The sequence below is a fragment of the Sylvia atricapilla genome, chromosome 4 (assembly GCF_009819655.1).
Source record: "Sylvia atricapilla isolate bSylAtr1 chromosome 4, bSylAtr1.pri, whole genome shotgun sequence".
In the NCBI taxonomy this organism is placed as follows: Eukaryota; Metazoa; Chordata; class Aves; order Passeriformes; family Sylviidae; genus Sylvia; species Sylvia atricapilla.
In genome coordinates, this window is record NC_089143.1 from 67,907,311 (window position 1) to 68,195,668 (window position 288,358).

The 288,358-nt window shown below is 42.2% G+C and overlaps 6 protein-coding genes across 9 annotated transcripts; 2 read left to right on the forward strand and 4 right to left on the reverse strand.

Moving 5' to 3' along the window:
- Positions 1 to 19,221: 19,221 nt before the first annotated feature.
- SPRY1 (sprouty RTK signaling antagonist 1) lies at positions 19,222 to 25,537 on the reverse strand. 4 transcript variants are annotated; one of them, XM_066318203.1, is made up of 2 exons: positions 25,402 to 25,537; positions 19,222 to 21,547 (listed from the first exon to the last, which is right to left on the reverse strand). In XM_066318203.1, exon 2 carries the CDS (start codon positions 21,490 to 21,492, stop codon positions 20,530 to 20,532), a length of 963 nt encoding a protein of 320 aa, XP_066174300.1. In that variant the 5' UTR covers positions 21,493 to 21,547; positions 25,402 to 25,537; the 3' UTR covers positions 19,222 to 20,529. The 4 variants fall into 4 exon arrangements, with proteins under 4 accessions (XP_066174300.1, XP_066174299.1, XP_066174303.1 ...); XM_066318202.1 differs by lacking the exon at positions 25,402 to 25,537 and adding an exon at positions 24,281 to 24,934; XM_066318206.1 differs by lacking the exon at positions 25,402 to 25,537 and adding an exon at positions 23,958 to 23,978.
- Positions 25,538 to 41,719: 16,182 nt separating this feature from the next.
- On the reverse strand, positions 41,720 to 206,786 carry AFG2A (AFG2 AAA ATPase homolog A). Its single transcript, XM_066318207.1, is given in 17 exon segments — positions 41,720 to 42,156; positions 74,430 to 74,594; positions 158,090 to 158,216; positions 169,928 to 170,007; positions 170,346 to 170,399; positions 181,576 to 181,785; positions 185,923 to 186,077; positions 197,602 to 197,857; positions 198,974 to 199,097; positions 199,817 to 199,873; positions 200,480 to 200,609; positions 202,732 to 203,349; positions 204,123 to 204,181; positions 205,312 to 205,469; positions 206,063 to 206,187; positions 206,568 to 206,708; positions 206,711 to 206,786. Coding segments are annotated over 17 exon segments (2,712 nt in total). The 3' UTR covers positions 41,720 to 41,979.
- On the forward strand, positions 206,784 to 219,572 carry NUDT6 (nudix hydrolase 6). The gene is made up of 5 exons (XM_066318208.1): positions 206,784 to 206,944; positions 207,782 to 207,985; positions 213,508 to 213,563; positions 215,993 to 216,047; positions 219,034 to 219,572. Exons 1-5 carry the CDS (start codon positions 206,785 to 206,787, stop codon positions 219,420 to 219,422), a joined length of 864 nt encoding a protein of 287 aa, XP_066174305.1. The 5' UTR covers position 206,784; the 3' UTR covers positions 219,423 to 219,572.
- A 186-nt stretch (positions 219,573 to 219,758) lies between these two features.
- Positions 219,759 to 239,303, reverse strand: FGF2 (fibroblast growth factor 2). Its single transcript, XM_066318465.1, is given in 6 exon segments — positions 219,759 to 220,091; positions 223,652 to 223,755; positions 238,173 to 238,552; positions 238,621 to 238,678; positions 238,681 to 238,879; positions 239,283 to 239,303. Coding segments are annotated over 6 exon segments (948 nt in total). The 3' UTR covers positions 219,759 to 219,905.
- A 21,071-nt stretch (positions 239,304 to 260,374) lies between these two features.
- BBS12 (Bardet-Biedl syndrome 12) lies at positions 260,375 to 264,069 on the reverse strand. The gene has a single exon (XM_066318209.1). It carries the CDS (start codon positions 264,057 to 264,059, stop codon positions 261,939 to 261,941), a length of 2,121 nt encoding a protein of 706 aa, XP_066174306.1. The 5' UTR covers positions 264,060 to 264,069; the 3' UTR covers positions 260,375 to 261,938.
- A 1,528-nt stretch (positions 264,070 to 265,597) lies between these two features.
- LOC136360714 (uncharacterized) lies at positions 265,598 to 270,110 on the forward strand. The gene is made up of 5 exons (XM_066318210.1): positions 265,598 to 265,668; positions 267,135 to 267,290; positions 268,175 to 268,303; positions 268,397 to 268,534; positions 268,770 to 270,110. Exons 1-5 carry the CDS (start codon positions 265,666 to 265,668, stop codon positions 268,857 to 268,859), a joined length of 516 nt encoding a protein of 171 aa, XP_066174307.1. The 5' UTR covers positions 265,598 to 265,665; the 3' UTR covers positions 268,860 to 270,110.
- Positions 270,111 to 288,358: the final 18,248 nt, after the last annotated feature.

The window sequence follows — 288,358 nt, forward strand, 5'->3', positions numbered from 1 at the left end:
TGTTTAGCCAAGTGCATTAGGGCAGGAGGTTGCTTAAAGACCTTGGCTTTAGCCCCCAGTGATTTCGGAGCACTGAGTTTAAAACCACCCACCATGATGTCTGTGTTTGTAGTATATTGATTCACATTGCCCACGTACACACCCTGGGAGGACATGACAGATTTGTTCCTGTCATCTTTTACCACTCCTTAAGGAAAATATGTAACCAGCATCCCACCTGTCACATACTGAGTCACCTCGCAGTTAAATACATTTCATATTTGTATTTTTTCTATTCAGCAGATAAACATGCCTCATTTGTCAGCACAGTCACTTCCTCAGGAAAAGCACTGAAGATTATGCTGTATCAGAATGCAGATCACCCACCAAAACACTTGCTGTAGGACAATTGCTTGGACTTTGGGAACAATAAAAGTGCTGGGACCGATTTCAATCAGGTGCTGCAGGAAGGGGATCCTCTTAGGCTGGAAAGGGAATATGTGAGTTGGCGTGGTGGCTGGTTTGGTCACCCAGAGTGAACATCCTGCTGTCAAGCAGAAATTGAAGCATGGTGGTTTTACACGCTGCAGTGCAGTGTAAGCCATGCATGGAAAGCTGTCCGTGAGCCACGGGAGCAGGGAGGCTCCCTGTGGGCCTAAGCAGCTCTCAGCATCCCCCGGGCACCAGGTCCCCACCCGGGCCAGGTGGTCCAAACCAGGAGCAGGAATGGGCCGCACAACTTCCCAACAGTGTTACACAAACTACTATTGAATTTTATTTGCTAAGTTAATTTTTCTTTCTCCCTAAGGATCTCCATTCACCAAGCCTCTTCCACACATTGCAGGGAATTATCATCAATTCATAGAGTGGTGTAAAGTTTCACGATTATAAATGCGTTGTTTGCTATAGCTCACGGGGCAGTCTGGCAGCAGAATTAGGAGCAAGTTTGGCATTCCCACTATCTTGGCTATGTGCTTTAATCAAACTTTATGTAAGATGAAGGAGGCCCAGGAACTTGCCGTACTCTCTCTAATGTCAGGAACTGATTACACAGGCACCAACGCTTCTTGTTCTTGCCAATATAGCTCCAGTCTGATAGAAAATTATTTGACTGAGGGCTGGTTCGGAAAGGAGCCATAAACAGATAATACCCACATGACTACAGGAACCAAGAACTTAATCTCTGATGGTTATTTCCCAAAGTAAATATTTAAATAAACTAACATCTAAAAAATAATAAAATGTAATTAGAGATAAGCAAGGTTATAAAAGTTATATTCTTGTAGGCTGCAGGAAATTTTACTTCCAAATCCCCTCAGCATACAATGGGATTAAAAAGTCACTGCGATAGAAATAGATTATAACCCAAGAGCAGATTTCCTCTGAATATCAAAAAGCACTTCCTGTAATGGGAAATTGTCAACAGACCCACGTAGTGGCAAAACAAGGGTTAGTTTATTACATGTGGATATCCTGCCAATATATTCGCACCTGCTTACAGCCTCCAGATTGATTTACAACCACAAGGGAAGGCTTCAGCTCTCTCATCATGAAAAGTGCATCTTTTATCCATTATGAACTCCTACACATCTTTACTCTTGCCTTTTTTTCTCTTAATGTGAAAAAAGTCTTATTTTTCTGCCTTCCAATTTCCAAATCGCCTTTCCTGCATTTCAAAAGTCACCATTAATCCATCTGCTGCATCTTTCCTTTATGTCCTTTAAACTCTCTAAAAACAACATGCCAAGATAGGAAAAAAAAAGAGAAAAAAAATTCGTAACAACGCATTTTATCCCCATAACGGGGGAGTAGAGATCGCAGTGAACCACAGCCCGACTGAGCATCAGCCGGGCTCTGCGGGCTGCCAGCTCCGTCATCTGAGCTCGGGGAGGAAGAGGAGGAGCTGGGGCTGCAGCAGGTGCTGTGCTTGAATTCACAAGCGCAGTGACCCTCCCTAGGAGCATGGCAGGAATTTCAAATGGGATTAGCCACTCGGACAAGGGAAAGGTCATACTTGACATTTCCACTGGAAATTCTAATGCAAATAGACCTCTGATACTCATGACGTTTTTTTCACACACATCTAGCAGCCATACATATGTAAAAGGAAAATTATAAAATGTGATGACTAATTTATGTAAATCTCATAAAGGCACTAAGACCGCAGGCTGAGCACATAGAAACATTAGTCAGGCGAAGGAGCACATGATTGTATTCCTCTTTTATTTGCTACCATTTTAAATTGGTTTATTTTGATAGGGTTATTATTTGTTTAGCTTTCAAAGGGTGCTCGCTGCCTGTACAAGAAGGGGTATAGGACATAGAGCTCGTAGTAAGGAGCACAGTGATCTCTTGGCTTTATTTGGAAAGGTTTTGGTTATTGCCATGAGGGTGGGAGCTGAGCAAGGCAGAGAGGCTGTCTAGGAAACCAAGGATTTTTACAGCCTACCTCAGGCTTGAGTATTTACACATTGAAAAATCTCACCTGAACACCCAAGGAAAACGTGGGTTTTTGGAATTAGATCCCAGTGCAATTCAACTAGGATACTTGCAACATGAAGATTACAGTGGAAAGTAGTTCTATAGCAAAGCTTTTCTCACCTCAAGGAGCCTTAACAAGAGCATGAGCACTGCAACATATTCTCACACTTACAGCTATTTCCACCATGTATCTTGATAAGCAAATTTCCTTATCAGTTGTGTTCTGAGGTCACCAAATTAGACAGAAATAGAGTGTTTTGGTTAATCTACCCAAAGAAGAAAATTAAAGCTATCAGGCTGAACAACAGCAGAGTGGCTGGAAATTTTGCTTGTCGAGCTTTTGTTGCTGCTTTACACGGCAGACTACAGTGCTCAGCGAACCTCTGGTCAGCAGAGCTCTGAGGTATCTGCAGATCTCCCAGTACGGGCAGGAAAATAAGTCAAAGCTAAATGTGAACTAAGTGGAGAAAACCCAGTTCTCTCAGCATCTTATTCAAAGTTCTGTTTTCAACACAACCAGGAGTAGTTCTACCCCACTTCCCATCATCGCCCATTTTATTTCAATATGTCTATTTCTGCGCTTTTTTATTCTTTCAAAGAACAGTGCCTCATTTTCCTCAGTTTGGGGGTTGAGGAAAACATTTATTAAACTCCCTAAAGCTTGTTTATTTTTCTTAAGCCTAATTACCTGCCCGCAATGACTTAATTTTGTTTATTACGAGTTTTAAAATGACAAGTTCATCTGCCACCGGAAAGCAGCGCTGCTCTAGCGACAATGAAAGGCCGCAGTCCTGCAAGCACTTATGCATATGCTTCACGTTTTGCATGTAAATAGTCCCATTGACTAAATCCCCGTTCTTTGAAAGGGAAGAAAAGGCTGAAAGGCAATCATTGTTTTCCCAGGCAAACAGTGCTGGAGAAGAAAGGAACAAGTTAGGAATATAGAAAGTTAACTCATTTCCCCTCACTGATTTCCCCTCGCCCACAACATGCATGCATATCCCGAAACTCCTGAATTTACTTCAAGTATTTAAAGTCTCTTCTGTATGCAGCCTAGTTTTTCAGTGTCTTAATGCTTTGTTAGTTTTCCAAGGCAATTTATTTAGGCAGATCTAACATGACACAAAAAAACTTTTAAAAGATAATTCAAGAGAAAACATTATGAGCAGGCAAAACCAGCTCTGATATTCAACCTCCCCTATAAGTATAAAAAGAAAAAAAAAAAAAAAAGGCGGGAGAGGAACTCAAACAATTATCTGGGAAGGAAAAATGTATTCAAACACTGTAGAAATCAAATAATTCAATACAGACTTCCCCTGGGCTTCCTAGTTAGCCCCATTCCCATTTCATCCGAGCTGGATAATAGCAGGTGTATTGCTTCAAGTTGAAGTCACCCTAGCCTAGACATGGCAGGACTGATCATAGAATCCCAGAATGGCTCGGTTGGGAAAGGATCATGTAATTCCAGCCCCCTGCCGTGGGCAGGGACACCTTCCACTAGACCAGGTTGCTCAGAGCCCCATCCAGCCTGGCCTTGAACATTTCCAGGGCTGGAGCATCCACAGCTTCTCTGGGCACCCTGTGCCCGGGGCTCAGCACCCTCACAGGGGAGAATTTCTTCCTTGTGTCCAATCTAAACCCACCCTCTTTCAGTTTACAGCCATTCCCCCTTGTCCTGTCGTGTGTTGTGAGCAAAAAGTGGTCTCGGACCTGGTAGTGTCCTAGAGGATAAGAAATCTCCTGAGTTCCCTCTCTAACCAAGGAGGAGCAGCAGCTCACAGCCTTGACCTGAAGCCCCCTCCCCTGCAAAAGAGAATGGAAAAGACCAAGTCTGGGGGGGTTTTGCCCGTCTCTGCCCTACAGCAGCCCAGCCAGAAGTGCTGATGCCCATTTAAGATCCTGATGTCTGGGCACAGCCAGAGAGCCCCGTGCTACAGCCCAGCCCTGAGTTCCCTGAGGTGCGGTCTGCGGGCAAAGAGGTGTGAAGCAAATCTGAAAACAACATTACTGAGGGCCCGTGGGCAGCTCATTAACAGCAGCACTGACATCAGCTAGTGGAAATAGTCCCCTGTTACAAACACACACACATCACACGTGAGTTCCTACGCTGAAAATCAGATCTGCTGCTTTACCTCAGACTGGCTCATGCTTTTTCCGCTTGATAAAGACTCATGAGTTACTCTGAAGTTTCTTCTATCACCGACTTCTTTCAAACCTGACTAACCATTGTACCACCATCACTGAACCCACATAAGAGATTTGGCAAGTGGAAAGAATTAAAATAAATTTGCCAGTATGAATTTTCCTATAGCTGTTCTTCATCAATTCTCATTTTTAAAAAAAGTATCCTTAACTTGCACAAATTAAAACCTATATAAGAGCAAATTAGGCTGGAACTACTGCTTTGAGGCTCCTTCCAATCTAAAATATTCAAAGATGCAAATTGCTTATCACAGCAATAACTTTAGCACAGGAGAGAAGACAGAGCAGCAGTCATTGCTGTGATTACAACCGACAGATATGGTGACAGATATGGGTTCAATTAACACAGCTTTTGTTAATTGAAGAGTTCTTATAGCCTGGAGAGCTACAGCTGAATCAACCTCTGCTTCTCAGGTGCCCTCAAGTTGCCACCTGACAAATTTTCCAAGCAGTGCAACTGAATACATACAAATATTTCAGTGTTTCTTACTGCCCGAAGATAATACTTCAATGGATAAAATAGGGGCACGAGGAAAAAAAATGCATGGAATTAATTGAGAATCATAAGCAAACTCTTCCTCAGTCCTGTGCCATCTAACAGCGGTGAAACCAACAGGCTTGTGGAACAGATTGCTCTGAGAGCCACGGGAACCCAGGTGAAGGTCCCTGCTGCGGTGGCACCTTGGCTGGACACCATTCCTCCCTGGGCCCGGGATTCCAGCAGCTGGAGCCCAGACAGGCGGGGAACAGAGCTCCCAAGCTGCCTTCGTGACACGGAACGTGTCCAATTCACACCACAGACATTCGTGTGATTTGCCAGATGAAAGGGTGGCCTTGACAGAATTAAAAGCTGCTGATGATTGAGGCCAAGAGAGCTGATGCAGATTTTTTTTAAAGGTTACTATTCAAGGAAGCAGTGTAGTGCACAGCAGTAACAAAAGGATTGTGGTAACCAACAAATTATTCCCTGGAGAAAATTCCTCCAAAATTGGGTAGTGACAGAATCCAATCAGGGTTTAAAAAAAAACAACAAAAGAAACCCCCACAGACAAAAAACCCCACCAGATCCAAACATAATGAATAAAATCCTTGTTCAGATGTAGTTACTTTTTATTCTTTTTAATGTATTTATTTTTTATTTTGCCAGACTGCCTAAGATTAAGCTGTCTTGAACACTGAAAACCTACCTCCAAAAATACCAAAAAAATAGCTTTCTTGATTTTAGCTTACAAATTACTGAATAACCCACAGACCACCTCTCCTGCTATTCCTAAGTCAGTCCAGATAAAACTGGATGAGGAGGGAAAAAGCAGGTTTGGGTTTTGTTTGATTTGGTTTTAGGCTAAAGCTCAAGGTCTGTTTATTTAGCAAGGAGATTCCCACCTCCCAAATGCAGTGTATTTTCAGTTCAATAGAAAATAATAATAGAAAAATAGTACAGGTGCATACAACCCACATGCCAAATGCGTTGTAATGTACACTCCGTTCTAGATTTTGAGATTAAAATTTCTCAAGAAAGAATTTTCTTTTCCTCTTACTACATTTTACAGAATTTCCATAATTTCCTTAAATACTGACTTTTTTTGTCTACTAGAAGATTTCCCTTTCTAAAGCTATCAAAGCTGCATTTTGGAGAAGGATCAGTTATTCCCTCCAGGGCCTGGGAGCCTCTCCCTGAAATAACTCCTCCTGCCACCCCTTGAGTAAAATGCTGAGCTCGACACCAGCTGGAGGCTTTGGGGGCAGGTTTCAGCTCACCTGCCTGAGCAGCCAGGCACAAAAACCCCGTAGGAGAGGAACAAGGAACAGTTTTGCCCCTTTGCCTTCGACAGGGATCCAAGGGCTTGGAAAGGAGCGCACAGCGGTTCGCATCAGTGCGCAAGATGAATATAAACCCCAAACCAAAACACGATTTGTTTTTCAGTTTATTAAAGGAAATGTTTTCATATAATTAATCATGGTCCGCAAGGCCGCTTTATCCAATGCCGTTCCTCCCTACCCCCGCCATCCCACATGGAGCCTTAGCCGGACTAAAATTTTGCAAAGCCTTGCATTGTTCTCCCTGACACCGGATCAGCGGACACAAAAAAGCAACTGCCAGCTCAAAAGCAATCCGGCAATAGAGCCTGGTGCTATCTAATCAAGGGCAAAAGGTCACTTCCGAACAACTGGGCAATAAAAGATTATTTCCAGCCACAGAACAGAAAGGCCCAGTGGTGGATGCTTGAAAGAGGGGGGTGGAAGGAGGGCAAAAGGGCTCCCGTCTGTGGGAGGAAGTGCATTGAATAAAGCCAGCAGACGGGAACCATCTGGCTTTGTGCATGGTCTGTTCTTCAGAGGAGAGAGAAAGCCCCCTCAGCAGGGCCAGTGACTCTGTGCAATGATTCAAACTTTTCTTCTTCTTTTTTTTTTTTTTTTTTTCCCCTCTTTCTTTCTTTCCCCCATCAATTTTAAAGCAGCTTTCCCAGGCACCACAAAGCTGGAAACGGGAACTTTCCTAACAGGCGGATGGACGCGTCTTATCAAGTGCAAGCTGCAAGATGGAACCCATGTTTTAATTTGGTCATGAGAGATGGCTCTTATCAGGGAGCGAGGCCTGAGGATGACCAGACGGGGCTTTTTTTCTTTTTTTGTTTGTTTTGTTTTTAAGGATGGCTTCAGAAGAAGCCTCCCAGGGACCCAGCAGACTCAAATTCCCAACCCACCCAGTACACTGAGTTTTGGTGGCATTTTTAAACAGCAAATGACATTTCCAGCAGCATCACCTTTATTATGTATACTTCATGCATTTCCCCCCTTCCTCTCTCTCTCCACTTGTTATATGGCCTCACTTGAATGAAAGCAAGAAAATAAAAGGGCCAGATTACATTCAGTCCAGTTGCCATGGCCTGTGGGAGGGCAGAATTGCAAACACTTCAGTACAAATGGTACAATCCCTCCTCCCTCCCCTCAGCCCTGCAGTTGTCCTCCATGTCCTCACTTTCCCTCGCTCCGTGGTTCGCACCGGAGGCCTTTGGCACTCGGCGTCGAGGAGCTGAATCTATTCAAGCACCCAGACACCTCCTCCGTTCACCAGTGAATTAACTTTAAGCATGCAAATCACACTAATCCAGAATTCACAGGAGAGGAAGTCAGGAGGGTTCCCAGTGGTCTGGGAAATATTTTTCCTTTCGGGAAGGGAAGGGGAGGGGGGGTCATTGCACTCTTCTTTAGAGCTCGCTGCAGGTCACTCTGGCTCATCTCAAAGAAAGTTCAGTTCAGAGGCTCAGCTTGACATTCATTGGTTTCTAAATCGGAACCTCTTGAGCGATTGTCCCAGCAATCCCAGGGATTGGGGCCTGAGCAAATAGTCCCCGACTAATTCTGCTGTAGTAGGGGGGAAACGAAGCAGTTAAATGTCCAGTTTATCAACAGAAAACAACAACTGAGCCTTTGTCCTAACAGGGTGCAGGAGGAAACCGTTTTGCAGGGCTCATCTGCATGAGAAACCCGGGCAGCTGGGAAACACCGACATACGGCTTGGGGGGGAGATCCACGAAGACATTGGAGGAGAAAAACATTCCATACATCGGCTTTCTGTACTGCCACCTTCAAAAAGGAAGCAGAATTCAGGAATTCTGAGTTAGTCCGACATGGCTTGACAATTGAGGGGCTTTGTTTTAAAGGGAGGGGGGAAAAATAACCCACCACAAAAAACCCCACAAAGCAAAAGTTTAAATTGAGAACCTACACAGCAGGTCCTCTGCCACAGCCTATTTGTTAGGCAATGAAATAAAACTCCACTATCAACAGCAAGGTGACCAAATGGCCAAGCCAACAGCTCTGGTATTTGTTCTCTACAGCTCTGCCAGCTGGGGCAGTGCAAAGACACCAGAGTTTCTGCTATAGTCTCACCAAACAGACATGGAAATGCAGGATGCAGTTTGGAGATGCAAAGTCAAAAAGGAAAACCATGGAGTTGAAATGGACCTACTATAAAGTGGGTTAAAAAACCCTGATGTCACTCTTCCTGCTTCTTTTTTTTTCTTTTCCCTTACCACTCAGTACTGATCTGTTCTCAGTTTTACTTAGCTAAGGGGTTCTTGGCAGTCACAGGCATTTTTCTCTAAGGACTTCTTAGACACCCAGAAGTGGTTGGAAAAGCACAGGCAAAGGACTTACCCACCACGTTCCCCGTCTCTCCGAGAGCTGAGTAAAAAGCCTTGCCCCAGTATTGGCCAGGGTGAGGTCTGTATAACCCATATAGCAGACATGGAAACTGCATTCCACTGGCTCATCAAACGCAGTGGGAAAACAGCTTGAAGGTGGGGGTGGGAAATCCCAAATGTAAAGCAGGTGAGCTTCAGGTTAAGGCAGCTGCTGCTTTAACAGCCACTTTCAACACTTTAGAAAGTGAAACCACTTACTGGAACAACAAGGCTGTGTGCAAGGAGGAGGGGATGGCTGAGAAACTGTGTCCCTGGAACAGACCCTTTAGGGACAGGCCAAGGCGAGATGATGAGGTTATCACCAGGAAGATCACAGCCCCAAACAGCAAGGTCACAACCTGCAGGAACTTAGACAAAGCTTTTAAAGAGAAGTAAATCCAGCCTTTTCCAGAGTGCCCTAAAAGAGAAACCCACCCAAAGGGACACTTCCCTGGCCCGGCAGTGCAATATTCACATTCCAGCCACAATGGAGCCAAACTGCTTCACTGCAGTGGGGGCAGCTCCTACTCTCACATACAGTGATTAAAAACCTGGAGACTCACAGTTGTTTCAGAGCTCCACTAGCATTCTTTGAGGGCAGAGCATGCCCTATGCTGAGAAGCCACCCTGCTTTCCACTCCACTTAGCATTAATTACAAGCCTCTTTCCTGGATAGCTTGGCAGCTTTGTGGTTCAAGGGAGAAAGGGGGAAAAAAATATCTCATCCTATTAAGTGTAGCCCAGCGACCAAAAGACTGAAAGATAGGAAACCCTTCTCAGTGTGAACAAGCAGGAGAACTGCACTTTAAAATACAGGTTTTAATTGCAAGTGACATTTCCAAGCTACCCTGCTCCTGGGGCCACCTCGATGAGGGTCAGGCATGCTATCAGACAGTTAATACCCTCAAACAAACAGCGTCCCACTCCCAGCCACAAACAGGGCTTTAAACATGCCACATTTGTATCACAAAAGGCAATCAAAGCCCCTGTCCTTGCAGGAGGCTGAGCTCTAGTTAGGCACCCAACAAACACTAACTTGGTAAGAACCTCCATTTGGTCTAGCTGACTCAAACCCAGCATTTTGCTGGGAGCAGATTCTGTAATTCTCGGACCAAGTCCCTGTAGCTTGATTACAGATCACAGGCTAAGTTTAGCTGATACCCTTAGCACAGATTCACCAAATCCAGCAGAGCTCCAGAAGAGATGCAGGAGAACAGCATAGTAGTCCCATCATAAACCCTTGGGTTTAAGGCTGCAGGTCTTAGGACAAGCCTGAAGGAGATCAAGACATATTATGACCTGCCTCAAGATATAACCAATATATAACCAAAGGCTCTTGGCCTGGGTGTCCTCTCCACCGTGGGGAGTTTGGGCCTTCTCATTCTGGGGAGCATCCCAGGTGCTCTCAAGGGCCAGAAAGGAGTTTGCAACCAGCTGAGTTGCTCAGAGCTTTCGGGGCAGATTTTTTTCATTTTATCCTGAACTTGCAGACTCTGGAGCATTGGTCTGCCATGTTCTCAGCATCTTAACTGGCTTAGCCAACAACACACACTGCCATGTTTTGCTGATGTGGGATCCTCTAGGTTTGTAACCTAAGGAAAATACATGCCAGTAATCCACTGTGCAGATGAGGCAAGCAATTGCTATTCCTTACATCCAGTTGTAAATCAAATGGTTTCCTGCCTAAGTCTAGATAAGAGTATAACCCCCAGGCTATGGACCACCTGACAGCACCGAGCCCTTTTGTTAAGGAAATGATTGCAGATGACTCAGTGTTTTCACCTGTTCTCCTTTGCCAGGTAGCTTCTCCTCTGCATGGCTGGACTGAGCTGAGGCTTCAGCAGAAACTTAGAGCTGAGACTCCTTAGACAAGAAATTCCATCTGGGGTCTGGCTTTACAGGCCATCCCTGCATTTCCAGTGCAGGAGGGCAACAGAGACAGAGCCCCCTCCACACAAAACACTCCCTTTGCAAACATATCCTGGTGAGATCTGGCTCCTTCACTTGGGGAAGTGCTTAACTCCAGGTTTTGCTGAGCCTGACAGCCTTTAGCCTCCAGCCTTAGCCAGGGCCTGTGGCAGTCCTGTTGTGAGAGACTGCTTTGAAAGCAAACTGATGGCAGAAGAAGGATGTAGAGGATTTTAAAAAGCATTTTCCATTCAGACTCTGGTATATTACTGTACCACCTCGTCCGACTCCTCCATTGCATTGTGGCTGTTGTCACTCACACTTTTCCTGTCTCACTTTTCCTGCTGCCCTTTCTGCCCAGCAAGTGGGTTTGCTCCCCACCATCGCTGCAGGCACAAAAGCGAAAACTCTGATGTCATGTCTCGTAACCCATCAAAAAGCACCTTGTTTGAAACAGGGAGACGGGGTGAGGTCATCAGGAGTTGTAACCATTCTCTTTTTTTGGCACACCACCTCCTTATCTGAGAGGCATTGCAGGAAGGGCATTGTAAAGGTTACATAAAATCAAAACAGAGTTGTCAGGCCTTCCTCTCCCTGACATTTGTTTTGGCAAATTTACATCCTCTGAAAAACATGAGGGAGGCATCTGCATTTTCTGCAGCAGAACATCACGTACAAGTGGAGCTGACACAAAGAACAGTCTGCCCAAGGGTGCCTAGGAGGCCTTAGAGGCAGGAGGGGAAAACCTTTGGTGTACACTGAGTGGATGTGCAAATATCCCCACGTGTCTCTGTGCCCAGAGAACACAGGAGGAGGAAAGGATTATCCATCATACAGCTCCTGTCGGGGGAGACATTTTCATCATTGTTTTATTATATTATAGAATCGCATTGTCCATAAGCACAGAAGAGCCAGAAAAAGCCCAGAAAATCTCACAGAAGCACTGCTGCAGACTCACAGGCGGGAAAGGTGATGGGCATGTGCCTTGTTCATTCAGATCTCCTCTGTCTTCCTAAATTATCTGCAAGGAACTGGAGAAAGAGGGAAATAATGAGAATCCCCTAACAAACCTACCAGAGAGGCAGTTTTACAGCTTGGCTCCAAGCCTCTGCTCAGAATCTCTTCCTCCTCTTTTTCAGAGCTCAGTGAAGATGAGCAACAGAGGGCATGGGCATCCTTCCATCTGCTCCCACTCTGGAGCAGAGATACATCCAAAATGTTGCAACTCTGCAATACTTCTCTCCTTCTGGGATAGTTTCTGTGGTAAGATTTACAGCCTAAAACATATCACTGAAGTCATAGTAGTAAGAGGGGCAGCTGTGACAGGAAGGAGGAGAAACAGAAGTATTTTACTGAGTCCAAGCTTTGCAGATGGTGAGAACAAGAAGCAAAAGTCATGCTCACAGTTAAAGCTAATGAAATTCTGCAATCCCCATGGGAAACTCAGAAACACAGGCATGAAAAGCAGAACTGCATCTTGTTTCCATTTATTTTTTAATACTTTGGTTACGTGTTCAAATGCAACACATGGATGGAGTGCACGGACTGAATTTCCTCAGGTGCTGCTGGATACATCCCGTTTTTACTTCATAGCCCTGCATCCACGTCTGCAGTTCCAGCAGCCACCTACAGTCATGTGTCTTCAGGCAGGGAGGTAGAGAAGGAGAGCACCTCTCACACAGAGAGGCATGAGCCTCCCAGTTTAGACACTGTCCATCTGCCCCAAACCATTTTAAAGATAAATTTTAATAACATTGCAAGGGCATCTCTTTGTATCCTCTTCATAGGCATCCACAGTGCTTCACTAGCAAGATAAGATTAAACAACAGCCACTTCTATCTTTATGTGGTAAAACAAGCTTCTGTATTTTAAGATAAACTTTACAGGACAGGTGGTTTCCTAGAATGGAATATCCCCAAGAAAACGTTTAACAATTCTACATAAACGTCAACAAGGCATGAGAAGAGTGCACCTAATAAAGGAGATAGAGGCCACAATAAAAGGGGCCTTAAATCAAAGAGCAGGTTCACACCAGCAAACACTCACACACCCTGGGCTGGTTGGAACAGGGCCCTCAGCATTGCTGGCAGCCCAGCAGCTCTTCTGGTGTGGCTTTCCCTGCCTTTGCTTGGAAGGTTTGACCCACACCATCACCTTCTGGGGTTGTGGCCGGGACTCCCTCCACAAAACTGCCCATGTGAATTCTCTATTGGGAGCTCGGTGTGTACTTCTACCTTTATCAGCTCTTAAAAAAGAAAAGGAAAAAAAAAAAAAAAAGAAAAAAAGAAAAAAAGAAAAAAAAAAAAAAAAAAAAAAAAGTTGGGGGGGCGGGGGGAACGCAGAGCAAACATTATCTATTGTTAATTACCTGTAAAGTAGGGCTTTTGCCACTTCCCCAGTTTCTAAGAGCTCTGAAGTGAAACCTGAAAGAAGCCACCCATTGTTTCCAATTGTGCAAGAGCCAGGAGCAAATAGGGCTCAAATTGCAGCTCTGAAAGGCAGCAGGAAATTGGCAGCCCAGTAATCTGCTCCCCACCATTCAGGGGAACAAAGGCGACATTCCTCCTCAAGTAGTCACCATTAGAAACCCAAGGCTGATCTATTTAGTAAGGCCCACAGAATAAATCTGTGGAAATAAAGAGTTTTAATTAGAAGGCCATAGGATATGGCTCTAGTTTCCAGCCCCGCAAGTAACATGTATTATTTAGGTTCTTACCTCGTTTCCCACATATCCAAACGCTGACACCCAGACTTCAGCACCGCTGCCATGAAAACAAACAAACAGACAACAACAAAACCCCCAAAAAACCCAACCAAAAAACTAATAAATGTGAAAACTGTTCATTACAGGTGGATCATACCATACAGTGTGCAAGAACATTTCAAATAGGTCCATGTCTTGGGATTATATATTTTCCCCCTAGAGTATTAACAATCCTTCTAGCCCACCACAACCCCCATCTATGGTTCGTTTTAAATATTCTCCAGAAAAGTGTGACAGTTTCCAGGAGGGAGGTTTTTCCCCTCCCTCCTTCCAATCCATCCGTCCATCCATCCATCCATCCTTCACACAGAATGACTCAGTAATTGAACACTGCTGGTCAAAGGCTCCTGGTTGTGCCAGTGCCTCACAGTGTGACTCCACACAGCCCTCAGTTTTCCCAGCAGCCAAAGAGAAGCATTTCCTTTGGAGCTGCTTTATCAGGCATGGTTAACTTAAAAGAATTTAAGGCCAAGTGAAAAATGCTCGGAGATACTTTGCAGTTTTCGCCACCTGAGCAGGTGAAGTTGTCCCAACCCCAGTGTGTGAGAACTGTCAGGAGGGAGAGCAGAGGAGGTTGACTTTTCCAGGGGATGTTATCTGCAGCTGGCTGTAGTGATGGATGACTCTGGAATTACCATGGCAAGTGCTCTTGCTCTAGTGCAGGGCAAGGGATGGAAAGTGGAGATACAAGAATACAGACCCTAGAACTCCAGGTTGGAATGTCCCTACAAAAATCTCTGTGGAGACTCCAGAACGGCAACTTCTATCTCTACCACTTGCTCCAGAGAGACCCTTTGGCTATTTAACACAACAGAACTGATGCATTTTCAACTCTTAACAGTATTTCCTCACATACTCTTGGTAGATCAGTAAATTCAAGCCCAGGTACAGCCAAAGTTTGGCAAAGTTCATACCTGAAGTTGAATTTCAGAACAAAACAAATTCACAACATCCAACTATCCTGTATTTTCCACCCTGATTAACCAGGTTTATCCTCACCTTGAACTGGATGAGATACAGGACATGTAAAAATGTATTAAATCAAAATGTGCCTCAGTGGCAGCACAGGTGCTCCTGTAGCCGTAGCACATTTCATCCAGAAGACCTTTGCATGCCATGTAGAAAAATGAACAAGTGGAAAATTATTCCCTGAAAAGAAGGGGTCAGGTAAATGAGGCTGGATTTAGGTAAGACTTTGGTATAAAAAGAAGGTACTGTGCAATCTCCCAATATCCAGGTTAGAGGAAAGCTCCAGCACTTCCCTCTTCCTTTCAGTTTATTCATTTTCATCTGGAAGTGTGCTACCTAAAGTGCACAGATCCAAAAACAACAAATCAGATATCACACAAGAAACAAAGCTTTGGAGAGAACCTTCACCAGGTCACGTAAATTCATCTCTTCCTCGTGCTTGGAGGGTGAAAGAGGAATCCTCTTGAGGCACTGCAAGAACTCTCAGGTGGTTTGGAAATCGAAGCATGTGCCAAAACCCAGGAGGTTTCATTTCAAATAGCCATTAAATAGTTAATCAGTTATGTAATTTCAGCCTATTTAGGGAGCTCCAGCTCCTCCTCACAGTCACTTTATCCCACAAATTAAGAACATCCTAACATTTATGAGCACTGGGCATTCCTAAGGCAGTGCAAGCACTGCCGCCTGGCCAGCTCATTCACTGGTGTAAATCCATCAGCTCCATTCAGAAGAAATATTCCATGGAATAAACCCACTCATACTCCGGCAGCGACCCTGCGGGGTCAGGCAGGATGTCCCATTGTGCTCCTTCTTGCACAAACACAATGGGGTTCAGCCCCTGGGGGCAGAGCCTCTGTCAGGCTGTTTGTGCCTCCTGACATCGTGTTCTGCAGGATGTTTGTTTTCAGGTCGGGGCACCGAATGTGTAGACAAAGGTTCACAAAACAGGGCGTGCTTACAAGGCCAGAGCCACGGCTATCAGGCACACCTTTCTCCAAGGACTGACCAATTCCATGTTTCTCTGCTCTGAAATAAAGAGCTACCACACTTCCAAGCTAATTTTGGAATATGTACTTCTCCTGCAGAAACACTGTTTCTCTGACAATACTGCCCCATGCACGTATCAGGAATATTGAAAAATTCAGGCGAATTTCTTGCTCTTTTTGAATGCTAAAATAAAAAATTATTCATTAAGACTAGTGTCTCACCCGTACATACTTAAACTAAAAAGCCAAACCCTGAGTGGCTTCCAGGAAAACTTTCCCAAATTTGTATTTATTGGTAAGTAAACGAGGCAGTATCTCAATACACCTTCACCAAGAGCAGTGGGAATGGCAGCTCCTGGGAAAACCAATTTTACTGCATCCATTTGTCACAAATATAAACAGAGCTGTAAATACCACTCTGGATATCACGAGGTTTTTGAGCAGATCCTTCCAGTGAGCAGAGAGCTCCTTACCACGGGCTCCACCATGGCTGGGTTACTGATGCCAAGAGGAGAAGTCATGCCTTGGCTCCTTCCAACAGCCAGAGGAAGGTGAAACACAACCACAGGATAAATGATTAAGAGCTGCCCCAAAAGCAAACTGCCCTCCAAATGAAGAGTCATCAAAACAAGGCCCGTGCAGCCCCCTGTACTGTGGAAGGCTGGTAAATCCAGCTGTGTGACAGCAGAAGAGAATTTTATTCCAGGTTTTTTGAAGCACCACCATGACTGACACAAATGCTCCAGCTGGAAGAAAGCCAACAATTATTCAGGATTCCTTAGAATTTGGAGGTAATTTTAGCAGAACAAGAAATGCAGAAGTATCAGTGAGTCCTGAACATTCCTCCAGGACAAAAATCTATTACTTCATATAAGTCCATTAAAACACTTCATCTAGCCCCTTTAATCCCTCTTAACAGATTTGCTTTATCACAGACAGAGGAACTAATCCTCTCCCACCTGTCTTTATGATATGGAACCATAAACATGAGCAAATACTTTCCATTTGTTAGGCATTATCCCCCCTCGGGTAACGCCCTCACCCACCCCAGCATTGGTGTAATGGAGCAGTCTTTGGAGAAACACCCCAACTCTGAGGGCAAAATCTCACCCCAACCATGGGTTCCTCCAGCATGGAACATGGGAACCTTACCTACCCATTCCTTTTATTGCTAAATTACTGTTTCCTAACCTCATCTCTCATCACAAGCTTTGAGACACTAAGCAAAGCAAGAATTCCAGCTTGTTGTACTTCCCTTTTTCCTCCAACCCAGACCTTACAGATCTGAGGCCTCCGCCGTTGGAAACAGATGGCAGCCTTGGCCAAATCTATCACCCACCCATGCAATTAGGGCAGTAGGTCAGCTGAACTTACTGTCTAATTACACCATCATTTTACACAGAGTTCTCTTGGCTTCTTGAAACAAGATCTCAGAAATATCAGGAAAAATAAGTAATTTTTATGAGCTACGTTGCAACAGGCTCTGACAGTCTGGCACTCTGCAAACACGGAGGAGTAACCTCAAACAGCCCCCTGATGAATTTGGGGTTGAAGGACTGAAATGTGCACTTCAGTGCCCTAATTGCTGGAAATCCCTGCAGCAAACCGCCTTCCAACAGCAAACAGCATCCTTGGATGGTCATTCCACCGTGGGAAGTAGAACAGACACAGTGGTGACCACTTGGGGCATATTTAAATTAACCTGTGGAGGCTCCACAGCTTCACTTCATCCCGCTGTCACATTCTCTTTCATCTGGAGAGACATTCACGAGCTCTCATGCAACCCAGCGTGGCTCTACACCACAAAATCCAGCTGCCATTTCCATGGCATCGTGGCAATGACCTCGCGTTCCAGAGCTCCTGGAAGTGAGCTCAGATACATTTGTATGTTAAATACAAAGCATATAGTACCTAACCCAAGAGAAAAAAAAAAAAATTCTCATTTTTCTAACACTGCCTGCTCTACCTGGTAATTATAGAATCATGTAAGACTTGCAAAGAACTGTTTTCTTCTATTTGCTGTGTAGGTCCAAGTCAATTTTTTTCTCCAGAGGAGCTGCAACCTGAAGTTATTTCCAAAATCTGGTTAGTAAAAGGAGCATTAGTATGACTAACTAGACCGTAGCTTTTTTATCAAAAAAGAGATCTGAAACAGTGCCACCACATAGCTCCCGATGGAAGACAATCATTATAGGATGGAGAACACATGGGTCCTTTGGGATTTCTTCTCTTCTGCCAGGAACCAACCCAAACCCCCAGATAAATCACCTGGCTGGGAAAAAAAAAAAAAAAAAAAAAAAAGAGACAGAGGTACAGAGGGTAACGTTTTCCTTGAGGAGGCAGAAGCAGCACCCTTGGAGCAAAGGGCCTGAGCAGGAGCTGGCAGTGATCCAGCAGCGGGAGGCAGTTGGCTCCGTGTCCCCGGGTGGACATCTCTGGCCGGACAAGGCCCCATTGTGTCCGCGGGGCCATTTGCAGCTGTCGCTCTTAGAGGCGCGCGGCGATAGCGAAGGAGTGCAAGTCCCTCAGGAACATTCCTCTCCTGCCTTTGCCTCCTCTCGGGAAATCTTGGAAAGTAGAATCCATGTGCATCCTCTGCTGCCTCACAAACCCCCCAGCCCGTCACTGCTGTCACACAGAGGAGCGGCACCACCCGCATCCTGCAAAGCATTCCCAGATGTACTCGGATGATGATTTCACTTTGTACCTCTCAGGGGTCATCTGTGCTCTTTAATAAAAAGCAGCTTTTCAGTCAGCTCCGTTCCACGACACTGCATCAGCTGGGATGGAATTAACTAGAGAAAGGCGAGCTTATTCAAATCGTCACAGTGCTGGGAGTCAGAGCAGCTTGAATATGGCAATTCAAAGCAGCAGGACTTAAAAAAAAAAAAAAGAGCAAGATATGACACATTTGTCAAGTCATTGCTCCGTTCTGAAGTGGAGTTTCTCTAGAACCACTTACTCTGAACACCATGTGAAATTGCATCCATTTAAAACTTTTAAAGTTCAGGAGAATTGTGATGTAACCTTGACCCACATGAGGAAAAGAATGAGGTCTCCCCATTCACTCTTAATGAAAAGCTTTTTCCGTTGAATGTGTGTTAAATGGCCACAAGTAGCTGTGACACTTGGGTCACCCTTAAGAGCCTTTAATTTAAAGACAGAAGATTCAGCTGACATTGGAAAATGTATAGGAAAAGAACCAAATAAGTCATAGACATAGGTCCAAACACACACACACACATTCCCAGATTTCAAAGCTACCAAACTACAGCAATACAATCACTGTTTTTCATCCTGCCTCCAAGCTTTTTATTTAGAATCAAGCTGGGGAGATTAATTTCTTCAGCTGCTGCACAATTTAACTAGCCAGGAAGTTCTATATAGGAAAATTTTAAATGGCTTTGCATGTGGTATTCCTTAAGAAAAAGAAAACCAAAAAACCAAGTTGGAAGTTGTGGTTTCCTCCTCCACAACTGTACTTCCAAATGCTTTGGTAAATAAACAGAGCCTCAACTTCTTGGGACTGTTAAGCACAACACAGATTCAATTGTATTAAACATCCCTTATTTGATATATAGTTGGCTCAAACTTTAAATTAGGTAAACTAAACTAGAGCACAGACTAGTGGCTTTGAAGTATCAATAGGAGGTTATTTGCCACCTGACAGACCTGAAGGAGCAACAGCCCAGCAATACAACACACGTGGCTCACAACCTGTCATTGTAACAAAAGAACTCCAGAGGCATTTTCATTAATTAATATATTTTTCTGCATTATAGTTAACATACGGACTTTCTTCGTGTCATCCTTATTTCGTTAAGTATTGATATTTTGTTATATTCAGACATGAGTACATTTTCGAAGTCTTTTGCAATAAATATCATAAAATAATAGAGATTCACATAATAAATATTCTTTACAATAAAAAAAGTTTTAACAGACTTTTGTCTTAAAAATAGTTGGGATTCAATTTTGTGTTTTATACATAAAATATACAAAAAAGGACCACAATTTGTGGCTAAGGCAATAAAACAGGGACAGGATAAAATTATAAAGTACAGAGCAGAGCTAAACTCACTAAGCCAAAGGATCACAAGAGACTTGAAGGATTCAAGGACATTTAGGTGACTCAATGACACCTGAAGGCTGTTTGGATGTATGAACACCACCAAGTTTAATATCAACTGATACTGACAAGACTATAAAAATGGGATTAGGAGGGTGGAGTGAGCAATATCCTTCAAAGACTGGACAGCAAAAGAAACAAATGAATATGTTGCAGCCACAATGTCTCCAATGTGAAGATCTACATAGTGTAGCAAAAACTGAAGTTACATTGAAAATGTAAGGAAAAGGGAAAAAAAAAAAAAAAAGGAGGCAGGGCAATTCTCAAATTTTCAGGTCTGAGAATGTTCCAAAAGTTAAGACAAAAAGAGAAGGGGCGTGAAGATGCAAAAAGAAGCAGGCTGCTTATAGAAGAGTCAGGCCTTTCATTTGGTGAAGCCTTTATTTTACATCCCTCTCCAGAAAGAACACCCACAAAAAGTTATTTCACAATCCAGCTCACTCAGGAAAATTATTCTTCCTTGGTACCCAGGAGGTTAAGGAGAAAAAAAAACCCCATAACTTGCTGAGGAAAAAAAAAAAAAAAAAAAAAAAAAAGCCAACATCTTTGGGAAGATATTCACAGAGCAAGAAGCTTCAAGAGCCCAGTGAGCCCTCACTGTCTCTTTCAGGAGTGGTTAAGTTACAAACTCAAAGACCCTGCCCGTGCGAGTGGCAGGTGCAGATCCCAGGTCCACACTTACCAAAGAGCAGCAGCGACTGCGTGAAACGCTCCACACTCAGCCAAGTCAGTAGGAGGAGGAGAGTAAAGATGCGAGGGGAAGAACTTGTGTGTCTGAAGTTAGGCAGACAGAAAGGAAAAGAACAGTCCTCCCAAAATGGGAGAGGAAGGGGGGAAGAAGAAAACATGGGGGGAGGGGGAAAAAAAATAATCAGCTACAACCTGAAAAACTGAAGTTGGAGGAAGTAAACCTCCCTCCCAAAATCATGAAGGCTTGCCCTGACCCCGGGAGGGGCAGCTCTCCAGTTTACAATAGACCGTGTTGGAGTTCTTGCACCGGCACCCCGGACGATTGACGCGGTCGTAGCAGCCCCGGCAGAGTTTTAGGCATCCTTTGGCCGGAGGGTAGCAGAGCAAGCAAGGCAGGAACAAGGACATGACTCCCATGCACAGGTACCTAGAACAGCAGTGTGCCTGGGAGCAGGAGCAGGGATTATCCGCGTACGAGTCCCCTTCATCGTCGTTGGAACAGTGGTAGAAGATCCCTTTGACCAGGCACATGCAGGTGCCGTACTCCACCATGCTCTCGGCCGAGCACAGGCACTGCCGGTTGCAGGCCAGGCAGGAGGGCAGCGCCCGCGGCGCCGTGCACTCCCCGCACTTGCACTTCCCGCACTGTTCGCAGATGAACTTGTGCTGCGTCAAGTCCTCTTTCAAAGGCCCCTTCAGATCGTCCACGATCAGGGCCAACTGCTTGGGCTGCGCCCGGATTGTCCGCTCGGATCTGTGGCCGGAGCCCGGCCGGGAGGGCGGCGAGCGCCCCAGCAGCCCTTGCTCCGAGGAGGCGCTGCTGTTGCTGCCGGAGCTGGCTGCGCTGCCCGTGCTGGTGGAGCGGCTCAGGACGGGAGCCCGGGCGTTCTGCTGGTGCGCCACGTGCCCCGCGTGGCCGGGCCTGTGCTCGTAGTTGTTATTCACATTAATTGGTATAATCTCGTGAGTCCTCTCGTGCTTCTCCTGCCTCGGTGCCGTCCGCGGACCCGATTTTTTCACCGCCGACGGCCCCTCGGTGTATTCGTTGCTGCCCCTGATGGCCTTGATCTGGTCCAGTGACAAGATGGTGGTGGGCTGGCTGTCCCTGTCATAGTCCAAGCGCTGCCGGCTGTCCAGGGAGGGCTGCTGAATCACCACCAGGGAGCCGCCGCTGCCATGCTGACTTTGGGGCTCCATCTGTAGTGATCTCTGCTGCTGGCATTCAGCGGGAACCTGGCATGCATCTGAAATCCTGAAATAAGGAAGGAGACAGAAGATGTAAATAAACACTGCATGTGTACATATACACACAAGAGATCAAGGGCAGCGGAGGGATAAAGCACGGGATACTTTCTGGAAACAGAAAGGATCTGGCAAAGCCCAAACTGCCCCAGCCACCTGGTACTGATCACTTTCAGCAGGGGATTACAGCAGTGCTGAGGATCTGGCCAAAGTCCAGTAATGGGGAGAGTCTGGGTATGGCATCATAGATGAGGAATGCAAAGGAGACCCCATGCCATTAAAAAAAAAAAAAAAAAAAAAAATCCAGTATTAACTTGTATGCCTACTTTGCAAGCCATGGGAAGTGCCTCTCCTGTGCTACTGAACTCAACATCTGTCTCTACCAACAGCAGTTCCAAACGCCCCTGACACTGAGCTGCAAACAGCCAAGAGCACCACCACGTTCATGTTTCGTATGGCAGAGTGAGGAAGGAGCCCAATTCTCACTCTTCTCCCTGAATCTGCAGCATCAGAAAGCTCCACAGTTTTGCCTCCTAGTGCATTTGGAAAGTCTCCCTCTTAAAGTGACGTATGTGCATTACAGAGTCCTGAACTAAGTGCTGTCAAGTGGCCAAGACATTTTCTGTGAGAAAATAACTCAGCCTACACATCTAATATGCTCCTTTATAAAATTAAAGCAAGGGTGCAAACAACCTGTTTCCAAATATTTCCTGACCAGAGGCTGGAACGTGAAAGAAAAATGGGGTAGAAAACGCTTAGATGAGCTAGGTGTCAAACAAAAAGTACCTGAGGATTCACGAGAATATTAAGAGAAGATAAAATCCCCTCAACAACAACCTCAAAACACAAAGAACAAATCCATTTTCACAAGGCAAATTAAAAGCTTCTCAAATAAACAGAGCATCTGCTCATCTATCTTTTAAATAATGGGAGATTAGTAGAGATGTTACACATTTCCTCCCTTTCCATCTCACCTAGCTAAAGACATGAAGATTGCAACACTGACTGAGAAAACTGCAGTGACAGCTCTGCATCTACACAAAAATGTAGCTGAGTATCTTAGTGCCACATTTACGCAGGGAACCAGGACAACAAACTGCTTTTCTTTACTGTCAGCCAAAGGAGAAGCCCCTTTTCACTCCCTCCTGAGATGCCATAAGCATTTACCTGAATGCAGAGAAAGGTAAGTGCTATCCAGCATTTTGAAAAGTCATCCAACAATCCTAAGAAAGCGTCTTGCCTACAGACCACAGCCAGCATGGAGCTGTTCCCCACTCCAGAGAGAAAAAGGCACTGGGATAGGGAAGCACAGAAAAAAAAAAAAAAAAGAGGAAAGGTTTCTTCTATCCATGGGCAGAAAGTGACAGCTTCTGCCGTGACACGAAGTTTTTTCCTCCTCCAGTAGTCAAAGATTTCATTTTACATCCAGCATCACCTGTGTAGGCGTGTGGTCACCAGATTAAGCAGAAAATCAAGCACTCTCACTCCTAACTCACATAATAGAATCACAGAATGGAAGGGACCTAAAAGACTGTGCAGTCCCAAAGCCCCTGGCCATGGGCAGGGACACCTTCCACTAGACCAGGTGGCTCGGAGCTCCATCCAACCTGGCCGGGGACACTTCCAGGGATGTGGGGCATTCACAGTTTTTTCCTGTGCCAGTGCCTCACCATCCTCCAGCAAAGAATTTCCTCCGACCCCACACAACAAGCCGCCTTCTTCACGAGCGCTGAATACAAATCCACAACAGACCGAGGGTGAATGAATGCGAAAAGGGAAAGATTTACAGCTGTACCAGCCAGGAGCTGGGCTCCCTAGGGGATGGAAAAACAATATCCCAAGAAAATGTGAAAGACATCCAGTGCCATCTTTGGGGGGAAAGCGCAACATCACCGCGGCGCAGACTGACAAGCCCAGCTGCAGACCGCGGCCAGAGTAGAACCAGCCACCTCCACCCCCGCTCAGATTGCTCGTAAATTGCTTCCCCCCTCGGACAATTAAATAAAAACGAGTAAAACAAAATAATAAAATAACGTACGGCGCAGGCGGCGAGAGCCCTCGCGCTTCTGCAGCCGGGGCTGCGCTCCCTTCCCGCACCTCGGGGGTGGGATCCCGCTTCCCTCCCGTTCTCCACAGGCGCTCGGACACGCCGCCAGCCCCCCCCGGCCCGCCCCGCTCCGCCCCGCTCCCCGCAGCCCCGGGCGGGCGGCGGCGGCGCGGCGCCCTCTGCGCCCCGAGCGGAGCGGATCACGGCGCTGACGGAGAGGAAGGAAGAGGAGGGGAAAAGGGGAAGAAAAAAAAAAAAGTTATGAATGAAAACATGGGCGCTTTTTTTTTTTCCTTTCCCTCCTTCTCTCTATCTTCCACTGGAAGGGGCAGGCAGATCTTAAGCCCGGCGCTGCCTCGGGAGGGCGAATTACCTGGCGCTTAAAGCGGCAGCCGAGAGCGGCCGCTCAGCCCCGGGGGTTCCCCGCGCTGCGGCTCGGCACCCCCCGCCTCAGCGCCGCCGGCCCCCACCTGCGAGGAGCGCTCGGGGGGCGTTTTTGCTGTCGTGCTCGTTCGCAGCCGGTCGCGGTTCTCAGCAAGCCTTCCCGCAGCAGCCCGGCGCCTCCATTCCGGGAGGCGGGCGGTGGGAGGGTGGTCGGGGCCGCCCCTCGCCGGGCGGGCGCCGCAGCGCCCCGCGGCACCTGCTCGCTGCGGCAGCGCCGGCCGCGGTGCGAACGCACGGCGGGTCCCAACTTACTGATGTGCAGGGAGCCACCGGGAACGGCAAATCCAGCGGGCGGGGGGCGGCGGGGCCCCGGCTCCTCGCTCTGCCGGCCCCCGGGGCGGGGAAGGCCGGCGGGCTGCGCTCCTCGTCCCCGCACAGCCCTCGCTCGCCGATCTCCACGTCCTACTGCGCCAGCGGAGAAAAGCCCCGCTCTGCTGCCCGCCGCAGCTCCCCTCTCCCGGGGGGCAGCATGCAGCGGCCCGGGCCGCCCGGGGAAGCGGCGCTCTCCTTCGGCCGCAGCTCTCTCGGTCCGGAGGCGACAGGGAGCAAATCCAGCCCTTCCTGCAAAGCGGAGTGTCTGGATCGAGCCTCGGGCGGCTGCAGGCTGCGGCAGGCAGCGGGGCTGTTGCGATGCAGGTCTCCGGGAAGAGGCGGCGGGTGCGCGGCTCCTGCTCCGGCTGTTTATTTCCCTTTGCGATCGCAGAGTGCAGGGCTGCGGTCCCGCTCCGGCGCTCGGCTTCACCGCATGTTCCTTGCCGCAAGTCCCGTCGGGCAAACCACAACCTCTGGTGCGAAAGATTTGGTTGGTTTGGGTTTTGGTTTGGGGGTGGTTTTTTTTTTTTTTTTTCGTTTTGGTTTTTAATTTTCTTTTTAAAGCGATCACGAAACGGCTCTGGCTCTCCAGGCAGAGCTCAGCGAGCTGCGGACGAAGCCAGAGGCAGCGCAGCGCAATGGCCCTGCGAGCTCCCTGCACACAGCCATGTGCTGGCTGTCGCTGCCGGGGCCCGAGTGACAGGCTCGGGGCAGGGGCAGGACGCGGCGGGGAGAGGCGGCTCCGCACGCCGCAGTCCGGCACCGAGGTCTCCGCAGGCTCGAGAGGGCGGCGTAAAAGCTCCGACGCGCCGGAGACCCGCGTCGGGCGGGACGGGCGAGAACCGACCCTGAGCTTCTCCGTGAGCAGCGAATCGCGCCCGGCTCAGCCCCGCCGGCCCGGGCAGCCGAGCCCCAGCTCTCCCGGCCGCTGCCCCGCGGAGCAGCCCGCACCTCCCGCACGCCTCGCAGCGCGGCCGCCCCCAGCGGAGCCCCGGCCGCCCGCCCGCACCTGACCCGGCGGGAGGGGGCCGTGCGGAGCGCCGAGCGCCGCCCGGGCTTACCTAGGGCCGGGGTGAGCGCCCGCCTCCCGCGGCACATTGGCGGCGCGGATCCAGCCCGGGCAGTGCCGGCAGCCGCTCCGCGCTGCCCCGCCGCCGTTCCGGAGTGACTCGGGCCGCGCCTCGCCGCCTTTCAGCGCGCAGCCCCCGCCCGCCGCCGGCCGCGCCCCCCTGATGTCAGTGCGCCTCCGAAATCCCGGCGTGGATTCCCCGCCCTCCCGCCGGGAGCCGCTCCCGCGCGGGCACCGCCGCCAGGGAAGGCGGGAGGGCGGCGGGCAGCGAGGAGCTGCCGCTCTCCGGCCCCGCGCTGTCCCGCAGCCGCGGCTCCTCCCGCACAGCGAGCGCCCCGGGGCTCCGCGCTGCCCCGCCTGCGATCGGCCGGGCACAGCCCGTGGAGCTGCCGCCGGGCACTGGGCTCTGCTGAAGGGACGGAGTCCTGCCGCGCTCTCTGACAGCGTTACAGAGAGATTCTTGTCTGTGTCTTACCGTCAGCGCCCTTCAAGCCGGGTGGAACAGCCCTGCGTTTATATTCACAAGATATTTTCTGCTTCTTTCAGTCTATCGCAGAGGCAGCTGAGGACCCGAGAGAAACATTCCCTCCTGTCATCCTGCCATGAGATAGGAAGCGGCTCTTCCCATCGTTTTCCGGCTGGCACTGCAGCACCTGAGATGACACGGGTTAGTTACTGACCCGCCTTTCCAGCCCTGCCTCGCCAAGGTCCCATCCAAAGCTCACCACTGCATCTCTGCCATGGTCCCAAAGAGATACAGGGATGCTTCCCAAGCCAGTAGTTTTATGACCAGATATTATCTTTGATGTAAGATTTTGGGGGGGGAGGTGGGTTGGTTGTTCACTCTTAGTGGAGTTTTTAACAAGCAAGTTAAAGAACATGGGAAAGTGATGTAAAGCACACAAAAATTTTGACAATTATTTCATAACAACAGGTAGAATATTGGAATAGTTGAGACTTCCAGTACTTGGCTAAACACCTCAGCCTTAAGTTTATCCGAAATATACTAATAATCTGTTAAAAAAAAAAAAACACCACCAAACCAACCAACCAACCACCAAACCCCACACACAACAAAAAAACCCCCGAACATTCTCCCACCTTTTGCCCCAAAGAAAATAAAAGAAAATAAATATGTGCTAAGCCTATGTGGAGCTGCTTAGCAGGAACATTCATCCAAAAACAAACAATCCCTATGAACAGGATTGTACCACAAAGGTGGTACTCAGGGACAGTCTCTGCACCCAGCTCACACTGGTGGATGTTTTTCATTAAACTTCACTAAGCTTGGAAATAAATCACCTACACTGCATTTCTGAAATTTTCATCATTATGCAAAACCTTTACCTGAACCATCTATTTCTCTATGAAATAAAATTTATCTGCATTAGAGGTTCTATACTGAATAGTAGAATATAGTACTAGTGGTAGTATTACTTCTAATACTTCTGAGTTTGTAATTAACACATTGCTGATGCAGACAAATCATAAATACCATTCCCCAATGACAGAGGCTCAAAGGACAAACAATGGCACAAAAATCCTTAGCGTGGAATAAAAGTATTCCAAATCAGCATTAATGCTGCTGTGGGATTTAGAAAACGTGGTTGTTCACCAAAAGCATTCTCAGGCACACCCTGAGCACAAAGTACAAAAACATTTTCAGTGAAACCCATACGAAAACTTTGGAACTTATAAAGAGTTCAAATGAACAAAAAATCCAACTGAAGAACCAAAACTACTAAGAAATTAAAAAAAAAAAATTACTCCTGCAGAGTAGCCTTAGTGGTGGTGCAAGTTCATTTTGGAACCTTTGAAGGTAGCAGGGCTCTCTTCTCACAGAAGTCCATATGCACTTTTCCTAGGATACTACCATAAAAACACCTCTAAACCTTTCCTTTTACATGTCTAAAGCCAGTACCACCTTAAAAAAACAAGTGTAAGAGCTTGATTTTAGAAACATAATACTAGGCTTAAATGGGTCAGTCAAATAACCAAGAGTACTAGCAGGTGTTCACTATCACCTGGCACCTGAATTAATGCTTCACTGAAAGAAGGGAAAACCCTCCAGCCATATCCAAAGGCTCTCCACGTGCTCAAGCAAACATTCCTGCACCCCACAGAAGTCCATCTCACTAGATTATTCCTGAAAATTATAGCAGTGAGAAGTTCTGATTAGGAAAAGGAGAGCTACATTCTGGAGAATGAACTGGCACTTCTGGCTACATCCTGGCACAGCCTTAATTTGAGGATTGACACACAGGCAGGAATCTGATGCAACCAAGTTATTTTCTCTCTCCAAACCATCATCTAGAGGTGGCCCAGCTGACACCAAGTCAATAGAAACCAGCCCTCTATGCCTGAAGTAAATCCTTCAGAAAAACCTGCCACAATGGGGTTCAAGAGACAGAATGATGGCCAAGAGCAGTGATCCAGTCCCTGTTTCCTTTCACTTGGAGGATCAGGTACTGGAGATAATCCCCACCTCCTGCTCCCTCATGGCAGCCTGAGTGCCAAAAGGTGCATTGGACAGAAGGAAAGCACAATCCATCCTTAGCTTTTGGTTTGGTTTTCTTCCTAATCCACACCTAGAAGCAACTTTTATCTCTAGGTGACTTACCTGACCTTTGCAAACATGCACTGGATAAACAGTGGTCCTCCCACTATGAGTAACAACTATTTCCATGGTGCATCCCACCTGGGAATATTATTCTATTTCTCCCTAAGCAGCATCTCTTAGCCCTTGCTAAGGCACAGGAGGAAGGAAGGAAGGAAGACACACACTCAACCCCAGTTACAAAGCCCACCTGGCCTTTGAGGAGACTCAGCAGAGAAACTGTTACCCTTTATGCAAGTTACTTGTCACTTCATAACCAATCTTCACAGCTGCAACAACTAAGGTTACAGAGGAATTCAAAGGCAACCAAACACCTCCCTCCACTGTATTTATAACAAAATTATGAACCAAGTTGTTGTGCCAGTCTGTAGCATGTGTAAGTCAGGTAGTTCCCCCCACCAGGCATGATCCTGCAGAGGTGCCGTCGGGAGAACCAACTGGAACCTGCAGCCCCCCAAAGCTTTGTGTGTCAGCAGCTTAGGGTTTGTGTCAGATGGAACTTTGTAGTTGTCAGTGCTTGAACAGTCTCAGAAACTCTCAGTGCTTGTTGGGACAAGAAAAGCACAATGAATTTTTTAACACCCTGCTAGGCCTATATATATATTACAAGGCAAGAGGAAATGGCCTCAAGTTGCGCCAGTGGAGATTTAGTTTGGGTTCAGGAAAAAATTCTTCACTGAAGGCACTGGAACAGGCTGCCCAGGGAGCTGGCTGAGTCACCAGCCCTGGAGGGATTTAGATGTGGCACTTAGGGACTGGTCTAGTGGTCACTTGGCAATGCTGGGTTGATGGCTGGACTCAATGAACTTCAAGGGGTTTTTTTTCAACTGAAATGATTCTATGATTTAAAGACTCTCCAACAAACCAACAAAATCCAACAACAGCTACGGCACACTGTAATAACAAGCGCTGTGGACAGTTTCTCATCAGCTCTCATGAAATCTGACTGGCCCTGGCTTTTAAGCTGGTGCACGAGATGAATGAAGCTGCTCCCAAGAGCTGAACGCCATGGGTGCCGCGGCGAAGGCAGACCCTGACCCGTACAGTGAATCACTTCAGGGTAAGGAAGAGAAAGCGAAGGCTGATGTGGTAGTGTTTCCCATCACACTTTCTACCAGACAGGTTGACCTTTATCTGAGATCAAAGGCACGGGTGTCTGGGGATTTCTGCAGCTCCTGTGCAAGGGCTGTTCTCAAAGCGCTCGGAGGACGCGCAGCCCGTGTGCCGCTGCCTCTTGCCGTCACTGCACGGGCCGGGGAAAGGCACACAGGAAATCCTCAGTTACAAATAGAACCTGGAGTTTTCACTTCAAGAGATAACATCAGTTTTTCTTAGTGGCAGAGGAGACAGTAAAAGGCAGCAGCCAGGCAAACCTCCAAGAACAAAGGGATGAACCTCGACGTGAACCTGCCTCATGAGCATTTGAAAGTGGAATCAAAGCACCGGGGAAACACTGCTGAGAGGGGGGCTTGGTCTGTGCCCAAATTCAGCACAAATTAAACAGAAGGAAAATGCCACAGTCTGTAAAACAGGCCGAAAGTCTGAGAACACACTTTCCTTTCCCCATCTCCTGAATTGTATCAAATAAACCAGTATTTTCCTTGGGTAACCACAGGCAAAATTTCACTCTCCTAAGGGTAGGCCACAGCAAGTCTCTTCATATTCCACCACTCCTTTGACATACAGGCAACTGGTACCTTTACACCTCTCCTTCAGGTATGCATAGTTACTGTTTTCTGATCAAGTTTAATCTTCCTTGGAGAACTGCCTCTGTAGCCTTCATGTGTAGCTGCTACATGGGTTGCCTGCATGTGCACAAGATATTCTGCTAAGCTACTGACCATATTTTCCTTACTTTGTATTAATTGTTAACTATTTTAGCTAATATGACTCCATCTGCCTGTATAAACAGCACTGTGAAAAAGGAAAATTGTCATTATTGCTGAATACCAATAATAACTTACTCCCATCTGCCATAAATTATCTGCAGGTCCTCATCTCCTGTCCTAGCACTGAGCAAAATGCCTTTTCTAATCCACTGAGACACAATTCCTTGCACAGACACAAACCTTTCCCACTTCTGCTGGAAAGGTGTTCACTCCCCAGGAGTGGGCTGCTTTACTTGGGGAAGAGAAGCTCTCTGCTAATTTCAGTACATGGCTCTGTGCATGTTTTTATTATCTAAGCACTTGTGGCAACTCGGCTGTTAGCAGGGCTCCAGGAATGCCTCCTGTTTATCAGGTTGTGCAATCCGTCACTGTCAGCTGAAGGAGGTCTCAGGAGCAGCGTTTCTAATTTGATTTGAAAATATACATGGAAACCTGAGCCTGCTTTTAGCGAGAATGATGGGGTTGGCCTAATGAACACAATCTCTCTTGTCACTCTTGAGAACAGTGTGTCAACAACCAAAGTTTAGGTTCCCTCCGTGGCTGCAGCAGCTTCTGTGGGGAGGCAGCAGCTTCACATCTGCGTCATATTCTTGGTTCTGCTTTACCATCAAAGGGCATTTCAGTGAGATTTTAACAGGTAAATGCAAACAGGGAGGAAGATTTTTTCCACGGATCTCTTGAAGAGAAGTTTGCAACAGGTAATTTTTTTTTTCATGCCAACTTCTTCCTCTGAGCCTTCGTACAGAAGTGTGGTACCAAATGGTGCTAAGAAAGTGTGTATCTGGAGAGCCATTTCTCAGCTCAGAAGTTGTCACTGCTTTCCCACCAGAAACTGGCCACAGGAAAATGAATATGCCACAGGAGCCACATGGATTTCTGGCCGCAGCACCATCCACTTCAATATTTACAGATTTTAACTTCTCAGGGGAAAAACCAAATAAAAGCCAGACACCTTTTTTTACTCTTTTAAGGCTGAGAAGATAAATGTCTTACCACAAATCTGCCAGACTACAGTGATGTTACTTTGCCACATCTCAAACAGAGAATGATAAAGTCTAATTTGCTATTAACCTCTATTTTTCATCCCTTTCCCGTTTTCTGGGATTTACTTCTCTGACAGATTCTGCAGTTGGCAATTCAAGTATAAAGTGCCAAGACACCCCCTGCATGTGTGATGTGGTTTGTTGTACTCTAGAAGAGCTTGCTGGGCACATCTTGGAATTTTGCTCCGTAGTAGCAATGACCTGCCAAAGAATATTCAGTGTCAAGGGCTGGATTCTGTTCCTGGGACAATCAAAGTTAACCTTAGTTCCCTTTGAGGTTGAGGAAATCAGGAGACTTTGGTATTTTGGAGACAGTGCAAAAAAATATTACCCCTCAAGAACTTCTGGGTTGAAAAGGTCAGATTTCTCCCACCAAAAAGGGCTGGGAAAACCCTTGACAGTGAAGGACAGAAAGCACACATGCCCCTGCACATACTGTCACATTGCTGATAAAAACCCCCTCACTTCCATCAGGGTGGGAGACAGGCTGCTCTAGTTCCACACAGCCATGGGGAAAGCTTGCACTGCCTCTCCTGCTGGCTCCCACCCAGAAAGACATGTACAGACACACACTTAACACAGGGAGGTTGTGACACCAGAAACTGTGTTTGTGTGTGTTGGGGGGGTGGTCCCTCTTTTAGATCCCCTCCCTGACTCTCTGTTTTGAAACCACTCCTGTGATTCTTGTTTTTTTCCCTGATCAATTAAACATGCTGTCCTTGAGAAGCCAAAGAATTTCCATGTACAAAGACCACATCCATTACTGAAACATACCCTGTTTGAAGTATCTCAAAGCCTAGTCAGGATCCCATCTTTACTGCCTCCCAAGTTCAGTAGTTTTTAAATTTATGCAGAAAATGGAATTTCCTCCTAAATTAGCCTGCCCACTAACCTTCCAAAACACTGCAGTGATGCTGCTGGCAAGGTGACATTTCTTGGAGCAGCACTGTAATACCAAAGCATTCCCAAGGGAGGGATTGCACTGTTGCTTACAGCAATCTTTCCATAGATTTTCAGCAGTAGAATCCAGCCTAAAAGAAGCGTCTGAATAAAAATAAGAATGCCAAGTGTGCCCAGTTGTAAAACAGAACACATTTTATATTAGCTTAGAACTGCAGGCATCACTGCCTGGCTGAACTCAGTGTTTGCAGCAATTCTCCATCCTGTTTATTAAATAAAAGAAAAAAAAAATCCCTGGCAACAATTCCCTAGTGGGTTCTAATCTTTTCTACATGGAAGGGCAGACAGAGACCTCAGAGTATTCCAGAAAGGTCATCTTCAGCTCCAGCAGATATTGAGGTCAACTGCTCAGCTATTATTTACGTCCATACCTCTCAGAGTAGTGAAATAGCTGTCACCACCTGGCCGGATTTCAGCCCTGCAGAGGGCAATTATCGAAACCTTAACATCAATCTGTTCGAATTTATACATCACTCTGTTCTCATAGCAAACCAACATGACTTTTCTAATTCTCCTCCAAATGTCCCATTTCCAGAAAATTTAAACCTTTATGCACCTAAGATCCAGCATTTACTGTATTTTACCATATTCTGAGCCTTTGCTGCAGGTATTGTACAGGGAGAAAAAAACCCAAACCAACACCACACCTTTCTTTCACTCTTTTATGGATGAAAAGACATGGAAAAGATCTCTCACCACAAGCCTACAAGAGCACAGCAGCTCAGCAGTAGCACTACTCGTATTTCATCACACATCAACAGTGGGAAACATGGGAAGTAAATGGAAAACAACATTTTTGGAGCTGGACTGATGTCAAGAATTACCTTTTAAAACCATCTGCTGTGTTTTTTTAAACTTGCCACATGAAAAAACAACAACTTTGAGTAAATAACAAACTCTCCTGTAGACTCATTAGCTCCTACAGACTTAATTTTCCAGAGTGTCAATTGCTATAAAGTAGAAGTGCTCAGCACTTCTTAGGAAGACACAGAAAAAACAATTTGCTCAGATTTCTTTCTAAGGCAGGAGGGATAATTCCTACTGTCAGACCTCCCTGGGCAAAGAAAAGAGAGGTTGAAAGGAAGGACCACGTCGGGAAAACCAAGCTGAGATGCTGAGAACTCACAAGGCATGTATTTTCTAAATCACATCCCTCTTTGCACATGCTGTTAGGTATTAGGCTACCCATAATATGTAATAATAATAATAATAATAATAATAATAATAATAATAATAATAATAATAATAATAATAATATACCCATAATATACCCATGTATATTAGTTTGTGTTTATGAAGATGCCAAGCTAAGGTGAGAGATGTAGCAAATGTGGAATTACCCTCTGTTTGCTCCTCGAGGAACAGCTAAACCAGCTCTATTGTTCCTGTTAAAGGTAGCTTAGACAGGAGAGAGTTGGTCCATCAGCTCTGTGTTAAACTTAGGTTTCAGACTAAAATTAAAAAAAGCCTGAAAAAAATATTTTCTCTGTATTTCATGACAGGACAACTCAGCTGAAGTCCATGAATGTAACTACATTATTTGTCTGAGGAAACTTGCCATGTTCCAAATCACCTCTACATCACCAATATTCTCAGCCCTTCTCAGTGGCTGCTCTGCTGAATTGTGTAGAAGAAAACAATCCTTCCTGGCAGGGCATGGGAAGGAAGCAGCACAACAAGGCCCCTGTTAAGAGAGATGACTTCCAAAGGTGTCACAAGAAGAGATGACTAGGACAGTAGCTCCAGGGAAGGAGGAAGGCGGAAGGGCCAGAAGCTGACAAGCTCAGCGGGAGTAGATCAATACAGACTGATGTTTTGTCAGAAAAGAGTAAAAAGCTTCTTTCACATTTCACAAGAGGATTTATCACTATAATTCCTCTGTTTTCAGCAGCTTTCCCCCTGTATCCAACACTGTGCTCGAAAGCACTTTGTTCCAAGTTGTTCTCTGCTGAGAGGTAAGTGAACACCATCTATGGTGAGACAGGCAGTGACCGAGCTCCTGGAAAACAAACAGCCCTGTGGCATAGCCCGTATCTTATCGTATGCATCACTTATTAGCAGTCATTAAATTAATTGCTGTATATGTAAGCAACTAACAGAGCAGATAGCACCTGTGCTGAGGGGATGGCTTGGTGGGAAGGCCCAGGAAGGTGCAAACCTCCCTCCGTCCCTGCTCCAAATGCACTGCTGCAGAAAGGCTTTGGCCAGGCTACATTCTGTTCTAACTTTGTGTTTCTCTGTTTCCCCACCCAACTTCACACAAATTCTTACAAAGGTTATGTACAGACTTGTACAAAATGGAGACTGACACTGGCTCTTGGAGGGTTTCCCAGAGCAAGTTTAACAGAGATTATATAATACATTACATCTGCATTGGTTGGTTGGGGCTTTTTTATTTTTAATATAGATGTTATTACACCACCAGTTAGTCCTTCCTAGCTTAACCCTCCAACCACCCTTTCAAAATAGTTCACTATGTTCTGCAGAGATTAAAAACCTAAGGTTATGGTGGGAGTTTTGTTTCCAGCCCTTACTTAAGACAGGACAAGTGTGTTACAACTGGAAGTCACAACCACCATTGTTTTCCTTCCACACACACTACTATCAAAGTCATGAGGAAGGTCCTTAACTGATGGAACAGTGGAATTTCAGAGCTAACACAGAACTTTACTTCTGTATCCTATTTTTAAATTAGAAGTCTCAAAGTAGTCTATACGGCTTGGGCTCAACTTCTGTGGCTGTGACCTTTCCTCCCAAGACAATCCAGTAGGATAAATCCAGTTTAAAAATCACAGGGCACTTATTAAGGATACTGAGTATTCTCAGAAAATCGGGCTAAGTCACATCCTAATAGAAACAACTGCAAGGTATAAAGCCCACCTTCGTGCAAACCCTTCTCCAAGATGCTCTTCCTGTTATTATTGCTGTGGGTTTTCCTTCTTCTCCATCTCATTGTTTTTCTTGTGGAGTTCAGAAACAAACAATGAGCAGACAAAGGAAAGGAGGAAATTTTCCACACGTGCTTTCTACTAATTTCTTTTCCTCCTCACTTCTCCTCAGATTTTTATTCCCCCAGCTTTTCCTCTTCTCACTGAGAAAAGGGGCAGACTTCCCCTCTTCTCTCTTGATACCCCTACTAGACCCTAAATTTCTGAAAAAAATCAGAATAGGAAGATCTAAGTCTTACCTTTTTTTTATACTGAAGTAATCTCTGCCACTTTCTATGCACCTCAAGTGTCTGAAAGAGTCAAGCTCCAGAAACACACCTGCTACTTCAGTGCTGATGGGGTTAATGAGATCAAAGCCAGACTCCACTTTGTGCTTAGCAGTGAGACACTTCCTACAGGGCCAGGGTGACTGCAGCCCTCCTTCAGCTCACCTAAATCAGCATCAAAATAACACAAATCAGCCCCTACTCTGATTAGAATCAGTATTCCCACTTTCTGTCTCCTTTCAACTCCATTGGCCCCCACACCTTTCCACAAAAATGAGTCAGTGATGAATTCCAGGGTAATTTTTCTAATTCACATGCTTATTTTCTCCATCTACCCCTTCTCCCACCCTCCCCTCGCTGCCCTTAATCAGTAAGGGCTTCATGTCCTCCAAAGCCAGCTCTTACCTCCTCACCCAGCGGACAGTGTGATCCCAAAATTCAGCTCCCCAACAGCCAAGAAGGTAAAGAACAGCTCTCCCAACATCTTCTCTTAAAGTCTCCCCAGCCAGCCAGTGCAGGAAGGGGCCTAACAAAGCTGTATGCAGCCAATTGTGTTATCAGGGCACTTGGCACTACCAGCTGATCCTTGATTACTATTCATCCCTCGGGAAAATAAAACACCCCTTTGTCGTAAAAGTGTAACCGGTTACTATGAGGCATTACACATTAACAAAAGCAGCTTTTTACCAAAATCGCAGATGATGAAAGCCTGGAAGTGGAATCAGACCAAGGTAACTGGTTGTTTCTGCATGTTTTAGATAGAAAGCTGACAGTTTAACCAAGATTTTCACAGTGCTAAGAAGAAAGTGACGGGTGAGTTCTGTCACGTATTTGTACATAAAGTCATAGTGAGTTCCGTAAAACAAATTTTAAGGATAAAATTGTAGCAACCTTTGTGGTGTAGCATCCTACACATGCTACTGCCTGCACTGCAGCAACCTCAGTTTTCACAGGGTCTTGAATATTTTTTAACAGCTCTTTTTACTATTTTCATGCTTTTCCTGAAATCCACACACTTCTAATATGCTTTCAGGTTTTCCTTTTCCTTTTTAACCTAAGAGTACAAATCATTAAAGAGCACAGCAATCTGAAAGGCAGACTTTTCACCAGGCAGAAGGGTAGAATTTGCTGGCTTGGTGGAATAATCCCTACTTAGGTGATGAGGAAGCATTCCAGAATATTAAAGGATTTGTTTGTTTGCTAATCTACTTAAGCACCCATAGGCTTTAACACCCACAACTTGTGTGCTTTAGGGATCTTTCATGTCCATGGCCACTCTCACTGCCACAGCTCTGCATTAAAGCTGCAGATTCAGACTGCAAGCTGCTGATGGGACACCTGGAAAGAGCTGCATGGCTTTGGTCCACCCACCCACAAATCCTGCTCCACATTCCTGTATTTCAGCTGCAGTAGCAACGCACAGGTCACTGCTTCTCACATCCGGTGATCCCACATTCCAGCCACCCAACTCTGGGACAGGACGGCAATCCAAGCCCCAGGAACCCCCTCACAGGCACTGCCAAGGAGGCTGTGTGAGCACGTTTCAGCCTGGGGAGAACTTGCTGACAGGGAAGCAGGGTAGCTTTAAAGGCATTAAGTAGAGCAGGCTTGGTGTAAGCAGCTGCCCCTGTGTGAAATCCGAAGCTCTTGCCAGCGGTGTGGAGGAAAGACATGACCTCATTATTCCACAGCCCAGATAATCCGTTCTTGGATAAAGTGAGAGCTGACAAGCGTTTCACCTTGAACGTTATCAAAGCCCTTTCCACACTTGGCTGATGGCAGAGCCATTTTACCAAACAGGGATGTGAAAACTCCTCAGTGTTAGCAAAAGAGATAAAAAAAAATCCCGGGGGTGCGTGGTTAAGGCCACACACACACAGGTATGAAGTGAAGAGACCAGCAGCATTTCCAGAACCATTTTGGCAAACAGAATATATTTGCACAAGTTGATAAAATATTTTTCTCAATATACCGAGGGTTGCTGCTCACAATTCTTTCTATCTACCTCAAAGCACTTCCTCTAGGTAAGTGTTGAGGGCCTCTCCTGACATCAACTGCCCCATCAGCACCTCCAGAAAGGTAGTTCACCTCTCAGCTGGGATAAATCACTGTCTGGACTATTTTCTAGTATCTTCCCAGTGGTCGCCAAGAGTGATTCCACCCCTCTAATCTTTTAGTTAGAGGAACCCAAGCTTTGATGTCATGGGTTTTACACAGGCACACGCAGACAACATGCTTAACCTCCAATTTTGTTGGAAGAGTATCACAGAACCATTTAGGTTGGAAATGAACCGTTAAGATCATCCAGTCCAACTGCTGGACCCACAATCAGTTTGAGCTCCACGCTAGTCCAAGGGGAAGGAATGTCATCTGGTTGCCATCGCCTCCTCTCGCAACACCTGCGTTCTCGCTGGAGTCCTGCCACGCAAACACAGAGAGGGGCTCTCTCCCCCCTCATCCCTCCTGTCCTTGGCAAGCCAGTTAACAGAGAAAACACACATCTCCTTCTCTGTCAGGGCTCTGGGGCTGTTGGATTGAAGTCTGCATGGAAGAATGACACCATTTAAAATGTTTAACACAGAGCACATAAAGCCCTGGTGAAAACGCGCAGTTAAGTTTCCAGCAGAGGAGGTTAATAAATGAACAGGTAGCACTTGCAGAAGGAGCAGACACAAACCCCAAGATCAGGAGGGGTTTTCAGCTGAAATATTTGTCTTCCAGATGTTGACCTGCCAAATGACCTGCCAAAACATGCCCAGCCACGACAGCAATTCTGCCTCTTGCACCTAGTACCTTGGAGAAGCTCCTTATCGAACTGCACACATTAATATCACCTGTGGCACTGTCTTCCATGCCAAGGAAAAAAAACCCATCAGCAAAAGGTTTTGGGCTTCCTAGGAGCTAAAAATTACTGCAATTCACTACAACCATAGCAACAATATTAAATACAAATACAAAGGTCCCAAAGTAAAACCAATTTTCCAAAGGTAACTCTGCTCCCACTGCAAACCATTTCCTATGCCCCAGACTGCATCAGCACAGAAGTAATCCCAAGGCTCAGGAGTGTGAATGGAAGCACAGTCGGTTTTATCTCAACTTTAGGATCACAGGAAGCAAGGCAAGTTCTTTGTGCCTGCTTTTTACTAATTCTTTCAGGGCATTTTTCCAAGGCTACGACACCTTCCAGTGGGTGACTCTACATCTCTGAAGTCCAATTCCTCCCAAATTCAGGCACTACATACTAGGAAACCACAACCCCTGGCCACCAGCATTTCTAGTGCTGGCGATTCTGTTTCATCCATGCCTCAGCTGCTTTCTCTGGCAGAGCCAGAAACAACCAGGACCCTTCAGGGTCGGGCTCCTCACAGCCCTGACTGCAAATAAGCAGACAGTTCTCATGCCCACCAATCTGTGTCCATCACTGAACTTCATCTTCTGGGCACCACAGGGCAAAACCCCAGATTTCATTTGCACTTTCCCCCTTTCAACACGCCATCAGAAGAATTCGACTCCTACTTCACCAGGAAACATCACTCCCAGCCTTTCATGAATGCTCAGTTCCTGGAGCATTGTTTGGTATGTGTCCAGCTTCCAGAGGGGAATCACCACACTTTGACATGCAAAATGAGTAAAGAAGCTGAAAGAGCAGTGATACAGAATCCACAAAAAACAGCTTTAAGGACATTATATATAAAAGGGCTGACAAGTCTAAATTCAATGATTTTGAATAACCAGCTTTGAAATAAATTGTCTTTATTCTGTCTCTGATGCTTGCTCTTACACCTGAGCTTGGTAAAACTTAAGTTTTGCTCTCATTTAGAGGCTGCAGGAAAATTATCCACAATAAACCTCATTCTTTCTTCAAGGATTAAGAATTGTATATCATACTTGCAGTGAAAATCTGTTTTATGCATTACATAGAACACATAGAATGGGACTGAACTTCCTTCAAGTTAAGTGAAGACAATTTTGCTTTTTGATCATAAATATTCTCCTCGTCATTTCTGGCCAAACTGTCAAAAGACATTTTATACCATTTTGTGAGAGGCTATTACTGGAGAAAAAAGGTAGATTTTGTATTTTTAAAAAATGTGCCTGAAACATTGAGAAGTTGATTTAATGTTAAAAATTCTGCGATGTAAGCAGTATTTGGGCCAAAAAACAGCTCCAAAAGATAACAGCAGGCTGTGTTTCTAAAAAACTTAAAGTGAGCCTAAGAAGTCTAAGCAGTTAAAGAATGGATGGGACAGAGATGTTCTCAGATGCCTTCTCTGTTGAGATTCACTGAGCCTCAATTCTTTTATTAAAATTAAATCTAATGGAAACACAACAAAACGCAGCAGAGGAGAGAGTGCCTCTATCTTTGAGTTGCTCTGCAACAGAGAGGTGTTTAGGCTTTTATGGGCTCACACTGCAAGAGATCTGAGTGGCTGCCAAGGCACGAGGTGTTCAGCAAAACATGTTGTGAGGAGTCAGCTGTGAATCAAAACTAGCTCCTGTGAATGACAGGAGATGCTCCTGGAGTGCTCTGTCCTACAGTGCCCTCATCAGTAAGTTCCAACGAGAGGCTCAGGGTGCAACAGCTCTCACCAAGCTGGATTATGAAAGGGCTACACTGCCCCTGAGTTTTGATCAAAATCAAGTTTTTGGTCATTTTCCAGAATTCTGATACCCGCGTTTCAATTTGCTCATTCACAGTAGCAGCGATCTGTCTTTAGGAAGGAGACAGGGAATCATCATACCTTTCCTTTAAATCTCAATTTAAGAGTGGCTTGGGATGGAGTAAGATCCTGGCTGGCATCAGACTGGCAAAGTTTTCCAAACAGAAACTTTTGGGAGCAACAGACAACTCCTGGGCACTTCACAAATTTGTCATTGCTTATTTTTTAAGAATATCTTACTTTTTTAAAAAAATCAAATTCCACAAACTCAAAGATAAAAAGGGGATCTTCCTACATTTATAATCACTTCAGGCAATATGGGCAGGTATCAAGAGATTTGATGCCCTATGAATACGTGTGGCACCATACAGCTACAAGGAGGAATGTTTGCAGGGACAGGATTTTTCCCAAGGCACAAACAGCAGACATGCACCAGCATTCTCTCCTAGTGTCCTAAAATTCGATGTGCAAAATTTCCCTCTGATGGCAGCAGGATTCCACAAAGGGGCAGAGCAGCCAGCTCCCACCTGCCTCTCTTGTAGTTTCTCAGCTCGCATTCACTCCTTGGTGCATGTTCCTTGCATGCAATAAACCTGAGGACTTCCCAAGGAATGGCCATCTAGTTTTAACACTCATCTGGAGCACCACGTAGTGTTATTTTTAGGCTACAAAATCACAAACAGAATTCATTATTGGCAGTGAAAACTGCAGTCTCTCCTCCCTTCAGGAGCAGACACTGGAGTGAAGTGCCAAGGGATAAAGGTATGGCATTTAATTTCTGGAAACCTCAAAAGTTTAATGGTTATGATGAATGGTTCACATTCTGAGCTCAAGCTGGAATACACAGAATTTAGAAAACAAGGATAAAATGGCTTCAGATGCAGTCTTGATCCCCAAGGCAACTTTTCCAGTTTATAATTTTCTTAATTCCCTCTGTTGGACTATTAAAGAGTCAAACAATGAAAAAAAAAGAAAAAAACCTCATAGACATCAGCTGAACTAAGGACCCTCTTTTCCTCATCCTCTAATCCTTTACAGCAATAATCAAATTAAATGCTAATTACAGCAACAATAGGTTAGAATGACAGTAATAAAAAAGCTGCCATTTAAACATAGTAGATCTCTGTTTAAAAGCTATGAAATGTGTACAGTGTAGAACTAAGTAAACAGAGAAAAACCATAATCAAGGTGAAGAAATTACCTTTCTGTTGAAGTTTATGTTGGTTTTGGTTTACCCTCAGCTTTTTATGTCTGGTCTAGAAAAGCTCAGCCTTTCTGTTGTGGGGAAAAAAGCTGAATATTAGTTGGCTTAACTGCATTTCATCCTGAGTGCAAGAGCAGAGAGCCCACAAGGACCTGTCATGGTTTCAACAGATGATATAACAAAGAAACAACTTGAGCAGATAGTGTTTTGTGGTCATTTACAAGAATTTTTGCAAGGAGGTTTTCTCATCCATTAATTAGGGCTATGGGTTTTAACAGCCGGCTTTAAATTCCCTATTTTATCAACATTCCTACTTATTTTGATGTAAACAAACATCAACAAGAATTTTTTCCTGACACCTGGCAGTGGGTTCAGGTTAGTGAAGGGGTGGGCAGTTTTTGAAGGTGCCTACTTGCCAGCGTATCTGAAAAGGAGCTGGTGAAGACTAAAGGTAAATGGCTGCAATCAATCAGGATGCCTCAGCTTTATCTCAGAAAGCCTGTTTGGCAGCTTTGCTGGAGATCATAAATCAAAAAATTCACAAAAATTTTAATTTAAAGCATTTTTTGTAATGAGGCCACTCACTGGCACGGTCCCTAGGATCAAACTGTGGTTGAGGCAGGAACAAAAGAAGGCAATAACAGCATTTGTTGCTTCTTTCTTTAGGGCCAAGAATCCACCAAAAATCAGAATTTGATCCTTTTTTTCTTTTTTTTGATACGTGGATGTACAACTGAGATAAACTGACTTAAACCAGAAATCTAACTGCCTCTAAAAGGGCAGGTTATACCACTGAAATGGTAAAATCTAAAGTTTAGGACAATGTCTGTGACGCTCCAAACTTCCACAGGGACTTTTATTACAGCAATTCTGCATTCAGTTAACTCCAGACGCTCACGGTACAAAACTCTTTGGCTTCTGACAGCTTCACAAGGGAAATCTGCTATTCACACAGTGAATGGGGTATGTATTAATTTGCCTTTCAGAGCGCGTGCAGTCCACTTTGCTGCTGGTAATCTGCATAAAACTGGATTAAGGAGTCGGGAATCCTCGGGCTCACGACCGTCAGCGCGCTCCGGAAGTGCCGGCCTGTGATGGATTTGGCATGGATGTCCTCCTGAAGAGCTAGGAGGGCTGCCTCCCTGCAGACTGCTGTTATCTGCAAAGAAACACCAAAAAAACCAACCACACATCATCATCATCATCATCATTATTATTATTATTGTTACTTACATTACTTGAAGGAAGAGAACACAAGAAACATCAAATCACTCCAAATGCCAAATAATCACATGTAGAGTTTTTCCAACTTTTTTTTTTTTTTTTTAAATAAACGAGGTTGTGGGTGATTAGGACATGTCGAAATTCAAACCACAGTTACATTACATTTCACATTACATTACAGCATGCTGCCAATTAACTCGCTAATCATATTACCTTGTGTTAAACTCCCCACAACACCTGATAAATTCAAATCCCAACCACCGGCAATGCATTTTTCCATCCCAAAAGTGCAAGAGCAGATATTCCCAGGCTCTGCAGGCACTTTTCTTTCCCAGCCTTGCACTGGGAAAGAAATAAAAACAATTAATTCCGAAAGGAGGCTCAGAGGAGAGGGGTGTGTGGAAGGGGAGGAGGGTTAAGGTCTCATACCCTGCAATGTGTTTTTAAGCTCTCTGGACTTCAGACAGCGGAAACAGACTGATGCCAGTGTCACTCTAAAGACACATTACTGTGGTGAAAGGAGCTTGTGGAATGAAAAGAGATATTGTGATTTCCAGTGCAACAGGGAAAACAGTGATTGATATTGACTGCTCCCTTATATCTGTAAATGAAAGAGCCAACTGAAACACATTTGTCCGGCTATTCAGCATATTTTCTCTGTTTGTTCACTTACTGAAAGGAGTTCCCCTGCTTATGCTCTGCTAATGGTTGCCAAAGCCGTTTAGTAGCTTTTTAGGGGATTTAGCAGCATGTTTAGGAAGCTTTCACAAGAAAACATGCATGGATTTAGATGGCTTTGTCAAGTTACAACAATATTACTATTAGTTCTGTGCTGCTCTAATGAGCACCAAAGCTAAACACTGCTGTTACGCATTTTAATGCTTTTCAGGACTTCAGAGACAACTGAACGTGGAAGCGCAGCTGAGATTTAGTGCACCAGCTCCTCGTGGAGATCAGTAATACATCACCCAGAAAGTTAACAGAGAGGCCCTGCTCTTTCTGTGCAGGTTTTTCTCTAAGCAGACATTGTGACTGTGTCCCCATCTCAAACAGGAATATTAAGCTACTTAAAGAAAAAAAACCCTGTACCAGATCAAACATCCCTTGCACTCCCTGCCTACCACTAAACCCAGAATTCTTTCCCAAGGGAGAAGACTGGTGATGGAAAAACAGATCCCAAGCATCCTGGACCCTGAACCCATGTCGGCCTTTGAAGGAAGAGTTCATTTCCACTTGATAAATACTGCAGTAAGGCCACAAAATGAAGAGACTCTCTGGAAGTTTTCACAGGCAATATTAAAAAATCCCCAAATGCAGTCCAGCAGGTTTTGACTGCCCCCTTCTTCTCACAGAGACCATCACCTATCCACAGCATGAAATGCTGAAGCAGGGTGTCGCTGACAAGGTGTTCACTTGTCAGCAGCTGTTTTAGTGAAGGAGAAGCTGAAAGAGACACTGTCAAGTTGTCACATCCAAAACCAAAGGAACACCACTGCCAATCCTACTTCTTCACATTTCATTTGTTCACCAATACGCTCAGGAGGAATTCACTATCAGGCTGATAGTTCTGATGATGCTTTCACCTGTTCTCTATGCTCTGCCAACACTATCAGTAACAGTGCTGATAACTAACCTCCAAAGGAGTTGTTTTGTTTGTTATAATTTTAAACACTGAACCATAAGTTCTGTGATAACTGAAAATCACTAGACATGAGGAAGCACCAGAAAACTGATTATTTTTGGCTTCTTAAAAGCACTTCAGCTGCTTTTAAGGGACAAGGAAAGACTTTTAAGGCATAAATTATCATTCTCCCTTCTCCTGGCTGCACTCAGAATTTTTGTGGACTAAATATTTTCTATATTATTGAGTAATGAACAGCTGGCACTACAGCACAGTGTTGAAAATTCAGACCCTTGTGTCTGGTGACAGAGTCACATGGAGTTGTTTCCATTCCTTGGCTAACCCAGGGGATCAGGTTTCTGAGGTAAGAGATTAAACAAGGCAAGTTTGATTATTTTTCTTTGTTCAAGTATGCAAACTTTAAAAAACAAAGTCCTCACAAGCATTCTTACTAGCTGGTAAAGCTAAATCACTCGTGGAAAGCAAACACAAGTGTTAGTGTAGCCACAGTGACAGAAGGGTGAATTCATCTGGTGAATTAGGCCTTATTGGCCTAAGGTCACCGGTCTGTCATGGAGACTCCTTGTCACAGCCACATTAGGACATTTCTTACCAGATGGAGCAACAGAAGGAGTTTTAAACGTCATTTCTGTGGATTGAGGGAAAAAGGGAAGGCCACAGAAGAGGCTATAACTGACAGCAGAAGAAGACCCTTTGCAGCAAGACGTGGATCTTTCCCAGGGTTAGCAGCACTCCAAATCCAGCAGCTGCATCCACGTCATCAGCTTCAAAACCCTGCAACAGGTCTATCCCCAATTAACTTCTCCTGTGACCTTCTACAATCACTTCTTTCAGCCTCTACAAGATCACCATGTATCAAGTGCCACAGTCCAATCACACCTTATATAATAAAATCACTTTTGCTTGTGTTAAACCTGGCAATTTCATCAAGTCCTTCCTCCTGTTCCCTGTGTTATGAGAGCGGTGATTCATCTGCTCTTCCCTGTTCACCTACCATCGATGATTCTACAAAGTTTTATCTCATCCCCTCTCAATCAAGTCTTTGCAAGTTGAAGAGTCCTCAGTGACTCAGACCTTGCTCCTGCCCAACTTGTCCATTCTTCCTCCCGTCTGCCATTGCTGCCTTGGCCAGTTCTGCCCTGGTTTAGAACTGTGATAAATTTTGACCAATGTTTGAGAGAGCAAGAATCACCCTGTACATGCATCTCTTCATGTACACTGCTGAGTGCCTGAAGTGCAGGGCACAGAGGGGGCTGTACCAGACCACAGCTCAGGTTGCTCGCAGTTCCTTTGTTATCATTGTATTTGTGCTGAGAGGATTTTTCTCAGAAAAATTATCCACACTGCCTCTAGCATCTTTTCCCAAGTGACTATCTAATTTAGGCCAAATTACTTGCGAATTTGATGCTTGGGCGATATTCTTTTTTCTCCATTGTATTTAGTAGGATGAACAGCCTCTGCCTACCTCTACAAATGAATGCTAAGAACCAATATCACCTATTACCTGCAAGGCAATTCTTAATGAGTTTCAAATACAAATGCAAGGGATCCTAATTTTTACCTTTCTGGTATACAAAAATAAAGACAAATGAAAGTGCAGCCTTTTGGATCTCTGTATGCTGTGAGGAATAGGAATAATATCCTAGTGCTGTTCCAAAGGCAAAAATACATCTCACTGTATGGAGGGACAAAATAGATATTTTGTGACTGCATCTGAATCCAGAGTGGCTTTCAGCACCCACTCTAAGGCAGTAATGAAGACATGAAGTGATTGTCAGAGACAGCAGTGATTAAACAGCAACACACCAGGCACCAGGTAATTAAGCTCTACCTACTGTAACTACATGGGTGCGACTGCAGCACTAAAGAGCCAGCCAAGTGGGGCAAAAAGCTGCTGAATCTAAGAGCACCAGAAGATCCTCTAGTTTGGTTATTATTTATATCATTACGAAAGGAAGTTTACCAAACAGAATTCTCATTCTCAATGGAGTCAGAGCAATTTACCGACCAATGCATTCATCTATTGTCTGCAGTCATCTCGTAGCATTGGGAATAGTTTTGAACTCATGTATAAAAACCAGCATATTGCTTTCTTAAGGACTGATTTATCATCTCAGGAAATGTTTTAGGACCAGAAAATAACAATTAATTTAAAATTCTGCTTCAAAGTCAAAAAGGCACCAGAATCAAGCCTTCTTGGGAGGAAAGGAGAATTTGCTGTCTGAGCCACACACACAGAGGTCAGTAAGAAGCAAAACCACAGACCAGCTCAGAGCTACGCTGCAAACAACGAGGAGCCCCCCTGCAGAAAAGGATTTACACCTAGTCATTTCTTCTTGCCCCATTCCACTCCCAGCAACAATAAAATGCCTGATGCCAGTTCCTGCTCCCTGAACAAACAGCATTGAGCACAAGCCATCCTTCCCCCAAACCAATGGCTCCACTGGCCGCTTCAGCTGCGCCGATTCTCCCCCATTCCGGCATTAAGCGTCAACTCTTTCCAGCGGACTCAAAGTCCTTTTCAGCTTCTTTGTATTTAAAGTGCTCTAAATAGCTTTAAAGAACTTAAAAAAAAAAAAAAAAAAAAAAAAAAAAAAAAAAAAAAAAGAGCTTCTGTGTTAAAGCCTTAGGTATTTTCAAGAAAGTGGTTTTGTTAGGGCCGAGTGTGCTGGGAACACCTGTGAATGTCGGGTTTAATTGGGCTGCAGCTGGTGTCGATTGTGCGCGCCAGTAACTGGCAGCCACTGCCTGGCCCTACATTGTGTTTCATTTTCCTTTTTCCTTCCTTTTTAACTCGCTCCTCCACCCCGCCAGTTAAAGTTGTAAGGGATTGTGTGTGAGAGAGGGATTAGGAGCCTGGAAACAAGAACAGTGCCCTGCGGGTTGTGAATAGCGCAAATTGGGGCGCTTCCTGGCCGAGGGTACCTGCGAGGCTGAGCGCCCGCCGGGCACCTCAAAGGCAGCCGGGCCCGGGTCCGGGGCTGGCCTTTCCCGCTCAGCCAGGGGGGATAAAAGCTTCGCCACCCGAGAGAGACATGAATAACCCCCGACATCTGTGTCTCACCCGGGCGAATTCCTGCCCTACCTCTGCGCCAGGAGCTGCTCCGTGAGAGCAAAAGACTTCTCCCCCCAAAACGGGGATGGCTGGAAAGCTGTCAGGACCCACCTGAGACTCAGGGAAAAGGGGGCATGGATGCCTTTCCAAAGCGAGAAAGCTGCTCCGTGGGCAAAGAGTAGCTGGGAGAGCTTACTGACCGTACTCTTTAAACCCACAGAAATAATTCAATGCGGCTCCAGCAGCGCACAACTTCCCACAAGGGATTTGTAGGGGGCTCAAAGCAGTGCTGGGCAGAGATGTAAAAATACCTCGAGGTTTGTGCCACCCCCAGCAGGTCACTCCTGCTCAGCGTGGGACGCCACGGCCCCGCTTTCCCCCTTTCTCCTTTGTGCAGGCACCACCCGCTGCCGGCCGCGGGCTCCCGCCGGCTCTTGTGCTGCCTCCGGCGCTAAGCTGGCCCTTTCATTCACCGATTCAATGCACCAGGCCATCAGAAAACTAATCCAGAAATAAAATAAAAAGAGCCTTAGCTTGCTGCTGGGGTATTGAGATGGGCTCAGAAGAGATTCGACAAGTCGGCATGGGAGGAGTGCGGAGCACAGCAAGTGGGATGCGTTATGCTCCAGGAGCTGCTGGGGAGACCTATCTAAGAATGCTGTTTTCAGATGTCACAAATATATTTTTATCTTTAAAACGGGCTAAACTGAGAGAGTGATAGCTGCTGAGAAGTGAAGTTTTTGATGTGTTTCAAGAAGGCTTAAATGTAGTACTTCTCTTGTGTTTCAACTTCCCTGTTTCATGCACAAACAAAGGAAAGACAAGAAAACAGCTTTTTTCCTCTGGTCTGCACAGAGAAATTGTTACAGATTGCTACAAATATTGTTCTGTAGAGAGGAAAAAGTTTCCAATACTATGGAATTATTGATCACCTTGTGATAAATTTTGACCAATGTTTGAGAGACCAAGAATCCCCCTGTACATGCATCTCTTCATTCTGCTCAGTTCTATGACCTGTGTAGATTTAAATGCGATGGATCGTGGAATCAAAGAATGGTTTGAGTTGAAAGGGACCTCAAAGATTAGTAGTTCTAACCCCTCTGCCATGGGCAGGGAATCTTCCACTAAACCAGGTTGCTCAGAACTTGGTTTTGAACACTTCCACAGATGGGGCATACTCAAAATCATACAATTACACATTTGGATATTTTGCAAAGGGAGAATATTCTGTTCTAACCAGAAAATGATGAAGTGTATTAGCATCACGCTTTTCAGACAGTACCCATTCACTCCTCAGATTCATGTACTGAACCATGGGAGCTATGGAGTGGATTTGCTTAGGATATGATTATTGCTCCATAAGTTTTCCCAGCAGAAGTGTGCAAGGCCCTCACAGGCCACACAAGTGCCTCAGTGAGACAGAGGCTTCTTTCATCTTTAAGCAGCTATGTTGCTTAAATGTTATTAGCTTTCCTCAAGTTAAAGCACTTACATCTCTACGGTTCTGTATTTTGGAGCATTGCCTTGGAGCAGATGAGTTCCTACCCTCAGCAATGATAGTCTATAATTAGATATTATTTTTCAAACAAAATATAGACTTCTTTCTCCCTTGTTTAGTAAAGAGACATTCAGCATCAGCAGACATTGGACTGTCTACTTTAAAGCAGGTCTGTACTGATGAGGCAGCATCTTTGCAATTCTTAAATGAAAAGGACATTGCTTTTTGAGCAACCCAGCCTAGTGGAAGGTGTCCCTGGCCATGGCAGGGGGATGGAATGAGATTATCTCTAAGGTCCCTTCCATCCCAAACCATAAACCCAGGATTATGGGTATCCTGTCTTTCTGAGAGCAAACAATCTCTGCTATTCCTGATTCCTTTCATGAGAAATTGTTAAACACATATAATTGAATAAAACCAGCTCCTTTAATGATGTCTGTAAGTGACCTTAGTTCAGAGCAGTCTGCCCCAAATCTACACAACTTAATGTGCCATTTGCTTATTTTTGTAATTTTGTGGCTTGATGTAGAGGTGATGACACGTGTGGGTGCCCACGGCTTTGCTGCACAGAGACACAAATCTGTCCTGCTGCTGGAATACATCTGATTTGACCAGGATGGGGGCTCCCACTCACCCTTTCCACAGTGGCCACAGCAAAGACCAAGTCTTCCTTCTGCCCTCTCCTCCTGGTCTCAGCCAGGCTTCAGAATCAGCTGAGGGTGAGCCAAGAGCTGATCAAGGCAACTAGCCAGCTGCACATGTGGGACAATCATGGCATCAATTAATGAGGCAGAGTGACCCCCAAATGCTGCCTTTAATTGCTCTTCCAGTACCAGAAACTGAGCAGGGGCTGTGCCCAGGCAGCAGACAGCATCACATATATCAGTAGCTCCTGCTGTTCTGTAAAGCTCACACACGCCCAGGGAAGGGAAAGATGAGGTATGTAGCCAAAATTAGGTGTATGTCTCATAACTCCAGCACATGATGACAGCTAAGGGGAATAAAGTAGAGCTCTCAGTGGTACATGCTAAGTGTCATCACACATACCTCTGCTCATCCCAACATGTTCTAACAGAGTGAAGCTTCGGCTCCATCTGCAAGCTTTCCTTTTTTCTTCCTTCCACTCTCTTAAAAAATATTCCTAGATGTGGTATCCTTCCAAGCAATGTATAAAACATGTAAATTCCGATTTCAATTTTGTAACTACAAGCCCAAAAGGCAGCTATTTTCCAAGAGGCGCTTTGCCGATATGGCTCCCATCACTTTGGCAGAGACATGGCATAACTACACCTCTCTCACAAAGGAATTCCGTAACAAAACGAGTTTTTACATGCTGGGACTAAATATTTTTAAACAGCGCTCTCTGCCAACTTCAAGTTTCAGCTATATTTGTGCAACTAAAAAAAAAAGAAACAACCTAAAAAACTCCACCCCCCCCAATCACATGTGTGTTTCTATCCAGGATTAAGCAGCATTTCTGGTTAACCTCAGAATTATTTCATTTTTATATAAACATTTAATGGGAAAGTTTAACTTCTTCCCTTCAGTGAGGAAAAGGAAGCCAAGCCACTAGAAAAACAGAGTCTTTCTATGTGTGTGTGTGTGTGTGTGTGTGCGCACGCACTCATTTTAATTAAAAGTAATTATGAGTTCTCACTCACAGTCTGCTGGTACTGCAGAAGGCCTGGACACAGAGCCAAGGGTATTCTGCCGAACGCCGCCAGCAAGAGAGATTGGATTATGCAACTAAAAATTTAAAACTAGAAGACTTCATCATTGGCTGTGGCTGTCATGAGCTTCTCCCTAAGAAAAAACCTGTATAAAACAGATTTGGCAGCTCCTACCTTATGAAACCTATCAGGGTGGAGGTGTTAAGTGGTTGCTGCGTTTGCTTACTTGCTTTTCAGATTTCGAGGCACTTCTGAGGTTGGGTGGTATGTTCAGCATATTCCCTCTTTCTTGCACTGGAAGATAATTCTTGCCTTTCTCAAGTTTAACTTGAGCAAAGGCCTCTGACTCCTATCAAAACAAAGCAAATAAAAGCGATTCTGCAAAAAGAACTGGGAGAAGTGCTCTCCCTTCCCTATTTTTTTTTTTTTTTCATCAATAGAGCACAGCCAATCTAGAACTGTCTTTCATCTCCTTTCAGCTCCAGCCACATATCTATTACATTATATCACCATTTAAAGGTAGCTACAACCCTAAACTTTTGAATCCAACTTGCAAAGAAAGAGAGCAAAAAAATTCTTTTTTCATGGCTTCATTTAAACTCTGCCTTTTGTCCTGTCTTTGGAGCCATGGCAAATATTGTCCTGATTTGGATCTTACACAGTAGGTTAAAAACAGCAACTGTAGTTACCTACAAATGAGCTATCCTAATACAATACAGTAAAAGCAAACTCAGTTAAAAATAATCTTCTAGAAACTTACGTTTTTCTGTCAATTTGGAGAGAAAACACACAAATCCTACATTAATAAGAGTTATACTTTCTGGGTGACAAGTGCATACACATCCTGGGTTGAGGCAGGAGGTGAGAAAAGACATTTGGGGAGAACACACATAAGGCCTTTGGATTGCAAAATGAGTAATATCCTTAATGGAAGCTCTCTAGTTTTTATTTATTGGGTTCTCAGTTCCTGGAAAGTGTGAGATGTCTCCTGTGGAGTATCTATTTCCTCAGCAGAAAGCTAGAGGAATTTCAGGCTCTTTCTAAGTTTACCTCTTGGAGCTTCCCATGGCACCAGCTGCTCATGTTTCCCAGGAAACTCAGGGAGGAAGACTACTGCATGCCTGTATTCCAGGGAGGCAGAGTGTGGCTGGGAGGACAGGCAGACCTAGAAAGCAATGCTGTTAAGCCCCAGCAATTGTGTATGGTCATTACTCCTAAAGGAGGAAGGAAAAATTGCTGGAAAAAAACTTATTTGAGTTTTAATGCAGGTTTTGCTTGTGCAAGAAAAGAAATTAAGTAATTACAGCAACAAAAGAAAACATGAATGATGCAAATATATGGAACAAGAAAAGTGGGGTACCAACAATTACCTTGAGTTAAGGATTGATGGAAGGGTTATATTTTAATGGAACAGAAAGTCAATGACGGTGTTTGCTTCTGCAGTGTTAACATTACAGCTTGAAATTTGGGTGCTCTCTTCCAGCTGAGGAAACTGAATCCACATAATGTCTGAAAGCCATCCAGATCTGCTTACTCCATGGATAACAGATCTAATTCAACAAATTCTTCTCTTTCACATTTGTAAACTCCTTATACATTTGTGCCATGTTATTGCAAAAACCTCCTTGGTCTCTTGGGTTTTCTCCCCCTCCTTCCTTGCTCACCATCTGCTCCCACTACCTGCAGTGCTGTGGATGCACTCCTGCTAGAGCCTGCAGCACACACATGCCTTCTCCTGAATTTTCATAAATATTTTACCGTGCTGAATTGTGTGGCCAAGTTACATGATGACACAATAAAGCACAACTGCTCTCCCTGGAGCCATTCCAGCCTATCTAACACCCAGCAGCCCACTTTGCACAGAGGAGGATTCTAAGGATGACAGCATCCAACAGAATGTGCCAAATGGCTATGAGTCGATGAGGTGGGGAAAAAAAAGGACACCTTAATTGTAACACTGACTTTGTCCTTAGCAGCTGCTGCTCTGTTCTTGCGTGGGCATCTACAACAGGTATTGTTTCCAGCCCCTTGTCAAGAGCTGAGTTCAGGAGATTTGCTTAGGACTTGTGTGCACGAGAAGGTGTGAACTTTCCATTTCCCTGTGTATTGCATTTACTGGTTTCATATCAGATGTACAAATAGTAGGACTCAGACAGAAAGTCTTACCCCCTCTGCAAAAACAATAAAAGGTGACCAAAAGAATGAAGACACCACATCCAGGATGCTGCCACAGAAGCGCAGTTTTCCACACTGAACCAAAAAACCAAATGCTGTTTTCCTCTCACCTTTGTAATTCTTCAGTACTGCAAAGAGGAGATGTTCTTAACATTTCCCACTTTGTATCATATTTAATACTTTTCATGCTGTCTGGAAGATTCTTTTATATCAATCAGTTGTTTTTTACGGGCTGAGCAAGTTTCAAATGCATGAAATGTCATGCAGAAGCTGGACTTTATTCCTTCCTTTTGTTTTGCGTGACACCACACAATTTCCCTCAGCAGCCCAGGTGAAGGTGCTTGTTTTAGCCCAAAGGGCTGTGACTGAGAAAGCCTCTCTGGTGCTGCACTGTGCACCTCCTATCCATCAAGTGACTTCCAGATCAGTGGACAGCTCTGAGACTTGGAATGGGCACAGCACCACAGTGACACTCCAGCCCTTTTTCCTCCCACATAACCATGTTGGGAACAGCAGCTGTAGCACCAGGGAGCCTGAAACAATGTGGGACTCTCACTCTGCGTCATTAAATGCTATTTTGCTAAAGTAAAGGCCACAAGTCATATTGTATCCATAAGCACAGGCATGCCACGGGCCTTTCCCCTTCCCATATTTCCCTCAGCTGTGGATCATGCAAAATCCCATGGAAGACATTTTTCAATTTTTGGGTTGGGTTGTTTTGGGGTTTTTTTTTTGTGAGAGCAGGGCTTTCTACCCCTCAGTGGACACAGCACTCAAACCACACTGCCAAATATTATATGATGTCCTTTCCAGCGTTAATTTTTAATTTCCTGACTCCACTGCATGAGAAATTTTCACATTGTCTTGGTGGTCACTTCGAGGTATGTGCAGACCTAATTTCTGGAGCGAATGCAGTGTCAGCCCAAAGGCAAACCTCCAGACTAAGTGAGGAATTTCTGTAGAATGAGTTCCTTGGTTTAACTAAGTTCCAGAGAGACCCACAGTCCAAGGATGAACTGAAAATGTAATGCAAAGGGTGTGAGCCTTTCTTGCCCCAGCCTGCAGCCAGGGGAGGCAGGTGTTTTCAGTGTGTCACTCAAAAACCTGGTGATTTTCTATTTTCATTTTTTAATGCCACAATTAATAACCCACAGATGTTGTGCACAGCTATAAATCTTGGCACCCTCTCCTCTGCGAAAAAGTTTCTCCTGGTATTCAATTTTCTTTGCTTTACCTTAAGTCACCCTAATCATGCTGACATCTACTATCGATGATTATATTAGCCCTAAAAGATCCTTAAACAAATGAAAAGGACTGACTTCCACTCCTAAAGTTCTGCTTCCAATTTTCTAAAGGAAATTAAATAATGTATAAATCAAATGCTGGGCACAGGCCCAGGCAGCTGAACATCGCTTTGTCCTTTCAAAGTGAAGACGAAGTGTCTGCTACGGAAGGGACAAGCCAAGAGAAATAAAGCTTAACCTCAGCTCCATGTGAAAGTGATTTGGGATAATCAGGGGGAATCTGCAAAGAGGTTAAAGCGGGGACCACATACTGACAGGGGAACTTCACACAACGATCAAAAATATACCAAGAGCTGACCTTCATCTGGAGGAGCTGCACAGCCCTGACAGCTTTGTTACACTGGAGCTGAGTGCGCAGGGCAGGGGAAAGAAGAGATGAGCAGGAAGTCAAAAATCTATTTAGGGCTACCATTTGTCATGTCTTGGTAATCTTATCAGGGTGAGGTTTTTTCAGTTTTGCAAGATTTATAACTAAGTACTGCCTGACAACCTTGCAGTAAGTGTGCACATTACTTCCCAGTTCTGCTTTAGCCAGTACACACTACTTAGATTATTAAATCAACCACCAAGGGACTTCCTAATTTATGTACTATTGATGGACTGCTGATCCTTCTCTGCTGATACACAGTATATGTATCTAGAAGGGGGGAAAATCAGTAAAATGTGCTAGATTTCTTCCTGGTATTATATTTTGAGCAAGTGATTTCTTTAATTGCCACAAGGCATTTCTTAAAACTATTGGGAGCAGATGTACTTTGTAATATCGTTTCTCGATTAAAAGAAGATCCTAATCAAGTCTATACTGCTTCAACACGAGTTCACACGGACATTTTTGCACACAGAAGGGTGGGTTTGAAATCTCTGATCAGCACTAGCCCTGATGGTTAGGGTCAGCTTAACCCTACTCACATAAACCAAACTTTGGTGGAAAGAAAAAGGTGTGACACAGGCAGCTGCCAGTGCCCCAACTTTGTACACTTGTATTTCCAAAATATTCCTCTCCTCATCTTTACAAAGTACCGAATATTTCAGATGCAATGCAAATGGCCCATAAGCTCATCTTTACACTTTCCTGAGAAACCTGCAAAATTTTTTTCAGCACTGTCACTTAGCAGGTGTTTGGTCTGTCACCACACAAACTGAGCAGCTGGCAAAGCAGGGACAGCCATGTACCATTTACATGTGAATGTGAATTCAACACACATCTTGCTTAGCTGTTGCAAACCTATCAGAGAATGCTTCACTGTTTAAAAAAATCCAAAACATAAAACCACAGACAAAAGTCCTATCAACTTATTTCCCTTTGAAAAAGAAGAGTCTGTATACACACTCTTTTTATTGTAGAGTTGAAGTACACAATGAATACAACTGCCATTTAATGGGATAGAAATTCATCTGAACATCAAGCACCCTTGATTCAGAAGAACCAACAGGTTAACTGGGCTCACGGACTTGTAATTTACTGACAAGTATCCATGTCTTTCACAAAAGCTATAAAATATTAGAACACGTTTCCGGAATGTTATTGCCATGAAAGAGGGAGTTCAAGAAACCTGTGAGCTGAGAGATTCTTCCATCCATTTCCCTGTCTTCTGACAGACCCCCTGCAAATGAAGCACCAGCCCAGGCTATGGTTGTGTTTGAAAAAGCAAAGCAAGCAGTGGAACTGAGGGGGATTTCACTGCACCACAGGGCTTCACACAAACACTGCCAGAATAAACTCCTCTGTCAGACCTCCAAGTTTCACATCACTTTGTCCCTGCAGGTTCCCAAACATCAATAGAAGAAGAAAAAAATAAAAAACAAACCATGAAGAAGGATGGGAAGAAGTAGGAAGTTTTCACAGAGTGTGGTTGGTTGCCATCCTTGGATTTAAACAAAACCAGGCGCTCAGTGTGTTATTCACACATGAAAAGAGAGGAGCCAAGAAGGGAAGGAGAGGCTTCTCTCTTTTCCTCTCCCTCTGTTTCAAGAAAGCATCCCTGAAAACACACAGGCATCTGTTTCGGGTTCCTCTGACGTCAGCAAACACCACTGAAGTAAAGCACATGCTTAAGTATGTTCCAAACCCCTTATCTGATTTTAATAATTGAAAGCTAAATGGAAGCTATAAGTCATTGAGCAGGACAAGTACCATGGACAAACAAGACCTTTTTTGCCTTTAAGGTGATGGTACTTAGTGGCTCTGCAAAACTTTGGACTCAGTAATAACCACTGTCAGAAGCAGAGATGGATTTTAATGCAAGATTCAATCAAATTTTGAACGCTAAAATTCATACTCTGGTCACAGAAAGAAGTTGTGATTTATCACCGTGTGTCACACTTCTTTGGTGCTTTATATTTCTACTACTTTTTATATATTGATGGCTCCAGTAAAAGCAAAATAGGAAGAAACTCTGGTACAAGGCTACTCATCCCTCCAGGTAATTTTGCTGTGGTCAGCAGCTCAGGCAGTGTGTGGCTGGTGCTCTTGGAGAGTTGGGGAGAGAGATAAGAAATGTGGGAGAGGAGTATGAAATATGGTCTTTTCCATCAGACTATGTGAAACATTACCTGCCAAGGATCCCGGCAGAGTTAGGCAAAAGTCACTCCTAACAGGAGTCAGCCATTTGACAATCCAGGAGAGGGACTGAATGTGGGATTACAGTCTTGGCTCTGTCACAAATGTCATTTGTCACCACCCAACAAGCTCTGCTGATACCTGGGATGAGCTGCCTTCCTCAGGTCAGTGCTCATTCACGTCCCAAACCTCATGGACCATCAGCAGTTGGAGAGGTTACTGCAGCCACCCTGGTGCCTGGCATGGCAGGGAATGGTTCCAGGGACTGCCATGGGAGTTACTGCAGTGGGATCTAATTCCATAGTAACAGGCAGGATCAAGTCCTAAATTAGCCATTCCGAGCTTTCATTAGGTTTATTAATCCTTAGGCCAATTAACCTGCTGGCTTAACTCCCCTGGGGATTGTGCCAGCAAAGACTTTGCCCTAATAATTTCAGATTAATTTCTGTATCATCATCTTTTTGTGGCTTTGGGAAGACTATTTGTATATCCTGCTACAGACCTTGTGGAAGCAAACACGAATTCTGAAGGAAAAGATTTGACTCCACAACTAGTCTTCCAAAATTAAAAGAGAAGTCTAGACCATGGTCAGGAATTCCAGATGGAAATACGTTTACAAATATGGAAAGCGAATACTTTCCTGGATACTGCTTTGTGAGTTATTAGCACCTAAATAGTCTCCATGGTCAAAAGTGTATTAATGAGCTGGAAGACAAAGTGATGCAATCAGGAAGGATCAGCAAAAATTTCTCCTGCAGAAGATTTACATGCAGCAGCCATGTGTGTTTGTTTATGATCTCTACATCTGGTAATGAGCTCTCGACGTGATGGAAAGCTGCGGTGGAATAATGCACCCTGTTCCTCATACGCACTAATTAATGCTCTATTTAATCTGGGAAAAGGCACGTTAAAAATAAACACTCATTTCCAGCAGACCATAAAGGATAGGTAACAACTGAATCACACCACACAGGCCTAAAAAGCTGGTGTGTAGCAACCTCTCAAGCATTAAAAAAGTTGAGTTTTAACTCCCAGAGTACCACAGAAAGGGTGTGTGCACACACAAATCTCTCCAGCACTTCAAACATACACTAATAGACCCTAGATACCCACAGAGACAATCAAAGCCAGAGTGGTAATCTGTAGGAATGACAAAAAAACCCAGTAAGAGATGGGAGAGCTAAAATATTCCCCATGGCACTGGGTGTTAAACTATCTTTTGTGCTCACAACACACCTACAGTAGCGCTGTTGGCCATCACCTCATCCACCTCATTCTGACATTTTATAACACGAGCAATAAATCATCATTTCCACAATGACAGGAAAAGCAGCCTGTGTGTAGATCTTGTATTCCACCTGAAAAAAAAGGCTTGGGAGATGGTGTCCAGCCTGTCCTCTGCCAGCAGGGTTGGCTGCTGCGGGGGGAATGCAGTGGGGGCTCAGCATCCTCAGCTTCCACTGGAGTCATTCCACTGCTTTTAGTCACTTCAGCAAGGCCTTGTCTCCACAGGATGTTATGCTGGAACAGCTACTGCATTTACATTCACACCCTATCTCATTCCAGGATAACTTCCTCACATTGACATGCCCTCAGAAGTACAAGAGCATTTGTCTGTGGCTGCATTTAGCCCTAGGCTGGAGTCTCACAAGGTAACAGAGAATAGAGATTTGGCTTTATCTTATAAACTGTGCTAATATAGCTCACCGCCCTTTGGATTGGAGCCAACTTCTCTCAAATCTCCCAATCATTTCCCACAGAAAACTTGTACTTTTTTAGCCCATGAAAGAAGACAAAAATCAGGAAAATCAGAGGGATGGCAGGATATGGAAAGCCTGTGTGAACTGATTCCAAGAGCAAATTTCCCAGCCTGAGATACCAGAGCTATGAAATGGCCCCTTTTAGTGACAGAGAAATTGCCATGGTGGCTAAAAGAAAACCTGCTTAGGCTACAAGTATGGAGGAATAACACTTCAGAGACCTGGGATGGCTCTAAAGGTAAATCAGGTAAAACAGATAAACACAGAGGAAATATATCAGCAGAGATTGAAACTTTTAATGCATTTTGAAGTAGCAGTGTGAAAACAGTTGTTTCTCCTGCCAGGCACAACTCCTACCCTCCCACTCACACATGCAGTGTTCAGAGTTTGCAACTCAGGACTTCTTGTGTGCTCTTCAGCTGCAATAAAAGAAAGGCATTTTTGCAGTGCTTACAGCTCAGACCCCCATCCACACCCACTGAGACCATCTGACACATCCCTGCCTCCCAGTTTGGATTTCCCAAAGCCACCCTTCTGACAGGGATATTATGACATGAATGGTGAGTTGCCAAAACGGAACCAGTTTTCCCTAAAATTAGTTTGGTTTCAATTAGCAATTCCCTAGAACTAGTTTGGTTTCAGGAAAAGAATGTCCAGGCTGCAGTCTGCAGGGCTCTGCCACAGCACTAAGTGTAGCTGGGCAAATGGCAAGTCATTTCCAGAAGTGGCCAGTCCACCTTGCACTTCCACCAAGGCTTTTCTGATTAAAAAAATTATGGTGTTTTGTCAGTGCCTGAGTCTCCATGTGTTCCTAGGTCTGCAGAGCATCTTTGTTCTGCTTAGACTTGCTCTCTTTTTCCATTCAGAGACAAAACAAGCCAGGGCTTCAAACTATGCAGGGTTTTAATGCTGCAGAATCCCCACGTACCCACTTCCTCTCTTTCCTCAGCTCTTCTCTATCTGATTTACTGTTTACTTACAGACCATATGGGAAACATGTCGGGAAAGCACGCATCCGGGTTCACATCCACAATAAATACTTTTTATGACTATTCCCATGACCTGCAGCAACAGACTAGATTAGTTGCCCACAACTATGTATAATCACACAATCATTTAAATACATTTTCAAAACAGAATATGTTCTGAGATACAGATCAACTAAATATTCTTTTCTGAAACCTATTTCCTACAACTTTACCATTTCTACCTGAGACAGAAAGTCTTATCTTTCAACTGTGGAGTCAATATAAACAGAAGAACACGAACACCTGGGTCCATGTAAAAGTGCAGCCAGCAAATCATCAGTCTGAGGCTGCTCAAAGAATTTTTTTTTTTACTCTTAGCAAAAGAATTATAAAGTGAAACAGCAAAAGAGCTGAAAATAGATGTTTTTGCTGAAGTGTATCTATCAAAATGTGAAAAAACCCCTCTTTTTTATTCTCTGTTTCATAAACCCAAACTCTCTCCAATTTTAAGTTCATCCAAAAACAGAATTGCAAAAGCATTCTATTCTGCTGAATAGAGTGTAGAATATTGCCCAAGCAGAATATATTATTTAATCCAAAGCCAAATAAACAAAGGGTCAAATTTACCCTCACCCATTCCACTGAGGAACAAAATTGAAAGAAAATCTTGAAGAAGTAATTTTGAATTGAAATACTTAAAATCTTTTCAAGGTGAAACATTCTGAATTGTTTCAGAATGTAAAAAGTTAAGTCAATGATACAGAACTGAAGAAATTATTGAATTTAGTGTTCCTGAATAATTTTTTATGAGAAGGAACTCTAAAGCAAAATTTATAAAAGTAAAATTAGTATCTACTTTTTTTCCCATGTAAGTAACCATCTATGTTAACCATCATATTTTTTTCACATATAAGTAACCATCTATGTCCCGTACCACTTCATCTTATTCAGGATTAAAATTTTTTTTTTAATTTCCCATCAACCTATGGGTTGAAGAAAAATTTGCTGTGTCCCTTTTGCTTTGGGAAATGGTTCTGATAGGCTTCTAACTTGCAACTGGCAGGAGCAAAGAATGCTTGTAGCTCTCCCCCACCTCATCTCTCTGCGGAAGCTGGCGAGCTCATCTGCTGCAGGATACTTGAACATCTCGGCCAAACTGACTGATTGCATCATGTTCCAAATACTTAACCAGAACACATGGAAATATTCCTTTTGTTAAATGCATAAAGATTAAAAAAAGTGAAGATTTCACAAGGTGACTTGGCTTTTTAGAGCTCTGTAGTTTTATGAAATGGAGGTTGGGTGTTGTTTCTACAGGCAGGTGTTGGGATACTGTAGTAACCCTCTAAAAACGAAAAGGGGGTTTGTTTTCCTTCTTTTTAAGGAATGCTTTACCCACAGGTTTTTGAAATGAAGTGCAGAGCACCGTAAAATGTTTCCTTCTCACTGCAACGTTGGCGTTCAGCAAAACACTGAGCCAGGGCTCAGCTGGAAGCACACCCCGTGCTGTCAGAGAAGGATCCCGCAGGAGGAAGGCCCTGGTGAAGCACCTGGGGAGCAGCTTTCCCGGGAAAGCCGAGCACTCACTGTCAGGACACGCCAGCCCCAGTACTGACCCTGCTCTGCAGAGTCAGCCTGTTCCTGGAACAGCCGGCGATCCATCTCCACCGGCCTCCTCTGCCAGCTCCACTCCAGCACGGAAAACATCGGATCTGGGAAAGGCTTTAAAACTGCACCTTTCCGTTCAACGGGCCTTCTTGTTGTTCTGCTTGTTTGGGGGCAGGAGCAGGAAGGGTCATTACACGGTGGAAAAGCAAAAAGCCACATTTTTGTGGGAAATTGCTGTATTAATATGTATCATTTTACATACATACTACATCTACATATGGAACCTATTATTACTGAGGAAATGTTTTTTTAATGAGGAAGACTGAACAATACTTAAGAGAGAAAATGTTCAAACTAATGTTAATTTGCAGCAGAAGTAACAAAATATTTTAATAAAAAACAGTAACGAGAGCTGGCCTTCCTATCCAGGATCAGCCTGCCCCTATGTTCACACCTTGAGAATAGAATTCGACTTCCATGGCTTTTCCAACTTTTGCAAACCTCCTAAAATTGAAATCTAAACTCTGACTCAAGGACTTTTAAGAGTAAGACCCGCTCCAGCTCTGTACAGAAACAGAGATAGCTCATTATATTTCTGTTTTGCAAATCCATGGAAGCATTTTTCCTCCCTCTACTTCTTTTTACCAAGCCTGTGTGTCTGCCTTTCCTTCCTGGCCCCCAAACTCACCCAAAAATAAAGAAAAAGGGATTTAGGTAATACAATCGCTTCTGCATAAATGTAGCTAAATATATTTTCAATTGCTGAACACTGTTTCCTTTCCTTCTCCATGTATGCTGGGAATAATTAAGCTTTCCTTAAATGCTGCATATGAATTAAGAAGAAACAAATAGCAAAAAAACAAAAAAAACAAAAAAAAACAAAAAAACAAAAAAACAAACAACAAAAAAAAACCCCTCACTATTTTCAAAGGAAAAAAATCTGGTGCTAAAAAGTCCTGGAAGGCTAAATATTAGCACAATAAAACTGCTGGATTTCAAATGGTAATAATAAAGTGACTAAAAGTTCTCTATTTGAAAAATGAGAGACATTCAAGAAAGACTGTTCCTGTAGGAAACAGACACTTTCAGGAATCATCTCAGACCCAAGGATGAATTATTAGTACCAAATATAAACCTCAAAATATTAACCTCAAAACAGACTCTGCCTGTTATCATAATGCAAATATTAATGCGTATTTGCTATTCCTGTTAAATGTTATCAGCGTTGCTCCGACTCACAGGGAACAACCTGTTCTGTGTGGATCCTGACTGGGCTAGGACTGGACTTGGTTTATCATTTTAACACCAGGATCACTGTTTTGTTCACCTTGGGAAACCACAGCAGGAGCAATGATCACAAGGGAATCCTGCACTGGCTTCACTGGCTCCTGGGAAGGCCTGGAGAGCTCCAGGGCTGCCAGATGAGTAGAGCAGCTCCTGTGGTCCAGGGAGTCATCACTGGTCATGGCTCCCACCACCGCATTAACTGACCCCTTATTTTACTTTATTTAATTAGCTTTAAGCCTGTTTTTGATAGGTTGTATGACTTCTGCTGTACAGTACAGGTTCAGAATGGCACCCAAGCCAGCACCAGCCATTCTAAAGTGGCTTGATGCAACCTCCTGAGAACACTCCTCAGGAAACGGGTCCCAGAACAAATGGGCAGCCACAAAACACACCATCTGTAATAAAGCCCTACAGGTATTTTGAGTGTAGCTCTCCATTTTGAATCTGCACACAGCAAAACAAGTCCTACTTTGTGAATGGCAAGCAGTAAGGTGAATTGTAATTTGTTCTGCCCCTGAGGTTGCACACAAGACACCACCGAACACAACACTGAATGTCAAGTCTTATGTAACAACAGATTTCAAATTATAAATGTCACCCAGGCATCATTTCAGGCTTTGAAATACAGTTTACTTGTTACCAAACACGATGTGTCAAGTGATTTATCAAATCTGTAAGAAAGAAGAAACCAATGCAATGAGACAATCCAACAATCCATCCCATCTCCCAGCAAGTCCAGGACTGTCTCCAATCAGATGTATACGAGAAGAAGAGAGATTTATTACCACAGTTTCTTAATGCCACGTTCTGTATTTAGCAAGTGTTCCTATCATGCTCCACATGGTACTTTCACCAAGCACAACAAGCCCACCTGGATTTCCACCACCTGCCCAGCTCAGTGGGTCACTCCTTGCCTGCACATCTTTGATGCTGTGTCTCTGTGACAAACTTGTAGAGATGAAGCTGCTATTGAAAAAATTTTGACAATAATCTCTTTTCCTGCTCCAAAAATGCATAAGAGTGGCAGAGCTGTTCTTAAAGGTGAGGCTGTTCTTTCACATGCCGACATTAGCATTGAGGACACACTGAGTTTTTCAAAGTGCTGATTAAAAGGAGAGGGATTCTTCTGGCCAGTGCTCCTCCCAAACACATGCCTTTCATCAGAAATCTGTAAAAAGCAATACTGAAAATACCTAGAAATATAGAAAATGCTTTAGCTTGGGTCTAAGTGACACTGAAAACACGCCTTCACTTTGACACCATTAAAATGCAAGGGGTTTTCTTGGATATGGAAAAATCATTTTACTAAGAAAAAAAAAAAATGGAATGGTTTGAGTTGGAAGGGATCTTAAAGACTGCCTTGTCCTAATGCCCCTGTCATGGGCAGAGACACCTTTTACCCTTTTTACCAGACAAGGTTGCTCAGAGCCCAGTCCAATCTTGTCTCGAACACTTCCAGGGATGGGGCATCCACAACATCTCTGGGCAACCTGTGCCAGGGCCCCACCACCCTCTTCTTCCATATCTCTAATCCGAACCTCAGAAGTTATTTATGAAATCCTTTGCACATGCAGAACTGAAGGAAGCTGGCTGCTTTAATTCACATCTAGTACCCAGGTAATGAAAATATTTTTGGCTTTAAATGCCTACAAGAAGTAGTACCACCTCCAGGATGAATGTCTGAAAATACTTAATATTCAAGAAATAATTAAATATATGATAAAAGCTCCTCCATGGCTGCATAAGTAAGAAAGGAGGCACAAATAGATATATTTGTAAAGAAAGGGTAAAACAAGTAGGACACAAATCTCAGATGAGCAGCACCTGAGTGATAATACTATCAATTAATTTCTATGAAGTCTCTAACAAAAGTGGAAATCTTGTTTCATCACAACAGAGAGATGTTTTGGCTGTATTTATACATCATCCTGAGTAAACCAGCTGAATTGCAAAACCAGAACACTATGTGAGAATCATGTAAGGAATGAAAAATACTTCTCCCCGGGCCTGACATTTATCAATATAAAATAGACACTTTTGCCATGGTCTGAAGTAAGGGAAGCAATTAAAGTGCACAAAACCATTTTGATACCAGCACCCTATTTCCTGCACATGTTGGTAAATAACCCAGGGGCTCCTCCTCCCTCCTTTGGTGCTGTTCATTAACTCTCCACAATAAACACCATCCTCCCATATCACACGTTTGAGAGCACTTCGAAACTGGGAGATTGGGCAACAGCACTGCTCTATGCAAAACCAGCCAAGTCCAGTCAGGAAACAGATTAATTTGAAAGCCTTAATTAATGACTGAACGTTTATACAGCCAAGATTTATGAGTTACAAGGAAGTAAGTCCAAAACATAACACTCCCTCCCGCATGCAAGCTCTCTCTTTAATGGTAAACAACTAGCCTAGGGTAAGATACTGTCTCAGTGCTCCAGTTCCCTTTCTTATTCCAACTTCCAAGCACTGACAGAAGACAAATTCATTTCAAACTTCCTTTTCTTTTTCTTTTTGTCCTGCTCCTCCATAAATATTGTTACTAATAAACACGGTTTAATGAAGACAAACTATAGATTTTTTTAAATAAATAAACCAAATATTTTTATTTTTTTTTTAGCTCATGGGTGCAAACACAGTATATAACAAAGAAGAGGAAAGAACAGAATCCTTTTTGTATGGGTAAGTTCATGAAGCTTATTTTCTCGTGAAGAAAATCATGAACAAGAAGAAAAAGGTCTTTATACATATAATCATATATATGGTTATATGTATAAAAATTGGCAAAAAAATCTCCTAAAATCCCTCCAAATCCTAAGTTTGTCAGTTTGCTTCACAAATACTTTTGCAAATTTAGTAGTGACAGATGTTAGAAATAAAGAGCAAGTTTTCAGCTTTGAACATTTTGACTATATTCCATATTCAACTTCTGAGAGCTGACGTCTCATTATGATGAGCTCTTGCTATTTGAATATTAAAACAAGACTGCCAACTCAGGCCTTAAACTAGAAAAGTCAAAATGAAGGAAAGTTTTGTTCTCTTTTGTTAACACTAAACTACCACACTCATTTTCCTGCCCTGCAAATTCTGTTTCGCTAACAAAGGAGTGCAGCTTGGTTCCCTGCCCCTTGATTTATGTAATACTCAGAAATGAAAACAGAAATGACAAGCTTCCATGAAATGAGGAGCCCTCCAGCTTTACTATGCCCTCCCTGGCAAGGGGACTCCCCAAAATCCCTCTCTCCAGGTACACAGCCATAAACACATCTTGCACAGGTAACCAGAAATACAAGTGGCACACGGCTTTTGGGTTTGGGGTCGGTGTTTTCTGCTTGCCTGTGGCAGTGCTGAACACTCAAGCCCCTGTCACGGGAAAAACCCCCAACAACCCATTCTGCTGGCTCCTGCTCTTTGGTCCCTCATCCCCAGCTGAACAACAAAACCCACGCCGTGCAAGGGAATTCAGCGCCTGAAGAGCCCGAGTAGAAAAAGTTCTCCTTACACAGACTCACAAATCCTTGCAAAACCAGAGTCTGAGCTATGAGCTACGTGCAATTTTTTTTTAACTCCTCTTCATTGGTTTATTATCAAAGGAGTACTCATTGGGACAGCCCTGGAAACAGACAAAGTTGGTTTATCCCGGTAAAAAGCAGACAAGAGGACAAAACAGAGGACAGATTTCTGCTCTCCCCCTCATTTCCCTCCAACAGCGTGTTTCACTGTGCAATATTAATATAACAGTGATTTTCTAGTTTTATCACAAATTCACTTGGTTTGCTAGGAAATGAAGTAACAAACACCAAGTCTGTAAGACGCCAATTACTTCGAGAAAGTAACTCCCATCCCAAAGTTCCCTAAATAAGAAAATAAACCATCAAACAAAACCCAAAGCAGCTCTTTTAAACTGGACAAAACGCTCTTGGTTCTCCTCCCCTGACAATGGGGATGTCAAGACCAATTAGCACTTGCAGTCATCTTGGGGTTTGCTCTGTTTTCTCCCACTGCAAGTGGTCAGGCCAGATCCGATGGCTCCCTTCTATACATGCAATGCCATGGACAAATTACAGAAGACTAAGACCTGAAAGGCTTTTTTCCTACTCAGCTATCCTTGACATTTTCATTACTCAAAGACAGGAAACAAAAAGCCTAAGCTGAGAACTAGGTGATAGTTCGAAAAAAGTTTAATTAAAAAGTAAAACAGACCATGGAATTGCTTCTAACATAGCTAATAATTTGCTGCAGAGTTATTATTGTGCTGCTTCCATCTGCTAGTAACCTTTTAATCCTTTTGCCAAAGGCAATCCAAAGCTTTGCCATATGTAAGGGTAACAGTAAAAGATAACTTGGAAATAACAACTTCCAACTTCTGCTATACAAAAATCTGAGCTACAGCAGTGCTTGTGCCCATCAGCTTTCCAGCAGGGCTCTGGAAAACAAAAGTTACATGGCAAGAATGAAAACTGCCCTGTTTGACCATGTAGGTTTGGCTGCAATACTTGAAAGATGCCCTGTTCCCACATTCATCATCAGTGACTATCTTAATTACCGACAACTTCTCAAATGGTTTCAGAATTAACACAGAGAAGCTTTACCTCACCAAAAAGCCATCAGCTCCAACAATGCCATTGCTAAAGTTTGTGAAGAAAAAAAAAAAAAAAGTGGAACAAAAGCAGACATATCAACTATTCTATCCCCCAAAAAATCTCACTTAGAAAAAGAACCCCACATATAATCAAAACCTCTTTGAAAGGAATATACCAGAGTGCATTTTCAAACTCAAATAACTTTATGAGATGACAAGTGCATAAGCCTGTGCCTTATACACATTTTTTAGGGACAGGAAGTATCAAAGCAAATCACAATCAAAATGTTAAGGAAGAAACAAAATAACTCCCCCACTCGAAATATTTTATGGATAATAATCACCTCTCAGAAAATAAATTCCAAATTCACTTCACACAAGTGAAATATCATTTCTATCATGGGAGAAAGCAACGGAAGCTGAATAGTTGGTGCATGTACTACACAATGGTAGTTTTACAAGCAAGAGCATTTAAGCTTGAAATTAGGTACGTTTATTGTTCAAGAAATCCACAGCCTATTGTGATTTGATTTTATTAGATATTATTATTCATTATTAAGTTCCAAATTTTTGCAAGAGAAACAATGACTTTTTGCAGATGACTGCCAAAAGCAAACGTCCTATTTTCCCTGCACACAAAGATATCAATATATGTTCAAACATTTTAATTCACACACACTATGCCAGCTCTCCAATCTTTGCAGTTCAGTGAAGTGTAAACTGTCAGTGTTGCCATTAAAATAACATGTTCTTCATTCACAGCAACAATAGCCAGGTAGATTAACAGGCTTTTACACCTGGGCCTATTATTCCTCTGCCATTCATTAACATTTCTTCTACCATGACAGCAATTGAACTGGCACAGTCCCAGAAACACAAGTAGGTCAGCACAAGGTGTTCCTCTGGGTGCTTTCATCTGGCATAAACATCCTGAATTAGCCTTCAGGTACTACTGCTAAATATTCCTAGTGCCAATTAAGATCACAATCAGAACGATTTCAGATCTCATTGATCAAGCACAGCCCGTGGTTTTGGAGGGCTGATTCTATTAAGGATGGAAGGTAATTTCACTGCAGAAGTGGGGCGCCTTGGCTCTCCTGGCCAAGCTGATGTAGGACACTCTGCCTTGGTGCTACCTCCTTGAAATCACAGAACCATGAAATGGCTTGGGTTGGAAGAGATCCTAAAGAACCCCTCTACCATGGGCAGGGACACCTTCTCCTGGAACAAGTTGCTCAGAGCTCTATCCAGCCTGGCCTTGGACACTTCCAGGAATGGCGCAGCCACAACTTCCCTGGGCAAGCTATGCCAGGACCTCACTGCTCTCAGAGAGAACAATTTCTCCACAATAACCTGATCTAAACTAATTTTCTTTCAGTTGGGAGCCATTCCCCCTTGTCCTGTCACTACATGCCCTTGCAAACAGTCCTTCTCCTTTCTTGCATGGTCCCTTCAAGTACTGCAAGGCCACAGTTAGGTAACCCCAAAGCCTTCTCTTCTCCAGGCTGAACCATCCCAATTCCTTCAGCTTTTCTTCATGGGAAAGGTGCTCCACTCCTCTACTCAACTTGGTGACCCTCCTCTTAACACAGCCTATCCAAGGGGAAAATGAATATACGTGTAAAGAAAGAGAAATTGAATGCTGAGGATGGACAGTCAGACATTACATACTATTAAAATTAATCATAACAGGCACTTAAGCAAGTTAGACACTTGCTAATTTTAAGGCCATGAGAAATAGCAATGAATATGTAAAAATATTTACTTTCTCCACCCACCCCAGTTTATGAAAAAAGTGGATACAAATCAATGAAAAAAGAAAACTTCAGACATACCTTTTACTAACATACTAAGACATACTCAGTATTTACAGCAGCTTGTGTATATTGAGAGCATCTGGCCCTGAAGTTGTCATGTAAGAGTGGAGGGCCAGGAATCAGTTTTCTCTGAAGCATAATAACTTTTTGGTGACTTTCTCCAATTTGTACACCTTGTCTTATACTTTAGGACTAGAGCTGAGACAAACTCCAACAGCAAGTTCACTCCTAACCACTTACCCCATGACACATCATAGCTTACGAGATGAAGTGCCAGCACTACAGGTTTAAATCAGAAAAACAGGTCCCTGTGAGGAAAGAAACACTTTTTTTTTTTTTTTTTTTTAACATAAAAGCCAATTCTTCAACTCTGAATTGATATAAGCATTTGTATTGCACCAATGAAAGTACTTCACAAGGCAAAAATAAAAGCCAACACTTTCAATTCCTTCCAGATCACTGCAAATGCAATTTTCACTCTAAACTTTACATACCCTCACTTGTGATCATTGCTATACTAAGAGTGTGTGCTTTAAGACACTGAAGAATAATCCCCACTGTCTGATTAAAAAAAATTAAATTAAAAGTTGCTAGAAATAACTCACAGGCAAAAAATAAAACTCAAAGAAAACAATAGCGGTAGCCTAAAGAGACATATTTTTTCCTTCAGGAATGAATTCCCATCTGCTTTTAAAGAGCAACATGTTTTTCCATTGCTGGGAATTACAGCCAAGCCCAGGACAATAAAGCAGCAAAGCCAGAGGCAAGAGCAGAGGGCAAGTGAAGCTGGCTGACAGAGGCTGGGCCTAAGGTCCCTCTTTTATAACTGTGTGACAGTGGCAGTTCAGCAGTGCCCTGCTGTGCTGGCACCCTCAGCAACCAGGAACTACGGCTTACTCTGTCATGGGTGAGGCTGTGGGAAAATGGGAAGGAAAAGACAGGGAAAGCAGGCAAATGGCACAGAGGGTGCTGCTGGCAAAGCCAGGCATCTCCCCTGGCCTCAGCTGGTTTGGTGAAACTACAGCTGGTCTGTGCAAGCTCAAGGGAAGGGAAGCTTGCTCCTGACACAAGCGATGCTCTTACTGATATTCTTTCTCCAAACACTGGACACAACGCAAAATAATCCTGCAAAAGCAAACATGAGAGTGCTCACTTACAGAACCGGGGTGGACAATACCTTTAGATTGAAGTTAATGAAGAAACACATGTTGAAATCAGCTGTGAAATTCCTGCATCTGAACTGTTTCGGCATTTAAAGAATCAAAATATCAGCTCTTTGGGCTTTATGGGGGAAAAAAAGTCGTGTTTGAGAAGCAAGCAAAATTTCATACTTCAGCACTGGCTGGTGCTCATTCAAATTCCCTTTGGCTTTTTTCCCCCAAGTTCCTCTGAGGATCACTGTTCTTTGAGTTACTTAGGAAGCAGTTCCGACTGTGTCCTCCTGGGCTGTTAATGGGTCTGACCTTTCCAGAAACACTAATGTCCCTTCAGCCAGATGCATTAAATCTCCTCTGCTTGATTAAACTATTAGCAAATCATTATCTCACTGAAGGAGAAAATGTTCTTTCCCAGATGAGCTTGCCACGCATAAATTTCAGGGCCAATACTCCCCTCTACACCAAACCCTACATTTGGCATAAATGTGCTGATTGCCAGCCTCACTAGGTCAGAGCACACAGTACTTTATCAGGCCTCAGCTGAGACACAACATGCTGAAAATGCACCCACTCTGGACAGCATCTCTGGAAAACGAGCAACGGGAACCAGATCTTTCTAAAGCGGCTGAAAAGAGCAGGGAGAGGCAGAGGAATGCCCCAAAGTCCTGCTTTCAGCACTGCCACGCCAGTGCCATTCTCAGACATCTCCAGGTGCTCACACTGTCCTCATTCCCAGTCTGCCCAAGCACATTCCGCACGTAGGAGCCTCCTGCGCCACCAGCAGCAGGCAAAATCCCATGGGAAGTCCTGTGTAGTTATTTCCTTTCCGGTGATTCATCTCGTTTATCCCAAACACTAACATTTGGAAAACATTCCCAATGCCAGGTATTTCCTCACCTTCCAGACACCTGTGCCAAACACATCTTTAGCACTGATAAATGTGTGTAGGAAGGAGGTGATCCCATGCTAACCATACTGGATGAAGGCTGAGACTTTTCCTCACCCACCCACACAAAAATGTTCACTTTTCAATGAACGATATAAATTAACAGATCCTCTGCGCCATTCCAAGAGAAACCTTAGAGGTTCATCTAAGGCTCTAATCTTGCTACATTTCAACTTGATGGCGTTCCTCACCTTGAAAATCACATTTCACTGTAATACTTCAGGATTGAATCCACTGTCCTTTATAATGTTAAGCAGAAAGCCTTTTCCTTAAGTCTGGAAGATGTTTTCCTTCATGGAGAGCTAGATATAAAGAAGACAACACATCCTTATTTTCTGAATGTCCTTTTTTCCCCCTGTATCTAAACCCTCTCTCTCTTTTACTGTAGGTGTTCTTTAGTAAAAAGACAAATTTATCTCCAATCTCTTAAAAGGGTCTTTACCCTCCTGTGCACCTATGGCAGAACACATCCTCATTCCTTTGGTACTTAGTATCCTCCTCTGTATGAAACAGATGATTTTGGAGAGATCTGGTTGTTTGGGGATGTTTTTAATTAAAGTTACTAGCTTAAGTATGTCAATATCTGGTAAACAAGAACTCTGCATGTTTTGGAATACATATTTTTAGAGTCAAAGATATATTGAGTTGATTTCAGCTAGTTTGCTGCTGCACAGATCTTTTTGGCATCACATCTGCTCTTATTTGAGCCAGAGCAAACGTTCATCAGCTTGCTTTTCTTCCCTTTCATTTTCTGTGCTCCTGTTGAGAGTTATTGCAAAGTGAGAAAGATATTTTTTACATTAACTGTTCCACTTCGATTCAGAACCAGTGAAAGATTTACAAGTTCCAAGATTCCCGCTCTACTATTGTGTCCTGTAAGCATGGAAACTGATAATACTATAGAAACCATGCCAGCTTTGGCTTCCACCATGACCTGCTTTCCACCAATTTAAAAGCAGCCAGTCCCATTATCTTAGTTTTATAAGCACACTCGTCTGAGGAATATTGTCATCATACCCAGATTATTTAATTTTTTATTACTTCCAACCAACTTTAAACTCAAAATAACTCAACACTTGATTTCAGTTTCTGCCTAAAACCTCCCTCTCTGCCTTTTAAATTGTAACAAAAACATCATCCGACTGCAGCTCAGACAATAAAAGAACATCCCTCATTCTGCTGGGTTTATTTTCCTTTTTATCACATACTTTCTGGAACAAAATATTTCTCCAGTGGGGAAACACTCTCTTCATCCCTTGCTTGTCTAACCCCCAACTGAAAAATGGAGCACCTGAGTTTGTGGAAAGCTCATCTTTCCTAAGGTGAGCTGGCTGTAGCAGCATCACAAAAACAAGCGAGACCCGAAGAACTCACAGTGCTTGTACTTTAAAACATTGCTTTTAAGTACTTCTGTGGTCAGATCTCTAATTATTCCTACTTCAGTGGGAAATGAAACGGATAAAACTTCTCAGCATGAAATACAACAGTGAAAATCCTCTAAGAAAAGCTGTGATCAAACTGTGAACAACCTCAGAGTGCAGCCATTCTAACGATATAAAACCATTAAAAAATGATCAGTTTTATAAAAGTTGGACCTCCTACAATTTTGCCCAAAAATAAAATGCAGCATCCCTGAAGAAGAGCTGAAGCACTGCTGCAGAGCACTACTTCAGAAGGGTCTGGAAATGAAGATTGCACTCAAATTCAAGTATTTCCAGACAGCTGAGGATTTCTTTGACCTAAAAGTTAACTGTACAGACATTGCTCATCTGCTCATCCAATGCCTTGTTTTTTATTAAACTTCACTGACACATGAGAGAAGGAAACTGTAATTTACCCTCATAAATTATCTTCCATCTTCCCTCACATGAAACAGTGGGAAGTAATCGCCCTATTTTGCTATCTTGATGTATCTTTAAAGGTAGTCATTAAAAGAAACGTACATCCAGCAGGTGAACAGAGATAACTGGTCATAAGCGATGACAGGCAAAAATACTCAAGTATCTGATCTGAAAAGGGGCCAAGTTGGAAGCCAGATGCACACTGAACTATCCACTTTCCTGGCTGTTTATTCAGCTCATGTCAGGATGATTCAACGCATCTTTACAAGCAGCTCACTATTCATACACCATCTTCTAGTCACAAAACCAGGCATTTTCCATTTCTTTCTCTGAACAAAGGCTAGAACAGTGGAATGGGAACTTGCCATTCAGCAGCGGAAACTATTTGTAAAGCTGGGAAGCTGGAGACACTGGGAAGAAAAGGCTTTAATGAAACTGGCCACTGTGTGTGCCAACTGTCAAGACTTTATATATTCTTCCAAGGAACCCTGACTGAGGCTTTTTCTGTATTTACTCTTTACATCCCAGTTATTATAATACTTTGCATGATGTAAAAGAACAGAATTCGTGAGAAATGCCATATTAGAAACAGGCAGCTTTTTTTTTTCCCCCCTGCAACCAGTCTGTAGCTATACACTCAATGACCCATTAACTTATTTTTGGATCTGTACAAAGCCAGCACCAAGACATTTGTGACTCATTATCAACCAGGCACTGGAATTCACCACTGATTACACTGAATTCAGCTGATCCAGATCCAAAGGAAATCCCCATATGCTCGGAATTTCTAAAATACAAGCACTGCAGTTGTTGCCTGGTAAGGTGACAGTTGCCATATGCGACAGAGGATATGTTTATATTTATGTTTTGGAGGCTTGTAACTCAGCCACAGGCAGATAAATTCTCCCAAGTTGGGTCACTGTCCCCCAAATATGAGCATAACACTGCTCCAGGTCACTGCTCCAAAACATGGAGGCAGTAGAGCTGTGACAGTTTTCCAGATCAACACTTAAGCCTGAAATCCTTTTTATTGTTGCCTTTTTTTTTTTTTTCTTCATTGTGAGAGCCCACATTCCAGGCAGAAACACGGGCTACACAAACCAGCTCTGCTCACCACACAGCTTCCATTCATTCATTCCTTTTTCCCAGAGTGCAGTCTGCCCTGTGCTGTGCAGGAGGAAAGCTCTTGTGGGTTTGGCTTTGGTGCCTGCAGTCACACAGCTTCACAAAATGACCCCACAGCACACACAGCAGTGCCCTTGCCAGCCAGAGATTATCAGTAGGCAGCACAGCATTTTACAGCCTACCAGTACCTAAGTGACAGCTAAATGAGGAGAAACCTTGCCTGGGAGCACCACTAGTCCTCTGAGAAGGGCCTTCAGTAATCACACAAATCCTCCACAATCACCCAAGACAAAAGTTTAGCTTCTTTGCCTGCCCTTGTTAACAGCACAAAGAGAGATGGGGAGCAAAGGCAAGTACATCACATTTTCCACTCTACTACGGAAAAAAAACAGAAGGTGACTGTAATTAGATGGTGTGATAGTGCAGACACTAGGGCTGGCTACAGCAAGGTGGAAATTCTGGTATTTCATACCTTTCAAGAGCTCAACTTGGCAACCTTATTAACATTCTTCGAATTTTTGAATTAATATAATTACTCTCAATTAATTACAATGAGGAGAGAATGAAATATCCTTTCACGACACACTGACATGAATAATATTCAGGGAGCAGAATGGTGACCACTAATGTACTGATACTTATTATAACTGCCAGGCAGCAGCATCTGAGAAAGTTTCTCCTTCTACCCAGGACAGGAAATAATTGTCTGACATCCACTGTCAGAAGCTCAGTAATAGCAATGAGCTATAAAAATAAGTGCTGCTGTGAGGTCTTGATTACATGGAATAGGAAAATACAAGCTTCAAAATTACTCCCTTGCAATTCCCCTGCAGTGTTTCCTAATTCTGTCTCTCCTCTCTCCTCCTGAGGCTCTCAGTCACAATCCTACATTCAAAAGATTCCCAGAGATGTGGGGAAACTGTGTGGGAAGTCTGGGAGAACTTGCCTCCACCTCCCTCCACTGCTGGCAGCACATCCTTGATGAGGCTGCCTGCAATTGTGTGAAGGCTCACTCTGAAAGAGACCCTTCCCCTGGCACCACTCCTCTGATGGGGACCTTGAAGTAAAAAAGCCCCAGATTCCCAGATTACAAAAGCATGGGAATGTCTGAAATATTCCCTTTCATAATACCCACCAGTACCCTGAGAAAGCTCAAGGGGTATTTGAGTTCAACTTTAAACACCATTTGTGCACTGACTCCAGGAAGTTTTACCTCTGCTCCCGAGTACTTCTGTGTGCACTCCACGAGCTCAGCCAAGCAGACTTCATCAGTGACTGGCATGGACTGGAAATGAAGCTTGAAGATTTCCTTGCGAGTGGCTGCATCTGGCAGCGGCACGTAGATAATTCTGTCTATTCGCCCCGGCCTCAGCAAGGCCTGCAATGAAAGCACCACAGCAAAATTTACAGCACATCAGGGAAGTAAAAAAAAACACAACTCAAAACCAACACCGCCGCCAAATAACCAACAATTTCAGCAAAAGCAAGAACCTGCATGAGAAAAGACAGAAAAGCTACTCAGCTTGTGAAACAGCAGTTTGTGGAAGAAAGGAATCATAAAGGAACCATAGTAATTTCCCTAAAATAATACTTCCAGACTTGTTGCAAGGTGTGCTGGAATGTTAGGGCTTGGCAGAAGGATAGGTGGCAATGGACACATCCCAAGTTCAGATCTTCCACCGAGACAACGAGCAGAGAAAAGAAGGGTTCTGTTGAAGTGAATCTTACATTGTGGATCCATGTTGCTTTATCCTACAATATTAGAGCTGCATATGCTTACAGGTGAACAGGTTACTCTCACAGACTTTTTTATGCAAAATAAGGTAACAACAGAGAGAGGCCAGAGATGGTCAGCTTCATACACGTGTCTGGCTTTGCACTTTGTGTGTTCAGGTTACTCAGATTATACTGGACGTGGGAGGGTGGCAGAACAGAGACAGACAGTGTAAGATGGGACAAGGCCCACAAAGGGCAGCATGGAAGGTTCAGACTGGATGGGAGGAAAAATTTCTAGAAGGAAAGCACAGGCTTGGGGCAGGTTATTGGAGAGGCTGTGGAAACTCTGCCCTTGGGGGTTTTATGGCTCAGCAGAGGAAGCCAAGCTCTCCCTGATGTGGTCTGGTGAAAGCCCTTGTTGTGCAGGAGGGGGACCACTGGGCCTCTGGAAGCTCTCTTCAAGCAGCTTTCTGGACAGGGTCAAAAAGTAAACTTTATCTATATATAAAACAATTATATCCGATATAGAGGAGAAGCCAAGATCTTAAATTTATGAGAAGGGAGGAAGCTCATTTCCCTGTGTTTATAAAAAAATTTCCAAGATTTCTGAAAACCATCTACAGTAAAAAAAAAAAGTAAAAACCCTCCCAGCCTTTCTTACTTGACATTTGGGAAAAAAAAGAAAAGCAAAATACAATAATCTCATGCACAGCGAATGCACATAAATAGCATTAAAACTATTTTTTTAAAAATTGAACAATGTTTATAAGATTCAGCATGCAACCTAAATTGTTTTTATATTATGGTTCTCCCTTGGGTAGACTAGTTTGAGTTCCAGATGACTAGAGATATTGCATGGCTGTCCTGGGCTGTCAGCCAGTAAGACTTTTCCCAGCCTGATCATGTCAGTGAAAGTCATGCTGGAAAAAATAGTAGGAAAGAGCTTTCCTTCCTGCACAGCATTGATCAAGTTAACACCCTTCCTAGAGTTTCTTTAAAAAGACTGTTGTGGTGCTTCAAAGTGGAAAAATGTATCCTGAATGTTAAGAGCTGTCTTGTTATTTTTAAAACAGAACATGCAAATGCTCAGCAGAAAGCACGCTGAGGTGGAAGGCCCTGTGGTGCTACATGGAGCTGTGCAAGGATAGAGCAAGGCTGGCAGCACCACAGGTCCATACCCAGCCCAGCACCCTGTCCCTGAAGCAGCCAGTGCTGGATCTCTACAAAAGACAGCAAAGAAACAAGCTGTCCACTGATATTTGCTCAGCAGACTGTGTTGTTTTCCACAGCACTCCTGAGGAACCCACCCAAGAGCTCAGTTCACTGACAAGATCTCAACCAGCGTATATTTCAGTGTCTAAATCATGTGTGTGTGTCAGGATGTTGCCATTTTTTGCCAACAAACTTGAAAGAGAAATTTGCATATTTCAAGACTAGGCTTGGAGGGAGAGGAATTAGACTGCAATTGTGTTCTGCGTGCTCTTAAGGAAATGCCCATAGCTAATTCTATTATTTAGGAGAAACAAGAAGTGTTCACACTCTTTCAAACCAAGGCAGGTTTTATCAGGACACTCAGATAATTAGAACATTTTCTAGAGCCAGCTTAGCTTCCCACTGATGAATGACCAGGGCCGTGGTGCAGGTGGGACAGGGAAAAGGCTCAGTGCAAATCAGCTGGGAGCAAGCACTCCATTGCCTGGCTCTCAGTTCCAAGACACATAAAGCACAACTGTAGATACAACACAGTGAACATACTTTTTTCTAGTCAGTAACTAAAATCTGCGTTTCCTCCAGTTTGTCTCCAGTGTTTTGTGTTTTACAGATGGTGGTAGTTGAAGGCCCAAGTTTTAAGCAATGCTATCATTCCTTTTTTGCTACAATCAGGCCCAGGGACCTTATCCAAGGTGACCAGATGTGCTGGGAACTGTACAGAAAAAGCACAAGTCAGTCGCAGCAGTGCACGCTAGCTATATCAACACAGACAAAAAGGAGAGAAAATATTCTATAACCTCAGCTTGAGACGAGAGTCAGACTCCCTCCAGCCCCTAGAGACAAAAGCAGATTGAACTGAGAGCTGGTCTCCACCAGCCCTCCCAATGTGGTGACCCTGGAAGACTCTGGGCACAGCCTGACTGCTCCTGGCTCTGCTGCCATCACCTTGGCCCTTGGTAAGCCACCAATCTCCCCCTCTCCATGCTCCTGAGGAGCTAAAATCAGGAGGACAGGGTGAGGAAGGGGCCTGCCTTGACCCATCCAGTGTTCCTGGAGGAGAAAGGCCTGGTGGGGAGCGGTGGGTGGGCTGCAGAGCTGCTGTGCTGCTGGCTGCTCAGAATGCGACAGCAAGTCGAGGCCTTTCTTGTTTGCAGGACATCACACTGCCTTCCCAGGCTTTTGATCTCTGCACACTTCTCACAGAGATGCTTTTCCTTTCTGCCCAAAATAATTCAGAATTCAGAACCAAGCTGCACGCAGAGGATGGCAGTAAGGGAACGAGACATCCCTCGTGATGCTTTTGCTCACTGGAGAGAAATGAACTCTTCTGGGTTGCTTAGGGAACCTGCTAAGGCACGTGATGTGGGCACCTGCAGCACTTCACACCGAAGGCCCAGGTCATGCTAACCAGCAGGGCTGAGGTGGATGGGTGCTGGCACCACCTTTCTCCTCAACACCATTTTTTGTACAGACCCAGAAGCTACTGCTTTTCTCAGTGGGATGATGAGTGATCCCGCCTTCACCACGGGTAGGGCTTTGGAGGGGGCTGCTCCAAGCACACCATGAATTCACGGGCCATTCCAGACGACGGAGCTTCAATCTCGCAACGTGCACTTTGAAAAACGGGGAGGAGAGCAACAAGGACAACCAGGGCACCTCTGGGCTGGGCGCACTGCCATTAGGGGGTGACCCATTGGGAAGGCATGAGAGCAGCTCCACGTCGTGGAGAGGGAGGAGGAGGAGGAGGGATTGAGCAGGAGCAGAGGCAGCAGGGGGAGGGTGAAGAGCTGAAGCAGGGCTGCAGGTCCGGGCAGATGCAGCCGCCGGGAGCGCGAGATGAACCGCTCGCGGCCTGGAGATGCAAACCCGATTTGGAGAGAGGAGCACATAGGAGGTGGGAAGTTGATGGGGCCAAAATTAATTGATGTGCACACAGAGCTACATAATAACTCACTGATGTCAAGATGCGAGGGCTGCATAATTTATGTCGGCCAGGAAGGGCACAAAATTAAGTAACTGGGGTTTTGGTAGAACTCAGAACACTTTGTACTGCTAAGCAATTCTTCTGCAGGTTTATGTGATTTTGTTGTTGTTGTTGTTACCACAACAGTTATGAAAGGGGTCTAACTGCTCATGCATTGAAAGGTTATAGATACAATGCTCCTCCAGGGAACACTAGGCAAGTAGGATAATTGTCATTTAACACAGAGTATCATCAACAGCAGAACCAGAGTTTTTTTAAGGAGAAACTGCTGCCCTTTCAAAAAGAAAAGTCTCTGGTTTTTTTTTTTGTGTGTGATTAAAATAGAGTGTTTCTTTAAAATATATAATTGAAAAAGATAGCTAGGCCAAAAATGTGTGTTTTTTGTGCAATTATGACGACAATTATTTCAGGAAAGAAAACATTAATAGGTAAAGCCTGGAAAATATTTGTGGTTCCTGTTAAGAATGGACCAGATTTAACCTCAGGGCTTTGCTAATTTTCCTCCTCCCATTTCCTTTTTTTTTTTTCCTTAAGCATCTACCTTTAGTTAGCTTTGTCAGAGGATACTTGGCCATTTCAAAAATCACATTGTCAAAGAATGCAGAACTACAACAGTGGCAGAAGCATAACCAGCTGGCGAGCTCTCTATGGGACAGGAAAAAAAAAATTTTCCTGCTGTTATATCTCCACAGCCAGATTTAATTAATCAAAAGCATTCTTAATCACACCTTATAACAAAAACTCACACATTACCTGTGCAAGAGGGTAACCTAACTTTAGCAAGAAGAAATACAACTTAAAAACTCCCAAACAGTAAGTGGCATATTGAGGTGAGTAAGAAAAAGCCAACCAGTTCAGGAGGTAGAGAAACTCTTCTGGAGAATCAATGTTACTGCTTGTTCTCTGCTGCAATCAACCTCCACAAGTAGGAACAGATTTTTAGAGCGAATTTGTTTCCTTTCAAGCAAATTGCTTTTAATGCAAAACCTAAAAAATGCAAGTAAAAGTTTAATTTTGCCTTTGGAGTCCCTTGGGATTAGACCACTGGTGAAAATGAGAGGACTGGGAATAGTCCCTTTGTAACTAAATCCTTCCAATTTAGATTAACAGTTGCTATTTATGAACTGTGGTCATGGCTCCTTCTTACACGGACTCCTCAATATAAGAGATGCTCTGTATCTTGTAACCTCATTGGGTAATGCAGGGGTTTTTTTTGCAGGTGGTTTTGTTTTTACTTTCACCATCACAGTATTTGAACATTTCTAAGCCATTTTGAAGAAACAGAATCATAGAATCAGAGAATGGCCTAGGTTGGAAAGGGCCTTAAAGATCATCCAGTATTAACACCCCTGCCAACTTCCATGAGACCAGGTTGCCCCAAGCCCCATGCAGCCTGGCTTGGAACACTTCCAGGGATGGGGAATCCACAGCTTCTCTGGGAAGCCAGTGCTAGGGCCTCACCACCCTGTCACAGCCCTCCTGCAGCCTGTGCACACAGTAGCTGTTTGTGAGATGCTTTCCATGCTTTTGCCCACATGTCAGGACAGATGTGTTGCAAGTGTGGGAAGTGCTAAGGCCTTCTTGTGCCATCATTTATCTCTGGCAAGAGTGAAGGCAGCTCCAGTCAAGGTGCTTCTCCTACGCTTTTGAGGCTTACCTCAGTGCCTGATGTTTTCATTCTTGCTCTGTGTCAGAGCAGGTCATGCTCCCAGCCCAACAGATCAGGAAGCACCTGGCATTTTTAGGATCTTTGAAAGTTTCAAGTACAGGAAGCTCATCCATCCTGTTTGCTAGAGAGATTAGTGGAGGCTTTTTTGCAACCATAAGTAAATTACCAGAATTAACTGAAGGTGCTGAAGGGAAAAGACACACTGGAGTATTACTATTAAGGACTTAAAAACCATAGTCCAGTCTAGTGGAGAGCTAAATTTTATTCTCCCACAAGGTTTTTACTCCCACTCCATCTGGCACGAGCTGCTTCAGGAGGCAACCTCGAATTCCTCTGTTCCAGGTGACACGCTTATTCACTGTGTCACAAGGCTGGAGTCTTGTAATTACAGGCTCCTGAGTCAAGCGATACTGCTTTGTTCCTGCCAAGAGCCCCTTTCCTCACACTCTTCCACCTCCCCACCTTCCGCCTTCTGTGCCAACGTCTGTCACCACTGTCAGCACATGCCAACATCTCTAACCAGTTCCCCTCTTTGATGACTTTTTTTGCTGGTCACCACCCTTGTATGTCTCCCAAGATCTGTGCAGATTATCCTCTGCTGTCATTACACAACATCTATGATTCCTCTCAGGGTGGAGCAATTTGGTTCCATAACCTATGGTGCATCCACTACTTCACAAAGTGCATTTGCTAACAGAATTTTATCAAATATCATTAGCAACCAGCTCCTAGAAAATGCTGCCGTCTCCTGTGCGAAGGCTTCGCTTTCCACACAGACTTGTAAAAGCCAGACTGCACAGCCCTTCCATGGTGTCAGTCTTGCTCAAGACCCGGAGTGTTGTGCAAGTTGACAAGAAAAGACATGATAGTTTGACAGCAGGTGTTCAGCAGGAACATGCTACTGAGTGGCAGGAGCCCTCTGCTCAGGCATTCAGCAGGAGCACGGATCAAAGGCAGGGAGCAAACACGTGCTTTGATACACTGGCAAACAGCAAACCAACTCCAACTAGGAGACAGCTGAGACGATCCCAGTCCAAAGCAAGATGAAGCGATATGGAGAGTGAACCATCTCCAAAGTAAGAACATGATCTGTCCCTCAGATGCCCCTGCCTGTGTAGCAGCTACTCCCTCTGCTTATCCTCCAGGTATTCATCTTCAGTTAATCTTTTCCCTTCAACCACTAATTCATACCTGTTTCCAGTTTGTCACATCAACAGTGGGAAACCCCTCCATGTAACTCATGTGCCCTCTGGAACTGCTGTCTCTTCTGCTACCCACAGGAGCTAACACCTTCAGGCAGCACTACAGATCAGTCTCTTAGCAATTACAGCAGAACAGTTTACTTTACAGTGTGCAGGAAAATAGTGAATTCATCTTTCCTTACGAAATGAAACCTGGGGAAAGAACTGCCTTGAATCAACTGAAACCACTGTCATCGCCTGCTGGAATGACATGGCCTGCTTCTGCGTGTTTCACAGCAAACCAGTCATTTCCACTAAGGGTGGTGATTTAAAACAGATATGAGCATAACTTCAATAACTACAAATAGGCAATGCTTGAAGTGCTTCAAGAAAGCAAAAATTTCCAGAGTTGATGTGGAAGCATATCGAGCCTCAAATGCCTCTGAGGAAGGCCAAGCTTGGCTTTCCAAACCTGCACAAAGCTGGATGCACAAAATATTCTCACCTTTTTAATCAGACTAACAGCAGTGCCCTGACCACTGCACATCACCATCCTGCCACTGGCAGAATGCAATTGATAGAGCCAGTTCATGGGGAATCATGGAGAAAGGAGACTTGAGGAGACTTGTTCCACTGCAAAGAGACCGTGCAAACACAACTGTGAGGAACAATGTGCTCCTTGGCCCATGCAGACAATACTAGGGCACGTTTTTATCTAGTTTTGTTTCAGATAGGATTAAAATATCTCAAGAAACCAAGTTTGAACCACTTCTCTTGGCAGAAACATCTGCAGGCAGATACTCCACAGCTGCAGAACCAGTATCTCCCTGCTTTTTTTTCCCCATCTGATATTTCAAACAGCTAAATTGGCCAGCTGGCACAAATCACTGCAGTGCTCATTGGGAGCCAAGCTTTGCCCGGGCCCCCATCTACAAAAGTCTAAACCTGTCAGAAACACGGCCCATGTTCAATGCAGTAAAACCAGTCCAAACCCAAGCAACCATGCTGACAGAATTCCAGCTTGGCACCACAGAAATTCAGCTCCAAATTACCTGTGTTCAAGCACACCGAGGCACCACCAGGGAATCAGGCTCTCAATCCTTCCTGCTTTGTCAATATGGCCTCAGAAAAGCAATTTATTCTTCACAATCTGCTCTACCTTCAGGACACTCAACCACACATTTTAAAGCCACAAACCTCCTTTGCAAAGGGGGTGTCAGACACAAGGTTTTGTCCTCTCCTTAAGTCCAGTCTGAGCAGTCTTACCACAATGGCACAGAGGATGTCCCAAGTTTCAGCTGTTTTCCTGCAATTTCGGCAAGAAGCAGGAGCAATCTAGTCCTTTGCCACTTGCTGGGTTCTCACAGTAAGGTTTTAATGTGGAGAAGACACTGGAAGATGCCCACTCCATGCAGCCTCTTCTCTCTCATTTCTAACAAAATCATTTTTAGTAAAGTTAAAATTAAGTGAAGGGAAAAAAACCCCAACCTATCATCAGCTAATAAACAACATAACACACCCTCTTCAGTGTATGTTTACATAAGTGAGTCCTCCATGCTTCCTGTCTAAGAGGTGCAAAACCTCAGGAATGTCAGCTCTTTTTTTCCTTTCCTTTTCGATTTTTCTTTTCTTTTTTTGGTGGAGGGGGTGGGGGTTTAATGAAAGAACCCCTTCAGAAAAAGATAACAATTACATGTAATGGAACCTGGAACCAGACTCTTTTGGCAATTAATCACCCAGGAGCCGTTGCAATCCTGCAGGCTGTTTCTGACAGATTTTGAGAGCTTTACAGGAATCACTAGGATAAGATGTGCCTGGGCTGGCTTCTGACAGGGACCAATCATGTACAAAGTGTATTGCTGGTTTTGAGTTTTGAACTTTTTTTTCGTCGGTATATTCATACACACACACACACATCCACACAGATGTTGCACCCATATATACATTTCCACAGGAGTCTTTCTTTACACACAGGGAACAACTGCAGAACTCATTTGTTGGCCCAGAGGCAAAAAAAGAAAGAAAGAAAAAAAAAAAAGAAAGAAAAAAAGCCTTTTCTTCCTCTCAGCAAAGTAGAGCTATCCATCACTTAACAGAGATACTTCCTGTTTTCAAGCAGTTGGGAAGGCATGACTTCCAACCCAAATACTTGGCTTGGCAAACCATTCTTGTGTTGACAGATGCTTTTATAACCACTTCATTCCACCTGAAGTTTCAATATAAAAAGAGGTGGTTTTCATTGTTGGGGTTTTTTACCTTCCTTTTTTTGTTGTTTTGGTTTGGTTTTGTTTGCTTGTTTGGGTTTTATTGATTTGAGGTTTTTTGGGGTTTTTTTTGTTTGTTTTCTGAGGGGGAGGAAGGGAAAGCAGAAAGGAGAGGAAAGAGAAGGAAAAGGAAGGAAAATACTGCAATTATAACAGCAGGATGACAGAGGTTAGCATAGCTCTGACAGATGTTACCATGTAACCTCAAAATGACATGTTAGAGAAAAAACAAACCACCGAACCTGTTCCTTGTAGGAAAAAGAATTTTGAACTTCTGCCAAAATAGCACAATTCTCCTCAGAAGCTTTTGAACACTGCAACAATGATCTACCACATAATACATTATTTTCCATACATAAGCTTTACCTTTATATTACCAGCGCTCTGACTGATTAAATTACCAGCATAGGATGAGATGTTTTTTTTGAGAGACAGCTTAGCCTCAATTGACAAAAACTGACAGCAGGTCAGCTCCATCAGGACCTGCCTTGTAACAGCTTTTCATCTCCTACTTTCTGTTTTCCTAGGATTCATTCACAGGACATGCTCTGAACACTTCTCAAGGCTGCATACTTCAGTGTGTGACAAGGAGAAGTTAAACTCTGCTGCAGACAAGAAGATGTATTTCTAAAGCTGCATGATCCATTTTATATAACCTTGTGTCATACCAGTTTCTGTACTCCTTACACCTGGTTACTTCAGCGATTACCCTACCACAAAATTCTTCATTACTTTTCCTGGCTTGTGACCAAACTTTACAGACCTGTCTGACAAACTACAGATAAACCAAGTGCAAAAGAAATATTCCTGGAACAAACCAGATATGTGAAAGCAGCTGCTTCTAAAGAAAGAAATCAGCAGAGAGGTAGGCAAAATCAAGAAAACAATTCAGAAACAGCTTCAAAAGGAAATCAATGACTTTCCAACATCACTGCCAGCACTGCGGCTGAAAAAAAAATTTCTGGTTTTCATTATCTGAAAGATCTTATTTTACTACTGTGGTTCTGGAAGACCATTTTGAGCAATAAAGTAGATACTGGTCACAATAACTGTAAGCTAAAGGAAAAGTCATTCAACTCAGAGAGAGAATAAAGCCACGATACAATAAATATCACTCATTTGTACTTGAAATTGGAAACCAAGGTGATTTTGCCTTTTATAGACCCATCTTGAGGCTTATGTTCCAAACAAAGAGGGAGTGAAAAAACCAAATCCTGGTTTAAACCCGTCTCTTTGGAAGACACAGCCCTCCTGCCCTTTCACGGCTAACACATACTGGGTACAACGCAGGTGCCTAGCCCATTTGAGACCAACTAAGGCAAACTTGAGAACACCTGGCAGCCTTGGGGAGAGAGCCAAGAGGCCTTTCTCCCTGCCAAGGGCATAGCTGGTGGCCAGGCAGGAGCCTCCTGGGCAGAACAAACAGCACAGGATGCCAACCATACTTTTCATAAAGGAACAACCAGAAGACACACTATGGGTTTTAACTCACTACTTGATAATGGGAAGAATAGCAGAATGATTGGGTCAGAAAGGACCTTAAAGATCATCTCATTCCAACTCCTCTGCCATGGGTACATGCCTGGACACCAATGAAGCCCTTTTGTCCTTTCAAAAGGTGCATTTTTAGCCCATGTTTAAGTTATAAATTGAGGAGGAAAAGAGAAACAGGTGGGTCAGAAGCCTCTAACCAGCACCTGCAAAGTGATGCTCACACAGCAAAGCGCTATTTGACATAGAACATCTAGCAGCAGATATGCAGCACGAGTCTTTAAGCAGTTAAAGAACTTCCTTGGTCCAAACGAGCAAAAAGACTTTGGAAACAGCCAGATGTGGTCACTGAGGCTGCTGCTGGTGCCGCAGAGCAGGTGACACGGTTCCAGTGACCAAGAAAGAGTGGCTAACACCGAAGAACTGCACGCCCGACTCCAGAATCCCAGATAGCTGCATGCCAGGATATTAATGCAGTCAAGATGCGGCTAATTAAGAACAGCGGTGCACTGGCTGGGTCAGAAGCCAAGACACTCTGCCTGGAGAAAAGGCCCCACAGACATGCCTCCTCTTATTAGTGCAAGCAGACAATCACTGACTTCCTCCACCCGGATGCAGGAAGACAACCTGGTGGTTTTCTCCCTCATACCGGCAGAAACCACTTTGCGTGTTGATCTTAGAGTCTTGTGGGTGGTGCAGAGTTTACATAAATTACAGAGCTCACTGCAGCTGCCAGTTGCAAGCGACAGAGAGAGCTGGAACTCTGGGGTTAAAATACGTCCGTCCTTTCTGCTCATCAAGACTGCAGCGGTGCTGATAGAAGTCCTGGAATCATTCTGCAGGTCTGCCAAGCGTTTATAGCCCCTAGGAGATGTGAAATATCAGAGGAAAACAGTTGGTGCCACTGAACTCACTTTTTTTCCCTACACTGCCAAGAATTCCCTCAAACAAATGCGGGACCCTGCTGATCGTTGTCCATCTGGCTTTCTCCTTGACTGCCCCCCACTTTGTGAAGCCACCTGTGATGTTTCTGGCTCTAAGTATTTCCAGTGGAGGAATTTTGGTCAGCCCCTGTTTCAGGTTCTACAGTCAGCCTGAAGGCATTCCTGCCATGGCAGACAGTCTGGCATCAGATCTGGCTTCATTCTTACCACATATCCTAGATATTTCCATCTTCATTTCTGGATAATTTAGGAGATTAAGTCTTGTTCAACTCCCCGACGAATCTCAGTATTTGTTATAAATTCATTCCATTTAATACCTACTATTTCCCCAAGGCATTTAATTTCAAAAGCTTTCAGACGTCTGTCTGTACCTTTGGTGGATTTCCAGCTTTTACATCCAACTGTTAAGGTGGAAACAGAATTTCAGTGGAAGACTCTTATACTGGAGTTTTAAATTGTGGATTATCAACACCTATATCTTCTTCATGCTGGCCAAATGCAGCTGCTGCTTCATTGATATACTGCACAGCTTCCTTCTGGACATCCTGTTCATACCCATCTTATTGCCATGCAAAGTGAAGATGCCTGGTTTGCATCTTGCTTGTTTTTGCATCACACTATCAGGGCTGAAAATTACTGTGGTTCTCATTAAGTCTATTTCATTTTTAACTCACCTTCTCTTTTTTCTTTTCTTTCCCCCCCTGTCTTTTGCCCATGAGTGTCTGCTGGAAAAAAACCTAGCTGTGGTTTTTGTAAAGTAACATAATGTATGTTCTACCTGAATTCCCTTTTTATCTCCCACTTTTTCCCACTTAAATGAACAGTGGCTCCAAACAGCAGGGGTAAAAGATTGCACCTCTACTTGTCTGCAGGAATGAGTATTCATCCAGTCAAACTGTACCTCCATCAACAAAGCTGCACCTTGACCTAAAGCCTGAATGAACTTCTCTTAACATACTCTCTCATTTCAAGATGCTACAGTACCAGTTCTGAAGAACAGATTCAAATATCTCTAAATCTGTAAGTACAACCTAGACTATAAAACACTGGGGGAGTTGTTGCAAATAAGGGTTTAGTTGAGTTATGGTCAGGATTAAATTTGGTCAAGATATGACCTTCTCTTCTACTGAACTTCAACTCATTCCTTTATCCTGTCTGAAACACCACAGGAAAAGACTTTTCCAGCAACAAAAAAAGCACAGAATCACATTAATTACTATAGTAATTCAGGCCATCTTTAATTTCTGCTCCTCTTTTTTTTTCTCCTTAATTACACTTTTCTAACAACTCCATACTAAAAATTCAGTTACCTTTACCAATTTTTCTCTTTTTTTTGTCATTTTCTGGATCCATATGCATTTACAGCTCTCCCTTTGTGTTGCTTTTCCCTCTCTGCTATAAGCTTTATGATGATCTACTTACAGATTATTTATCTGCCAAGATTGAGAGATCATTGCTCGACTAAGCTATTTAATATTATCATTTCCTTCTCTTCTTGTTAAAAACATTTAGTTCATTTCCTTAGGAAGCCTCCTGAGGTGTAAGCTGCGCTGTTTTCCTATCACCTTTTTAACACTTGTTCATGCTCCTTTGATACAGTAAGCAACGCATCTCATTTCAGACTGCATTTACTTCTAGTATAATTCACAGAAATTGGGTTTTCCCCCTGAAAGGGTCTGTTTGAACAGTTAATTTGCATAATTTCAACAACTTTTACATATATAAACCGACTACAATTTATTAATACTCGGCTGTCTGGAAAGCTGCATTCATGTGCCAGCTATGAAGCTGTTGGGTAGTGAAGCCCACAAGAAGTCATGTTGAGCTCCCGAGGTGAATTTTTTCTTTCAGCTAAGCTTTCTTGTGAAGTGTGTGTTTACTCCCCTTCAGTTTACAGGTGTCCAAATAGCTGTGAGCTCCCCAAGTGAACAAGTCTCTTCTCCTTACGGCATGGAGAGTTTGGAAACCTTAAGCAACTTTAAAGCAAAAAGAAGCTGTTGCCATACATTTTGTCAGCTAACGGAGTAAACAGCTTCTTTCATTTCCATGCTGCTGCCAGTGGCACAGAATCCCTTTCTTCAGCACCTGGGAACTGCAATGTAAAATAGGTAAAATACTCGACTGCCCCATTATTAAAAGAAACTTCGTGCTTTACCGACCAAACTGCAGTGGTGAGTTATTGCTCACTTGCAAGGTGGAAACAGGAAATACCTTCAGTGCTCGTGCTAAGGTCTTCCCGGAATTGAGCAGCGTTTGATCCTGAAAGCTTAAGTGACTTGCTAGGGAGTCGCTTTGAACCACCAGCTTTATCTCGGGCTCTAATCACTGTTCAGGAAGATTCAAACCGTAGTCAATTTAACATAACTATCCGATTACTCCTCCTGACGTACCACTGAAGACAGACAATAGCCCAGTTCAGGATGGGCTCAGGAATGGTGTGCCCAGAGCCTGATGCTGCCCAAGGGCGATGCGGCTTGTAAGGAGACACCCACCTCGGTTTTCCTATTGATCTGGAACTTCCCGAAGCATTTGCAAATTGCAGGAACCGCACTGAGACATTTAAAATTTAAATTACTCTTACTTCACAGGGCCGTCAGTACCCAAAGCTGCCCTCTAACCCAGAGTAAATACGAATTGTCCTTTGAATAGAGACAACTCTTGGGCTCTAGGGTTAGGATTTATCAAAGGAATTTAAGGGAAAAAAATCCTACTTCACGTAGGTACATTTCTAACACAAGAGCTTCACAACTACTGACATTTCCTCCCACGTATTATTTAGCTTTCAAAATTTTATTCATTCTTCAAGTTTCTGAATTCGTAAAGCCATGCTTTGGCTGAAGGCCAGAATATGCACGAGGAAACAGACAATCTCATTTTACTCACGATGCTCTGACGGAAAAATCAGTTTTAATTCTTTCTGGGGATGCAAGGATATATAATCTTCTTGTACCAATAGCACATGCATGCAAAAATTATTCTATGGGAAATCTGTGCCAGGAAATTCAGCTCCGCTCACGATGAGCACCATCAAAATGGTCACAAACGGTACTGACAATGAACTAAACCCCATCTTAAACACAAAAATTAAGATAATTAAAATGTAAGTGGAAATAACTTGCTCCCTGGACAGAGTTGGGGATTATGACTGTCAGATTTTGACTAAACTACGACTTTTCATCTACTTAAGGCAAGTTAATGTTCAGTTAATGCACAAATCAAACCCCTCCTTGCAAACACACTTAACATCTCTCTTTCACAGGCTGATATTTCAAAACCAACAATTGTATAACAGAGAACACAGTTAAAAGCTCAGAAACCTTCCATTCTTAAACTGTAACTCCAGAACTGCCAGCATGCAGAGGTAAGTGAATCAAAAAAATGCCAGACCACAATAATCTACTCAGATGGGTGACGGGGTCTGTGCTGGAGGCTCCCTCAGCAGCACAGTGTCTCCCACAGCAGCACTCAGAATCTCTGCAGGTTTTACACTCACTTCTGGTATACCTGCATACAGCCCAACACGAGTGCTCCATAACTCACAGGGTTTCCAAATTCCTGGAAGATTTATTAGCCAATGTGACAGCTTTTGGCCCCTCTGAGAGTGCAAACATCCACAGACAAGAACTTCAGGGGGACTGAGAGGGTGGATGGAAATTAATCTCTCAGTTAACATTGCTTTTTCATCCCACTCTGCTCATACAAAAAATCATCCCAATCCTTGCACATAATGCAGAGTTGCACAGTCCTTGATATTTCATTTCCTTACACCAATGCAGTCCTAAGATGGACAAAAGCCTGTTTGGCCACAGCTGTGCATAACTGCAGGGCTCTGCTGGCTGAGCATCCCTGGTCCTCTGCCTGCCAAAAATGCCGACCATTGACAAGGAAACACTCTATCTGCAGAAATTCAGGGAGCTCCAAGAGTTCTCTCAAGCACCAGGCTACATTTGTCTACAAATTACTGGGATTTCATAATGAAGTGTCCATTTCCCTTCTCTCAGTTCTGTATCCACAAACCAGCTCAGCCAGGCTGACAGAAACAAGCCACATCCTTGCCTTCCCTGTCTGTGCCAATGAGACAGAAAAGTGACTGGAGAAGAGCAAAGATAAAAGAAAAAAAAAGATCCCATCACCTTCACAATAATCACTGCAAAACTGTATTGAATTTATCAAAATGGAGGATGATTTCTTACTCATTTTTTTAATTACAAGTTGGCAAGCCCGGAATAAAACAAAAATGCCTTCTAAATTTCTGTTCATTACTGTATACAAATGGATATTAAATTATCATAATGCAGCTGATGTTATTATTCATATTGCTGAAATAAAACATGACACATCCAAGTTGTATCAGAGATCATTTCTTTAACTTCCTATATATATTTTCTTTCACATTAAGTCAGACTTTTTTCAATTACGTACTTCCTGCTGTTTTTTTCTCCAGGTTTTCTTTCTTATTAATTTCAGTGAAGCAGCTGTAAGAGGTAACAATTACAGCAAAAATGTTTAATTACCAAACTTTTAAACAGTACCTGTGGGCACATACACTCCTCACGAGAAGTTACATAAAAGCAAACCCACAGGAATTATTGTTAAATAACGGTATGATTACCAAAGAAAATTATTCTCTGTGAGTCATTTTACATTAATTACAATGTATTATTTGCAGGCAATGTACATGCAGTTCATTCTGCAGGGTTCCTAGGGGAGTTTAATGAGGAGTTGGTCCCACTAGGAACCAGAGGCAGGAACTGGACTGACAAGGCCCTCGCACAGAATCTCTGCCTGCAAACCACCTCACCAACACCAGAGTCTGCAGCAAACTTGGCAGGAATAGACTAGAGCAATAAAACTAATGAAAATCAGTTAGAAGAGGCTACAAACAGATGTAAACTATTTAGAGAGAACCATAGAATTGAAGACCTGATCAGATTTCCAAACTCTGTTTTCTAACACTCTTAAAATACCCACTCTGCTTTTGAAAAATCCCTCCAAATCAGTCTGAATTAACAATGTGCTCTAAAAATCTGACAATTAATTCAGAAATAAGCTATTCAAATACCATTTATAACTGACGAGAGAATATAATTCAGGTGGCATTTATAAATGTATGAAGTAGAAAAGTAGCTGTTAATCTCTAGAATTTTTATTCTTCTAATAGGAAACTGCATCATGCATGGGGTTTTTCTTTTGGAAGACAAAATCTCTTCTACAGCAGCAACCATATAATTGATTGTATCATTTAGTATCATTTACATATCACACATACTGTGTTTTTATGCATCAAGCTCAGCTGGAGTGCTCACAGTCAGTTCTATGAAATAGACTAGAAATATCTTTTTTGAGAGCTCGGATTATTACTCATAGTACCCTTTCATTACCTTTCAAAATTCTTCACTGATGAGTCCAGCAAAGGGAGAATTACTGTAACTATGCACATCTACATTTCTGAAGACATTAGAGCCCCAGCCTGCTGCTGTAAACCACTGCAGCTCCTCTCTGCTGGCACTCTGTTAACATTCACAGCAGTGGAGGCTGATCCCAGAAATTAAACAGTGGCCAGTGGCTTTCTCATCATATGAATCAGCAAGTTTATATAACCTCAAAATCCTAAAACTTGGGTGATTGAATCTTATTCATTATCCCGTCACTGAGTCCTCCTGGCCAACAGGGAATCCCAGACTCTGGAAATTGTCTCTAACTCACTGTGATCAACACTCAAGGATTACAGATGGCTCCACCCTGCTCTAGGGAATTAAAGCCCAAGTTAAAGAGCTTCCTTACCGAGGAACTACAGCTAAAAACTAAACCAGCACTAATTGTTTCTAGCACAGAGGAAAAGCACCTGGAGCTGGAGCCAGACCACAGAAGAAGGAATGAGGAAAGTGGGAGAAACAGAGGAGGAAGAAGATATTAGAAACAGTCAGAAAGAAGAGAGTATTTTCCATTAAGATAAGTCAAGAGAGTCACAGACAAAAGAGATTCTAGGAAAGATTTGCCCCAATTAGCACTGCAGCTTGACAGTGAATTGGAATGAACACCAGCAGCTAGGGCTGCACAGGTTTTGTAACCCTTCATTTTCTGGGAAAACTTTAGGCTGAAAACTTCTGGATCAGAAAAGCAAGTTAAAGACTCAGAAATGGCCATATAGTGTCTCCCTGGGACTCTGCCTGGATGCCATAAACTTAGGTGGAAACATGTTCTGCAAGTACAAGAGCATTTCCAAACCTAAGTATGTCCTCCCATGACCAGGTGTCTCTTGTAAAAACCCCAACTGGTTACCAAAGAAACACTAATTTCTTTTATAAGAAATCAGTCAGAAACACTGATAGAAAAAGCTGGTTTTTTTTTTTTTTTTTTTTTTTTTTTTTTTTTACTACAACAGCATCTTCAAAAAGCTATCTTCTTCTATCCAGGCTAGCCAAGGTCAAGCAATTTTAGGCATTATTCTTGATCAATTTTTTGAGCATGAAAACTATTTGCTAGTATTTTTCTGAAAATAATCTGAAAGACTAAACACAGTAATGGTGCCTATTCTTTAAATTCCACTGATAAGCACATCCTAGAGCTCCTCCAGGGAATATGCCCAATTTTCCCTAATGCCTGAACATGTCACCCTGCAGTCTCTGCTATCATCCACAAACAGCACACAGGGACAGGTTATCCTTGTATGGTTTGACAGAGCAGTAGAAGCAGGACTGTGGGAGGGCAGCCAAATACCTGAGGCTAAATTCCTGGCACATTAAAAGGCTATTTACTATTGCCCATAATGCTATTTCGTATATAAAAATACAAAAGGAGATCCATGTGGAATTAACTGTATTGTTCATTTCTGTGGTTTTCCCTTTGCATTTTTTTTTTTTTTTAACATGAAAGTACTAGGTCAATATTTTCCAGAATTACCCAACTTGTTTTACACGATGAGAAAGGAAAACCATTCCTACTATGAACATTGTTTGGGTGAAAACAACATTATTTATGGGAATTTTTCCCATGTGACATTTTAGAAAAGGAAGCATAGTAGAAACCCCCTTTCACCATATGGAATAATACAGGTTTTTATGTGAAATATCAATACAGACATCTACCACTGGAACTAATAAAGCAGTAGCAGTCTGTTAGGTGGGCCACTCAGCAGAGGAAAATGAAGATTATAACATGCCTTTGGGTTTCACAGCTCTGTTTTGATTTCATAAGTGTGCAGAGTCATCTAGATTCTCTGTGACATTTAAAGTGCCCCTTACAAGATCCATCTGCCTGATTTCCCAGTTTTGACTTCTACATCGGTTGTCTCTAATTTGTTCAGGCACCTGATACCCAGCTACAGGGATGCTGTCATTCTCCAAGCTTCCCCTACACCAACAGATGCCCCACTCTCAACTTTCAGCCCTCTGAGTGATGGGGTGAGAAAACTAAAGTGTCAGCCACACCAAAATGGATCACACCCAATGACAACTGTTTAATTTAGCTGCCAGACTCTGTCATGTATAGAAAAGAAAGTTTATTAGAAGTAAAATCTGCCCAAATCTGGACAGAACTTTCAAAAAGGTAAGAAAAGGTACAGACTAACAAAAGTTTGAAGTCTCTCCTCTCTCACCCCTACTGTGCAAGGGGTGAGAGAGTTTCTAGACCAAACCACAGTAAAAAACCTCAAGAATATCAGTGTGGGCAAAAAATAACTATGGTAAGAGATAATCTCCTGTTAGTTTTTCTTGAGAAAAACAAAAGTGGTTTTTGTTGACATGAAGAAAGGCTGAAGCAGACAATGGTCCCAATGGTCAAAGAATCATCATTATAAAGATTCCTATAACTGATAAATATTCCATTTGACAAAGAGTTGGATAACTTTAAGTACAGACAGCACTATCTAGGTCACCTATAATAATTCTAAAAAGCATGTAGGACTTCAGTTTCACTAAGGCAGGCTGCATGTGTGTGCCATTCTACCTTGTCAGCAAAGACAATAATTTCAGAATCAGCTGTGGCTTCTTTTTTTTTCCCCAGCAAATTGACGTTCTGGCTGATAGCTCCAGAAGTGTGTTCACAATCCACTATCTTTACTTAAAATATTTAAGAGGAGAAAGGTAGCAGATACAGATAAGTGTGGTGAGTCACATACTCACCCCAAGGAGAAGTATTGCTTACCTTTGATGAGGATAGTAAATAATTAGCTATACTTTGGGCACTTCTCTTCCAGTCTCAGAACAACATTAGACAGGCAAAAGCTTCTGAAGGCTTTCAAAAGGGCAACTTTCAAAATCCATCATCTCCTAGTGAAGGCAAAATGCTGTCCCTACCAAAAGGAGCATCTAGACACTTGATATTGAAATATTAAGCTGATTAATTATGTTAATGATTTACCTTCATAGACTGACTCAGAAATAAAATCTATACTTTAGCTACATCCAAAAAATACTCCTCGGGAATTTACTCACTGATTAAAGACTTCTACAAAATATTTAGGGTCTTTGTCTGTCTGTAGGTGAGAAGCAGTGGCATAGCCATGTGAGACAAGGGCCTAAAGAAACTTCTCTTTAGAATATTCCAGTGTTTTCTTCTTTCTTGTTTAAGAGGAGGGGAAATCAGACTAGTGTCATGACCATGAATATTTTAAGTGTCTGACAATGAACCTCAGTGAATTTGGGTTCTACATAGATACTTGTCTGGAAGTTAGTCACTGCAGATACCACTGACAGGGAAGTTCAACCTCCAATTGTTTTTTTTTTCATTAAAAGATATACCTAAGTTTTTTTTCCCTTAAACTTCCAATTGACTATAAAGGAAATAACAGAATTACAGTCTGAGTTGGAAGGGACCTAAAGAACCATTTAATTCCAACCGCCCTGCCACAGCCAGGGACACCTTCCACAGACCAGGTTGCTCCAAGGCCCATCCAACCTGCCCTTGAGTACTTCCAGGGATGGAGCATTCAGCAGTTCCCTGGCCAACTTGTTCCAACCTCACAGTAAATAAAAAACCAGTTTGGTTAGCTTAGATGAATCCTTTATTGCTCTTCACTGTTGGAACATTAATTTCATCAACACCATTAGAAACCCAAAGTAAAGATGTAAGAAAACCCAGAACCATTTAGCACGATATGATTTTACACCAATAAAATTATCATCTTATTTGTGTGTCCCTACTAGATTACTGTGGCCTCTGGATATTAAATTATATATAATCAACAGCATAACTAAGAACAAACACTATTTAAAAGATCTGACTAGCTGCAAAATGCTAATATAACAACAGATATTAAATAGGTGCAACATTTAAAATTATTTGGTATGTTCTGTATGAAAATACAGATGGTGATAATCCAGAAGTACAATGAATACAATTTCCTTTTGTGTAGTCATAAAATAAATGTATATAATTAAGCTATCATCAGGGGTTTTTTTCTCATTATATTCAAGCTATTACTGTCCAATCCCCTGGAATGACCATTCTTCTTTGCTTAAAGGTCATTCTTTATAATGGCTTATTTAGAGAACTTCTACTGAACACGAATCCTCCTTTTAAGGCTACAGAAAGTCTAAAACTCTGTGAAAACAAAGAGCGCTCCGAGGATGGGGAAAAATTTGCATCAAGAAAGAAATACAGAAAGATTCAGAACAAACCTGGCTTACTGAACAGAGATACTTGCAGGTAGGGCTTTACAAACCTTGTGCCACCTTTTAACCTTTTGCCTTGAGTGTCTCCTGGCTCTGCAGGAGCTACTGAAAGAACTTTTCAGCTCCTATCAAGATTTGGTTGCAACTGCAGACCCTAAAAAGGTGCTAAAAATTTTGTACTGATACTTGTTCTGTCTGTGACTGACTGAGTTTCTGTGTAAAACCTTGGCTTTCACACAGCCTCTTGAAACCTCAAGTAGCATCTCACCAGTCTGCAATATTTTGGTGTAGGCAAAGAAAATTATTTTATATATACTTGAATCATTAAATTATTAAAAAAACCCAACCCCAGCCTACCAAACTAATTAAGATCAGAGGCTGATTTAAGACCAAGAGAGAAACATCAAAAGACATTACAGCACTGTTTGATGCTCCTCTCTTGGCAATAATTTCACAAACAGCAGGAAAACAAATGTTTCCAGTTACACATAGGCTCTCACACTCGTGCCTAAATGAGGCCACAGCTCTCTCTCTCTGCTAACTGTGTTGGGGTGCCTTAGTCACCAACTGGCTCCAAATATTTCTCAGAAATACGAGGTTCCTCCTGCAGCAGGGCCTGGATAATGAGGGACAATTATGAGATGAAAATACACTGACTTCCAAAGGAGAATAAATGGATATGAATACAGTGCAACAGAGCACGAAACGATTTTATTGCCACGGAGGTAATCACATAGCATAAAATCAAGGTACTACATAAAATTAAGGGATAGTTGAAAATCTGGGCTTCATTCTGAGGAAGGATTGCCTACTCTCATTATTCATATAAGAGAAAACTATCAATGAAATGAGAGTAGAGCATCCCACCCCTGTTACCACCCACTCCCAGCATAGTCACCTCCAGAAGGAAGGCAAGGAGCTGTCAGAATGCAGGAGCAGGGTCCTTCTTGAAGAAGTGCTGTTGCCTCTGAGATAATGAGAAAGATTTGATACCATGTGAAGGAGAAGCAGCAGGACTGCGCTGACAAAATTGTTCCAACAAACAGGTAGAGATCTCAGTATTTTATGCTTTTATGCTTCACCGCATCAAATCAAAGTCTCACACACATCAAATGTTTTGAAACTGTTTCTTAAAGAACCACCTTTTAAAATGATTTCTGGCTATAGAAGTGCGCATTAATGAAGTGAAAAAACAAATAAGGCAATATAGATATTTGCAAAGAAACCAGACGTAAATACATCTCCATGACAAAAGAAACGCATGCAGAAAAAAAATCTGCAACATTTTCTTCTCTGAAATGGGAAAAAAAAAAAAGAGAAATAAAGTACTTTTGGCTGATTACCAATGATGTCCCCTCACACCACCTGACACAGTACAGCAGTTCCTTCTCCTGGTTTTGTACCTATGATGAACTTCAGTAATCACCTGTCTCTGTGTACATCTCAAGGGAACATCTTAAGGTGCCTGGAAGCCACAAAAGTTTGGCAAAAAAGAGTTGGCTCTGTTTTAAATACTATGTAGATTATAGAGGACAGAACAAGTTCTACTTTGTAAATACAATTAACAACTGTTACCTTTGCTCTCAGATTTTTCATTTTAGCAGTTTCATCTCTGAGCCCTAAAAGTGTGTCCTCATTTTATTCGTCAGACACAAAAACATGCACTCCCCAAAATGTCTGGATTCCCAGCAGCGGGCAAGACACTCACTTGCCATTCTGCTTTCCAAAATAAATGAGCAGGTAGAGCTCAGGGAAGCTACTGCTTGCTCTTAACTATGGAAACCGAACTGTTATTCTATTCAGTCCACGTTTAAAAGCCAGTGAATAACCACCTTTAAAATAAACGACTAAAAACACTTTACTTCGGATAACCAAGGCCTAAGACTTTTGACTGAAACTTTGAAAACCTTTTGTTGGGGTTTAGGCTTTTCCCTTTTGTTTTTTTTCTGTCACAGAATCTTGTCCCATGCGTTGGTGAGACAATAATGACTGGTCCTTAAGAGAGAAAAGAAATGGCCAAGGTGGGGAAGGGTGCAGCTGGCTACTCTCTTACCTCAGGGGTTTTCACTTTGGAAGGTTTCCTATGGTTCCTTTATGATCCTTGCATCCCCAATCATCTGTTCTGTTTATGTTGGATATTATGTCCTATACTTTTAAGACTGGTTCTGAGAGAGATGGGGGAATAGAAGTGAGCAGTTTGTTTGCAGAAACCACACTCACTCCTGCTCCTGGACCATGTCATCTTCAACATAGACAGACAGCAGGACAAAGATTTCCTTTGCTTCTAGTTAGTTTAGCTAGCTGAGGCAGAGAAGTTCCCTGGACTAGTTTTTTGGGTTTTTTTCCCTTTTTCTTGGGATTGTTCAAACCTGCTCTGGACTGAAAACCCAGGGGAACACCGTGAGCTCACACCTGTGGCCCACTGGGGCCCAGGACAGCATTTTCCAGCGCTGGAGGGACTGATAGGAGACTGAGCAAGCCAAGCTACACCCACAGCAGGGACTTTGTCAATTTGCCATCTCTCTTCAGAGCAGCGAGAGGTTTTATTGTTTCGTATTATTCATTTTTTTATGCTTGTGGTCACTTTGTTTGTTAAATAAACAGTTGTTTCCACTTTTCTCTAAGGAGATTTTTTTCCCGGACCAATTGAGGGAGGAGCTGTTTGTGTTTGCTTTTCTGGAGGGACCCCATTCGGCGGTCTCCTCCCAAAATTGCCCTACACTAGGAGAGAAGGGCAAAGATACCACGAGATTTTGGCCAGGTGGTGAGGACTTGGCTCCTCTCCCTCTCTTGCTGCTGGCGTCAGACGGGAGACAGGCTGCAGTCACTGTGGGGAGAATCCGCCACCACAGCGGGGTTCTGTCCCCTGCTGTCCTCTCCCACCGTGAGTTAGAGCAGCTGCTGAACTGGGACCTTATTATTAACACTGGATCTGACTGGAAAGGCTCCTCACCATCTACTGGGGTGCCTCAGTGGAAAACCCGGGATGCTAACCCCTTCCCAGGGGGCATGGCTCCTGGCTGTGTGCAGCAGCTGCTATGAAGGAGCTGGCTGCCCCTGCCTTGGCCTGTGTGTCCACCAACCAAACCCCATGGCTCTTGCTAGAGTTGTGAACTTTTCTGCTCCATTTTGTTTGTCACTGTGGTAATTGTAATGGATAAATTTGTGTATCAAAGATTTGGTCTATTAAAAAGCTACTCCAGGGCATCTCTGAGATTCCAAGATCTGTGGTGCAAGCTGTGAAACCACAACATTTGCAACAGAAATGACATGGCCGGACTGGAGATGGCCCACTCATCAAGGATGGGCTTCCACTTAACAGCTGCTCGACATCTGATATCAATCTTGATCAGGGATCTGGAGGATGATCAAATCAACACCCCAAAAATGAGATCCAGGAAGACTATCAACGTCTTTTCATACTTACAGGAACCTCTGACAAGACCTCGCTTGGAAATAAGGAGATACATGAATATTTGGACTTTCAATGGACATAGCCTCAGGATAAATGAACTGTATAAAAACCTTACATCAGGACCCAGTGGTGTGTGGCTGAGGTTGGATGGTACCGTTGTTACTGTCACTCTGCCCACCCAGCATTTGATCAATGTTGTCTGATTTTATTGTGGCTTTTTTTGAAATTTGCTAAGTAAATTCTGTTCTTTTGAATTGGCTTCTTATCATTTATAACAGTCACCACGGGGAGGTGCCTCCCTGTGCCATCCCAGCCGCTGTGCCGGGGTTTCTGCTGCAGCCCACTTCAGCCCGCCTGGGGGAAAGGCAGCTGAGCCACAGGGCCCCCGCAGGCTTGGAGGAATCATTGCACCCACCCTGCCTGGCCAGGAGCCACCAGCGCCCCTGCCGGCTGTGCCTGGAACTGCACCACAACTACACCTCCTCACAAAACAAAACATGAAAAAAGGACATTTCGGACAAGGGGGAGACTGCAACAGGCTACAAAAGGCTCTCAAATGCATCTGAACAGAGGTGGAGCCATTTGTTTTAAATTAAGGAATGGGCTTGTTTTGCCACCAATCAAAGCGACAATTAATTATTGATAACTTCAGAGCATTAATCAGTTGCTTGAAAAAAATGTTCTCTAATCAAAACCAGAGTACAATTGCTTCTAGATCTTTCCATCCCCTTGCGCATCTTTCTGGAGAAAGGAGGAAAAGTATAAGCTGTTTTTTAAGAACCTTGTGGATGTTGGTGCCTTTATTTGCTTTCTGATTAAAAAAAAAATCTGTTGACATATTAAAATAACAACTTGTTAATCATTTAAATTCAAGTGAATATTGGATGTGACATGCAGGAAATGTTCTACATAGCCTTGTCAAAGAAAATGAACTTCTCACCTGGAAAGAGGCAAAGACAGGGGGGAAAAATATGACAACTGATAGTATTTTCTGCTATTTTATACCTGTTTTCTCTAAAGCATTCCACCAAAAAAGCCAGCAAGGATCTTTGGAATCATGACCATAGTTTGCTAAACTAGAATAAATCATAAAACATGAATAGTTAAGTCAGTTAGGGAAGGTGTCTTTGAATTTCCTATTGCATTGCAAGATTTTTCAAGGTGCTTTAGAAGTGTGAGTCCCAAATACGTGATTCTTTCATATTTCCAGTGACAAGTCAGGCCCTCCACTCCAAAAAAGACTGAGCCAAGTACTTTTGAGAGTTTCGCCTACAGTGAGGTCACATCATACTGAATTAATGATATAATATTATATAAAACATCTTTATTACCTAGAGAAATAAGTACAGCCCAGGCAATTTTCCAATACACCTCCAGCACAGTTGCTAATAAAGTTTCATCAGCTGGAGGGTAAGGGGGAAGAAAGAAAAAGAAGATCCTCTCAGGAAAAGCAATTTTCAAAAACTTGTTTCGGGAATAACTCACTCTTGAGTGCCTGCAATCCAGTATGTGCCACACATGATCTTGTGCTTAAAGTGCAATTGAACCCCAAAGAGGAGATGGACACAGGCTGGAGAGATTTACATGGCTACAGACTTGTTGATTTTACTGTTGAGTGGTGTGCAGCTCTGATTTAAGATGTGCTGACCAGGTCTTCATATAAAGTAATAATAATAAATTAGTGATACACATGTAGCTTTATGTGTCACGAGTCCAGAGTGCAAAATGCACTCTTAATGAGTTTTAGAAATCTGTTTAAATAAATATAATGGAAATCACACCGTGGATGTCCCTGTCTTGTGTCTCTCAATAGGATCTAAATTAGACACAGTCTGTTTTCAACATGTATATAAATATGCTCACAGAAACACACTAATTATCAGCCTGCAAAATCAGCTTGGGTTTTGAGAGCCAATTAAGATCCCTGTGGGTTCATTTTTTGTCAGGAAAGTCAGCAGAGACAACTCAAAACATACACAGGAAGTCTATCTGCTGCCTAAGATGAGATTTGTACAATTGCTTTTCTGACCGTAACTACGCTTACTTCATTTCTTTTTGCTAACTTTACATTTCCCATATATGATTCATGGTGTTATGCCAAGGTCATCCAGGTCCCTGGTATTAAAAGGTTATACAAACACATCCCTGGAGGGACTAAAATGAATCAGATACGCAGCGGACAGACTGCAGGCCTGGACTTGGAGAGGGAGGGAGTGTGAAAGCCAGACCTCTGACAAAAAAAAAACCCCAACAAAAAAACCAACAAACTTCACTTTCATTTGCAACTTCACACAAAACACACAGAAATGCATCATTACTGGGAAGGAAAATCAGCAGAATGTGTTTCCTCTGGGGGAGGAACAGGAAGGCAAAAAGGTAAAACCCCCAACATTTGCACTTGTAGAAACCATCTGAGCAGCTCTGGGTGCTCTGCTTTCTCACGCTGCCCCCAAACTCAGCACTCAAACAGATCCCTGCCCTCAACTGAGCACTGACAAGGACTCAAAGCTGCAGCCTTTCTTAACCTGCTGATATGCAGCTGATATTTATAGAAACAGAGAAAGCCTCAAGTTAAAGATCACCTAGTTCCAACCTCTGCCACGGGAAGGGATGACATTCAACTAGACCACATTGCTCAGAGCTCCATCCAGCCTGGCCTTGGACACTTCGAGGGATGGGACATCTACAGCTTCTCTGATTTCCTGTCAGGCAAGCAGTATCATATGTTAAGACTAATAATTTATCATTCTACTCTATATATCTTCAAAATATTGAAATAATGACAGCAACAGCTTATATTTGTTACATTTCTGTGAAACAAGGAACATCAGCGTTTTACAGGTGTGGAAATTGGGGAGAACAGACTTGGAGTGGTTTGTCAGAAGTATCACAGCAATTTTGTGTTCAAATTGGAATTAGTATACAGTTTTGCACATCCAGTCTTACGTTTGTGCAGATTTTTAACCCTCACAGGTCTCAAGCAATTCCTGAGTTCTCACAAACTTGTATGTTACTGCCACAGAGCAACCATAAGCAACTCCAGCTCTATGATAAAGACAGGTAGTTTGGACTTCAGCAGTAGACTAGACCAGAGAAATCCCAACAATAATTTTCCTGATTTTGTTGCTTTATGCAATGGCAAGGTTCTGAGCACAACTCCTTGAACTCTATTAACCTGCACATTTCTTCTTGCCCCACTACAGTCCTGCTGAAAATTCTAAAAATCTCTCTCCCTCAATCCTGCTTCACTTCGAATGCCTGTTCTTTCTATTACTCATCAAGTAAGATTTAAAACACAAATGGAACAAGGTGGCAGAAACTTGCTTCCAGCTCTAAATTCCTGACAGTACAACCCAAAGTCTGTAATTTATAGTTGAAAAAAGAAACAATAAGGCAATGACTTCTTGTTATTGTTACCTTTACTTGAGAGGTTACAGCCAAAAACTGTCCAAATTCCAGACAGTGCAGGAACAGTCACACCTTCTCTTGCCAACTTACAGCATGTTAGGACAGGAATAAGTTTTGTAAGAGGACAACATGGTTGAGGCTTTTTCAGAGCAACAATTTTCTAAACAGTGACTTAAGAAACATTATCTGTATTCACTGACACACTGATAACCAAACACCTGGCATGTTCCCAATAAACCAACACTCATTTCCTCTGCTCCTGTTCTTGTCCTTTGGATCATCTGGGCTGGAAGTCTCAAGATCTGGCTGATGCCCTCCACTGCAAGCCCATCTTCCCTGTGAGTGTTGCCACAATCCTAGCTAAGCCAGCTCTCTTTCTCCCACTTAAGTAAAAAGAACTTCCAAAATCCTAAGTCTGTTTTATGAACTTTTCATTCATTGTTGCTCCTTGCCTCTACTTCCTTCCCACCTACAACCTGGAAATTTTCTTCCCATAGAAAAGATGAATATATAATACTTTCAGCTTTTCATTTTCCATCAACATTTATATCTCCAAGTCTTTCCTCTCTTGTATTTCTCTCCCAGCTGCAGTTTTTCCCTTTGCTCACCCAGCCTCTTCCTTCTCCTTTCAGTTTCTTCTTGTCCTTCTGAACTCATCCAACTCATCTGCTCATGTCCTTCAAATCTGTGTTTCCTCTTATTCTATTCTCTGACCTCGTATTTCATGAAACACACCCCTGGTTTCTACCGTCCTAAAAATCTCACTCTTCACTCCCTCTGGTCCAATCCTAACCCTCTTCCCATATCTGCGTGACATCCTGATCTTCACTAGAATTTTTCACCACAGTCTCTTTCACATATATTATCAGAAATTATGTTCCTCAGCAAAATTCAAACTGTTTTTTCCCATTTTACAATGATATTATCAGACATACATACAAGTATGCATATTTGTCTCTCCAAAGCATAGATGGAGATTCTTTACCAACTAATACTGGTAAAACAAATTTTATTCTAAAACTGAGTTATTGAAAATGCAGTCCATAGTACTGAGAATATTCTCAGTGAAGTTAGAGGGAAATGAAAAACTGGGTTTTAAGGGCAGGCTTATCACTAAGAATTCAACATTACAAGTCATGGTTGTGCTTTTCCATCTACCAGGAAAAAAAATGGACCTTGTGGAAATAACTTCACAGGACCCAAGAAAAGTATAATGAGGCCTCATTTCATACCAAGGACTCCTAAAGCACAAGGGACTACATCACTGCATGAAGTCACCTCCAGGGTGGAACCTATGTCAACACAATCTTTTGCACAGATAATATATATTAATGTTTTCCAGTGAAAGGAGTCACCTTCCAAGACCAGTCCAGGTGAGACTGTCTGGGGTCCACATCACTGGACTTCACACACCTTTAGGCACAGACCTGCCTCTCAAATCAGCTCAGGAGAGGAGCTCAGCTTCTGCCAGGGACCCAGTGGGTCCAGTTCCAATGCCCTCTGCTGATCTGTGCTGTGCTTTAAAGAAAAGCCTTGAAGTCCATCCCTTCCAGAGGCACAGGGAGCATCGCTGCACCGAGCTGAGCCAGAGCCAGCCTGGCACCACTGTGGAAAAGCCTCCGGCTGCCTCTGTGACAGTGCCATCAGGTGAAGGCAGATCTCGGCACCCTGAATAAACACAGCGGGATGAGGGAGGGAATTCCTGACATTTCCGGGTCTGAGGGGAGATCTCCGGAGCCTCGGCTCCTTTCCAGGTCAGACTGGCTGCCGCCACCAACACTGATGGCGAGAGCGAGAGCAGTGCTGCTGTCCTTAGGATGAGTGAAGGCTGAGGAGACAGACAGGAACAAGGGAAAAACCTTTCCAACACCTCACAGACTTCTGGGTTAGAGAAAACTGACAGCCCAGCCTCCCCTTTCCTTTTCTTTTTTTTTTTTTTTTTTCCCTGTTGTTATTTTATTGACAGGGTTCAGATTCTTACCTCAGTAAGCTATTTTCTTACAGCTGAAAAATCAAGAAATGGATGGCAAAGCTCACAGTTGTTTGCACGCCCAGGATACCAGCACAGGGATGCTCTGGTGAGGTGGAGGAATCTCCTCTGCAGGCACTTATCAGTTTGGGTCAAGTCATTCAGAAAAAACTAATGAATGAACAGAGGATCTTATTCTACCCCAACCCAATTTCTGTCCCCAAAAAATCGGGGTTTTACTTTAAAGAAAAAGGGCAGACAGACTGAAATGGAGAAAGATGAAACAATTCAGGGCTGTCAGAAAACCCCCTCCAATCTATAACATAATTTATTTTAATAGCACTTTCAGATTAAGACCATGGTATCCAAAGGCTTTTCAGTGTTCCTGGGAATCTTCAAACTGTACTGCCCCCATTTCTCTGCCTCTAAGCCTTAGCACAAAGTTGGAGAAGAATAATCCCAGGAAAATATTAGCTGTTCTCATATGCAGGGATACATACCCCTAGTCCTGGAGTCCTAGACTTCCAGCACGAGTTACTCAGGAGATGCAAAGTTTCATCAAGCTATAGAGGTTTAAATGAAGATAATTTCACATTTCCCAAGTGCCCTTTTCTCCCTATTTTATCTGTGATGTCTCTCCTCCTTACCCTGGGGACCTGAGCACAAACTGTGCTTGAGATGCTGGGCACATCATGCCCTGGGCTCTCTGCCTGCTCATAAAAATTGTTTAGCAACAATTTTTGGCCAAATTAAGGTCCTTAAAGAACAATTATAACCCCTCATTTTCCAGCAACAGGTTGCCAAATTCAAAATGCACAAAGCACCAAAAAATACTTCCAACGTACTGAACTACTGAAGTGTTCAGATGTCATTAAAAACAGCCCATTTAATAACAAACAAGTAAGCAAGAGGCAGCTGTCAGACCATGCAGAGCTTGTCACAGGCAACAAGGCTGTCCCTGTGCGTAATTAACTCCTTGAACTGCAGTTTCAGCTGTGTCCTTCCCTTAAATTCAGATTCTGTTTACATCACCCTGGTTGTTACAGCTTTAACTAATGGTCAGGATAGAAACTGTAGAAACTGTGCGCACATCTTTTTTTTTTTTTTTTTGGTCATATTACAGGCGTGGAACCAATTCTTTTGTTTGGTTTTGTGCTGTTTTTAACATACCATCACTCATCTTTGGTTTTCCCCTCAGAGCTGTCTTGACTTGACAGCAAAAGTAACACTGAAATTTTTTTCATCGAAAAAAAATCCAATCTCCCATACTCTTTCTCTGACCCAGTGAACCTCTTCTGTAACTTTACACCAGAGAACAGCCCTGCTCTGTGTTTCAATCTTATTAAATGCTTTTAAGATTTTAATCATTCATTCATTGGCTGCTAAGTGAATATTATGTCCCTTTCCTGTAGGCAATCAGATACCATAATGCTTTAATGTTAAAAATTGTTGCTGCTGCAAACAAAAAGGAAACAAATAGTTTCTTATTCAGTGCTGAATCAGTACCCAGAACACCACCTCACTAGCTGCAAATACCCTGAGGGCACCTTTATTAATAGAGCTGATCCAACGATATTTGAAAACAAAATAGCAGAAGACAATGTTCATAATGAAAAAACAGGCAGAGTTGTAAAACAATAACTTAGGGTTGTGACTTAGCATTTTTATGGGCAAATGCTAAAACTCTATCACTGCTGTCCAATGATATTTTTAAGTCTTAGTGAAAAGCTTCCTTTGGGTCTCTTTTTTTGTTTGTTTTGCAGTTCTCTCGGTCAAGAAACCATTTGGTTGTGTGTATTTTGTCAATTATTCAAATACACAGTAGAGAAAAAGCAGTGATATTCCTGATAAACGTTCTGGTGCTCTGTACCTTCAAGGAGGAGAAAATTGGGAATTTAAGTCATTCTCTGTTCTTTCTTAGGCATCTATTTTTTGGCAACTACTACAGACTGGAAATTGGACTAGGTGAATCCTAGTCTGGTTACTCTGCTGTTCCTGAGATTATTTTAAAACAATCTGATAAATTGATAGAGCATCTGTGCATAACACAAAGTTTTTCACATCATGGTTATCCAGCAAAGCTTTCTTTTTATGAAAAGTGTCAAAATTATTTCTTTTTACTCAGGGCTAAAATGCTTGCTCTGAACTAACCTATAGTTTCACACAGCAATCAAATGACAGAAATTCTTTTTCAAGTCTCTTTTTTTTTTTTTTTTTTTCCCTCCTTTCCTGTATTTTTATTTCAGACTCAAAGGACCTGACCTCAAACATAATGAAGTCAACAAAAATCTTTCAAATATCTTCATCAGATTCTGGGTCATGACCAAAGCTGACTTCCTCCCTTTCCCCTCTCCTTCCATAACAGTTACAGGCCAAACAGACAGAATAACAACCTGTTGACAGGTAACACTAATTTACAGTCATGTGAGAGGCAGAAGCATCACACACAGCTCTGCTGTAAACTGAGCTCAGTGCTGTTTGCAACTTATATAACTTCATGGCTCAGGTTTCTCTGCAATCATAACAACAACTTTTTTCTTCAAAGGCCAAGTATTCCTCCCAATTGATATGTCCTTTACATCACTGGGTCTGTCATCAAACAATAAAAACCACAATAGATGTATAAAAAGTCAGAAATGAATCCTTTAATGGGCTTTTACCAAGAAGCTTCTGTCAGTTTCGCAGCTCAGATGGCACAGTAAAAGTTAAGAGGCAGTGACAGTTTTTGAATTACAGTATCTTTTAAAAATCTGTTTGAAAAACTTTCTCACTACAAAGCCACCTGAGTTTAGAAAACATGGAGGTTGAGGAACAGGGAACAATTCTTGCCCTACCAGTAATTCTGTTGAAGGTTTTTCTTTAAACACTTCCCCAAGCTTGTTGATTCCCACACCATTCAATATTCCATGAAAACAAACAAAATAATGCATTAGCTGACTGCAAAGTCTCACCTATTTCTTGGCCATACTGCATGTCCCAAACCACCATTCTGAAATTTCAGTATGCACTACCACATTAAAAAGCAGGTACTGCTATTTATCATTGGATACTCAAAGATAATGCCTATCATATTAGATGTACCTTTTTTTCTGGTAGCGGAGCTCCATTATCCTTCAAAATAAGCTGCTAAATGATCACAACTAGAAAGGCGGCCATAATTTCTGGGAAGGTCATAGTTCCACTTACAAATACAGACACCATCAGGCTTCTTCCTTACACCAGTATATTATTTGATTTTTGTGTGTATATGACATAGTTTTGCTCCCTGGAGAGTTGCATATAAATGGAAATCAGGCTTTATGGCCACCAAGATCAGTCTGCTTAACAGGAAAAATTGGCAGGGAGGGTAAGGAAGAAAGCTGAAATACCTGTAAACTCAAATGTAAACAACTTCATATCACTAAGAGTCACAAGGCTTTTCTTTTGTACCTGGATGTTGCATCAATGTATTCATTTGCATTAATGAGCAGAGAACCCTGAATAGGTTCATGAGCTATATAATGAAACAAGCTATTGGAACTACATGCTGGAAAACCCAAAGTCAAAAAGCCAGCAACATGGAACTAAATCTCACCTCTCAAGAAAAACAGGAAAAGAAGAAACTATCAAGAAAAACAGGAAAAAAATAAGAAAGAAAAGAAACTTTCAAGTCCACTTGCCATAAAAAAAATTCTCATTTGCTTTCACTGAGAAAGTCTGAATAATTCTCAGCACAGTGTTTGCCTTTCTGACATCACTGACTGTAATATTTTGAACTTAAGCATCCAAATATACAAGCATATTTCAGTGAATCAGGAATCATATAAAATCAAAATGAGAATAAATTTGGCGAGATAATAAGATGGGAGCTCTCACCAACAACTACACCCAGCCCGCAAGATACACCAGTGCAGAATTCCAGAGAGATCTATTATTTATAACTGAAACTCACCTTGAAACAATGCAAGGGAAAGATGCAAACCTAACCTGAAAAACAGATTTTTTACTGAAGCACACGCTCCACCTCTTCTCTCAGCAAGCTGCTTTTGCAGTACATCCTTCTGTAACTACACCAAACAACTGCAGCCAAAGAGGGCTCAGGAGAATTTGGTGGCTTAATTTTTCTACCTGTAATTGTAATACTGCCAAAGCAAGGGGAAAGGTATGAGCAATTCCTGAAACACTTGTGTTTTAACTTTAGTGCCAAGTCTTTTTGTTACGAAGAATTTTTTCTGACTGAGTTGAAAGTCTATCACAAGCACACAAAGTCCTAGGGCAAGAACAAAGGTGCAGGGCAGAAGCTAGTTTATTCAGGCTTGTCAAGTTAAATCTTGTAAAATATGTACGCATTTAATTGTTTTCATCATTTATGTACATTTCAAGCAAGGAAGGGGCCTCCTGAATCTTTTAAGTAGAAGGCAAGTGTTATAAGTTTAAGAGAATTAATTCATGTTTTATAGAAATATATGGTATAAAATCATTTTAGATCCAACAAATAAAAAGTGATTGACAAACTGCAGCCTCTGCTGGGAACAGGGGAAGCAGCACATTTTCAATAGAAAGAAGGGTGTCTCCACCAGGAGATGAGTCTCCTCTAAAGATGGGATTGCCAACGACCCAGTGACCAACACCTGATGGAAGTCTTATCCACATGGCCTAGGTGTGCATCCCAGTGCAGAGTTCCCATAAATGCAGTCAGATGTCCAGCCCTGTCTGGAAAGCTATTCATTGGACCAGCAGATGGAGAGAAAAGAAATATGGATATGGAACAGCAACTGAGTGGATAAAAGGATGAGGAACTTTCTTTCTGGCCAAAAACTGTACATAAGGCAGCCCTGCAGAAGTGGACTTTGTGAACAGGGGCGGATACGGCGCGATAGAAGCTGGATCTGAGGGTCACCAGCACCGACCCCGGGCTCAGTGCTGACCCTTGTTTGTGGCTTTTCGAATTTCTATTTCACAACATTTCTTAATAAAATGGCGTATTGATAAAATTGGCTGATCATTTATTACAGCAAGCGCCAATTCTGGAAGTCCTGTTGATCAGGGAAAAAGTCACTCATTTCTGAAGCTTTAAAAGGTTGGTGTGGAGTTTTCTTGTCACACTAAACACAGACAGTTTGGAACCATCTCATTTATTTCAAGCAAAAACATCTCAAGAGCAGCCTGACCTTTGCAAGCAACCCTAAAAGCGGGTTAGACACATTATAAAGGATTAAACAAAGCAATAAAGTAATGAGGAAGAAAATGAGGGGCAATGAGCATGTGGGAGACCCTGTAATTGAGAAAGCGTTATAAACTGAGGTACCACTTGCAGTAAAACACTTAATGAAAGCACAGCACAAGCCTGGCTTCTCTCTCTTCTTGTCACTTAGTTCTTGAATGACTGGATGTGCTGCCTCTTCTAAAAAAACGAGTGAACTGTTTTAAAAGAGACACCTGGAAAAACACGGATGTGGTCATTTCAGCTCCAGCCTACCTTCCTGACCTCCACACGCACACTCATCACTGGCCAGGCTCCTCCCCACCTCCCTTCTTTCCTCAAAAGCAGCTCCCCTCAGCTGCAGGAATGCCAAGCCATTCTTTCAGGTAGCTTCAGCCCCACTACCTCTCCTTTCACATGTCAGGATGTGCCATTCAACAGAGCTTTGTAAGTACATGCTGGGAGGGGTTTGTTCAGGATCAGTAGCAGGAGTGCACACAAATGCTTTGAGAACAAAACAGGGAGATCTCTGTACCAGTTTACCAGGTCCCCTCAGATCATCCTATCACTTCTACAAGTGTTGACTAACTTTAATACTGTAAAAAGTAGGTGGAAAAAAAGGCACGACACATCAAATATGTCCCTTCTACCTGTCCTTCTCCTAATTTTTTTCCAAGGTTGACTGTCTTTTTACATATGCCAAAATTCTGCAGCACGCTCACTGACAATAGAATGCATTCTAGGAGTGACTTCTCCTGTTAGGGATGAAAACAGTGGCCTGACTGAGAATTATTCTGGGACAAGAGAAGCTTCTGTACAACCTTCTGCTCTAACAAAAAAAAACAAAACTATAGATGTTTTGGGGAAGTCTGTTTTCGTGATGATTGTGAAGCAGCAATTAAGAAAGCATCAAAACTTCGCAGGATATTCTCAAGGGTACACTGGAAATCATAACAGCTCACTAAAGATGGTCCTGGGACAGGTGTTTGAAACAGACCATTTGAAACAATTCTGGCTTTTTTTAAGAATTCCAAAGAGAACTGAAGGCCTCTGAGTCTTTTCCCAAAAACACAACTCATAGGATTATTAGCATGCCATGTTACCCAATAATAAATATCACATGGCAAGCACCAACAGCAGCAGTACTCTCCTGTTAATTGCTCACTTTGTAAAGAAAAAGATGGGTCTGTTTTCTTTTCCAACTTTAACAAAAGAATACTAAAAGAGGATCCTTGTATCATGTGCCTCTTCTAAAATTCAAAACATTGCCAAAAACAAAATCTGCATATCATTAGTGGGAAAAACACTTTCTGGGGGAGAAAGGTAGTGGGCATGGAGTTTCCGCTGTCTACCACATGGAATATTTAGGAAACAAACATTCTTTTCCCTGTAATGGCAAAACAAGTTAGGTGAGCAAAAGATGAAATGATCCGCAAGCTTGGGCTTCATTCCAAACTCCCCATACATGAAACCCAACCATCAGTTGGATCATCCTGCCTGTTTTCTGAAGAATATAATAGATGGAAATCTGCTCCTTAACTGTTTTCATACAACAGGAAACCGACAGAACAGCATCGCAACAGCAGTGCTCACAGGGGCTACAGAAAGTCCTGATCATGGGATCAGAGCTCTTTCTTGCTGAATCTTTTTCCCTTTAACAAACATTGGAAGTTATCTATAAAGAGACAAACTTTTCATCACAACCTGCTACACAAGGCTTTTAAACTGGTCTAAACACACACAGATAATGCACAGGCACCTATGTGCAGGAGCACAGGCACACACACAAGGCTTAAAGTTTTAGGATGTTCTAAAATATGCTTTTAAGAAAAGCAGCTGCTGACATTTATGATGGAGAAATATAAATCATTTCTGTATGTTCCCCCGTTTTCTCCACGATTTAAAACTAATTTAAGAAAAGTTAGCATATCGATATGTAACATTAAAAATAAAAATTGTTTTCTCAGAAATTTTATTATGGTAGAATCAGGTGATCAAAATACGCCTATCACTGAAAAACACTGATCCACTTGCCCCAAAATAAAAACTGTGTAGTGGACAAAGAGCAATGAACTTATCAAACACAATCTGGTAACTTCTTAGCCTCAATATTTAAGCTACCAACACTATTACCCTCTTGAACAAACACAGCTTTTGGAAAGGTTAAACCTGTGAGGTCCTCATCGGAAAGTCCCTGAGTAAATTATAACATGTGATGATGACATTCCTGTGTCTTTTGGAAGCAGCAAGGGGAAGTAAGGGTAGGTCATTATAAGCCACTTGCCTTTACAACCGGCTGTAAAAGACAATGAGGACAGGAAGCTTCCCACCGAGATCAAGGTGCACAATCCCCAGCTAAAAATAAACAAGCCCCGAGAGTCACATCTGCTGGAAAATATCATTGGAGCCTGAATTCCCAGGTGCCGAAGCAACGGGAAGAGAATGCCTTGGTACAGCAGGCTCCCAAAGGATCACAAAATAATAATTACAGGGATTGGCAACGATTACTGTTTGTGCTAAAGCTGTAGGTAAAAATATCAGGGCGTGCTAACTTATTAAACCATGGGAAAAAAAGGAAAATAAAATAAAAATTGGATTAAAATAATTTACTTTAAATTTATCCTTGCCATCCTCTAGCTCCCAGACAGAAGGCCTGGAGTTATTCTGTCACAAAACCTCCCTATCAGAAACAATTGGAGCAGCAGAAAAAACCCACAAATTTCTACCCTTTGTCACCAAGCCTCACCCATTAGACATCACCACCTCCTGCACATGTTCCCCACTCCCAAAGACTCCCAGGCCAATCCCAACTGCTCTGGGGATCAACAGCCATGCCTGTGCCAAGGGATATATGCACTCTTTGCAGAGGGAACTGGGTTGCTCGAGCTGCTGAGATCTCTTCCCATTAAACCAGCCACAGGCAAGTACCCAGGATGGGTAGGCAGTTCTAGCACAGCTGATCAGCAGGGGGGGGAAAATTTAAAACCTCATTCCTTAGGGACAGGGAAGATCTCTGTGCTGGCACAGCCATGCTTTGGTGGAGGAATGGAGGAGAGTATTCTGCCTTCAATATTTATTTTTTTTCTCCCACGGGCAGGCTCCCGTGAGCAATGTGATGACAACTTGAGTCACGTAATTCTTTCCTATTCTGATTTTTTGGCAGCTCCGTGTGCACAGAAAGGCCTGGTGAGAGACCACAGTCTGGAGACTGCAGTGGGAATAACTGAAACCCAGAAAGCTCCAAAACCTAATGCTGATACAATTAATGACTAAATTTACTGGACCTGAGGCAGTTTCATTTAATCCACAGACAGCCTTGAAAACTTTTAAAAACTGTGGATTTGAAACCATTTCTGGCTGTAAGTACTAGGGAAAACTATGTGCAGGAACATACACTGCAACCTGAACTAAAGATTACCTAAACAAAAACAAGACCTGGGACTAAAGCACAAAACAAAAAATACTCCAGTTGTGGGAGGGCAGGAGGAGCAGCTTGTTTCAGGCTTTTATAAAGCTTCAATTCCTTACATTTCTTACTGCATGAAGCCTCCTGCTCTAAAGAAGAGCTTTTCACACTTCCAGCGCTTCTTCCCTGCATGCTTGGTGGCTTCACCATTTCTTTTATTTCTTGAAACAGCTTTAAAAACCACTCTGTTTTTCAGTGCCACCCAAGGACAGCTACACCTGGTGTGGAAGAACTAGAATTGCATCATTATACAGATAAGCTTTTCTTTAAAACAGAGTACCCATATTCTAAGAATCAGCAGGAATGGGTGAAAAATAGAACTGGTGAAGAAAACTAATTAGCCTTCTTTTTTCACTCTTTCCAGTCAGTAACTATTTTTGCAGGACTCATTTTGGCAAAGTGCTAACGGCTGATACATGTTCCTCTCCTGCAGACTCCGGTGCACTCTGTAACCCGAGAGCTACCACACACTCATTCTCTTGGACACACTTTCCACATTATTTGAATATATCCTTCCCTTAAAACTACTTTGGCATCCCATTAAGGAAGTTGTGGCTCAGGTGGTAAATAGAGGACCATCTTGAAAGGAGAGCTGGTGAATTAAGCTATATTCAAATTAAATGGGAAACCACGGGTTGTTAAGATTTTACAAGAATACCTCTAAGAACAAAAGGCATTTAAGCTTCTGTTGACTGCCTAATAGAAGGAGTTATATTCTGGTTCCAAAGCATTCCTATTACAATAGACGCAGCCCTCACATATTCCCATCTGCGATGCAGTTCAAGCTGGAGCAGCTCAAAAGCCCAAACCATCTCAATCCAATCCACTAAAAATGAAGTATTCCAGGTATTGACCCAAAATGAAGTTCACTAGCTGAATCCTTCCATGGATTTGCTTTTCCCCCAGTAACTTTTCTTTCGCAGAATTCAAATCTGCTGCATATGAAATGCACAGAGCATCACTTCATTGCTTCCAGCACAGCACAGGAATACTCAGATCATCACAGCCTGAACCACAGATGAGGGAAAACAGAGGGACAGTTTCATGACCTCCACAAACCAAGATTATTGCCTAAAGAAGAAGTAGTCTGTTGTGTGAAAATGCAAATACTGAAAAATAGATGAAGTTCTTTTTCTAACACTTTAGATTTTTGCAGCAAAAATCTCTGTTGAGTAACTTTATGCATGAGAACTCCCATCCCCAGAGGTTTTACAGAATTTATTAAAAGAGTAATTTATTCCAGTATTTTCATGCAAATCAGCTTTGTTGCCTTCACAGCCCAGTTATCTTCTCAGCTGCTTTCCCTTCCTTCCTTTTTAGCACAATTTAAAAACAGATTAATATTAATACATATGTATTAATATTAATACTGATTAACACAAAGCATGGGCCAGATGCAGGAAGAAACTTCCCTAAACCAGAATGATTTGGAAGACAGGCCCTTGAGTCAGATTGCTGCAGTGATGGAGATCAGACATACAGCTTTGGGGGAAACATCTAATTTCACATTTTAAACACCTGCAAAAAAAAAAAATCTCACTGTGATCAGAGGAATCAGGGGACTGGGATTTATGAGTAAGACTGTCAAGATTGTAAGAAACAGAATACTGTGTTTCCTGCTCCCTTGCCAAATATGTATTATGAGTTCAGTTCATTTTACATAGATTCAAGCAAACAACAAAAAAGGAAAAAAAGAGAGAAATAAATAAATAAATAAAAAGTTCTTTCAGTCTACAGAAACATCAGGGATTAAATGTCAATAGCAAATCTCTCAGTACTTCCTGCCACCATGCCAAATAAAGCCTGCTTCCAAGCCAAACATCTGCTTTGTCTGTCCCAAACAGGAACTCATGAGAAGGAAATGTAGCACCCTGTACACTGTGGTCAAAAGACAACATTTTAAAAAATCTACTCTATTTAAAGATTTACCTGTTAAATCTCTGAAAGAGTAAGTATTAAAAAAAAAAAATCTGCTATTTGCACTCTGTTCCTCAAGGGCTTCCTGACCAAGGCATCATTCATCAATCACACAAATGTGGCACTGGCAAGAATATTCACTGTGCTAATGCTTTCACAGAAGTTCCACTCCCACATACATTAATTTTGAAGGAATAAACCAGACTGACATTTATTATGTGCACATGTATAGAGCACCCTCTCTCTCTTCTACTCCCAAAATAGGAGATTATACAAAAATCAGGTGTTGCAATGATATAAACATTACTTTGGGAGTACAGTTTTTTCTGTGTCCAGTGCTATCAAACCTCCACAAAAGCTAGAGATGTTTTACACAACAGTGATATCTTCCTGGTGTTGGCTCCAGCTAACAAATAATATTATTGTAAACTGGAGCACCTACTGAAAATTGAGGTGGAAAATTAAAATATACTAACATTTTTCTAGGCTAGGATTTCCAGCTGATGGCATCAGAGCCTTTGGATGTCTCAGGCAGTGGAGGTCTGTCAGGAACTGCATTCAAAACTCCCTGCTGAAGGCTGATGACACATTTTGCTGGTACAGAAAAAGGCACCGATCTCTATTTTTACAATTCCAGGTAACACACTGCATTCTTACCTTTAGAAAAAAAGTTCTAGTTGGATTGGATGCCAAAACAGGTGCAGGCCGATTTTAAAATCTGGTGTGCATTTTGAACAGTGAGACACAAGTGAAATTGTTCCTCTGCATTTTACAGGGCTAAAAACATTTCAGATCTATTTCCATCAGACAATTACATATTTCTTGTAACAAAATGCAAGTTTCTGTTTAGTTCATCTGAACTGCACCAGCTGAAAATCTTGGTGAAACATTCCCCAGCACCCATGCAACAATTCATGTCTGCAGCTAATTAATCCTCACCCCACCTCTCTGAGAAACTCAGGTCAGCTCTCTCCTTTCACAGGCAGCCTCAACTACAGAGCCAGGAAGAGGTAAAACCCAGATTAGCACTCCTTGTTCCTTAATCCTGTGATGGGTCTTACAGATCACAGTGCACTTAAGAGCCTCAGACAGGAAGGACACAGGAACTCTACCACTGTTCAGAAGAGAATTAACATTCAGAACAGTGTTCTTTGGCTAGGAAACTCTAAACAGAATTCCAAATGGCAGTGAAAACACTGCTATGGCATGAACATTGATATAAGGGAGGGAAACAACACAAAATTGAGATAATACACATGTGCACACAAACCCCTCTACAATAAATAAATCTAGAGAATTATCAGCAAGTGAACAAAAAAGTTCAGTAAATTTGGCATCTGTTAGGACTGCGAGATCTCTTTTAAAAGCAGATAGTGAGTTCTCAACCATGGAGGCAAGGGACCAGAAGTTTAGCCCTAATTATCAGATATGGATATGTCTGTAATTCAGTTTCTTTCAGCTTGGATAAATCTGCAAAGAAAAAAGAAACTCTGAATTTTTAAAAGAGATACAAAACTCTGTTTGTTTGTTTGGCCTTTTTTTTTTTTGTCTCCTAGAAAACAGTACTGGCATTATTATTATTCAGATCTTAGAGAAGTAACCAGCAAAATACACTCTAATAGGGAAAGGGTTTCCAATAAACAATAATATTTACTTAGTGTGCATTACTTAAAGAGAGTATTTTGTTAGGACTTGCTGGAGTTTTCAGTTTTTTTATCTTGTAAATCTCTGGTATCAGTTTCAAGCCAAAGTCATGTTTCCACATGAAATCCTGATACTCTCATTTTACACTAGTGGGCATAGTGCATTTCAACAAGCTACAACTTGCTGTCACACAGAGCTCAGATTGTGTGGAAATGTTACATTTTTAGGTCAACATTTGAAATAAAAACAGCCACTGAGCATCTCTGTGCAAAATAGGATCAACAGATGGTCACCTTCCCTTAAAATACAGCCCCATACTTGTTAATATTTACACAAATTGAGAATTCAAGCATTACTGGGAGATATTCCTTCTTAATAAGGAACTACTCCCTGTGAATCTATAGGCTGTTGGTGGAAGTTCTTTGCTCTTTGTCTAGATAATAAAGAAACAGGTAAGAAATAGAAGCTGAGATTTGTACAAGAGCTGTTAAATGATGAAACACAGAGAAAACAATTTAAATCCTTCAGGCTGTCAGTCCTGTTTCCTCAAATTTGCTGCTACCATGGACATCGGAACATGGGGGCTTAGCTCCAAGTCAGACCACCTGGAAGGCTGCTGAAAAGCCAGGAAAGCCTGGGAACTTTTGATTCTCAGTGAAATGAAAGCCCTTTTCCCATCCAACCACCCTTAATTGCTCAGTGTATTTCCTGGTGATCGCAAAGGAAATGAGTTGCTGCTCAATTCACTAGAGCCCTGTTCTGTAGCTGACTTAAAAAAAAAAAAATCAACAGGGAGGGGGAAAAAACCATAAAAGAGTAGTTAAGCAAAATTGGTTACTGGACTTGAAGAAACTTGGACGTAATTCTTAGCTCACTCTGAGTTTCCTGTACAGTTTAACCTGTGCTACCACAGCTGCTCACTGCTTCACCTGTTTCTTGGAAATACAAACACCATCCATGAATGTATGAATATGAGTTCCTGAGCTATTTTAGTGAAGAGAACCAACTATATTTTTAGGTATCACTCACAGGCTTTTCCACTAACGGTTTGTACCTTTTCAAATTTTTTACACAAAGGTGTATTCCAGAATACAGCCCCACAGTTAAGACTGCAAGTATAACAAAAACCACCTGCAGTCTCTTTAAAACCTGCAGGAGAAGTGCACAACACCAACTTGGCATGTGGTGGAATTAAAACGGGGTGTATTTTGTTTTAGAACCCCAATAAAGTTTCCAAGGCCCAAGGGAATAGTAGACCTTAAGAAAAATCAAGCAGTTAATAACTTACTTTCTGATGTGAGACCAATTTTTATCAACTTACCTTGCCATCAGTAAGTTCCCATCTTTTATGGGACCATTTTTATCACAGCTCATTTTTAATCTGGTCTTTGGAATATTTCCCAACAGTGGTCCCTTGTAATTAAAAGAAATATAAATAAAAACCCACCACAAACAAACTTTGGCCAAACTGGAAAAGAATGAGACACCATCTATCAGTTCACTGCAAGTAAGAACTACATTTGCAAACATGAATAATCAGGAAATTTGTACATCCAAAATGAAATTAATTTCTGTGCACCTTTTCACATGGCATATATTGAAAGACTTCTTTTTATATATGCTAAACCCATAGAGAATCCCACTACTACAAATCAAATAAAGAATTTTAATTGGTACATGGCTACTCCTCTGTAGTATCTTCACATGATGGCAGATAAGAGTCTATTATTTTCTAATTAATGTAATTATAGGTTAATTTATTGAATCTGTTTGTAGGAAACAAAAAAATTTCCAAGGAGCAAATCTTTCAATAGGCCCTTGGCACCATTCACATCTCAAGCGTTTGAGTAAAGTATCAACCACAAAACTGTTAAACCAAAATCTGGGCTGTTGGTGAGGGAAGTCATGAGAGGAAGAGAAAGAGGGAGACAATGGAAGAACAGTAGGGAATAAGGAGACAGTGGTAATTTTGAAAGTGTATTATACAAAGCATGAAAACATTCATAAACTGAAAAAAAAAATTAGAAAATGTGAATGTGTTTAGTTAAAGCTAACAAGTAACTTAAACCATGTCCCCAGACACATCCCATCCTTTTCAGGAAGAACAGTAGATTCTGATGTTTATTTCTGAAGGAAGAGTTTTCTCAAACTGCTATAAAAAACCTGCAACAAATTTAATTTGAGGAACACATGATCCTTTTGCAGCTGGAGTATCAAGAATGCCATCCACTGACTCCATACACAAGGAAGCTGCTACGGCAGAGCATGGGTGACACTGAAATGCAATAAATAGTTAAATTAGGGTTAGATTCCTCCCTCCCCTGGTGAGGGGACTATTTCACTCTCTCAGTTAACCACCCAGGGCTGAGGAAAAGGGCAGCTTCACATCCTGCACTGTTTAATGACAAGTAATATACATACAAACCAGGATCCTACAGTGAAGAACAGACACCCTTGCATGGTTGTCTAGAAGCTCTGGATCTGTGTCATTGTCTAAAGGAGAAAGGAAATAGTTTTCTTCTATTTGCATCTGTTATTTTTCAGTTAACTGATTGATGAAATCAGAATTAGACATTTTAACAATGCCTTTCAATTGTCTGGAAATATTTCCAGCAGAAAACTCCTATTTCTCTTGGGCTGCCTCTGTGGTCTGTATACTGCTGTCAGGAGCAAAAAAGGAGATTTTTAAGCCTCTATACAGCTAAGAACAGACCTGTCCTGATCCTCTAGTTATAGTAATTTCTGTAATACAAAGAGAACTAATCCAGCAAAACATTAACAGCTGCTTCTATGCATCCTTCTCTCACACAAAGTTAGGATTATGTCAATTACTTCAAATATTTTTAGTACCCATGGAATATTTCATATTTACTTTAGTCATCTAATACTGACTATGATCTAAAGATACCACTACTGGTATCAAATGCTGAGCCAGTTTGCCTACATAATAAATTAGAAGTCCCCAACAGAAGGGATGGGCACATGAAGTTATCCACTCTCTCCAACTCCCCTACTTGTACACAGGCTCAAAGAATTCACAGGAAAACCACAAAAAAAGTCAACAAAACTGTGTTGGGGGTTAGGTTTGTCCTTTTTTCACTGTAAAGAATATTTTCCCCATAAGTTACCAAGGAGATCAAGTGTTGGATACTTAAGAGTACTTAACTGAAACAAAAAGGTGGCCAAAACCCAGTTGGGGAGATTTTTTTCTTTATCTGTTAGGGAGGGGGTAACTGCCTTCCCTGATAAGAAGCCAGCTGTTAAAAACGGGGTGGAGCAGTGTTGCTTATCTCTGTTCATTCTTCCACTACCCCGATGAGGATATCTTCTGTTAATGGACCATCAAAGCTCACCAATGACATGACACATTACATCACACTATTGTAAGATGCTCCACCCAGGGAGGAGGAGCCAAACCATCTTCAGCAAGATAAAAAGGAGCCACGAGTGTCACCAGACATCCAGTGTTCCCACGGGACTCCCAAAGGAAGACTGGACCCATCTCTGGACCCTTTGACTCCACAGGATCATCGCTGCTTCCAACAGGACCACATCTGCCACCCCAGGAGGGCTGACTGGACTGTTCCCAGCACCCTGACCAACTTCAGGTTGTATTTCTGACTCCTTCAGAGTTTTCTAGGATTTCTTATTTGTTGCTTTGCTTGTTTAGTCTTCTGTACTACAACATTTGTATTTTTAATATGCCTAGTAAAGAATTGCTATACCTATTCCCAAAATCTTTGCCTGACAGCCTTTTAACGGCAAATTTATAATAATTTGGAAAAGGGGAGGAGGGGGGCTTACATTCCAAGGGAAATTCCAGTCTTCCCTGGCAGATACCTGTCTATCTAAACCAAGACAAACTCCAACTAAGGCATGTGGAGCAGGGATGAAGGAACACTTATTTGGACTTCAACATCCTTCTAGTCTCCAGTTTCTTACAGATACGCCCATTGTGGCTGGACAAGCATCTCTTCCATAGAACCGCCAAGTGTATGCTTCTACACTTGGCTACCTGCAATATTACCATAAGGGTAGTCCAAGCTTATCCCACCCATTTATCAGTATTAATTTTGTCATGCCAAAACGAGGATAGCTGTTTTCTTGGGGCAAGAAGCTTGCCTGTGCTTGTACTGATAAGAATCTAGCTTAGTTTTAGGCTTTAACAAAACAAGGGAAAAATACAGCAACACAAAAATACACATTGAAAACCTAAATTCCATTAGTTTACAAGGACTGAAGTGTGTGTCATAATTTTTTTCCCTACAGTACCAGACAGACAATAACAAGAAAAAGATGTATTTGTAAAGATTTAGTTCGTATTTCAGAATAATTAAGATTAATGGAAAACTTCCAAAGTAGCTCACTAATGTATCATGCACAGCCTATTAAGCTTGACACAGCAAGCTTTTTCTCATGGCCTCAACTGCAGTGAGCATTTAATGTATCTGCTGTGTGCTGTCCCCTAGGACCACAAAATGGACTTTATAAACTGTTAGGACAAACACTGACGTGCATCTAAACTTTGTTTATCGCTGAAGCCAGGCCAAAGAGCGCTAATTGGAGTTCTTCTGCTAAACAATGTTTGTGTGCTAATTAGTCCACTTCCTAAACTGAATGTTCCAAGAAAAACGAAGAAAATATTGGCAAGCTGCCACTGGGTTGCAGTCTCATCAAGAAGTTACTTCACAGACAAACAAGGACAGGTAAACGTCCTTGGTAAACTGGTAAATTGGAAAGGTACATTCAAAGGGATGAACCAACAGAAGTGGCTAAACATCATAAAAAGGGACTCCACTGTCTGAGAGGGAAAGCTGTTCTATGGTTTTTTAATTCAGACGGAAGCAAAACATTCAAATGTGGAGGAAAATACAGCATTGTACACAAGACAGAATGGCAGTGGTGAGAGTGGCTCCAAGAAAATAACATGCTGTACTTTGCAAATGCATCTTACAACTATTATTTATAATTTGGACTGCTAGCAAAAATCTGAAGAGGATATTGTCAGCCACATGATTCAGAAAGCTGGGTCATTCAGACCTTTGAAGCCAGTAAACCGAACCATTCAAGAGACAACCAAAATCTGGTAGGGTTTTACAGACCAACAGCAAGTCCATTTTGCAGGAGAGTGGGGAAAAGAGCCTAAAAAAAAGGATTGAAACTCCAATAAGGGCAGATGCTATTGTCTCTGAGGTAGCTCCTGGACAAGGACAGGACAGGAGGTGAAGAACAGAAGCCATTGAGAGGGAAACAAGTCTAGAAGAGCACAGTAAAGAAGAATAATGGTCTCAAGGGGAAGGAACATCCCCCCTTCCCTTCCAGGATAGCTTTGGTTATGAGACAGGGGGCCCTGCATATGATCGAGGAATTTTTATTAGGTATAATATAGTCATTTTAAAAGAGAGTAAAAAACATGGCGATATCATGGTTTTCAGTACCTTTTTTTGCTTTATATATATGCCAGTTCTCTTGCACAAAACCCCAGGGAATACTGTTTTCATGCACAAGTCTCAATCACAAGAACGCTCTTCAGAGCACACGCAGCAGTGCAAGGCTGGAGTACAAAAGGATCTGGATCACTAGAATACTGCATTATCAGTATCCCTGGTAATCAGAAATGCCTTTTGCTGTGTTTAATGAAAGGAGGAAAAACTTTTGACCTGGAATTTCAAGCTAACTTAGCAATTTTTGTCTTCTGACCCCATAGTCTCTGACCCATGTTTCATTTCACTCTGATGCCGAAGGACTTCCTCGCACGGCTGAAGCCCAGTGCCAGACATCCAGTCTGATTTGGGCCGGATCTTTGGAAGCCTTATCTCCAGTCAGCAACTTCCTCTGCAGCTACAAAGAGGACTTGGGGCATAGCTGACTCCCTGCTGTACCTCCACAGGGAACTACAAGGAACAAAACCCATGAGCATGCCTAACCTGTGCCAGATGGCTCAGGAGTGCCACAGCTTCCTCCACCTGCGCGGTGGCCTCTTGCCCACACACCTGGGGCTAAAAGGAGCTCCCTCCTGCCACCCGTGACTTCAGAGCTTGTGGCCATGCCTAGGAAACACACACCAGAGTCCCAAGAGGGTCCTTTCTCCTTCCTACTCACAACTTCAAAGGCTTTCCCCTTCTACTGCCAGGTACTGTGCAAATTTCTGGTAAGAGCTGCTGGCTCTGAATTGCCCCTCTCCTAAAGAGGGAGGTGAGAAGAGGAAAGGGAAAATACACATGTCCCATCAGGAACCACGAGGGAGAAGCACCCATCTAACAGGAGATAAAGCACCATGCAGTGAGATAAAACTTCCTTCAGGATATGACAAAGTGCAGGGTGGCAAAGGATAAGCACATTACATAGGAGTGAGACAGACATAAGGTCCATTAGCCAAGACCTGACTGTTTCTAGGATGCATCTCGGAGCTGTGCTTGGTTTCCCTAATTAAATTTTCATGTGGCTATATGCCTAACTGGCTAAGGAGGCTCACAGACGTGGCTGCAAAACATCCCTCCTGTGGTGAATCTTTTTATGCCACTCTAGAAAAATGGGTGGTCTCTCCTCCTCACAGCTTGATCTCTTCTAAACCACAGGATCTTCACATGATCTTTCCTAAATCACACACTCCCACTTCTGGAGTTGCTTACTTTTTTAGTTCAGTGGCTTCTCAGTTATGAAAAACTAAGGGCACAGTATTCTTTAGAGGTTATAACTGTAAAAAAACAATCATTCATAACAACTCTGCACAGTCAAAAGAAAGCAAACACCTCTACAGCTATTAAAACTGAAAAGACCAGTAATTTAACTTATTTATTAACTAGTTTTTGTATCAACCCACACTTTCCCTTTAATTCAATCCTTAATCTCCTGTCTCATTAAAGGCATAAACTGCCTTTCCAACAGTGGGGAAACCCAAGTAGAACCCAAGGGTATTTGGTTAATTCACAAACACATCATGCTGCTGGGAGAGGAAAACAGTATCTGCAGCTTTGTTTATGCTCCTGGATGCCAGAGGATAGACTCAAAAGGTACATGCAATCAACAACCTGCAGAGTATAATAAATGACAGTGCCCTGCACATGGCATCTGGATAACAAATGGAATCAGCTTCAGAAGACTCCTTAAAACATGAAAACCTGGAAAAAAATTCACACCCTCAATATAACTGAATTTGTCACACAGGCTTTCAGAATCCTCCCATGATTGACAATTGAGGTCTATTCTGTCAATTCTTTATAAAGCAGGGATATTGTTTTGCCTGTATGGGAGTTTGGAAAAATAATTTAAATTCAAGCTGTTACTGTTAAATACCCAGTATTCCTAAAAAACTAGTACTTGTGCAAAAATTAGAATGTCAACTGTGAAGCAGAGTGGGGACTACTTCAGAATAAAAAATGCTCAACAAGTGAACAGTAACTTCTCCATTAGGATAATTTTGGGAAGGACAAAAATAAGTAAGAAAGAGTTACCAATAAAATACAGCACCTTTTTAACACTCAGGGTATGATTTTCAGAATTCCACTGAATTCCACAGAACTACTTCTGGAAAAGCCACACTGCTTGCAGAGAATAACAGCAATTAAAAATGAGCAGTAAAGCTGTCAGCAGCTTCCTTCTTATTCAGGCCACTGAGATTTTTGTCCTTAAGAACACGCCTGCACTGATGAGCAAAAGAAAAAAAGCAAGTTGAGAATGACTGTACACGCTACATAACCCCAAGCTCTGGAAGTGAGGCAGCACAGATCTCATCTTACCCCAGCTGAGAGCAAACACTCCCTTCTAGCAGGGCCTGACTGGGACAGGTGAACAGCCTGCTGCAGATTCTGGGTGTGACACCTCTTTGTGATACCAAAGGGACAACGGCAGGTATGGAAAAACACTGACAATGAAGCGTCCCTCAACACTGAACTTAGCCTCGGGCACGGCAGGAAGTCTTTTGAGCTTTAAAAAGAAAATTAAGAGAATACAGACTGCTTTAACTCTCTGTCTCCTCTCAGGCTTGTCTAGAGAGACATTAATGGCTACACTAGCCCTGTTGGCCTAGTGTATTCCAGGATTAATGCTCCCTACCCTCTTCTGCTTGTATTTTGTACACAGAAAAAAGGGGAATTTTCATCCTGGAATACAAGTGTCCCCATAAGGAGTTACACTGGGATAGTAACCACAGGATCAATAAACTTCCTAGGAGGATAAAGCCTTTATCTCCACACAATTGGTTTTTTCCTGTTAACTTGAAATTAAAAGGAAAGCTAAGACCAGCAGCTCTCCTGTCTGCTACTTTGGGAACTGCTGGACAGCTCAGGGATATTCCGTCTATCATGAAAATTTTCTTTCTCATAAGATAACACAACTTTTTATGTTCAAGTCATGTAGTTTCTGGGCCAAATTCACCCACAGTTTTCAGTGTAGACCCAGTAAATCCAAAACATCTGAGTGCATAAAACAAAGACTTGGAATTAACCTCCTGAGTCGGAGAAATACGATGTTTATCTCCTCATGCTTATGGATCCAAACACTTTATATAAAATTCTGTAACAACCACAACTTATTTGACAAATTCAGATTGTGGGAAAGAGTTGGTCTTTTTCCTATTAATTAAAAAAAAATCACAAAAAAACTCCCACCCAATAAAACCAAGCAATAATGTATCTCTTACTTGCAGTGGAAAACAGCTACTGTTTCATTCCACTAAAAGAGAGGTTTGATTCTACCATTAAAAAAGATACAGATTATTTCTCACCATTGCTGCTTTAATGCCATAAATGTCAAATCCATCAGATTCCTGCTGCAGCATTTGTCAGGAAGTAAGATATTTACTAACACAGAACAGGATTTGCTTAGCTGGGCCTTAAGCTAACAGAAGTACTGAATTGTAAACAGACAGTGCTTTAGGACAAAATATGTCAAAAGAGCAGAATTTTAACAATGACATGTAAGGAAAAATGAAAAACCAATCACTTGCAATTAGACTCAAAACGTGTTCAGTCCCCACTGCCCCCCACCATCAGCTACAATAAACATGAGGCATAAAACCAATTGTAAAAGGTCACATTTAAGAAAAGGGGAAGGCTCATTTGATGCAATCAGTATAAGCAAAGTAAGGGACAAAAATGTTCCATGACCTAAATAACAAGTTCTCAACTGCCAATGGAATTTAAAAGGGTGTAAACATCAGTTATTTCCATAGGAAACTTGCTCATGGTTTCAAGCTGCCTGTGATTTCAAAGGAGCTGAGAGACTCGTTTATGTAGCTGTGGTTGCAGGTTTACATGAAAACTCTTACACTGGTGTTCCCTGATACTGGTGCAGGCTAAATAACAATTCATTAGCTTTGTCTGAACTTGCACTTTCTTCAACCATTTAGCTCAAGTTTTAACTTTTTTATTTCTATGAGCAACAGTAGCAGTCAGCTGGGATCCAATTTTCTTTTTGTTCAAATTAAGTATGGCAAATGCTGCACAATTAAGCAGAAAAATAACAGGCCCTTAAATAAAAAAATTTAAAATATTTAATACTTAAGTAAATATTTAATGCTCCAACTTGTAAGCACACAGAAGTAAAAACAAAAACGTATTCACAAACTGAAAATGCTCTGTCCATTCACATTACTTTCTGAGTAGATTAGATTAGAAAAATCAGTGCTTACTTTAATATTATAATGTCGTGACAATATCCAGAAATGCTTCCTCTGCTAGCAAAAATAATGAGTGTAAATAAAAGCAATATAGCTCCATATCTATAGAAGGAATATTGCCAGGAAGAAAAGAAAAATCACATTCTGAGAGGATGCACCTTCAGGTACATCTCCAAACAGCACCAAAAGTCCCCATCACAAAAAACAGTATTTCAGAAGTCACCCTAATAAATTAATAGCCACTATCTCTGCCATGGAATACTTCCATAATATTCCTATCAGGTTTTTAAACAGCTGAATATCTCAATTATGAGAAATTCTGCAAAAACAACAGAAGCAGGAAATAAGAAGTAATGCAGTAATTAAGAAATGAGATGCTTTACAAAGTGATTTTCATTCTGTGATTTATTTTTGAAGCAAGGATTTAGCTGTCATCTAAAATTGATAAAATTAAAACTGTCATTTATTCTTCTTCAAGTATACATATCCTACAGCCCAGGAGGGAATCAATGTAACTAATAATATCATTTTCCTGATATTTACTTTTTCTAATATCTTTTTTTTCTCCTTTCAGTAAGTATCTGTGCTTACTCTCTCTGCACAGGGGTAGCCGTATTTTCCTCTCCTGACAAATACATTAGTTCCATTAACACTTGCAGAGCAAGCACAACAGTCTTCTGTGTACCTTTATCATATGCATTGTCCATAAGCACTCGTGGAATTAAACAGTGAACTTTACCCTTGGGGCTGTCTCCGATTGGAAGGCAGCCACTGGATACAGAACGTTTTTGCAAACAGGTCAATCAGGAAGGTTAAGAGAGCAGACAAAAAAAGCCCAGACAGCTGAGAATAATCCTGCAGCCCTGCTGCCAACTTGCAGGAAACCCACACTATATTTTAATGGATGTCATTACTTAAATCTCTTGATGCTTGCATGCCAAAATGGGTAACTTCATTGCTACAGCAACCAAAGCAATGCTGCTGCCCATTTGTGCCATCACAAGTCCTTTTCCTTGTCTCCCTTTGTTATAACTTTAATTCACTAGGTATTGCAAGGAGGGGGAAGGAGACTTGGGGTGGCATCACTGCTTTTGTTACTGAAGAAACCACTTGTCCATTTCAGAAAAGGATCTGAACGGTCAAAAGACAGTGATAATGTGAATTCAAACAACGATGACCGTTGTTTTAGTCAGCACTAGGGAGAAGTAAGAAAGAAGAGTAGAAACTGTAATATAGGAAAAAAAAAATAAACCTCACAGAAGAGTTTCAGAAAGAAACAGAAAGGTTTGTTATATATAACACAGGAACCATCAGTTCAAAGCAAGAAATACCAGGAAAGGGAAATCTGGTAAAGAAGTGCAGAGGTGAGGAATGGACAAGAGTCAGTAAAGAAAGAAAGAAAGAAATAAATGCAACTGAAGAAAATGTTGCAGCTGGGTAAAAGGAATCAGGAAAATAAAGCTTAGAAAAACACCTAAAAGCTTTTATACTTGGAACAAGAAACAAAAAAAAAAAAAAAAAAAAAACAAACAACTGCAACAGCAAACAAATACACACCCAACATATATTCAGCTTTCTGATTTATTTTTTTTTTTTTTTTTTTTCCAGATCTGAGACCACTGACACATTTTGGTCTGTTTACACCAGGAAATCAGGTCTGTGCCAGCACACCATGTTCAAGTTTAAGAGAGCCAATACCATCCCCATGTGAATTATCCAGCACTGGCAATAACTCCAGTTAAGGTTTTAGCCCTTGCTCATTTGGTATAATATTTCTTTACTGTAGTAGGTTCTATGTTGTTTAATACACCAGAAGTTCAGCTACAGCCCTCCTAAAATTCAGAAGTCAGTCAACAAGCAGACATACAAATTTATCAGAACCTTCATTAGTTTTGCAGCTTTGTGGAAGCTCCTGTTTCAGCTCTGGGAGGAAAGGATGTTGATGTGAAAAAGCCGATTCTTTTGCCATGGATAATTTTCAAGACATATTTTTTCAGTTTATGATACACTTTCACATTTTGAGAATAAAAACTCTTTTGACTCAGTACATGTCTTCTCACTAATCAGTTTGTAAAACCTGAGATAGTAAATGACTACTGGAAAAGGGACAGAATCAGAGAAACTATTTACAAAGCAAATAATTGAAAAGGAAAATACAATATAATTGGGAACTTCCTTACCAAGGTGATTGATATCACCAGAAGTGACAAAATGAGAGGTAGCTGACATGAACAGGAAGGGTGGGACACACTAAGATGGAGAAATACAGTGCCAGGGAAAAAAACAAAAGAAGAACAAAAAGAGAGGGAGGAAAAGCAGGCAAAATTTGAAAGCATGAAGTCAACAAAATGAAGAAAGGTCAAGCTGGGAGCAATGAGAAATTCAGCCTTGAATAGGCCAGTGTTCACAAAAGGAGCAAGTCAGGAAAAAAAGCATCATTAGTGGTGGAAAAGGGCAAGTTGTGGTTCAGAGAAAAACAATTGAGAAAGATTTGGAGGCAGAGGGGGGGAAACCCACACAGAGTTTGGTAAAGACTGACTCAAGTGAATGAACTGAATGAGTGAACAGGAGACGCCGTCCAGGGAACAGCAAGATGGCTCCAAAAGGGAAAAATGACAGTTTCCAGAGTCACTGGAATCTAGCTGGTTTTGACCTTGGAAATGGAGAATTTGTTGGGCATATTTGAGAAGACTCTCAAAAAACTTTCGGCGTTAGAATACATCTTGACCTCTCTTTAATAGGACACAATTCCATAGTCCAATTTTTCTTTTTCAAACTTACAAGAAGACAAAGTGTAAAGAAAGACTGAAGGAAACTAGTTTTGAAATAAATAAAAATATTTATGAACTTTGTATCCTCACCATTATTATTGGCACCTCTAATGCTTCTAAAATAATTCTGCAACTTCACTGCTTTTAGCTTTGCAAGCAAATGTAATGATACAGATCATAAACAGAAAAACAAACACATTTTGAGTATGTGGGGAAAAGGTGAGAGCACAATGAAAATTATACAATGTAATTACATTCATGCATACATAAAAATGTAGTCTCTGAATTTCAGCATTCTGAGAAATGGAAGAAAATATCCTTCCACCAGTGTACTGATCATCTGATAGGATGGTTCTGAAAGGACCACGCAATACCAACACAAATTCTTCACTACCTCAGACTGCTACAGTCATCCAAAATGAGCTTGATAACTCTCTCTCCAAGAAGATGCAGGAAAAGCACGATCTTTTATGAATCAGCTAACAAAGGGGAAAAAGAAGGTTCCTGCCAAACACACTCCTATCCAGATCATGATAACCCATGCCTGAAACTCCTTCCATTTCTTCGTGTATTTCTTTACAACCCTGGCCTCTCTTACAGACCCAGACCACGATGACCATAACAACGTGATTACAACACAGGACAAACAGTAATTAATCTGCTCCCATCAATTATCCCAGTCTTTTATTCTGCATTTGATATGATAACAATTCTTTGGCTTATCACTGGAAACTGGTATCTTCTGAAAGAGAACAAAGTAATAAGACTAGCTCACAGCAGTCCTTAAACCATGAGCAATATTTTAGGATGTGAAACTGCTCATAAGCACTACTGAGTCTTTTGAGTGTGTCATCTTACCCCTCTTTCACAGAAATCTGATGAACTACATAAACAGGCTCTGGAGACAGACAACAAGACCGAGAAAATGTGTTATCCCCTGGAACAAAATGTTTAGTTGGCTGTAAAAGAAGCACCTGCAAAATTCTAACCCAACTGCTTCAAATGTATCTTTTACTTTACTTCAGAAGCATTTATTGATGTGCATTGAATACACATAGTTAAGATAATCAAAAAGAAAAAAAATTAGATAGCAAAATAAAAAATGAGTAAAAGGTGGAATAGTTGAAGAGATTTTTAAGAAAGAGCTGCAGCAAGAAGTCTGCTGCAAAGATCTAATTAACATTTCTACCTTTTTTTTTTTCTTGTGAATTCAACATGGCACCAAAATATGTTTGAATTACAACCTGCTGCCATTCAGGTGGGCTTTCAACCTGGTGAGCTGCACGGCACACACAAAACCCTTGTGAGGATTTCACTTCATTATGAATTAGTGTCTAACACCGAGAACACCTTTCATCATCGGCTTGTATTGCCTTCAGGTGCCTATAAATTCCTCTCAGTCTTTATGTAGCACTTGTCTATCAGACCATGTCATCAATTTTACTGCAGGCAAGAGGCAGACACACCTCTTCCTGAGACACAGACAACACAACAATTACCACAGCCACTCTTGCATTATCATTTCATATCAGCTCATTGCCAACTGCTAATCACCCACAACTCACTGTGGAAAACACGTCGCACTTTCCAGGCTCTCTTCACCTCACTGGTGCTGAGAGCTTCAAGGTTAAAATGGTCTCATCATTGACTATGCCAAGCCTCCATGAAAAAAACCCCAGGCATCACATGCTATCTGAATAGAAATTAATAGGTAACAAATGCTTATAAAAAACAATAAGGACTTTCAACTTTTTTAACCAAGTCTGTGATGCACTTGTAACTTATTTCATTAAAGAAGGGTTGAGGTAAAATTATGTCTTCTCTTCTGAATTTAAAAAAACCCAAAACATTAGCATATCTATCCCTCCCAGAACCAGGCAATTCAAGAGGTGGGGTAAGGAGAGCCTTATGATGAGGGTCAGCAACTTATTCCTACCTGTAGTTAAGAGAAATCTAAAGTTGCAACCTTCCCTCACAGCTGTTTGGTTAAACATGATGGTGGTGAGCTACATGGTAGTCCCTTCACACCACCCCTGCCCTCAACCCACTGTGAGATTCCTCACTGAGACACAACAGCCAAAGGAGAGCACCCAGCCAAAGTGCTGTCTACCTGAACGTTAAAATCCTTCACCTAAATTCACATTTCGGGCCTTAGCTCTGACCCCAGTTAAAGTCTGCACATTGACACAATGAGTAAAATGAGTTCAGGCAAATCACCTTCGCGGCTCAAGTTATGTTGTTTGGCACAGGAGAATCACCCACTCGTAATTCAGTCACTCCTCAGCAGCAACTCCTGTGTCAGGGGTAGGAAAGTCACACAACCTGGGAAGTCTGCTGCTTGTGATTGCTGACCCACACTTTCACCACACTGCTGTAGCCACGAGATGCAGCTAATTTGTGCTGCCAAGCACTAGTTTTGTAATGGTATCACAAAGTATTTCAAGAAATTGAGTTCAATGCAATCTTTCACATCTTCACAGTGACTGTGACCCCTGCAGAGATGGAGCATCCTGCTGCTTTCCCATTTCCTGAAGAGCACACCCCAGCAGACATTCCCCTCTGGGTTTCCACTGCACAAGGGAACAAATGCACGCCATCAAATTACTCTTACACAACACTTCAGTCTTCAAACTGCAAAATCTCACCCAAATGTGTATTTTGCTTGTTGCTCCTTTTATTCTGTTTTCATAGGAAGGAAATAATAATAAAGAAATTACTGCACAAAAGCATGCAAACCCTGGCAGGCAGTTTCAAAGCTATTGACAAAAAACAGTTTATTCACTGTGAACGTCCTATTTTTACAATCTCTCTGATCAGGATGCAGAGGACTAATTCAATGGTTCCCGATGGAAAAAATACCTAGTGGGTGTGTTCCATTTCCAGAGACAATGGTTCGTCATGCAGAGCTTTTTTCTTCCTCCATCCCTCTAGTCCCCTCCCTTTGGTTTTCTGGTTTTATTTCTAAAGATCTGAGGATTCTGTTCTGAAATGTCACAGTAATACTTCACTTCCACAGAACTTACTTAAAAAAAAAAAAAAAAAAAAAAGGTGTGGGAAGAGGAGAAGCTTTTCAGGAAGGGTGGGACCTTATTATTTAATCAGGGACTATATATGGTAGTGAATGTCAGAAAGAATCACGTTAATTAGTTCAAAGAGAATCGGGTCTAACAAGGGACTCTAAGAATTTCAGATTTCATTCTGGAGTAACAGGCTAAACACAGCAGATTGAGCAATAAACGCTGCTGAGTTCACAGCCATTCACATGCCGACTGAGGGAAGACTCCCTGGCATTACCAAGTCCATTTGCTCCCTGCTCTACCAGCTATGACAGGGCTTTTATACATGAGCCATCAGGAACGTAAAATGAACATGTGAAAACTCATAGCAGAGATCACATCTTCCAGTGTTTGCAGGACACAATAGCACTGACCACAATTACAGTTCCAGTACCATTCACAGGGCTCTGACAGAGCAAAATTTCCATGTTTTACGCAAAGCTATTCCAGTCACGGATTAGAATCTCATTAAAACAACACCCTCATTGTCCTCTTTAACAGCATTGTTCATAAGGAATGGAAGAACTATCCATTGCAGTTTATTTATCAGTATTACTCTTTGGCTCCCAAAGGCATGTGCCTGCTCTCCCTTTGCAACTGAACCTAATTGATGAAGTAGTCTGAGATTTAAGATATATTCCAGGTCTGAGCCCAAATTAGGAGACCTCTCTCATATTTCTGAAAACTGGTAAGTTAATTCATTTGATTTGAGGTTTTTTTTGTTTGCGTTTTTTTGTCTCTTCTTCCTCTTCTATGGCACTTTAATGCTCTTCCAGTTCAAGTATGCTTCTAGGCACAGTCTGTCCTTTCCTTGGCTCTCCAGGACACATTGCCTGAAATATGAAATTCCTGAGCCCCTTTGCAGTGACAGGTGTTCTGCACCTGGTGAACATCACCTCTCTGGAGAAATGTTTGCAACCACAGCATCTACATGCTCACCATGGGGATGGGCAGGCAGAAAAGGCTGAAAAGTTAAATGCAACAACAGAAAAGAAAGAATTCTACCAGTACAAAGGCCATGGCAGTCCCATCATGCAGGTAATCTTCCTAGCATGTCAGAGTTAGAAACACTGAAGACATAAAAAGGCATTTTCTAAACTGTTGTGCATAATTTTGAGATTGTCTTCTTTCCCATTATCCTCATAGATCACTAGTGAGAATCTAACACAGTGGAGTGGTGGTCATGAAAGTATTTCCATAGCATTACATGTGGGATTTTAGACAATTTTAGGTGGGTGGAAACCTGTTTTGGCTGATCAGCCATTTCAGGAAATGGGCCTCAAAAACAGTCCTTATTCAACCACATATGTAGTGAATCTAAAGAGGGAAAAGCCTGTCTTTCTATTTAAGATTACAGTATTTGAAGCTGGAAAATTTATGTTTCTAACAACACAGAAGGAAAAATATGTCATGTGACAAAATTATATTATCTGTCAGTGGAGATATCAGCATTAGGTGTGATACAGAATAAGCTACCTGCCATTTTGAACTTTATCTTTCCCCCAGTTCTGAAACCTGTGAGGACACTCCAACATACTGCACCACCACCAACTCTTCACATTAGCTAAACCATACTTGTGACTTCATTACAAAAAAAAAACCAAACCACCACCTAATTTATGCCATGCCACACTATTTTCAGATTGATTTTTACATCCACTTGGCTGGGAATTCCAAAGTTCAGAGCTCTCACAATCCCATCTCTGCCCTCAAAACATGCACATGTATACATACCATCAGAGGACTTTTTCCACTTTTGCAGCTTTTCTTTGATTCAACAATCTGGATGGAGAAATAACAAAGCTCACTCCTCCCTCCCAAAATGATCTGCTTTTAATCACAAGTAACATTTAAAACAGACATTAGAAGGGAGAGGCTGCCCCTTTATAATTACGGAGCTTGATAATTACCTGGTGACTTGTAACAGACCCATTCTCAATGCATCTTCCTTCCTCTCTCCCTTGATAATGTAATCTAATCTCTTGGCTATGCTTTCATCTGGCATCCAATGCTGCACATTGTTTATCAAACAACAATCTTTTCTTAGGTAATGACAGAACAAAGGCAAGGAAGAGCAACTATGGTAATACTATAGCACTTACCACTTCAAAAGTAACTGAATCAGTATAATTTACACTTCCTCTGTGCTTTTTCTTTTCTTCTCCATCCAGTATTATCTCCTCTGTGCAATACCACAGCCTGCCTTCACCCTTTGCTGGACACTCTCTATATTTACACCTTACAAAAGCTATTGTGCAAAATGCCAACACTGGAAGTCAAAACTAAACGCACATATAGAAAGCTGAGAGATTCCATATGTGTCTTCATACTCAAAAGCACAGACATTTTCTATGACAAGAAAATCATGTGCCTCAAGTTCCTTTCCTGTCGCTAAGTCTTAGCAGCAACATGCAGTGACTATTTAAACACAGATTTTAGTCTCTCAATAGCACATTCAGAAATCTCGATTTCTCAAAATTCTCAAATTTCTTTTATACCTCAACGTTGATGAGAGGTCAGGCAGCAGAAGCCTTTGCTTTGGATTTTCTGGGGCCAATGATCCTGTTTTCTAAAGATGCCTGTACTTCATATTCCCTGTGTGCCATAACTTCAGTAACTCCTCACATCGATAAATCCAGACTAAATGTCCCACCTTTGCAAGGTTCAAGACAACAATTGTGATGTAGTGAAGAACAAGGGCCCTAAATCTCCAATATTTTGTCAGTTCACAACTAAAAACGACAACCAAGGGCAGCACAATAGTGAAAAAACCCTGCCAACAGCAATTAGCAGCTTGGTATCAAAATCAGGCAGAAATAGCTGAGTCCATCAATATAAATGGTATCTGCAGATCTAAAATAGTACCAATCACTGAATCCCAAGCCTGATAACTCTCATCAGGTGTCTTTTACCACAGAAAAATGTAAAACAATTATAAAATAGATCCACGTTAAGGAAGAGGTAGATGACTATAAGGCATGCAGATATTTAGTAAAATATTAAATTAAGCTTTAAGATTTTTACACCAAAACAAACTGACTACATGTGTTATCATAAAAGAAAGCCCACAAGTACCACTCTCAAGAGTCACACCCTTGTATTTATACCTCATTATCAAAGCATAATAGCCTCATGGTGTGTGACACTGACCCAAACTAATACTAAGGTAATGATAATGCACTTCCCCTGCAATTTGAACAAGGCTCAGGGAGAAACTCCATCTCCCCTAAGCATATTTTGAAGCACACAGCTCTGGTGATGCTTTCTGAAGACACAGCACAACCACCTATTTAAATAGGTATGAACCAATGAAGGACTGAGGTTAGCAAGTCAAAAACCACAGAAAAATGTGGTTATGTGGGTGTGAGGATGCTGCCAAGCTGTGATGCTGTTACAGTCTCTGACTGAAAGCACTGATCTGTAACAGATTAGTCAAGGCCAGAGCTAAAGGAAGGGTAAATGGGGTAACAGCATGACAAATCAAGTGTGAGGTTGATATATTCTTCCATAATACATTAGAAAATTCTCACTTTTTTTTCATGTTTACTTTGTGAAGTGACAAAATCAATTAAAAAGTTGTGAAAAACGTAATTATTATGCTTCAAAGTATGATGTCAGAGGCCTTTGCAATAATTTTCTTTGCAGACATGCACAGGGTTACATGGAAGTTTAGAAGGACAAGACAAAAAGATTTAGGTGAAAGCTTTGCTGATAGAACAGAAATTAATACCTAAATAAATAACTCACAGAACTCTCCCTGTGTTCAGGGGAAGTTGCTGTGACACAGAACAGGTGTGAAGCTTCAGCTCAACAGCCATGCACCACTTCCCACCCCAAACCTGTCACTTCTGGGACCACTTACAGTGTCTTTTGCCACCAGGGTCAGGCTGGAGGTAAGGGGAGCTGGTGCCACATCCCATCAGTCCAGCACACAAAACCTGTCTCTTTGCATTTGCTACGGGAGAGACCCTACACATGCTGTCCTTCCCATGCTTTCCTGCTCTGGCCTCTTTGGCTCAAGGCAGGGAGGAAAAAAGAGGTAAAATGGGTCACTCTGAGAAGCTTCTAAATACACAAGATAGATCCTAACACAAGGATGCTAAGCATTTAATTTCTTTCCAATCACTTGCATAACAGCAGTGAATAATTAGATGGATTAGGCTGTTCCTAAAGGTATTTATTTTTAAGCAGCTACACCACCCAGTCAGGATGGCAACAACAGGGCTGTAATTTGGCCTTACCACCCTTGCACCTGAACCTTGCAGTACCATCTTCTTGTAGCAATTCCACATAGATCTCTCCTGGCAAAAAAGTGGGTCATGACAAGGAACCCAGGATGATTCAAACCAAATTAATTCCTGTATCAGTTTGATTAATGCAGCCCTCGGACTAAATACATTTCTCCACACCCCATGGGGAGCAGCTCTGCTGTTTTTACCACTGTACTGTTTATCAAAGAGAAAAATAAAAATTGCTCATAGCAATCACTGCCATACAGTGTCACTGCCTGGTATGCCTCACTCAGATCCAGTTTATCTCTCAGCAGCCCCATGCTAGGACAGACAAACACATGGATTGTCCTGCTTTGAAGTCAGCTGGCCCTCGGGTTGAACTCTAGCTTCTCACACTACTGCAGATTAAATAGTTTATACAAGAAGCACTGCCAAGCCATCTGTCAATCAAAAATGCCACAATTCTTACTAAGTACACACCCCTTGTCCAGTGCACTGGTTGCAATCAATAATAAGCTCAATTTTGGAGCAGGTGCAAGTGTTAAAGTAACTTGGCATCTGTTTTTGCATCTAAATCCATGGCATTTTAGCAGCTCCAGCTTCATGTCAGTCTTGGGCAGAGCTGACAGGGTGGGAGGGCAGCAGACACTCTGCAAGAGTTCTACAGCTGCAGAGGCAAAGGGGTGGTAAGAGAGGTACCCAGAGCACATCTTCAACTCCCTTCCATAATTGCATAATTTAAGAAGTCTCTTAGTGATGAAACAATTGCCACAAACATCACCCATCTAGCAAATCACCACTATTCCTTGCAGCCTGTATAGCTGCCAATAATTCCTGGTAAGTGCAAAGGTTAACAAATCTGCAATATTATTGGATAGCTCTTGTAACAAAGACAAATCAGGAGTGAATCACAGCTTTATCAGCCACTGATTACCCGAGTCTATAAGAAAACTGCATTAATTAACATCCTCATTGCTGTTTCGCATTTTCTTACCTTCTGTAATGAAATCTTAGTACAACCACTACCTCTATTTTATTATAAAAGCCATACTATGATTTTGCAACAAGAGAACGTTTATCAGTTAATGTGTGTGGTTTAAAAAAATTTAAATTGTAGTTATTTTCTCAGTTTTCTAAGAAAGTACTGTAACGGCTGAATAAGGAAAGGTTATTTTAACCTCCAACGGCTATTGTTCCCTTTTTTCTCCCAAAAATTGTCTGGAGCCAGACTACACAAGGCTGCTGTGCCCTGGGCTAGAATAGAAGGGGGAGGAATGATAGGAGGGGGGTGCCTGTTTACAATTACTCTATTCCTGTTTTTAATGAATCTTTCTGAATGACCACTAAGTGCTGGTTTTGTTCTTTGGAACAAGGGAGCTATTACTGGAGGACTGAAAAAAGGAAGGAAAAGGGAAAGCAAACGGAAAGCTGCCAAACTCCAGGGAGTTTCAAACACTTCAGCTGCACGTCCCAGAGGAAATCTGCTCCACAGGCCCAAGGCTGTCCCCACACATTTGCAGCCTCTTTTCTTCTTCTCCCTTGAGTTAAAATGACAGAGTTGAGATAAGGGGGGCAGGAGATAGAGGTAAAGTAAGAATCAACAGATAGCTACTAAAATATGAAGAATTACATTATTCAAGTCTGAGTAACCAGAACGTAATCACTGTCTACATTTGGCTACTACTGACACTTGCAAGCCAGAATTCCAGAAGCATGTAAGGGGATGGGTCACTCCTGGCACCATCATCTGCCTGCCCTGCACACCATCTGATAGTTACACTCCTCAAGAATCTGCCAGTCCAGACAGCTATCACTAAGCCAAAAAAAAAAAAAAGAAATTCACCATGAAACCTGGATTTTTTGTTTGTGGTTTTTTTTTGTTTGTTTGTGGTTTTTTTGTTTGGTTTGGTTTTGTTTGTTTGGTTGGTTTTTTTTGTTTGTTTGTTTTTTCCAGGCTGGTAAGGCTGCAATGCATCAGATCTTCTTCAAGATCAGGCTGGATGGGACTGTGAGCAACCTGGTCCAGTGGATGGTGTCCCTACCTTGGAACTAGATGATCTTTAAGATTCCTTCCAACCTAAACCAGGCTGCGATTCTATGATTATTTTAGATATTATTAATTACATATTTCAGACTGACTTCTTACAATATCTTAATTAAATACTGTCATTTTTTACAAGCACAAGGAAGAGTCAATCTCATGATTAGCTAAAAAGTATCATAAGGACAGTCAACATATTTTCAGTCAACAAAGCTTTTTCAAAAAATTATATGGCATGGACATATAAAAATGGCACTCCATAGATGGTTTTTGTGTGATGTGGTTTAAATACTGTATTGACACAGCTTTAAAGAAAGCTCCTTACAGCCACAGTTCAAGTTGTAGAACTACACCAAACTTAAGCCAGCAAAACCATCATATACCTCAGTAAATTACCAAGTTCCTCTGCATGCATTACTGAACCTGACATCAATCCACTTCATTGAAAATGTTGCTTAGAAGAAAATAGTTTTCATTTAATTATCAGAAAAGAAAGTGCAGCACTGCTAAATGGCAGTCCATTTATAAAGCTGGCTGGGAGTGGGCAGTTCAATTAGCTAACTGTTCATCATCTATGACATTTGTTTATTTACAAAAGGTACTGGTCTGCTACTGTGTGTGAACCTATCCCAGTTGCACAGGGATGTTTGCAATCATGGCTGGGATCTTACCTGTCTCTGGTACTGTTCCTTACTGCACCGTTTTTGTACCTTCAAAAGCTGCCAAGTAGATCTGGGCATGTAAAAATGTAACTTGTACATGCCTATACCCTGTAGAGGTATTTGCACCTACAAGTATGTGTTAATATTCACCTGCTGCATACAGGGCAGAGAGGGCAACAGTTCTGCATTGCTTTTCTGCTTGCCTATTCATGCTGTACAGAAAGAGCTCTTATTTTGGTCCAGTTAATTGACATCATGGTGAAAAAATCAACCAAAAGAAATCCAGTTTACCTTCAAAGTATTGGATATTTAAAAATGCATTATTTTTAAAAATGTATTATTTCTACTTCTGTGAAAAGTAGTAGTGCAAGAGAAAATTTTCCTTGAACAAAATTAACTGGCATGCACACATGGGATTCCGAGCCCATAAAAGTGAAATAATATATATTATTTTGCATTTTGATTAATCCCATGTGTTTTTGCTACCACTCACCACGAAGGATTCGGCAATATTTCCACAGCCAACACGATAAAAAACAATAATAAAAATAAAATAATAATAAAAAAGCTTGCAACAACGTATTCCCTCATAAAGAACTGTATAAAGCAGAAAACTGCTCCAAACTAGAAAATGAGCAACCATTATTCCACAAAAATCACCTATTTTAACATGTCATTTCACACACACCTTTGTCTGAGAGGAAATATTACTTACCATCCTTCAAGCTGAGCATGTATTCACAGACTTGCAACCATCATGACTCATCTGATGATAAGAAGTTGCATTACTGACACTTTTATTTATGGCAACCACATTTCATCTTTCAGGTTCCCAGCGTGGTGGCTGGAACACACATTTTTCTTGAGAGGCAGCGTATGACTCAAATCCAGATGGGCAAATTACCACACATTTGTTGCAGCAAATAAAGAATGTGCTGTGCAAAGGAAGAGTTACCACAACTTTGCTGTTGTTTTTGTCAAAACCTTCAGCCTCCACTTGGTGAGGACCCTCCAAACTCCAGGAAGCAGAGTGTGTGAGTAGCATAATCAACTTTAAGGACTTAGATTCATTTTAAAACACAGACATGACAAAACACATTTATATAATATTCCTTCTAAAAATCTGGATAATTTTATCACCTGAACAAACAGAAAATCCCTTGTGTAATCTGGCTAAGATGCTTACCTCAGTGACACTGCATGGCAGTGATTGCTATGAGCTCTTTTTCTCTTTGATGGCTTTTTGAAGTTGGCTCTTTCATTAGCTGCTTATCCCCGTTAGTCACCAGGTAGCCGCTTATCCACTCAACATAATTATCTCCTTCAACTTATAGGGGATACAAACAGATATTTTTATTCCATCTTTGTTCCCCATTCACTTTTGCCTTCTTTATAACTAGCCAAATTCAAAATTGTAACAATAAAAGCCATGTTCCCTTATCTGAGAGTGGTTAAACTCCCTGAAGGAATGATGCTGATCTCTGAGCCTCCTTCACAGCACCGTGTGGGCACTGGCCATTGTTTCATCCCAGAGCAAAACACCAAACTATTTTTATATCATCCCCATACTGTTCAGCATACATCTCAAAGTGCTTTGTTTGGGTTTTGATTGTTGCTGTATCAGAGCAGATATTTTCACTGGCACTGGCCCATCCATAAGTAAATCCCTCAAACAAATACTCTGCACTTGGGAAATCTCTGGCAGGACCCTGCAACACACACACACACACAAAGGAGAACAAAATCAAGCTGCAGCTGCCCATGCAGGTCTGGGTAACTCCCAGCATTTGCCTTTACAACCTTGAAGTGTCTTTATCAGATTCTGTGTAGGTTTTATTTCTGAAGCTTAAAGGAAGAGCTACCTGCAAGGAAAAGCAGAGAGTCTAGCCCATGGCACACTGCTGACAGAAGGGCAGCTTGGGGTCCTCACCAGGATTTTTCCTGTAAAATGCCCAATGAGATGCTGATCCATCACAGCTCTCATTAGCCTTCCTGAATTTACTAACATAAATACCAATCCACAGCCCAGACACTTTCCATCTGGATGATGAGAACAATTTGTGGTAGCAGGAGGATGTTATTCTGTGTACGGACCAGCCACCCGAAAACCCTACCACAGACACGTAGCCTGTGGATTGCACTACTATTGGCAAGGCAGAAGACAAATTATTTCTTTTAAGACTTGGCTTCTTTTTCTGCCCCTAAGGAGGAATGTGGTGCAGTGGTTACCAGCATCACAACCAAACACAGACTTCTCTCAAAGTCTGGGTGACTAAATGGATGCTATTTAAGGGCTCTGGTGCAGCTACAGTTAGACCTCTGCTTCTCCACAGGCATTTAATATGACCACAAGCAACATCTCAATCATGTCATTTGCAAACAGGGTGAGCGCTCCCTGCTTGCCTTCTGTCTGCAGTACTGTGCCATGATGACCATAAAATCCAGAGAACTGACGTTCAGTCAAGAAACTAAGATTCTTCTGGATCCCTTTGCCCTTTTCTTTGCCACAGAGGACAGTAGGGGGGACCTCAGAATTCTCAGCTCTTTTCTTTCCCCCAGCCCAAAGTCCAACTTCCTGCTTTGCAGACAAGACATCATGGAGCATGGGGCTGCAGTTACTCAGAAAGCAGTATGTTGTCCAGACTACCCAAAACACAGAGAAAACTCTTACAGAACTTTGTGATAAGCTGATTAAATTTGCTGAGCAGATATATTTTCCATGGCTGAATCTATGTGAATCCTTCCAGGGAAAGCAATCCTCCCGTTTGGATCATCACCACTGCTCCAAAGATAAAGGGCCTGAAGTTTTTCAGAGACTTGATTAAATCTAGGCAAATTATGCCCTTATTTTTTCTTTTTTTTTAATTCTCAGATCAGATCTTAATCATCTGCAACATTGTTGTGAAAACTTTATTAAAGACACAAGTCAGCCCAGAACTAAGATCAAGCCCAGAACGTTTCAGTCAGTGGTTAATGTTGGACATTATTTTTTTAGGGGCAAATAGGTATATAGGTTTGGTACCACAGTGGTCAAAGAATTGGAAAGAATTCTTTGAAAAATAAATGAGGCCCTTTTTTTTAGCCTTGTTTGGCTCACATCATTCAGGGAAAAGCTACAGCTATATCAGCAGAAAGTCTCTACCAGAGCCTTCTGCCAACTTAGCCAGAGAAGTGCAGCTCTTGGACATTCAGCTACGCCAGCAGTGTCACAATTGTGCAAACCTTGTCAGCAGACCAGACACTCACAGAGCTTCAGGCAGGAAAATCAAAACTCATGCACAGGGGAGATGTACTGCCAAGTTACTTAAATTTCTGTGAATTCAGGTTTATGCCATTTGATTGAATTTCTTTTCAGTTGAGGGCCTTCACATGCAGCATTGCTACTGCTAGCAATTGCCAGCTGACACTCCTCTGGGGAACATATCCTGCGTGGAGATTCAAGAGAAGGCAGGAAACGAGTGCATCTTAAAAGGAAATTCCCCACATTTTTTCCCTCTCTCAGACTATAAAACAGGATGAAGATGATTTCAGGATTAAACACATGATATCTTTGCAGTGTCACTTACAGACCAGGTGAAAACTGAAGTGAAACTGAGAGCACAAAAACACAAGACTGGGTATTTTCCTGCAGTATTTTCATCAGAGATTTCAACTGGAAAATATGTAAAGATGCACCTAACAGCTTGAAGGAGAAAAAAATATCTTGCCATTTCTTTTTCTACACATTTTGGAATGTAAAAAACCACTTCACACATTCTGGAGAGAAGTGGTGTGCCTATATAACATGGTAAAAACTAATTAAGAGAGAAAGAAAACAGAACCAGTGATTCAGCTCAGTGTCAATTATGTGCACCTTAAACAAATACATAATAAATCTAAACATTATCAGAAGGCTCACAACCCATTAACAGAGGCTAAATATCTTCTATTAATTTCAACATTTTAAAAAGTCCCAATTTCTGCTACCTCTAATCTTTTTCTCCTTCTCTAGAGATTCAAAATAAATTTCAGAACTAACCAGATGATCGGTAAGCATTAGCAAATGACTTTTGATAATAAAACCTAATTAATTCAGACCTGATCTCCATCATGCATTATCAGCTTTGGCCATCGTAAGAACTTTGCAGTCCCACAACCACTACAGACAAAACTTGGACACAAAGTCTGGTGGAAACCTGCTCCCCCTGGGCTCCCCACAGCCCCCTGATTTTTTGCAAGTGACTATCAATGGGACTAAGAGACATATAGGGAAATTAGTACTTGCATTAATAGCTCGTTTGTTATTAAGTTTCCACTTCCTTTTAACATTAACACATTCTGCAGATTTGCTATTCCAAGTGACAGTATTTCAGGCTTCCTGGCAGAGCACTCCAGGTGCAGAGAAGATTCCTTGCTGAAGCCACAATTTTCCCTTTATGCTTTACTAGAGACAATTCAAGCCAGAATAACATAAAGCAAAGAAACAAAACCATTGCAGAGCTGTCATTTAAAAAACACAGATTTTTTAAAAGGCTTTAGGGGTATCATTTATGAAACACAAAGAGATTTCCTTCTTTAGCAGTGTTCCAATACATTACTCTTTCGTGCTTACTCCAGGACATGAATACACTTGCCTAAAATGTCAGTGAGGTATTTATACAAAGGCAACTCTTCAGAAACCTATTATTGTGAATACAAAACAGGAAGTACAGTAATTCCACCAGTATATGTTAAATAATGCTCAGTATAAACTGTGCTCTTCAATTAATAGGCAGTGTTAATCCCTCCAGGGGAAAGGGAGATGTGAAGTGTGAACTGAAAATATTGACTCATGATAAAACCTGTGAGTATTTTTCCCATAAAGTTTTTTGTTTTGTTGGCTTGTTTTCCATTAGGGGGATTTTCTCCTGCTCCCATCCTAATAGCAGAAGATAGAATTTTCAATATAAATGAAAATTACAAAAAAGCAAAGGTTGAAGTTCAATGCCACTGTAAAGTGAAATACATGAAAATATAATGAAATAATAGTACAATAGATGCATAATGATACTTCAAACCCTACAACTCCTTTCAGTCCTCATGCTTTCAGTAACTAAGCTGTGGAATAACTGTGTTACATGGAAGGTGCAGCTCCAGGAAACTACTCCATCAACAACTTAAATAGAGCTGTACTGGTTTGCAAGTGTCACAACTATTTCGAACACGATGTAAATAAAAAGACCATATAATACTGAACAATCTTCAGCCACTTAGCTGATATCCCAACAAAAAATTAAATTACAAGTAGAAAGTGTAAAAAAAAATCTTTTCTTTTAAGTATTAACCACCACAAATTAAAGAAACGTATGGTTTTTATTTAAAGAAACTCCAAACTGATTAGTAAAAAAACACATATTCTGTAGTGAGATAAACACTCCAGGTATAAAATCAAAGCTCTTTCCTTACACATGTTGAGTAAGATAACATTTTTAAATAGACAGACCTTTAGAACACTAGTGAGACAACCTAATCAGAAGTTTTCTTTTTTCAAAACAGCCACGGATACTTAAAAAAAAACAAAACAAAAAATTCAAGAGCTTCCCAAGTCCAAAGACCTGAAACAAACATCCTCTGCAAATCCCAGACAGTCAGAAATCAAAGCTCACTTTTGTAAGGTCTGACAAACCTGTATCTATTTAGACATGTGTAAGAACATCTCTTCTGACACAACTCTGCCACAGCATCTCTCTTCCCACTTTCTCCTACAGGTTTGGAAATCTCCGTGCAAGCTAAGAGATGGAACTTTGGTTTGACTGCCATCTGCTGATCCCAAGTTTTGGGAACCTGAAGAGCAATTTAAAAATGTGTGCACAAACCTTTCAAAATGTTCAGCATTTCTTCTTTCAGTTCTTGGTAGCAAAGAAATTAGATAACTAGAGACAGCAGTTGTCTTTGTTTAAAGAAATAAAATTAGACCAAGTGTCCAGATGTTCAGCATCCTTTAGCTAATTTTCAGATAAGCAGACACAGAAAATTTAATAATTTCATGTGTATGAATAAGATGACTGTTGAAACAAAATCCTGTAAATGCCCAGGACCATTGTGATAGTAAGAAACAGAGAATCAAGTGCAACAGCTGCTCCTTAGAGAAAAGGGAACCACAGTCAAAGCATCTATTAAAAAATCAAGGAAAATACAGAGTAATAATAGACTGCCTTTATATTCTTCCACAAGGGAGAACACCACAACAACCCCTATTACCACAAAAATATTTGATATTACAAAAGGTCTATAAAAAGTCTTTGTTTCATTCTTCTTCTTCTTACCATATCTTAATTAAATATCGTCATTTCTTACAAGCACAAGGAAGAGTCAATCTCATGATTAAGGAAAAAGTATCATAAGGACAGTCAACACATTTTCACCCCAATGAAACACACACATACAGGAAGGAAAACAAATTCACATTCAGGACCCTGACATTTGTTATTTTTTTTCAAGACAGCACATACTTGGTAAAGGGCTGAATGATGTGAATACAGCTACACCAACTACCCCCTTGGAAGAGAAGACACTGTGGGTGAGGACAGGACTTGAAATGAGTTTTTTTCCTAACCCAGAATGTTTTTTATCAGTACAAGCCAACATTTAGACACATTGCTACTGCTCAGAGCTGCAATTGAAGCAGTAAGATTTACTCTCATGTTCCATACAAGAACATTTCTTCTGGCAAAACCAGCTTTACCTGGTGCACCTACAAAAGATGTTATCGACCATCAGGACCATCTGGCTGAGAAAGCACCAGGTTCATTTTCACTTTCTCCCTCATTTCTGGTGAGGTGGGAGAACTCTTATATCACACAAACCTTTTCTCAATTTCTTCATTCAGCAAAGCTTTGTTCTTTCACTCCATTATTATATGAGAAAAGTAGAAAAAACAAGTGATTATATTAATAGTTTTTTAGGTGTATTATATAAATGTTATGTTTATATAAGCAGACAAAGTTATAAGTCAAAGGGTTCACAAATGCCAAAATAAGTATTGTTTCAGCTCCATTTGTATGCATGGTGTATTTCTGCCTAATCAGATACTGATTTTTGTCATCCTTTTCTAGTTCCTAAAATTCCAGTTCTGCAAACATTCTAATCCACATTGAGCTTTACAGTAAAGCATATACATAAATGATTCTAGTGTTGGAAAGAAATGCAATCCTCAGCCTATGGGAAAAGAAAATAGTTTGAGCACAGACTGAAGCAGTTCCAGGTTAAGATCTTTTGTATCAGTATTTTTAAGAGAATAAGATCCACATTGAATAAAATGTAAACCCATGGAAATCCTACCACAGAAGAAAACCAAAAAACCAAAACAAACCAGGCTGCCATTTGAATAATGAGCTTTCATTTCTCTGTGAGCCCAAAACTTCAGGTGGCATGCCAGGTACGCAAATTCTGGCCATTCTGAAACAAACCACAACTTTTCTTATCTTAGAACAGTACTAATTAAAATCATTTCTTTCTAAATGTCTTCACTGTCTCAGATGGTTAATGGTTCCAATTAATATTTTTCCCTTTCCAAGAGCCTACATTATTTATGTTCTGTCACAGCATTGCTGGCAGATGACATCAAAATATGTCTTTGTTGTGGAAATGTGTCTGCTTAAACAGTTTCTTTATTTGTGATGTGGCATCTCCTGAATAACATACTTTGTTTTCACATGAAAAACAAAGGCAGGACAGAGTCCTATTATCCACAAAGCCAGTAAATGGTCTTGTACAAGTCTTACACATGATCTAGAGCCTTCAGTGGTGGCTTCTTTCTTTTCCCTGCTCTGTTCACTGGAAAGTAACTCAAAATAACCCAAAAAAGAGGAAACACAAGACTTCTCCTTCAGCCATAATTCTGAAATCCTTTCATATGCAGTGGTGCTGCACAGAGGGAAGAATTTTGAGCTCTGTTAATGTTAATCAGCAATTGCTGGAGAAACAGTGACGGAAACTGCACCTAATGCCTCAATTACAGTGCCTACAGCAATTACAGCTCTTTCACTTTGTTTCCATCACTCTTGCTCACGATGCACAGAGGAGGCCTTCAATAAGGTGGTGTCAGTCTTCCACAGGCAGTACACTGCTGTAACTGCAGTAAGGAGCACAATCTATTTCCACGTGACTGATTCTTTGCACTCTTCCATCCCTTGACAACACTTTTCCTGGAGAGCAGGCAGATGGTTGAAGCAACATCATAAAACCCCTCCCTGCTGGTACACAGAATCAAACCATCATTTAAGAGTGGTATCCTCTTAAATGGCACCGCAGCTCCCCTGGGAAATGTATTTTTTCTAAGTACAGGTGGGAAAGCTCAGAGGAGCACAAGAAATAGGAATCAGTAGGGAAATCTAGGATGAAGTCAAGTTAAATTTCCTCACACCCACTCAAATGGAATTGTTAGTGCATGAAGACAAGAGAAAAGCTCAGATATCAGATCAAAGTAGTACTTAAGCACTAAAACAGGTATTTAAAGACTTTAACACACTCCAGCATTAAATGCATGAAAGAACAGTGCTTCAATTTTATATATATAAAAAAGAATTTTGTAAGCTAGCAGAGGGTATTTACATTCCTCAATAAAACTAAAATAAATGGCCATTTTATAGGTGCAGGAACATGTTCCAAGGTGTGTGTTTGCCAATTACACACACCCCACATGCTGACTGATGAACACACACACCCTGGCATGTGTTCTTGCTTACATAGCTCACGTGCCTCCCTGTTAAGTAATGGAATAAGACTTGCCTTGCAAACTGGCTAACACTGCTGCTCCTCACTCAGTGACTTCTGCAGAAAGCATTCAATGCTAAGAAAAACAACTTGGGAAGCACAGCTAAGCTCTGTGCAGTCTGAAGAAGACTCACTCTTGTCTGCATGACCCAAAGCTGTGATCCCTCCATTTTCTGTGCCACTCTCAGGAGAGTTTTCCCCCAGACTCAATGCGCTTTCCCCGTGCATTGCTGCCTATTGTAAAGACACAGCCCTCCTTTCATATTGCTTTTTTTCCTACCACCTTCTGAATATCAGTATCTGCCTGTTCCATTGTTTTCCTCTTTATAAACAGACACACAGGCTTAGGCTCTCCACACAACAAGGTACGCTGTTATACAGGGACAAACTTCTTTTAGAATGATCATTCTCTTTAAGATGTTTTTTAATTTTTGCTTTGCTTCTACTTGTTTATTTTGCATCCCAAGTTGCACCAAAAACAGTGCCAGGCTTCTCATTCTTCTCCCTTTCCTTTTCAGAACCGGTAAACAACAGTGCAAAGGATTACCAATTCCCTCAAGCTCATTATATTGTGTGATGCTTTATCTCTCATTCTTCTGTTTCTCTGTTTTCAGTAAGAGTCTAACAGTGCTTGTCAGGATCTGTCTGTAGACAACAGCATGTACTGGCAGGGGAGAGGCCTTTCCTGTTACCTCTCTATTGCGACACAATACAGACCCCTTCATCTCCATCTATTTTTCCTGTACAAAATTTACACCTCCTTTATGAGGTTTAATACCAGAGAAATTATTTCATATAGGAGCCATAATTTCTAATGATAGAGTTACTCAAAGCAACAGGGATGGTAAAGAACTGTCCAAGACTCTCAGGAGACAGCAATTAGATAACATTCAATATAAGTAAAGGCAAAGCACCGAACACAGGAAATTCAATATTCTCTTCATAAATAAAAGGATGTGCCATGAGATGAATCACTACCATTTCTCGTCTTAATAGACAGTGATGAAAACTCTAGTTTGGTTCTTGGCAGCAGTCAAACAAGCAATTCTAGTATTAAAAACTGAGAACTGCTAATAAAAGGGTAAAGATCAAACTAGAAAACATCATTGCGCACCCACGCAAACCCATGAACCCATGGTGCAGCTTGGTCCCCTTCTCTCCAAAACGATGTAATAGATGTGGAAGAGGTTCAGAGGAGGGCAGTAAGGACAATCAATGGCATTAACCAGATTCTGTTTAGGAATAGCTGACTCTCCTTTCATTCTGCACAGAGCAACGTCACACCATCAACACCCCCCCCAAAAAAGGGCAGTTCCCAAAATTATCTTTTCCAGCACCTGAAAGGGAACAGTACTTCAAGAAGATGCTTTAGGCAGCAATCAAAGTATTATTGTAAAGTGCATTCAAAGCACATATACCTGGTTTATGCTTCTCTGTAGCACAAAACCTCCTTTGCCATGGAGGGAATACACTTACATTTAAAACAAAGGAAGAAGTGACCACACCCTCTTTAATTGAATTCCTCAACTATGTAAGAATATGTAATATATAACCCCCAAAAGTAGCAGTCACTTCAGATTTCCAGAACTGCTGAGTCCTGCCTAGCACCACTCAAACAAAATACACGTTTAACTTTCAGACCCTTTGCTCTCAATCACCTTGTCATTTACATGTTTTTCTAGGTTATCCAAAAAATATCATGAACTTTCCTGAACCAACTCTTACATCTGCCTACACATCAGATCACACACACCCTAAAACACACCCAAAATTTTGTTACGATGCATATCCAATCCAGCCCTGAGGTATCTGGCGATCAGTCATCCACCAAGTTTGCACTGTTCACAGCAGATGTAAACATTTCACATGGACGTGGAGAGCCCTAGCTTTGCACTCCAGTGCACATCAATCCTTCCACACACCTTATGAAATGATACATTATTAATCAGTCACCTCCAGATTGCTCCCTTTCCTCCTGTGCTACATTATTACACTACCACATTCAGTTTTATGTTAAGAATTTAACTAAGATCTTCTAGAAAGAACCTGTCTTTCTGAATGAACATATTATCTTTCAGTGTTATATACACTGCACAGGAACAGTATTTCCATTTATCCCTGAAAGTATGTGCATCACATGTGCAAGACATCCAGCTTTCATCACTGATGGAGCAAATAGCAGCTAAAGTCGAATCCCCTTTAACACAATAAAAATTTTCTAAAAATCAGCTATTGGAAATTCTGCCTGTGATCTCCTATTTTTCCTTCTCCCCACAAAAATTTCACAAAGAAATGGTTCTAACCAACTGAGAGGACTAATGATGGCATCTAATATCCATAAAGACCATTAAATAAAAGATAAAATCCTTACTGAGAAACAAGTGCATAGCACCTAATCCCTAAATTCAGCTGCTCTTTAGAGTCCTGATGTAAAGAGCTTGACTGCATTTCAGTTTGCTCATTATAAAGCTCTGAGGGTCAAAGGTTTCCTAAAGCTAAAATAAGAAGTGAAAAGGTCACAATCTTTAAGTGTGCAACCAACTAGTGGCACTGTGTACTGGCCACCTCATCCTGCCCTTGGTTCTGACTGACACCAAACCAGTGACCTGTACAAAGCTGTGCCTTCCATTTCACCATGACTTCCCTTTTTACTGGAACAGCTCCCTACCCTATTAGGGGAGAGATAACTATCAACAGTTAATATAGAAGTCACTCAACATTTTATATTATAAAATAATCCATTTAGTAGCTCATGCTATTCCGAGCTTTGACCTTCTTGTTCTTTCCAAGCTGGCTGGCTGCCTTAGACTGATTTGTTTTGTAATGCTCCAGTCAAAACATTTCAGCTGTTGCATGAGAAGGAGACTAGGAAAAATGTCGCTTTATTTACAGTTCTTACAAATTAATAGAAATAAAACTCTTTCACCCTAACCTTTGAAAAGAGGTCTTGAGACCTGACCACATTACAGAGGACTTGAAACATCTCAATTTGAAAAGACATTGTGAGGCTTCTTGATATTTTGTAGATATATTTTCCAAATTTTGCCCACTCAAAGACTGATGCTACCAAGGCTCAAGTAGTCTGCAGCTCATGCTGGATTTAGGCTCCCAAAATGACAGCAGGGAACCAACCTCTCCCCTTACTGGAGTTCTTTGAATACAGTCAAGCAGAAGGAGAAAGAAGACACCAGAATGAAAAGCCTGATATGAAGAGAGAACACAATGAAAACCAAGAGTCTTTTGTTGTCAGAAAGTATCCTGGGTAACAGGCAAAAGTCCCATTCTTGCACAGCAGACCCCACAAAAAAAGAGCAAAACTTAATGTTGTCAATTTATTTCAAGTAAACTTTTTGTGGCAGACCCATAGGGTCCTGTACTGCTGAGAACCACGAAGATCTGAGTATGACACAAAATGATCTAACCTGGTAATTCCCCCCCCAGAAACTAGTGATGGTTCATCTGTTTTTAAACAGCGTTAATCAGAGCCCTCAAAAGCAAGGAAATGTGAGTATTGAGGTAATTAAAGTAGAGGCAGTCATAATGACTGGCAAAAATAATTTTCTAAATGAATGCAATTTAATTAATTGTGCACAATGCACACATCTTTAATTAACGTAAATAAAGACTGCATTATGATGCACACACAGAGGATGAATGAATGAAGATTGTAGACAGTTCTTAACTCATGAGTGCTCAACAAACACAACATCCTCTACAATGCCATTTTAATATAGCATAGACAAAAAGCTGGACAAACACTGTGCATTTTGCATCCACAAAGAGGAGAGCTGGGCGGCAGACCAAGTGCAAAGCAAGCTCTAAATGTGTCCGTGGCTACAGCCCAAGTACCATAACTGCGGCCCTTCCTCGAGCTTCTGCAGCTCTCAGTATTACACTTACATCCCTTCCAGCGTCACTCCCATAAATATTTAAAACCCAAGGCTGTGTGGAATGTCTCTCCTTTAACTGTTATCACCACCCTAATGAAGCTAATTAAATATAACCAAGACTTATGCCATCCAGCACACTGACAACAGCATTTGCCTAGCTGCACTTCGTTTCTCTGCCTTCTCTGTACTTCACTGTGTAGGTACATTATACTTAGCTATAAAATTAGTGTTACTTCTCTAGATAAAGTTTTTTGCTTTATCACTAAACCTACACTGAAGAATTTACATCCAGTCTATGTGTACTGCTTACATGCCCCTCATTTTTAGAGGCATTACTCATTTTAACCCCAGATATTCCCATGTTATCTTAGAAATACAGCGTAATTTCTATGTCACTGTTAAAAAAAAAAAAAAACCCACACACAAAAGCAACAAAACAAATAACAACTACAAACCTCCAAAACCACACTTGGTATCACAGTTAGAGAGTCATTGAACCAGGATGGCATTTACACAACAGAGCCTTTCCAAGTTCCCACTGTGTCCAGAGGCTTGCTAGCAGCCTGTGTACCTTAGATGGACTCTGGTGACCTCCAGGCAGGAGGTCTGAATAAGAACAAACTTGAGCTCATGGCCTTCACCTTTCCATCTCTGGAACGAAATAAATACCCATCGATACCTTGAAGTAAATTTTCTGGCATGTGCTGCAGGGAAGTTTATAAAAGTGTAAGTGATGCTACAACACATGACTGAGCAGATGCAAGGAATGCTTTCCACTATAAACAAGAGAAGGGTGTATTGACTTTTCTGTTCTATTTGAAGTAAAACTATTATATTTTTACATACGTTGTTTAAATGTATGTTTTCACAGACAAAATAAGGCCAACTTGTCCTGGCTGTACAGTAGATCTGCTAAGGGAGAAAATATGCAGCCCAGCGAGTTTTCCCTCCAACCTTTCTTTTCAGGCAAGTAATAAATCTTAAGTGAAAAAGTCACTGTGCTCTTCAGCTGTCACCACTAAGATTTTGTTTTTTAAAACCATAGCAGCCTTAAGGCTGATTTACTACTCAGCCCTCTACACTCTGACAATCGAATAGTTGGAAACAAAAATCACTTTTGCACACCTGGAAATATTTTATTTGCTGTGCTCGTGAGAAAACAAAGTTTTCATCTGTGAGGAAGGAGGCAGGGGGGAAGGGAGACAGGGAGATTCAGGTGAATCTTAAAACCTAGTTCTTGACGTAAAGAGACACAAATATATATATGAACCTCAAAACTACCTCTGCATAGTGAGAGTGGTCAGGATCTTTAGAAACCATGGATTTGCTATGTAATCCAGCCTCAAAGTCTGGAGGTCTCAGCCCCTTGAAAGTCTCAACCAGTAAACAGCACTGCTCATCAACTCTGTCAATTCAGCCATTTCAGTTTGGCAGGTGAAAAGAACATGTGAAAACTTTTAAACAATTTGATTTTACTCTTCTGCTTCTTCTTTTTTTTTTTTTTTTTTTTTTTTTAAATAAAGCTAATAAGCTCCCAATCACCCTAAAGTGTAATGTTCTGATATTAATAAAGGCAAAGCTGAACCTCTGAAAATCTTTCCAGAGCACCTCCTTGCCCCAGTCAGAGTCAAAGGTTTAAAAAAATTAAGAGGAAAAACTCAAACACATACCAGAGAAAGCCAATTGATGGAAAACGTGGTGGTGCCAAAATTGTGAAAGTATTTTAGAATATCAGATCCTCTTTTCAATGTCATGTAGTTTGATATCATTTTTCCCTAAAGCTTCATTTTCTGAAAATTTATTATATGCTCCAGAACAATCTTGTCTTCAAAAGAAATCCCACATCTTCAAAGGTATTTCAAAGAGCCCTACTTGCACCTGGGCAAGATGATGTAAGTGCTCTAGGTGGTGGCCGACTGGGAAGGAGACCCACAAAATCTTGCCCTCTGTTTTTAATCCCAGGGCTTTACAAGAATATGAGGAGTGTCCTTTGACAAGCAGAGAAGCATTTTAGCATTTAAAGTAAAAAAATAATAACTAATGGCTCAGCAGAGTGGAGAGATGTGCTGATTGCAGTCCCATACTTCGATTCCTACTCTGAAATAATGCATCACAAGACTACAACAGCTGGGAAAGTTAAATGTTCCTGCACCATTTCCTTCTAAAAAGCACCCAGTCTTGGGTCCCCTGTCCTCCAAATCTGAATGGAATCTGCACTGTTGAGAAATGGCAGCAAGACTTCCCTTACTCTGCTCATTCCCTACCACTGCGAGACACGTGACGGATCATGCAGCTTCTAACACTACAGTCCCATACGACATTGGGGAAAACTGAAATCCTACTAAGTCAGAGCTGTAACACAGGAACAACCTTTAGTAAGATGTATCTGGCCAAAACAGAAATCACAAATAGGCAAATATGTAAATAGGTGAATACATGACATGGTACTGAGGTCAGATCTGACTGCATCATCTGTTTTGTAACAACACATACACATTTCCAGACAATAACAAATAAATGTGCAGGATTCTTTCCTATTCCTTTTAACTTGTAAAACTGCAAACTTAAATATCTGAATTTCTTCCACGAGCCTTCAGAAAGACTGGACTTTGATGTTTTTAAAGAGGAAAGATTATTCACTTTTGTTGCAGGCAAGAAATTATAATTTCCTTACTGATTCTGCCAAATGGTTCTATTGCACATTTTTTTTTTATTTTCATCAAAACAAGCCACTTTAAATTAAGATTGTCCCATAACTACATAATAATCAACATTTTGAGGGGCAGATCAATTTGATAAACCTCTTCTTGATTTCTCTGCCCAGAAGACTCCTTCAAATCCAACTGAAGCATGGAGGAAGGAAGTTTTATTCCTTTTCCCAATGCTTGGCAGATGCTAGGAAGAATATCAGCTGCAGCTCTGTTTTATTTGGTTCATGCAACCAGAACAGAAAACTCAGTGTTATCCACGTGACTCTTAAACTAAATAAGCTGAATTCAAAGCCAGTGGTTAACAGAACGAACTCAAAGTCTATATAAGGGAGCAGCAAAACTTGCAGGTGGTGGAATAGGAAAAAGTAAGGAGGAAGACTAGGGAGCGGGAAGATTTTTAAAAACAAAATAAACATGCAAAAGGAAGCAGGAAAAATCCCCTGCACCAGCACAATATGTAAAAGACATGTTTTTACAGCAACAAGCAGGATGGTTGGAAATGGGGAGCTGAGCACCACCCTCCTGTGCTAACAAAGCCTTTGTAAAGATTCAGCTCTTCAGTATTCTGGTACCAGGACAGCTTCCAGTTTAAACTGCACTGAAGCCCATGAATGCAGACAAAATCCAGACCATCATCAATCTGGAGACAATGGGCAATGCTGACAGCACAGCTGCCCATTAATCTTCATTTGTCCTATCACATCCTGTCATTCTTATGCAAATAGCATACCCCAAGATAAGGAGAAGTGAAGCTGTCAGGAGCACCAGGATGTCACCCTGTACCACGGGCTATCCCTTCACTCGGGCGCCTCGTGTTTTACATCACAGCTGAAGTGTTTGACATTCAAATTTGACCCAGCAGGAGGGAAAACCATCGATGCAGCAACCGTGTGTATTGCTTCCTGTGCTAAAACATCCACCGAGGTCCCGGGGGATCTGACAGTCTCCCTCTTTTTCCCTACTCCTTGCTAATGGAGTTTGAAACGCTGCTTAAGAGGGGAAAAAAAGATATCTACATGGGTAGGTAATGATACCAATTCACCCTTTTCACACTAGAAGTAAGCCCAGCACTAAAAGACCAGGAAAACAGGTTCCACTGAGAAAAGGGAAAACAGGGCACACAAATCCTCATGAGTTGGTCTAGGTTTTCTTCCATGGAAATCTGTCACAACACACCTGAAAACTTGCTCACATGTATGTCTGGACAGAACATTTCATTTCAAGCTGAGCAATTTATACATAAGGTTTAAAAAAATTTGTGTGGGGATGAGTGATCTCTCATTAGAACAACTGATGCATAGGAAAATAAAAACAAGGCTTTGAATCATAAGCAGCTCCATAAAGTCACTGCTACATATTTCAGGCATGAAAAATCACTCCTGAATGGATAAGTCACCAAAACCAAAAGGCAGTTTTTCCAGTTGTTGTTCATCAATTCTGCTTATAGAATGAAGAAGAAAAGGAAAGATTTTACTATTATACTGACTCAGAGTGTTTTGTTTCTGTATCACTTTCAAAGAATGTTCAGAACATCTTGTTCCAGAATATTTCCCTTCCAAGAGAAATCACTTTCTGTACCATACATGGCTGAAAACAGTACGTGCTGGGTTTGTATTCTTACAGAAAACAGAAACTATTCCAAAGTCTCTCCAGCATCACATGAATGAGATGCAAAGCAGCTGAGACCCAAACACGAGACACAACTTTAAGATACAATAATACTTCAGTACAATTATGGCATCTTAGAGAAATACGTTATAAATAGTCATCTGTGACAAGTCCAAACAAGTTTCCCATCACACATGACTTTGTACAAAGTCTGACTCAAATCTATTCACTCTCTGAAAGCAACGTTCTGTAATGCTTGCAAGGATAATGAAGTCTGCACTAGGCTCTGGGGAATACCCTTACATTTGATATCCCCACGTGCTGTTTGCAAATTACAAGAGATTAATCATCACATCATTGTCAGTTAAGCAGGAGCCACATAAATTAAACTGCTGGATGGATTGTTACCGATTTTGCAGGCATAGAAACCTTTAGAAAACACACATTCCTCAAGCATTTTTTGCTTTGAAAACTGAAGAATAGTCACAAAAAAGTATTCCAGATGTTTTCCCAGTCCTTGGAAGTAGAGAATACAAATTGCATTGCACTTTTATATCATATGTAAAAGTCATACCTTAAAAAATTACTGTACGGTCACCATACTCACCTACAAAAACAGGACACTTGCTTATTATCACACATAACCATTTCCACATAAAATATTAATTTAACAAATTCTTACATCTCAAAGGGATAATCAATTCCAGAGTAAATTAAAAGCCTCAACTGAAAGATTTCCCAATAGTGAAGTAGAATGCTTTCTGGTGCCATCTCCTTTCTTCCAGGGAAGGGAAAAAGGTACAACTCATGCACTGCAAATATTGCATGGACCCAGGAGAAGACCATGGCCTGGTACAGCCTGTCTGGTCTGGATAACAACACTGTGTTGTCCATTCTTAAAAGTTCACCACTCCCAGAAAGTTCATACGTACAGAAGACATTACATTTCTATGCATCATATCAAAATGAAAACTTTCATTCCCAGGCTAAGAGGTCTGGATTTGCACCTGGAGTGATGTAGGCACAGTACATAGTAAATCAGGTTCTATCCTAAAGCCCTCTGTATTGCAGGGTGGCACCCTTGACTCATGGTAGCTCTGTTCCAATATTTCCAGTATTTCAAATAAAACCTAAAATATGAGAAAGCAGCACTCACTGCGTGCCCAGGAGAAATCCAGCAAAAGGGAGACTGACAGAGAACTCAGTTCCCAGGTGGTGATGAAGACAGCACAGAAGAATGTTGAACTGACTCCAAAGGAAATTTCCCTGCTGTTCAACTATCAGAATGTTTTCAAATTCAGCTTAGTCTTACCCCAAAGAACAGTCACCAAAATAACCCAAAATCAATTTGACAAAAGTGAAATCTTGAAAGTCTCAATCTTGCACAAGCACACTTTTCACTGATGAGTTTTATTATCTTTTACTGAAAACTCTTTGCTATCCTCTGCTTTGCTGTGGCAGGCTCACAGATAAATGTGCAAGTAAGCTCTGAGGAAGCCTTTGTCAGGTCTCCATCAGCTGTGTGGCTTCCTTCAGTTTAAAAGGGAAGAGGTTGTGTTCTGGAGCCAAAATGCAATTATTTTTCTCAAGACTACTTGTGCATACAAACCATACCTTAAACACACACATTTCATATGTATTTTACGGCTGAATGCTCCAAGACAAACAGAAAAGACTATTCCAAAACCAGCTTAGATGGTGAGAATTATTTAAGAAACTTATAAGAAACTCTAAAAAAATCATGAAACCCTAATTCATTAACGTGTCATCAAATTCATTAATGTTGTGAAGGCTGTGGAATAAAGAACCTTTCCAACACTACAAATCACATCTTAAAGGAAATCACTTCAGACTGATGCATCTACTACACTTAGCTGTGAGTAGACACAGCAGTGGTAAACGCTTTTAAAGTGGATTTTCTAGAGGGCTGCTGGGTTGAGTTTGTGCTTGGAGGTTTTCTAATGTAAGTGTTACAACCCTCTAGATTTTACAAACCTGAAATGTTCTTGTCACACCAGCAGAGCTGCCCTGGGATTTGAGGAGAAATTTCCCTGTTTACAGTTGGAAACTGAATTGCTGAGACATTTAATCCTTGAAAGGAAGTAACTAGTGAAACCAACAAACTCCAGCAAACTCCTGCATAAACAAACACAACGGAAGCAAAAACCACAGCAGCAGTTTGACAGAAATGTTGCTGCACAAGTCCAACGAGCTGGACTTAAGGAAAGCTTCTTCTAGGAAACAGATATTTCAGGCTACCATAAAACTTTTTTTTTTCCTGTTAAAAATCCTGTAGAGGGGGGGAAAAAGTTAAGGGACATGAACCACTCCTTTGCCTTGTTTTCATTTCCAAACTTCCACTCTTCATCATTAAATTGATCAGACCACAGTTTGGAAAAGAAAGGAGGATGGAATTATACCAAAATCTGGTCTTTTCAAGAGGAACAGGATATAGACAGTGCATCTATTTGTACCTTGTCTATCATGTCCGGTCTGTTTGTAGCTGCCAAAATTGTCACGTCCTTCAGCTGTTCTATCCCATCCATTTCCGTCAGCAACTGAGCCAAGACACGGTCTGCTACATTCCCAGCACCCGAAGAGCTGATTTACAGGAAAAAAGAAAAGTCACAGCATTATCTTTCCCTTCCTAGAAATAGGAGAAAGGAAAAGATACACTATTCTTTCCAATTTACAGGGATGCACCTTTTTGCCTTATTTCTTCATAACATTTTGTTTTCACCTTCAACCTCTGAAACAGCATCAGTGATACGAGGTGAGTAAAAGCAAAGCAGAGAATTTGAGTTCCACAGGTTTTCTTGGTATTCAGCAAGGCAACTGAGATTCAGATTTTTTTACTTACTGCCCTGCTATGCAGGTCGTAAAGAACCTAGCCCAATGTGGGTATTTGGAATAAATATTTTTAAGAAAATTGAATTCATGCAGCTTCTTTAGTAGTCAGACAAACTTTCATTTTTAGCACCATCCAAGTGAGAGCTTACACAACCCTATGCATTATAAAATATTAGGCAGTTATGTGTTTTGCAGAGTTGCTCTACATTTTTATATTCTCTCCATCACATGAGAATAAATTGAATGTTGACCAACTGTCTCATAATTGCATTGTCAATCCTTCAACTCAGTTTTCCAGATACCAGAAAAAAAACGCAGCACTGAAAAAAATAAAAACTCCAGTTTTGAAATCACCAATGTGTGAAAAACCTAAGCAGACAAGCATAAAGTATTCCCTCTGCCAAGAAGGGGCAGGGAAACTGAAGAAGCCTAGGGACAGCAGCTGGAGATTGTACCAAAATGTGAGTTTTAACCTCCTTTGCCAGAAACTGCGAGCCCTACTCTTGGCACAGACCAAAACTTTGCTGTTTTCCACACAACCTTCCCCTGTGGATGGCAGGCACACACCTCCATCACCTTTCACCAATGGGACTGCCCTTCCAGGGCTATTCCCTCCTCTGCTGTGAAGGCGAAGGTTTCACTTCCCTACCCTTAAATAGGCTTTTAAAATACAATTTGAAAAAATTAATCCCTCCAGTTCTTCTGGATCCCTATAAACTAAGAAGCAAAAAGAAGTCTGGTACTTTAAACAAGATATAAATATGTAGAGGATTAAGATAATTTTTTAATCCCACATTTTTTGAAAGTCCTTTTCCAAAAGTTCTCAATGTTTATACAGATAAACAGCCACCTAGAGATGCGAAAGTGCAGTATGATCATTCCGATGTTTTCATTTTCCAAAAATAAAAATATTAAATATACTAAAATGTAAGCGCTTCAATTATTTCCATCAGAAAGAGAGTGCATAAATACAACAAATAGTTGTACAGTTATTATATTGCTGCAGCACTGCCACCCACCACCAGCCTGCCTGCGACCACAGTGATGTCTCTGAGCCAAAGCAACAGTCAGGGCTCCATCACTGTTGTGCAGCTCCAAATAAATCCCCTAACTTTCCTATTCTACAACTGGTTCTGCAATTTTCCAGAGCAAAACAATGAACTTATCACACCCAGTCTGGAAAACATCTTCAAAGAGCTATAATAAATGTTGGCTAAGAGAGTAAAATATTTAGGTTGCTAAAAATATTAGACAAGGGACTCAGGTTACTTGGTTGTCAGCTTTTGGGTTTTCTGCAGCCACACTGGAAATTCCCAAGCTATACTTGAGCATTTCTAACATACCCCTGGGTCAGAGTCCTACTGACTTATAGAGAGCTGAGTGTGATAAAACAATTCAGGTGTTGGACACGGATAGCAAATGCTTTTGGAAAGACACACAGCTTAAAGGAAATTAAAATCAACTTTGTAACATTAGGTAGTCTCAATAGGGATCCAGGCCTCCCATCTTGCATGAGTTTCAATTTTACTCCACTTCATATCCAATAGACTGAGCAAAAGAAAATGCTAAGCAAAGGGAAAAAAATTGTACAACTGGGACAGAAATGTTAACATTATATGACATGATTTGAAGCTAGAAGACTGGAGGAGATGTTAAACTTTTGTTTCCTTAAAAAAAAAAAAAAAGAAACATTTAGTTTTAGAGAGAGGTGGCTAGAACGGATATTACATCTTTCCCCAATATAAACACTTCTCTTACACGTTTCAGACTGGAAAAAAAAAACCAAAACAAAACACACAAAAAGCCAAAAAAACCCCACAACACATTAAAGAAGTGTTTATTCTAAGGAAAATCCCCACAGGGGAATGCTCATTGCAAAGACTTCCATGCAATTAGGGCATCATCAGAAAACTGCAGTTGGGCAATCACTGATGGTATAATACAGTTCAAACAATAGCAGGGCTTCTAGGACATTATTAGGGGCTTTATTATTATCTCTTAAAAGTGAAGTAAACAATTTTAAGTCCATGCATGCAAAAAATTTCAATAACAAAGCCAGTAGCATGTGAAGAAGTGCCTGGGTCCTATGACACCACAGATCTCAAACGCCAGTGTTTTTATTTACATAGTTCACTAAGCTATCACACGCTGCACCATTTCAGCACAGCTAAAAAATAAGCTGTTGGCTGAACAGGACACCCTATAAAAATCCCAGACAGGCACAGGGAGACATCTCTTCCTCAGCTGCCAGGAGTTGCCTCAGAGCAGTGTGCTCTGAGAGATCCAGTGCTGCCCGAGTTGTTAACTCCAGGGGTGACAACGCAAGGATGCGATTTCCCACTTTCCCATGGTTTCCCAGCAAGGTTTCCAAATTAACACAGGCAACGTTCATTAAGGCTGCCCAGAGTTTTGACGCAAACAGCAGCCAGAGAAACAAACTGTGATTAACCCTCCAGTCCCATGGAGGCACTGCCAAAACCACCTTTGAGCCAAGGGGCTGCCTTGGCTTCCCCCTCCCACCTCCACCTGACCTCCACACGTTGATGTCATCCTCCAACTGCCTGGAAATGGTCCTCCAAAGGCACGTCCTGGTACAAACTCATTTCCTGTCAACACGCTGCCTGCAAATCCAGGCAGCCAGAGCTAAGCCCCTCACATAATCCATGCAGGGCCATGTGTGTGCAGGGCTGTGTGCACGCAGGAGCCCTGCCCCAGCCAGAAATACCTTTGAAATAAAACACGTGTGAGCAAAGAGGAGCCTGCCTGAGAATTTCAGGCAACCGCTGGTGCTGCCCTAATGAAATACATTAGGCTGTGTCTTGTTTTAATTTTTCGCCAACCCCACTTTATTTACAATCCTCAATGAAGTTTTTAAAGGTAGAGAAGGTGGTTACAGCAGGTCGAGACAAAAATCCTCCTCTATGTGATATTCCAGCTATTTCTTCCTGCAAGTGTCCCACTAGTCTCAGACAAAGCACATGTGTACTCCTGCACAGACTCTCAGCTTGACCACCAGAGAAGATTCCTGAAGCCTGTCAGGTAAGACTATCTACAGTGAATATGAAAGACAAACTTGTTCTTGGTATTTTACTTGGGCTAAAGGCATTCCCAATACACATTTTGGCAGAATAAACCATGTATTCTACAGTTTACAAAGATTCACAGTTTATCTGAATTAATTCTGCCTTTGTCTGAGATCAGGAGCACCAGCTCCAAAATCAATATAGCAGGAGAGGGCTCTCCACAGCTTTTATTTCTATCTCCTCTGGCCTTATCCAATGACTGTTCAAGCCAGCTGGATTGATGTATCAGTGGGCACTGAAATTTCCCTCTGGACACCTTAAACCACTCTCATACTTCTTCCAAAGGATATAAAAGCAACCACAGCCTTATCCTATCACTGGACCAAGGAGTACATACAGTTCACTAGCTTATACAGATCTTCAAGCCAAGAAGATTTTGTTTCCAGACATAACCAGATGCATGAAATCACATTTAAATCTGTTACCCTTCCTGCTATAGGCATTTTTTTGACAGCAACTTCTTGGTTTGTACATTTTTACTTATTTAATTTCCTTTCCTTTCCCCCCACCCTTTTTCTAACAGATTTTTTAGTATTTTAAAACTAAAAACAGTCTGAGAATGCAGTCACTGCGGTTTCACCCCACAATGAAATTTGGTAAGCATCACCACTGCGAGCTAAAGCAAACATACATTTGCATCATCTCACCATCTAGAGCACTTCTGAAAAAACACTCATTTCACTGGCTTTCCAACACCAGATGTCATTTTCACTGAAAAATGTATTTAAGTCTCCACCACCACTTAAATCTCATAAAGGAGAACAAGTGACTCTCCATTCCACCACTGACTTCAATGGCACTGAAGTCTGTCAGAACACCTTGGCTTCAGAATCAGGACCTTAATTTAATTACATTACTAAACTGTAGATGTGGAAATGCAGGAAATCTTCACATAATAACATTTCGAGAGCTGTTAACACCACAGCAACTGTGAGGCTGCAAAAGCAAGAGGAAGTCTGGGAGGACCCCTCTCCTGCACAGCTGACCCTACCTCAGGCAGAGCTGTGAGGTCAGAGGCAGACCTCAGGAGAAGTATCCAGCATAAATTACTGCAGACAGATTAATCCTCACATAGCTGAAATCTATAATGCAGTTTTTTTGACAAGGGAGTACAGCCCACCTTCTCTTCCAAAACATCTCATCAGGCAAGATTTACATATGGAAAAACACTGGCTTTATTATTTTTCCCCCCTCAAACAAAAGAATTGCAATCACAATCAAAATTTATAGGTTTTAAAAATACTTGTGGATGTGGTATCATTTCAAATAACCCTTTCACTGCAACCTCTGGAAATAACTTCATATCAAAACAAATGTAAAACTCACTGACATGACAAAATGCTCAGTATCAAAAAGATTTGAACAGTTGAAATAGACCCTCCTGGCAGGACTCTCCACCTCTCTGTGAACTACAGAGGTAAAAGGTTCCTGAAATACAGAGCTCCCAGCCAGCAGACTCCCCCACGAGAGCCTGAAGGATTTTTACTGAGTCTGACATTTGTGCTGGGGCTTTGCAGGGGGAACCTGTCAGCAAGGAGCACCTGCCAAGCCCCACTTTTCCATCCGGCTGCCGCGATCCTAATTAACTGTCACACTTTTTTATTGCTCTCCCTCAAGAAATCGGGAGAAATACGGCTTTGGCAGGTCAAAGTTTTCCACAGCATTTGAAAAATAAAAAATTATCTATTCCAATAGCATTACCAGAAAGACAGTAACTGCAGGATGGTCCCAGATATCAAATTTTGTGCAAAAATTCCATCACTGGGACATTTTGTCCAGCAGAATGGACACTGCCATGCCATCAGGAAAAGCAGCCTTGTCCAATATTAAAACACTGGGCCAAATTTACTTTTGTGAAAGTTATATCATGTGAATGGTACAACTTCAGTGACCATTATTCAGACCACTACAGATACTTGGATATTGTTAAAAAGCTTAAGAACAACATACAGCATGCAAGTCCTTAGTATTATCACCTAAAGTTTTGCTATTCATTGAAAAATAGCCAAACCCCAAAACACACAAGTACACAAGCACCTTCAGTGCCCAGACAAGAAACATTCCCCCATGGCAGGGAATCTTCCTGTGTGATCATAAAAACCCTGCAAGAAGATGATCCTAAACCCTTCCCTCCATCAGCACCCTACAACAAGATGCTGTTGGATTATTTATGCACCTGTATCAACTATTACCCACTACAGTGCTTCATATCTTCCCTGTTTTCTCAAGCACAAAATTTAAGTACCACAGAATAAAGATATCCAGAGGAAACCTGGGCAAAGTCTGGGAAATTCAGTCTGGGTAGAATATTTATCTTCATGGTCACCTCCACACCAAAATGATGTTTTGCCAACTGTCGATTCGCTGATTAAATGCCGTTCATGTAATTTGGTTTTCAAGGCATTAGAAGAGCACAGAAAAATAAAAGAACTCCAAATACACCTTGAGTGGTGTCCAGCTTGCAAGCAATCTTTTTAAGATTATGAGCTTTGTGAAAACAGGAAACAGTGCTCAGCTGTCAGCAGGTGACTTTGAAACAAATGGCCTGCAGACACATCCTAATTATCCTTCACAGTTGTGTAACCAGCCTCTTCCACTCACCTAAATTTCTCATTATTGCAGCTTCCAAAAGTTAATGAAGTAGGCCCAGAAAAATGAAAGACAGTGAAAGAAGAGAAGAGGAGGAAAGGAGCCAGTTTGACACAGGTTTGAATCAACAGGCTTTTTTCCAGATGGCTTTCCCCAAGCACAGCTCCAAACGCTTGAATGCCTAGGTGGTGATCCACCAGCCATTTCCATCTGCTTGTAGCTAAATCCAGGTGCACATCCATGAAAGACTGGCATTAGCCCACACTTTCAGCTGGCCCTGGAACTGTCAGGCTGACACAGGAAGGATGCTAATATCATGAATTCTCCGACTTTGCTAACACTGATGCTGCCTTAAAAAAAAGCAATGAAACAAAACAAGACAAAAAAAAACCCAACCCCAAACCAAGCACACACCTGATGCCCAGTAAATTTCCCACTTTCTTTCATTCTGTTTTTCTCAGCATTTCTCCTCTGTGCATTCCTGGAAATTAATCAAGTTTAAACCGGTAATCAATCATGTCTACCAGGCAAGCAAGCACAGTTTAAGTTGTAAGTATTTTAGATCTAGAAGTAACTAATTGGACCAGATTTAATTTCGTTACAACAATATTTATGTATAATACGTTCACTGTTTATAAATTTTAGTTACAATTATGTTCCTCCTGGTTATCATTAAAATGATGGCTTCAAGAAAAGGGTTTATGGATCCAGTCCTTTTTTCACTATAAGTCCCTATTGACTTCAAATATCCAAATTATAAAGCAGGCTGAGAAGTTATAAATTATTGGAGTTTGTAAGCAAAAAGGAAGAAAAACACAGATTCAAAACCACGTTGTGATAAAGGATTCTTGATAGTCAAAAGCACTAACAAGTTTAGTTTAAATTTAAAGGGACTGCAGACATTTACTGTATACACACATGAACTATGGGTAATGCTATTTGTTAAAATTGCTCTTCCAAAACCAATTACAACTACAATAAATTGTTTCAAAACTTTCTTCTTTCACCACTCCTTGCTTGTCCTAAAATAAAAAGCTAAATAAAAGGCCTAAAATAAAAAGCTGGCACCAGGCATGCAGCTTTTTTCCCCAGACAGTATTTGCTTGGATACCAAATTCCAAAACTTTAAAGAATTCATACAGCAGTCACAGAAGTTTTGAATGCCTCAATTCTCCATCATGTGCAAAGACAACTCAGATATTGCAGGGAATCAGGTGATGTCCCCCAATTCAGGGACACCAGTGCCAACAGAGGCCAGAAACACAAAGTTCTTTGAGCTGAACAAGAATTTGGCCCCTCACAACAATTGGCAGGGGGAAACTCCATTTCTTCCAGGTATACTTTGTTCAAGTTCTTCTGTCTTTGCATGAGAAATACTTCCTCCAGCTTCAGTACTGCTAATTTACCCTGTGCAAAGTGGATTTCTGCCAAAAACCTCTCTTCTGCTGTATCCCCATGGAATCCAGCCTGTGAGTTTCATCACTGGATGCAACACGCTGACCTCCTTCAATGAGACACTGCCCATTGCACCAGGCAATTTGCACAGGCACTAAAATACAATGACAAGTTAAAGTGTAGAAAATAAGTAAATATGAGCTAAAATATCCCAGAAAGATTTTCTCTTCAAGGCAGAGGTGGCACATTTCAGAAGAGAAGCTGCTGTTCCTCACAGGTTCTTCTAAAAGCCTGAGAGCCCCAAAACTTCGGACTGCAAAGATTTTAATACCTAAAGTAAAAACAATTTTTCTTTAGGTATTAAAATAGTCAAACAGTAGTTCTGACTATTTTAAATTGTGGCTTAGGAATCGACCTATCCTCCCTCCAACAGATAGGATAACATATTTTCCCAAAAAAAAAAGCATCATCGTGCTGTGATTTCAAGGGATTGGTACCTAAGTCCCTTCACTTTGTCACTTCTACCCTCACTCTGAAAAGATTAGCAACATTCATCTACCAACTTTTGGCCTCCACAAGTCAAATGCAAGGTACTGATTTTGTCCTTTGTCTTTTTTTTTTCCTGGAAAATAGAATTTTTGAGTGTTTGTTACAGCAGTCTACAGCATTTCCTACCCTACATTATAGAGACTTGCAGTTAAAGGGGAAATGCTTTGCTTCTGAAAAACAAGAAAAGGATGTCTCTTGCTGAAAAATCCAAAAAATCCTCCTTATATAAACAATGTCCCATTTCCAAAGCACGGAGATTTCTGAAGTTCAGCAAACAGACTGTCTGCGCTGCATTTACACAGACCCACGTTCATTCATCACTTTCAAGTCTAATTACCAAGCCATTTCCCTCTTGGCAACCTCTAATGGCCAGAAGAATTAGGTTTTACATGGTCAGGATACTGAGGGTAACAAATACCCATAACTCTCAGCAGCTGTGCAATTTGTAAAGCCCTCCAAGCTTTCTGCAGGCACAGGATTACTTTAAGACAAAGCTTCCTGCTCACACTCTGCTGTATCTGGACCAATCCTGCTTCAGTGCAATCTGTCCTACAAAAGAAAATAATAAAAGCATCTTTCAAAAGTATGGGGAAAGAAAAGGTCATAATCTGCTTGTGCAAGCAATTGCTAATTAGAACCACAAAGGAGAGGAAAAGGCTCCGTGCATCTCATCGTTCGCCTCTCCTGGTGCATGACTACAGAAGCTTTTCCTTTCTCAATCATTTCTCCTCTCCAAATCTCACTGTGACACCTTTGACTTTCTACCATCTTTTCTGCTGCAGGTTTATCGTTTGTTCTTTAGAAACAGTCATGGTGAATGTCTCCCTTTTTCTCTACAATCAGGCCACTGAGCCACTAATTTTTCCTTTTCAGTTCTCTCTAAATTTACCCTAACATTTTAACATAAATCAGAAAAAGATGGAAAAATCCTCCATGAGCATTAGAAGCTCAGAGTAACAGAACAAAATGCAGAAGTGAACACAGCTCAAAGTATCTTTACATCTTCACTACTATTCTGGAAACTCAAGTCCATTCAGAATCACCCTCTCCACTCCTTCCATCAAGGATAATCAGATTTTTCTCTCAGGCAATTTCTCCTTACATTGAACTATTTTTCTTCAGAGCTGCAGGATTATATTTTCATAAATTGTCTTTAACACTGGTATGTATCCAGCCCACATTCTTAATTCCTTGATTAGTATGTATAAGTGTGTTGCCTACATGCAAAATAGGGAGGGTGTGGATAGACAAGAAAAAAATACAGGAGTTTAGTTCATATCCATAAAACATATGGAACTTCCAAGGAGGCTGGAAAAGAATATTTCTTTTCCAAATAAAACATTTTGACAATCATCAATGTCAATTACTATAACTTTTGCTGACTTGTATTATTAGTTCTGACTAATACACACAAATAGATTTTATAAAACAAAACTGCTACACAAGACAGTTACATTGGGTAGTGAGTTAGATGTATTACAATTATGGAATGAATTATGGCTTGGGAATGTGTAATGAATAAAACACTGTGGCATAACTAAGTGCAACCACAGTGTTTGCCATGGAGTAATGGCTTGTGCAGTGACAGAATTCACTACCTGATGTGAAGGAGACATTATAATGAATGGTCCATACAAGAAAATTCCTTAGCTTTCTTTGTCTACCTCTACACTCATTTAATTACAAAATCTGTTAGTTCATATGTGCCTGCTGCTGAGAAGGGATTGTTTAGTGATCTCTACAGAAGGTTGGGAGCAAAACATTTGTGTTTTAAACCCACAAGCTTTAGTCAAATCTAAATAATAGGTTAATGAATACTTGGCAGGGTGCTTTGAAGAACAAGTGCATTAAGTGATTTACTCAAGGTTATTTCACACCTGTATTTCTGATCAGAATTACATGTAGAATTACTCCCACAACTTAACAGTTCCAGCTTCTCTGGATTTCTGGACATGCCCTGGTAGGATCAGGAGAGGCTGCCTACCCAGGAGATATGGAATGCGGCACATTCTGCACAAAGCCCACAGCATCCTATCAAGGATTTAAACCAAGAGGATTTCAATTCTCACAAAGCTGTATTAGAGAGTGTTTTCACTGCCAAGGCAAAGAAAACTAATTCAGCCAACAGAGGGAATGGGGAGACAATATAAACAGGTGTTTCCTTGAAAACTTCAGCATGGTCAGTAATAGCACAGGAAATGGATCTCCAGAGGCCACAAATCGTTAGCATCTCTAGTGCATTTGCAAATTCCTACTGTGCAAAGTCAGCCTGTAAAAAAGGGCCATTTCTAATGAGTGCCTTGTCTGGTTTCCTACACCATTTAATTTCAGATGAATTTTATGAGTACTCTGCTACATATTTTACCTCCCATCTGGTTCAGATTTGACAATGAAATATTTGTGTGTCCCACCCTGTTCTTTTCAAAGCTCCAAAAACCAGATGTCTCCACCACAACACGACTGCAGCAGGTCACACCACATTCTTCAGCAAGCTGTGCCAGGCCTACTACCCCTCAAAGACAGTCCCAGGTAAGGTAAATTCAGGTCGTTTACTCCCTTAAAAAGCAAACAAACAAACTCAACACCTCCACAGCACTGTGTGAAAAGACTGTTTAAAAGGTATTATGGCTTAACATTCCAAGAGGTTTGATCTTGATGAAGTGCTGGTTCTGAAAGCCAAACACATTAACAATTGCAGCAGGGGATGGTATCTTTTCTGCCTCCACTGGCTCGATTCAAGGAAACAATTTTGTAATTTCTCTGTTACTTCAGTGCATAGCACTTCTGGGAAGCTCACAAATTTCACAGCTGCATACATTGAACATAAGGAGGATTCTGAGGAAAACATCCTCAATCAGATTTAGCATTTTCAACAAGAATGTTCACTTCTTAGCAGCTTCACAGGGCGGCTCTATGCTACATGTGATGCCACCTCCTGTGACACAAATAATTTATTTGCGTCATTGAAACATCAAAATGACACCTGTTATCCTTTCCTGAAGATACAAATGCCCCAAAGAATCTGTAGGGATACTGAGGGAGCTTCTTTCTCAGCAAAATGTTGACGTTTTCATGTGCCTTTAAACAGGACAAATACTTTCTAAATGCACCAATTTGGTAGTTTTTCATGCAAAATAAAACAGGATAAAAGTATTTACTGCAACATCAAGTAGTAGTTACATTTATAGAGAGGTATCTCCTAAGAAAGTCCACTTATGGAGCCTGTCAAATCTTAAATGCTGTAGCAGCAACTTAAACCTGCAATAATCTTACTTCAGACATGAGCTAAACATCTCTTGGAATTATCACAAAGCAGGATATTAAAAAAAATACTATTAACTGTTTGCACAATAATCCCTTCTTAATGTCACACATGAAAGGACACAAGTGTTCCCAAATCTTTTTATGAAGTTCTTCCCAGTCTGGCAAAATGTTTAAACATAGATGTAAATTTAGATATATGAGTATTCTCCTTTTGTGTTATGTAACTTATGATCATATTGTTTGCTTGATGGAGACACCAAATTAGGCCAGGGCAACAACCCTGGGAAAAGAAAGGCCTTAAGTTAACTGGAAATAAAAGGTAAAACCACAGACAAGAGCCAAAGAGCATGAGAACCAGTAGATTCATTCCTGCAAATGAGATGAGAAAGGAGCAACTCCATCAGCAGCTTACCTGTTTATGCCAAGGTAAATAGGCTTGAGTAAAAGTCACATGTTACCCTTCTGCATAAACAATGAAGATATTTAATAAAATAATTCTAGAAAAATAAATTTGCGATTGTACAGTGTAAGAATAATTTATCAGGAAATAATGTCTGTTATTTTTGCAACAGGATTACTTACTTTCCTCTTTCAACTGCCAAGGCATCTATTTCATCAAAAAAAAGAATTGAAGGAGACACTGCTCTGGCTTTCCTGAAGATCTATAAAACACAACAATGAAATACCCAGTTTTAAGGGATGGAAGCTGTTGCACACCTCAAGAGCTACAGAGCTTCACCTAACAGACATGAGCCTGTCTTGTCTTGTTTTTATTTCAAAACAGATTTTTTTAATAATACAGGCTTGTAGTAAAAGCTGCCACAGAACCCCAAAATCAATATGTATCACTAGGCTGATGCAAGAGAGAGCTAAATATCCCTGCTGTTTCATTTTCTTCTTTAAGCTTACACCAGAAGAAGTTTTTCAGAAAGTTGAACAGTAACCTCATAAGCAGAGAAGAATTATAAAGCCAAGGAAGCCCCAGCTTGCCCTTCCTCACCTCTCTCACTGCTCGTTCAGACTCACCAACATATTTATTCATCAACTCTGGCCCCTGCAAAATAAAAAATTAAAAAGCATGATACATTTGTATACAAAATGACTGAGACAATCTGCCAATGCTACACTGGTCATGATGTTAAAAAAATTCTGACATTTTCTCATTTGTAACTCTTATGGGTGCACTTTTACTTACCCTCTACCTGTACCAAGCTTTTTCCATTTATTTAGCACCTATGCACGTTGGTTAGTCCTCTCATCCTAATACTTTGCCAGTACCTTCATGACAAATGGAATTAACAAAAAAAAAATGCTGTGAGGTTCTTAAAAGTGCTCAATAACAGCACCAGGGAGCTGCAAATCAGCCAGAAGGACAAATTACAGTAAAGCACTAACTTGCACTCTCAACCTGCATCCTGTCCAACCAAGCACCACAAGAGTGACTTAAACCAATGTTTAAGAGCACTTCTTTGAGCTTGACACTCTGCAGGTGAAGCAAGAAGCTCCACAGCAGCACACCTGAAACCCATCCCTAGTGAGGAAGCTGTTCAGTGTCTGAGCTCGTGCACATTCCTGGTCTTCTGCTGAGGCTGCCAAGCAGGGTTATGAGTGCCAGCTGCTGTGGTGCCTGTTTATTCTCACAGCCCTGTCCACCAGGAACAGACTGGAGACCATAAAGTCAGCATTCCAGTCTTGAACAAGTACTTACAATTATAAAAAGTAAAACAATGGCAAATTCTCAGAGTATTTTCTGTTCTGCTGTATCCTGTAGGATAGGCTGCTTAAATAATGCTTCCTAATGGGCCCCAGCTTCTCCTGGGACTGGTAATGACTCATTGACTTCAGACTGGTTTGCATCAACATTGACCTGCAGCCACAAACAAGGATCACTATCTGCTGCCCTGAACGAAAAGAGCCAGTGCCTCCAATCTATTTTCCAGGCAACAACAGGTGTCCTTGTAATTTCCCGAGAAGAAACAACATCCTTCAGAGTCGGAAAGCTGAACCACCTCCTCCCAGCTGTGGGTGCCTTCAGGTAACACTCAGCCCAGAGCATAGTGCAGCTTTAACAGCAGGTATGTCACAATTAAGAATGTGTGGCAGACACATATTTATGCACTGGCAGTGACAGAGCCTCTGGTACAAGCCCTCTTTGAATGGGACCATCTGGACTTTGTTCCCAGGTCAGTGGAACACAGATTCATCACTTTAAAAATGCAGCACACTGGCTTTTGCAGCCTCCCCTCTCCATGCTCATTTTCATTCCTGCAGTAATAGTTAAGGCACTGAGTTTTCCCTTGACACTGAAAAACACCTGTGCTTATGTAGAGGTAAAAAAATATCTCCTCTGAAAAGCAAAGCACAAGTTATCTGATAACAGCAAAGCATCCAGGCATAGACACCATTTTTATTTATTTCTTTTCAAAGAGTTGTCCTTTATCCAAAGGACCAGGGGAGACAGTGCAGCAGCCAGACCTAGAGCACCACAAAGGCCAAAGCCACACTATAAAGGGCGGATAGGGCCAGCACTGTGTGCCTTGCCTGTAGGAAAGGTAAATTATACAATTAGCATTGTTTTCTTTCAGCAACATCCACCCTTAATGCTACTGCTGTGGTAGATAAAGTGTCACCTGGAAGCCTCCAAGGAATGCAGAACTGGAGCCTGGTGGGTACTTGTGTGGAAACAGAACTACTGAGACACAAAACCGAGGAACGCAGGAAAGAGAGAAGGGAAAAGCAAGGTGAGAGAGAGACACACAAAAAGAAAGGTGAGAGAGAAGCACAAAGCCTTTTGCTGCTATTAACACTGCCCAAGAGGGCAGTGCAGCAGTTAGTGAGGAGGCTGCAGCCCAGAGACAGCCCAGCTGCTCCAGGCCTTCATCTCAAGGCAGATGAAAAATCCGACAGCACGGCCCTGACAAATCCTTAAGGAATGAGAGCACAGTCCTCTCTTTCCATCCAGCTATTACAATGAGAATGCAGACTCTACCCACAATTATAGATTTCTCTCACTAACTTTTCCTTGGAGCCTATGGACCTTCTCTTTCATGCCTTTATTCCCATAAGTAATCTTCACATCAGTATTCCCAAGGAAGCCAACATCACACACATCAGTGCCAACGGTGTGCTCCTCTCCTATGACCCAACATCAAACAGCCTGTCATTTTCTTTTGTCTCAGAAGAAAAAAAAAACAACTTAAATCCAAAACTACTCTTTTTGGGCTTTAAGGTACAATATAATTTCAGATGCTTGTAATTTTATTTTTAATTAAGCATTAAAATATGATGAGGGCAACATCAAAGCAACAAATACCATTTTAAATGTTTCAAAGAGAATTATTTTGAATGCAACTTTTTTTGCTGTAAGCTCCTACATGAAGCTTTTCTCCATTTTTCTCTTCATTAAGCAGCAACTCCAGGTGAAATACCACTAAATGTTAATGACCTGTGCCTCTCTGTGGAGAATTTTCATGAAAATTGGTTTGAAAAGTCTCCTAGTTCACTCTTCATGAGGGATACTACATTTGAGTGTCACAGTTTTTATTGCAGGCAGCTCAGAATCCTTATTGCCCATGGCAAGAAAAGAAAAGGCTCCAAAGTAAGACAAAGGACACACAGAAGAGGAGGAATTGCTGTACAATTCAATCATGCAAACACTGAAAACCACAACACAAAAACTAGAAATGTTAAAAGCAGAGGTAGCAAATGAACTGGGTGAGCTCTGGTCCCACCTGAGCTAAGCCTCTGCCTTACCCTGTCCATACCTGTGCTGTCCTTCAGCTCAGATTGATGGCAGCTCTTATTTGAAAAATTAATCAGGACAGGCAGTCTACAGGTCACCACAAAGTCACCTGCTGGCAGCTGATACAGCTTCTCATTTTCACAAAGTTCATTTTTAGCAGACTTTCTTTGGAGGCCATGGAAGAAATACCAGGAGAGGTTTTTTGTTTTACTCTTCAGTGCTTTTCTAAATGCTTTAAAAATCAAATGACATGAGCTTGACTTAGCAAGCTGACATTTGTTGAAAGATCATTTCTGGCCAAGGGGTGAGCATAAGGATTCTTTTAAAAGCTTTTTATTGCTGTTGATAGACTGACCAAGAGGTGCTAGGAAATAATGGGCCAGTTTAATGCTGCACAGCTTTGTTCTCTCACGTGCAACAAGCATCTTCCATACAAACAGACAAGAAGAAATAAAACCTGTTTCTTGTGGTCATTTGCACAGGGACTCCAAAACCAGCAAAGGATCTGGAGCAGAAAATTGGCAGATGTAGTTGTAGCTTAACCATGCATATAAGCATTTGTGAGCTAGAGTCCACACTGACAGTAAAAAATCTGCCAATTCAGGCCCACTGGATACTGCTGAGATTTCTTTATGCAGCCTCAAAGTAGAGAGAGTTGCCAGGCACGCTCTGCTTAAAGACTATTCCATCCCCATTTACAAGATACATCCCTGTGTATCATGAAACCTTCTACTTGTTCATGGTCTGGATTGGATTAATTTCAATTTATTTTTTATTTTAATAAAAGAAGAAAATTTCTGACATTTAAAATATTATCAGAATCAACTCTTGAAAGATTAGCTGCACAGAAGATAAAAGCTTTGTATAAAGGCAGCAACACGAGAAAAGCTTGTGCACACATGATTTTGACAGAAGTTCTCAAAGCATTTTTAAACTGCAAGAGGGACGTCTGCTATCCCCGAAGTTAAAGAGTATTAGTCATTTTTCTGAGCAGGGTTTAAGACCACTTGCAGATTTTTTTCCACCACTTGCCTAGGAAATTTAGTCAGTGCCTTCTCTTCCATAATTTTTTTTTTTTTCCTCTTTTGACAATCAGGCAAGTTATGCATTTAGGCTTTCTGAGTCACATGGGCACAGCTCCAGATGTCTCCAGCACACAGCTCAGTCTAGACTCTTCAGAAATACGATGATAACCTCACATACAGGTTCTGGGGTCTGACACAGACACATTAAACTGTCTTAGCCACAGAGTACAATTCCTAGGTTCTAAAAGTCCAACTAGACAGTTTTTATCACATCCAATAGATTATTACTACAAGATAATGCACAATTCCTTCCTTGCCATACTTAAAGCAGAAATGATCAAACAGACATTAAAGTAGCAGTCATCATTAATATTTAATTTCAAATTATGTTTCTAGAAACTGAGCTCTGTATTGTGAATCTCAAAAAGAACAACAAAAGACAGAGGCGCCAAAATTATTTTTCAACCATTTACAATGTGTTGTTCCTAGGGCAATGCACAGTGCCCACACTCACACATGGGTATCTGAGTTAGACATTCACCTTAACTGATTCGGGCAGACAGACATTCACCTCTCAGGTGCCATGGGCCAATTTCTCTTTAGACTGCTGGAGAACCTTAGACATCCAGCTCAGGGGAGGAAAGTTTGATCCCACCCCACCAATACACCCTTCACAGAGTTAAAACCAGCATTTTTTTTTAAATTCTTTCCAGTTTCAACACTGAAGGTGAGACAGAGTCATGGAATCGCAGAATAGCCTGGGTTGGAAGGGTCCTTAAAGACCATTTATTCCAACCTCCATGCCATGGGCAGAGACACCTTCCACCAGGCCAGGCAGCTCAGAACCTCATCTGATACAGCCTTGAAGAACTTCAGGGATGGGTAATCCACAACTTCTCCAGGCAACCTGTGCCACTGCCTCACCACCCTCACAGTAAAAAATTGCTCCTAATCTATCTAAATCTGTTCCATTTTAAACCCCACCATCCTGCCCAGTATCCTGTCATTACATGCCCTTGGAAAAAGCCTCTCTCCATCTTTCTTGTAGGCTCTGTTTAGGTTCTGGAAGGCCACAACTAGGTCACTCCAAAACTTCCCTTCTCCACATTGAACAATCCCAATTCTCTAAGCCTTATGGTCTACTCCAACAACACTGAAGAGACTCACGAATTAGTTGGTGAGTCTTTTGGCACCATAACCTCCAAGGCAAAATGCTATTCCATCCCTCCCACAGTCCAACCAAAGCAGCACACGACTCAGGGCAGCTGCAGGGAAGCGAGTTCACAAGACAAACACGGTGACTTCCTTTATTTCAACAGTAAGGCTCTTTCTAAGGCAGAGGCTGTACATGTGTGATTTCGTAATCGGTTAGGCTGCATAGAAAAATATTTGCTCAGAAAACCCATTCTATTTGCTTGTTAAGAGTAAAACTCACCTCTTCTCTTTCAGGTCTGCTTAAAGATTTAATCCCCATCCCTCCCAGCTTCTCAGCACAAGGAAACCCCAGGCTGAGCACCATGCACCATTTTAATCACTTCCTCTCCCTCTGCCCAGCATTCCAGAAGACCTGAAAAACTTGTTGACACCTGTCTGGGGTTTGGAAAACTTCAATTGCAGCAGGTGATTTGGGCTACAAAGTATTTAAGGGAGCAAACTGGCAAAACCCTGTCATTCCCAATCCCTGCAGTGAAGTTGCTACAAGCAGCAAGGTCAGACTGCAAAGGCAACTATAATATCCACCCTTCTTTATTGCCATGCCTCAGAGTCCACTTGTTTGCCATCTGCCTTGACCAGCAAATTCCAATGACTTTTCCAATAATCTTTTGAGGCTTCTTTACACATGACAGAAGCCAGGATTTGGGCTGCAGAATGAACTGACTGGAAACATTGAATTACGCTCACTGCATGCACCAGTGCCTTCAGAGTGCCTTTGGCATCATCAGAGCAGGATCAAAAATCACACAGCAAAAGCACACAAAATGAGCCAACCCTGCTGCAAAGCCTATTTGCTGAGACTTCACACCTCCAGCAACGCTCCATTCCTCCACTGGTAACTTGAGGAGAGAGAAACTAAGTGCTAATAAAAACTAAATTTGCCAGGTAATCGAGAAGGGACAAAGAAAGAGAGATGCGGATTATATTTAACCATTTTCTGCCTGCATATTCACTTTTGGTAAGCGTATGGTAAGAATGGATGAATGATTTCTTTTTAGTTGAGTAAAATATGCAGAGAGCTTCAGGATTAAAAGAGTTCATCAAAGTATCTCAACTTGTTATCCCTTGTAAAAATGTCAAATTTTTCAAATAGAGTTATTTTTACTACCTGCTAATTAACTAACATGTTACTGTAAATGTGCTACTGTGGATCTTTTTAGAAATTTCCTCAAATGTTTGCCAAAATTTCTCATAAAACCACAATGCTTCTGCATTTTTCGACTTATATGCCTTGCTTATAACTACTTAGAGTCGCCAAGCTTTCTTATTTTGGGCTTCTGCTCACTGAAATCCCCATCAAAAGGCTAAGCTATCTCCCCAAAACTCACTGACAGTTCTTCACAAAGCAAAGCAGTCGACCTTTCCAAGCCTCATTAATCTGTTGGAGCTGCCACAGCCAAGAGCTGAAGGGAAAAGTAGAGGAAACTTGAACTGGAAAATATTTTGACATAATTGACCCAGATGACAAACTAAGCTTAAGCACATGTCAAGCACGGGGAGTGGTACAAAAGCATCAGCTGGGTGATACAGGAAGCCAAACCAAGCCAAGGTGAAGTCAGAGGCCTGGGAACAGTGTATATTTTTGTAATTACTGCTAATTGAAAAAGAAAATATTTCCTCAGCCCAAGCTCTTAAGTAACAGCATATAAAAGGTCAAGAATATTTTCTCTTTTTTAAAAAAAAAAAAAAAATTAACCTTCCTGTCCCATCTTTCCCAACATTAAATCACACTGTAGTTGGATCTCCTAACCATTGTTTCAAATTAAAGAAAAGTATAGTTCTCATCATCTGTACTAGTGGTTTGCTCACTGCTGCCATCCTTAAACACTCCTTACTGTCACAGGTGTGTTTAGTTTTCTTTGTTTTGTGTGGTGGTTTTTGGTTTTTTTTTTCAAGTATTGCTTCATCCTGTTTACAACAATTACTGTGTCTCACTTAGCTGAACTGCAAGGCATTTAACTTTTTTAAATTTAAGCTGGTTTTTGTCACTACCCCTAAGTAGGTCTTGCCTTACTTTTGATTTTAAACAGGCAAATGTTAAAAAGCACAAAGCAGCAAGAGGAAAAATGATGTTTCTGAAACCTTCACAAGCATATAGAAGTTACATAATTTTTCTTGCTGTATATCTTATAAACTCAGGTAATCTGCTTGCTAGAGAGAAAACAGAACTCCAAGTCCCCATAGATCAGACCATCACAGCTGGGTGATGGAGTTTATCTGGATGGGTACCCTGATGTGCCTCCCAGCCTGACATCTTAAGAGCAGACTCCAGTGTTCATTCTGAAATAGGTTAAAACCAAAAAAAGCTCAATGGTTTTATTACTTGATAGTAAAGTTAAGGACCTAAATAGCACAATATTAGGAGGGGGAAAAAGTTCTGCACAGAGTCTGCAAATTGCTTCCCAGAAAAGCAACAGAAAATCTGTAAGGAAAAGCAATACTCATTTGAGTCTTAGCACAACACAATGACACAGGATTTCTTAAAAATAAAATAAACTAAGAAATTTAAAATCCAAGAGGGCAGTTGTAACACATTTAAATAAACTAAGTCGCAAAACAAATGCAGAGATAATTATCTATGCTATACAGCAAGGTGGGTTTCTTCCAAAAATATAATAATACCACAAAAATCCTATCAGTCTCACAGAAATATAGTGCAAAAAAACAGCTAGTCAAAGCTGACCCAAAGTGCAGGAACTGTCAAATCAGTGCACAAAAATACCTACCACATAAATAGTCAAAAGAGGGAATACAGTGACAAAGGGTTTCATTTCCTTCATGTCCAGTTTCAGAAAGCTAGATGACAGCTAACGCAAAAATGTCAGAGAGACAGGTTGTATATAACAGCAAGGTGTCATAAGCCTGGCAGAAGCTGAAAATTTTATCCCCATCATATTCATATGGATACATCCAATATCTGTATATAAGGGTTTTTCCTTACTAGCACAAAAAAATGCATAAAACACATTTCAGAAGAAAATTACAAACTTTGGGACAAGAGGATTGTGAAGGACAAAAAGTGCAGAGAAGGCTGACTGAAACAGGCAGTCAGATCAAAAGCTATTGATAAGTCAAGACTGATGTTCAACCCTGCAGAATGAAAAAATTATCCTAATCCATTCCTTACACTCGCTTGCATCCATGACTGCAAAACACTGAAAAATCTCCAAGTAGCTGAGAACAATTCAGTTGCCTCCTCTGTAACAGAGATTTGGAGGGAGGGAAATAATCCAGATGACCACTAAAACCCTGAAAAGTCTCAATGCTACAAGAGATTTAGAGAAAGGGGTTGGCAGGAAGGAGCAGGAAGAGCCATCCCCTGGAAAGCAGTTGACAACCTCCTCCCCAGTAAATTTAGCAGATACATTGTATTAGAGACAAAGAAAGTCAAAAGAAGTAACAAAAATAAACTGTTCCCCCTAGGAATTATATGCAAGATTGCTTTGTAAAACAAACCAACCAACAAGCTGCTTTGCTCTGGAAAAGCAAAAGGTCACCAATCTTGGTGAAAATACAGCTATAAAAAGTTTTTGGCCAAGTATCAAAGACTATGTTTACAAAAGGGCCACATTCATTGTAACACTAACCATTCAAACCTCACAATAGATTTCAGGAGAGAACAGGATGCAACGTCAAACATCTGTTATCACATTATTTTCTTCAGCTCCTCTGCCCAGAAATGACATGGAGACTCAGCCCATCTCCCAAACCTCATGAGAGGCCAGTCAGACATGGGCCAGAGGCTGCCTTGTGACAGCTTCCCATGCCCAAGACGGCTGGAAAGGTCACATTTGAACAGTTTGCTCATAACCCAGGTGAAACGTCTCACTGAACAGAGTCAGCTGTCCAAACTGCACAGACACATCTGGCAAACAAAGCCTTCTTGGAGGCAGGCTGGGGCAGGGGCAATACCTGCTGCACTGAAGCTGGACAGCAGGCTCAGACAAGGACAGCACATCCAGCACTGGCGGGAGCTGGGACTTACTGTGCCTGTGGCTCTTAAATGCAGTGTGCAGAGGCAACAAGGTCCAGCCTTCCAAAAATCACTGGACAGAAACAGAACCGATTTCCTCTCAGGCTTCACAGACAAAGGGAGAGGCAGCATCCAGCAGAAGGCTCCCAGAGCTAGAGCTGTGCCTCCTCCTGCAGGCCCCACTCCAGAAAGGCCCAAGAACCTCTGCCCTCTGCACTATCCCACAAGAGTATCCTACAAGCTGTACAGCAGACACTTTTCATCAGAATTACTTACTCCAGAGAGACTGGAAGGAAAACGCAAGTCTGAAAAGTAAATCATCAAGAATTGCACTTTCATTTCAAAATGCCTGATGTCAGTTCCAGAGATGGATATTCAAGACATTAACGTAGAGAACGGGAAAGTTAATAGGGCTATGTGCAAGAAAAGAAAAATCCCCTCTCCAAAAAAACCCAACAAAACAAACCAAAACCCCACATATTCATCTACTTTGTATTTATTGCAGGAACACTTGCAGTGGAAATTAATTCATGCCTGTTGTGCTTGAAAAAGTGCTACAGACGATGTTTAACACATTTAGTACATGATGGATGTTGTCTTTTTCTGTCCAGGAAACAAATGTGAAGTTGGAGAAACTAGGCTATGTTCCCTTCCTGGAGTCAACATGTCCAAGGTTGGACACACTCCAAAGATGTGCTTCTTGAAACATCTGTATGTTGAATATTTGACCAGTTCCAGGCCAGGGGATTTAAACCAACAGGGAATCATGGGCAGTTTCCTAGAGCCAGACACTTCTGCTGCAGTTTGTCAATGATGGGGGATGTTGCACGTGCAGAACTCCACCACAGAAAAATGCTGCATTATGGTACACCAGCATTTCCAATCATCGCACCTTCAGTTACCTCCTGGGCAGCATGAGCCACCCTTCACTTTCAGACAACTGCATCAGTAAAAAGGTCTGACAGTGCTATGATTGAGGGATACAAGATACCAACAACATCCATTTTAACTGGGTTTTTTTTCCAGACTACTACCTTTTTTCCCCATCCTCTCGGGCAGCAGTGCTTAGGGTGAGACAAAGAGGAATGTTTTCTTTTAAGCAGAAGCAGAGGAAAAGGTTACCTTGTTTAACAGTAACTCTGGAGCCCAAATAACTACTTTGTCTTTATGGAAGAGGCAGTAAAGGTCGTGTTTCTTAAGGGATGAGGTTTCCAAGGCTGCCCTTGTTGATGTGACTGTGACCCAGAGGGCTGCCTGCAATCCCAGGGAGCCCAGGCAGTGAAGAGCTGCTGGCTTCAGGGTCAACACAACTGCCTCTGCTCCCAGAGAGGATCCACAGCTACAGTGTGCCTGAAAGGATGGGAGGAGGAGGAAACTGTGCAGAAACTAACACAGGAGGCTCTGTGACTAAAGAGATGGTCAACAGAGAAGGGGACGTGATATTACTGCTGAGGAGGAGATACTTTCAAAATACTTAAACAAATGTTTTTTCTTGCACTTCATTAACATTCTGACACAGCTGCAAGACTACCCCATGTGGAATCACTCTGCTATCTTTTTTTTTTCTTTCCTATGCAGTGAAGCTCAGCATTATTATTAAATAACTTCCATTCATGTGTTTTCCATACAATCCACAGTGATCAATTACACTGATTCATAAGCAACAAAATCCAAATTTTTTCTATGCTAAGTGTTTCTTAACGCTGAGAGAATATCCCATTTATCCAAGAGTATTCAAGATATAACTGATTTTGCAAGCTTTCTGAAAACTGATGAAGTAGAACTATTTCTCCAGAAAAAAGGGCAAACAGGACAAGAAAAATCTGTAATGAAACACGAACAGTGAGATAAAGAAAGTGACCTTCCTGAGGAATGAAAAGGAATGTAAGAGATTAGATGATAGTATTTCCATGCACGCAAGTAATTATTACAGTAAGAGCAGCTATCCACTATCCAGCGTCACTCTTCATTTACATTGCTTTAACTGCAGTATTAATATTGTTGCCACTTTTAGGAAGACTTTAAACAATACCAATATTTAAGATGTCACTCCACAGCTTACCTGTCTATCCAATGTATGTGCTGTGATAAAATAAACAACAGTTCTTTTAACAGCATACAAGAAAACACAAATTTACATTATATGTACAGGGTGTTTACTGGAGCATATATAGCGATTTGAAACATTTTAAAGACACTGGATTTTAACACTGGAAATTGGTAAACCATCAGCTGTTAGGCAGGAGTTAAGAAAACGTGAGTCTGAATGGCCTACCTTCACTGCCAAGAAGTTGAGGCCACTTTCATGAGCCAAAGCTTTTGCTATCATGGTCTTTGAGCACCCAGGAGGTCCATAAAGCAGGACACCTTTGGGAGGCTGGATTCCCATTCGGATGAATGACTCTGGATGTTTGAGAGGCCATTCAACCGCCTGCTTCAACTTCAGCTTGACATCTTCCAGTCCTCCTATGTCTGACCAAGACACCTGAGGAACAGAGCATTTTTGCTGAATTCAGACCACGCAGCAGAACTACTAAAAATGTAAACAGATCAAGAACGCTCTGTAGAATGTGTACTTGTTCTTTAATGAAGTTGTTTTTAATGAGTCACACCTTCAAAAAGTCTTTATTAAGCAAGAAGCACAAGACAGGCTTGTCAAGAATACAAAAAAGCATGTGATATGTCCTACCCAAAAAAGCAGACAGATCTAAAACCTGCCACACCTCTTCCTACACAGCTATCAACTAGCCTGAGACTTTTCTCCACATCCTCCTAGCCTGCTCTTCCTCTGGTCACCATCCACTCCCATTCACTTCAAGTATTAAACATGTCAAGGCACACCTAAATCAAATCATTTTCTGCCTTAAAACATTCTTCCAGAGGTTTGCTCAACATAAATCATCCTTCAGCTCTGGAAAGTGAGTTCCATGTGAAAAGCAAGCAGAGTGTTGCTGAGAAGTAAGGTATTGCCTTTCCCCTGAGCTGAAATCTGGTGTCACCCTTGGTTTGTACTGATTTTCTCCTGGTGCCAGGACAAGGAGTGAAAATCAGAAGTAGACAGTCTCTGAAAAAGGCAATTCAGCCTTCTATTGAAGTGGATGAAAAAGAGCATTTGGATGTGGTGCAAGCACTTTCGTTAAAGACAAGGAAACTTCAAATCAAATAAAATTTCTCTTAGATTATCAGACTTCGACGTCGAAGAAAATTACAAAGAGAGCAGAGAGCAAACAGCAAACACAACAGAAGTTTGTGTTTGAGTCAGATACCCAAGTCTGGTTTAAATATCATTTAAAAAGATGTATTACCTATCCCTTCAACCCTTGATTCTATGTAGGAGCTTTGTAAACCACACAGAACTAGATCTTGATACTCTTTGACAACCTTTTCTGAGGGAAAGAGAACATAAACTTGTTCTCCTTTTCTCAGTGTCAATCCTTACTCATATCTGACAAAGCATGGACTACTCATTCCTATCATCACGTCTTTCTATCTAGACAAAGACTTTGACAAACATGAACAGGACCATCTTGAAATTAAAAAGGCCATCATGAACTCCTTTTAAGTTTCAGCAACAGAAGGCAAGATCTATTAGTAGTACTTTACGTGCACATAAAAAGCCAGGGAGAAAACACTTATATGCTATTTTTACCCTCTTAAATATTCAGTCATTTACCCTCTGCAAATATTCAGTGACCTGAATATCATTCAGGCATCATTCAAGTAAGTTTTCAGATCCAGTACATGTCATTTAACACCAGCAAAAGTGACAGAATTCTACAGAAAAGGTGAAGAAAGGCCACCTTACATGAAGCAATCTGGAGACTTCTTCTGACTTTGCTTACATTTTAAATTCCAACAGTACAAGGCGTGGAATCGGTGGGGCAATTAGAAACAAAAGTATTAGAAGCAAAACTAGCTAACAAACCATTACCTTCACATTCTGGTGAATTCTAAACAGAACAAATTTGTCCTCATTTCGAAAGGAGAGAGGTAAGTGTGTGTGATGGGAGGGAGGTTGGAGAACAGTCGGCCAGCAATAGTTACACTCCTCTCACCTGCACAAGAACTCAAAGGAGAGGTCTTGCAACACCAGCAATGAGGTGTGATGTTCCATCACTGTGGAAATGGCTTTAAAGATTAGCCTTGGGGCTGGGCTCACACATACAAAACCAGCTCTCTGCTACAGTGTGTAGGACACCAACATTTCATTACTGCTGCAATCTTTAGCTCTCCACAGGTCAACAGAGCTCAGAGTGCGATGCAGAGCAGCAGTTCCCCAGAGGTTATTAAGCACCAGTAATAAAGAAATAAAGCAGACAGGCAAAGGATGTCTTATCCAGAACTTTTTGGCTGCAAAGACACAAATCTGAGTGTTGAATTACAGTAAAGGGAGTGAAAGAGGCAAGCAAAACCCACAGCACTCCCTGAAAAAAAATTCAGAAAGACCCATAGGAGAGGGAGGAACAGCAACTGCAGTGCAATTCTTTAAAGAACTGCAGTATTAACTTCCTGATTTATAATGTGCATCCCCTCTCTCCTAAATCCCTGCTACAGAAAAAGCAGCCTTCTAAAAAAGTTGTAACACACAGCAAAGTTCAAGAAAGGCTCTGTAAAAATGGAAGGGAAGATACCACACAGAACGAGGCGGCAAGGATTTTGCATCTGCCTTAGTCACAGCCAACAAAATTCAGACACAAGAGGAAGGAATTGTGGCTTTATTCAGAAGTTACTTTTTGAACTCTTGTCACTTGATTGGCACACGGCTACTGCACAGCAATGAAATACGAAAGAGCCCCACCATCTGAAAAATGAAGTTAAAAATCAAAAAAAAATCTCATGTATGTCAATGGTTTCACTTGTAAGTAACTACATAGGCCAGAAGTCTCAACCACACATCAAGGGGGATGCCAAGTGAGTACTGTATCTGCAATAAACACCTAAAAAGCTGATATTATTTATGTACCTCAAATTCCTGTCCTCTCTTTGGGAAAAAATATCTCACAGCTTATAATTTATTTAGAAGTTATTTTTAGCAAGGATTTTTTAGATGACAGCATTTGCAGAGTATCTTGAGATGGAATGGAACCTAAAGATCATCTACTTCCAAACTTCTTTCCTTTGGTAGGTAACATGGAAGGGCATTCAATCTGTTCCACCCAGTACTTAAGATTCTGCTTGAAACTCACCTCAGGCAGCAAGCACATGGCTTGAAATTTACCCTAAATCTTCAGAGAATATGCATTACTTCGCAGGTCCTGTCAGCACAAAAACAATCTCCACTACACTGTTAACAAAGGAATGAATTCCAGCAGGACCCCAATAACTCAGTGGGTGTTTAACAAATAAAATCAAGTGACAATTAAGGAAGCCACTAGCAGGATGGCTCAGTGAACAAGAGAAGTACGTTGACCAGGACTGAGAACAGATTTCCTGTAGTACCTCAAGACCTTGCTTCTACCTGCCTGTGGTGTGCCGCTGGGCAGCATTCCACCTGGCTCCAAAGGGGCTGGAGTGCCTGAGAGGCACAGCACAGGGATAACAACATGAGCCCACAAGCCAGCAGCACAACGAGCAAAGCAAGCATCAGTCACTCTGGCTCTCAGCAGAACCACGTCGCCTTGAGGATATTGGTGCCATGACACCATTTCCAGGAAAAGCTGTTTGGGGCCAGCCCAGGCAATTCCACCCTGCACAGCATGGACTCTTAGCAAGCCAAGTGTGACATCCGAGCTGGCTGTGTGCAGCATCCGGTTCACAGATTTTATTTCCCATTCCTATAAGTTTGGGCATAAGGGTCTACAGTTGTGCAATCTAATTCCCAAATGACTCATTTTCATTCAATGAAACATAAATGTTTTCTTCTAGGGCTTGGGGAGCTGCTGAGAAACACCAGCACAACTGCTCGCAGAATCAGGATTTAGTCAGATTAATACAAAGTTCTTTTGCTCAATCTTCTTAACATAGCTCAGAGCTGCCTTAAACCAGGTCAGTTCCCAGCCCAATTTATGTTGGGTCTGCTACTGAACTATTACTATATGTAATTGAGAGGGCAGTGAGCAGGGTAAAGATGAACCTGGCACTGCCAAATGGACTGCTCTTATAAAGACAGTCACCTGATAGGTGACTCTTTGGCAGTGATAATCAGCCTACAGCATAGAATTCTGCCTTCACTTAAAACCATATGATGCCACTGAAGACATTCAGGCCACATCTACATTAAAATCACAGCAATCAAACTCTTCACAGCTTTGTTTCAACACACTCTGGTTACAAATGCTAACAGTTGGTTTCTGCTTTATTTTATCTCTGTTTTCCAAAGGCTCAAACTTTCACGGCTGTTCCGGACTTTCTTTGAACATGCATCTGAAGACTTTTACCCCATAAACCCACTCAGCATAAAAAACTACAGATCAGGAGATAGGATCCTGCACTCCAAACTCTTCCTGAAGCATCAGGAGCCGTTCTGCAAACGGTTCTTCAAAATTATAAACAAACACTCAAACAGGAAGATGACACACAACACGAACCAGTAAATTAAGGCTTCCATTCCATAAAATCCCACTCTTCCCTCTCTTTACATGGCCCTGACAATGTTGCCACAGCATTGCACAGAACGACTTACTTTTGGCACATCAATTGCCACCTCCCTCATGGCGCTGGGCCTGACATCGTTCATCCCCTGCAGGAAGTCATTGAAAGCAATCATCACTGACCCAGCCACCGCCGTGTCCCACAGGCTGGGCCGCCTCCCCAGCGCTCTCCGCAGCGCGTACAATCCTAGTGAAACAAAAGAACATGGAAAAACAGGTGGGCTTCCTCCTGGTTCTCACAAGCAGAGCGTACCACACACAAACATAACACAGCACTGGAAAGGAAATGATGCTCAAAAGAGTGTCTCGGTGCTGGGCCTGAACTACGTCAAAGGACACGCAAGACACTTCTGATGAGAGAGCACAAAAAAGAGGATTTAACAACCACAGACAGAATATAAGTTGTATCTGTTCGAAAAGACAGAACAATACAGCCTTGCTCCTGTTTTCCCAGAGATTAAGCTCGCAGGGCAAACACTCCAAATGTCCATACATTGATCTGAACACATTTCTAAACCACAGAAGAGGTGCAATGAACATTCAAGGACATGTAAAAATCAGCTCACAAGAAATCCACAACCCTGCCCACTTCCCTATTATCAGGACAGTATCTTCAAAACTTTTTTTAAAAACCTCATGAGACTGCTTTAACTTCCATTGGAACCATATTTTTCCGTGTAGTAAGATGCCAGACACCTGCATTTTTCTTGATATGGAACAAACATTCCCTGTGACACTCAACGGCTCTTTGTTCCCTTCAGCAATTACATTTTTCAAACGCAGGCAGAGCTTTTACCCACTCTTTTGTTTGGGCAAATCACTCACATACAGTATCTATAAATCTTGATACTAATTTTTAGTTTCCTCCTATAAATCAACCCTTCAAAAGCCACACAATTCCCACCTACTCACACATCAATACATCAATACCCCCCGGGCAGGACCGAGCAGTACCTGTTGGCTGCTCCCAGGCATTCCCAAGAGAGCAACTGCAGCCCCCATTGCGTAAGATGCCCAAAAGCAGGATGGTTTCCCCTGTATAATTATCCCTTTTAAGGCCTAATATAATTCAGAGTTTTATTGCTTCTGCTTCCAACCCTGTCCTGTGACTGAAAATGTTAATTTTTTTTGTGTGTGTATACTATTACATGATGAGTATAATTTTATACACAGGTATACGCATATCCAGATACGCAGCATCTGCTGACAAGTGTTCCAAAACAAATGAGGCACTTCATACCACACCAGCTCACCTTGCATGACCATAAAAAGACAAACATTTGTTAAGTCTCTTCTATATTTAACCAAACCAAACATCAATTAGTGCTACATGAAAGGACAAAAAAAGGGATAAGCCATTTCTGAAAATAGACGTGGTTTTAACTTTCAGCAGATTGTTGTCTTTTTTTTCTCTGCAGAGGCACTGGTAGACACAGACATGCAAAGTTTCTGACAATGACAGGAATTTTGCATTTCCTGCAATATATACAACGTGTGAAGAGACATAATATGTCCCCTGTGAAGCAGTACAGCTGGTGTCTCTCCATAAAGTGCCAATTACGGCAGTCGGAACACCTGCATCCAATACCCAAGCTCTTAATACAATAACAGAAAGAAAAAAAGTTTGTAATCCAGGTTTCCCCTTGCACAGAACACCCAAAACTAACAAGATACATAAATAAAAACATTCCATGAGGCCAAGGAGAAAAATGAAAATCTGGTCACCAGAGGACAAATATAAAATGTAACTGACTCATTTTAACAACTCAGGCAAATTTCATGCTTTTCCTTGCCCATTTCCTCCCCTGAAGAAGTCATTTTAAGAGAAAAAAAAAAACCAACAAAACAACTTAAATAGATTCACCGCCCCAGATTTAAAATTTATATCCAAACAAATAACAAACTTGACATATTATTCCAGTATCATTGCAGCTAGGACTTTGTGGGGTGAGAGTGGGCATTGGGGTCCAGTCTTGTATTTTCTTTCAGGGCAGTCAATTCACAGGAATCTCAGTTTAAAAAAATGCAAGTAAATAACATCACACGAAATTAAGGTACAGAGAAAACAAATAAATGATAAAGATATCTGCTTATTTCTATACCAATCTACTTCACCAAGTGTCAGTGTAGCCCAGCACTCATTTGATGCATTTTAAATGTCACAGTTATTTTTTTTCCATAACATGAGTAAGTCTTAAAATCAAGCACATTTATTTTAAAATTGAGAAAGAATAGCAAATAAAAATACCCAAGGAGACCACTGCTCTTAAGGTTTGTTACTGCCAGTGCTACGAGGAGTATGAGTGAAATTTCAGTCCTCAGCAGCGGGTTTTGAAGGCAACGGCCTTGATCCAGAACAGGAATAAAGAGGTCACAGCTTTCCAAACAAAGCCGGAATTCATTTCAGCATGTGCATGCACATGCCACTGCACAGGTCATCATTTAATTGAAACAATGTTTTACATTAAAACAATAATAAAAAACAGATTGAAAAAGAAAGCATGATTCTTCCTGTTTCCTCCTGTTATCATAATCATTCTTTCCTGCACTTCAGATTGACCTCTAACAAGAGGGGCGGGACGGGGGACTCTCAGTAAGAGGAGAAGGATACGGCCAGTGGCTTGCCAGAGGCAGGAAAACACATCCTTGTCTCCAGACGCTGAAAGATGGATTGAATGTAAGGACATGCAGGCTAGGATGCAAACCCTGCTGCCAGAAGCAGTGCAGAGGCAAAGGAGGTGGAACCCTACAGCAAAGCCATGTTCACCACTACACAAGTTATAATGCAGATACAAACAGCAATGCCTCAGAAAACATCAGGCACCTCCTGAGTGTCTTCCACAGGGGAATGTTTTGGGTTGAGCATAATGTCATTGCCGTGAACTGACTCTGAGCACAGCATTCCTTTAAGCTGGCTTGCTGCTTTTCAGATGTTACTTCAGGGTTAATGAGGATCAATAACCCTTTTGGCAGTGCCTGGGTGGGGCTCAGAAGTGGGCCAGTGGGTTTTCCCCGTTTTATTCCAGTCCTGCATGAGGGGAGGAAGGACTGAAGTGCAGTTTTCCTGCTGAAGGGTCAGTGGGACTTCACACAGGCACAGGATACCTATTTTGAACAGAGATTGTGAACAACACTGATCCTCAGTGAAGCAGCAGTGGAAAATCCTGGTTTGGAAAAAAAAAAAAAAAAAAAAAAAAAAGGAAAAAAACCCCAGCATAATAAGGCATGCATGATTACAAACAATGGAAAATAAACAGTTTGTTCCAGCCCAGCAACTGTGTGTTCTACCTCACCGACTCATCCTGTCTGTCTAGAACAGAGGAAACCAAGTGGACAGAGGGGAAAAACCCAGCAGAAAGCCCTGTCCTGGTACAGATGATCCTTCTTTGGTACCAGGCTACATACAAGGTCAATAGCATTGTTTGCCTGTAAGATTTTAGCCTAGCTTGGCTAGGTTTTGGCACATTAGGTCATAATAACAAATATCCCAGCCTAAAAATAGACCCTACAGCACTGCTGTATTTGTCAGAGTCTGTGTATAATTACACATCATTGTAAATAATGGGAAGCAGCCACTCAGAATGACCAACGTATATACTTTAGGTCTCCAAAACAGAATATATACACAACACTTGTGGAAATAAACTGAGCCCAACAAAATGGTTAATCATGCATCTTTTACTGCCCATCAGCTGTTCCTTTTGCAAATCCACCCTGTCTGGACTTACTCTACCAGAATTCCAGTACCAGAATTTGTACGTAGCTTCAAAGAAATTGTTATCTTCTTGTAAGATTGTTTACAAAGGAAATAGTTCTTCTTTCTCTGCTAATCTGGCATTTCCCTTCCAAATTCTTCTGGCCAAACCCAGAAGACACACACTGTTTCTCCCTGTGACAGCTGTCAGATCCAACGTGATCCTCTACCTGGCTGGCAGTGGAATGCTCAACAGAAGGGCATGGATGGGTAAGATCCCAGCTTTCTTAGGGAGGGGACATCTTCCTCTGCTGCCAGATCTTTACATACTACACTTCAAAGTTTAACAGATTTAGGCATAGAAAAAGCATTTCATAAAACTTAAAATCAGTTTATAAATCTATTTTAAACTTTTTTTTTTTTAATTTAACCTGTATGTAAAACTGTATTTAGGAAAAAAAATCAGGACACAGAAACCTTGACTTTTTGCTCTCAGAACCATATTCTGCAATCTGTCTTTAGCTGCCACAGCTATATGGGAAAAATCCCTGAAGAGCTTTCGTGCACTGTTTGCACAGGAAAGATAATGCCCTTAAATCCCTTGTAACCATAACATTGCAAATTCACTGGGCTAACCTGAGCACTAACCTACTGCAGGGATTACATCCATGATTTATAGTCCTTCCTGAGGAGCCCTGGCATTTGCTGGAACATGTCTGTGGAGCTGCCTGAAAGCTGCTGAGAGGTGTGACAGGGGAGGGCAAGGAAGGAAGGAAGGAAGGAAGGAAGGAGGAACTGCCTTTTCAGAACTTCTTTCGTAGAGGAAATGGTTTATTCAAAGATCAGGTACACACACACACGTCATTTATCCCGACACTGTGACAACAGAGGGAAATAAGGAATACCAGACTGCCTGTTCCTAGCCTGCTCACAGACAAAAATGTACCTTAGGGTGGTCACACGTGTGAGGAGAAAAACAAGGACTTGCCAGGCTACCAAAACAGTAAGGGCAGAAAGACAAGAAGCAACAGCTAATGGCTAACTGCCCAGTCTAATTGTAATTAGGAATGTTGGCAAGGGATACAGCTAAAAATTAAAGCCAGGAGACTTATGAAAACTTTGCCTCAAAATGTTTAAGCTCTGTCCCCCAATAGTAGCTAATGATTCTACATACAAATGCCTGCTGCTGACTGCATTGCCACACATGAATAATACCATTTCTTCCATACCACTCAAGCTGCAGAAGCAAGAACATGGTGACTTATCTGCCAAGACAGTTAATTTAAAATATTAGCTACAATTATTGATCAACTCTTCTGAGAAAATAATCCCTATTTCCTGCTTATATAAATATCAGCAGGCAGAATGGGATGTGCTTTAAGCAAATTATGAAGTATTCAACCCATAACTGTGTGCATGAAGTCAGCAATCCAATTAGCTGCAAGTTTTGGATAAACACACACTTAAAATTAGTTATGACGAAAACCAAAAGTTCACATGCCCTAACTGCAGTGAGTGCAATGTTCCTTCTGCAAAAAACAAAAATCAAGTATCATTAGAAAACAAACTAAAGAACTGGGCAAAGATGTTCTTTAAGGAAAAAGTAACTCGGAAAACCAGCACAGCACGCACTGGCATTGCTTCAGAGAGGCAGCAGCCACATGTAGGCACATCTGCAGAAAAGCCATCATTCTGAGCTGCTGCTGGAAGAAACAATCCCAAAACACATGCTACAGAGGACAAAAAGCCACATTGCTTTGCCGTGTGTGTGTGCAAGCCAGGGCCCCTTTGCTCCTAACCTGCTCAGCCAACTGTGTAGGTTTAGAAATACCCTCTGCTTCAGGGACCCAACTTAAACACCACAAAACACAGCACTAACTTAACACTCATGAACAATGAAGATGGGCATTGGATTTTCTTGCTCTCCTTACAACATAAAATAGAGTGATGGAACACAGTGCCAGAAAACTCAGTTGTCCCAGTCCAAAGATTCATTTGTAGCTTTACTTTTGCATCACATCTGTGCTTCTCAGTGCATTTCAGAATCCAATATTCTGCCCTTTCTGCAAAAATTTCATAACACTTATTTTGTATTGACCATCTGACTAGATATGTTATTAATACTCCCCAAACTCCCACATTTTCTACATGACCTTTTCACAAAAAGGCAAGCAGCCTTTCCCACCTCATTTTGAATGTCACATGGGAACCACCACTCAGACGACGCAACAGCAGATTGTTGGCAACAGCATAGCTTCAATATTTGTGCCTGCTACTAAGAAATAAATAACAACACAAACATGGTATTTTCAGTCACTTTCCAATAAGGGAATCAAATAATTATAGCACGTCAAGCAGTGCTTCCCCTTTCCAATCTGTAACTGCAGTCAGTTAATTTGAAAGCAAACCAAAAACCATCCTGGCAAAACAAACAATCCCATTGCCTTGGTCATCCACTGCCTCTGTCAAAATCTGCATTTTCAACAGCGTCTCAAGCCCACATTCCTACATTTAGCAGTATAACCCAAGAAAAATATCTACATTTGTTGCACACCCCCTCAGCAGAACCCAGACCCAGACAGTGCTGGGAAAGGTTCAGAATCTTAATGGCTTAAAAGAAAGGAAGGATATTCTTGATGCCCCAACACTGGGCTGTTTCATCGGGGCTGTGCCTGAGCTGAAAGGAAGAGCTCGATTGGAGATAGGAGGCTGGGAAGGCACGGACTGAAGGCAGTGTTTGTCTGGCTGAAAGAGCAGTCAGGGGCTGCTCCTCGGGGTGCACAGAGCCTCACTGTTAATCACATTAGCCCACACGGTTCATGTTTCCTGCAGGTGGCCAGGCTGCCACAACTGCAGGAGCTGGGGGGGAAAAACTACACAGGTCTAACAAAGAGGCATTCCTGGGCTTCAGGGGAAGTCGCTTCCCCACCAATTACAGAGAAAACCAGAAAAATCCTAAGAGACGGTCCTTCAGTTGATTATTGCTTTTTAATTCTTACTTTTAATTGAAGTGGATTGCAGAAACTCTTTTTTGGGGTGTAGAAGATACAGCAGGGAGTTTCTCAGCTCCAACAAAAAGCCAAGCACACTATGCTCCTAAACAAATTACACCTTTACAGATCTAATATCCACATAAAATCAATATATAGAGCTATGGATTAAACAGCATAAAGCCTCTCCATCTTGTATTATTCATCAGACTGCAGAGATAATTAAAGGGGCAAATGAACAGCACAGACAAGATCTCCAAACAACAGGGCTCAAAATTATGAGCACAAGACAACAGACCATTATCAGATGCCTACAAAAGTGGCTTCACAGATTCAGCTGATTTATACTGCTCAAAGATGCACCTCAATCTCTTATTTCTCTAGGATTTTTTTGTAACAGACAGTTCAAGCCAGTAAGCCATTCTAATCCTACAGGCTAAGCAGGGTGATACCTTTTTCAGCCAATTTAGAAACTTCTGATGCAAAACAAAGCCACCAGTGCCTCTTTCACAGAAGTCTCAAAGTCTCAGCATCCTTACTCGAAGCAAATCAATGTTCTTGCCAGAGTGACCACTATTTAAACAAAGCCATTTGTTCTTCTTCTCCTCATGATGCTATCTTATCACGGCCCAAGTGTTTTATATCAGCACACTGAAATGATGTGTAATGAACAAGGATGTTCAAGATAAATTCTGAGAGTCACAAAGCAAATACTTCCTTTCTCTGTAAACAATATGACTGAACCCACTCCTTGAAGAAATCAAGCTATATTTATATTCACCCTCTTGAAATGCTACAGGCAGCCATAGAAGGATAAGTTTATAATAAATTGCTATATTTGGAAACCTTTGTTGCTAAGCATCTTCTAACATTCAGTACAGTTTATACCATTCATGTCCCTGCTACATAATTAACATTTCATATGTTTTGGGTTTTTTTTTTAAAAAAAGAAGTACAGTGCTTATCTTTGCCAATAAATTAAAACCATTATAACTTTTAGGGAATTATAAAAGAACACGTGGCAAATTAAATAACAGAAGCAACAAGATCTCAAGGGCATACAAACACTGACATTATATGCAAGGATATGCCAGTCTATCTTCTACACACTCCTCTGCTTGAGATAAAACAATTCAGAAGACAGCTGTTCACACTAAAAGCCAGTCTACTAAATAATTTAGGATACAGTAAACCTCTTCCACTCTGAAGAATATGACTTTCTCAGCTACACACATAAATAGGCCCTTTTCTTGTCAAGAATCCCCCGTGTGTAAATCCCTCAGACGGTACTCAAGTCCTCAGAAGTGTACCAAGAGGAGCCTACTGCAAGCTGATGTCCATGGGATGTGGCCCAGTGCTCAGCATGGAATCTGCAGGTTTATCACATATGGCTGGTAACTTCTGTGGAAATCACAAGTATCTTCCTAGGCAGTAGAGAATTACAGCAAATCGTAATTTTTCCAGTGTAGCCCCTTCAGATATTTTAACCTTGCACATGTAGATATATCCTATGAAAAAACAGTTTTGTGGTTTCATTTTTGTGAGAGACTAGAACTGTATCTTCAGTAGAGAAAAGGGAGAAAAACCCACTAACTTTTAAAAATTCAGCAGATAAAATAAGAACACTCTTAGCTGTTTAAGTATCTCCATATAAAGGTTTCATGTGTTTTAGTCACAATACCCTGTTTGGGAAAGTCCAGATCACACTGCACAGGTTCTCCAAGTTTCTTGTCCTCTTTTCCTCTCCCTGCCCATCCCAGCATATACCACACCACAATTCTGTACACACCATAGTCACGGGGGCCCAGAAATATCAACACAAAATGGGTATTACAGGCCCCCAAAACTTCTTCAAAATTCCCATGAAAATGCAGAGTTGCTGAACAGAATATGAAACTTGCCTGTCTGACCCCAGCAGTACCACTAAGTAAACCGTGCACTGGAGAACAAACAACTTCTGCCTAAAAAACAGTTGGAATATGTTTAATTCTACAATGGTTATTTACTTTCCATTAACAAATGGTCTTCAGAATTATAGAGAAGGCAAACATCAAAGCTTTTATAATGAAGTATCTTAGGAAACCTGACTAGAGATGCAAAAGCATTACAAATGCTACATTTACCATGTTACTAATTACTACACCCTTGGTTTATATAAGCAGTATATACACAATACATGTGTTAAAAAAACAGAGTTGAAGTAGAAAGATAAGGAAAGATGAGTCCTCTGGAAAATGATCTAAACTTTGTATTAAGTATATAAACATATTTAGCTTGCAATCTTGCAGTCTTTCCAGCCACAAACCCAAGGATATAAATGGGATATGCAGGACTCGAGAGTCTCCCACAGACCACAACAGAAATACAATCAGCAAGCAACAGTAAATCTTGTGCCAAAAACTGAACACATATTCCTGAGTTCTGAAATCCTTTTTCTAAGCTAGTTTCCACATTTCACCTGTACTTACACACACAACAAATCTGAATGTGCCTTAACATTTGTGAAAGAATTCTTAACTCAGATGTTGTTGCAATACCAAGTATTTTGGACATTTAGAAACGTGCATTAGTCACCTCAACTATAAGTTTATACCATGTTTTATGGTGTAATATATATATACGAAATGTTATGTTCAGTTCTAAGGCCTACATCACCAGAAAGGTTATTGACAAACTGGAGGCAGTTCAGAGAAAATCAACGCAATTTCTCGGAAGACAGGAAGAACTTATTTATGAGGAAAGATTAAAAGAGCTAAATATTTATAGTTTGGCGCAGTAATGAATGAGGAGGTAGAGGACATGAGAACAGCCTGGAGATATCTGAAGGGTGTAAACACTAAGGAGGGAGAGCAAACGTGTTATACAAGGATGTAAATAGAAATAATGGGATAAAACTAAACAAGGAAAGCTTAGACTGAATATCAGAGAGCATTCCTGGACAGTAAGCTAGCTTGGCCCACAGGAGAGTTTCTGAAGCAACAGGAGCCCATGCATCTTGGAACAACACAAAAAGCTAGACAAAACACTGGAAATTTTGCCATATGAAGGAAATCTTGCCCTGCTGAGGAGAAACGGTAGATCATAAAAGTCTTTGCTAAGTTTAACTCCAGTAAAAGCATTAATATTTTACAAGGTGTTGAAAATGTACTATAAAAAAACAGATAAAGAGCTTAATTGGAAAAAAAAAAAAAAAAAAAAAAAGACTCCAACTAAGAACGTTCCTTAATGATGAACAACTTAAGTTCAGTTTATGCAACAGCTCGACTGACTCATGCTTCTGCAACTTCTTGAAGAGGAGAGCTGAGCTGCAAGGAGTTAACGGCGCTGGACTGCACTTTCCCCAGCAGAGGTCACCCCACGGTAACAAACGACAGGGAAGTCTGACAGCACGGACTGAACTTGAAGAAAGAAGAGCAATAGGAAGGAGACATCCTCCTCCTGTCATTCACTTTGGATGCAAAGTTCCTGGATAACACCATGTCCTGCAATCAGTCACAGGTAGACGCCCGAAGTTTTTTTATCTATGTAGTGTTCAACCTGCACAACATTCCAGATTTATTTTCTAAGAGGTCCTCATGAAGTGGGTAAATATCATCTATAATATCATCACGTGCATTAAGTAAAAGCCTCATCTGGGTCATGTTTGGAATTGAGACCACACCACTTTTCACTGAGAACTTGAGACTACATTAGTTAAGTGTTTACTATTTGAGTACTGAGAAACAGGCAAGACTGACAGGCTTTCAAACAACCCAGGGGATGGAAAATAAAAAGGGAGTTTATATATTTTAATATTTTAATAAATATAGACAAGCAGGAAAAATAATGATGTTTTCTAACTTAAAACAGAGCTTAAAAACCAACTGAAACCAAGAGGAAAGTGCTAGAGAACAAATAATCTCATTATTTTTTCTTCTTGATCCATAAAAACTCCACAAATTCATATTTGAGAACTATCCCTTAAAAATTCTGGAAGCTGGGAAGCAAAGACCTTGCTGTTCCAGGTGCCAGCACCCCTAATAAAACATCTGTCATCTTCACAGTCAGTTCCGATGCAAGAATTATCTGTGCTCTGTGCCACTGCCAGAGGAAGCTGTCCCATTGCCAAAGGAAATAAAAGTAACCAGCACATGCAGCAAACTTATTTGTGAACTACAAGAGAGCAAATACATGTAAGCAGAGCTGGACAATTGTATTTTGACTCAGCTGTTTTGAAGGGCTGCTCAGGGGCAGATTTAAGCTCCAACACTCAAACTGTGCAGACGCACTCTAGCAAAACCTAGGAACTGATAGAGCGTACTTGCAATATTTCATCCAACGAAAACAGAAGTGAACTCATGCTGAAGCATTCCCTGGAACATACTGAACCCTGGCTGCATGATGCATGGATAATTATCCAGGGCTATGCCTGTTTCCAAGGCCAAGGGCCACGTTCCAGCCCCTGGCTCGGGGCATGCTCTGCTCGCTGTGCAGCTCGCTCACCTCCACTGCACAACCTGAGCCAGGTGCACACAGTGCCCTCACCCCTGCCAGGAGCTCCTCATCTGCAAGAAAATGGAATACAGGACAAAATATGGAAGGGAGACATAGGAAACACCACTGAGGCCCACAGCCTTCACAGCCTGGGAACAAGGACCTGCAGGACCTGCAAGCTGTGCAGCCAGAGCAACTTAGGATTTTTGTGTGCAAGGGGCTGTCTAGAGAGTAGAAGAACTCTTAGGGGTGCTAGTTTACTCCCAAAACCATTGGTTTACTGAGAGAGAGCAAGCTAAGATCCTAGAAATGGCATGGGGGATTTCCCAGGGTAACTGATCTTAACACTGCATTTTTCAAAGTCATTAATATTCAAAGAATTTTTTCCACTTGCCTGGGAAGAGACACACTTGGCTGTGTTTTCTTTGACACAAAAATTAAGAAAACCTCAGTGTTTCAAAAGACATTAGTATAGACTGCAGATGTTTTTTTTTCTTTAATAAAGAGACTAACAGTAAAGTAATACTCTAAATAAGATAACAAAAAAGCCTTACCTGCTTCCTTGCACAAGGCTGCCAAGTCTGCACCCACATAACCATGTGCACTATCAGCCAGATGTGACAACTGCTCTGCTGTGAGTGAATGGGGAACCTTCTTGAGAAGCTTCTGGAGAATGTCCAGGCGGTCCTGGGCGTTGGGAATTCCGATTTCTATCTCCTTATCGAAACGCCCCGGCCTGCGCAGCGCTGCATCCAGCGCATGAGGGCGATTGGTGGCCCCAAGGACCAACAGCTGCCCTTCACTGCCTTCCTGGAGGCATCAAACAACACAAATTGTCATTTTAAAAGTACAATTAAATATCAAACAGATAACACAAGAGGCACTCCTCCCACTTTGATTCCCACAAATCTGCTTTCCTAAATCAGGAAAGCTAGAACCAAGGAGAGAAAAAGAAGGGCTTAGGCTAAAATGCAGCACTGGCACAAGAACAAAATGGTATCAGCAGACCTTGAATAAACAAGGTTGGGAAACAAATCAGTTCAGGTATCAATCCCAGAAGAGACAGGAGGTTATAAAGTTTCTCTAGGTCCAGCAGGAAAAGCAAGGTCAAAAATGTTAACCAATTTCCTCAAGCTCTGCTTCTTCACTTTCACAGTGAGGCAAGATCAGTTAGCAGGTCTCTTGTAATGTCATTCTCTTTTTGTGAATGAAGCACTCTTTCCAGGAAGAATATCCATCAGCCTTTGCCACCAGAAAATATGTTCTGCCTGTGAACAATTCCAGACTGGGCAACTCAAACTGCCATGCAGGAAAACAATGAGAAACTTGCAGATTACATAAACAGAAGAAATTTATTTTCATACTCTAGACAGAATTCTTTCATCTTTCCCACGAATAATCATAAAATAATAGATGAAAGATTGTCAAACTTTATGGGCTCAATCCATAATGTACTCAAGTCAATTAAATTTACTGTTTCTTTATTAGGCTTTTGTTTATGCTCTACATACTGCTCTGGCAATCCTGAAATAGCTGCTGTTGCCTTTAATCATGCAGCCAACATATCGCCAGAAGTATTCAGATGACTTTGATTTCAGAGCAATTAAAATTACCAGGTTTTGTTTAATGGGCTAGCACTGAAATTCAGTTTGATCACCAAAACTACAAGAGGGGGAGAAGGCAAAGGAAAGGCAGTGAATGGAAGAAACCTACTTTCTTTCAAACTAACAGTTTTCAGGATACATTCCTCTCCTATGTCCTCTGCTTAGCATCCAAAAAAGCATTAGATTATTCCATAAAGTCTCACCTAAGTCTGCTTTCTTTCCCCACAAGTGATACATCTCAGATTAGCTCCACTGTGGAAGCAATATTATTTTGTCCAGCAAGTCCCCATGTACATTAATTGCCCCATTAATTTCAACTTACTGAGCCAATGCCATCCATTAATACCAACAGCGAAGCAACAACTCTCTTTTCCACTTCATTCTGAGCCCCTTCTCTCTTTGGACAGAGTGCATCCAACTCATCTATAAATATAATTGAGGGGTGACTGACAGGGGGAAAAAAAAAAGGGAAAAAAAAAAATGTTAAGGTGCTCGGGAAGATTTAAAACACTAAGGCAGAGGAAGGCTGTTCACGGAAAACATCCAGTTCCTACACAAACTAACAAGCATCCCAATCCTTTAGGTAACTGGAAGTTTCAACCTTGTATACAGTGTTACTCAAGAGAGAAAACTAAAATAATAATATATTAGACAACTAATAACTTCAGTATGCAATAGTCTTTTGCTAATGTACTATAAGCACCAGTCACATGGAAGTCTGAAGTACACCTTAGCTGGGCCTAACAAATTTGGGCAAGATGCCACCCTACACCAGAGGAATGCTACAGCCAACAGCAAGTCATTTAGAGCTGGCCTCCAAAGATAAACTAGAGGAAAATCTGGATCCTGGTGAAACTCTGGCTCATGCTTCCATCTGTTGAAACAAGCACACAAGGCACTAAAGATACAGGTCAAGCGATGTGGCACCATCCCTAACAGGCCCTTAAAAAGGGCAGTGTCCAAAAGGATCTAAGAGGCATCCTAAAATTTCACGGCTTTCTCCTAGCTAAGCTCTACATAAACAATTTTATTTCCTTTTAAAAAGCACTAGGCTTTTTAAAAAAAAAAAAAAAGTTACAATTCAAAGCTTCTTGCAAATATTTTTCTTTTAAGAACGCTAAGACTGGAACTGATACTGCAAACAAAATTCTCCAAAGGAACATACCAGAGAGAAGCCTCGGCGAATATCTGACGTAACCTCGACTCAGACTCCCCATAAAACCTGTGAGAATAAAAAATATTTTAATAAAAAACTTAGGGGTTTTGTCTTTTCCAGGCAACCTGGAAAATTACTGCTTGTAAGTTACAAAAAGCTGCAGCTTTCAAAGTCCTGAAGTCTAAGCCATTATCTACAATAGTCTTTATTTCCACAAGGACCAGAAATTAAGGTGAAATGGAGCACAGTCGAAGCTAGAATAATGAGAGATAAAGAAAACCGCTTCTCTTCTGTGTTAGAAACAATTTTATCTACATTGTTGAAGAACAACAAAAAAATTACTTCTCTGCAGACATCAGTGTGTGTGCAGTGTCACCTTAACTGCAAATACCCTTTAACAAGCTCCTCTTCTTGTTGCAGAACTAACTTACAGGCAACTGCAGATGCAGTTTTAATCGCCTCTTTAATTCAGTCCATGCCTTACACAAATTTCCTGGCCAAGTCAAATAAACCTCTTTTAATACAAGAAACATAAGCCCAACTTGAGAGATCCCTTGGCCATTTGTTTTTGACTCTTTTGGGAAGGTAACCCACAGCAAATGGACAAATGCCAGGGTGTATTTTGGGCTACTATATTTACAGAATTAATGAAAATAAAGTAGGTGGACTTACTTGCTTATGATTTCAGGGCCATTAATGACAGTAACGCGAGCGCCAACCTCGTTTGCAATGGCCTTGGCAATCATGGTCTTCCCAGTTCCTGGAGGGCCATAGAGCAGCACTCCTCGAGGAGGAGGGATCCCTTGGGACAAGCACATGCAGGCAAACAGAGAAAAGAAGTTACTGGTGATAAATTCCAGGCCCAGCCTGCACTTGCACATTTCACTGTCCCTGTTACTACCAATACTAACTCGACCTCAGCAATAACTCCTGTAACAGACGTGTCATTATGATGGATTAGGCTTTCATGGAAAAAGATCACTCTTAAATGGGACATTCATCTACATTTTTAATGTCCAAAAAACTCTCTTTAAAATCACCTATTTAAATCATTCTATTTTTCAGTAGTTCATTATAATCTTCACTGTGTTTTCTCAAAAAAATACTAGACTGAAGACTTAATATCCATGAATACTTTAAGTGATTAATGATTCTTACAGTGGCATTGTAACAAACTTCACACATCAGAAAACCACTTCTCTTCAACACTCCAAAAAGTTCTAGAAATACTGTGAGAATTTTGTAAGAAAGTATGCTTACAAGATGATGAAAAACACATATTAAAAGGATGAATCTGCCTATTTAATGGCACATGTTAAGGGCCAAAGAGACAGAAACACTCAGGCACAGAACACAAGAGACTTTGGAAGAACAAGGTACTGCTGTGAACAGTTGAAGCTGGACAGAAAATACATGAAAACTGCAAGAAACACTACTGTGACCCTAGGTAAAGAGCCCACCAAAGAAAGTTTCAGACCAGCAAAGCCAAATTAAATGGGCATAAAAGCCAAAACCAGAAGTTGAAAAAACTAGAAAGCAAAAAGCAGAGACAAATATTTGACAAAGGCCTGACCCCAGCACAAAAGCCACTGCTGAAACACAACCAAAGAAACATCGGGTGGAACTGGGAATCAGACAGGGAATGATGCCTCAAGGGCAGGCCACAAGCCCAAATCTTAGAAACTAATACACTGGAAAAGAAAAAATTATCTGCCCTCTGACAAAGGAAAAAAATAAAAGCATCTCTACAGGCAGGTTCCTTCACACCAGTCCATGAAAGCAGCATATGCTGCTCCCTCCTGTGGCGTTTCTGGCACTGGCAATACAAGGGGCTGTGGAAGCACAGGCTCACCTCAGCTCCAGCCTCGCTGCCCAGGAGCAGACAATGACTCCCAACACTTGGATGGGGGCTAAAGGTTTGTAAAACTGAGAAAGCATCATCATCCAACATGTGATTAGTAGAGAATCTGCTCAAGCTTTATGGATTAGGTATGAAGAACACTCGTGCTGAAGCAAACTCTGCTGCCACAAAACCACGTGGTGGCGCTGGGGTTGGACCAAATGGAGCTGGACCACTCGGGAATGAAGATGCCTCGCATCACCCCACTGACACCTGTGGATCATGGCCAGGAAACAGACACCTGTGTTCTACAGAAACTGTCCCCACTGAAATCACCTCCTCTCTGAAGCACATGTGCAGGAAGAGGTCAGAGAGAGAAATAAAGGGCCTCCAAGACAAGATTTTAAAGAAATATTTATAGGTAAAAGAAAGTGCCCTGTCTCACAGTGATGCATGTGTCAACAAGGTACATAGCCATTTGTGATAAATACACAGCACAGAGTCACAAAAATCCTCCAAGTTTTTTTATATATTAGCTGTAACTTTATGTATGGCAACAGTAATTTTATTTGGGTTTCCACCCTGTAATTCCACACTGAACACACTGAGCAGTTTGAGCAAACAGCCTCAAAAGACCTCCTTAAAATTTTGCAGGAACACGTAGAGATAAAAACAGCAGAAGAATTAATCTGAGTTTTTCTCCATTTAAAAGATACGATTAACTGAGTCCACCAATACAAAATCTTATGACAACACAAACAACTGCACCTTTCAAGTGTCCAAGTCTTCTGTACTTGTACTTCTGATCTTGTACTTCCTATTTGCTATAAATTCTGCTCACTCATGCCTGAATTTTAGTACAGACACACATCTTTTCCCTGCTCAACTGTTTTTCACACAGGCTAACCAGAGCATCTTCACAGTATCCATACAGTGTAATTAGAAAGGAGTTTGACATTGTTTGGACACACAAATTTACCAGTTACATCCAATTCAGTGCATAATCCTGGAATAGTTAGTGTTTAAAAAAAAATCACGTTAAAGAGGAAAGTTAATGAAGAAAGCCAACTCTCAGGCATCATACCGTAACTCTTGAACAGTTCAGGTTGCTTCAAGGGCAGTTCAATAGTTTCTCTAATAGTTCTGAGCTGGCTGCTTAAGCCTCCTATCATGTCATAGGTGACCCGGGACTCACACTCGCCATCCTCCGCTACACTGGCCCTTGCTTCAATAAAATTGATTTTAGTTCTCGAAGAAATGAAGTAAAAACAATCTGTACTGCTCATTGCTCCGATTTTGCCCGTTAGTGGGAGTCCTGCAGTGTTGCCTTCCCCAGCCAACTCCAGATCTTGTGTGAGGTGTGCACCATCTCCCCTGCTGAAGGTTTTGTCTCCGTGCCCGGAGTCAGGAGCGCTGGGTGTGACTGGTGAGCCTGGATCCATGGCTGTGCCCGGGGTGCTCATGGAGGCAACCCCTGGACTGTCACCAATGTCCATCCTGCCCAGCTGTAAGGACAGGTCTAAGGCACTGCTCTCCAAATCAGATCTCTCAAGGTCCGGCTCATTGGAATCACCGGGAATGGCACTGTCCTGGGCAATCAGCTCTGCACCGTCAGTCCCCTTCACTTTCATCACCACGATGTTGCAAAGTTTGCCATAGTAAGTGAAAGCCAAGAGGTTTCCTGGCAGGACTATTTTCCCATCTGTGATAAGATTAAAGAAAAAAAAAAAGACAAAGATGATGCTATTTCTATCTACTTTGGCAGCAATTAACACTCAGACTTTCTTGCATCAGAATAATTCTTTATCAGGAAGCTTAGAAAGTGCTATAAATCAACATAACAAGAGGTAATTTCAGGTTCTTTGAATGATCCTTTTATGCAAAGACAGGTAGACTCTACTGAATAAATCTTCTATACATAAACTTAACGTTAACTTCAGCTTTTTAAATTCCATACAAAGGGAGGAGTTTGGAATTAGTATGGTGAGAAGTAAAAAATTTGTATTCACTACCTTGAATAACTCACCTTGCTTTTTTGCCTTACTTATGTACACCTACCACCCAATGAAGAGTAACTTTACTTATTTACCATCAACATATAAAAAGGAATTCAAAGACTGGATTTCAAGTTAATGTTGATCCTTCAACTTGTTATTAATGTGCAGCAGTGCACTGTTTTCCTCACAGGGCAAAGCAAACTCTGAAGTGCCCCACAGTATCAAGCCTGAAGGCTGATGAACACTCCCAGCTTGAGCCAGCAATACAAGTAATGGACAGGAGAAATGGAACCACAACTAATGCAAATTAGGTATTTGCAGGATGACATAGATAGTTAGCCCAAGACAGATCCCTGAACGAAGTGTGAACAAAGTAACAGCCCCTATTTTGCCATAAGCCCTTGGTTAAGAACTGTTTGCTCTTGTATTCAGAAGTATAAAAACTGAATAGTCAAAAGAGAAGCAGCAAAATTCATACCAAGGTTTCTCAGCAGACAGACACACATTTCCTCAGCATTAACAGTGGCATCTCTGTCCCTGTGGTAGGAACGGGAAAAAAAGTGTTTTTTCAAGCACTTAAAAACAAAGCCACAGTCCACAGCACTTCACAGTCTTCCTATCACATGGACTTTATCCTGATGATATTAGATACAGTAACAAAAGAAGTGTACCTATTTAATCTGGGGCTAGTTTTGCTAAACAACATTCTCAAGTGTATTTATCATTTCTAAGGATCACATACAGGCAATGCAGGTATGTCACCTGTCCAGGCACAATAATCATTGCTACAGGTACTGAATTAAGAAGAATTTAGATCAGGCAGGTCTCTCTCAGCCTTGCAAATACACACACACAACTTTCATTGCTAAAACAGTGCCTTGAACATTTGCACATCCACTATCAAAACACTCCAAGTTTTGCCACAAAGCATTTTCTAGTCACTTGTTTACTGACTCACAGCTGAAACTCACTTCACCCATTCTGCAGATGGAAGTCCACAACTCCTATAAGCATTCACCCCTGTCCACCAAAAAGCAGATGCAGCTGCTGCAAGTGTGAACAAAGGGGGGAGCCCTAAGACTACAAATGAAAGCCATTCCTCAATTTTAAGGCTCAAGAAAGCAACTTGATGGAAAACAGGTGTAGTAAGTTAATTTAGAGGACGCTTCTTAATATATCACAGCCTTTCCTGATGAGTAAACACAATAGTTATGTTGTTGGGGTCTGGAGTTGAGGATTGATTCTTTTAAGTGAAGGAAAAGCTGTATTATGCATACAAGCACTGCTCAGAGGTGTTTAATTTGCAGAGAAGGAACTACACCTGTAAAGTATCTAGAAACCTAGGAAGCACTTGAACAATGGGATTTCAATTTACTCTTTTAGTAATTTTTGTTCTTGCTTCTTACACGAAACTATGGCTCTCTGGACATCAGGAGGAATTTCATCATGGAAAAAATTCTGCAACCAACTGCCTGGGAACTGTGATGTTAATTTAAGTGCCAGGACACTTTCAAAAGCAACTGTAAAGTAACCTTATTTAGGGAATAACTACAATCAGACTCTGCAACAATCCAAATGCCAACTCAGTAAAATGATAAAGAGAATGACAAACCTTGAAGGGAAGTGGTTGAATAAAAACCTCAAGCAGGTTACAACAAGTTCCATACCTCAACTTTACATCGACTTCCTCTGCCTGGATGACTGCACCAGTCACAGGCTGCACGGTGATGGCATCACCTGGATTTACTTTCAGGCTCTTCTGTGTGGTTTCACCCAGCCCAATTTTGCCCCCTGGGAAGCCTGTGGTGGGCCAAGCAGTACAGACCTAGGAAGAGTTTTCAAAGCACACACCTGTCAATGGTCTTGCACTTCTCATTTCCAGTCAAGGTAAGCAATGCTTTAAAATTAAGGATCAGGTTGAAATCTGGTTCCACTGAGCGAGACATAAGTGGCACTGAGCTCTTATGATTTGATCTTAGATGCTTTCAAAATTGAAGGGGTTATATTTTGCCTACAAATCTGATAAAAAATTCCACCATGACTCCACACATTCTGCAGATGACTCAAAAGCATATGCAGTGCTGTTTAGAAAATGAAACACATCAGTGAAAAAGATGAGCAAATAACTATACGCTTTATTTGTAAGTAAAACAGATGTGTGTGCTTACGCAAGATGTAATACAGAACCCATTTAGTCACACATGATTTATAAATTTATAGGGGAAAAACCCCAAAACAGCTGCATGGATTTTTTTTTTTTCTATCACGGAGAATACAGATGAAACTACAGCGTAGAAAACACGGAAGAGCACATTCACCATCTTTCTCAATGCACGATCCATGCCGGTTCCATTGAGTTCAACAGGAGCACGCTAACAGCACGACAAAAGCACTTAAAGGGTCAAGAGAGGGTCTCACCTCCTGCCGCCCATCAGCGGAGGTGAGCAGCGCCGGCCTCCCTATGCAGAGATCCGCAGATTTCATGCTGCTCAGCGACAGCTGCGCCAGCGCTCTGCGCAGCATCTTCGGCACTTTGTCATCCGCTAAAGTTTTCGGGAGAAAAAAAACCAATTCATTTTTCCTCCCCTTCTCCTCAGTAAACCCGGCGTTCCCCGGGAAGCAGAACCTCTCCCGCCCTCCCGGCGCCGGGCGGGCTGAGACCACGGGCGGCCCCACGTTGCTGCTGGGTGCTGCCGCTTCCCCCGCGATTTCCCCACCGCCCGCACCCTTCCCCGGGGAGAAGAGTAGGTTTCACGGGGGCCTGGACTGCCAGACCCCTCCGGTCCGCCTTCCTGAGGCGCCGGGAGCGCGGCTGGGGAGGGACTCCGATTCAAAGCAGGCGCCCTCGGCGCGCCGGGCTCGGCAGCGGGGCTGGGGCAGCCGCGGCCGCCCGTCCCCGGTTCCCGCCTCCGCTAACCCGTACCCGGCTCCACGGCGTCGGCGACACGCAGCGCCAGCGGCCCGCCCGCGGCAGCTCCCAGGGGAGCATCCCGCGGAGAGCCGCCGCCCGCGGCCGGGCGCCCCTTGCTCTTCCTTCTGGCGGAGGAGGCGGACATGCTGCCGGCGGCCGGCGCCGAGCGGTTCCGGAGCAGAGGCCGGCACCGCCCCGGGGGCGGCCGCTCCCCGCCTCGCTCGGCGCCATGGCGGGCGCTTGGCGGGCGCTGCGGAGGGCGCGGGGCTGGGCGGCCCTGGCGGGGCTGCGGGCCAGGCCGGACAAGTTCGGAGGGTTGAGCGTGGACCTGGGCGAGCTGCGCGGCTCCCCGCGGCTGGAGCGGGCCGCCTTCGGGCGGTGGCTGCGGGGCAAGTGACGGGCGGGGGCCCGAGCCCGGGGGCGGGCGGGGGCCGCCAGGGGGCGCTCTCAGCCGCCGCCGTCCCCTCACGGGGAGCTGAGGGGCGCCGGCGGCGGGGGGCTGAGCTCCTTCACGGAACCGTAGAGTAATCAGGGTTGGAGGGGACCTCTGGAGATCATCCAGTGCGATCGCCCGGAGCAGGTGACACAGGAGTGACAAAGCTCAGCAGGTGGGTTTGGCATGTCTCCGGAGAAGGAGACTCCACGCCCCCACTGGGCAGCCCGTTCTGGTGCTCTGTCTGCCGCTCTCAGTGTGAGGTGGTTCCTCGTGTTGAGGTGAAACTTCAGGTGTTTCAGTTTATGGCCACTGCTCCTTGTCCCATCACTGGGCACCACTGAAAAGAGTCTGGCATCAGTCTCTTGGCACCCACCTTTGAGATATTTGGATGGATTGATGTGGTCTCATCTTCGGACTGAACTCAACCTTTTTGTGGCCTCTGCTGGACCCACTCCAGCAGTTCCTTATCTTCCTTGTACTGAGGAGCCCAGAACTGGACACAGCACTCCAGAAGAGTAGTTTCCCTGGTTTTCCTTCCACGGCAGACCCTGGATGTGAAAGCCATCATTTTGCACGTGAACACTAAATTGTACCACTTCAAATGTCGAGCTGGCAGCCTCTGAGACTGCTAGTGAGTTGCTCACACTAACCACAGTTTTACCCTGTGGTAAATGACGTGAAAATAGAGATTTTTGCACATTACCGACGGCTATGGTGTGTGGTAAAGTTCAAGACAGCACAGATCAAGGGCAGAGGGGTCCCTGACCCTCCTTTCTTCTCTCTCTTGCAGAATCCGTGTCTCAGTGGCGGGATGAAGGCCGTGTTGCTGTCTGGCTCCACGTCCCCATCCTCCAGAGCAGCCTCGTGGCAGTGGCTGCTTCCCAAGGCTTTGCTTTCCACCACGCCGAGCAGGGCTCATCCACCCTGGCGCTGTGGCTGGGAGAGGGGCCCAGCAGGCTGCCCGGGTTTGCCACACACCAGCTGGGGGTTGCAGGTGAGTTATGGCAGTGGTTGCACCCACAGAAGGTGTGGAGGAGCCTGTTCAGTAGGAATTGTTCCTCTGTACATCCAACATGGGAAAACCATGTTTGGAATGAACAAGTAACCACCAACGTAGCGAAAAAAGCACTTCTCTACTCTGCGTGCTTAATAGGTACATCTGTCTAAACTGTGTGCAAGTTCATGTCTGTAAATGGGGTGAACTCGACTCAACAGGGATTGTTCAGAAGCTAAAGGAACTATGAGCCTAAATTGCAATAGTCCAAAAGGTGATCTAAGCTGTGCCTAGAAGTCTTTAATCCAAACATATTTTACAAAGAAAACCAAACAAACGCCATACTCTTACCCATCTGGATCTCCACAACCACAGATAGAAAGTTGTTCCATAACTGAGAAAATTTCCAAGGAACAAGACGGTTTCCCCTTTTTTCTTTTTTATTTTTTTCATGTAGTACAGCACAAGGGACTGATGATGAGCCAAAAATACTGTCAGCTTGAAGTTAGCCTCACCAAATCCCAGTGGTTTTGTTCTCTCACTCAGCAGATAAGCCACTGTTCCACAGCAGATAAGCCAGAGTTCCACAGATAAGCCACTACCTATCACATCACTCAGTTATCTGTAACTGGAGATTGGTTTGGTCCCCTCCTGTACTGATTAAGGGTTACATTAACACACAGAAATTAAGAGACTGGGGAGAGCAGATCTCTCCCCTTGCAACCCTGACTTGTTTGTCCTTGGCTTGCAGGGACTCTGTGGGGTGTTATTTCTGCACCAAGTGGTGTTAAGGCCCATAAACAGCAATTTGAAAAATCTAGTTAGGAAGAACTCACAAAGGTGGTTTGTTCTGTGCAGCAGCAGGTCAGGTGGAAGGAAGTTCGGGGGGGAAGAAACCCTTGAATTACAAAACAGTGCCACGGGTAGTGGGAGTGTTCAGTTCCCAGGCCAGCAGAGGGCAGGGTGGATGCTGAAGGCGGCCTTGGAGTTTGACAATGGACATGTTGGAGCATGTTTTCCTGAGGTATGGAAACCTCATCATTAAAATATGTGGCATTAAACTGGAGCAGGACAGTGCATTCTCGCAGAGGCACCGGGTTACTCCTCGTGAGGAAACCTAAGTGAAAGTGAGGTTTTCTGAAGTGGAACTTGGCACAGCTGAAAGTGCTGCTTTAAAGGAAATCACATAAGAGATGGGTTGTGACCCTGGTGGGCATCAGAAAGAACTATAAGGAAAGTCATAACTCTAAAAGACTTGCAAATATTTAAAAATATTTTTTCAGAGCATAGTTTGCAGCTGTGCTTCAAAACACTTTGCACTCTGCAAGTAGGAAAAAAAAAACTTTAAAGAAAACTTTGGTAAGTGCAGGTATATGGATTTCATAATTTATTGCATGGATTTTAAAATTACACAACATATAATGTATGTGTTCTTTGCTGCCATTTTTCAAACCTGTGTGCTTTTAGTCATTATTGAGGTTTTCTTTAAAGGATGTAAACACTTCAGGAAAGCATTCTAGGCAGGTAAACAAGTGTGAAATAATGACTGCTGTCTGGGGTTTTTTTGTCCTTTGTTCTGCTCACTGTCAGTGGATCTGGAACACATCCCAAAAATACACTAAGCAGCGTGGATTGCACCTGGTAGGTTTATTCCATTATCTTTCTACTTTAGGAGGGAGAGCCTGGGTAGTGGAAAGGCACCATTTTATTTTTAATTCATTTTACTGAAATATAAAAGTATTTAAATATGGATATTGAGGAGGGGGTCAAACACCAGGCTTTCTTTATTCCCTAACCCAAAAGTAGCTTAGAACATGTCTGCAGTGAATAAAATAAATTTACTGGTGAGAGTCTCTGTCTTAAAGCTGTGGCCAGTCACTGAAATGCAGGAGTCAGTCCCGTGAGCATCCTGAAAGTGGGAAGCAGAGATGTGGAGAGTGGTTGGCTGGCCAGCAAGGAGCCAGCACAGGAACAGGGAACAGGTAGCAAGTCTCATTGCCAAGCAGACCAGCAGCCGGTTTTCCTTCTGTCTGGAGTTTTCCTCCTGTCTGGAGTTTCTCATGCAGCAAACACAGCAAAGCCAGGGCTTGTGCCTCAGGAGCACAGAGCCAAGTGATGACACAGGTGTGAATAAGCAGGGTCAGGTCATGTTTTACCAGACTGGGTGAGAGTGGCCAAGCAGAGAGTAGCAAATGTTACTCATTGGGCTTGGCCAGTATTGTTTGGAAATAGTGGAATATGTGATGTGTCTTCCAGCTAAGTTACTACATCCGTTTGTAGGCGGCAGGATTTTCCACATGTGTAAAGATACAGAGGAGTCTCTGGTGTATGAAGTGATTAACATGTTTTTAAAAAGCATTTCCAAAATTCTCCACCTCAGAGGAGGATGTGACCTGCCATCCAGAAAGTGACACGTTTGTAAATATGCCACGCAACAATGGCATGAGAGGACAAGCTGAGGAAGGAAAGTAAAAGGAGAGGAAGAAAAGTGAAAGGCATTTTCTTCCCCCTCACATGGTCTACAAGCCTTACAACACAGCTGTCATTTGCATTTGTACCACCTTAATCCACTTGTTGAAACAAAGTCCTTGGAGTTGAAGGGCTCCAGGAAAGAGAGCCTACACACACATAGGATCATTAGCCTTGGCCAGTCCTGGTACTTGGGGAAATCTGAAATGTGTGACTGTGAAACTGCACAGGAAGATGGAGGTGGAGAGGTTTGACAAGCCACTTATGAAAAGCGACTTAAAAATAGTTCCCAAGTTGTTTTACAAGTACTTGCTCCTGTCTGCTGATGATTACAGTGGTGTCTGCACTCATTCTGTGGTTGACAAGTGCTTCTCAACACTGAACATCTTTGCATGCATTTTTATATCAGTCATAAATTAAACAGGTAGGATAAAGATATTTTTCTCCTCCATTACTCATTATCTGGAGTTACCTAAGGGGTTCTTTTTTATTTTTTCAATGCTTTTCTTGCCTGTTCCTCAAAAGAGAACATTCAAAATCAAGTGGTGCTGTACTAGTGATGACTTGGTTCAGTTTAAAAAGTATAAATCTTTCCAGAAAGTCATCCTGGCATTGGATGATTTAAAGCTCCAGGTGCCACATTTGTAGCAGGAGGGAGAGTTTTAAAAACCACCGTTCAGGGCACTCAAACTCTAATCTCACTGTTGCCAACCAAGTGTGGCCCACTGAGGGAACATGAGACCAGGCAGCAAATCCTGTTAGTGTTTTCTTTCTTCTTGTCTGGATTTAGGTATTGTTGGGGAAGATGAATCAGGGAAACCTTATAAATATGATTGCTTAGCAAGAGATTCTGAAAGTATGAAACCTATAATCAAAATAGAAATGAAAGCTTACTTTGAGTTGTAGGATACCGAGTCTTAGTTACTATATAACCTGAAAACAATGGTCTAGCTAGCTGAAGGAGAATCCCTTTTGATTGAACAATACCTTTCTGCTGGCTAGGGGATCCAAAGGTCAATGTATCAAAACAGAAGTCTAAAGAGTAGTTTTTAGAGTTTAAAATATAACACAGTATGGTAATATAGTAGTTCTTATAGGCTGTACGTAGATTCTATAGGATTTTGTGTCTTGTGTTGGTTGGTCACTGTAAATTAGAATATTCATCACAAAAGATATAATGTATTGTAACAAAGACCTCGCTCTCTTAACTCTCTTACCTGTTAACTCTTACTCTTACCTCTGCTCTTAACTCTCTTACTCTTCCTCTTCTCCCTATTCTCGCTCTCCCCTGCTGTCTTCCCCCTGCCACTTTGCTCTCTCGCTCCCTTCTCTCTTAGCCCACACCCTGCTGTTTTTTCTCCCTCTCTCTTTGGGACTTCCCTTCAGCCCAGGCTGGTGGCTGAAGGCCAGGCCCTTTTACCCACGACCCTTGCAATAAAACCACATGTTCTAGAATATACAGATTGGCAAAATTCCTTGTCCCAGGCGTCCGTGGATTCGCCTACAAGGTATCCCCCAGCAGAGATTCTGATCACCTCACTAGGAAATTCACTGCCAAAAATTGCATTGAGAGGCTTCAATTTCAGGACAACAGAGGGAGAACAAACACATTTTCTGTTTGATTCAAATGGCAGTTTCCTGCCTTCACCAGCCCTCCCTGGTCTCAGCAAACTCTTTGGCTGAGAAATGGCTTTTCTAGAAAACAAGTCCTCTAATCACAAAGTTCCTCCTGCTTTCCTTTTGTTGTCTCCTTTAATCATTACAGTAGTTGAGCTTGGACACTGCTAAATATTTACAGGAGGAATGAAATCATAAAGTCACAAGCCACATGGAAGCAGATATGTGACTACGCTCTGAAAGCATGTCCTTTGACATATCTTGAAGGGAGAGTGGTACTTCATCCTTGAAATATCCTCCTACACATAACTCTGCCATGTATTATTAAAAAACAGGATGTTTTTAGCTGGACACTCACTCCTTAATAATTCCCTCCTGTGGCTGTACTTCCCCATAGCATTTTAAATGCACATGTCATCACAGATGTGCTTCTCTCCTCCTCCTCCTGCTGTAAAATGACATAAGCATTTTGTTACCATTAACCTCTAATTTGAAAGCCATGCATGACTGATGTGGAAAAGATCCTGGTAAATTGCACCACAGCACTCATCCTGCTCACCACAGTGCTCTTCAAAATCTGAGAAAAATACCTGGTTTAAGGGAAGGACATTTTTAAAGTATGACCAGTGAGTATGACATAATTAAACATGAAAGCACTTGGGTTCCAGAAAGTAGGAAAACTTGTAATCTGTGGGAGAAAGTCATGGGCTGAGCATGAGGACATAAGGAAAAGCTGCACTTCTCCGTCAGACAGGTTTTTTCATCAAGTGAAAATGTCCGTTTTCCACTTGGAAGCAACACTTTTTGCTTGAGAAGCTGACTCAGATTATGGTGCAGTTCTGTCATGAGTTGTTACCTGGTCAGTGCGAGTTCAGAGACAGTCACACAGCTGAACATTATCTGTACATTCAGCCTGGAGTATTAAACCTGGCGTGCTGTTAACACAAAAACACTCAAATCTTCACTACAGCAGGTGAGGGCTTGGTCATGAGTTTCACTGGAGAAAAATTTGTCCCCCTTAAGGGTGGCTTCTCAGCCAGAGTCACTGGAAAATCCTCTGTTATTTGAGGAAATTCTCTGCTGAAGGAATGGCTTTGCCTGATTGTTTGGGTAACCTCTTGATCTTGCATTCTTTAGTTCTGATATTAACACAAGCAAGTTTTTCTTTTCATTTCTTGTCTAATCTGGAACTTAAATGTTGCCATTATTTATCTTGGTACTGCCAACTTTGAATTTTTATACAGGATACTTAACCTTTTTCTGATACTGTGTATCCGTTTTCCACTGACAAACCACTTCGTGATTCATCCATGCAAACCTTGCTAACTGTACATTAGGGGTTTGCTATGCTTTATCAAAACATGTTAAATTTTGGTTGTTAGGATTGAACAACATTGTCCAACACTTCCTCTTTTTCAATATTCTTTCTATACTAGGTGCTGTTCTAGATGAAAGCACTGGAAAGGTGTTGGTTGTACAAGACAGAAATAAGGTATGTTTGTTACAGGATTATAAAACAAATAAGTTCATTTAGATGAGCCTATTCTCTAGTATAAAACAAAAATACATGTTTATTTTTATTCCAGTCCAAAATTGTGACAGTTAAAAGTTACTTCCTTTTACAAGTGTCTTAAACACATATATCTTCAGATTGCTGAATTCCATATTAAGGGGAAAAAAAACCCAACTTTGAAAATTAACAGCCTTGTTATAAATTGTAACTGCAGATTGATTCAGCAGAACTAAGTATCCTTCCTGCTTTGAGTTTTCTGTTTTCTCCTGTAACTGACCCAAGAGTCCCTGATCTTGTGTTTGGATCTATGCAGACCGCTGGAAAATCCCCATGGCTCAAAACAGATTTTGAGAGGATTCTGATTTGGTTTGGATTCCAAAATTCCAGGCATATCTGTGGCTTTAAAAGAGCAGTAGCATGGTTGGCCATGACCTGGAGACCACCTTGGTCCAGCAGGTGTAAAGATCTTTAATTCCTCAGACACGGAAGGACCTGCCCCCACTGCAGCGAGTGCCAGAGCAGAGCAGAGCTGTGGTGAGCATGCCTCGTGTGATGTGGCTTGAGGTCACCGAGCATCCATCACTGAAATGTCTTGCAGCCCGTCAGGCTATCCCAGGTTTTTACTCAGCTGCTGCAGAAAGCTCTCAGGCTCACTGGCAGCTGCCTGTGCTACTCAACATTTAGCCTCCCATTATGCTTTCATTTGCAAGTTAAAGTGTTTCATGTTAAAACTGCATTAATTAAATCTCATAAGAGAGTGAGTTTAATGCACTTTTAGCATGAAACAATCAAAACTAAGCTAAGTAGACCAAAATACACTTGGATGCATAATTTTCATTTTATACAGTTAAAACTGTGCCAGAATCTCAGTGGCTGCATTCTCCTGTCTTTCCTGGAATAGCTACTAAGATGTTCTCCTCAAGACCCAAAGCATCACTTCATTAGGACCTACAACACAGTTAATGAACTGCAGTGAAAGAGTGCTTTCGTAGGCAGGTTCAGTTTCCAACACAAAAGACAAGGGTCTCTTGAAGGTTTCTCTTCCCCTGAACTGGTTTCCTGTAATTGAGGATCTTTATTTTTCATTTTTGTAGTTTATATTTTTACTTATAATAAAGCAAAATGTCAAGGTCTTGGCTGTAAGAGGACCTCTAGGCTTTCATTCAGCAATTACCAGTTAAAGCACAAACAGTCTCAAGCTGTATCTCCAAAAGTGGTTGCAGATCTAGAGAGTCTCCAGGGACAGAATAGCATGTTGTAAGTGTTAGAAACACGTCATCTATTTACCCTTTTATACACAAAACCATAAATGTGCATGCTTACCTTTTAGTAAATATCTTAAACAGATATCAGAGTAAAAATATATATAAATAACAGCTGCTGGAATTTTAAGAGCTCTTTGGGTTTAATTGTGACAGGACAATTCCACAGCACACAAAGATTTCCAGGAACTAAAAGTAAATCTGAAAGCCAATAGAAAAATATATGTATTTTCCATCTGCACTATTTTTAATCTATTACTTTAAATTCCTATCCAAGCCCTTTAAGAATGTCCAGGAAAAATAATAATTTTCCAGTGTAGTCATTAAGGTTTCAAATCACTGGAAAGCACAGCTTCCCTGCTATGCTGCACAGACAAAAAAAAGCTTTTTTGGGGCCAGTGTACCTTTTTACTGCATTTATTTCTAGTAGAAGGGTAACTTCTTCCTACATAAACTTTTAACAGGAAAAGAAATAGAAAGAACATAGAAGTAAAGGTAAAGCCTACAAGTCTTTGTGCACTTGCAAGAGGTGCAGGGACTGGGATTCCTGTAGCAGTGTGAGTAACAACACCAAAGTTGCACTTCATGTTTTAATACTGAACTTTATTGCAATTCAATAAATGTTTCCATACATAAATCACACACAAGCCCTCATTTCTTGTATTCCATGAAAATGACAAGTTACACTAAATGATCATTACAGACACACAGAGACATCTTTAAGCCAGTGCAGTATAGAACAGTACAATCATAATACCTTTGTAAGATTAAATATATATACATTTTTAAAAAGCCAAAACAATGGAAGTGGACTACATTCGTGATTAAATATAAGATTATATAGTCTATAGCAGCTTTTTTTTTTAATAATAAACTACTCTATCTAGCAGCAACGTTGTCTAATGACTGTTAGACAGTTTGTATTTTCAGTCAGTAGGCGTTTTGTTCCAATAGTTCATACAGACTGTAGTTGTCTCTGATCATCCTGTCAGCAGGAACAAACAAGTTCCTACTTACCAATATTTGTAAAATAACAATACTGCAACTTCAACAACAACACAAAAGTTATGTATTAATTGTGTCCTTCATATTAAAGAGTGCAACACAGGCTGATGACTTAATTAATGGATTTTTCCTCCAATACAGACTATAAATGCATGGAAATTTCCAGGAGGTCTGTCTAATCCAGGAGAAGACATTGGTAAGTTCTACGAGAACAGGTCAGCCATCAACAGAACGATAAAGACACAAATACCACTGAAATACAGCATGACCCACATTGCTCCTGTGATGATGGATTGTTTCCTTGAATTAATGCTTAATAGATGGAGTGACACAATCCTGGGACCCTAATGGTAACAGGGTAGCATGTTCAGGACAAAGAAGTTCTGTGTTTGTAACGTTTACTCTTTTCCACACTTTCTTTTAAGTACTTGAGACCAGCTAAGTTTTTGTAGGCTGGTCAGATATGCTGCAATATGAGCCAGAACTGCAGAGGATTAAGGTAATCCATATATAGCCCAAATACAACTGAAACAGGGAGCTCTCAGCTCACACTGGAATCCAGGGCAGTGACCTCAGGGATGGACTGAGCAAAAATTTCCATCTCTCCCTTTTTATGCACCGAACAAATAAATGCACTTGCTTCCTTCCACCCCCTGCACTTGATTACTTTGGACCAAGAGTTCCTTGGAACAGGGCCAGGGTGAAGTGCAGGGCCTCAGTCTTGTGGGCACCTACTCCCAACAGAGACATGAGGCACTCCTGTGGCAGGAAACAAGGCTGGTTTGAGGAAACTTCTCATTTCTCTCCAACACAGCACAGCTGGTGAACACTGCTGCAGTTTATCTTCACAGGTGAATGAACACAGGTGTTTATGAAGAGAGAGAAAATCTGGCTTTTGTCTCCTTGCTTCTTACCCCTTAAAATCACGATCCATAGGCTGGTTAAACTGGGTGTCGAGCCCAGGTTTCATGACTGTTCCATACCGTAGAAATACCGACTGTTTTAGCAGTCTCCCTACGCATGGTAGGGTTGTATTCCAGTTACTGTTTCAGTATGTGGAGAAAGTTGCTGGTTGTCAGATTAGGGCTGAGTTTAGTTTTTGTAACTCATGAGTCATGTTTTAAGTGGTTCTGTCAAACCTGTTGATGGAAATCAAGAATATTTGCTAGACACTGCAGTGTGACATGGTGAAGTGGATCCATGTTTTCAAAAGAATCCCAAATGCCATGGCTGTTGTCTAGCCAGGCTCCTTCTCATTTGTACTGCCAGCAGCAGCAGGATTTCTGTACTCAAGGAAACAACAAATGACCAGCACTGACATTCCAATGGGATTCCCCAGAGTGATACTGCTACTGAGTATGACAGCAGCCATCCCTCACTTAGCAGGTGAGATTATGGCTGGAGCCAGGACTGAAAACCACTCAGGAGAAAAGTCTTTTACAGCTTCCCTCCTGCCACTTCTGAACTACAGAGTAATAAAAGTTGTTATTCTCTCCATCACATCTTATATTACATGAAGATATAAATTAGTGAAGCATAAAATATAATAGAGCCTAATTTTCCTTTTTCATTCTTACATCAAACCTTAAAAACACAAGTCACTCAAAGGACTAAATTTTAAATTACAATTAAAAATTGCAATTACAATGCTTAAAATCCTTTGGTTACATGAAGTGACAACATGCACGGCTGCCTACTTAAATGAGTGCCAGCTGACTCATGCAAGTGACACCAATAGTTTCATAATGCAGATTAAGCAAAGTGCACAAATTTTGGTATCTGAGTATTTCTGAAACTCCAGCCCTACTGTTTTTTCTAGTTTAACTGTCATTAGATATTTATACACACACACATATTTAAATAAAAGGGAAACAGAAAATGGCACTTCATCTAAAAGCAAAGCTGAAAGGTTAAAAGAAGTCCCTCATTACTGCAATTTTCTTAACCACAGCCTGCCTCAGCATTCTTCATAATTTCAGTTCACTTCTGTGTAACACAGCCTTGTCCCCTAATAAAACCACCTGCCACAGGGAGTTACTATTTCAAATATCTGACACTACCCCTGAAATGCCTGTGTTGTCTCTGACTTGGCAAGATGCAAGCTTCCACAGGATAGTGAATCTCTAAATCTTTTAAAATGCATTTGCTTTTGGAAGCAAGCCAGCACACATTCCATATGGAAAATTAACTAACAGGAGCAGGTAACATTGCACAACAGTTCTGCACATTGACCACTCATACCAGATATGACCAAGAGGTTCCATTAATTTGGGAAAAGCCAGTATTTAACCCACTAGTAGTTTCCCCAGGCAAGTAGGATTTGACTTGACTACGATGAAACTGCAGACTTTGGGGAAATCAGTGGAATGTTAAAAATCATCTTTGAGACCCTTCAATTTGTTTTTGAAGGGAAAAATCCTCTCTGGAGGAATTCTGGATGGATGGGTGGTTCTCTGGCTGTAAATGCAGCATGCAGACCCTGCAGACCCTTCAAGTTCCTGGTGTGTTTGTGGTGAGGAATGTTAGTACTGACCTCACTCTGGCTGGGGCACACAGAATGCACATGTGCAACACAGATGCAGCACATTTGCAGCATGTTTCCAGCAAGAACAGGCTCTGTGCTGCACTGCTGCTGTAGCATATTTGAAATGTCACCAGACTCTTAAGGTACATCTTGAAAGGGACCTGGCACCAACTTTCACTTTCTGAGAAGAGTTTTACCCATTTTGTTAGCCCTTGGGGTGAAGTGCAGTGAAACTGATGAAGAGATCTGACATCAATACAGGTGCAGCTGCACAGGGTCTGAACCTGAGGCTGGGCAGGGGCAAGGAGAGGGATGGGGATCCAAAGGACTGCAAAGAATGCGGTGCTGTCTTGGATTAACAAGATCAGTGGAGCCAGCAGCCATCAGTGTCCATTACAAGCCACACCCTGTACAGCATTACCAAAGTAATTCTGTAGGATATACACAGGAAAGGCACACAGCAATTACTTTTGTCTGGGAACCAAAAAATTCACTTATCCTTGTGTTGGGAAAACACAGACTTATGTTCTGAAAACCTTATGAAGCAGAACAGGAAACAGCCTATGCTGAGTAAGAGGCTTTCCACCTTTCCAAAAGGTTTAAGGAGTGCTAAGTTACTCTCAGATGTATTATTGTAAGGATTGCTCTTTCCATCCAGGAGACACAGCAGTTCGAGAGGTTTTTGAAGAGACTGGCATCAAGTCAGAGTTCAAGTCCATCCTAAGCATCAGGCAGCAACACAAACACCCTGGAGCCTTCGGGAAATCGGACATGTACATCATCTGCCGCATGGAGCCCTCCTCCTTCCACATCAGCTTCTGCCAGCACGAGTGCCTCCGGTGCGAGTGGATGGACCTGGAGGAGCTGGCCAGGACGGAAAACGCCACACCCATCACTAGCAACGTGGCCAAGCTCTTACTGTTTGGGTACCGGGAAGGGTTTGATAGGATTGACATAACCATGAGGGAGTTCCCAGCTGTCTACACAGGCCTGTTCTACAAACTCTACCACAGGGAGCTGCCCGAGTCCTACAGAAACATGACGTGATAGCACTACATTTCACATTTCCTTACAGTAATAATTTAGAATTATTATTGCAGTGTTGCATATTACAGTTATCCATGGACTAATTTTTTGTAATTATCAGAATGTAATTATTCTCTAATAAGCTAAGATATAAATTATTTTTAAAGGTAATTATTGCTATGAGTGTGCATCAGGTTTGTTCTCCTCTACTCCATAAAAGTAAGCATATGGTAAATAAAATACATAGGTACCTAGAAGAAAACAGAAGTGTTACTGATCCTGAAAATATATTCTGCAAGTCATTTTACCTCCACACACACTGGCACAATAGGTTTAAAGAGCAATATAAGGACAGTATTAAAAATTCATGGTTTAATCTGGTATCTGCAAAAGTAGTTATAATATCAGCAAATAATTGCTTCTATTTGGCTACTTCAGAGAGGAGCCAGAAAGGGGACATCTTTAGTGCTGTGTGGCATTGGTGCTCAGAATCTGCCATGGAAGTCAGCTTTTAGCAGACATGGGAAGGAAAAGGATAGCTTTCTGTCCAGGTCCAGTTTTTGGTCCAGGTTTGTACTGTCCAGTTCTTTTCAGTGCCACGTACCAATCCGAGTATTTCCGTGACCGGTAAGTGTTGTAGTTATTGGATTCCAAACGCTCAAAAAAGAAACATTCTTCTGTTGCGTATTTCTAAAAGGGAAAAGAGAAAGCATTATTAGCGTAGCACCACAAATCAATTCTTCACATTCAGGGGACTAACTTAGGAAGAATGTGAGGAGTACCTTTGGTTTTAAGACACAGGGATTAACTGTTTCACGACTGAAGAAAGATACTTATTGTGAAAATATTGTTAAAAACACCTGCAAGAAGAGGTTTTTTGCCTATGATGCATTTATTGTCTTTAACACAGATCAAGCAGCTTTTAATTTGCTTTTACTGTGCAATTCTTTGTTCTGATCAGAAAATGTGTAAAGAAGCCTTTAAGAACAAAAACTTTAAGCAGAGTATAGACAATTCAGTATAATTGCCCAAGCTGGAAATTCAGGCAGAGGCACATCAAAAAAGGGTGAAAAAAGAAAAGTCCTTATTTCTCCCCAAAGCATACGTGACTCCAATGCTTTCCTACAGTACATTGTCAAAGTAAACGTTTCTACATAAACCCCATTTAGGTGACAAATGACAGCTCAGGCTTCATGAACTGTGTATTCCTTAACATCTGCCAGAGGCAACATTTCAGGAGCTGGACTGCTGTCCAGCAAGAGTGACTGATGCCAGCCACTGCACTGTCAATCTGAGCACCTGGAAAAACCCTGGATATCTGTGGATTTTCTTTTCAAATGCACTTCAGTCCACGCTGCATCCAGAGTGTGGATCTGGAAGTAAAAGCTTTCACAGCACCTCATGAAACACCTGAACTCTGCTCAAACAAAATGCAAGTTATTCTTACAAACTTTCTTTGAGGACAATTTGAATCCATAACCTCAAAAGACAAGAATTTCCCTTCGAGTCAAGTCCTTGAAGTCTGGCAAAGCCTGGCTGATCACAGTGAATCCATTTAAGCACGACAGAATGAACAGGTCATATCCTTAAAAAATAAATCATATATCATAAGATACAAGTTAGTCAAAATTCTTCCTTTTGTGGGAAGTTTGGGAGATTTCTTCATTAAATGAGATAATCACATTTTATTCCATAAAGTGAAAGTATTTAATTCTTATAATTAAACTGGAAAGTCAAAATAAGCCATATCAGATGGGAAACGTTTCCGTTTTTCCATCAAAAATCTGATGGAACAGATGCATTTCTGCACAAATATTTTCATTTAAAAGAGCATTTTCCAAGGGGAGGTTTTGACTTATCTGCATTCACCACCAGCCATTTCCTCCAGTGGTACAGATAACGTCTGCCCCACGACTGAGCCTGTTAGTAAAGAGCATGAAAATGCTCAATTAAAAGCTGCATCATCCAGATTTCCAGACAAGAATGCAACCCACTGCACCCTCACGCAGATCACCAGGGTGAGTAGCGGTCTATGGGCTGTGGAATAAATCATCCTGCAAAGCCCAGCTCACAACAAACCCTGCAGCATGTCTCAACAAGTAATTACAAAAACATTCAACCAGATGAAAAACAGGCCTGAACGAGAATTTGCAGACATATTGCTGAGAAAGTTAATTTATTTGTAAAACAAGGACACTATGCAAATTGATCCTGGACACTGAAAAGTAATTAAAAAACCCCAGACATTAAAAAGGACAGAGTAGTACTTGAGTGGCTGATAGATTAGAGGACTAAATCATGTGTTTAGAAATTAAAGTTCCATAATGTTTTAAAAGAAATGCCGGCCGTGTTTCACCATGTGCAGTTCACCACAGACATTTCCACTGTACGCTCTTTGCAGCTCTCGTGAAACACAGCCCTGCTCTAACTGAACAAGAGACGCTGGCAATCAGAAACAGTTTCTTGAATGTGTTTAGAGACAGAAAATGGTAAAGGCACAGCCAGCCACAGATTGTTGGAAGTCACAGCGCAGAAATCCTCATGGAAAAACATTGCCGGTGCTACAGAAAACAGCCATGAAATTGCAGCAGCATTTGTTAGGCTGCTTGGAGAAAAAAAGTCTTTAAAGAGTAGAGAGTTTCCACCTATGAATAACAACAAAGTTGTGTGCAGAAAACACAGTACAAGTAATACCCATTTCCAGAAACAACACCAAAGCAAAAAAAGAGTTTTACAAGCTCAAGTGAGAAGCACAAAGTGACCCAACTTTACATATTCTGAGAGAGTAGTTCTGAGTGAGTGGATGATACTTTCGGAGCACTTTGCCTTACAGGAACTAAGCAACTCAAACTGCCGCAAGGGAAGCGTATTCTACAACCAAATTCACCCTGCAGCAGCAGGTCAGAAGTCCCAAATAGAAACACGCCCCTGTGTTTGTGTTTATCATTTTACAAATGGTCTAAACACCCTATTCTGACCATTCCCCATCACTCAGGGTACGGAGTGCAATTAGAATGGGAAGCCGAATGCCACCGCACCAGCACCACAGGAAATTCCCAATTATACTGAACTCAAGAATAGCACAGTGGACAACTCCTCACATTTTCTTCAACTGAGCTGTCACACAATATCCGAGTAACTTGAAGCAGGTTCTTTAAGTGCATTCCCAAACCCACACAAAACTCCCTGGGGCCAGAAGCCTGGGGAGCCCTGCTCCTGTAAAACTACTTTCAGTCTCATTTCACGGAGGCAGAGGAGGGGAATCAGAAAATTTCTGCAGCCCCTGGCATGGGTCTTTCATTGGCTGCAGTTCAGCCAGGGTTAGGAATGCACATTGTTAGCCCCAGCCACGGAGGGGACTTGCACAGAGGCTCAATGGGACTGTGTGAATGCACAAAGCGCCAGGGACTATTTATTGCAAACCAAAATTCTGGTAGGGTGGACGTCCTGCAGTGGGGCTTCATCAGGTACTGAAGGATATAAATGTGGATAAGGGATTGACAGTGTCTAGGTCTCATAACCAAAATTAATATAACTGCAGCTCTTAAAGCAAAATTTGTTATCTGGCTCTGAGAGACGTTAACTCTTAGAATGGGCTGCACACTGGCTTTAAAACACAGTTAAAAATTCAGCTGATACCAATAAAACACACAAGAGTTTAAACTAAAACTAGTCTCGCTAGAGAACAGCTTAATCTACCCACATTTATATAACTTTAAAAATTTTATCGTAACATTTGCAAAAATATTTTTCTTGCCAGTTTTCTAGTTAGGAAGTAGAAGTGCCAAAAAACCCCTTGATTCTCTACAAAGAGGAAAATGAGAAAATAATTTATACAGATTAGTACCATGAAAGTAATTTTTTAAAGACACTGGCTTCACTTTTCACTTGAAAGAGGTCTTTTAAAATTGCTTTATGTGAAAGTAAGTTGAAAGAGGAAAAAATTACTCCTGAGGGTAAAAAGGCAGACACTTTATTGTTCCTTTGTTTTTATAATTTCCTGATCACTGTTATTTTTTCTCTCTCAGACAAGCCATTCCTGTTAAATTTTTCACCTCCTATATAGTGCTATATATACCCAACTCCTCCTAATTCCAATTTCAGGGAATTGACAGAAGCTGTGCAGAGCTCATTTCTCCTGATAAATCCCACACCAAGCAGCTGAGTAAGTCCTGCAGGAAGAAAGGCTGCTCCACACAGAGCAAGGGCAGGACACAGCAAAACAGAGACATCAGGAAAGTGCTGCTTACCAAGGCCAGCAATCTGCCATCCTCCTTCATGGCCAGGAAACGATTGGCACTGACACCTTTGATGGACACCACTCCTCGTTCCTCCGCCTGAAGCTGCAGCTTGACTGAGAACAAAAAAAAAGAAAAAGGTTTCACAGCCATCATGGGACTGCAGGATTTGACAGCCACTGCTTCAAACCCTTCATGACAGAAAGCTTCAGCTTGTAATGAAAATAGTAAATTTTCAACCTTTGGCTTTCTGATCCCATTTTCACGAAGAAAGTAGATACTCTCAAATTGGCAATGGCAAGATTGAGTTACTCCATCTTCGTTTTGCATAAAGGCAGCCTAAAACCCGATAAACTCCTTGAAGGGCCACTTAGGGCATGGTCAACTGCTCCCAGAAAATGGAAAGTTTCCGTGGCAATTTTTCCAGAGGAATCTCTCAATGTTTGCAGAACAGCATCGTACACTGAACGCACACAGCTCTGTACAGACAGACTGTCAGTGAGTCTAACTGAGACTAGTCAGGTTCATATCACTCCCTAAGGGTTCTGGCAGTTCCCAACAGAAAAATACCCATTAGTTTACCTCATCCATCCAACACGTGGGTGGAACAAACAAATAGAACTGCAGCAGTAGGTACAGAAGGCAGCAAAGGCACAAGAAACTGCATTATACAAAGCAGGAACATGTTTTGCATCAATTAAAAGAAAAGTAAAGATTTCATAGAAAGGAAAACCTGTAAGGTCCTATCACACAGCTTTTAGCTACTACCTGTGAGTTATTAACACAAAGCTGTAACTGATTTCTGTAGCCACAAATCAAACCCAGTAATTTGGATGAACACATGAAAGCTTCCCCCTTTGGCTGCCTTTGCCTGTTGTACACAACATCTGAACAAGAGCTTCCTTCACCCACGTGCTTTTGTTCAGCAGATACTTTACTCCGTTTGGAGACGCAGTTTTAAATAGTTTGAGCTTTTCAGCCATCAGAATAAATGCCTGAAGTTACTGTAGATTTTGGAGAAGGAGCATCTCTCAAGATTCAGAGAGAGAGTGTTGCTTATTTGTCTTTTTGTTAAAGGGAAAAAAAAAACACTGAAGAAACCAACCAAAGCTCCAGCAGCACCAGGAATACAAGGAATGCGAAACTGTTGGGATAATTGCTTCAAACCCTTTTTCAGGGTAAAAGTAAAAAGTCAGGCCCAATTTAATCTCAGAATCAAGTATCCAAAATACAGCACTCCCAAGTTACGAGGCCAAAATCAGACTTGTGAACAGCTCCAAACACGTCGGTGTAACTCCTTACTCTCTGGGGAAGCAAAAATGTAGAAAAGTTCTCTGGGCAGGGACTGTGGGAAATGGACTTTTGAGATGTGCCCAAGCACACAGCTTTCACCACACACTTAACAAGAAACAGCTGTGGAACAGCTAAAAATTAATATTCATTACTGCAGTATCAACTTATTAAGTTCCGTGACTTTCTCTGGACAAAAACGCACATGAAATCGTACAGCATCACACCAGGCCAGAAGTTCAAATTCTGTAAAAATAAACTTCTGGTAAAGGCTTGTAGGTCCTGTAAAAATTTGTATAGTTTGGAGAAGCTTGTGAAAAGAAAAAAAAAAGCCCCAAGATATTCTTGTTTGAGTTTGAAAAGAGCTGCAATACTGAAAGCCCCAAAATGAAAATCAGCTTCACTGAATTTTCCTCTCCAACTCCAAAACACGTGAACAAACAGCCAGAACAGTATAGTGAGTTTTTCAGGTTTCAGTGTTATTTTACAGCTTTATTAATGCAGTGAGTATTTGCCACAGGGTTACACTGAACTGGAGATGCCAAGATATAACATAGCCTTACTGATCAAACACACTTTGACCACATAATCATCACCAGAAGCAACAATTTTAGGTTTAGCTCATTGCAACTAAAGTGGTTGTAAGAGAAATATATCAGTCAACACCGATGATCTGCATCTTTTGCAGCCTTTAGTCACCAACAGCAACAGTGCAGACTTGGTTCATCATTTCCCATCTACTCCCAATACTTGTTTTCAGCATAACTGAACCTCAAAACCCCATCCATCAAAGTCAAATAATTAAAGACATTTGTAGCCCAAATAAGTAGCAGATTGTTGTAAAAGAGCTCATTAACCAAGGGTAAAAAGGTCCATTTTCCCAGATATCCTGGCACTCCTTTGAGGGCCCCTCTAGCACAGCAGTGAGTTATTTCCCTGTTCCCATTCACGCCCTACAATCCACGAGGAACACCAAGCACAAGGCTCTGCTCGATGCCTGCTGGTGTTGTGAGAACAGAGCTCGCCTGCTGAGGAAACGTCCGCAGGACTGGAGCTAAGTCATCACCAAGTTATTAAATAAAACAATGCAACCAACTCAAAGCACCCAGGAAATTTACAGCTCCTATGAAAGACTTTCTGTTCTATCATAATAAGCTTAATAGACTCATTCTCCTGAGGAAGAAGAAATGAATTGCAGGACGTACATCTGCACTTTCACACCAGCAGAGAAACTGAGTGATGTAGCTACTGAGTGAACCTACACTGCCTTGCAGTCGTATGAAAATGGATAGAGAGGGAATGTTTTTTCCCAACAATACACAGGGGTTCTATTAGAGATTCGTATTCACTGATGTTCTGGCTGAAAAAACCCCACAAGCTAGACAGTCCAACCCGAATTTCCACTGAAACCAGCACAGTCTGTGGCACTAAAGGAAGCCGGACCACACTGCAACAGGCACGGATACGTTCTTTCACAGGGTTTGTGGCCATGACAGACGTACAAGTTGCAGGTTAAACTAAACAGTGCATTTAAGACAGTTACGAATGGGCATTTATTTCACAACTGGAGAGACTTTTCTAAGAATATGGATATTGAAAAGTGGTATTTAATACCATTGTGGTTGGCAGTTTCAGATTTCTGTTTAAAAATGGATCGTCCTCGTTTTCTTAAAAATTACCTCCAAAAAATTATTTCCAAGGCAGTTTTGCACAGTGGAGAAAATAATTTTAAGGACAAGTATCGAGACAGGAAAGCTGTTAGTAAATGCAGAGAATAGAGAAGACATGAACATTTTCCAGAAGTACTTCTATTGTCCTGAGCACTAGAACTGGAAAATCACAAATACAATGCAAACTCTCAGGTCCTTTTACAGTTCTAATAAACCAAATCTTTAGAGTGGCTCAGACCCAGGAACTGCACAACTCAAACAGTCCCAAATAGTTTCATTGCTCTGCACCATAAAGGGTTCAGCCAAAAATCTCCTTCAAAATCAGTTCATTTCAAAGACCTGGGCAAAATCTACCAACTTAATACTTCAGAAAAACAGAGCTGCAAATTCTGGAAGATGCTCACTGCTGAGCTGGTACTAACTTTTGACTCCCAGTGGGAATCTGTCCCTTCGCCCAGGACAATCCCTGTGAGCAAAGCCACGTGCTGGTATTTCACTCCCAGCAGCTGCATTGGCTAAGATATTCTGAGGCAGGAAAATGCCACAGGATCAGTAAGGAAAAGGGAAAATAAAGGTCACAAGGAGGAGAAAAAGGAACAGAAGCACATTAGGGATAAAATAAAAGGCAAACAAAAAGAGCAAAAAGCAGTGAAGATAGGGCAGGGTAAGGGCAGTGCAGGAGGGCGCTGTTCTGGAGCATGAGGCAAACTCACACATCCCAAGACAGTGGAATTTGAAGATGTATTAGCCAAAGGGATTAATAAAACCCTAATTTTCCTACTCGTCCACAAGAAAGTGCAAACCTTAACCACTGTATCAGAGAAACCCTGAAGTAAAAACTAACTATGAACTTACAGCTTTGGATGCATTCACACAGCAAATAAAGGTCTGATTATAGCCTCAGCTGAATTTTCACTGTAACCCTTCTAGCAAACACCCTACGCACAGACCAGTGCAGACTAAAGCTACCAGCCCCAGTGTCAGGATCACACAAAACCCGGGTCAGAAGGACTGTCTCTAGTCCAGCCTCCTGCTCAAGAGCCTCCTTCACTTCACAGTGAGAACCAGCCTGCCACACTGCAGCTAAGGGAGCAGCTCCCTGCCTGGGGAGAGAGAACAAATTTGGTACTACTTCAACCCCTGTTTTCACCAACATGCAGCTGCTTTATTGGGAAAAAAAAAGCAAAACATCTCTCACTCAGTTTACGAGAAGGGAGAGTTTCTGTACCCCCCAAAGATCCCAGGCTGCACGTCTCTGGATCAATGACTAGTGTTACTACAGTCTGCTGTGGAAAAGCTCAGCCCCAGCCAAAGGCTCAGGGCCCATCTCCAACATATTTGCAGAGGCCCTGTAAGGAAAATCCTTCCACGAGGCCCCCGAGTGACAGTGTGGTGAAGCTGCTGCGCCAGCTCCCTTTGCCCATCCTCCCCCACGCTCTGTGCCCACAGGAACACACAAAGCAGCTATTCTGCAGTCTCACTGCAGAGGTGAGCCAGAGCTCCAAAGGGAGAAATGCAAGGAAGTTCACAAAAAAAAGAGAGGAAAAGTAAGACTCAACAACATTTCGCTAAATGCAACACCCTACAACCAAATTCCCACTCCGCCATCCTCTGTGGCTGAAGTTGGCCATTCCTTCATGCTCAGGGGCAACATCTATTCCCAGCCAGGTGTCCAAGCAAAACAAGGAGTTGGACGTACTTGCTCCACACCTACCATGACAAACCCTCCCAAAGCAGCAGGGGCTGGTTCAAAGCTACACATGCATTTACAAACACACATATATTAACACCCCCCTTCTGGCATTTCCTGCCTGCTGGATCAGATCCAAACCCCGGTGTGGTGATGCCTACTGTAACTTTCTCTAGGAATTACAAGTATCTTTGTGTCCATCTGCCCCATATCAGTTTCTGATATCTCTTTCTCAAAGACACAATTAGCAATCTAACTCTGCTATTTGATAAGTGCTGACATTCAAGGCATCCCCAAGTCTTCAGGCCATGAAGAAGAGAATAACTTGCTCGCTTTCATATGCTCATGGTAAAACTGAGCCACTGCCAGAGTCACTGATGCACACACTGCCTAAAACCTGGAACACATCTGAGGCCGGGAGAGGAGAAACAACTAGCGAACCTTAGCAGGAGAGGTGGGCTGCTAATAAACCAAACCATTGCAACAAAAACAATCAAGCCAATGGAGTGTCACAGCGAGAAACAGTGAGTCAAGCTCCCATACAAAGGCACATTTCTTTGCTTTTGCATGACAACATTCTAAGTGTATCTTTTTCCTTTTTGCCAGCCAGAGGCATAAAACCACTCACAGACAGACCCAAGGTCTCCAAAATGTAAACATCTACAACAAAAATATACACTCCTGAAACACAAACACTTCAGGAAGTTCCGGTTACACTTAAGAGTAAACCAAGGCTTAAAGTAAAACTTGTGTAACTGTTTAAGCATCCACCCACTATCTTAATCAACCACATTAACATGGACATTCGAAGATTTTAAAAGTTTTCACCTTTTTAAGTAGTACAGATACTGAGTACAATGGAAATTATTTCCCTATTCAGATTCTCCACCTATTCTGATTTATATCTTGACCTCAATTCCTACAAATACCCAGCTCTACCTAACAGGCACCTGTGGCACTGGGAATCCTCTCCATGAAAACACTGATTACCAAATACACAGCATTCTCTGGTGCTCCGTATAAATTTCATATGAAAGACAGAAAAGTCATCCTGCAGAACAGTAATTTCAGAATTGTGCAGCACTTCTGGCACCAGTGTGACACTGTGCTCCTTGCCTGTGTGCCCACATGTAAAACACACATGGCCACACTTCTCCACTTCTCACAGCTTGCATAATCTGGTTGATCAAACCAAATCAAGCCCTTTAAAAGTAAAAATGTCATGCAAAAGCAAATCTAAAGTTTGGATTCTGCTTACAAAGCACAACTTGGGCATTTTGTGCTGCCGAGTAAAGTAAACGGCAATTGCTTCACATTACGAAAGGATATCTATTGTACACCAGAAACTCCAAGTCACTATCATGTAAAACCCCTCTAAATGCCTTCTGTCGCACTGTTTGCTGACTCCTTGGCATTGCAAATGAACTGATGCATCTTTGGAAATCAAGAGGGCATAAGCGAACAGAAAAACTTCCTTACTTTACCAGAGAAGAACTTCATTCGTTACTAGGTATTAGTAATAAAGCTTAGTCTCCAAATTACCATTATTTTCACCCCATATTCTTGACTTAGGAAAATGTTTCAGGGTTTCCTTATCAAAAGAATAATACATGCCTGTTCACATGTAGTTCTTTTAGGACTGCTCCAAAAGGGCTTTTCTTAGCAAGGGTAAGGTATCCCTCATGTTGCTTCATCTGCTTTCACTTTTATTATTGACTGAAGTAAATCACAGAATAACCACTTTTGGGTGTTCACCGTCAGAACAAAGCTGGTGCAACGGTTCAGCCAACATAGCCATGTCAAAAGACATGTATGGAACTTGCAGAAATTCAGCTTTATGTTTACTGTGCATTCACTCGTCTCCTTGTAACTGTGACCTGTTTGTCACTTGCAGCAAAACAAACACATAAAACCAGGGATAACCCAAGGCAAACTCAGGAACAGCATTTCAGAAAACAGAAAAGGTAAAATGTGTAATTTTTAGAAGGTATTTTGTTGTGTTCCTCCTCCACGTAGACACAACTCCTCAGTAATACACAGTTTTTCAGGGCTGTGACTTATGTCGGAGCAGTAACACATGAGATGAAAGGCAAAGGCTACCAGAGCAGTGGTGAGACACTGGCGACCCATAGGCTCAATAAGCCTCAGTGTCACAGTTGGAAAGGAAAAGCTGGATTTTAGGAATGCCAAGAAGAATCAGTAAGCTGGACTTCAGAGAGTCTGGAGCACAGTGGTGAAAGAGGAACTCTGTCAGGCACCCAGGGTCCAGAGAGATGGCACAGCAGACAGGGGGAGGAAAAAGGAACAATCCCATACAGAGGAGTTCCTGTGAATTGAGCTGCCTTTTAGAGCCAATTGCTCTTAACCTGCCTAAAAGGTTGAGACAGCGATTGTGCTGGGTTTCTACTTCCCCCATCTCCAGTACCAATGAAACTGAACTGATCATTAAGACTTTGGTAAATATTTTTTGCAAAAGGTATAAAAAAAAAAATTAAAAGCCATACACATGCACATAAAGTACAGCACTGGTGCCTTTGTCCTTTATTGCAAGGACAGTGCAAATGCCACAATAAGCTCGGACTCTTACTTCATTGTCCTATTTCATCCCCTTCCATCAAGCTGTAACCACCCCGTGCTGACCTTTAAATAAAGCATCCACAGGGGAACAGCATGAGCTGCAGTGAAGGACAAGAGCTGTCGCTCACTGCTCACCCAGCACAGGAATGAATCCCAGTCTTCACAAAAAGGCTCTCATTTGCTTCTGAATGCAGCCCCGCTTGAGTAAAGAGTTTTCTTTGCAAGAAACCAAATTCCTTAACTGAAAATAAAACACGCGGTGCATATTTGGGTAGCACTCCTCACTTTTATTCTGAGTACACTTGAACCATACTAAGAAGGGACGTGACACTTTCCTGACAACAAAAGAGGGACCTTGGAATCTGCAGCTTGGAAGAACCTACCTGGAAGAACTCCCTGCTGCTTCATCCTGACCACTGCTAGTGCCCATATCCTGGTTTAGATGTAGGTTTCAATGTCCACACTGCTCCTGACGTCTCCTGCAGTACACCAGCTACAAGCACTGGCCATCACACTGTCTCACCTGACAGCACAGAAAAGCAGCAGCCAAGCACCCCACTCCTAACAGCATTTGCTCCTAATAAAATATCACACTGACAGTACTGATCCATGGGACTAGAGCCTGATCACTGGAAAACACCTTACTACTGCTGGCACTTGCTCTAGCACAGGAAAGTGCTCTGGAAAAGGCTATTGCTTGAAGCTGCAAAGCAAGTGGAAGGTTGGGACTGAAATAAATAACATCTGGCAACATGAGGCAGTTCTGTGCACCTCTTCAGCTTTGAGGAATTCCTTCATTTCTAAGGACGTAAGCATTGTCCATTTTCTTCCTCTGTTTTCCTGAATGAACAACATTGCTGTCAGCCAAACATCCACAGTGAGTCTGTAAACATCTGCAAAACCACAAAATGAATCCTTCCTATTTACGTACTCTGACAAATGGCCAGGAGCACGTTCAGCTGTTCATCCCAACTGCTCCATTACAGGTGGAGAAACCCAAGGGACTGAATCCACACAGTATTTCCCAGGAACTGCTCAGCCCAACAAGTCTGTGCAGCAGGATTCCCTAAAAGACTTCTACACAGAGGTGACAGCCCCTACATTGTGGCTGCTTCTCCACACTAGCACGTGCTCCTGGTTTTGTATCCACCTTTGTTCCCGCAGGTCCCACAGAGCAGCTGCACACAACCTCTCCACACGTGTGCTTCCCTACACCCAGGAATGTCAGTCTCTCCATTGGTCTTCTAAGAGTTGTGGGACTGTCTGAACATTCTTTGTAGTACAGTCCCAAAATTCCTATTCTAACCTGAAATGTAACATAGGTTACAACTGCCTAGACTCTGTCCATGTTCTTCAAGACATCCATCTGGGAAGACACTGTATCCTGTCCTGTGTTTTAACAGCCGAGATGGTTCAGGACATGGCATCAGAGGACAGGCAGTGACAATCAGCTGCCACCAGAGAGGGGCACTCTGTGTTCCTCCATTCCCCACTCCCAGCCTCTCACTTCTACCACCTCCCTTGCACCAGCTCTGGCACTTTTCTTGGCATCTCGTTTATGGATATGTGGTCAAAAATAAAGACGTCAAGATTTTTACCCCAGTACCCAGAAGTACCAAGAAAAGATACCAAAAAATTGATGCCAGTCCCGAGGTGCTACAGACCTTCCCCCAAGCGCAGATCGAGACGCTGTGGTAACTGCACGCTTGAGTATGTTAAGGACATCCTTTAACACCAAAAATAACCTCAAAGCTACATCCCCACAGAATGGCACAGTGTCTGGGGATATGGGGTAGGTGTGCATCAGGCATTGTGGGCAGCCAGAGCGCAGAAAGGAAACAATCAAGGAACACACTACACATATTTTCAAGCCGTATCACAGCTCACATCTCTCCTTGCTCTTACAAAACACCACCACGCAGGATTCTACAGCCACGGCTACCAGGATTTTGTGATTTGCATGTTCCAGGAATCGTAATGATTGTGGTTGTATGAGATCTGCTGAAATCCTGTCAGAAGGTAACAAACCACCGAGCTCTGCAGCACAAGAGCAGAATTTCACCACACTGGCACTGCACATGGCCATGGAGTCTGGGCCCTACTCTGCCCTTTCCCAGTACCCTGAGTCTCCTTCTCCTTTGAATCACTCAGTCAATGTGGTTTCAAGCTCTGAAAGTCAAAGATGAGTGACAGGCTCACCCAGGGTCACTCCAGCAGCACTGCACCATGACAGCTCCTGCAGGACGACCTCCACCCAACTGTGCAGACATCATCTCATTTGTATTCTCGGCCGATCCTATCGAGCTCCAATCAAAATCTGGCCCTACCCTGAACAAACAAAAAACTACGTAAGATAATAACCCTAAAATGCCACCAGCACTCCAGAGAGTTGCCCTTTTAATATTTTTACTGACAAGTCTGGAGGCAGCAGAAGAGGCAGACAGGCAAAATAGTTGGCCTGCATATTGCCACCAAACACAACTGAAAACGATGAAGGGTGAGAGAGCTGCTGTATTTCGAAATACATAGTCTTAAACAGGTGCTAACAAAAGCAAAGGCTATTAATTCTCCATCAGGATGGAAACAGTATCCCATTACTAACTTTGAGGCTTCAAAAATCATGCCGTAAACATTTCAGATATCACCTGGTATAGATATTCATATACAGATGTAATACACTTACGCATGGTCTTCAGCAACAGTAACTTGAGCATTCTCTGGGCTCCATTGGATCTGGTTTGGTTTTATTAGATAATCACACTAAACACACTGTCACGAACAGTCAAAAGCACCATTAATTCCAGGGTTGTGAACCAGTTCAGCACAATCCATCACCTTGCAAGTATCCTGGAACAGATGGCCAATGATCCCAGGGCAATGGTCCCAAGAGTGCTAAAAACCATAATGATCAAATAATTGCTAGAACTGCCTGCCTTACCTGTAACCCAGGGGGGCTGGGGAAAGCTTACAGAAAAAAAGGTCACTGAAAAGACTATGATTTAAAAATCAGGTTGAATTACTAACATAATTTACTTTCTGTAAAATGCTTTTAAATATGACCTCACAACAGATAAACTTTTTCTTAGATTCAGCTGCACAAATTTCAAGCATTTATGAACCAAATGAAAACCAGCAGCTGCCACCTGATCTCACAAAATGTTACCTGTATTTGTCTTTTACAGCTCTGGGAGTACAGCGGCTAACAGGAGTTGGATTATCATTTTCCCAAACTAGACTATGTAAGTACCTAAAAGTGCTCCTGATTTCCTGAGAGGGACAATTTAAGGGCTAAATCCTGCCCTCTAGTGTACCTGTGGGTGTTTCTGTCCAAACTGGGCAGAAAACAGCTGGGAGGGACAGGACAGAGACATCTCATGTTGCCTTGGTACGCCTTTGGAGCGTACCTGCTACTGGATCACACAGCTCCAGGGTGGGCAAGACTCATTAGGAACTGGGATTGAGGAGTAGCAAACACAGTGAGAGATGAGAAGGTATCCTCCCCTGAGCAGGAGCATGATGGTATTTCTATGACAGAAGAAGCAAAGGAAGCATATTCCTAACTTTTTCACACAGGGGATCTTCTGCTACCTCATCCCCTAAAGCCAGCTACATCCAGGAACCAGGAGGAATTTCTGTGCTATGCCACAGAGTACTTGGCAAGGCAGTCAAGGTCTGTTCAGCAGATCAAAAGAAATGCAAAAAGAGTCTGTTTCCAGAAGGACTTGGGTAGAAACAATGCATTTGAACATTTAGGGGCAGGGTTTTTTTAAAAGAGTCACCTCTCACTTAGTGCTAAGATTTGGAACAGATTTGTTGCCCTGTCAACAGCTCCTGCTACATCTGTGGAACATCAAAATGGGAAAGGAGATATTCCAACTCCCAAACAACTTATGCACCTATAAAAGCTAAACACTAGGTCCTGAACCTTCATAGGAGAACACTTCCTGACATTTGCTCAACTTGAGGATTGCCATGAGTTTTCTCCCATGGCATGATCGGTGATCAGATTTCCATTACCTTCACTGAGCTGCTCTAGAAGTCAGTTTATACTTCAGCAGAGCCCTTCCAAAACATTTAGAGAATAACCGTTTAAATGTTGTGAAAGACACAAGTCAAAATCCTAATATTAACAACTATTTATGAAAGGAACCTTCTTAAGAAATTTTCCTGGACCAGTATTACCCTATTTTACATTTTCTTCAGATATTTATGGCAGAGGAAAGAGGTACTGAGCAGGAAGAAGGTATTTCATCCATCTGCAGGGTTGACTGAGCTCACACAGCTGAAGCCTTTCCAAGTGAGAGGCTGGAGCCTTGTCACCTCATTAAGGAGTGGACAAGAATGGCTCGGGATGACTTGGATACTGTCTTGGGTTATGCTCATCATGAAACAAAGCTGCTTAAGAAATTATGGAAATACATAAATGCCAACCATTCCTCATTTAGGGAAACTCTGAAAGGAACCAGCTGTGCTACTAGACATGTTCTAAATGTATGGATAAGTGTTCCCTTTCCATTCTCCAGGCTTTTCCCCCTCACGGGCACTGTAGCCTCTTTGAGGGAAACACCTCTGGAAAGTTTCTAAAAGCCTTTCCAAAAACACTGCGTCCTTTGTATGTTTTCCAGGGCATAAATAAACAGTTGTTGATCAACAACAACAACAACCCAGCCACGTTTTTTGTTTTGCGTTAGACAACAAAACTCTCAGAAAGCGCCTCCTGTTTCTTGTTTGTCTGAAAGTACCTCTTCAAGGGAAAACCCTCTGGACAGAGTCTCCAGAGTGTGCCCAAAGGGGCACTTCACTGGAGCCACGGCAGCACACACGTCAGATGTGGCAATAACAGCCATGGAAGACGCCCTGTCCCGGGTTTCAGCTGTGGGGATCATATGATCCCAATCCTCCAGCACGCAGGACATCAACTTCCATTCTTCATTTTATTAACGACACAATTATGAATAAATGAAGGTGAGTGGGGTGAGTCTAAAACAGGGCCATGACATAAAGCAGATGTATATTTCGAATAGAGACAGGAGGAGGGAAGCTAAAAGGAATATGGATCATGGAAATTGGTTTATACTATTAAAATCTTCGTCTGAAATGTAAGGAGACAGTAACTTGCCTTCTAAAATAAGAACTTCCTTTATAAGTAAGAAGGATGATGTGCTACTGAAATGTTATTTTGTATAATTAATTCCTAAGAATAGCAGCAACTACAAGTATCTCTACTAACTGGCCTTTAATTATTTTTAAACCCAATTGTGTAGACACTGCATTTCTTTTCTCAAAAACACCTTACAAAACCTTTTGCTAAACTAAGAAAATCACCCTGAATTACTCGAGGTGTGTATTTTCATTGCTAATTTCTTTTTTAAAGTCCTCTCACGTTGTTCAAGATTTATTGCCCTCTGCCATGCCAGGAATACCACGAGATTTCACAGGGACTTCCACAGAGCAGCAATCACCAGGTCAGAGTTGAGCAGAGTCGTGTGGAATGACGTATTTACAGCAAGGATGCTGAGGATGTGAACCACGCAATGCCCCAGCAATGAACCTCGCTGATGCTTCAAGCACTGATTATTCTCTGCTTCTTAGAACTATGCTCTTCCAGGGAAAAAAAAAAAAAAGAGGAAGAAAAAGCAACAAGCCAAGAGCTGTCTGATAATGAGAAAAGGAGAGAATTCACTACTAGAAAAGCAGGAAAGCACAAGATGTCAGTTGAAAATTCTAGTATTGATAAGGCTCAACAGGAAGAGAAAACACACAATTGATGGACTCAGGAATGAAAAACTAGTAATAGTTTTCCTGAGAGAATAATAAAAAAGGCAGAGGGGAAGAAATTAATATGGGGGGTCTCTATGATGAAAAAGACAGCAGTGGTAAATACCACCTCCCCTCACAGCAGCCTGGCCCAGCCAAGTGGGCACACAACAACACATACCACTACCTGCACTTTTCAAAAGCAAAGATAGGGAATGAGGCAAGAGCCCAACAGCCATGGCAATGTCTTGGACTCGGCTTCAGCCTTGTACATACTCCATTCAACATCACCTCCCTTTCCAGATTTCCAGCACATTTCCATACCTACTTCTAGGGTGAGGTGACATGTCTGATGAACTGTTACAAGATTCCTGTTTCAAGACTGCTTTGGAATTGTTGGGTAAACTGATTGTTTTGCAAAAGGCTAATGTCCAAAGTGGAAACTAATATTAAGAATCTTTGGTCTGTCTCCTCACTTCCTTTTCCTCCTAGTCCCTGAGTTTAGCCCAGTCCCTGCATCCATCACTCAGCACAGGTGCAAAGCAGATGAAGAATCCCAGTTAAGGCATTTCACCTGCTCCTCATGCCAAATTCCCTCCAACCACTGGGACCATCTGACAGCTACGCAGCAATTCCCTGTACCTGCACTGAAGGAAATGCCTCACAGGCACATCAAAAACTCACCACTACATCCACAAAACGTCCATGATGAATACTTCCAAAATGTCCTGAGCTCTGCAGAAGGCATTTTGTTTGTGGGACAAAAAGCAGCCTATGTTGGTAGCAGCAACCTGTCACACACTCCCTGCAAGCCTGTGATCACTCAGTCTATGGGCTATGTTCCCAGCCCAGGAGCCTTTCCCTCCCTTCAAAAGATCAGGTATTGGAGGGACAACCTCCTGCTGCTGCTGGAATCCATAAATTTTATATGTATCTAAACCATCATTATTTTTTTTTTAAATGCAACATGTAACATTTTAAGCCAAAAAAGGTGTTCTGACCGCAGTTTGTTATAAACCCCGCTTCCTTGGCCAGATTCAGCCTTCTGTTTTAAAGAGCACCTGTGTGCCAAAAAGTGCTTCTAACTCATGAGCAGCTACTCGCACTGGGAAAAAGAACAACCTCCACTCTACCTTGATGCCTCCGACGCATTCACCGCCGCCGTGTAGAGCCGTCATTAGACCCCTGTAAGGGCCACGCAAACAAACTCGAGACCCCTAAAAGCCCGTAACCAAACCCCTGTGCACCTGACGAGCTGTTCCCAGCAGGTTGAGCGCGGAGCCGCCAGCGAGGCTTTGCCCCGGGACATGCCGCGGGTGCCGGTGCGAGACCAGCAGCTACGGGACGTGAATTCCCTCGGTATGAATTAACGCCGCGGGCTTACTCGCGGTTGTTCGCACAGGAACATTCGGCGCATTGACGGGCGCTTTCCGAGCACGGCTCGCTGCCGAAGCTTTGGCAAGGCGAGACGGCCGAGGAGCGGCCCCGCTGCAGCCCCGCTGCCGGGCGAGGAGCCGCCCGCCCACCCCGGTGGTCCCGGCACACTCACTGTGCGGGTCGCTCTTCTCGCGGACGCCGTCCACCTTCCCGTCGGGGTTGATGCGCAGGAAAAAGCCGCCGTTCTTGCAGTACAGGCGCTTGGGGTCCTTGAAGTGGCCCGGGGGAAAGGCGCCGCTGCCGCCGTCGTCGGGCAGCGTGGCGATGCCCCCGGCCGCCGCCATGCGCCGGGCCCCGGCGGCACCGCGCCGCGCCGGGCCCCCGCCGCCCCCCGCCGCCAGCGCCGGGCGGCCTCGGCCCCTGCCCCGGCCGTCCAGCCTCGCCTCGCCTCGCCTCGCAAGCCCCGAGCGCCGCCGAGCTCCCGACACGTCCCGTCCCGGCCGCTCGGCGGGAGCTGCGCAGCGGCGCTGGCTGCTCGGGCGAGCGGGGAGCAGCGCAGGCGGCGGAGCCCAGCGCAGGCGGCGGAGCCCAGCGCAGGCGGCCGAGCCCAGCGCAGGCGGCCGAGCCCAGCACGCCGGGGACGGGCTCCCCGCCGGCACCGGGCTGCCCCCGCCGCGCCCCGCCCCCGCCCGCCCCCGCGCCGCGCCGGGGGCCGCTCCCTGCGCCGGGACCGCCATCTCGGGGGAGCGGCAGCGGCCGCCGCGGGTCCCCGCGCCCGGAACGCGGCACGGACCGCGGGCTCTGTCCGCCTGAGCATCGCTGCCGGCACCGCTGGAAACGGGATGCGGCGAACACGGATCGGACATCTTTTCCTCTGGCCTTATATAAAAAGTAACTGGAGAGTTGTTTTAGACAAGTTGTGTGGCCTCTGCACCATACTAAATTGTTTAAATCACAATGTGATGAAACATGTGTTTAAAATAAATCCGTGGCAACCGTTTTGTTCTACTGCGTTCGCCAGAAACCAGTTCTCCCATCCAACAGGACCAAACTAATAGCAAAAGGCAACAGGTGAAAATTCTGGCTCAAGCCTTGCCCCTCTAATAAAAGAAACGTACACAGAGTTTATAAAGTGTAGTGACCCATCAAATGAACTTTGTGCCAAACGGGAATTGCAGCCCTCTTCCTCCAGAAGCATCCCCCCCTTCCCTAGGTTCCTCAGCCACCCTCCCACTTCAAACATTCTGCTATTTCTCATGGAAATCCCACGTTATCACTGTACCTGAGGGTTCTGGACAGTCATAGCCAACAGTGAAAATTCTCCTCGTTTTCTCTGGCTTCTCCTCTGCAACAGAAGGTCCATTCAGGGCATTTTGTGTCCTTGCACTATGGAGTCTTCCAAAGTCCTTGTGTCTTTCTTGGAACACAGATGAAGAGAAGATGAAGTTGAATTCAAGTAGATGAAGGGAAGGGCTGAAGATGTCATGTTTAAAACTCGAATTATTCTTTAAAAACAAACAAACAAACAAATCTCAAAATACTTAAAACCAAAAAAACTTTTCAAAAGACTAAACATCCATGGTTCCACTCAGCTGTTCCTGGAACTTTACGTTCCCTGCACACATGGCAGCTCTCACAGCTCTCAGCTGGATTCCCTGACACAGAGCTGCAGCGTTCACACCACACTTTACAGGACAGGGTCTTGGGATTTCTCAGTCTTTGGAGCCCTGATCTGCATGAGGGGGCTGAACCCAGTGGTGGCAGGGCAGGGATGGCAACCAGCTTAAATTCCTTATCAAATGATCCTTTTGAAAAGCAGTAAAATCCAGTTCACCAATAAAAGTGTGAGACTTGAGAAGTCTCTAGAAACTTGTCACTGGGAATTGTGTGCTTGGGGCCTACAACTGAAAGATAACAGAGTTAAAATGGAAGTCCTATTCCCTAAGCAATCTACACTCACCTCAAGATCTGCCAACTTGCTATATTTTTTAATGTATTTTCCTTTCTCTTCTTCAAATGGAAAACATGCCTGGTTTTATTTTCTCCATTCTACTTTCTTTTGCAGTCTAGCCTCTTTACATGGTCATTAATACTGCTCTTAAACATTGACTAAGGCGATTCTGGCAGTAGCATTTTCCTTTCTTGTGGCCTCTTCCACCACCCTTCCTCAACTCAGACCTTCCACACAATTACACCCAGATGGCTTCCCTCCACCCAGACCATCAATTATCCAACCCCTTCACAAGTCTTCTCTTGGCCCGTGTAAGACATGTTACAGTGCCTTAAACCCGACCTTCCTGCTACTTCAAAAGTACCTCTTAGAAACCTTTTCTCTAACCAGTTCCATTTATCAGAACTGCTGCCATTTTCTGTTTGTCCTGCACTGCTTTGTAACCAGCTACAATTTTTAATAGAATCAGAGAACATCTCAAGCTGGAAGAGACCCATAGGGATCATCTGAGTCCGATTCCCTGCTCCTCACAGAAATGCTTTATCTCTCACAGAGAAAAAGATGTTTTATTCAGTGCTGCTCTCACACACAGAGGTCATGCTAAACACAAGGCACTCATCTGCACATTCAATCATCTCATTTATTCAATATATAATTCTTAAATTTCTAGAGACTCTCAGTAAGAACATTGGGAAAAAACTCCAAAGTAAACACAATTCAAACCTAGATTTTATTATTAGTGTGGCTACAGGAAAACCCTGAAAAATCCAAAAGTAATTTTTGAAATATTTTAAATTAAGAATAAAAAACTCCATCAGGTCCCTTCATCAGTTTTTGGTTTTTAATCCAAGGGACAACAACTCTCCCAGCTTTCCAGCAGTCACTACTACAAATCCTGCCATGTGAAAAGCCCAAGAAATGTCAATCTCCTTTCACAGAAGCTGCTTTTAAAGGGGTTTCAGCCATATGTCCTTGACAGATTACCAGGATGACATCTCCAGATTGCTCACACAGGAACAATGAAAACAATGCTTGAAAAGCATCCTAAATTAACCTGCAGAAGACCTGATTTACTCGAGAATTAAAATCAAACAAACAAACAGCTCCTCGCTTTTGAAAAGCACTTAGAACTCCAGGAAAGCAAAGATACCCAGGAACACTCAGGCTCATCCATCTTCCCACCATGAGGACGCCTCAGCAGGTGGTTTGTGTCACTGTGGTGGCAGGGAACGCTTCCAGCTGCTGGAAATGGAACATCAGCTCAGGCCTCCACTCCACCACAAAGCTTCTCCCCTCCACCACAAAGCTTCTCCTCTCCAAAGCCCTCTTGGCTTCCCAATCCCTCTCTTTGGTGCACATCCAAGAAGCAATTAGCCAAAAAGGGATGGATAAGCTGTGTCCCTTCTGAAGATGTTCCTGCGTTGTCTAGTGCTCACAGTGGAAAAAATCATCCATCTCCTTTCTCCAGCACATAGTGACACCAAAGGTCTCCCACAAATTCTCACACACTCACTTGTCAGCGTGTCAGGAAATGTCAAAAACTTGAAGTACATAAACTCCTTGAGTTTAAATTTAGGATGATGATTTCCTTCCTTCAAAGCCTAAGCATGAGTTTAAAAATTCAGTAGCAATTTTCTCCTCAGAATTTTTATTCCTTTCACCATCAAGAGCTGATATTTATATTCTGGATCAATATTTATATGTTTGCTCAGGAGCTTAAGCACATGCTGCACCTGCCTTGTATGATGGAAGGAAACAGCCACAAATCTGGCTATTAACTGAATTTTCCTTCTAAATATTAGAGACTATAAAAAGCAGCTTCATTTTTTGCCCACCTACTTTTTGTAGGTGCAATTTATGAGGGAAAGTTTCTTTGCTTGAAATATATACATGTATTAAGTGCCTGGGAAAGTCTACTTGCACGGTCACTCTTTTAAAAACACCTGTAACAGAAGTTCAGCTGTTCACTTACCTTTCTGAAGGCTTTAAGACCCTTCATCAATATTTCTTTTAAACAAAAGCTTATTTCTTCCCTCCTCATTATTTTTCTTTTTCTGGTGCAAATAGGAGAAAGACATTACATCAACAATAGAAAAAAAAAAAATCTCCTCCCTGTTACAAACCTCTTACAGTCTCCATTCCAGTTCAAAGGAGTACTTTATTCTCTAAAACACCAGTGGACACTTGTTTATGTCTTTCTAAATAAAAAATTCTCAATATATGCTTAATCTGAGAATGCCACAGATGGCCAAAACTTGGATTGTCTTTTCAAATGTTGGAAACACAACAGCCCAGCACAGCTGAAGATAAGAGCATGAACAATCCAGTGAGGCCTAAATTGGAAGTAAATCAAATTTTCTGTGGTCCAGAATGATTGTACTTGGAAAAAGATCTGAACTGTCTAGAAGCACTGGCAGCTGTTGCAGGTCTAAGAGATGGAGTAGTGACCTCAGCTTATGAGAAATGAGAAATAATGTCCTAAGTACAAATATTTATAGGGGTTAGAGTTCAGAATTAGCAAAATCACCCCTCTTCTTCTCTCTAATGTACATACCAACACATATACACACCCTCTCTCTCTGCATCCACATCACATAGAGTAATACATCTAAATTAGCAAAATTACTCCAGGCTAAGAAAAGAAACAATGTCAGTATAAAGATTGATGATATCCATTAAACAAAAATAAATTTAAAAAATACTCTGCAATCAAACATCATTAACTTAATTTCAGTAAACACTGAATTTCAAAGAAATCCAGACTCATTGAGAGATTCCTTAATGGGAACAATCATAAAATCACATCTCCTTCTCACAGCATTGCATTATAACCATAAGATCATGATGTAGGTATTTCTCTCTCCTGATCCCACATCACTGGAAGGGTGGCAAAAAGTGTCCTAAAGTAACTTGGCCCCTGCTCAGGACTCAAGACACATTTTGTTGTATTGCTACAGGGTAAAGCAACTGCTTTTGCACTGGAAGTGCTTGGACACATTTTCAGAGATTAGAGTGAGATTTTTTCCCTGTGTTTGAGAGGAAAATCAGTGCTTGTGGGGCAGATACAGCCAGTGCCTGCCTGTGTTGTTGTGGTCATTTCAGAAACCCATTTATCCCATCTGATCAGAGCACATACAAACTGCTAGGAAGCAGATCTTCACATAAACACAGAATAGTTAAGGTTGGAAAGGACCTCTGCACATCTGGTCCAACCCCTGCTCAAGCAGGGCTGCTTCCAACAAGTCTGCCTGCAATAATTTTAATTCTAAATGTTTCCACATCAACTACAAACCCCTCAGAAGTCAAAAATCTCTCTTTCCCTGTCTCTCTCCTCGCAAGTGATCATGAAATAATGAAAGTTTTGTTATAAATTTGTCTTCATCCTCTTTTAAACTAGATTCTTATACAGGTCATAGAATTCATAACTTCCACATGGGCTATGTCTGGAAAATGTCACATTATTCACAGGACTGCAGCTGGAAATATAAATATAGGTGGAAGTGAGGAAAATACTCTTTCCATTCACTGGTATGTTATAGTACAAGGCCAAAGTAACCTCATGGAGGAATACAGCAAAGACAGACAATTCCCAAGGAACAGCAGTTACCACATCATGCAGCTTTCATCATGTCACACTGAAGGGCAAGGAGAGATGAGATCAGCAGGACATTACAAAGAAAAAAAAATATTTTACTACATCATGAATTTAATTTCTACCACTTGCACAACCAAAATCTTGCTCTGCGTCATTTCTGTAGGATGTATTAGCTGGCAGGTAGAAAACAGCAAGAATAAAGAAACAACCCCAAGCCCCTCTCTCCTGGTAACAGTTTGTGCTGATAGTATTCCAGAAGGAATGTCACAACTCTCCCATTTGTTTTCTCTTTGTTTCAGGACAGTTTCCATGGATCCCCAAACCTAGGCCTCGCTGAAGAGTTCCCCAGAGCATAACACCCTGCAGCAGCAGGTCACAGACCAAGCATCACATGCAGAAAACTGAGTTCCAGTGGCACAGTGAACACGTTCAGCCTTTGCAAAGACAGTTCCCTGTTCGGGGTATCGGCACAGAAGCGTTTGAGAAAGGAGAGACAAGCCCTGGAATGCCTTTGGAAGTGCAAAGAAATGATGTGGTCCCTTGTGCTGTGTTAGCTTTTAGTTCTAGGGAGGGAGAACTCTCCCAAATGAGCCTGAGGCAGCGTTCAGTGCTGGGGTGGATGCAGTTATTGCTCCACCACACCCCAGTGCATCCATCCATGCAGTGACCAGCTTGAGACAAACACATTCTGCAAAGCCCCTCTTTCTCAGCTAGGAAACCATCCCTATATGTCTTTAAGTTCACCATGACTGAATCTCCCACGATATCTGAAGTTACAAGTACTGTAAGTGCAACTGAAGCCAGCTGGCTCTTGTGAAATTTTGTTTGTTTCTTGGAGAGACCAGAGCTTAGCACAGCTCTTCGTGGTGGTTAAAGAACTGTAATCCACTGTCCACGTGCCAAAATGAAATCTTTTATCTGCCAGAAAATTACTTTCCCAACTCTGCCCAGGCTATTATCTCAAAGCTGACCTGCAATCATTAACTTCCAAGCATCTGGGAGGTTAAATTGCTCAGTGTTTTGTCTCCTTTTATGCAAAAGCAATACTCATTATATAAGAATCATTATTTAATTTATAGCCTTTTCCTCCTCAGGAAAAAACAGAGAATGAATGCCTGCATAAGCCACATTGTTACACCCTCATTACTTTTATCAAGTGCAGTCTTGATTGATTTTCTCTGTAAAAGCTGCATTACCTGCCCCAAGAGCCCCCACCAAATGCTAAAGAGGAAGCTCACTCTGACATTAATGTGGCTAGCTACTGACCTCTGCCTTGACCAACTGCTGAACTCACACTGCCATAAATTCCAGCCATGGCATACTTCACATGCATTTGGGAAGATTTTTCTAGGGAAAAACTGGCTGTACCTTAAAAAGAATGTTGAAGGTGCAAACCCCAAGCAATAGGGACTTAAGAGTGAAAAGCAAGAGTTATGGGTGTCACTACAAGTGTGACTGTTTGCTCTGAAACTTTTGTGAGCTGTTCATGTTGTTGATCTAAAACTCACAAATTCCCTGCCCAGCCCCTGTGGGGCTGTCAGCTGACACTGGAGGTAAAGCTGGGCCCACTGGCTTTGCCACAGGCCACAGTGACTCTGTGTCCCAAACAGTGAAAGGCTGTCCCCTGTGGCAGGTTGTCTCCTGTGTAGGAGTCCATGTGGGCACATTATCATGAGATGACAGTGTCTTCGGACAGCAGATGAAGGGAAAGGCTGTGTAATGCCAGACCCAGGAGTGAAAACCAGGAGGACACTGAAATAGGCACAGACTCATCTTCCTTTCTCTTGGCTGCCCCACCCTTCACTCCCAGCCTGTCTCGTCTCCTCATCCTTTGTCCCCACCCTGTTCTTTTCCCTTCCCTTCCCCTGCTGTCAGGCACAGGTTCCTGGCCTGTTTCTAAATCTTTCCCCGGCTCATCAGGCCAAGCTCAGTCCCATGGACTACTTTTCCTTTGTATCTTACTATGGCTCCTAGCCATGTGCTCCAAAGCTGTGCTTCCTTTCCCCAATGCTTCTTAATCCCTGCCTCCTTTCTTGAAGTTCAAAGCCCACGTCCTCCTTCCTCAGCCAACTCTCATAACCCTAATAGCTTATTTTTTCCGTGGGCTCCTTCATTTTCCTTTCCCATAGAACTTCCCTATCTCATGGCAGTTCCCAGCTCCCCATTTCACTCTCTGGCAGGGTGGCAGTCTCCCTGAGTCCCATCACACTGCCCATCACCTGCCTACCAGAAAACTCAAGTTACAAAACTCTTCAGTCTTCTTCAAAGAAGGTACCATGGCATCAATCACCTAAGCAAGTGCAATAACCCCACACCCATACATCGTCTAGGAGTACTCCACTGCAGGCAAAAATAACAAAAATACATGTGCCAAACTTCATCGCCATAAGTACTGAGGGCTCTCATTCTGACTAACCGCACGCCTTGAGTCATTGCAACACAGCCAACAAGTACCTTGGAAAAACAACAAAAAACTCAGCAAGCAAAGAATGATAGCAGCCTTCCCCTCAAAGACCAGCAAGTCAAAGTCATTGCAAATAATGACATTTATGAATTAGTTGAAACCCAGGTGGCCAGACAGCATTTTTAGTGCATTTTTAGTGCATTTTTAGTACATGTTTGCATACACACATTATACATACAAGGATGGATAGAACTCAGAAGGGTGCTTTGAACTTCATTTTGTAAAATTCACCCTGGCCAAGATAAATGCTGGACTTTAGCTGTTATTTCCATTCACAATTGAATTGCAATTTTTCAGACAGATTAATCTCAGAGTTTTCATATAAAAACGACAGCTGTTTATGAATCAATTTATGGGCTTTGTCATCTAATGATTCATGTGTTTTAAAACAACCGAGCTAATATCGGTGATTGCTGTCACTGGAAATGGGAGTTACACATCCCATTTTACATCAGTTGCTCCTAGTCTGAAGTTGGGTTTTCCTTTGATTGCTTTCCTTGCCCATTGTTGGGTTTGCCACTGTTGTGGCTGACGTGCACACAGAGACAAGGAGAGTCACTCTGAGCTATTGGCTGCTCTCCTGACATCAGTGTGTGGGTGCACAGCCAGGGTTAGTCACTCAGCCCAGCTGTGTGGGCCTGCAGGGAGCACCATGTCATCTGTCACATCTGGGATCCCGGGGCAGCTGCAGCCTTGCCAGAGCCTGGCTCCCGGGGCTCAGCTCCTGCAGCAGCTCCCTTGGTGTCCACACACGGCCAGGAGGGTGCTGGCAAGGCAAGCCATGCAGCAGACACTGCTGGCCAAGCTGTGCATGAATTAAGTAGTGTTTGAACTGTTCAGAGCCAACATCCTTCCTTGTTTTTACTGATGTAAAAAAAAAATTGCTCTGGGATGATTTGAGGACAGGCAAGAAGAGAGTGATGAAGCATTCCTTTAAGGTTTTTACTTCCCATTGTCTTCCCTGGCTTCCCTAAAGCTACCATGATGCTGTCCCTCAAAGCAGGGGAGGTGGGGACACCATGCAAGGGAAAGGCTGGATGCAGTTAGCAGGGATATCAATCCCCGTGCAGAGTATGAAAGGAAGAACAGGATGTGCACAGGATATACCCCCAGGCTACCTCACCTACTTGGACAGAATTTATGGTAACATCAGTTTTTACTCATACCCTTCAAATTGCACCTCTCACTGACTACTTTGGCAGCCATCTCCAGACGGTATTTTTAGTGCACACAGGTACCAGATGAAGGTATTGAAACACTCTTACCTACAGCACTTGTGTGTTCCTAAAAAAAGTGTACAAGAGCCTTAATGGCCCTGCACCAAATGACTTTACCTCGTGCTGAACAATTCCTGTAATTGTCACTAACAGGTCTCTTGTCACAACCCCACCACCAGACACTGTAAGGTCACACCAGTGCCATGCCAATTACTTCGTTTGGATTAAGGATATTTGTAGAGGTGACTTTCAAGGACAATTATTTGTTCTAACCTTCTTCTTACAGTGGTACCAAGTAGCCCATAAGGCATCATTAGTTACTGAAGTATGGTTGTCCTTTCTTCCTCATAAACTGCTTGCTTCTTTTTTGGACCTTTTTTAACTATTTAGCTATTTATTTTCAGGTTAAGAATATGACCTCATGCACAAATTTATTATTGAGCAGAATTATTTTTATGCAACACTGGGGTTTTTCCTAGTGGCCAGTTTCACCACAGAGACATGGATGAGAATAAACACCTTTCCCAGCTGTGGCTGAGGAATGGAGAACAGAATGGAGCAGCAGAGAACTGTGATCTTTAGCAAACCAACGTTTCAGAAATTCTGAAGGGGAAGAAAGCGAGTACAATCTGAGTACAGCCCAAAGAATTTGCTCAGGAAAGTAAAAAAAAAAAAGCCTTTCCTTATGTATTTTTCCCTGTAAGCACTAGAGACAATCCCATTCCTGCTTTTCTCCATCTATATTGTGTGCTCTTCTCTGGTTTTTAGATGATCCATGTTCCATAAAGGCAAATAAATGAGACAGTTAAAAATATAATAGCAAAAAACCCTCAAGAGCTCAAGGCAGGAGAGCAGGAAGAAGTGGCAAGTACAATATAAGGAATGAGTTACTGCCAATGCATATTTTTTCCAGAGCCTATAACAAATGAAAAGTTAGGTTAATAACCTAATAAAGCTGTGATTTTGATAAACAATTAGTTCAGCTCTTATTCTGAACCAACCTGATTCCTTGTTTAGGGCAGCCTGGCCACTGGCACTTGCCTGCCAGACACACACGGTGTTTCAGGAGTCAACTGGACCTATTGGGAGCTCTGTTTCAAATTTTTTCAAGCTTAGGGGATGACTACAAATAAATTCCTGTCACTGGAGTTGTTAGGCTTGATGACAGATCTTTCCTGTCATTCTTCATCACACTCTCACCTTCAATACCCTGAGCATAAGCTTCTAGAGAAATCAATGTTTTAGGCTATCGCTATGTTGCCTGCCATTTTCAACAGTTGATTCCCGGACATCTCCCATGCTCTCCAAATTAAGCACCAATAAAACATCTCAGCACTCTGGAGTCAGTTCAGGCCTCAGTCCAAATCCCTTAAAAATCTATTGGACTCTTTGAAGTGATGATGGCAGCCATTGTTTTTAAGACATTTGAGTTCCCAGCCAGCTCTCACTAGAAGTCCTGGCTCCATGCATCACATGTGTGAAACTGCCTGGGTCTAGGACGTGCAGTAAGGACAACAGAGTGAAAATATGACAGAAATAATGATGAAGTGATTTGTGTAAAAAAAAAAAAAAAAAGGAAAAAGCATAATTTGTAACTTTATCCAACTTTTTTTTTTTTTTTTTACCGCAACTGTACTTAGCAGATGGAAGTAATTTTTCTGAAAAGGGGAAGGAAAAGAGGCCCCTGAAAATTATGAAAGGGTAAACAAATGCTTTTTGGCTGCCGCATGCCCAAGACACAACACCAAATTCCTAGTGGCCTAAGAAAAAAGCTGCAGTTTGTGTGTTGCTATATCCTATGTTAAGAGACGACAGAGGTGAATAGGTTTGGTTGTTAGGAGGAGTGAAGCAGGGTACCTTTGTTCTTCCACTCACACACAAAATACATCAGCACTGAATAGTCTTCATTCTTATTTCAGTTTCTTTACATGAGCTTTGTGTATCATCTTCAAAAAAAGAGCCTAGCTTATATTATGATGTTTGGATTATCTCACAGGGGGTAATTGAAAACACAATTATATTACCTCTCAGACACAAGTCTTTTTTCCAGGATGGTTGCATGCAAGAAAGGCAAATCATAAGCATTGTAAGCAATGGGATGAAAAGACTGGAACAAACTGTATGCAATTATCATAGGAGACTGGATGGAACTGGCCAGAATCCAGATGTGGTACAAATGAGCCTAAACAAAGCAGTTGCATTTGCTTACCTCCTGCCTGAATCCCATCTATTGATTTTAGCATATGAAAAGCAGTGGTACTGGGAGGGATTCAGCTGTAATTCCTGCTCTGTTGTATGGAGCCAAACCCTCATTCATTTCAACCTGCAAAAGATCAAGAGCAAAATGTTTAAGGAATTTAAAGCAGAACATTACAAAGCAGAGGCAGGGCCTAGAGGTCTAACCCCCAACCACTTTTAAAAGAAAACACAAATATTACTAAGATCTTTGCTATGAAACTTGAGTGGAATCAGGATTAAGGTTCTAAGCCACAAGAGAAAAATCACATATAATAAAGTAAGACTGCACTGTTCCAAAGTAGTATAAGAAAAATATACTGGCATGTGCTTCTGGTGTTTTAAGACAGGCCAACCAAAACTTGATGGATAAAACTTTTACAAATTTGCAGGAATATGAAGCTGCCTTCAGAATAAGCACAGCTCAGAGGGGGGTTAAACATAACATAACATAACATAACATAACATAACATAACATAACATAACATAACATAACATAACATAACATAGATATTTCTGATGAAATGCACTTTCACTGGAATGTGTTTTATGACTTTCACATCAATGTATTCAAACTAGGAATGAACCCATCTTCACTGGCCATAACGCACATAGTCACAACATTACTTTTTGTTTCTTTTCGAGGGAAATAAGTGGTCAGAAATGTTCACAGACACAGCATCTGCTGCTAGCCCTTCTCTAGGAAGCAGCTGTCAGTAGGGTAAAGATGCAGTCCTAATAGCTCATTTTTATCTCCTTTTGCTGCACGATTGCCCCTGTTGATCTTCAACTCCCAGCTGTTAGAGAAAGGTGAGATTTTTGACTCCAGGGACTGCAGCCACAGCCCATGGAGAGCAGAAGCTAGCAAAAGTCAATTTTGGTACACCCAACTCCCTGCCCATGACAGACAGACCTCATTTTTTCAGATGAGACACATCCCTGTCACGCCACTAAACAAAACCCATTTTTTTTTAAAGTGCATGACACAATGGAGGAAAGAGGTTAGTGCCGAGGGTAAATTCCAAATGGTTGGGATGTTTTCCTAGACTGTGTCTTACGTAACCCCCAAAATTCAGCCTGCTGGGAGCACAGAGGAGTGGGCAGGGAGCTCATTGACAATACCAGGCACATGTGCACATACACACACAGCCACCACACACGAGGCAATGAGAACTAGCTAGTCCACTCCAAATGTCAGCCAATTTATGTAGTATCCTTTTACTCAGCATTTCTTATTCACTGGAGGGGGAAGAATCTCAGTAATTTTGTCAGCAGTCTCTGGAGTCTCATTGAAAATGAGGAAAGTCAGTTGGATTTATAGTGTCTCTCCAGTCAGTGCTGTTGTTGTCTACTTGACAGTCTGTACATTAATTGAATAGTGATGTGCAAGCAGGTATTCACTTCATAAGAACCACCAATGGTCTTGGTTTTAATGAGTTCTAATTGTTATTAACAGCAGCTGTCATTTAAAGTTGACTAAACACAACAGCTCTGGGCTGCTGCTGCTCATCTTTATCCCATGAGGCACACAAGGCTTATTCCAGAAAGCACTTTGTCCAGGGAATGGTTTCTCAGATGGTAGAAAGCCAGGAAGCACAGATCAGATGACAGCAGTGCTGAGACTTCCTGATTTAACATACCTAGGACATGGGACAAGCTGAGAAGTGAAGTATGGAAATTAACAGACTGGATATAAACAATGGCAATTATTTTCCCAGACAAACTCTCTGTTAAAGAAATACACTGGTGGTAATTGCAATCAGAACAGGAGCTTTTGTCACCAGAGTAAAACTTACAATGCACATCAAACCAAATTCTGAAACTAAACCATCTCTCTTCAGAGGCATTGCAAAATCCAAGAAAAGTTTAAGGTTGAAGTTCCAAAACCAAGTAAAGAAATTCACAATGAAATACGTGGTTTCTATTTCTACAACAGTGTCATAAGGGAAAAACAAAACATTGGATCAGCAAGCAAAAAAGCTTGAATTTTTACATTTATTGCAGTACTTGTTTTTACCAAGGACATCTTCACTGGTTTCAAATGTCTAAAGGAAACTTTGATGAGCCTTCTCTTAAAAGCCATGGGTTTATGCTCTTCTTCAAGGCAGAAAATTCAGTTTTTCCTATTCCAAACATCTTAATAACTGATTATTTCTTTAGAATTATATATATGAGGTAGAGGATTTTTCTTGTGGTGTAAATTAGGAAGGTTCCAAAAACTGTGCTGTGTTTGGTGTACTATTTTGTGCTGGACAGGTCAATACTTCTGGTTTTGATGGAGAGGACAAATCTAACATACAGATAACATACAGATCTAATCTCTCGAGGGGTAAGACTTCTCTGTGAAAGGCAGGCCATGCCTAGAAAAAAAGAGTCTGGTTTAAATGACAACATTGTTCAGCAACGATTTTTAATATTGTGTCATCATCCATTTCATTTATTTACAGAATTCTTCTACTAGATTTTCTTTTTCAAGGACTAAAGTTTCCATGTGTTCCTCTTGTAAATACAGCAGTAAACGATAACATAAGTTGGCATTACAAATACTTAGATGATTTTGCTGAAAGCACTTTTACCTCAAGCATGTCCCAAGAGCCATCAGATCCAGTCTGGCTTAAGCCAGCAAAATGTCCCTTTAGATAAAGGCAAGAAATGAGAACATACTGGAGACTGTGTTGTAGTTAAGTGCAAAACAATTATATCTCAACATATCATTGTCAATGGCCCTTTATTTAAATTAATCCCGTTGATATGAGCTGAATAAGCCATCTCCTAGAACAAGAGGCACGTTTCTATATGCCATGAATACAGAATGTCATTACCTGCCTTTATGTCAGAGCTCTAAAAAGCACAGCAAGCTCCACACTTACTCTAAATCCTCCTGAACTCAGTCTCTTGACTGAAACATGGATTTGAGCAATGGCCCATGAGGTGCCCTCTCCGAAAGAAACCCACCTGTGCAGACCCCACAGACCTTGCAGTTTGCAGGACAATAGGTGGTAATTTCTAGAACTGAGATTAATATGATCCTCTACCACAAAGAAAGAAGCAGAATAGATTTTTATTTTCAATTTGGAATTTGTTTTAGAGATGTTTCATTTGTAATTATTTCATGCTGGCTGAATGCTCAGTTGTGTTGTGGCACTCTTCCCAGAGATCCTCGTGGATACAGCTTTTAACAATTTCTTTCTGTTTCACACATGGTCTGTATTTGCCTTTTGCTTTATTTATTCTTTTTTAAGACCACTAATTTCAAGATTTAAAAATGAAAACAAAGAGCAGTAATGACAATGGAACAGTTTTAGGCTTCAAGTGGTTACTTGTCTCCAAAATTTCTTGTGGAACTGAGCTGCTTCAGATTACTGCAAAGGCTGCAACATAACACTGATCTCCAGTTATGGTTTGAAATTTCAGCAATACGTAATTAATGTCTTTAGAATTATGTCTGAGCAGGTCACACGGTTCTCACAGGTATCCTTACTATTAACTGTAGCCAACTTCTGCTAATCAACTCACTAAAAAACCCAAAGAAAACAACAGCAGCAAAAACTGGATTGATGATACTCTCCAGCCTGGCTTTCCCAGATAACTCAGATAACAGCAGGAAGGGGTCCCAGCCATGGCTGGTGCTGTTCCCCAAACAAGTCCAGGGTGACTCTCCCTTCCATGCACTTCATTCCCAGTGACATTTCTTTGATGGGACTGCAAAGTCCTGATTGATTGCAGCAAATCACAAGCAGCCCTAGTTCTCCTCAGAAGCAAACACTGGGCTCTTGATCCCAAATATTCCGTATTTGAGGATGTTGTGGAGCTTGGCTTTAAGCCCCTCACTTTCCTGCCAATTTCAAATCTGATTCAAATCTCAGTTAATTTTCTCATCTGTTGCAGTCATTCTCACAGGACTTTGTTAGAAGCAGAATACAGAGGGGATTGTAAGAAAATTAATTGAGGGAATTTCTGGACCTGGCACTTCCCAGAAGGATTTAAGAGGCCAAATCAGATGATGAGGCCATCATCTTAATATTAATCCCTTCCTTCCATGCACATTTTTTATGCCTAAGAAGAATTCTCTCTTGCCTAGACTTTAACTAGAAAAAGCTACTCATGTAGGGACAACCTCCACTGCAGAGGATATGCTGTTTGACTGCTTTGTCATTGATGAACAGGAAATTGCCAGCTAGTAAAAGATGGTGACAGAGTAAAACAGTCCAAGAATAAATCCTAGACCACTTATGGCTCCTTCCCAGTAAGTTAAATTTCCGTGGAATTTTCACTGTTGTTCTCATCTGACCACAAACAGAAACTCAGGGCGTAATCAGCAGGGATTTTAAGGCAAATAAAAAGAAGTAAATAGATGCCACAAAGAATCCTTCTCAGGCTGCTGGCAACACTACAGCTACAAAATTAGCCTCGGCTTGGGACACTCAAACAGATGAGTGTCACCCAGGTGGAACAGATGATACACTAAACAACAGACAGTCTCTCACTCCATCATATTTGACCCCAAAATAATGACAAAGCTCATATTTATGGAACAAATTCCTGATCTGCTAGGCATATTATTTTAAGTCATCCCATGTGCACAGGTACACAACAGATTGTGTGATGTAAAGGCTTTATCATCACTGATTTAACCTACAGGCATTATGGAAAGGTAAGTCTGTAGCTGACCTTCCTACACAAAATAAAACCTTTTTGTCCTGTCTGCAAAGCAGGAATTTTGTTGTAAAACACCAAGAGGAGGGAAGATCATAGTTCCGTTCAAAACTAAAGCACAATGAAGAAGTGAAGTGCAGTGTACAGATTAGTAGATGTGCTGTATAGCACAGACAGGCCCCAGAGGATAAGGGACATTTTAAACAGAGATGGATCAGGACAGGTAGAACTGGATTTGAGCTCCATGGAATTCCTGAGATGTCGAGCCAGATAACCCTCAATAGGTAGAGATCATTGGTGGTTTTAAAGCTAGAGTATTTCGAAGAGACTGTTTTCCATCAATATCACAAGAGGGAAACAACCAGGGCCAAAATAATGTCTCACAGCTTTTATTTTATGTATTAATCAACTGGTCTAAAGGAAATACTACCTTCTTTGACTGGGAGCGTGGAAGAGTTCAGGGATACAGTATTCCTGTATTTTTAAAGGAAAACCTAATACCCATGTTTGGAAAGGAAAAGGACAAGACTTAAGCTGCTGGCAGTATTTGCAGACATCCCCAGACATTTTGAATAGAGGTATTCTTCTGGGGGCTTTCACCTTGTCTGAAGGTTTTGTACTTGTTCCAGGTCTTGCACTGTTTATTACATTTTAGAAAGTCAAGTTATTCTTTCCTACTGCACTGCAAACTAGAACATTATTCTTGCTAATTTTGGGGACTCAAGAGCAAACAGAGCAGAGGAAGAGGCAGACACAGATGAAAGTACAATTCTAAAAAAGCATTTAAAGTTTCCACTTAAAAAAATAAACCTCAACCAAAACAACCCAAACTAAACCAAAGAGGAGAAGGAAGGATTTTCCTCAAACCTGCAGCAATAAAGTCTGTTCATTTTTTGCTTGCAATATTAAAACCACTGCCACAAATCTGCCTGACCCAGCACTGCATTAGCAATACAGGAAACATGGCAAGGGGCAACTTCCAACACTTCTGTCAGACCAAGACAAACAGAGACTCAACCCTGGAGACTAATATTAAAATAAAGAGATGGCATGCAAAGGAAACGACTGCAGATTATGGGAAATTCTTTCAATGAGATGTTAAAAAGAATTAATGAAACTTGAACCCCTCACACATATATACTGTGGTCTCACTTCATTTCCCAGGCATTTGAAAAGACAACATTCCTTCCATCCTGCCAGCTCAGATGTAGAGGAATGGTTCTGCTCCACCGAGTTTGCACTGTGTTGTAGGACCACTCAGAGCTCTGCTTGGCACATTGTAACTGCTGTGGTTTAATCTTCACCCTACATTCCAAAAGAGAGCTACTGTGTTCATTGTCAAAGTATTACTCTCCAAGAGCTACTCTGATATTATTCTTAGGGAGTTCAGACTTGTGGGAATTGTGTATAGCCAAGTGAGAAGGCTTTTAGAGAAAATTACATCAGCTTCATCAGCTTTGCACATCAAGGAAATTTCTTGCAAGGTGAAGAAACCATATCTTTGATGACATCAAATACTCATTGATTCCTACAACAATTCTGCCTCCTGATCATTATCCCAGGCCTCATTTTGTTACATACCATATGAACAAAGTAAAGAGTTTCTTTTCTACAGAGTTTGCAGTTTTAAGGTAAGAAATGGATCCACAGACCTGGAAACGCCTGTTTCCAAAGCTGACTGTTCTTTCCCAAGTGACATTCCCTGCAGGAGGCATCCCTTAACCTAGGGATGCTGGGTTTCTAAACCTCATCAAATTCTTTTCTGGATAGCATGGCTCAACCTATTGCACCTCTGAAGGAAATGTTTTCCATGTCACCCTTAACCAATGGATATTGCTACCAGAGTTTATGAGAGGTTTATCTGAGTTTGTGAGAGTGGCTTTTAATGAAGGTAGCACTCCTCATCATTTGCAGTCTTCAATTTTACTCTTCTTGCCATTAAGAAATACCCGAAAGTCACCCTCTGCCAGTATTTAGAAGGGGGAAGAAGGACAATCATGGTTTTGCAAAATTCAGTTTCTCAGGGACCAACTCCCCAAAGCCATGGTAACTTCACTGATGTTTTTAATGAGAAAGGGATTGGTCCCTATATTAATTCAGGATCAAAGTGTGATCTCCCCTTCCCCTCTAGTCTCCTAAGAATAATGTTTCAGGGAAATTATATCTTGTCACACACACACATCAGCAAAAACATCTGGGAATTCCCATTCAAGGTGAGGAAACACAGTTACTTCAAACACAGTTAATTCAAGCAGGACCTTTTGGCACAGACAAAAGTCCTTTAAATTAGCTCCTGTATTTTTGGAAGGCCTTTCTTCAGCACTTTAATAGTAAGAAGTCTGTTTATTAATGAGATGTGAACAAATAAGAGACACTGGATTTCCTCCAGCTTCTCCTGGCCTTGAAACTTCTCTCTTCTCCCACAGTTTCACTGGCCTTATGAATGGCTGTGAAAGGAATCTGGGAGGCTGGAGGTCTCCTCAAGCTCTGCTGGGAAACAGTCCCTAGTATCCAGCACTGGAGCTGAGCTGTGAGAGCAGTTCTCAAATTAGCCACAGTAACTCCGTGTATAGCAATTACTGCTCTGAAATTTGGCAATTCTCTGTGCTTTTTTACAGCGCTGCTCTTGTGTTTGAGATGTCAGTTACAAGCCTAAATAATTGCACAGCCAGGGTCACAATAAATTACCATTTTTCAAGTTAACTGCCTGGTACTTCAGATAAACAAAGAGAGATTCAGGCTTCAGTTCCAGTAAAGCTCTCTTAGTGCCAATGACATCCAAGATTCCTGGCTTCTGGCAGCCATTGGCAACACTGTCCCAGCTCAACAGCTCCAGAAACAAGTGCCCGTGCACTGGAATTTGGGAGGGATGGTTGTGGGGGTTATTTAAACAGTGCTCACATAAACCAAGAGATGAAGGGCAGTGAGAGGTACTAAGCAATGACTGCCTCTTACCTTGAGCAAGGAATACTCAGGGAGCTGCAATAATGTTGTATTAGCAGGGCTTTGCCAGTTAATTAACCGGATCTAATCAACATATCTGTACTGCTGCAGGCATACCAGTTGATTTTCATCACTGTAGGGAATCAAAGACATTATACCAACTACATGGAATTACACATGTGGAATCGTGCTCACTTCTCCTAAAACTGGTACAGGCTTATCCTGGAGCTGTGACTCACAGGCAAATGTGACTATAAATGCAAGGAGCAGCAGAGGGAATACAGGAATCAATACCTCAAACAAGACACAGTTCCTTTAAGTTTACTGGAGGGATCCTTTTTCTACAAGGCTCTTTTGAGAAAAAAAATTACTGATAATAGATAGCTATTCTAAAAAAGGAGGTATTTTGATGGTTTTCTTTGACATTAACAGGACACGAATCAGTTCAGTCGTATGACTACAGTGTAGATTAATGTTGCTGATTGAGAAACTGTTCTTCTCCAGAATGTGTGAATATATGCATAAAATTTATTTTATACAACTCCTCTGGGGTTATTCTGGCTCTCCAGTGCTAATAAATAGGAAGTTCTTGTCATTTGGTTTTGTTTTGAAGTGTAGTCAGTGAAAGCAGTGATCCACATTACACCTTGGAAATAAGTAAGTTCACCAACTGTGGTGTCTTTAGTCTCTCCAAATCTGCAATGCTGGTTAAATATTTGGTCTCACAACATAGTGGACAAAAGTTGTGAATAGCACTAAACCCCAGTCTACCAATTTCAGCTGGAATAGAACAGTCAGGGCAAATCTTCCCATTACTTCTAAAAAAACCTGCATGCTATCTTTACTACTCCTGCAATAATGAAAAAAGAATCCTATTGTTTGGAGTAGCACTTGGTCCCCAAGGGAAGAATTCCTTTTGAACTAAATAGCTATTTGTTTTGAATCTCTGCTAGGCAGGGAAACCAAATACAGCCCTTGGTTTCTCCCCCTTCTCTTGAGCTCTTTCACCATCTGTGCATGATCATGGCCCAGGCTTTCTTTCCACCCTCTGAGCAAGACTCCTCCCAGACACATCTCACCATGCGAACACATGGCTGCTGCGGAACTCAGGCTTGGATTAAATATGACATGAAGCCACTCCCCAGGGGTCATCCAGGGCTTGATGTGGAAGGAGAAACTGGGGAACTACTCTGTCCTTCCATTCTGCAGCTCTGCCCCAAACTACCCTTGTCCCTACTGAGCTTTTGGGGACACAGTGCAACAAGCTGAATCCCAAAACCCACAGTAAACCAGCACTGAAATCAGCAGAAGCACCACTGTGGGTGCTTTTTGAAAATCGACAGAAATGAGCAGAATAAACAGGTAGGAAGCCAAAACAGACAGAGAGGTGTGTTCTTTTCTTCCTCCAGCTATTCAGTATCAAATCCAGTCTCTAGTTTGTGCATGCACCTGAGTTGTTCTCCCTCTTCTGTCACCTGGACTGGAATCATCTCTGTGGACATCAGCTCTTGAAGCAACATTATCTGTAAAGAAAAAGCTCTTTAAGGCAGCAGATCCATTCATGTTTGGTTAGAAAGGAAAGGTCTTGGTCCTGGAGCTTTGCAATAAATGGTTAATGCAATGATGCTGGTGGCAAGTGGCAGAATTAAGTTTGCAATGTTCAGATTTTTCCAAGTTATGTCATACAAACTGTTCTGTGCTGGTGTGGAATTATCTCAAAAGAATTCCTGACCTACAGAGAGAGAGGGATAGAACAGGGTACAACAAATTGTCAGGCTTGTAATGGGTCTCTGTTAGTCCCAGAAGTGCCTGTTGTTCAAAGCAGTTCTGGCAGCTCAGCTGGTTCCAGAACAGAAAGTCCTTCCTTGAAGCAGCAGCTCAGCCCCATTTGAGTTTGGCACTTTCATGTAACAGGGAGTTTACACAGGAGTTTTATAGAGTTTACGCACAAGAAGATTAAAATTTTAAAAAAATTAGTTATAGGAGATTTAATTCACTTGATACCTGGTGATGTTAGTTCAGCTCGTGTAGATGTCCTGCCTGACTTGGTTATGGGAAGCCAACCTGCTCTGCATGGAAGAAGGTCAGTTCTTCCCATTCTTCAGAACGATTTTTTGCTGGCAGTGTGACCAATGGGATGACTCAGGCCTGCCAGTCGCCTCATCCTTGTGAGCAGTGCTGAAAATCTCTTGTCACTCCATAACTTTTCTCCTAGATTCGACTGCCCTCTCCTCTTAAAATAAAAATGTTCTCCCAGCTTCTCCATCAGCCTTGGTCTGGGATATCTAAAGGAGTTCAGTGCAAACGAACAGCCTTAAGAGTTTTGTCCTCACCCTCCCAGGGTATTTGCTACCTGAGGGCTGCTGTAGGCACACACAGACTCCTACATTTCCCAGCTCATATATTCAGCACACCTGCTTGCAGGCCAACTCTCAGGTGCCTCCTGACAGCGACTGACCACTGGCCATGTCCCTTACAGGGACAGATTTTGCAGGTGGCTGTGCCCTCCAGGATGGCTCAGCTAGGGACAAGGGTCTGATTGCTAAGATTAAGACCTTTATGATGTTTCAGGAAATCCTCAAGGAGCAGAGGCCTAAAAATTTGTTTTATAAAGAGAAATATGAAATACAATGCCATCAGCCCCAAACAGAAGCTGGAGTGAACTGGGCATGATGATACTGGGATGCAAGGAAGAAAGGCACCTGACTGGGACTTGATTCCAGCGGGGAGCAAGATGTGCCAACTCCCTGAAATCTCAGCCATTTCCCAATTTCCCAAGCACATGACATGTAAAAGCTTAGCTCTGCCATCACACCATGCTCTACACAAACAGCCTTTGTGTCCAGAGGAGGAGTCTCTGCCTGGCAGGAACTGAAATCGCCCATGGCAGATGTTGAAATCGTTTCTGTGCCGAGCACCATGGCAGACAGGGACAGGATCTCCATTCCATGGTGCAGAGAGCTTCAGCAGATCTGAGGCTGAGGGAGCCACACCAGTCTGTTGTGTTCCAAATTCCAGGAGAGGATGCCTTGAGGCGAGCTTGCATGGGAATCTTCTGTGCATACCGAAGAGAGAATTATAAGTAACCCAGGATACAAGATCTACCTAGTTTATAAACTGTTCCATTTCATTGGCCTATAGAAAACAGGCCTTAATTAATCAAAATGTAATGTCTGACAGCTTTTTTGAAAACCTCTTGTCCTGGTTTCAGCATCACAACATTTAAATATATCATTATGTGCTTTTAAAAAGCCTGATTGGAAAAATTACATCATTTTGGACTTTCTCAACATTTGGTGCGTCAGCTCCCAGTGTCTAAGAGTGCCATAAATAGATGTTGGACCACCTCAATACAATTCCTGTCTGCAGATTTTCCATAACACACTTCACTCTATTATTCAAATAAAGTCCAAGTGGATCTTTTCCTGTGAACAGGGGTTATGCAATGCTCAGCACAGGAGGCTCGAGAAAAACACTGTAAAGCCAAACACGAGCTGCAAACACTTGCAGAGCAGCAGAGTCTGTTTATATTTACTTATATGTTGTGCTTCCATTTAATCCTTACTTAACAGCCCCCAGCTCCTTTTGCCTTTTTTGATCTACCAGACTCTGTCTCATGCCTTGGTCCATCAAGAGTGTGGCCAAGCAGCTACACATCAATTTGCCAAAGGATTAATAATGAAAATATAATTGCAGGATGATCAAAACCGTAATCTAATGAGATCCTTATGCTGCTAGGAACTACAGTTCTAAATTAAAATTATAAACCTCTATAGTATTTTGCCAAAATCCACGAAATTCTGGGATCTGATAGAAAACCAGAATATTTAGTTTCAGGTCAGACACGTAAGATGACTTTAGTACACAGATACCCCCAATAAGTATTTAAACTTTATTTGTGGATGAATTTCATTATCTGTGCTGCCAGCCATGAGCATTTTAATGAGAAAGTTCTTGAATGCAAGGATCTTCTTTAGCATCACCATTTCCATTCGTTTTCCATTCTATTTTCACCAGACTGGTGAGACATTTCACTTTCAGTGTGACTCAGAATGCCAAGTTCAGAAAAAATATCTCCATAGTTACACCCCTCTCTCTTGAAATGGAGTGCCAGCTCTCCAGTGCCCAGCTTTCAAACTGTCAGTGCTGTAACACAGCAAAAATGCTGTGCCTCAGTCACTGGGATAGATTCGTTCCCAGTTGTTAGCCAACACCTAAAACTTACAGCAACATTTTCCTCTCTGCAAGGATAGCTGAAAGACCCCATGGAAATGATCTAAAAATCCAGTTGGCAATGTAAAAGAGAATTTTGTGTAGAGATGCATCCAGTCTGTAATACCAAAAGGAAAGATTCAGACTGAATTGGTCAAAACCAGAGAAATTCCAGAGGGTATACACTGGTAAATCGGAGATGTATGGACCACATAAATATGCAAAAACAGAATCTATTCATACAATCTCTCAGTATAAAATGTAACACTCACATTATCTCAAGTTTAACTCTTATGTTTGCAATGTACAAAAATTAAGAACAAGGTGTTAAGAAATAATTACAGTATATTCTTTCATTTAACACAAGTACAGCAATGCTATATAAGACATCTCTACCTTTCTTCAGAAAACATTAGTAGACATCCATACAGGCAATACCATTAGCCAGAAATGCATGGCCTGGGTTAGAGATAAGCCCACAAATGTTTTTTGTTTGTTATTTAGTTCCTATTTCTAGAAATAAGATATTGCCTGGTGACTGTCTCTCATTCTGACTTCTGCTGTTACATTCGAAACTGTTCATTCTCACTGTTTGCTTTATAAAGACATGCACGTTTCACCCTGGCTTCTCCCATTGACTCATGGACTTACAAATCCTGAAAATCCTATAAAAACATAAATTCGCTTGACACAGGCGAGTTCAGGATTTGACTCCTTCTGGGGCCTGTGATAATTTCAGCATCAGTTTGAAGCACCAGCAGCACCAGGTCCAGAGCTCTCCTCCACGCCTCTGTCTTGGCTGCAACATTATCACAAACCTTTAAATCTGCGACCTGGTCAGGGAAGGGATCAGAGCCACTCCTGAGCACTCCACCTCTCCTAAACTCTTCCAAAATATAAGCTGAGGGAGAGCCACAGGCCGCTGCTTTCTGGAGGTGATGATACACCAAGGCGTCTGCTTCCAGCTCTGAGCTGGCCTTCGCAGTGTTACACAGGACCACGGAGAGGTACTGCTTCCAGCCACTTGCCAGTGCCTGCAGCACGATGGATTTATACTCTGCCAGCCAAGGACCGGGAAGCTCTCTCCCAGCTCTGTCGTTTCCCGGTCGCCCGGGCTGCTCCGTGAGCGCCTGGATGTGACTGAGGCACAGGAGCTCCACTGCACCGCCCCCAGGGAAAACCTTCCCGTCCTTCAGAGCGTGATGGAGTCGATGCAGCGAAGTCCAGAACTGGTCTTGGAGGAGCCGCGCCTTGGCAGGCAGGGCAGTGGTGAGCACGGCCGTGAGCAGGGGGATGCCTCCCGCGCTGATCCGCGCCGGCACCAGCTCGCCCAGATCCACGGCGCGCCCATCGCTGGCCTTCCACAGCTCCGCCCAGGCCCCATTCCCGATACAGGAGGCGTCCAGCTGGCTCAGGTACGTCACTGCCTGGGCACGAGTGGCCGCCCCGAAGGCACGCAGCACATCCCGGGCCACACAGCCGATTACCAATATCCTGCTGGCGATGCACCTTTCCATGAAGTTTTCGCACACGTTTCCTTTGACCAAAACCAGATTTACTTCAAAGCTCATCAGAATATCTGACATTCTGCTTAGCCACGTCTCTCCCGCCCTGCCTCCCGGTGGATTGGGATGCTCCAATACGGTCCTTACATTACGTGGTCTGTTAAACCCCAAGTGTCGATACTGCTCCGTGAGGTCACCATCCATCAGCAGAATCCGGAGGGTTTTGTCTGCAAAGTGTTTGATGACTGCGGCTTGCTCTGGTGACACCAATGTGACAAAGCCCGGGGAGACACAGGAATAGCTCTCAGGCAGGCCCAGCACACAGCATGTCACAATCTCTGTGATATTTATCTGGGAAGAGCCACGGCACTCTGCTCTCTCTTGCTGATGAGCAGCAATGCTTTGTAGCAGTTTCACGCTGCTCTGGTTTCCATGGCTCAGAGCCATTGCCAGGTGTCCTAAACCACAACATCCACACAGATCTGCTGAAGGGTATCCCTGAAAATGACCTTGCTGACTTGAGAAACGGCTGTTCCCTGGAGTGCTGAAGTGCCTGCTGTGGGTTAACCTCCGTGTGATACAGCTGGATGCAGTAACACCACTCCCAGACAGCACAGATGAGCTTTCCTCACCCACTGCTTTGACAACACAGGTCACTGAACCAAAGCCAGCCAAGGGTGAAACTAGGCACTCCTTAAAATTACAATCATCTCCTTGATGGGAACAAGAATTTATTGGAATTACTTCCTCTGTTGCAGAAATATCTCTCTGAAAACACAGCAAATTCCAAGGATTTGTAAGACCGTCACGTCCAACTTGGGCAGTTTTGCTTTCAAAAGCCTTTGGCCTAACTCTGCTAGAACACAGCTCTCTCTTTACATCAGGTATTGGTATTTGAAGACACTGGATTCTCTCACAGCAAGAGTTCAACCCCTCAGACATCACGGACACTATTGCTGGAACAGGAATGTTCTGCTGGAGGCACTCCACCACAGCATTGCTCCATGCTCCAACCAGGAACAACAGGGTACTCATCCCAGTCTTAAACTCCTTGTTCTGAGCCTGAATGGTTTCATTAAGAAGCTGTCCAACAGCACTTGTCAAATCCAAACTTTCAATCAGTCTAACAGCAGAACAAATCAATGAGCTCTGGTTAGTGATTTCATCCACAATGAATTTATGTGATTTCATTGGCCCTAGGAATGTTCTCCCAGTGGATGCTAAGGATGAGAGTTGCTGGAGTCCAATGTGTCTCCTGGCATTCACATCCCTGAAAGCCATGGCCAGTGGGCAGCATCTGTGAACAGATCACAAATTACTGCCCCGTCCTCACAGCACACCAGAGCACAAATCACCAAAAAATTGATTTAATAGTCTAGCCCTGAACACAGCTTTCCTATGTATAAAGCAGGTCTTCTTCCTGTGCACTTATTAGGAGAAATCAATGGGCAGAGTTGCTGAAATGGGGCACTGTTAGAATACCATGGAATTGTTTCTGGCTGGCTGATAGTAAAGAACTGTTAATTCCCTTTCTTACACTTCCAGCAGTGCAGGCTGTGTGGAACTACCACCTCCCTCTTGCCCTGATGTCTGGAATTTCAGTTATTTGTCTTACTTAGGGCAAATGTTCATTAGAGAAGAATGGACAAATTACTTGGAAAACTCAAGAGCTCTGTGCAGATCCTTCTTGGTAACAACAGTCATGCCACTGACTTTAACCTTCAAGTCTGGAAAGAACATCTTTTATTCCAAACTCTGTTTAGTCCAATTAGTATGCATGAATACGTCATTAAATGAAATAAAAGCAATGCCACTTCTTCATAACTTACAAACTGCCAAGACTTTAAAGTTTTGACCAACTATTCATTGTTAACACCCCAAAAAGAAATCTCCTTTCCCTCAAAATCTCTTCCACACCACGGTCCTGAGGCAGACCACGTAGATATAGATAAAGCTACCTTTTTGAGTAACTATACACACCAAGAAGTGAGAACCCTGAGGCCTGTACCTCTTATGCTCATATTCAAATCACAGAATGGTCTGGGTGAGACCTTAAAGCTCATCCAGTATCAACCGTGGGCAGGGACACCTTCCACGAGAGCAGGCTGCTCAGAGCCACATCCGACCTGCCCCTGGCCACTTCCAGGGATGGAGCATCCACAGCTTCTCTGGGCAACCTGTTCCAGTCCACCACCATCCTCACAATACAGAATTTCTTCCTAATACCCAATCTAAATCAACAGTCTGCCCTTTTGAACCCATCCTCCCTTGTCCCTTCACTATATGCCCTTGTAAATATTCCTGCCCCATCATTCCTGTAAGTTCCCTTCGGGTACTGGAATTTATTCACATAATCACAACTCCCTAAATGCCCCTTTGCGTAGCTAGTCCAAATCCAAAAAGTTTTTTTTTCTCCCCCTATCCCACACAGCAGAAGTCCGCTTGAATATAATGTCATAGTATTGCTAGGGATTGCTCGGGATCGGAAGCGCGTCCCGGCCCGCCTGCCCACACGGCCGGGGGAAGCCGCCCGGAGAGAACACACACCGGAACTGCCCTGGCGGCGGGCTGGCCGCTTCCTGCGGGCCGGAGGGCGGCCGGCGGGCGGTGCGGGTGTCTCACCGGAGCGCTCCCGCCGCTTCCCGGGACGCGGAGTTGCCTGGACACGACCGCCGCTCCCTCAGGCGCCCCGCGGGCGGGCCCGCCCCCGCGCTGCCTCGGCCGTCACTCACGGGCACGGCGCGCCGCCATTGGCCGGCGCCGCGAGGGGGGCGGGCTCCCGCGGCCGTTCGGCCCGCTCATTGGCCGGCCGCGCGGCGCGTGTCAGTGGCGCGCGGCGGTGCGGAGCTCCCGTCCCGTCCCATCCCGGAGCGGCATTCCCGGCCGGATGGTGAGCGCGCCCTCCCCGCCGCGGGCTCCCTTCCCACCGCCGCCTCCCCCGAGCCCCTCCCGCCCACACCGTGGGTTGTGCAAACCCCCTTCAGGTTCCGCCCTGCCCAGGCCCGCGCTGCTGCCCGGCGACCTCGCACGGCGCCCCCCGGAGAGGCCCGCCCGCTCCCACGGGAAAAACACGCCCGGAAAAACCCCGGGATTCACCTGCTCTCGGCATGCCGGGTTCTTTTGGGCACAGCTCACAGACCGCCGCATCGTTCGGGCCCCACAGTGTGGTTGGAATGGCACCGGCCAGGCCCGGAGGTGGAACCTGAAAGGGATTCGCACAACTCAAATGTGAAATAAATGGAACAGTAAGTCTCCGTAGCCAGGAAAAGGTCTGGTGTGTCTTCTTCCCTGAGCGGCATATACAGAGTCAAAGTCTGATACGCGTGTTAATCGCAGAAGGAAGTCAGGAGTGAGCCGTACAAATGGCTTTGCAATCCAGCCTGGGAGGGACAAATCACGTTGAAAAAGGAAATCTCATTAACAAATACAAGAAAATGGAATCTCCTGAGTTAAAAGAGAGATCCCAACACTAAAAAAAATGCTAACAATTCAGCAGAGGCAAGAGACGGGTCAGCAGTAGCTAGGTAACAAATTCCTTGCTTTGTGCTTGTTTTATTTACTTTTATAAAGCCTAACCAGATGAAGCTAGGGGTGGGAGGGACTGCCTTTCCTTCCACGATTCTGTGCAGATTCAAGACTGCAGGACGAAAACCTGTCTGCTGCTGATTTCAAAACAAATCTATACCTGAGGAAGGCGTTTGTCCCACTTCATAGGTGGAGAGAACACTCTACTGCACTGGCTTAAACCAAAGGCAGGAAAGTGTCCTGGATAATGATGCACCAGCTCAGCACAAGCAGATTAGTTCTCCTTATGGGACAGATTGTGTGTTGATCTCACTGCTCCCACAGGATGTTGCTGCCTGCCTCCACATCTACTCGATGGACAGGCACCTGGAGCTACAGATTTCCCTTTAAACTTTCCCCCCACAGGAGTGGCTGATCTTCAGTCTCATTTACAGCCAAGAGCCTAAGCAATCACCCTCTTTAGCTGTGAGGATGTTGTATTCATGTTTTTCAGGTAAACCTGCAGGGAAGGCAGCTGGCAGGAGGTGTAGAGGGTCGTGGTCACCTCAATGGAGTGTTCATTTTTAGGCTGCCCACCTGTTTTTCTGGCATTATTCCTTTAATTGATAACCTTTCAGTTGAAAACAGGAAGCCCAAATCTCCATTCCCCAGGAACAAAATTTCCTTTCTTTCTACAATAACCTAAATTGAAATTGACATAGAGACTCAGTGTCTACCACTTGCAGCAAGGACTGTCCCTCACCTCTGCTACAGCGTTAATGTTGCTATTTATAATTTAGTGTGTTTGCCCTGGAATGCGCTGTTTCTTATCTCTCCCTCCACTTTCTGAAGGCATCCAACTATAGAAAACCTGGTGTAGGTACAGCCCAGCGGAAGAAAAGTGGCTTGAAACCTGAACTTACAGAAGAGCAAAAGCAGGAGATCAGAGAAGCTTTTGATTTGTTCGACACTGATGGATCTGGAAGCATCGACATAAAAGAACTGAAGGTTTTCAAACTTTTTTTTTTTTCTTTTTCCTCTGAGATGAAAATATCTTTGATCTCAAAATTGTAGCTGCTTTTTCTGCTTGTCCAACCCTATTTTAAAACAGTTTTAGAGCGCAGAGAACAGTAATGGCTTGCTGTCATGACTGAATTTGGGCTTCTCTACTATGTGGCTACTTAAATCTGACAGCTTTGAATAGCTGAGCATTAGAGAAACTAAACAGTTTCAGATTCAGATTTCATGACTAAGGTGCTTGTTCCTGCGAAGTGGATTTTTGTTGTTCTGGGATGAGTATCCAAATACCAGAATATTTTCTTCTCCTGAGAAGTAAACACAGATTTTGCTTGCATTCAGGAAAGTTACAACCATAATTGCATTTATTTAATCCAAAATTTACCTGGTTTTTAATTTAAAGAAGAGCAAAACAGAGATCTGAGTTGTGTGTCAGTAACAATTCAGGCAGTGTGTGAGCACTTGGATACTTACAAGCGGGAAGATGATTCTCAGTTGTCCCCCTGTGATTTTATGCATTTGATTTTTTTGTAAGTATGAACACTTTAAATTTAATTATCTCCTTTACACTGGTTTCTCACATACACTTTGCTCAATTTGTGCATCTGTAACCTGGCAACGTGAGTTACCTCTGCCTGATATAAACCACGGATATTCACTACTATGTAGGAAAAACAATATCTTAAGAGTATCAAACCTACACTATTATTGTTCAGCCAGGTGACAGAAGATGGTGGAGGACACCAAGGTGTTTTCATGGCAGTGAGTTGTGCCACTGCAGTTCTGGACAAGGAGATGAAACAGGCTTTAGCTCAGCTCTTACACCAAAATTCTGGTGGCCTCCTAACAGAATTGGTTTTGCTCTTTTGGCACAGGTTGCAATGCGTGCCTTGGGCTTTGAGCCAAAGAAGGAAGAGATTAAGAAGATGATAGCAGACATTGACAAGGAAGGAAGTGGCACCATTAATTTTGAAGACTTTTTGGCTATGATGACACAAAAAATGGTAGGAATTTTCAGCAGAAATTCTTGTGGTAGCATAAGAAAAAGGAACATCTCAGTGGTTTTCTGATTAACATGTGTTTTACTCTTGGTTTAGAGCGAAAAGGATTCAAAAGAAGAAATCCTGAAAGCTTTCAGATTATTTGATGATGATGGCACAGGAAAAATTTCATTCAAAAACTTGAAAAGGGTTGCCAAGGAGCTGGGAGAAAATTTAACAGATGAAGAACTTCAGGTAAATTCTGATTTGCCAGAGCTTTTCCAACAGGCCCAGACCATTCCTGTAGCTCCTAGGGACTGGGTGGGAATTCAGTCCTATACCAAAAGGGCTGAGAGGTCAGAAATATGAAAAGCAGTCAAATACATAGTTGTTTTCACATGAAGTGCCTCTGATTTATTGTTGTTGCAATGAGTGGACTATCTACTGTTTAGAGTCCAGTGCCTGATCAAATGTACACTGTGTTTTGTAGGAAATGATTGATGAAGCTGATCGAGATGGAGATGGGGAAGTAAGCGAGCAAGAATTTTTGAGAATCATGAAGAAAACTAGCTTATACTAATATTTGTTGCCTTGCTATACAGCTGGTCCAAAAGATAACCTGGAAAAGGCTTAAAAACTGGGCTTGTGCCTTCTGCATATTTTTTCCATGTGGACAGATTTTTTGGTTTATTTCTCTTTTTTAAGAAAGATAACTGGGGAAGGAGGGCTGCAGTACCCAAAACTGCCAAATTGAGATACTAAAGAAGTCAAAAGGAAGGATGAACTGAGCCTGCAGAGCAGGGTCCCTTCCCCTCCACCATAACAACTTCCCTGATTGCCATTCTGGATAAAAACCACTGTGTTTTACTCTTTAACTAAAATATACTTCACGTGAGATGTGAAGATTCCCACAGCTGCTGGGAAAGGCTACTTTGCCTTTCCTAAGACTACTGAATGAAAGGACAAGCACAGTATTTTTTATTCCTTTGAAGGTTTTTTAGGTTATCTTTTGGTATCTGTCTCCTGTTGTTTATTTCCATGAAAGACTCTAAAACGAATTGCGTATTTGTCTGTATTTCTGTATGAAACACTGTTTTCCTATGGCAAGTTGTTTTTTTATTTAATAGAAAGCAAATGTAGATTTGGTTCTTCCTTTGGAGTTGTGTGCCATCCATAGATGTGCTTGTGTTTATCTGACCTGAAACCAGAATGAAACTTGAATGTAACCTGCTTGGGTGACCAAAGTTTATTGTTTATAACCAGGCAACACCTTGTGCCATTATTCTTACTCCCCAGACATTGCAGAGCTGCTGTTACTCCAGGATTTCAGGTACCTAAAAAGTTCAGTTCCATAGTGCACTAGAGTAAATTTTGTCTTGTTGATAGTTACATTGCAGAGAGGATTTGCATCTGAACTGAAGAAGTAGCTCACCATGGACATCTGTGGAACACTGATTATATTTAGATCTGTGCAGTCCAAATCCATTTCGCACATCACAGGTTTTGGGGTAGTTTTTTTAAGAGTAACTTCGTTTTCTTTAGTGTTTCTTGCATCTGCTGTCAATCCAGGACTTACTGGAGAGCCACATTTTCTTCCGAATTTTAGAGCAGTGACACACAGCCTGCTGTCTGATTACGTGGCTCTGCAGGAGGGTTTATCCTTTATAGACAATCGGCTTCAAAACTTTCAAATCCTGTAAAGCTCCAGAGGCCCGAGAAGTCCCCTGTTAACATGATGGCTGTAGATGTAATCTGTAGTACTGTGTTTTAAAATGTCTTAACTTTGTATAAGTGTGAAATAAAACTGGTTTGCAAGTCAAGAAGTTTTTGTGCTTATTCTCTATTTTTCTTAATTATTTTAAAGTCTTCAATGGTTCACCAGGCACATTTTCACTTTCATTTATCTCTTCTTTCTAAGAGAGGAATTCTTAGGTACAGTAGTCTGTCTGTCACATAATTCCTCTTCCACTCTGCTGATTAAAAGTTTCTAGTACTAACCACATACATTCAGAAAGGGAAATATGAAGTTCTAGTTGATTATGGGGAATCCCAGAGCCTATTAGAGTGACTGTACTTTTTTTATGCTGCCACAGGAAGAGATTGATGACTCTGGTTTACCTATGATGCATGTCACTTCTCTCTTCCTGTTCTAGTGCCATTACCTCCCCTAAGGTAGGAAAAAGCCACACAATCGTCCCTGTCATGTGTACTACAATGGTGAGATGTCATTTCTGTCTTGCCCATTAATCTCTGAAGTCTGGAACATCAAGCAATGTCTGAATGAGCATAAAACTTTCAGGTGTTAATGAGTGCGTGGTGATGCTTCATTTTTCAGGATAGTGAGGGAAATCATCCCCTCTTCAGCTTGGCAGCTAGCTATCAACCCCATCCTTTGCATCCCCCTTCTCCTTATCCATACCTGGCATCTGGAGATTCCCCTCAGGTGGCTGCAATTCGGACATTCATTGTGTGCACCCAGCTGAGATCCTTCCTCTGCACCATCAGCAAAGCTTGGTTTTCACTCTTAGTGTTTGTTCTAGCCAGATACTGTACAGAAAGGAAAGTGGAACTGCAGTTTGTGTCTGGCAAACACCTATATCAAAGCATTGGTAAGAGCAATAAATTGGGAGATAATATTGCAAATGTCTTCTAATGAGATATGCTTTGAAATGAAAAAGTACCAGGCTTTTAATAAAATACAAAATAGCTCAAGATAAAAAAAAAAATTGCTTACAGGTTATATTCCAAAATATGACAATTGCATGGCAATTTTAATCTGCCACAGGCAGCTTCTAAGTTCTGCATCTCTCAGGCCCACAGTACAGTTCCACCATTGTGCCAGTCCCACGCTAAGGCAAATTTTCAGCTGGCTTTAGGGAAAAAAGACCCAAGGAACTGCCGAGGAGTGCTGTGCTCTCACTCCATTAGGTGTGAGTTTGTTCTCAGAGCAATGAGCACAGGATGAGCTTCTAACATTGCAGAAAAAAAAAAGGCTTCTTTTCAGGTACACCTAATCTTGGCATTTAAAAGAGGATGGGGGAAGAAGCAACATAGGAAACATTTGTGTACGTTAACATGCCAGAAGTCTTACTAACAGAGCCCAAATAGTTCCATAAACTGATGAGACATTTAATATTAAAATATTTAAATTGGTCATTTACAGTTTTGAAGACTAACACTCACATCCTGCAAACTGCCTGGTGAATTCACACCGAGCATTTGAAACGTTAAATATTAATTAATTCCGTGGCAACCTCCTCACTGAGTTAAATCAAATATTACCACTCTACGGCTGCTTTTAAATGCCCCTGGATAGCAAAGCGGACTTTGAGCAGGGCACAGGGCAGCAAACTGCTCCGTCTAGAGGCTGAGATGAGCCTCGGCCACTTGAGGAAAGGCAGCCTCAGGGGATAACGCTGCAAAGCCAGCTTCCTTTGTGTCACACCTCTTAATACAGCGAGGGCCGGTAGATCTGAGAGCCTGGCAGCCTCGCTAGAGGGCATCCAGTTACTGACGTGTGAGGTGAGTGAGGCTTTGGTGCTTCTTTGCCTCCGCTGTGGCTTTCAGTGACGAGGGAAAGTAGGCACACAAACATCATCCAGACTGGGCTTGAAATACGTGGTTGGACACAGAATTATTTTCTCTGAAAGGAAGAACTCAAGGCTTCTCTCACAACCCATGTGCAAAATGCTGTAATTATTAGTCAGTTGTTCAAAGCTAAACCCCCAAACCACACTTTCTGAAACTCCCACTCTCTATCAATAATTGCAGGCGCTCTCTCAGGAGAGCAGAGAGCTCCGCTCGCCTTTCACACAGTCCCCCCGAGTGCTCTGACCACTCTGTAGAGTTATTTTCTCCCTTTGGGAATACTGCTATCAGATGGAACCACTTCCAGCAGAGAGACAGAGCCAGGCTCGCTGCAGGATGCTTGTGGCCCTCCCTTGGGGTGCAGGAAAACTGGAATTGTGGCCTTGCTTCGAGTCAAGAGGAACAAGGATTTGAGAATTAGACTCTTGTCCCCAAGGTGAGTGTGTTGACCTTTAGGGATGTGGCATAACACCAATGGCCTTGTGGGGACCTAAACCTATAGCTCTTGAACTCTTTGCAGTCCTGGCTGCCACTAATTACTGAACTTGAAATTGCTCAAGGCTTCAAGGCTTTTTTTTTTTTTTTTTTTCTTCTTGTTTGAATTAGATTCAACACAGAGAATATTAACAAAGCAAAACTGTCATGCCTGAGCTGCAAAGGTGTAAAATTAAAATTCCCTTGCTCTCAAGGCCACTTTATTTCCTCTGAAAGCTTCTAACTGATTCTAGCAATGACATTTCACTATGAAATGAACCCCCTCACATTAAAAGAAGCAATAATGCCAGCTTTCCATAGGAAGCAAATGGAACAGCTAACCTAGCACAATTCCAACATTATTCTGGAATAACACTCTACCCAAAAACACAGCTTAGTGCAAAGAAGCAAAACCAACATAATTGACATGTCCATGCTATTGTCTGAAATTGCTTCAAAGTATGGTTCCTTCTCCACCTCAATATAGAGAAAACAGATACATACTTCCCTCTAAATTTTTTCAGACATCCGAAGGAGAACTATGAAAGCTCTAAACATCAAGGAAAAGGTGACCACAAACATTGTAGATTGAGTTAGAAACACTAGAAGGTGTTTCACTTTAAAAAAGCAAGATTTAAGCAACTTCTAAAAATATGGTATCGGATCACCTCAGTGTAAGTTTTAAGTTTTGTGTTCCCCATGTTTCCTCTAGAGACCTGAAGACCTGATTGGCCAAGAAATCCACAGAAGCACAATTCTTTTGAATGTGTTGTTTAAATTAGTCCATAATACACTCATGAGGTTGAAGAGAATTGCTGCAGAATAGCTCCTTTTGAAAAGGACATAATTTTAACAAAGTTTTTAAGGTTTGTTTGGTTTTTTTCCTATTGGGTTAACTAAATTATTGATGAAGTTCTTGATGTTAGTCGTGGAAAGACAGGTACCTTTTGCAGAAATAAAAGGAGATTTTTGCCTAGATAAAAAAAAACCATGTCAGTGAAGGTACAGTCCATCTAGAGCAGATATCAGGCAAAACAGGTGCTAAAACTACAATTATTTTTCTAGGTAGAAAATTACCATAGTTGGAGACTAGTACATAAGGTATTTATGTTCGGTAAGCATGTCCCTTTACATGGCTCTTTTTCATCCTCCTCCTTAACATTAGGAACCAAAAAAGAACTCATCAAAATGGCTGAGAGGTTTGAATATTATTTCTGCTTGTGCTGTGAAATATATAAATATTTTTTGTCGAACCCTCACCAGCTGGGTCACTGTCTGGGTGGGCTAAATGCTTAGGCTCATTCTGCAGGAAAAAACTTTGTTATTGCTGACGGCATTAAAAATAGCAATACTACAAATCCAAGAGAGAATGTGAGTTGAAAATGCTTATGCATCACAATTATAGGAGTTTTTCCAGGAAATGAAATAGCTTTTAGAAGGTGGGAGGAAAGAAACAGGTACTTTTATTCTCCCTCCTATCAAGTCAAGATGCAATAGATGAATTACCAGGATATTATTTATTGCATGGGGATTTTCACGCCGAGATTCAGAATTCTCCCGACTCTCAAACGCCGCAGTGCCGTGACTCACGGAGTCAAGGTCTAGGATGGTGCCGTCCTGACTCCCTCCTGCCAAGGGCTCAGCATCATCTATTCCCATTGCCTGCAGCAGGAATAAGCGGTGTTTTAGCACTTCTGCAAAACTGGGCCTTAAACAATGGAGGCTTTGGGTATGGGCTTCCTATTTCCTGCAGTGGATTTGTGTAGGTGGCCTTGTTACCAGAAATCCATACTCCTACACAGCAACTTCTGACTGTGTTTCTGCAGAAATGACTATGATGAAAGGAATTAAATATTTTGAAAATAAAAATCATCTGTTTGTTTCTCCAAACCAGTTGGGGTATCTCCTGCTGGCAAGATCAATTTCTTCTCTTGCCTGGCAAAATTAGGAGTAGGATGGAAAACAAAAGGATTAAGGTTTGCAAGGGTACCGTGGCTTGGGCTGATGCACACAGGGAGAGCCCATCTGAACTGTCCCCATCGCTGGCAGCTGAGTCACTGGCCCAGCCTGCAGAGCTTCTTGCTGCTGCGTTTCACAGCCAGGAAAATCCCACATCCTCCCAGTGGGTGTAGGAAACGCAGCTACAGCCTCTGGATGCGTCGGCACCAAGAACAAAGGGGAGATTGTGGTGCGGGCGGTGGCTGCGGGCTCGGGGCCAGCGTGCCAGGGCCTCGCCGACAGCTTCCCGGGGAGCTGCGAGCGGAGCCCCGCAAACCCGACCCCAGCACTGCAAGGTGTGCGGCCAACGCCACCTCCTCGCTTGGGGACATGCCAGGGCCACCAGCAAATGGCCTCTGCTGTCCCACCTCGTCCCGCCCGCCTTTTTGGCGAGGAGCACGTCACACCTTGCCCTTCCTGGCCTTCTCCAGCCCAGGCTGTTTGCCTTCACGCACAGGGGCTTATGGAAGTCTCGGCTCTTGCTGTGCTGTTGTGGCCAGCACAGCCTTCATGGCTCCAGTGAGGGTCGCCAGAGATGCTGCTCTCACCTCCCACCCATCTCAGTCCCAGCCTTACTCCATGACTGCAGGGCTTCAAACCCTGAATTTTCCAGTATTGGTTGAATATTGCCAATGCTGCTTCAGATGATAGTTCTGCAAGCATCCCGCTGGGAGAGCAACCCAAAACATTGCTCACAGATCCATCTTGTTTCCTTCCATGTGGTCCCTGTGGCACTTGCCAAGCTCATGTTGAGGGTGGTGTTATTCTGAGAAGACCACAAGCATCCTGGGTCAGGCAGCCAATGCCTGGCTCTCCAACCTAGGGTTGGGTATTGCTCTTGGGAAAGGAAACACAGAACAGACTGGCATGGGTCTGCCTAGCTGTCTGGGCAGCCGCTCCAGACAAAAGCTCTTTTGAGAAGCTGCTCCTGTAAAGGGGACAAGAGGAGACCTGACATCCCTAAATGTGTGCTTCCGTGCTGAGGTGGCAACCAGAGAGAACTCTGCTGGCACTTGGAAAGGTTGCCTTAGGAAAACAATCAAACCGCCTCAGTCAGCCCTGGGCAGTACAAACCCTCCCACCCCAAGTCTGCAATGGCTTATAGGCTATTTGGATCACAACTGACATAAGCGCCCAAGCCAATCCCACAACTCTAACACAGTCCTTCACCAGTGCCATGCTTCCTTGGAGGCTTCTCATCCTCCTCCTTGTGCCTCCTTAGCAACACTGCTGCCACTGTTCCTTCTGTTTAGCCACCTGAAACTTCTCCTAGGAAGGTTAAGCAGCAAGACATGCAAAAAATAAAGAAGGGGAAGCTTCCTCTGACATCCATTCCCTGTTCCATTTGTTCCATGCCCATATTGCCAAAACACAGGAAAGGACAGACAGGAGAAAATAGCTATGTGTCAAGTGAAAAACAAACCAGTCCCTCCTAGCTGTGTCTAGGCATGCATCCATTTACCAGACCAAATGCTTTTGGCCCAGCCTGGCGGGAACACCAGAGCCTCTCTAATCTATGCCAACAAGGGAGGGACAAGGCCCCACAATTCCTTTACCATAACTGGGTCGCCACTTGGATGTTTTAACTCTGGTGCTCAACACCAACATTTTCTTCTGAGAGGTGTCACAGGTTGGCTCCACCATAGGCCTGGTTACACCACTGGTGCTCCAATTATCGGGTTCAGCATTTCCACTTTCACCCAAACTACTTTATAATGAGAGTTTACAGATCTACTGTGGTCATCTGGGACATTTCTAAATATCTACAGCTGCATTCTTAGACTGAATTTCCTTCTACATGTTGGAGCCAGAATGAATTTACATCAACAGATCGCATGTGAGCTGCTGGCTCATTGTCCTGAAGTTCAAAAGTTTAGGTGGTTTTTGAACAGCGCCTGCAAATGTCAAGGTAGTAGATTAATTTCTTTTAAGATACAAAATGATCTGTTTTTAAGAGTGAAGCACCGATTCAAACTGAATCTTGGTATTTAATGGAAAATGGAGTCTAGAACAGTAATTTTTTGTGGCACTGTTGCTATCCTGAAACTTTCGCAGTTCAAAAGGTGGCATAAGCCTTAGACAAAAAGAAATAATTTCACACTTATTTCAGCAGTTTCCATTGAGGGACTGGCTTGTTCAAGTCCCTATCTCTTTAAAAACATTACATCAAGTTCAGTAGATATTACTTGATAACGTTCACTGAGTTCTTAGCAGTTACCAGTCTCTTTTATTTGCATATGAGTTGTTTTAGGGACTATCCAGGCAGAACTGTAATAGCCCCATGCCCTAGAAAGCTTTCAGCCTCAGCAGAAAACAGATAACACCTAAGACAGTATTGGCCGGAGATCCAGGGAATGTTAGCATCTTTTCAATAATAATTTCTTAGAAAAGCTGTCTGAAGATGGGATGCTTTGGAAACACAAAAGAAGTGCACTCTTAAATATGTAACAGGAGGGCGGCAGAGCCTTGGAGCACAGGTCAGTGGGAGGTGGAAGGGAATGTACCAAGAGCAAGTGAGAGATGGTCACAAGGCTGAGAGTACATCGCAGCTGGCCTTGGAAGAACAGGCATTTCACTTGCATCTAATCTGGCAGAGACATCATAAAAATTATTTAAGCAGAGAGGTAGGCTTGGAAAATTAGCTTTGCCATAGCAGGCAAGGATTGCATGAAAGCCAAGGAGAATCCTGCAGTAACAGAGATACAAGAGGAATGTTTAACCTTGTGAATAAAATCTTCACGTTACTGAGTACACACATCCAGATTTAAGCATCATCTGGATACAGAAATGTCCTAGACAAAGATGATGCTTTGTCCTCAGTCTAACTCCTAATAGAAAACATCAGTGCCAATTTTACAGATTTCCTTTTTAAATATTAAAAACTGAATTCTAAAGGAGATTTGGATGCATTTTCACCTTTTACTGAGGAATAACACAACAGAGGACCATTTCGAGACACCAACGAGAGGTACACACCAGAAAGTAACGGAGGAAGTTCTCCAAGGCTTAGAGTGAAAGTGTAAATTCTGTATCCCAATCCCTCCCAATGGGCAGATTGGCACAAAAGTATGAACGTCTGTAAAAACAGGATGTGTTGCACAGCGTGATCACAGGTGGCTGCTATGCTACATGACTATGGGAATAACTATGTGAGAGGTTTTTGGCAGATACAATGTACTGTAACCAGCTGAGTATCATCTTTCCTCCTCCCTGCTTTGTATAAAGATGACCTCCTCCGGCAGGGACCCTCCAACTTAACTGCCAATCCATCCCCTGCCCACCTGTACCTAGGGAGCTGTGATTCATCCAGGTATGCACAACCTAGAGCCCAGGGAAACATGGTGCTGTTCTGAAACTAACAGCAGCCGTACAACTTCGGGGACTGGCAGCAAGCAGAGGGATGGTACGGATCAGCTCATGCCTTGAACATCTCCAATGACACGTACTCTTCCTTCGTTATTCATTTATAACAAGCTTACAGCTTCTTCCATGTGCAGTAAAGGGTTTGCCTTCAATTATTAAAGGAGAGGGACAGCGAGCAGGCTTTAACAGCAGTGTTAAAGACTAAGCACAAAAATGCACACTTGTGTGATAAGTTTATCAGTTGTCAAGCTTTCCATTTGACTTTTCAAGCACCAGCACACCGCCTCGGTCCAGAGCCTCTGCAGAGACTTTAGCCCAGAGTCTGATGTTAATAACTCAGAGGCTCATTGGATACCCAGTAAAGTCTTCAGGCACACAGGACAATGTGGCTTTCAGAGGTAATTATCAATCAATGCTCTTTGTTTCCTTTCTAATTTAAGTCAGTCTCTCATCATTATTGATAAAAAGATAGAAACACTTAATAATTTCTTCTTCAGCAAACTAGACAAGATTTGATTTATTTACATCACATCATCGCACTTGATATCAAATACAACTTCCATGCCTTAACTGAGGATGCAAATGATGAGGAAAACAAGGATCCTGTTGGTACTATGCAACTTACACAACTCAGTCACAGGTGGCTGCTTGTTTCATGTGGCTGTGGAAATGCACCTCCAGGCTTATTTTTGGCAGATACCGATCTACTTTAACCAAAGGATTTTACGTGGTTCAGAAATGCTTTTGTACATAGAAAGCCTGTGAAACAGTCCCAAGCACCTCGTCTTAATCCCTAGCTCTCAACAGCAAGATTTGCTCTGTTACAAAAGCATGGGCAGGTGAAGGAAAACACAAGTCAATAGTGAGAGACAAACGCAGAAAATAAATTTGTAAGAGCAGATTTGTGCAGGCACACACCACACCTCTAAATGAGGTTAGACAGCTTGGAGAGAAAAGCCAAAGACAGAACAGCTTCAAGGTCAGCAGAATCTGGTTCATTACAGAGGCATTTCTACAGCAATGCTGGGTGATGTATCTGAGGTTTTGGAAGTTCTGTGTTTGCAGTGGATGGAAGTTGTGAGCACAAGGCTTTTTCTACCTTCAAAGAGGACAAATCTCATTTCAGAGGTCACAGACCTAAGAGGGCTCTGATACCAGCCCAACATCTCAAGTTTTATTTTGGGCAGCTTAAAGGACCCCAAAATGAAGGTTCTGACAGGAATGGCAAAAATTGAACAATATAACTCAAAATGAGTGAGAGCTGGGAGAAGTTTTTGAGATTTTGGAACTGACCTTAATAAGAGCAAGAGTGAAAACCCGCAGTATTTCAAAATTATACTTGCCACTTTGTTAGATCTCATCATGCCATGATTTAATGCCACAAGCTTTATGTAAGAGAACACCATTTTACTTTTGGAAGTAAAACTGGAATCTCAAACAAATCTCTCTGTGAATCCAGGAGAGGCATGATTAATTCATCTCCTGTCCTCAAACAATGTTCGTAGGTCTCTGGAGGAACAGAAAATTGCTAGGGAAAGGCAGTGCTCTTGCAAAGCCCAGCTCTCATAATTAAAGGAGCAGCAGCTATACTCACTTGTTAAACCTTCAGCAGCCTGTTGCTGAGTTCCATTATTAGCATTTAATTGCACGACCTTGCAGATTTTCCCAGTGGAAGCACTCAATTTATTAATCTTTCTCATTGTTTGTGTTATTTTGATAAATAATGCAAACAAGATGGTAACACAAATAACACACCAGATAAATCCAGCATGAGGCATTGTAAAAAAATCCACAGTCCTTTATGTGCTGTACTCATCCACATGCCCTCATTCCTTACAAACACATTTACTTTCAGACAGCTGCCAGGCAATACTGTGCTGTTTCCCCATTTTATTCATAAAGTACAGTGAATTGTAAGTGAAGATTAACAGTAGTTAATCACTCTGCTGCCTGACATAAAAGCTTTGGCCAGTGTGATCTGCAAAGTGCTTGCATCTCAGCTTGTGCTAGCTGCAATCCACACCCTGTAAAAACCTCTTCTACACTTTTGCACCAAAAGCAAACTTTAATGTTTTGTTGAGAATACATCATCCCAAAAAAGGCTTAAGGATTTTAGGAAGAAATATTCCCTGAGGATGATGCCAGGCTTTCTCAGAAGGGTCTTTGACAATGAACTCCTTTTTGTTTGATGCGATAGATGCACATCTTCCATTTCACGCAAACTTGGGAAATTTTGAATTCCAACATTCCAAATTTGAACCCTGAGGAATCAAGTACAGTCTGTTTAAGCAGTAAAGTCTTTGACCTCTAGCTGAAGACTTCAGATTTATATCTTGTTGCACTGATATTCTCTATTTTATATATCTAGTATTTTTCAGTGTCATATCATGCCTTTTAGCAATCTTTGCCCTGAAAAAGTGGGTGTCTTCTGGTTCCTGCGAAATTTCATTCCCGTAACATGCTTATGACCTCTGTATGTTTTTCATCTTGAACAGACCTTAAAAACTACATTGCAAATGCCAGCCTAATGCATCGTTCTTTTCTGTCTAATTAGTTGCCATGGTAAAGGTTGTACCTGGTTGATCAGATACATAGTAAACAAATGTTCCTGCGAATCTCACTTCAATTCTGAGTAAGAGAAGCCCCCACAAGCTAACAGACGTATTTAATACACAGATGAATTTTATTTTAAGAAGCCTTTTTGTAGACCTATTTCTTCTTATATCAAAGAAATGCAGAACTGCAGATACAGGCTTTTATCTTGAAGCCATTGACAGAGGCAAATTGTTTAATCATCTTTTTTTTTCCCCTTGCACAGCTCTCATGTCAGTACCAGCATTTGCAGTTTTATGGATCAGTAATTTGGAAGGAGAATACACACTTTAAAAAGGTAAGACTATGGAATAGTGTCTCTAGTTTTGGGAAGACTTTAGCTCTTGTCTAAGGGGAGGTTCCTGCTCCTCCTTTCTAAGGGTGGAATCTGAATCTGCTGAAGAGCAGATCTTTCTGAGTAACTCCATGTGCAGACAGGTATATTCTGGATTGAGGCTGATGGATGCCCATGTAGTTTATCCATTTTTATTATTTCTTGTGGAGGTTACCAAAAGAGAGAAAAAGATGTTGCACTGGTGAATACTTCTACTAAATATTGAATTTCTAGGATGTGTAGACAGACTTTGCCTAGCATAGCAATTCTTTTTGCATGTAACTGACAGAAAAAGTGGTTAACGGTCTCCTGCAAGTATTTTTCCCCCTAATTTAACTTTGTCTAGATAAAATACTAGACAGTGCTCTACGTTTCACAAGCCCTTTCAGGAAACCATTGTCTCCTTCATTATTTAATCAGAAAAAGATGATATTGAGAAACTGCAAGGTTGTACTTAGAGATGAAAATCCAAATTAAGGACCCCTTCCTTGGTCCACTTACACCAACAGTTCAGCATATGTATTGAGTCCTATAATGTCCATCTAAATCCAGTGATTTAAAGGAAACTATTCTTTCTCGCAAGAGCTTACCTCTGAAAAAATAAATATTCTTAACTGGAGGTAGCTTGAAGTGAAATCCTTGTGGAGATTAGGCAGGCTTTAGTTATTCCTATAAGCTAGAATTAGGGTCTTTGGGTTGTTGTCTTCATAATAACAATGACACAATCAAATGTGGTATGGTATATTCATGTTTCCTGACTCCCAGTTGATGTAGGTCTGCAGCCAGACCCTGTGCAACATGAAACAGTAGAAATACACAGCTCAAACTCCTCTGATAGCCTTAGCTGCCCACACAAGTTCCCTTACTGTGTTTAGCACCCAGGACCTGTGTGCTACCCCCTGACATCCAGAAGAGACCCTGTCCCAAGCCTTTGCACCCTGCTGTAGCCAACAGCAGGAAATATGTTTTGGCTCTGCTTAAGTGGAGCTAATAGAAAGCCGATCTGATTTTTTTGGCTGCAGATACACTGAAAAGAAATCAGTGAAAAATCCGAGGGCAACCTCAATCCACACTCTGGCTGTGGCCTGCAGCAGTCACTACAGTTGCTGTGGTGTGGCATGAATTCCCCCTGCTCTGCTTTCCTGCTGCTCACTCGCACTGTGGTGGCTTTTCTGCCCCAACCCTGCTCATCCTGGGAAAGCAGCACGGCCAACAAAACCATCCTGGATCATTTCCAGCTGCATCTGTTCGTTGATTGCCACTGGGTAATTCCACACTGATGAAAGAACATCCCATGCAATCATAGTCAAAGCAAAGGCCAGTAGACAGCCTGATTATTTCTGCGTCATGAAGGACTTCCTAAAGGGCAAATTCTTCCATTTCTAAAAACAAGAATTCTTCTCTTCTTATTCTAGGTCACTTGTGGAAGCACACAGATAACAGATCTCAACAATATGTCACTAATGATAAGGTCCGGGGCTTTCAGAACCTGTTTCTGAAGGCAGGCATTTTATTTAGGTGTCTAAATGGAGGAGGAAATTTTCACCCACTATTTCCAAGACTCAATTCTGAAAGCACTGGCCCTGCTATCACTGATATACTTGGCTCTTAAAAAATCAAGTAGGCTGCTCCGGGTGTTGCACCAGGAAAAGGAAAAGTGCAGTGGTCGTTGCAAACACTGATTTGCTCAATAGGCTGGGACCAGCCACAGCACCCTGTGTGCCACAAATTTGCTATTTTCTGACAGACTGTGACCACACAGGACTGAGTCACCTAATTTGTAGCTGCCAGTGCAATGTAGGCAGCTGGCAGGCTGGAAACAGCAGCCTGGATTTTATCCCAAAACCCGCTTCCCTGCTCCCTACTCCATGGAAATTTTTGTTGCAGCTGAACAGCTTGCATTTGCAAAGTCTAAGCACAGACAGGCAAAGGATGATTTTGCAAAATGTAGAATTGATCCTAGGCTGAACTGTGGATTCTGGAGCTTGGCACCTGGATGGTGCCTTCCCACAATCTCCTCTGTGGTTCAGCCATCCCTAGAGGAAATTCAACAGTCACTATTCCAGATGCTAAAATAATTACTAGTGGCTGCAGAAATTAAATATCACTGAGCCATAATCAAAATACTGTTTTGTTTTCAAAGAACACTTCAGCTCGAAAGCCACTGAATCCACCTCTGACTGTGCTGTGTCTCGACACACGGGAGGAAAAATACATAGCCTTGTTTCCACTTTCCTCTGTTCTCACCTGAATGACTGGATCAAGGTTAAATAACCGCAGACAGAAGGAAAAAGATCACTGAGCAGGAGTGGAAATGTGAAATACGTCAAGTGGCATTCATTTTTTTTCTTCTTGTCAGAACTGCTCAGGGGTTGTGGCCAACCAAGCAAGTACAAGCAGGCTGTCTGCAGACCAGGACATTCGTGACGGTGAAGTCCTATTGGGGTTTTTTGGGACTGTTACATACAAGACACCAAAAGGAATGGCTCAGAACTACGATCCCCACCTACAATGTTTCTTTTCCTTTACACTTACCGTAATGATGTTTGGGCAAGAGTTTGCTTTTTTCAGTTCCCACCTACGATTCATTGTGAAACTTGGTAAGATTGGCCATGCTATAATGTACTCCATGAGTATGTGGATAAAGACATTTTTCTTCAACATCTTTTTGCTGTATTCATGAACCTGTGCATTGTTTGGGTCATTCCTTAGGGGGGGTAGAACATAGGTGGCATTGCTCTGGCAGAAACCTTCTGCTATCCCTCTCCTGTTTATTACTGTGTGTATGAACAGATGGTTTCTGAAATCATTAGTTTGAAATCAAAGTTTCTACCTTAACCCTGAGCATGGGTGCAAAGGAAAGAAGTTAATTTGGCTATATACTACAGGACAACTTTCCAAACCGTACAGTGAGTGCTGCTGCTTTTTTTTTTTTTTTTTTTTTTTACTTCATAGCATAAAATTCTTTTTTTAGGTTGCCTAGGCCTCTGATTCATATAAATCTAAATTTAAATTAACTTCACATTCACTGATGTTAAGTCACTTTATTTTACTCAATTCAGAACTTTATGGAATATCTGAGTCCTAGTCTGCTTAGTGAAACTTGACTTTCAAGTTGCTTACAGCAGCAACCAAGTAAAAACCTCTCATGCCATTGCCAGCTGCAGAAATAATACCTAAGGAAACACCCTCTGACAAAGTCTTCAGGAATAAAACATTTCCAGTAGACAGACAATATTACTTTAAAGGCAACCTTGAATGAGAATCTTTGACATCTGATAACCTTTTCAGTACCTGTGGATTACCTGCTGCTGGAAAACTCTCACGTGGCTGAACAGTGCTTTGGCAGATGAGTTTGTCTTTTCCTGTAATTAAGACCAAATCAACAAAACACCTGTCTATTATTACCCTCAGAAGTACAAACCTGTGAGCAAACTGGTGTTAGAATAAAAATTTACTGCTACTCATGTATGGGATTGCAAAATGTAAGACAAAACAGTAGAAGTGACAAAAGGTCAGCCTACATTTTATATTTCACTTCATTAAAACCAAGGTATCTTTAAATCCCTTATTATGCTGCCTTGTTCTTTTTAGAACATTGCCTTATTGTCATTCACTTATGTTCTTGTTCATTCTTATGCTTTATGCTCTTGTGGGTAGTTACACCTTTGGTCATCTCTTACTCATCATCTGGGTAGCGATGTACATTACCAGGGTACATTTCTAGGCTAGGCATGGCCTGGGCATCCATAGAAAGCACTAGTGAATGTCCCCAGGGTCCCTTCAGCCACAAAGCAGCACAAATTTTCACACTGATGTGTGCTGGCAGGGAACAGAGACACCCACGTGTGCCCGGGTGCAAGCACAGTGACCACAGAGCCCAGAGGGATTTCTGAAGGTGCAGGTTTTGACACTTGGAGACAGAGAGTTCCTGGCTGGTCTCAGGTTTCCTGTCTCCAAGGAAAGGGGGCACCGATGTGCATGTGAAATAAATTGTTGGCACCTTGGTAGGAACTGCAGTGCTCATGTTGCTGAAGTGTTTGTGACCTATGGGTGTGAGCGAATCCAGGCTTGTAAAGGGAAACTTTCATTTCTGCCCCTAAGAGGTGGTTCCTTACTAGTGTGACAGCTCACAGACCTAAAATACACCAAAGTCATGAAAAGTATGTACATATCCTTTTCTCTCTGTGATATATTCAGCTTGAAATTCAGTTATGGACAGTTATTTAATTTTTCCCCACATGAATATGGCTACCCTTAGAATGCTAGGAAGAATATCTGTAATATACTAGAAGAAGAGTAAATTCCCCCAAAGAAAGCACATTAGTTGAATAATGGAAAATTATTTCTAAATAAATCATAAATCATGTCTACCACCTTTGCAGTAGATATGGTTGGTAAGTATATTAAATGTACCTCTAGTAAAGTGTACTAGAGGTGAATTTTTGGTTAATCTTAGAATAATGGTTTTGGTTGGTAAGGATCTTAAAGCTCATCTAGTTCCAACATCTCTGCCATGGGCAGGAAACCTTCCACTAGACCAGGTTTCTCAGAGCCACATTCAGCCTGGTCTTGGAACACCTCCTTGGATGGGGAGTGCACAACTTTTCTGGGAAACCTGTTTCATGCTTCACCACTTTCACAGTAAAGAATTTCTTCCTAAATCTAATCTAAACCTACTCTCCTTCAGCTTAAAGGCATTCTCCATCATCCTATGCACTTGTGACAAGTCCCTCTCCAGCTCTCTTGTACCGTTATATACTAGAAGGTGCTGTAAGGTTTCCCTGGAGCCTTCCTTCTCCAAGCTGAACAACCAAAGTCTCTCTGCCTATCTTCACAGGAGAGTGTTCCAAGCCTGTGATCAACTCAGTGGCTCTCCTCTGGACTCGTTCCAGAGGCTGTTTGGTTGGCAGTGCTAGCAGAGCCTGGGGAAACTGTCAAACTGTCAGCACGTGGAGTTTATGGGCAGCTGCAGATCTCAGAACAGCACTGCTGCCGCTGTGCCTGTGCCAGCATGGGAAGTCTGCCCTGTCAGCAGCACTGCTTCTGGCCACAGTCAGCCCTGATCCCTCTTCCATACTGCCCCCTCGCCCCACCTTCACGAGTATTAATTCAAAGTGATTCATAAAAAGCTTTCACCAGGCAGCAGCTGATTTCTACTCCAGACAGCCCTCAGCAAGAGAGCCAAGGAGCTCGGCCATCTGACTTCGTGTGCCCTTCCTGCCATTCACAGCAAGTATGTCAGCACTGCCATAAATGTCACACCTCCTGTGACAGGGCTTCAGGGCAGCCTCCACTAACTAACTTTTGCCACCCTCTTAGTCACCCTTCCTCCTGGAGTCACCAGGTGCTGCACTGACCTGCAGGAGCCGGGGCTCAGGAGGAGGCTTGTGCCACTTCCCTGCTCCATTGCTCTCACCTGGGTAGCAAAGCTTGGTTACTTCACAGTCTTCTTTGAAAAACTTTGAAAAAAGCCTGCTAGGTAAATGGAAAGTTTTAAAGAGTATTTCAGTATCCTTTATTCACCACTGCACTTACTTTTTAAATTTAAATCCAGTGCAATTTGTTGTGAGCTCAGGAACTTCCCTTACCCTCATGGACCAATCCCCCAAATCCACCAAACACTGCTGGGGTGCTCCTGCAGAGTGCTCCTGCAGCTGATGCACAGCTCAGCTTCCACCAAAGCTGTTGTGTGGACTCCCTCTTTGGGGATCATTTGATAATAGAAAAGTAGGCATATGAACAAGGTACGTTTTCAGCGAGATTACAAAATACTCATTCTGCTCAGCATATAGAACTGGAAACAGACTTCACACCAGACCAGATTTTGGTCTGATTTGATCAAGAGGGACAGGACTTTTGGTGTAGGTAGGGGAATCACTGTCCTTTAAAGCCCCAAGGAAGCCAATACACCACCAGATCCAGACAACAATCCTGCTTGCCAAGCCTTACAGAGGCTGCAGAAACAGTCACAGCCACTGCCCAGGTGAAGGGAACTTCAAGGTCAGATCCAGCTTGAGGAGACTGAAAACTAGCCTCAGCACCCAGCTGGGGTAGCTCTGGCAGCCTGTGGCATCAGGCACTACTCCTGCATTGAAGGAATGCATGATGGGCATCACTGTCCCCCAGGTTTGATGCTTTCTTTTCATCCTTTTGCTGTAATTTAACTAGAGATGATATTACCAGCGTGCCTAATTGTACTCAACTTCACAAGGTCTTGCCCTGATGACATTGAGGTTCCAGAGCTTGTGTGTCCCATAAAAAAAGCACTGCCTCACACTGGCTTTAAGTATGTTGCATTTTGACTGTATATATTGTTAAGTTTTATTATAGATTTACTTTTGCTTACTTAAATTTTCTGTAGTCTGAAATATGCTTCAAATACTTCATGAAAGAAGTAAAAATAATCTTCTAACAATTTACTAACAAAGTAATCTCCCAGAATGAATCAGTAAAACCTCCATGCCATTTTCAAGTAAAATGATACCACATTGTCAGAATGACAAGCACAGAATTGCCTCACAGATGATAAACCAGAAATGAATTTGAAAAACCTCATGTAGACTTTCTACTGTGAATCATCCTTTTTTAAAATTAATTTTAGCTGGAGTTTGAAGATAGGGTGATTCATCCCATTCTGAAATTTTCTGTTTCAATACAATAAACTTTGTTTTCTGCAACATTTTTTGAGCAATATTGGGAGAGCAGAATAAGAACCAATCCCAGCAGTAGAGAAAAGCAAGTCTGGGGACAGAAGGAGGCATTTTCCTCTGAGATTTAGAAAGAAGTGGAGCAGCCATGAGGCAGAGTTTTACTAAAAAGCTTCTCTCAAGGCAAACACAATCTGTTTAAAACAAACCCAAGGTTTGAGAAGGCAGACACAGAAATGGTCAGTATTAGGTGAAAAAGAGGAAATTAGGAGATACGGGCTTTACAAACAGTGAGTCCCTGGGAGTTGTTCCTTCACCCTTAGGGAAGCACAGGGCTTGTGACGTGGACAGGCTATTGCAAGAAATAAGCAGGATAAGGCAGGTTTGGGAGTGCATCTCTCGGCCAAAATGAGGATGTCTGCCTTTGAGACTTCTAGCAAGGAAGCTACAACAAACCCACAAGTTTTCTTGCTCAGACAGCCTGAGTGACTGTGGGTAGCCACTAGCTGTGACTAATTCCACAGAGGTTCTTACTGGTGCCAACGCCACGCAGGTCCCGCATCTTGCAGCAGGACGTATGTGGTCGACACTGAAGGCACTCACTCAGGGACCTCTTACCTGTACATTTAGAAGGAAAATATTGCCTGTACATTCCATTCTCAGAGCCTTGGGTAAACTAATGTATTTGGTGAAGTCATCCCAGGAAAACTGTTTGCCAGCCTTTGCTGTAAAGAACTGTCTTTAGCTCCTGACTGCTCTCACAGACAGTTCTGCAGCATATAAACAACAGCATTGGTGAGGAATAAGGCAGTAATCAGGCCAAGGTTTCAGGTTATTTACTTCCCTCCTAGGTAATGGTCTATCAAAATATAAACCACCCCACCCTAGTTTCAAAACACCAACATGCAGAGCTAAGGTGGGGTAACCCAAGGGCATTCCCTCCCTACTGTTTTCTAAACAAAACATTATTCTTTATCTTTGTTCAAGGAAGAGCAGTTGGGCACAAAAACAGTATCTACTAGACCCACCTCAAAGACAATCTTGATTGCTGCCCACATAAAGCATCAAATATTTTTGCAT

Excerpts from the sequence above, each read along its gene's own strand:
- SPRY1 (XM_066318203.1), bottom strand. The coding sequence starts at position 21,492 with ATGGAGCCCCAAAGTCAGCATGGCAGCGGCGGCTCCCTGGTGGTGATT.
- NUDT6 (XM_066318208.1), top strand. The coding sequence starts at position 206,785 with ATGGCGGGCGCTTGGCGGGCGCTGCGGAGGGCGCGGGGCTGGGCGGCC. Across the intron at positions 207,986-213,507 it reads ACACCAGCTGGGGGTTGCAG|GTGCTGTTCTAGATGAAAGC; the intron begins GTGAGTTATGGC and ends TTTCTATACTAG. Across the intron at positions 216,048-219,033 it reads TAATCCAGGAGAAGACATTG|GAGACACAGCAGTTCGAGAG; the intron begins GTAAGTTCTACG and ends CTTTCCATCCAG.
- BBS12 (XM_066318209.1), bottom strand. The coding sequence starts at position 264,059 with ATGGCTTTCAGGGATGTGAATGCCAGGAGACACATTGGACTCCAGCAA.
- LOC136360714 (XM_066318210.1), top strand. Across the intron at positions 268,304-268,396 it reads CTATGATGACACAAAAAATG|AGCGAAAAGGATTCAAAAGA; the intron begins GTAGGAATTTTC and ends CTCTTGGTTTAG. Across the intron at positions 268,535-268,769 it reads TAACAGATGAAGAACTTCAG|GAAATGATTGATGAAGCTGA; the intron begins GTAAATTCTGAT and ends TGTGTTTTGTAG.